Source organism: Syngnathoides biaculeatus, chromosome 13 (assembly GCF_019802595.1).
Source record: "Syngnathoides biaculeatus isolate LvHL_M chromosome 13, ASM1980259v1, whole genome shotgun sequence".
In the NCBI taxonomy this organism is placed as follows: domain Eukaryota; kingdom Metazoa; phylum Chordata; class Actinopteri; order Syngnathiformes; family Syngnathidae; genus Syngnathoides; species Syngnathoides biaculeatus.
The window spans coordinates 26,609,356-26,858,564 of NC_084652.1; the positions used below are offsets into that span (position 1 = coordinate 26,609,356).

Here is a 249,209-nt window from a genome sequence, read left to right on the forward strand (position 1 = left end):
GAATGTAGTTGTGTCTATAACAGTTTATGAGAAAAGGAGGAGGAAGGGTCAGGCATCAGATGAGCTGTAAGAAGTTCGTAAGGAGAGAAACCAGTAGAGCGAGACACAGTTTGTCTAACAGACAGAGTAATGTGGAGAGCCTGAACCCAATTCATGCCGGAAGACCTACATACTTTACCCAGTTTTCCTTCAATGTGCGATTCATACGTTCAACTGAACCTTAACTGGCGGGATGATAAACACAACCAAACTTGTGAGTATTCCCTAACGACTTCTCTGCAGTAGCTAGGTGTGTGGATGTAAAATGTGTACCGTTGTCTGAGCGGATGAGACCGGGGAAACCGTGCGTTGGAATCCAATGGTTCACCAAAGCTTTCATTACCGACATGGTGTCTTCGCGAGCTCAGGGGAAGGCTTCAGGCCATCCGGAAAAGGTACCAACAAAAACAAGAAAGTTGGGTTTACCTTGAACAGGAGTGATCGTGTCTGTGAAATCTATGACCAGTTCAGCGCCAGGCCAGGTGGGTGGGTCAAATGAACCTGGCAACAGTCTAAGTGTGGGGCGAACATTGTGTAGCAGGCAAATATTACAGTCACGACAGTGGGGGTGACACAAGTCAGACATTTTAGGATACCACCACATGCGGAGTTTGGTTAGGATGGCTCTGGGGCCAATATGAGCCATAGAGTGGGTTTCTGTCTAAATATATTTTGTTCGGGAGAGGCGTTGTGCTGTATTTTAACTAATTCACTATGAGACGGAGAATCGGGCAAGTCAGGAGAGGATTTGTCAGATAATTGGACAAGCATCCGTGGGACATAGCCCGCAGCCTGCTTGGCAGCCAAGACTAAGCATTATTGCCGAGGGCTGTGGTTGAAGTTGATTTGGAGTGACCAGGGTCCTTGACGATAGCCACCGCCAAAGGTTTGGCCAGGGCTTTGTCTCATCGTTGGATCAGTGTCAAATGTACAATCGGGGTAATTTTGGCTGTTTTAAAGTCATTCTGTTTCCATGGAGACAGATCCAACACACCAGCAGAGACACCATAAGCTGAGTCAGAATAGACAGTGACAGATTGTCCGACCGCCAGTTCTGGTGCAAGACAGAGTGCGAGCACTTCCGCTGCCTGGGGTGAGGGAGCAGATGTTAGTAGGGAAAAGGGAACAGTTAAAAATTCACCTGAGGGCTGCTGCTCCACTATGGCAGCCACCGCAGCCAAAGAGCCATTTGGCTTACGGTAACAGCAACCATCAGTGAACAGAACCCTGCCGTTAGTCAGAGGTTGGACAGATTTCACAGCAGTGTGGGTCTACATGCAATTCGTCAGTCATGTTAATGTCGGTGTGTACACATGTGATGTTTGGTTGGATATGACATTACCATGTGTGCAGTTTTCTGAAGAACTTTGGCAAGCCCAGCTGCAAACCTAGTGCATTCAGGGCTTTTGGCGTCAAGTGGATCAAGTGGAATGCTACAATACATCAGGACATGACGCTTTCCATCCCTCTTCTGATATAAAGTAGCATTCACAATGGTAGGTGTGACAGTAACGTCTAAGTGAAATGGGATGGTATAATTTGGAGCGACCAGAAATGCTGCTGATGCGAGATCACGTACAAGAGTGGTATAGAAAGAGTCTAACTCCGCCAACCACTACAATTTGGCAGCAAAGTTTCTGTAGCCTTTGTGCTGTAGACTAGAAGAATGATGCTCCGAGTACATAGTGGATCCTTCAGAGGACACCACTCTGCCCAAGAAGGTCACAAATTTGCGACAACACTAAAGCTTCTTTATGGAAGCTTTAAATCCCAGCTCCTGCAAACGAAGCAGAACAAGTTTAGAGACAAATACAACTCTGTTGTTAGGGTTGCCAACAGGAGATCATCTACATACATCAAGAGTTTACATCCATCTGGGAGATCTAGATCCTGCAGCAATGATTTCAAACATTGATTAAAAATCCAGGTGAATTTTGAGATTTGTGTCAGGTTAAAAAGCCTGACTCTATTAAAAGAAGGTGAACAGACAAGGCTTCAAGTTTTACTTGCTGCAAGGGGAGCGACAGGACTTCCCTGCTTCCAACCAACTCCAACTTGTGTCTCCTTGCAGCTTCTTTTTATTCAGTGAATCACATGATGAGTGTGGGTGTGAGTGTGTCTGACTGATTGTTTACATCTGTTAGATTGATTACATCAAGTTAGATTGATTACATCAAGACAGTGAATTCAAAGGTACAAGCTTGGTGGTGATGTGTAACCAACTACAGTTTGAACAAAATGAGAACATATGGATGATTACGGTACTGGCGCCGCCGCCTTCTCACGTCCCTATTCAGCAGGCGCTGGGGAGTTCTGTGGAGCCACCCAGGAGCTGGAGAGACTTCGGGGTGGCAGTCATGGCTCTGGTCCTGCTCTCCATCATCTTCTTCGCTCCTGAGTTCGCCCAGCCGCTTCAGGACCTGGCCTCGTTGGCGACCAATCGCTGGTCGTCTTGCAACGACGGCGTGGGAGGTTTTCGTCCGGAGCAGTGGCCTCCCTCGTTATGGTTCCTGCCTCGCCGTTTGGTTCCTCACAGAGGTCGTCCGCCCGAATCGCCCCGTGGGGACCCTGGTGCTTGGCGTCCGGGTTGTCCTCCTGACCTGTCCGCCCGGACGCCTCGTGTTTGGTGGCCTGGATGGCCACCAGTCTGAGGTTCTTGTTGTTTTGGACAGCAAGCGGAGACGAAAAGGGTTTTGAGCTCAGTGATCATTGCAGGACAAGTGGATTGTTGGCACGTCTGTCAGGATTAAGACTTCTCTTGGCAACTGAAATTTTTTTGGGATAGTTATCTAATTCACAACAATATCATAATATGCTCATTCTGATTTTATATTTTTAGTGTTGTTTTATTGATGTTCATGCTCTGATAAAAGCAATCAGAAGTTAACCTTGAGAAGTACTTGAGAAGTTTTTTCACTGAGTCCTAAATTTCTGAAGGACTACTTTTTACTTGAGGCACATTCTCGTCAATTACCAATACTCTTACGAAAGCACAATATTTAGCTAGTCTACCCCCAAACACTAACGTCACTATATTATAAATTGTCTTTACTTTGTGTCTTTATCCTTTTATATAATGTGATCAGGTACATATGGCCTTATTCTTATCCAGTATATTCCCCTGGTAATGTTCTCAACAGCTTTTCCTACCTTCAAATTCAAATTACATACTCAGTGTGTGGAGTGTTTTTTTTTTTAAATAGCAATTTAGGTTTACCTTGTAATAAAAATGTAACCAACATAATACTTTACACTCAAATATTGTTGATGTCACGGCAGTAGTGCTCCATAATTTTATCTACCTGTGTTAAGGCCCACTTTAATACACTGATAAAATGCGGTATGGTATTGCATGAATTCTCTGCAGTATCGTTAAAACCATTGTACCATTATCAAATAAATAATTGCAACACTATCAAATAAAAAACTTTATAACGGGAAGAATTTATGTTCCAGAGCAACAAATCAACGCATAATATACAGCGTTGAAAACATCTATTTACATGTGTATCAAGACATCAACATACAGAACTTGAATATACACTATATACATTTTTTTTCAACAACAACACATTTAAAAGTAGGATTTCAATTTGAATCGAAAATCAATATCATATGTTGGTTGAAGGATTCCTAAACCAGCACGTGACTGGTCAAGCGGTGGGACTTTGATTGCAGGGTCCAGAAGTTCCATTTCAAAGTAAGACAAAACCAGAGTCAAGAACTGCTTAATTTCATATATGGCAAAAAATCTGCCAGGGCATTTGGTGACCCCAGAGCCAAAGGGCATGTAGAAGTAACGTAATCTCCTGCCATTACGATAGAAACTGTTTTTCTCATGACCATTTTCATCAAGAAAGCGGTCAAATTTATATTCCTGCAAGAGGACAGAAATAAGCAATTACCAAGATTGCAGTACTTTATGCTGATCATGTTGCTATAACAACTTTTAATGCCTCTTACATAGGGATCTTCATAGATTTCTGGATCGTAGTGCAACATGGGGGGGTACAGAGCTAGGACATCATCTTTCCTTATACGATAAGCATCCTGATTGTCTAGGTGAAGTAAAAAGTCTTCTTTGGCAACACGCACATTCATAGAAGCACTGGATAGACGCATGGCTTCCTTTATAATACTGTCTGTGATTTGTGAAAAGATGAAATGAACTACCAACAGTTAGTTTACTTGAATGGAAGTATGAAGTGTGAAAGTATAATCTGATAACTAACATTTGTATTGCAATAAACTCACCTAAAACAGGCATATTGTCCAATTGGTCCCTCTTCAGGTTTAATGTGGGGTCACTTGGGTTTACAGTCTGACCTGAAGCCTCCAGCATTCTTTGCACCTCTTCACGAGCTGCTTTCATTGCATCTGGACTTCTATAAATAGAAAGAGGACCTATCACTAGGACATGTGTAGTATTGTTATTTCTTTTAAGAAAATTTCTCCTATGAGAATTGTTCGTATAATCAAAGCATATTTTACTTGTCTATTTTCTTGTCCTCTGACGAGTGTCACTACAGTAATGCCACTCTGTATTGCCGTTCACATATTGCAGATTTAGTGTATTTCAGATTGTTATTGATTTTTTTTTTAATGAGAGTGTACGCAGCATGGTGGATGAGCCCACATCTGCCTCACACTTCTGAGGACCGGTGTTTCGATCCGGCCCTCCACTGTGTGGAGTTTGCATGTTTTCCTATAAGTTTGTGTGGGTATTCTCTGTGCTCTGGTTTCCTCCTACGTCCCAAAACCTGCATTGTATATTAATTGAAGACTGCCTATCCTTCCATCCATTTTATGAGCTGCTTATCCTCACAAGGGTCATGGGTGTGCTGAAACCTATTCCAGCTCTCATCGGGCAGGAAGCAGGGTACACCCAGAACTGGTTGCCAGCCAATCGCAGGGCACATGGAGACTGACAACATTCACACTCACAATCACACCTTGGGTCAATTAAGAGTCAGTGTAGAGTAGTTACTCATATGCACATCTCAGATACAGTAAGCTTTGTTGGCTTTATGATTTTAATGTGGCAACAATCATTAAAATTAGAGCTCTGAGATTGACTAACTCAGGTTTAATAATGGAGTGCAGAGTTCAAAGCAAACATGGTGAATCACTATTATGCAGCAAAAAAAAAGAATAAATTGCCAACAGAGGTGATGACAAACCCAATTGTGTGTTTTAAAATCCAAATTAAAAACTTTTCATTTCTCATGCATTTTAGAGTACTTCCACTTTTCAGTGATATTTTTTGCACAAAAAGATTTTTAGATGTACATTTTCAAATGTTTTTATGTATTAAAGTGGTGTTAATATAATTTTAATTGAGTTACCTTGTGTATACAATGTGGCAGATAAATTTTCTTTGCTTTGGTTTTTTGCTTTAGGGCAAATTGGCTCTGATTCTGAGCAGAAAACCAATCGTTCTTGATTACTCATACTTTTGGTAAATAGCCAGATTGCTTAAGTATAGAACGAACATGACTGGAAAGCCACTGTTAAAATTATATCCAGTCGACAGTCAGAATTTTATGAAATAGATTAACAAATACCAACCTTAACCAACACTAAGCTAATGTACACATCTATCCATCCATCTTCTACCGCTTTTCCATGTCAGGTCGCGGGGTCAGTAGCTTTAGCAAGGATCCCCAGACAACCCTTTCCCCAACCACTTTCACTTTTTTAGCTCTTCCAGGGGGAGCTCAAGGCATTCCCAGGTAAGCTGAGAGATGTAGTCTCGTCAAGATATTCCTGGGTCATCCCAGGGTCTCTTTCTGGTGGGACATGCCCAGAACATCTCACCAGGGTGGCGTCCAGGAGGCATCCGAATCAGATACCCGAGCCACTTCATCTGGCCTCTGTCTGTGTAGAGAAGCAGCAGCTTGACACAAAGATCCTCCCAGATAACCGAGCTTCGCACCCTATCTCTAAGAGAGAGAGCAGACAACCAATGGAGGAAACTCATTTCGGTTGCTTGTATCCAGGATCTTGTTCTTTCGGTCATGACCTACAGATTGTAACCATAGGTGAGGGTAGGCACGGAGATGGATTGGTAAATTAAAGGCTTTGCCTTTTGATTAAGCTCCTCTTTTACCACAATGGATCGATACAAACTCAAAAGTCCGCATCGCTGCAGATGCTGCACCGATTCGCCTGTCGATTTCCGGCTCCATTTTCCCCTCACTTGTGAACAAGACCCCAACATACTGGATTTCCTTGACTTGGGACAGGATCTCATCCCCAACCTGGAGAGGGCCACGCCATCCTTTTCCGACTGAGGGCCATGGTCTCAGGTTTGGAGGTGCTGATTGCCATCCCAGCCGCAAACCTGCAAACAACTCCAGTGAGTGTTGGAGATCATGGCTTGATGTAGCCAGCAGAACCACATCATTTGCAGAAAGCAGAGATCCAATACTGAGGCCACCAAACTGGAGCCCCGCTACGCCTTGGCTGCGCCTAGAGATTCTGAACAGAACAGAATCGGTGAAAAAGGGAAGTCTTGGCACAGTCCATCTCTCACCGGAAATGAGTCAGACTTACTGCTGGCAGTACGGACCGGTCATACATGGACCAAACAGCACTGTTTGGTGCATCGGAAAAAACAACAGTCAGGACCCGTCCCTCCACTCAAAGGCAGAGGTAGCCTACCCTCTCATCCACCAGGTGAAATCCCAATGTACAGGCGCCGAACAAAGGGACAATAAGTAAACCCACACCTGCTCAGTGCTTCTCACCGAGGACAACTCCAGCGTGGAACAGAGTGCAACCCTTCTCGAGAGGACTGTTACCAGAGCCCAATTGATGAGTGGAGGCGAGTCCGACTATATCTAGTTGGAATTTCCTGCACTTCTCACACACCAGCTTAGTCGCATTTCCTACCAGAGATGTGACATTCCATGTTCCTATAGCCAGTTTCTGTACATGGAGATTGGATCGCCAAGGTCAAGGCCTTCGGTTACTGCCCAGCTCAAATTGCACCCAACCCCTATGGCCCTTCTCACAGGTGGTGAGGCCATGGAAAGGGGGACCCACATTGCATTTTTGAGCTGTGCCCGGCCAAACCCCATGGCTGCAGGTCCGGGCATCAGGCACTTGCCTTCGAGCCCCGCTTCCAGGCATGGCTCCAGGTGACCCATGTCCGGCCAAGTGAAACCTAAATCAACTGTTTTTAATCATCAAAGGGGTTTATGGAGCCATGATTTGTCTGGTCACTAACCAACTAGCTGTTAGCTATGGTGCACAGTGGCACAGTGTAGAGTGTTGCCCTCACAGTTCTGAGGATTGAACCTGGGTCCTCAGAACTGTGAGGCCAACGCTTTACAGCTGCCCCACTGTTCCATCTCTTGAAAATCAGTTCTATGAAATTGGTAAAAGTTCAATAATACAGGTATGATGTAACTACAGAAACTCGGTGAGTGGATTATAAAATCAAGTTTACTGTCGGATTTTCATGGTTACGTTTCTAACAATCACTCAATCTTTTCCTCTTAATTGAATTATTGTGTTTTCTAACATTTTTATATAAAATCATTGGACGTGATTCTGATCGTTGCTAATTACTAGATATACTGGCTAAATAATAATGTTAGGTTAGCCAAAATGACAAATGAAATGATCATACCTTATCATGTAAAAAAGACTCCAAAAGGTTGCAGGCAAGGTATTAGCCTGTGAAGCCCAAAGCAATGCAACATGTGTTCTGGCCTTGCTTACGTCATTGAAGGTGGATAAAGAATCATTCAGGATCATTCTCATGGAGATCAGATCCGAAACGTTCTCTCTCTGTGACAATTTTTCAGCATACATTGTTTTGGCTAGATTCTACACATTTTAAAGACACAGGTACAGACAGACCAAAAAAACTTAGAATGAAATTTCATAAATTAATTTCTTTTCAATATTGCAGCTGACCTCTCTGGCACTATAGGCACTCTTAAAGACATGGATAGGCAGGCCAGCAACTAAAGCTGGGAAGATCTTATCAAACTCCTTGAAATTCTCCAACGTATTCAGCACCAAAGCTTTCTGAGCTCCCTGCCGAGCCTGGCACTTCTCCTCACCAAGCTCTTTACCAAATAATGTCAGATAGCCCGACTCAAACATCACCTGGAAAACCAAATTCAAAGGAAACTGTAACAGAACTGTAACAGTGTAATCAAGTCTGGACAGTTTGTATTACTGAGGTTACACTGTCTGGTTACCTTATAGCAAAAAGCAAAAATGCCATCCACTTTCCAGTGATCCTTGCTTGGATTGAGTGTGTTGGACTTCAACATCACATTCTGAAGGTGCTCCATCATGCTCTTGATCAGTGAGGGCAATGCCTCACCTTGCAGTGTCTTAAGAAAAGTCTGATGCAGATTTTCTGTGGTGTGGCCATGACGAGGGTCGAAGCTGTCGTGGCCAAATGCCTAGTGAGTTAATGAAGACAAGGTCCAGAATAAAGAAAAAGCATGAAATATCTTTACAAAAAATAAACAGATCTCTAAAACAACACAAAGTTGATGCAATTAAATTCCATAAACTTACCTTGACTGATGTTGCAAAGTGGAATTTCCTCCAGTCCAAGTGTCTACCTTGTCTGATGACTGAGTGGTAAGAGAATGGGTCACACAGGAAGTGAATGTACTGGCCAGCAATCTTGCAGGTGAAAATGTGGCCATACTTCTTCTGACGGCTATGGAGAAACTGGAGAGGGTTGGTCCCAAATTGGAGAGCACAACCAAGATAGGGTATGCAGCCATTTTCAATTGCAGGCTCCTTAGGCTGCCTATTGACATTGAAAGTAAGTAGAAATGATCTACTTTATGAATGAAATTCACTTTGTTTATTTAAAGAGAGTTGTCTGTTGATATTCCCATTCAGCCTGGTCATTTCATTCTCTGGGGAAGTGATATGATCAATAATGGACAATTCTGTTTCTCTAGGAACACGTTTGGCCTCTCATCCGATCAGGCATCATCCGTTCATGCATAATGAACAAGGCTTATTAAGATACAGTAGCCAGTGCTTGTATTAAAAACTCAAATATTTATGCTCCAACTCTGAGGCATCCCCCACACCATATATGGAATGATTGTTTTGGATTGCAAAAAGCCAGTGACAAGGAGAGGCATAGTATGGCAAGAGTTTCTTCTGAAATCGATACATTTTCATTTTGGTACTATTCACCACACCGCTCAAAATGCAAAAAGCATATATGTGTGTGTTCCCCACATAAGGTACACAAGCACACACACACACACACACACACACACCACACACACACACACACACACACACACAACACACACACACGTACGCACACACACACACACACGTGGGAAAGTTCGTAAGTTTATTTGTTCATAAACCTTAACTATACTGGCACGCTTCAATATTTTGGAAGTAGTTGACTCCAGCAGACTAATTTTCAGTGTCATTAGATGGACAGGTAAACGTGTCATGGGCGTGGCCAGGCCCGCTGTGTGCGGCTGTCACCGCCAGCAGCTCCTTATCTGCGCCTCACTAATTATGTCATGTATTTAAGCCTTGTGTGGTTGCATTGCGGTGTATCAGCTGGAAATTGTTGGCCTCACAGTTCTGTTCGATCTCGTACCCGCCTGTGTGGAGTTTGGATGTTCTGTGTGTGCCTGCATGGGTTTTCTCCGGGCACTCTGGTTTCCTACCAAATCCCAAAAACATGCAACATTAATTGAACACTCTAAATTGCCCGTTTATGTGATTCTGAGTGAGGCTGTTTGTCTCAATGTGCCCTGCGATTGGCTGGCAACCAGTTCAGGGTGTACCCCGGCTCCTGCCCATTGACAGCTGGGATAGGCTTCAGCATTCCCCACGACCCTTGTGAGGATAAGCGGCTAAGAAAATGGATGGATGGATAGATGTGTTGTAATGCTAGTTGCCAGTTTGTTGTTTGAGACTGCATTAGTCTGTGTGATTATGTCAATTTCATTCGGCTTGTCCCGTTAGGATCTCAGATGAACACCCTTATTTGTTTGGTACAGTTTTTATACCCGGTTTCTTTCCTGACGCAACCCCTCTTTGGGGAGTGGCGGCCCCAGTGAGATACGGACTCACGACCCCTGGTTTACCAAACCAATACTGAGCTATGGGGCCTGTCAGTATACGATATACGTATTTTCTATTTGCTTTCCTGTTCCTGTGGCACCACAGAAGTCTAGCTAATGCTTGTTTTTTGCCTGGTAGTTATTGGAGCTCATTTCAAGTTTTTGGACCTTCCCTTTTGCCACGTGTTTTTGAGCTTTTGCCTTTTGCCACGTGTTTTTGTGCTTTTGCCTTTTTTGGACTACTTACCAGTATATGACCTCTGTTGAGAATAAAACCACCCTCGACATCTTTTCACTGCCTTGTAGTCCTGCATTTGGTTCTGATTAATTAATAGGAGTGTGGGAAGATTAATAAGAATTTTGGGAGGGTCATACAACAAACAACAACTATTTCCCCTCAATGGGTGTAGTTGTTTCACATATTATATCTGGAAGTTAATCCCTGTAATAAATGAGGGATTACTGTAAATTTTATATGATGGTACTGTGCCATGGGTATTTTTTTCAAAGTCGCAACTTCAAATAGAGATTGAAAGAAGTAGAAAGATAAGCACTGGATTTTGGCTCATAGAGAATTAATTACATTTGATAATTAAATTGGTGGAATAGTGGAGCAGCTGCACAACATTGGGCTCACAGTTCTGAGGACCCAGCCCTGTGTAGAATTTGCATGTTCTCCCCGTGCCTGCGTGGGTTCTCTCCAGGCATTCCAGTTTCCTCCCACTTCCCAAAAGCATGCATTAATTGGACATTCTAAGATGCCCCCAGGTGTGACTCTGAGTGTGATTGTTGTCAGTGTCCATGTGCCCTGCGAGTGGCTGGCAACCAGTTCAAAGTGTACCCTTCCTCCTACCTGATGACGGTAGAAAAGGCTCCAACACTCCCGTGACCCACGTGAGGATAAGCATCTCAGAAAATTGATGGCTATTAATTAAATTAATGCCATATCCTCACAGGGGTCATGAGAGTGCTGGAGCCTATCCCAGCTAACTTGGGGCGAAAGGCAGACTACATGGTGAACTGGTTGCCAGTCAGTCGCAGGGCACAATAATTATGTAACATTAAATTAAGACATAATATTTTAAAACATTGTTTGAGATCTGTTTTGTTTCAGGGTTTTTGGGCAAACAAATATTTCTGCTCTCAAAAACGGCTTACATATTTAATATAGTCTTACCTTCGTCGTGTTCCCACAGCCAGCCAAAGGATGCAGCAGAACCCTACCAGCACTGCCCATATTAGAGCGAAACTTATAATCATGATTGTAACAATGGTAACAAGGGGAAGGGCCCACAAAATAAAAAGGCGCAGATGTATGGCAGAAAACAAATTGTATAATTAACCAGTGTATGTGTGTGTGTGTGTGTGTGTCAATGGGCAGAATAGCTGAAGTGAGGGTAATGACACATTGCCATGCGGAAGGTTTTTATAACTGCATTGTGTCTTTGGGTGGGTCCAAAGGCAGACCAAAAAAAACGTATTATGTCATCACTGGTTTGAAAATGAGATGGGTGATGATTTGTCACAGCTTGTTTTGCACCAAATCAAGTGTTCTTTTTTAATTAAAATGTTACTGCGTGCAACTTTATCACTACATTGATTGTTATAAATCCATCCACATCTACCATAATGTCAAAATGACTTCAATGAGGAAATACTGTTCCATGCACGGAGTGAATGAGTGTGCTTGTGTGTGTGATGGCCTTGACCAGAGTCCATGGACAGTGTTAGTGGAAAGACATAAGGGTTTGTAAATAGATTCAAGGTCCCTGCTTTGCGTTTGTTTTGTTTTCAGTGTAACTATGTGTGATGAGGCAGATGAGGGAACAAAATGTCCATTGTCCAAGCCGCTTATCCTCACAAGGGTTGCCAGAGTGCCGGAGCCTATCCCAGCTTGCATCAGGTGAAAGGTGGACTATACCGTGAACTAGTCACTAGTCTGTCGCAGGGCACATATAGGCAGCAAAGTCAGGTCTGTGTACTACTACACCGTCAGTGACCTGGAACAGAATGTGATCAGAGAATTCTGTATATCCAAGTAACGTGTGTATGGACCCTCCATGAGCCATCACCTTATCATGGTGGAGTGGTTTGTGTGACCCAATGATCCTCGGAGCTACATTGTCTGGTGTTTCATGGCCCTGGTAAGGTCACCCACAGTAAAAAGGTCTGAGGTGAGGAACCAACCCTGCTAAACAATTCCTACAGAAATTCTATAGAAATCAAGAGAATTCAATAGAATTTGTACAGAACAACTTGTTCAATAGAGCTTTGGCTGTGATTTCCTATAGAATTTACACAGAACAATGGAATTTCAATAGAAATTCAATAGAACTTGGGTCCTAAAGTTTTACAGTTCTTTAGAAATTCTTGAGAAATGTTCTAGAGAAAATTTTTAGCAGGGAAACAACACTTGTCTCCATAATGTCCCTGTCGGGACTAGTGATGGCCGAGGAAGGCAGGGCAAGACATGGAGGACCCATATGCAGCGAAGCAGGGATGCAAGGAAGGAGTAAGCATAACAATATTATTTTTTCAGGAATAAACAACTTAATGTAATATCAATCCATCCATCCATTCTCTACCGCTTCTGCGGATCGGGTTGTGGGGGAAGTAGATTGATCAGGGATACCCAGACATCCCTTTTCCCAGCCACTTCTTCCAGCTCTTCCAGAGGGATCCCGAGGCGTTCCCAAGCCAGTAGAGAGACATAGTATCTCATGTATGTCCTGGGTCCTCCCCGGGGTCTCTTTCCGGTGGGACATGCAAGGAACATTTCACCATGGAGGCATCCGGGAGTAATCCGGATCAGATACCCCAGCCACCTCATCTGGCTCATCACAATGCTCGACACTGAGCCCCTCCCGGATGACCAAGCTTTGCACACTATCTCCATGGGAGAGCCCGGACACGCTGCGGAGCAAACTCATTTCGGCTGATTGTATCCGGGATCTTGTTCTTTCGTTCACGACCCACAGCTCGTGCCCATAGGTGAGGGTAGGAACATAGATCGACTGGTAAAACCTTTCTGCTTAGCTTCCTCTTTACCACTACGGACCGATACAAAGTCCGCATCACTACGCACGCTGCACCGATCCATCTGTTGATCTCTCACTACATTCTTCCCTTACTCGTGAACAAGACCCCGAGATACTCCTCCACTTGGGACTGGATCTCATCCCCGACCTGGAGAAGGCACGCCACCCTTTTCCGACTGAGGACCATGGTCTCAGATTTGGAGGTGCTGATTCTCATCCCAGCTGCTTCAAACCCAGCTATGAAACGCCCCAGTGAGAGTTGGAGATCACAGCTTGATGAAGCCAACAAAACCACATAATCTGCAAAGAGCAGTGATGCAATGCTGAGGCCACCAAACACTCTATGGACGGAGACTCTATGCTTTGAATGTGCCTAGAGATGCTGTCCATAAAAGTTATGAACAAAATCTGTGACAAAGGGAAGCCTTGGTGGAATCAAACAAACTTATTGCCGGCAATACAGACCAGACTCTGACACCGATTGTACATGGACCGAACAGCCCGTATCAGGGGGTTTGGTACCCCATACTCCCGAACACCCCCCACAAGACTCCCCAAGGGTCAAGGTCTTCCTAAAGTCCACAAAACACATATAGACTGGTTGGGTGAACTCCCATGCACCCTCGAGGATCCTGCTGAGGACCTTCCACAAAAATAAGGTGATGGCTCGAGGAGGGCTCTACAAAGTCCACAAATAAGAAAAAAAGGAATACTGTGAAGAAATCAGCCCATATTTTGCAGGCCATAAATGTTTTAAACTGAGCATCACACACAAATCCCCACCTAAACACAAAGCATCTCCACAGTTTCCATAGGTGTCATTAAATTGCTTCAGTTCAGTTTCTTCAATATGGGAAGTGTGCAGGCATGACAATTCACCAGAAGACCATTATTGATAGCCTCCATGGCATGGGTAAGGCACAAACGCTCATAGCAAATGAGACTGGTGGTTCACAGAGAGCTGTGGACAAGCACATTGGTGTAGAGACCAGTGGAAGAAGATACATCAGCAAAAGAAATGTTTGTGGCCTTTAGCGTATTATCAATCAGAGAAGAGTCAAGTATCTACAAAAGTTCCTGGAATAGTCAAATGAGGCGGGATTCACAGCTTAAAAAAACACCACATCCAGACGCATATGGGAGATGGGGTACAACTGTCGGATACCTCAGATCAAATCTTTTCTGAGCCTGAGGCAACATTGGAAGTGTCTCAACTGGGCCAGGAGAAGAAGGACTGCACTGTTGGCCAGTGATCCAACGGCCAGTGAGAATACATTGTGCCTTGGATTTGGGAATCAAAGTCCAAGGGTTTGGAGGAAGGACCGATGCAAAATAACCTGTGGATATCTGGTTCCATTCTTCTTTCACTCATCAACAAGACCCTGAGATTTTTCAACTCCTCCTCTCGGGGAAGGATTTCATCCCCAACCTGGAGTGCGCATTGGACCTCTCAGATTTAGAGGTGCTTTTTTTTCATCCCAGCCGATCTTCCAACCATTCCAGTCAGAGTTGAAAATCACGTTTTGATGAAGCCAACAGAACCACATCATCTGCAAAAAGCACAGATGCAATACTGATGCCAACAAACTGGACCCCATCTAGGCCTCGGTTGTGCCTAGAAATGATGTCCATAAAAGTTATGTCCAGAATCGGTGACAAAAGGCAGCCTTTAGCAGGGCAGCCAACCCAAAGCAGAAAAAAGTGCGATTTACCGCTGGCAATGGGCACCAAACTCTGACACTGGTCGTACAGGGAATGAACACCCAGGCCCGTAATCAATGGGTTCGGTACTCCAACCTCCTGAAGCACCCTTACATCTCCAGTCGGCTGCCTCTGCTAAGGCAGCGTGGAACATGGTCCTTTCAAACTCAGTGTCCCCTCCCTCCCCCAGAACGTAGCTGAAGTGTTCCCAGAGGTGGGAATTGAAATTCCTTCTGGCAGGGGATTCATCCAGCGGTTCCCAGGAAATGCTCACAATACATTTCCAGTGTCACAATACTTCTCTGGGTACTCTATCATTGGCTTTCTCTTGATCTACAAGGATACAATGAAGCTCTTTCTGACCTTCTACTGTTCTTTCTCTCTCGTTTTCCTCACCCATCAGCACAGAACTGGCACCAATCAACAGATTTTCAAATCCATCCTTAATTACCCTAACCTGCTGCAGATCTTTCCTGTCTGTAGCCATCTGTCTCGGCGATCTGTATCAATGTTTCCATCCTTCTTTTGGGTCCAACCTGGCATACGTGTCCTCATCTGCCTCGTTCACCTTTGCCACCTCTACCTTTGTCCTATTTTTGATCTCCATGTATTCCTTCCTCTACTCAGTCCTCAAAGTGTCCCACTTCTTCTTAGCGAGCCTCTTTCCTTGTATGATTTCCTGTACCTCGAAGTTGCACCACCAAGTCTCCTTCCCTTTCCTTCCAAAACATACACAAGTGCTCTCCTGCCTGTCTGTCTGATCACCTTGTCTGTAGTGGTCCAGAAATGTTCTGCAATCTCCTCCTGTTCACCAAAACCCTATTTCAGCTCTTCTCAAAAAGCCACCCGACACTCTCTTTCTTTACTCCCACCGGTGATCCAACGATTATGACTCCATTGTGCTTGTTGTGTGGCGAAAAATTATCCAACAATCCAAGCAAGTCTAAGTAATCTTCAAGGGTATTTTCAAACAAATCCCCTTTCACTTCAGAACAAAAATGCAAGTATTTTGTTCGCCTTCGTGCACATGTGGAGGAAGAGGAAACGTTGATGAGAAAAAACACAAAGTAAAATGAGAAAGTCCTAAAAGGTGGCTATCACGTTGCTGAACTTGTAGTCAAATTAAAAAAGTCCCACACCGTGGCAGATACATTAATCTTTCCAGCTCTTGTAAATGAGATGCATGCACAGACATAACCAAAGTACAGCTTTCATTTAATACAATTTCCAGACATACTAGTGACATGTCTACATTTAGTTTTGGAAAAAAAGCCACATCAGGAGTACGTTTGTATTGCAACTTGACAAGTCTATTGATATGAGTGGACATGCCCAACTCCTGGCTAATGTGCGGTTTGTGGATGGATATGAAATAAAAGTAAACTTTTTTTCAAGCCATTGCATCATAAAAAAAAAAAAAAAAAAACAGGAGAGGAAAAAATTCAGGTCCCGTCTGAATAGCTTGACAAAACTCGACTTAAATGGGAAACTGCTTGGGTATCTGCAATAATGGAGCAGCAGCCATGCTTGGACATGCCAAAAGCTTTGTAAGCAGAGTGAAAGAAAGAGACACAATTATGATTGTTACACAAACTGCTTTATACACTGTGAGGCCCTCGTTGCCAGAAACTTACCAGCAGACCTAGTTTCCTGTGTTAGATGACACTGTGCGGATGGTAAACTTTGTAAAATCATGACCTGTGAAAAGTCGCATATTTGCATCTTTATGTGAGGAAATGGGCGTGGAACATAAAGCCTTATTGTTTCATACGGAAGTCTCGCAGTTGTCCCATGGCATGGTTTTGGCACGTTTATAAACTGCTGGAGGAAATGAATATCCATCCATTTTCTCTGTTGCTTATCCTCACAATGGTCACGGGAGTGCTGGAGCCTATCCCAGCTGTCAATGGCCAGGAGGCAGTGTACACTCTGAACTGGTTGCTATCCAATTGCAGGGCGCATGGAGACAGACAACAAATCTTTGATGTCACTGGTGCAGGGTGGATCCAGGTGCTCCCTCTGAGCTGCTTTTACCTCCCCAAAATCTCCCTCAAATCCTGCAACCAGGGAGCAGTTTTGCCAATTCCTGAGGCCGGAAACACTTACCACCCATTGAGAGTGAAATTAAATAACCAATTACGAGATAAGGCTAGTGACGAGCTAACACTAGCGATGAGCTAACGCTAGTGACGAGCTAACGCTAGGGAGGCCTACATTGGATTACAAGGAGTAAGACAAGAACACTTACCAACCAGTGAGAGTGAAATTAAATAACCAACGACGAGCTAAGGGTAGCGATGAGCTAATGCTATTGATGAGCTAACGCTACCGATGATCTAACGCTAGCGAGGCCTACAGTGGACCACAAGTAGGAAGACTCAAGGATCGTGACGACTGAGAGGATGCTGGACAGACAAGTGGACACAACCCTCCACTCCTGCCGTGTGAAACACTGCAGGGAAATTGTGGTTTGAATATCTTTTATCTCTCTTTTTCTTCTATCTTCATGTGTTTGGACCCTAAGTTTAAAATAAGGTAGTATTTGAATTGTATACTTTGTGTGTCGATTTTGTTTATTTGATTGGCTGCAGCCCTATGGGTGGCACCTGCCAGTGCAATCTGTAGGCTGGTCCCAAGCCCGGATAAATGCAGAGGGTTGCGTCAGGAAGGGCATCCGGTGTAAAACTGTCCCAAACATATATGAGCGTTCAACAAACGAATCCCATACCGGATCGGTCGTGGCCTGGTTAACAATGCCTGCCCCCGCCACAGTTAACCTCCAGGCCGTCGGTGAAAATTCAGCTACTGTGCGTTGAAGACAAAGAAGAGGAGGAAAACAGCTTCGTCGGCAGAACAGGATGAGGAAGGCACAGAGCGTACAACTGAATGTAGGGACTTTGAATGTTTTGAATATGACAGGAAAAGCTCAGGAGTAGGTTGACATGATGATTAGGAGAAAGGTTGATATATTACGCATCCAAGAGAGCAGGTGGAAAGGTAGTAAGACTAGGAGTTTAGGAGCAGGGGTTAAATTATTTTACCATGGATTAGATGGGAAGAGAAATGGAGTAGGAGTCATTTTAAAGGATGAGCTGGTTAAGAACATCTTGGAGGTGAAAATATCAGATGTGACAGACAACAGTCAGAGTCACAATCGCACCCAGGGGTAGTTTAGAGTATCCAATTAATGCATGTTTTTGGGAATGTGGGAGGAAACCGGAATACATGGAGAAAACCCATGGAGGAACGGGGAGAACATGCAAACTCCACACAGGTTCTTTTTAACTATTTTTAGTTTCCCATCTTCTTCTTTTCCTTTCAGCTTGTCCAATGAAGGGTCACCACAGCGTGTCATCTTTTTCCATCTAAACCTCTCTCCTGCATCTTCCTCTCTTACACCAACTCCCCTCATGCCTTCCCTCACAACATCCATCAACCTTCTCTTTGGTTTCTGCTCGCTCTTTTGCCTGGAAGCTCCATCCTCAGTACCCTTCTACCAATATAGTCACTCTCTCGCCTCTGGACATGATCAAACCATCAAAGTATGCTTTCTCAAACCTAGTCTCCAAAACATCTTACTTTAGCTGCCCCACTATCATCATGGCTGGCCTCACCATTGTTTTATAAATTTTGCCTTCCATCCAAGCAGACTCTTCTTTCACATAACACACCAGACACCTTCCGCAGGTGTTCCAACCTGCATGGATCTGTTTCTTCACTTCCTCACCACACTCACCATTGCTCTGGATTGTTGACCCCAAGTATATGAACTCTTCCCCCTCGCCCCCTGTCATTCACGGACATATATTCTGTTTTACTTCAGGTAATCTACATTCCTCTCCTTTCCAGTGCATGCCTCCATCTTTCTAATTGGTTCTCCACCTGATCCCTGCTTTCACTGCAGATTATAATTTCATCTGCGAATATCATGGTCCAAGGGGATTCCAGTCTAACTTCATTGCTTCCATACCTCCACACGTATGTCATCGGGACCACCTGTCTTTCCATTTTTCATCCTCTTTAGTGCCTTTCTAACTTCCCCCTTACTAATCGTTGCCACTTCCTGGTCCTTCACACTTGCCCATTTTACTCTTCCTTATCTCTAATTTTCTTAATTTATCAACTTCTCAAAGTATTCCTTCCATCTATTTAGCACACTCCTGGCACCAGTCACACATATCTATCTCTATCCTTAGTCACTCTTACCTGCTGCACATCCTTGCCATCTCTTTCCCTCTGTCTGGCATACCTGTCGAGATCCTTTTCTCCTTCTTTCATGTCCAATCTGGTGTACATATCGTCAGATGCCTCTTCTTTAGCCTTCGCCACCTCTACTTTTATCCTACGTCGCATCTCAATGTATCCCTTTCGTCTCTCCTTAGTCCTTTCGGTCTCCAACTTCTTCTTTGCCAATCTCTTTCCTTGTATGACTTCCTGTATTTTGGGGTTCCACCACCAAGTCTCTTTCTCCCCTTTCCTCCCAGAAGACACACCAAGTACTCACCTGCCTGTGTCTCCCTGATCACCTTGGCTAAAGTAGTCCAGTCTCACGGGAGCTCCTCCTGTCCATCGAGAGCCTGTCTCTCCTCTTTCTGAAAGCTTCCAGCTTCCAGCACATGGGTCTCTGCTCAACTTTTGCCTTCTTAATCTTCCTACCCACCACCATAGTCATCCTACACACCACCATCCTATTTTGTCGAGCTACACTCTCCCCTACCACTACTTTACAGACAGTAACCTCCTTCAGATTACATCGTTGCACAAAATGTAATCCACTTATGTGCTTCTACCACCGTTCTTATAGGTCACTCTATGTTCCTGCCTCTTCTGGGGAAAAAGTGTTCACTACTTAAATCCAAATACTGCAAATCGCCTTACAAATGAGAGCATGCAGTCATGTGTCAAGATATAAGTTACATCTTACATGCCCGATGTTGGGAAACTGTTCAGTGATGTTCAAAAACAGAAGTCACATTCAATGGGCAAGAATACAATCCTGTCTTTAGCTCATATTTGCAAACAAAGTGTCTATGTTTATAAAGTAATTTTTGTTTTTGTCTATATTTAGAATGATACATAGGGATATTATTGTTTTGTTGCTCAGGTCTGAGGATGGCTGTGTTGTATTGTATGTGACAAAACAGAAAAGGATCCTGCTTTTTATCTTGCACTGACTTATTAAGCATTTGTCGAAAGCTAAAGAGGATAATGCAGAGAAATCAAACTATATTATTTTAATTTTATGTAATTTACCTTTACAAAAGGCTGCTGTTTTATTTTTATCATTGGGGATGTATTTTATTACGCTCTGTCTGTTACCCAGATAATGGGCGAAAGAGAAGACGACCCCATTTTATTTCCATGAGGATGTCTGAAATTACAGGATGCACGTTCCATTTTTTTAATCCTCAAAATAAATATGACTATTCCATTGTTACATTTCTATAAATTCATCAATGCAACGAAACATAACACATCAATAAGGGAAGTTAAAATGAAAACACCAACGTACAACAGTTGTCACATGGTGCGTCAACATCAAACGTGACATTTCTGCTTTCTGTTCACCAGACAAACACATGAGAATTGCACAATTTTCGTGAAACATAAACACTCAAATCCTCGAACTTCACATTGCAAACATCATCAACATTGTCATTGACATGTACATCCTGATCAACAGTACAATCAGTAACTGGGGAGAGTGTAGCAATACAAGTGACTTGTTTGCTGACACTTGGAGAAGATGGAACATGTTGACATGAAGTAGATAAACCCAATAAAATGCTTTGCTCTCTCTCTCTCTCTTACTCTCTTCAGTAAAATGGTCTAAAAGTGCAATGAAACAATAATCCATCCATCCATTTTCTTAGCCACGTATCCTCACAAGGTTCACGGGAGTGCTGGAGCCTATCCCAGCTGTCAACGGGCAAGAGGCAGGGTACACCATGAACTGGTTGCCAGCCAATCGCAGGACACATCAAGACAAACAGCCGCACTCACAATCACACCTCGGGCAATTTAGAGTGTCCAATTAATGTGCCTATTTTTGAGATGTGGTAGGTAACCGGAATGCCCGGAGGTAACCCACGCAGGCATAGGGAGAACATGCAAACTCCACACAAGGAGGGCTGGGATTGAACACAGGTCCTCAGCACTGTGATGGCAAGATGTACAGCTGTAGCATCCAACATTCTCACCAACTTTACACTCTGGAAAGTGCTTCAGCACAAACATTGTCTCTACCTTTAATGTGCTTGATCACAAGATTGAACCCTTGCAAAGACAAACTCCACCTTATTCGGCTCTGATTTTCATTCTTCATTTTGCAAAGAAAAGTCAAGGGATTGTGATCTGTAAAGATTCAATGCGAAAAGTGATAATATCTAAATACGCCTCAAAATGCTACAATCCTAACAAAAGACCCAGAGTTTCCTTTTCAGTGTTTGAATAGTTTTTTTTGGTGCTTATCAAACTTTTTGGAAAAGTAATACACTGGATGATCAAGACCTGAGTCATCTTATTGCATCAGGACACCACCTGCACTAACATCACTTGCATCAACAGCTCCCCCTGATGCTGTCCAACTGTCTTGTGGCAACTGTCGAGACCTTCAAGTTCTTGGGAATTGCAGTCTCAAAGGACCTGAGGTGGGAGATTAACATCAACTCCATCCTCAAAAAAGCCCAGCAAAGGATGTACTTCTTGTGGATGCTTCTGAGGAAGCACGGCCTGTCACAAGAACCACTGAGACAGTTTGATACAGCAGTCATCCAATCAGTACTGTCTACCTCCATCACAGTCTGATTTGGAGCCGCCACAAAAAAGATAAACTCAGACTGCAACGAACAGTCAAAACAGCTGAATGGATTATTGGCACCACACTACCCACTATTGAGGACTTCCAACTAATGCTAACTTGGTCCAGAGCAGGGAGTGTCATGCTCCTGGCATCCAGCCCGGGCTGGGCGTTGCCAGCTAATCAGAAGGCGCACACCTGCGCCTCATGAACACTGATGACACCCAGTACATATTGGACCCGTGGGACGACTAGTCCTTCACCAGATTGTTGCCTTTGATGCCTCGTTCCCGCACTCCCGTTTTCCTGATGTCTACCTTCTGTGTACCGACCCACGTCTGTCCCCTGACCAACCTCGTAAACCTGCCGCTACTGTTACTTCTGCTTGTTTAGACTGTCTGCCTGATCCCCGACCTTGGAACGAATAAAGGCTTCCTCTGTACTGCCTGCTTGCCTCTGGAGTCGTGCATTTGGGCCCTTGAGCCCCGTTCGTGACAGGGAGGATTCTTTTGGATCCTCCACATCTTAGCCACAAGCTCTTCCAGTTCCTTTCGTCGGGAAAGCACTAAAGATCAATGAAAGTCGAAACTAGCAGCCATTCAAACATTTTTTCCCCTCTGGTAATTCACTCCTTACATTCTTAATTAGCAAATTAACAATTTTCTGCCTTGTGCCATTGTTAGAACACTCACACTCTGCTGGTCCAATCAATAACAGTATGACTAATTTATATTGTAGATTATCACATGATTCGTCAATTTGAACTGCTCCCTCTGCCCAACTGTCAACCGCTGTTCTAAAAGAAGAAGATTTTACTTCTTGCAAGACTATAGTTCCTATAAATAGAAAAGTTCCTATAAATAGAAATGTCCGGGGCAGCACAGTCTGCCGGAGAAAAATTCCTTGGGTGTTTTTCACACTTGGCTAAATAAAGCTGATTCTGATTCTGATCAATTTGCAAATGAAAAGCTTTCTCAAAGTTTGGTGCCTGCAGCGCTGGAGAATTCATGAATATGGCTTTGACTTTTTCAAATGTATCTTGACAACTGCTATCCCACCGAAATTTAACCTTTTTCCCCAAAAGGCTAGTAGTAAGTAGAGATAGAACATCAGATAAATTTTGGCCAAATTTCCTATAATAGCCTGCCATACCCAGGAAACTCACAAGTTCTCTCTTACACTGTGGAACTGGGAAATGTACAATAGCCTCAATTTTAGCACTAACTGGTTGTACCAGACAGTGCCCGACAACATGACCTGAAAATAGAACTTGTGCCTTTCCAAATTCACACTTCGCAAGATTGACAATCAATTTCACTGCTCTCTCGATTTCCTGAATTCTCTTCAGGTGATCGTCCCATTCCACGGCGGAAACGATGACATTATCCATGTAGGCTTTGACACCTTCAAGACCTGATGTCAGGCTGTTGATGAGCCTTTGAAATGCTGCTGAGACCTTTCTTAAAGCCGAACGGCATAACATTGTATTGATATTGTCCATCGGGTGTAGCAAATGCCAAAATCTTCTTAGTATGATCTGTGATCTGTGAGCGGCACCTACCGGAAGCTCTTCAAAAGGTCAAACTTACTCATGTACTTAGCTTGAGCAATGTCATCAATGCAATCATCCACTCTCGGTAGTGGGTCGGAGTCATTTCGTGAGAGTGCATTTACAGTTTTCATGTGACTGCAGCAGCGCAAAGCACCACCACTCTTTGGCACAAGAACACAAGTGAACTCCTCAGACTGTCACTGGGACCAATAATGTCATTATCCAGCATGTACTTCACTTCTTTCTGCAGATTTTCACTTTTCACAGGATTCATTTGATATGGGTGTTGTTTCACAGGTGCAGCAACATCTCCATCAATTTCATGACTAACCATATCTGTGCTGCCAGGCACATCAGGAAATAGGTGAGAGACCTCGAAAATCAAATGTGATATTTCAGCTTTCTTTTCAGCAGACAAATGTTTCAATTTGTCATCATGTTGAGCTAACACAACAGAATTGCACAATTTTGGTGAAATGTTATCACTCAAATCCTCAAACTTCACATTGCAAATAACATGATCAAAATTATCATTGACATGTACATCTCTATCAACAGTACAATCAGTAACTGGGGAGAGTGTACAGTACCAATATAACTGACTTGTTTGGTTTCTACTCTGTGATGATATTTCTTAATCATGTTAACATGACATAACCTTTTGTGTTTATGATGGCTAGGAGTCAAGACAATATAGTCTGTCGGTAACCTTTTTGTGTTTCAGATATGGACTCTGATATCTACCTCTGAGTGGTTGGCCAGGAATGGGAACTAAAACTAACACTTTTTCAGCAGGAATAAAACTTTGTTCTTTTCACTTTTGCCATAATTTTGTTTGATTTTTGCTTCAGAGGTGTTTTAGTTTTCAATAGTTATGTCTGGCCAACTCACAAGCTTTCAAACGGGTGTTCCAAAAAGTAGAAACATAGTCCAAAATATTGATCTCAGGATCGCAACTGACCCATTGCACTTTCAAATGCTTTAGTGGCCCGTGTTCCTTGTGACCAAAAACAATCTCAAATGAACTCAACCCTAAACTTTCCTGAACAGATTCTCAACAGAACAACAAATGTACACCCTCATTTTAATCTTTTTCTGTCTCAAAACAATTAGTCTTGATAATATTTTTCAAAGTTTGATGAAACCTCTCTAACGCTCCCTGCGACTTTGGATGATGAGCACGAGACTAGACTTAACCTGTTCTGTGAACAACTGATACATTGCTCCTTGGACATAAAATATGAGCCCTGATCAGACTTGGACAACTTTTGGTAACCCAAGTTGAAAATCTTGATCAAAGCCTTGAAATCACAGGACCAACTATACTATGGATAGGAATAGCCTCAGGAAATCTGGTAGAAGCACACGTCATTGTGAGGAGACATTAATTACCAAATCTGGTTTTAGGGAGTGGACCAACACAGTCAATGATATCTCGACTGAAAGGTTCCTGGAAAGCCAGTATTGGTTTTAAAAGAGCAGGAGGAATTTTCTAATTTGGTTTACCAACAATTTGGCATGCATGACAGGTTTTACATAATTCAGCATCATCTTTCCTTCAGCTAGGCCAAAGTAAATGTGCTAAATTTTTCTCACAGGCTTTGTTTACCCCAAATGACCTGCAATGGGAATTTCACATGCCAATGAAAGGACATGATTTTGAAAAACCTTTGGAAACACAATTTGACGATGTAATTTCCATTCATCCTCTGCAGGAATGTCCAGCAACCTATGCTTCCTCATCAAAACACTCTCCTGAAAGTAAAAACAAATTGGAACTTTACCAACCTCCCCAAAAGGAACAGTGTTACTTGCCAACTTCTGCCACTCAGCATCATCACTCTGTGCACTAAAAAATTGCTTTCTAGACCAAAGGTGAACACCACCTAATAAATTTTTAGACTTATCAGGATGACATAAAGAGTTACTCCCCTTCAAAGATAAGTCATCAGCCTCAGCATCAAAAGAATGAACCATAAATGTATCTGACAAATCCTAAATTCCATCTTGCACATCTCTGATACTGATAAGGAATAGTTCCGATAAACAGAAATGTCTCTTCTTCTTTGTTCTTGCTACTTTGTTCTAAATGTTGTACCAGGGCAGCACCGACTGCCGGAGAAAAATTCCTTGTGTGGTTTTACACACTTGGCCAATAAAGCTGGTTCTGATTCTGATGAATGGAATCATTCAGCAAAGAAGTCTTGGAATAAATGTCTTTCACCATCGAACAAGTATCTGCACAAAACGAAAAAAAAAATTCCTGGAAAGTCACACTCCAACATCTCCGTGATGACTGAACACTCTGTCACAATAGGATCAGCTCCAACTTGAGGTCTAGTAATCTTAACCGACGAAAAGTCCTATTGGCGAGAAAATTTGGAATTGCCGGGAGACAGAAAAGAACTCTCATGAGTAAAAAAATAATCATTTGGCATCACCGGTGCATCATATAAGGCATTAACCTTCTGTTCATCCAAATAAGTCTTGAGATCAGAATGAACACACTCCTTGAAATCCTCCATCAAAACTAATTGTCTCACACCCTCAAAGTCTGAAAGCTCTTTAGAACCACACCACCTGGAAACAAAGTTTCCTTTTCCCTAGCAAATTCTACAAAACTCTATCCCTTTCATGAGCATTTTTAAATTTCTGAAGATAAGCTTCCGGCACTAACTCGTAAGTTTTCAGAATGTTCTTTCATATCAATCATAATCAGAACACTGCTCTTCTCAGAATGCTGGTTTTCAGAAAGGGCCAAATATTTATCGTGAGCCAACAATTTGGAATAGCATAGTCGATGACTCTCTATGCCGCTTGAGGTTTTCAGGAACTTTTTTGAAGTGGAGAAAGTACTTATTAACTTATTGCTCATTGAAAGGAGCAACCAAGCTGGCATGCCTTGTAAAATCAAAATGTGAAGAAATGACTAAGGAAGCAGACGACCTTTGAAGATTTTTAACTTCAATCTCTTTTCGATTTTCAATTTCCAATTTTCTTTTTTCAGCTTCAAGTTCCATTCTTCCAATTTCTATTTGTTTCACTTGTAATTCCAGTTTCTTTAATTCCAAAAAATCTGAAGGTTCCTCTTTTACCATGGCCAGAACATCAGGTTCAAAAACTTCCTCATCAATAAAATGATTTAGAAAAATTTTAAAATTTTGGAATTTCCACATCGCAGGTTTGGCATCAAGTTTGAAATTACTAGAAATATGCAAAAAATCAGATTTGCACAAGGCACAGACTCCTTCAGGGTTTGGGATTTCAGAAAATCCTAATTTTTGAAGACCACTTTGCTGGCTTCACAGTTGAGCTGAAAATATGCAGAAAATTAACAAAAGTTCAAAATGCTCAAATGTTGGATGAATTTGATCCCAGATGGGCCCTCAATTTTGTAATGTGTAAATTTAGAATAATGAAATCCCATTGGTCAAACAAGCAAAATATAACAAGTCAGTTTCAATTTTTTAAGACATTGTAATTACACATGAGACTTATGATAACACAGTATTTAAGATTACACAATATCAAACAAATATAAACTAGCGGTACAATGGCGAATATGGCAGATGAGGTTGCACACCATATGAGCGAACTGACGAAATGCCATTTTGTCAGTACAACTGAAATGAATGTCCCTGTAGGTGAATATTATTTCCAGCGATGGAGAAATGAATCCAGAAATGTCCAAAAGAAGAGTGTCAGAAGGCAGAGTGGCAGAAGGCATATAATCTGAGTCATTAGTTGCTAGATGCCCTGACTAAAAATCAGCCAATCCTCATATAGGCACTTCCTGAATATTCAACAAAGATCTGTCAGACAATGCACTAAAGTCCCCACTTTCAGAACATTCCACAATGATCCGCGTCAGATAATGAGTCATGTCAGACGACATAATATAAATAACTAAATTGACACTCATAACAGTGGTAAGGAAGTGAAGAAACAGTTCCAAGCAGGTTGGAACAGCTGGTGGAAGGTGTCTGGTGTGTTATGTGAGAGAAGAGTGCTAGGATGAAGGGCAACATTTATAAAACAGTTGAGGTTCTCTCTTGCAGTAAGCAGGTTGGATAGGATTAGAAACGAGCACATTAGAGGCATAGCCAAAGTTGGATGTCTTGGTTTGAGAGAGCAGACTTCGATGGTTTGGACTTGTCAAGAGGTGAGAGAGTGAGTATATTGGTAGAAGGGTGCTGAGGATGGAGCTGTCAGGCAAAAGAGCAAGAGGAGGACCAAAGAAAAGGTTCTTGGATGTTGTTAGGGGAGACATGAGGGCAGTTGGTGTTAGAGAGGAAGATGCAGGAGATAGACTTACATGGAGAAAATGACGCAGTGTCGCAACCCCTAACGGGACAAGCTGAAATGAAAAGAAGAAGAAGATTTGAAGATATATGGATTCTTGGAACAATTGATCACATCATAAAACTATTATTGTTAAATAGTTGTCATAAGGACTGCACGGTGACCGACCATATAGCACATCTGTCTCACAGTTCAGTTGAGCAAGTTTTTTTTTGTCCCGCTCGGCTGTGAAGTCAAACAGAATGGATGATCTGTATCCGATTTTTGCCAGATTAATTTTATTGTGTGCTATTGGAGTTTCAAGTATTCTACAGATTTTTTTTAAATATTGTAATTAATGTTTATTGAGAGTAAATCAGTGAAACAGAAACAAAAAAAGACAAAGCGGTAGTTACAAACTGAAAGTGAAAGAAAAAAATATCAAAACAATAAATTATTATATAGCTACAACAAAACAATATTAAATGTAAATATTGCGTGGGGGTGAAGTACGACACCCTGTGAGGGAAGGACAGAACCAGATTAGACAGGAAAAGAAGCATGCAGGACAAGGATCATGAATCCATCTGGACAACTGATATGTGTTAGGATTAAGTAAGTACATTATAGAAGTTTATAGAACAAAAGTAGCAGTGGGGCGGATACACAAACACTTTGCATCATGAGAAGTTATTTGTCGTAACAAATGAGTAGTACCACATTCACGGAAAGAGTCGCAGGGATGTGTGCCTCCAGACACATTGAAGTTTCCATAATTTTCCATCATTTCATTTTTTTATTCTTGGAGTAAAAATTCATTATGGGAGACTCTAACTTTTGGAACAACTTTAATGTGGCCTTAAGTGGAAACGGAAAATAAGTGGGTTATTTGGGGTCATGTTTTCATTTTTACCGTAGTATTGTTCCCACAAGTGATAGAGCAAAATTATTCCAGCGTTCTAATACATTTTTGATATTTTTCCACAGGTGGTGTTTAATTTAGACTGATTAGCTTTGTTGATTTTGGCAAAATATGAATGCCTGTATATGCTAACCTTGGGTCAAATTCTTCAAAATTTGTATTTTGACCACCATAGCTATGCAGATGATACACAGTTATATTTAGCAGTGTCCCCAGATGACTACAGTTCAATTGAGGTATTGTGCCACTGTCTAAATCAGATAAATAACTGGATGAGCCAAGATTTTCAACTGAATCACAACAAAACTGAGACAATTATTTTCGCAACAAAGAAAAGAGAATTGCTGTTAGCAAACACCTGGACTCTCTCTCTTTAAAAACCAAAGACCAAGTCTTAAACCTTGGTGTTCTGATTGATTCTGACCTGACTTTCAACGATCATATCAAATCACAAAAACATCTACCATCTGAAAAACATATCTAGAGTCAAGTCTTGTATGTGTCAAGGAGCTCATCCATGCTTTTATCCCAAGTAGACTTGACGACTGTAATGGTTTTCTGACTGGACTCCCCAAAAAGAGTATTAAACCGCTGCAGCTCATTCAGAATGCTGTAGCTCGCGTTCTGACCAAAACAAAGCGGTCAGAGCATATAACGCCAATCCTAAAGTCCTTGCACTGGATTCCAGTCAGCTTTAGAATAGATTTTAAAGTTCTGCTACTGATCTATAAATCAGTAAACCGTCACGGCACACAATTGACCCCTCCGTACAGGGCACTTAACCACGCCTCCTGAAGTGACGTCACGCCATGTGCGGTAACGTCAGACAAAGAATTAGCAAAAATGGTGGCGCAGCAAGAAAAGAATAGAGCGAAACTGTCCCATTTACCGGCTGAATTCTCACTCGCATTCTTAGCTAACAGTGAAATATCATTGAAAAGCAGACAGCAGGGCTTCAAGTATTTCAGCGAGGGGTATTTCAATGGTATTTACATGCATATCGACGGAGAAACCATTGATATTAGCGCGAGATCTTTCCGGAGTCAAAGGAAGACGGAGAAGCCACATAATATAATACATTATAACCCAAAGACAAATTCGTCATTGACGGTTTCCTATTTTCGTGTTACCTATCACACTTGTGTGCAGAATCTGTATGTGTTTCTGTATAGCCGTTTGTGAACCGCCGTATGAAGGAAAAGAAGGCGAGGCTTGATTTACGAGTTGCTTCTCTCGTTTTCTTTGTGTAATGTCACGCGCTCCCCTCAATAATTATTCTTGAATTAGTGCCCAACCTACGTAAGTCCCGACCGAGTACGACAATCACTACTTTAGTGTCCTCAAACATCCTTCCTTCAGTCTTGGTGTCTCGGTGCACGTCGAAGGCTTTTAGGACTGCTAGTCCGGTTTAGCTTAGCTCACCGCCAACAAAGAGACACGTTTGTGCAGTCAGATCATCGCAAAGTATCGCTCAACACAGATCAAGTGTATCAATCATTCACACGTAGCTATGTTATGCAAGCGAAGAACTGCTAATTCATTTATATGTGACATATATTGAAAATCAAATATAGGGCATACCTTCGTGCAAACAAACAAAGTCCAGTTTAGCTTCGCTCGGGAGCACCGAACAAAGACACGTTTGTGCAGTCAGATCATTGCAAAATATCGCTCAACACAGATCAAGTGTGTCAATCATTCACACTTAGCTATGTTATGCAAGCGAAGAACTGCTAATTCATTTATATGAGACATGTATTGAAAATCAAATATAGGGCTTACCTTCGTGCATACATATCTGTTCCGGTTGATGGATTCAGTTGATCATGCGGTCTTCCACAAAGTTTGATCCATCGAAGACATTTTTCATACTCAGTCTTCTGTTCCGGTTGATTTTAAATGGATTCAGTTGATGATGTGGTCTTCCACAAAGTTTGATCCATCAAAGACATTTTTCGTACTCGGTCTTCAGTTTTGGGAAGGGTACGAATTGAACTCCACCAACTAACCTTTCAGGATACCTGTCGTCACTATTATAAAGTCCGTGACTACACCTCTTAACCATATCTATTGTTAAAGAACCCAAATATGCGATAAAACGCTAACAAAAGCTATACTGGACCATGCAACGTTGTCTGAGGGAAGGGGCACGGTTTATGCAGATCTCTGGCCTCTGATGGGTCAGCGACGCGGATGACGCAATTTCTTCGGAGGAGTCAATTGTTGACGTCACATATGGAACAGGGTGTCTACAGTCTTTTGTTCTGGCTGTGCATCAGATGTTTGCTAGAAACTATATTGAAAACTGTTCAGAGCATTTTGTCAGACTTCAAAAAGTAACAATTGGAACGAAGAGTGTACGGACATCTCCCATCCATTTTAAGACATGTCTTGTATTGTTCACATTTTACCAACATTCAGCCTTACTGAAAATGGTTTTAGTAATGCATTAGTGTGACCCGTGGTCTTCTATGTTGTGGTCAGTTGAAGAAAGATGTGACACCAGGACCTTTTTGGAGACAATTGCCTTTTATTTTGATGGAGTAAACAGAAAAATCTCTGTATAAATTTAAACTGTCCACTCAAGCTCCTTTCCCAGTGGAAGACTGTACAAAAGGCCAGAAGCAGGGGTGGAGAAAATATTTATATTGGGGACCACAGAAGAAGAGACATATTACAGAGGAGGAGCACCAACTTAATACACAGTTTGCACTGGTTTGGGAGGAATTTTCTTGTCAACTACTAGCAGATTTTCTGTATTTATATAGACCCTTCATTCAACACAGATTGACATAGTTACATAAGCAAAATGTTTCCAGATACTGCGTCACTTAACCACAGCCCTGCTATTACAAAGGAACTAGGAAGCAGGAACAAACAAGACTGGACCAAAAAAAGAATTCTTTCATGCAGGATATATAGCCAGGAAGTGGAATTCACTGCTGGAAATGTCCTCTTGTGTACTGCAGAATCAAGAGGCTATTTTTGCTACTTAAGAGAAAGAAAAGCACAAGCTAGTCAACTTCATCAGAGTTGCTAAAACTCCAAAAGTTGGTGCTTGAGACCTGCAGGTAAATAAAACTATCTTGTGGAATTGATTGTTTCTTTAAAAAATATTATTTTAATAAATACATTAATTAATTAATTTTAATATTATTCATCATTTTCCTGAACTGTCTACTGCAGATTTCTTGCAGGTGAGACATACTGTAAGTCTACTTGTTCACCAGGTTTTACCTGCTTTTCCAATGCCTGTACCGCACCATGCAGGTCTCCGATGATGACTCAACCTACACTGTGTAATAATAACTAATACGAACTGTACCTTATATGCTGAACTATAATGACGTACCTGTAGTTGAAAAAGCAAACCAAATGTAAATACATGCCAAGTATGTTCAAATGAATGCGATACCGGGCCTCCTATCAGATATCCACGCTCACTTTGATTCTCACCAACACATTTTCTCTTTAACAACCTGCTTCTTCCATAACTATCAATCTATCTTTATCTTTATCTTTCCATTATATATCTTTTTTGCCTTAATGAATGTGATGTGAATGAAAGTACCAGATATTGAATGCACAATATCAAACGCCGAGACAATTTTTAGTCTCGTCTTGCGAGACAGGATTTGATGTACGAATGACTTCCGGTAGATGGCGCCGCGATTGTTAAGGTATCACAGGTTCCGCTCCGCTTTTTGTACTTCACTTGGTATTTCCACACGTGCACCTTGCCTTGGTAGCATCTCTATACAACTGTGCTCAGGTAGCATTTTGCCTTCAGTACATTAATTTCCAACTATTTTCGACCATATGGCTGAAGAAAGCAAGTGCTAAGCAAAGCGATGAGAAGAAGAGCATAATGTCGATGAAATTAAAACACAAAATAATGGAAAAACACAAAAGTGTGTACAAGTGAACAACTTGGCAAAGAGGTATGACCATTAGTGACCATTAGTCAAGAAATAGAGGTGATGTTGTGCTTGTGAAACAACACTCCTATCAAATGAATCCTGTGAAAAGTGAAATTCTGCAGAAAGAAGTGAAGTACAGTGAAGAAAATAAGTATTTGAACACCCTGCTATATTGCAAGTTCTCCCACTGAGAAATCATGGAGGGGGGGGGTGTCTGAAATTTTCATCATAGCTGCATGTCCACGGTGAGAGAAATAATCTAAAAAGAAAATCTATAAATCACAATGTGTGATACAGCTACAAATAAGTATTTGAAGACCTGTCTATCAGCTACAATTATGACCCTCAAAGACCTGTTAGTCTGCCTTTAAAAGTCCACCTCCACTCCATATATTATCCTGAATCAGATGCACCTGTGTGACGTTGTTATCTTGGTCAATAACCTGAAAAGAGCTGGGACTACCATTTCCAAGTTGACTGTTGGTAAAAGACTAAGACGTCATGGTTTGAAATCTTGCATGGCACGAAGGTTCCCTTGCTTCAACCAGCACATGTCCCATCTTAAGTTTGCCAAATACCATTTGGATGATACAGAGGAGTCATGGGAGAAGGTTTTGTGGTAAGATGAGACCAAAATGGAACTTTTTGGTCATAATCCCAGAAACCGTGTTTGGAGGAAAACGAATGATGAGCTCCATCCCAAGAACACCATGCCAACTGTGAAGCATGGGGGTGGTAGTATCATGCTTTGGGGGTGTTTTTCTGCACATGGGACAGGACGACTGCACTGAGGATTAAGGAGAGGATGACCGCGGGCATGTATTGTGAGATTTTGGGGACAACCTCTTTCTCTCAGTCAGAGCATGGGTCGTGGCTGGGTCTTTGACAATGAATGGAAGCACACAGCCAGGAAAACCAAGGAGTGGCTCCTTAAGAAGCATATCAAGGTTCTGGCGTGGCCTAGCCAGTCTCCAGACCTAAACCCAAAAGAAAAACTTTGGAGGGAGCTGAAACTCTGTTTCTCACCGAGAGCCCAGAAACCTGTCTGAGCTAGAAGATCTGTGTGGAGGAGTGGGCCAAAATCCCTCCTGCAGTGTTTGCAAACCCGGTGAACAACGACAGGAAATGTTTGATCTCTGTAATTGCAAACAAAAGCTACTATACCAAATACTAACATTGGGTTTCTCAGGTGTTCAAGTACTTATTTGCAGCTGTATCACACAAATTGTTAAAAAAATCATTCATTGTGATTTCTGGATTTTTCTTTTTAGATTATCTCTCTCACAGTAGACATCCACCTATGATGAAAATTTCAGACCCCTTCACGATTTCTAAGTGGGAGAATTTGTAATGTAGCAGGGTGTTAAAATACTTATTTTCTTCACTGTACATGCTGACATTATTGATCCCAGTGACAGTCTGTGGTGTTCAACGTGTTCTTGTGCTAAAGAGTGGTGGTGGTTTGTGCTGCTGCGCTGACAGGAAAACTGTAAATGCGCTCTCACAAACTGACTCCTACCGTCAACTGAGAGTGGATGATTGTATTGATGACGTTGCTCAGGCTAAGTACATGAGTAAGTTTGACCTTTTGAAGAGCTTCCAGCACCTGCCGCTCACAGATCACAGATCGTATTAAAAAGATTTAGGCATTCGCTACACTGGATGGACGATATCAATACAAAGTTATGCCATTCGGCTTGATGAAACACCAGCAGCATTCCAAAGGCTCGTCAATAACGTGAGATCAGGTCTTGAAGGTGTCAAAGCCTACATGGATGACGTCATTGTTTCCACCATGGAATGGGACGATCACATGAAGAGAATTCAGGAATTCCAGAGAGCAGTGAAATTGACTGTCAATCTTGCTAAGTGTGAATTTGGAAAGACACAAGTTGTATTTTTAGGACATGTTGTCGGGCACTGTCTGGTACAACCAGTTAGTGCTAAAATTGAGGCTATTGTACATTTCCTAGTTCCACAGTGTAAGAGAACTCATGAGATTCCTCGGTATGGCAGGCTATTACAGGAAATTTTGGCAAAATTTCTCTGATGTTGTATCGCCACTTACTAATCTTTTGGGGAAGAGGGTTAAATTTTGGTGGGATAGCAGTTGTCAAGATGCATTTGAAAAGTCAAAACCATACTCATGAATTCTCCAGCGCTGCAGGCACCAAACTTTGAGAAAGTTTTTCATTTGCAAATTGATCAGAATCAGAATCAGCTTTATTTGGCCAAGTGTGAAAAAAATACCCAAGGAATTTTTCTCCGGCAGACGGTGCTGCCCTGGTACGACATACAGAACAAAGAACAACAATGCAGCAAGAACAAAGAACAAGAGATATTTCTATTTATAGGAACTATTCCTGATAAAAGTCTTGCAAGATGTAAAATCTTCTTCGTTTAGAACAAGTACAAGATAAGTGTGTCACCGTCCAACATTGTGTAAAGCTTGTACAGTCCCTTTACCTGTTCGTGGTTCCCATAGACAAGTGAAATGACAGTGCAATGACCGTTGTGTAACGGAGTAAGTTAAAGTGAAGAATCGTGCAATAGTTTACAAAAATAAATCACAAATACAGTTATTGATTGGACCAGCAGAATGTGAGTGTCCCAAAAATGGCACAAGACAGAAATTGGTAAATTTGCTGATTAAGAATGTAATGACTTAATTGCCAGAGGGAAAATATTTTTCAAATGCCTGCTAGTTTTGACTTGCATTGACCTGTAGCGCTTCCCCGACGGAAGGAGCTGGAAGAGCTGGTGGCCAGGATGTGGAAGATCTGAAAGAATCCTGCCTGCTCTGGACCAAGTTCACGTTGCGTGTAAGTCCTCAATAGTGGGAAGAGTGGTGCCGATAATCCGTTCAGCTGTTTTGATTTTTCGTTGCAGTCAGAATTTGTCCTTTTTTGAAACCAGATGTGCTTCCTCAGAAGCCGCAAGTAGTACATCCTTTTTTTTTTTTTTTTTTGAGGATGGAGTTAATATACATCTCCTACCTCAGGTCCTTTGAGACTGTAATTCCCAAGAACTTGAAGGTCTCGGCAGTTGCCTCAAGGCAGTTGGACAGCGTCAGGGTCAGCTGTGGTGAAGGTTGCCTCCTCACGTCAACAATCATCTCAAGAGTCTTTAGTGTGTTCAATGCCAGGTTATGTTGACCACACCAAAGCTCCAGTCTCGCCACTTCCCATCGATATGCAGACTCGTTGCCGTCTTTGATCAGTCCGATGACTGTGGTGTCATCTGAAAACTTGCATGTTTGACAGCCTGATGCCACGAGGTGTAGTCGTTTGTGTAGAGCGAGAAGAGCAGAGGTGAGAGGACACAACATTAGGGTGCTCTGGTGCTGATGATGCGTGTGGTTTAGGTGGTGTCCCCCAGCCTCATCTGTTGTGTCCTGCCCGTCAGGAAGTTGTAGATCTACCGGGAGATGGCAGACGAGACGCTGAGCTGGAGAAACTTGGAGGAGAGGAATTCAGGAATGATGGTTTTGAATGTAGAGCTGAAGTCCATGAACAGGATCCTTGCATAGTTACCTTCACTGATGAGATGCTCAAGAATGAAGTGCAGAGCCATGTTGACTGCATCATCTGCAGACCTGTTAGCTCAATAGGCAAACTGCAGTGGGTCCAGCTGGGACCTGGTCGCTCTGACGCTCTTGAGTTCCACTTCATGACCACAGATGTCAAGGCAACAGGCCTGTAGTCATTAAGACCTGACACTGCTGCTTGTCTTCCCATAAAGACTGCTGCCTTTGTCGACAGAAGAGCCTCGGAGTTGAATGCTAAGAGTTTCTCCAAGATGCAACAATGAAGTGATATCGCAATATGTTATGTACATGCATCTTCTTCTTCTTTTCATTTCACCTTGTCCCGTTAGGGGTCACCACAGAGTGTCATCTTTTTCCATCTAAGCCAATCTCATGCGTTTTCCTCTCGAACACCAACCAAACTCACGTCTTCCCTCACAACATCCATCAATCTTCTCTTTGGTCTTCCTCACGCTCTTTGTCCTGGCAGCTCCATCCTCAGCACTCTTATACCAATATATGCACTCTCTCTTTTGGAAGTCTGCACTCTCAAACCCTGTCTCCAAAACATCCAACTTTGGCTGTCCCTCTAATGCGCTCATTTCTAAGCCCATCCAACCTGCTCACTCCAAGAGAGAACATCAAAATCCTCATTTCTGCCACTTCCAGTCCTGCTGTCCATTCATCCATACATCATGGCCGGCCTCACCACTGTTTTATAAACATTTCGCCTAGCAAACACTCCTCTGTCACATAACACACTAGACACCTTCCGACAGCTGTTCCAACCTGCTTAGATGCATTTCTTGACTTCCTTATCCCACTCACCATTGCTCTGGATTGTTGATTCCAAATATTTGAAGTCCTTCACCCTCGCTATCTGTTCTCCCTGGAGACTCACTCTTCCCTCTCTACCCGTCTCATTCACACACAAATATTTCTTTTCACTTTGGCCAATCTTCATTCCTCTCCTTTCCATGCTTGCCTCCATCTTTATAATTGTTCCTTCACTTGCGCTTTCCTTTCACTACATATCATATCATCTGTGAACGTCGTGGTCCAAGGGCATTTCAGTCTAAACTTATATCTCAGCCTATCCATTACCACAGCAAACAAGAAGGGGCTCAGAGCTGATCCCTGATGCAGTCCCACCTCCACCTTAAATTCTTCTGTCACACTTATGAAGAATGCAGTATATCAAGGTGGGGTAAGGTTCTGGCAATCCATTGTCCATACATCCATAAATCATGGCCGGCCTCACCACTGTTTTTTAAACTTTTCCCTTCATCTGAGCATAGACACTTCTGTCACATAAAACATCAGAGACCTTACGCTAGCTGTTCCAACCTGCTTGGACCTGTTTCTTCACTTCTTTATCACACTCACCATTGCTCTGGATTGTTGACCCTAAATATTTGAAGCCATCCACCCTTGATATCTCTTCTCCCTGTAGCCTCCCTCTTCCCCCTCCGCCCCTCTCATTCGTGCACATGTATTCTGTTTTACTTTGGCTAATCTTCATTCCTCTCCTTACCAGTGCATGCCTCCATCTTTTTAATTGTTCCTCCGCCTGCTCTCACTGCATTTCACAATATTATCTTCGAACATCATCGTCCAAGGAGATTCCATTCTAACCTTGTTTGTCAGCCTATCCATTACCACTGAAACCAGGAAGGGGCTTCGAGGTGATCCCAGATGCAGTCCCACCTCCACCTTCGTCTTTTGTCACACCTTTGGCACACCTCACAACTGTTCTGTTGCCCCCATACATGTCCTGTACTATTCTCGCATATTTCTCTGCCACACCAGACTTACGCATGCAGTACCACAGTTCCTCTCTTGGTACTCTGTCATAAGCTTTCTCCTGATCAACAACGACACAACGTAGCTCCTTCTGACCGTCGCTGTACGTTTCCACAAGCATCCTCAAGGTAAAAAATGCATCTATGTTACTCTATCCAGGCATGAAACCATACTGTTGTTCGCAGATACTTTCTTCTTTCTTGAGTCTAGCCTTCAGTACTATTTCCCATTACTTCATTGTGTGGCTGATCAACTTTATTCCTCAATAGTTTCCGCAACTCTGCAAATCTCCTTTGTTCTTAAAAATGGGGACGAGCATACTTTTCCTCCATTCTTCAGGCATCATCTCACCCACGAGTACTTTGTTGAATAAGTTGGTCAAAAACTCCACAGCCACCTCTCCAAATTGCTTTCATACTTCCACAGATATGTCATCAGGACCAACTGCCTTTTCATTTTTCATCCTCTTTTGTGCCTTTCTAACATCCCCCTTACTAATCATTGCCACTTCCTGGTCCTTCACACTTGCCTCTTCTCCTCTTCCTTTTCAAGATTACTCAACCTCTCAAAGTATTCCTTATTTTTAGCACAATACTGGCATCAGTCACCACATTTCCATCTTTAACCTGAATCGCACTTACCTGCTACACATCCTTCCCATCTCTACCCCTCGGTCTGGGAAACCTGTAGAGATTCTTTTCTCCACGTTTTGTGTCCAACCTGGTATACATCGTCATGTGGTTTTTGTTTAGTCTTCACCTTGTCTACTTTTGCCTGTCGCATCTCAATGTATTCCTTCCGCCTCCCCTCGGTCCTCTCAATGTCCCACTTCTTGTGTGCTCATCTCTTTCCTTGTATGACTTCCTGTAATTTTGGGTTCCACCACCAAGTCTCCTAACCCTAACCCTACCAGAGGACACCCCAAGTACTCTCCTCCCTGTCTGTCTGATCACCTTGGCTGTAGTAGTCCAGTCTTTCTTCCGGGAGCTCCTCCTGTCCATAGAGAGCCAGGCTCACCTCTTTCAGAAAGGCCACACAACATTCTTCCTTTCTCAGCTTCCACTACATGGTTCTCTAATCTACTTTTGTCTTCTGAATCTTCCTATCCACCACAAGAATCATTGTACACACCACCATCCTATGCTTCTGGGCTACACTCTCCCTTACCACTACGTTACAGTCAGTAACCTTCAGATTTCATCATCTGCACAAAATATTATCCATCCATGTGCTTCTAACTCTGCTCTTGTATGTCACTCTATGTTTCCACCTCTTCTGGAAAAAACTGTTCACGATTGCCATTTCCGTCCTTTTTGCAAAATCCACCACCATCTGTCCCTCAAAGTTTCTTTACTGGATCCCATACTTACCAATCACTTTTTCATCACCCCTGTTTCCTTCACCAACATGTCTTACAATTTGTACCAATCACATCTCTCTCTCTGTTCATGATGCTCAGAACTACTTTTTCTAGTTCCATCCAGAATTTCACTTTCAACTCTAGGTCACAGCCTACCGTGCGTGGGCATAGCCACTAATCACATTGTACATTTTTATTTATTTTTTTTATTTCAGCCTCCTCTCTTGATCTGATAGTCTTTTTACCTCCAAGACATGCTTAGGCAGCTCTTCCTTTAAATAACACTTCCTTCATTTTTCTTCCCATCTATTCAATGGTAAAATAATTTAAACCCTGCTCCTTGAGAAGTTTGTCTCAATGTCCCCTGCGATTGGCTGGCAATCAGGATACAAGGATACATACTTCTAGCCTTACTACCTTTCCACCTGCTCTCTTTGATGCACAATGTATCAACCTTTGTCCTAATCATCATGTGAACCTACTCCTGAGCTTTGCCTGTCATGGTCCCAACTTTCAAAGTCCCTTTACTCAGTTATAGGATATGTGCAATCCTCTTCTGTCGACTAATCCGCTTTCCTCCTCTTTGTCTTCAACCCACAATAGCTGTATTTCCATCGACGTTCTGCGGGTTAATGGTACCGGGGGCGGGTGTTGTTAACCCGGACCCTGATCGATCCGGTATGATATTCTTCAGATGAACGCTCATATTTGTTTGGCACAGTATTATGCTGGATTCCCTTCCTGACGCAACCCTCTGGAATTATCTGAGCTTCGGACCGGCCTACAGATTGCACTGGCTTGTGCCCCCATCGGGCTGCATGTTATGAACATGTATGTGTGTAAATGACAGAGGTGTTTAGATGAACAACTTTGCTCGAGACTTGGCTCCACTCAATCACACGCAGTGCTAGCATGGTGGAGCAAGATACCCTTTGAAAGTCAGATTAACAAAACTGGTAATCCTAATTAATTTACTTCATTTGGATGGACAGTAAATACCCTCAAATTCAAGATAAAATTCTGCAGCAACCATATCTTGTTGGGTTAATTTCAGACCGTGGTGCTGGAGGCAAAAAGATGATAATTGTGTTCACCCATCCACCCATTCATTTTCTTAGCCGCTTATCGTCACAAGGTTTGTGGGAGTCCTGGAGCGAATTTCAGGTGTCATCATGCAGGAGACCGGGTACACTCTGAACTGGTTCCCAGTCAATTGCAGAGGACGTGGAGACAGACAACAGTCACACTCACAATCACACCTAGGGGCAATTTAGAGTCTCCAATCAATGCATGTTTTTGGGATGTAGGAGGAAATTGGGGTGAGTGGAGAAAATTCTCGCAATTATGGGGAGAACATGCCAACTCCACACAGGCGGCGCCAGGACCACAGAACTGTGAGGCCAAGACTATGCAGCTCTGCCACTGTGCCGCCCAATTGTGTACATGACTTAATATTTATGACCTGAATGCAAGTATATATCATTGCTGGTGGTAACAAAAAGATGAAGGTTTTTGTGATTTTTATTCATCAGTTTACTCAAATTGTTCCCAAAATGAATCATTACACACCTAATAATAACCCTAACCCTGTAATACAAAATATACAAGATAATGTTAGATCATAATTAGCCAAAATATACCGAACCAAAAACTGTCACCACAAAAGATATTTGATACCAACTGTGGATTTTGTGAACTATACCACGGCTAATATGTTCATTTTTCAAGGGGTTTCAAAGCTGGAACATCCACAGTTACCTTCTTATTCTCGCTAGTAAACAGTTTTGATTTAAACCAATTTAGTCAATCCAAGTTCTTGTGACACAAGTGGTATTAAAACAAATGACAACAATGAATTATGGGAAGAAAATCTAATCTTATTCTAACAAGGAAAATATTTATCCATCCATCCATTTTCTTTTGCCGCTTATTCTCACAAGGGCCGCCGGGAGTGCTGGAGCCTATCCCAGCTGTCAACGGGCAGGAGGTGGGGGACACCCTAAACTGGCTGCCAACCAATCGCAAGGCATATCGAGACAAGCAGCCGCACTCACAATCACACCAAGGGGCAATTTAGGGTACCCAATTAATGGTGGATGTTTTTGGGATGTTGGAGAAAACCAGAGTGCCTGGAGAAAACCCATGCAGGCACGGGGAGAACATGCAAACTCCACACAGGATTACGAGGCCAAGACTGTGACTGCTCTGCCACCATGTCGCCCAATTGTGTTCATGACTTAATATTTATGACCTGAATGCAAGTACAGTGCCTTTTGAAAATATTCGCCCCCCCTTGAACTTTTCAACCTTTCGCCACATTTCAGTCTTCAAACATAAAGAGATAAGATTAAAAGTTTTCGTCAAGAATCAGCAACAAGTGGGAGACAATCGTGAAGTGGAACAAAATGTATTGGATATTTTATACTTTTTTTTACAAATAAAGCATTGAAAAGTGGGGCGTGCAATATTATTCAGCCCCTTTACTTTCAGTGCAGAAATCTCACTCCAGAAGTTCAGTGAGGATCTCTGAATTATCGAATGTTGACTGATGATGATAAATGGAATCTACCTGTGCATAATCAAGTCTCCGTATAAATCCACCTGCTCTGTGATAGTCTCTGGGTTTTGTTTAAAGTGCAGAGACCATCATAAAGACCACACACCAAGCAGGTGAGATACTGTTGTGGAGAAGTTTAAAGTCGGATTTGGATACAAAAAGCTTTAAACATCTCAAGGAGCACTGTGCAAGCAATCATATTGAAATGGAAGGAGTATCAGACTGCAATCTACCAAGACCCAGCGGTCCCTCTCAACTTTCACCTCGAACAAGGAGAAGACTGATCAGCGATGCAGCCAAGAGGCCCATGGTCACTCTGGATGAACTCCAGAGCTCTACAGCTGAGGTGGAAGAGTCTGTCCATAGGACAACAATCAGTCAAACACTGCACAAATATGGCCTTTATGGAAGAGTGACAAAAAGAAAGCCATTTCTCAGAGATATCCATAAAAAGTCTAGTTTAAAGTTTGCCACAAGCCACCTGGGAGACACACCAAACATGTGGAAGAAGGTGCTCTGCTCAAATGAAACCAAACCAACTTTTTCCCGACAATGCAAAACAATGTTTGGCGTAAAAGCGACACAGCTCATCACCCTGAACACACCATCCCCACTGTCAAACATGGTGGTGGCAGCCTCATGGTTTGGGCCTGCTTTTCTTCAGCAGGAACAAGGAAGATGGTTAAAATTTATGGGAAGATGAATGGAGCCAAATACAGGACCATTCTGGAAGAAAACCTGTTGGAGTCTGCAAAAGTCCTGCGACTGGGACGGACCTTATCTTCCAACAGGACAATGAACCAAAACATAAAGCCAAATTCACAATGTAATGGTTCGCAAATAAACATATCCAGGTGTTATAATGGCCAAGTCAAAGTCCAGTCCGGAATCCAATCGAGAATCTGTGGGCAGAGCTGAAGACTGCTGTTCACAAACGCTCTCCATCCAACCACACTGAGCTAGAGCTGTTTTGCAAGGAAGAATGGGCAAGAATTTCAGTCTCTCGATGTGCAAAACTGATAGAAAAATACCCCAAGCGACTTGCAGCTGTAATTGCAGCTACAAAGTAATAATGCAGTAATATTGCATGGCCCACTTTTCCGGTTTTTCTTTATGTATATAAATAAAAATAAAAATAAATTTCGTTTCAATTCACGATTGTGTCCCACTTGTTGTTGATTCTTGACAAAAATCTTTAATTTTATATTTTTGTTTGAACCCTGAGATGTGGCGAAAGGTTGAAAAGTTCAAGACGGCTGAATACTTTCACAGGGCACTGTATATATCATTGCTGGTGGTGACATATAGTTTTTAGAGTGATTTTTATGCATCATTTCACTTAAATTGAAAACATTCCTAAAATGAATCATTACATGACTAATAATTGTAATACAAAATATTCAAGATAATGTTAGATCATAATATAGCTAAAATATACCGATCCAAAGACTGTCACTGCAAAAGATATTTGATACCAAGTGTGGATTTTTCTGAAGTATTCCGCTGTTAATATGTTAATTTTTCAACGGGTTTCAAAGCTGGAACATACACAGATACCTTCTACCTTCGCTAGGAAACAGTTTTCTTCACCTTTTTGGTCAATCCCAAATTCTTGTGACACAAGTGGTATTAAAACAAATGAGAAAACTGCATGAAGGGAAGAAAATTTAATGTGATTCTAACATGGAGTTTATATATATATATATATATATATATATTATATATATATATATATATATATATATATATATATATATTCTAATTTCTAATTTGATGATACAGGGGACTTTTTTTAAAGAGTATATGAAAGCCAGTACAGTTTTAAATAAATACCAATTGTTTTGAGACAGAAATCATATTTAAAATGTAGCAGCACATAAATGTTATTCTAATGAAAGGTCACTTGAAATGTACAAACCTTCAATTTAGAACTAGAAAGAACTGATTACATATTGAATTGCTACACTGTAAATGCTGATAAAGACTGATATGCATTATCCCCATGAATTCTGCAAACTGAACAAGTCAAGGTCAAGGCTGCAGTGAATGTCCTTTGTACCCATGTAACCAAAGCCATTACAACACTGAGGACTTTATGGGTTTACTGTATATAGAGCATGTTTTTTCATAACAATAATAATAGTATTAATATTAATAATAATAATAACAGTTATTATTATTATTGTTATTAGTTAAAGTAAGAGTAGTTGTAGTCCATCCATTTTCTTTCACCACCCATCCTCACAAGGGTCACGGGAGTGCTGGAGCCAATTCCAGCTGTCATCGGAAAGGTGGAAGGGTACACCCTGGATTAGTTGCCAGCCAATCGCAGGGCACATGGAGAATGACAATTGTCGCATACAAAATCACAACTCGGGGCAATTTTTATTGTTTCCAATTAATGCATGGAGTGACCAGAGAAAACCCACGCATGCAGGGTGAGAACATGCTAACTCCACACAGGTGGGGCCGGGATTTGAACCCTGATCCCAAGAACTGTGAAGCCAACACTCTACAGCTGCACCACTGTGGCGCCTTATATATGCCAATAAAATATTGAAATTCATAAAGGCTGGTAACTTTCTGTTCAGATGAATAAATTACACATTAAAGGCAGTTAGACTGTCTTAAACGTTGGTGCTGATGAAAAACGACTTCCAAATCCTGTAATATATTTTATGGAGTAATTACACTCAATGAGATATGCTCTCAGAGAGATTATCCACACTGACGTCACTCCAGTCATCTGTTCTGGATAATATGTGTTCACACTCTAGTAACCTGGAGCACTCTTCCCCCTTTGAGGTCACTACAAGCTAAATCCAATCAGATTTTCACAGATCTCTGGATTGTTCAAATACGTTTGAAAGAACACATAGAACATCCTTAGAAGTAAGTTTAGTATAAGTATATAGATAGATAGATAGATAGATAGATAGATAGATAGATAGATAGATAGATAGATAGATAGATAGATAGATAGATAGATAGATAGATAGATAGATAGATAGATAGATAGATAGATAGATAGATAGATAGATAGATAGATAGATTAAATTCAATTGTATTGAAAAAACAGACATGATTGGAGAAAAACAAATATTGGGAAAGAGTATAGAGAACAATAAATCTTGAGATATATTTCACATGCAAATTCACCAGTCTTCTAAATTATTTTCTGTAGATTGCAATCTTAACTCTCAACCTGCCATCCATTACAAAGACGTTCATCCTGACAAGGGTAAGGGCATGTTGGAGCCTATCCCCTATCTTCGTGGAGGAGGTAGGGTACACCCAGGCAATCGCAGGCTACATATAAACAAACGAAAATTTGCATCCACAATTACAGGCAACTTAAAGTCTTCAAGCAACATGCCGCCTACCAGTGTGACTGCCTTCGTTACGTGCTCCTAGTATTGTTTATGTTTGTGTGTTTTTCGGTCATCTCAGGACTCAAGTACACGATAAATAATTTGATAACTGGAGAGTCTTCTGATGACTTTTTTCGACAACTCTCACCAGTCCGCTGAACCTTTTCCTGGAGTTACTCGGCGCTCTCTATGGAGCGTTGCGTCGAAGACCGCGCGGAGACTCGCAATCTGATACAAAACTTCAACCTTATAGGAAGGCACACAGACTGGTGCTTCCGTCAAATCATCTCGCTAATCTATGCTCCTTAGGCAACAAAATGGATTAAATTCAACTTCTGATGAGGACCTGCAAAGACGTTCAGCGTTCTGCAGCCTTGTGCTTCACGAAGACTTGGCTTTATGGACGCGTTCCTGATGGAGCTGTGACGCAATCTGGCTTTCATCTTTATCGGGCAGACTGCATCACAGAGCTAACGCGGAAATTGAAAGCCAGTGGAATATGGTTCTATAGCAATGAGAAATGTTGCACGGACATGACACAGCTCAGCAAATACTGCGGTCCACTTTTGGAGTAGTTATTCTTGAACTGTAAGTTGTTTTACTTGGTGCGTGAATTTGCTTCTTTCATTCTCCTAGTTGTTTACATTCCGCCCCAAGCTAGCATGAACGCAGGACTGCTAACACTCGCTGAGCAGGTAAACAAGATTGAGGAAAAAACATCCAGAATCACCTCTCATGATCTGAGGATTTTTTAACACAGCTAAACTTAACCACAAACTCCCTGAATATAAACAGCACATAAAATGTCTGACGAGGGCAAATAACACATTAGAACACTACTATGCCACAATTAAACACGCATATCATGCAATTCCCCGTGCTCCCCTTGGCGCCTCTGATCACTGCTGAATCTACTTACAATATATTGCAAGTTCACCCACTTAGAAATCATGGAGGGGTCTGAACTTTTCATCGTAGGTGCATGTCCACTGTGAGAGACATAATCTAAAATGAAAAACCCAGAACTCACAATGTTAGTTTTTTTAATGATTTATTTGTGTGATACAGCTGCAAATAAGTATTCAAACACCTGAGAAAACCAATGTTTATATTTGGTACAGTAGCCTTTGTTTGCAATTACAGAGATCAAGCGTTTCTTATAGTTGTTCACCAGGTTTGCACAGACTGCAGGAGGAATTTTGGCCCACTCCTCCACACAGATCTTCTCTAGATCAGATGGGTTTCTGGGCTGTCAATGAGAAACACAGAGTTTCAGCTCCCTCCAAAGATTTTTTATTGGGTTTCAGGTCTGGAGACTGGCTTGGCCATGTCAGAATCTTGATATGCTTCTTATGGAGCTACTCCTTGGTTTTCCTGGCTGTGTGCTTCCATTCATTGGTATGTTGAAAGACCCAGCCACGACCCATCTTCAATGCTCTGACTGAGGGAAAGCGGTTGTCCCCAAAATCTCACAATACATGGCCGGGATCATCCTCTCCTTAATACAGTGTAGTCGTCCTGTCCCATGTGCAGAAAAACACCCCCAAAGCATAATGCTACCACCCCCATGCTTCACAGTAGGGATGGTGTTCTTGGGATGGAGCTCATCATTTTTCTTCCTCCATACACAGTTTGTGGGATTATGACCAAAAAGTTCCATTTTGGTCTCATCTGACCACAAAACCTTCTCCCATGACTCCTCTGTATCATCCAAACGGTCACTGGCAAACTTAAGACGGGCCTTGACATGTGCTGGTTGAAGCAGGGGAACCTTCGTGCCATGGATGATTTCAAACCATGACGTCTTAGTGTTTTACAAACAGTCACCTTGGAAATGGTGGTCCCAGCTCTTTTCAGGTTATTGACCAAGCGAAAAATCTCATACAATGTGCATAATACATGGAGTGGAGGTGGACTTTTAAAGGCGGAGTAACAGGTGTTTAAGGGTCAGAATTCCATTTTAGACAGGTGTTCAAATACCTATTTGCAGCTGTATCACACAAATTGTTGAAAAAAAATTACACATTGTGATTTGTAGATTTTTCTTTTTCGATTATTTCTCTCACATGCACCTATGATGAAAATTTCAGACCCCCCTCATGATTTCTCAGTGGGAGAACGTGCAAAATAGCAGGGTGTTCAAATAGTTATTTTCTTCACTTCTTTTTGCAGAATTTTACTTTTCCCAGGAGTCGGAGGTCAAATGTTTCCTGTAGTTGTTCACGAGGTTTGCACACACTGCAGGAGGGATTTTGCCCCCTTCTCTAGATTAGACAGGTTTCTAGGGTGTCACTGAGAAACACGGAGTTTTAGCTCCGTCCAAAGATTTTCTATTGGGTTCAGGTCTGGAGACTGGCTAGGCCACGCCAGAACCTTGATATGCTTCTTACAGAACCACTCCTTGGTTTTCCTGGCTGTGTGTTTCGGGTCATTGTCATGTTGAAAGACCCACCCACGACCCATCTTCAATGCTCTGATTGAGGGAAAGAGGTTGTTCCCCAAAATCTCACAATACATGGCGGCAGTCATCCTCTCCTTAATAAAGTACACTCGTCCTGTCCCATGTGCAAAGAAACATCCCCAAACCATGATGCTACCACCCCCATGCTTCACAGTAGGGATGGTGTTCTTGGGATGGAACTCATCATTTGTCTTCCTCCAAACATGGTGAGTGGAATTATGACCAAAAAGTTCCATTTTAGTCTTATCTGACCACAAAACCTTCTCCCATGACTCCTCTGTATCATCCAAATGGTGATTGGCAAACTTAAGATGGGCTTTGACATGTGCTGGTTTAAGCATGGGAACCTTCCGTGCCATGCATGATTTAGAACCATGACATCTTTGTGTATTACCAAAAGTCACTTTGGAAACGGTGGCCCCAGCTCTTTTCAGGTCATTGACCAAGTCCTGTTGTGTAGTCCTGGGCTGATTCCTCACCTTTCTAAGGATCAGTGAGACCCCACGAGGTGATATCTTGCATGGGGCTCCACTCTGATTGTGATTGACCGTCAAGAAGGTTTATGCAGAAAAACTGGAAACTGGAAAAACTCCAAATCAGTCTGGCGTGGATTACAATTGCTCACTAATTCTAAGCGACGATCACCCCCAGCAGACAACAATCGTGGGCTAGCCGCAAGCCGACGACCTGAACAGCTTTTACTGCCGATTTAAAAAGGACATTTTCACTCCATACACCCAACAAGTCCGACTCCACCGTTTATCATCCATAAACGGCACTTAAGGCAGATGTTCAAACAACACAATACCAACAAAGTGCTGGGTGCACCTCGACAGCGAGGGAACCTATACAAGGATCCTGTTCGTGGATTGACGGGCAGGAGAAAGCAGGGGGACACCACCTCATCCACGCGCACTATCAGCACTGGGGCACCCCAAGGGTTTGTCCTTTTCCCTCTGCTCTTCTTGCTCTACACGTATGACTGCACCTCAAGGCACCCAGCTGTCATGATTGTGGACTTCAGGAGGCATGCTTCTCCACAGCTGTACCACAAGCTGTCCAACTATCTTGTGGCAAACGTCGAGAACTTCAAGTTCTTGGGAATTACAGTCTCACAGGACCTGAAGTGGCCGCTTATTCTCACAAGGGTCGCAGGGAGTTCTGGAGCCTATCCCAGCTGTCAGCGGCCAGGAGGCGGGGTACACCCTGAATTTGTTGCCAGCCAATCGCAGGGCACATCAAGACAAACAGTCGCACTCACAAGCACAGCTAAGGGCAATTTAGAGTGTCCAATTAATGTTGCATGTTTTTGGGATGTGGGAGGAAACTAGAGTGCCCGGATAAAACCCAAGCAGGCATGGGGAGAACATGCATACTCCACAAAGGCGGGGCGGAGATTGAACCCGGGTCCTCAGAACATTGTGTTCAGCTTGTACAGAGTGCCTTCACCCGTTCACAGTACCTGTTATAGAGTTGTGCAATGACTATTGTGCAAAGAGAGTAGTTTAAAGTGATGAATCATGCGATAGTCTACAAAATGGATTTCAAAACAGAATACTGATTGGACAAGCAGGATGTGGCGGTGCGTCCCAACAATGGCACAAAGGAGAAAATAGTATCAAGAAAAAATCTTTGAATGTCTGCTAGATTTCTATCTGGGTGTTTTTTTTTTTCTCAATTTCATTGACCTGCTTGGCTACTGTTAGCATTGCTGTGTTCATGATAGCTTGAGGCGGAATGTAAACACGGACAAGAATGAAAGAGCGAGTGGTGAATGATATGGTTTACAGTTCAAAAACAAATACTCTAGAAGTGCGCTCCACCCATTTGTCTTGATTTCTGATTCCAAAACTAGTTTATAAATTTCATGTATAAATATTTTGAGGTTATCTGCTTGTTCAGTGTGACGTCGTGAGTCTACTTCCGGATCCAAACATAAGCATGTGTATCTTAGCGCTGAACAATATAACCTTTTTCACTGTTACAAATTTCTTTTCGAATGTCCCGGAACACGTCAGGAAGGGTTTAAACTCCGACAACTCTAACCAGGTGAATACTGTGAAGATCCATGCCGGAGTTATTCATGAAAGGGTGCATGCTTTGATGAAAAACAAAATCTACAAAGTCTTGGTATCTTAAAGCCCAAGTTGTCATCCCTAGAAACATTCTAAAATAGATATTGTAATGAAAAATACAAATAACATTATTCACTTTAATGTCTATATGGAAAAAATAAATGTGAGCGGAGAGCGCGTCATCCATGCGCAAATGTTGCAGAAGTGTCATTCTATGACATCCAAGTGGTCGCCATATTGGCTGCATCCTCAGTACGTGACGTCACCCGGACATTCGCCAATGAAAACATGCGGTGCACCCTAACTATGGGAGACGAACACGCCCCTTCTGACACGGAAGCTCTTTTCGAAAAGAAGAACACCATACAACCAAGTGAAGTTACCGGGGCAATATTACACAATTGTTTCAAGCCCTTGGGGCAATATTTCACTATTGTTTCGAGCCATATTCAGATAATATGCGATCACGGCCAAACCACATCCCCGTCCAATCCACTTCCGTGGTGGAGATGAGCCATCGCGGCTCATTGCAGCCGGCCGGTGTCTTATGATGAAGCCAAGCCGTGCTGCTTTAGGGGGTTGTTCATAGACGCCGCAGTACGCGATGAACAATACTGTCGAGCCGGGGCGCTTTACTGCGCGCACACGGCTGAGTCAAGCATTCTCGGCTGGGTTCTTCAGAGCCGCCACTGTCCGGAAAGCTCGATGAGCTAGCCTTCGCCGTGACCGACGAATGCGGCGCGTCAGCCGGTGTGGCTAATTTTCGGCGCCGTGGTGGCATATAATGGAGCCAAGCCGTGCTGCTTTTGTGGGTGTTCACAGCCGCCGCAGTATGCAATGCACAACACCGTCGAACCGGTGGGCTTTACTGCGCGCACTCGGCTGAGTGAGGCATTCTTAGCTGGGTTCCTCAGAGCCGCCGCCATCCGCGAGCCTGAAGTGCAGCCTTTGCTGGCGAAGCGATGCAGCAGCCCGACCCCGTCCGACACGCACATCAACATATTTCGTATGCAGATCTTTTTTACGTTATGAGAGACCGATTACGTGGTCCACCCAAAAGTATTATTTTTTTAGTAGCTGGATAGACACCTACCTGTTTTCTGGAACGCACAATGCTCTTGTCCTCTGCACCCGTGCAATCCATTTTTCACGAGAAACCGGGTCTCTTGGAAACTTATGACAGGTAAATCCATTCTCCCGAGTGTTCAACCAATGTCCAGCAATGCAACGAGCCGGCATTTTGGCTAACACGAAGGAACAGCGAGCTACCTTCCCAGAGGTAAAACTAATGGAAACAAACGAGTCCACTAGGGGGCGCCTCTGTCCTGTACGTCACTTCCTGATTCTTCTCGAAAACAAATCCCTCGAGAGGATTTTCATGGCGGGTGTTACAAAAAGCTGAATACGTAAAAATCATGTTTTGTGGTGATCATATTGGCTGTGGGTTTTTCATTAATATACCAAAAATCATCCATTTCATGACACTTGACCTTTAATGTGTTCCCTAACCCATCATTGATAGCGTAGGACAGTGCCATGGTGTAATCTGATCTGTGTTGACATCAATTTTTTTCAACGATATTGATTCCATTCATGTGAGTGTGACAGTGCCTTGTCATTGAGTAATATACAATTCATGATCAAACTAATTTAAAGATGATACTCTAAATACAAGTAAATAACGTTGATGAACAATAACTATACTTAAATTGCCACTGACATCCCTATATACATTGTAAAATAGATAGTTTTGAAAATTACATATAATATTATTCCCTTCAATGTCTATACGAAAAAAATAAAAATGAGCAGAGACCGTGACATTCATGCGCAAAGTTGAGGAAGCATACCTGTCAACTCATACGGTTTAGCTGTAGTTCATACGGATTTTGTGGTGAATCTTACGTATACGGCGTATATCACAAATCATACGGATTCTGAAACAGCAGACCAAATTCCGTTCTCCCCAAAAAAGTTCTTGTTGTTTCGGAACAGTGTTTCATCGCGGTCGGTCGAGCTCACTGGCGGAGCGTTTGCGGTCGACTTGCTGGTGTTCTGGCTCGCACATCGGCAGGGTTCACATTCCTCCTCCTCCAAAGTGCTTCCTCAAAATAGCCAATGACAGATTTTTCCTCCCCGCAGTGTCACCGCGAGTCCCCCGTGAGTTTGGGTACGTTAGAGCGACACCTTGAGTTGTGTTACCGCTCTCATCGGCAAACCAATGTTCCATCATCTCAGCAAAGTGATGGAAGCAGTGCTTTGCTAACCTCACACCAATGCAAACTGTGAAAGGATCTTCAGTTTTGTGAGAAAAGTTCACAAACAGTTCAGAAAATCACTTGCTCCAGAAACACTGACAGCATTATTGCAATGCAAAGTCAATATGGATGGATGCTGTAATTTTGAGATGAGGGGTCAGCATTTACAGTTGGTGAAGAAAGTTACACATGAATACAATTCTGAACACCGTAATGCCACTAAATAGACTTTGATAGTTAGACATTAACTTCAAATATTATCATTATGGAGATCTACAATAAAAATAATTGAAAAACTTGTGTTTTTTCCCTCCATTATTTTGACATATAATTTGCTTCAGGATGCTAAGGATTTTTTTTGGTAGTTTATCCAGGTTGGTGCTCCTAAAAGTTGACAGGTGTGTGTACCCAATTTAATACTATAATATCGGTATACATGCTAGACTAGAGATCATGAGTGACCGTACATTTCTAATTATTCATATTTGTTTTTAACCTATTCAGGTCTGCCTACAGGAAGAATCGCATAACTGCTAGCAACTTTGGTCGTGTATTGGCTGCAGTTGGACACAACTCTTACCCTCCCTCCCTCTGTAAGACTTTGCAAGGACAATACAATATTAAAGCTCAACTGGCATCCATATATAGATTTTAAAATAGATATTGTTATGAAAATACATATGTTATTCACTTCAATGTCTATATGAAAAAAAATGAGTGGAGAGCATGTCATTAATTTGTAAAGTTGCGGAAGTCTCACTTGACATCCCAGCGGCAGGCATATTGCCTGCAACGTCATATGCAGATATCACACTGGGACAGTCACCATAGAGAAGGCATTGCGCCACCTGCTATTGCAGATGAATAAGAGAGCTTTTCGGATTTTGCTGACGCCCCTTCTGAGACTGAAGCTCTTTTTTGAAGAAGAGAACATCTCAGAAGCAAATGAAGTGAACGGGGCCATACCTTATTGTTTTGAGCCATATTCCCAAACAGATGGACTAGGAGGACAAGGAACCTGATCAAATATTAAAATGGCTTGTGTATGTAGCGTACTCAGGAGGACCCATGCTCGGCGAAGTAACTACTTCAGGGGTGCCCAGAAACCGGTGGCCGGTTGGGGGGGGGGGTCCTTTATCTTCCCCACCATGGTTGTGACAGCACAGGCCAGCCAGCCTCCCGGCCCGACCCACCTCCACAACGGGTGAAACGGTGACTATCTGTAGCCACCGGCGATATGATCTTTTGTTACGTTCTGAGAGAAGGATTACGTTGTTGAACACAGATGGATCTTTTTATTCATCCTGCTGCTATCGGGCAAGTACATGAATACTACTAATATGACGCGGATCTTTTTGTTACGTTCTGAGAGAAGGATTCTGTGAATGGACGTGGACGGAGGTTTTTATTGTTACTGCTTTCGGAGAAGTTGTTCTAGTTTGGTGACTATACGTCCAGTTAGCTTGTGTTACACACAATGAAAAAAAACAAGCAATTTTTCGCCGGTGCAATATAAACACTCAACCCCGCTACTGCAAAAAAAAGACCTTCCTGGTCTTTCTCCAACACAATACCTCGAGAAGATTTTCATGGCAGGAGATGCAAAAATCCACATTGGACAACATCATGACGTCTGGTGAAAAAACGGATGGGTCCATTCCAGCTGCCTTTTTATTTTTTAAACATACTAAAAATCATGGTTTACATGTCAGTAGCCCTTAAAAGGAGGAATTAAGGTTAAAGATTTCATCCATTTTTTAAATTTCGCTATTACAAGTATGATGAATCAAAATTAAATATAACTTTTTTTAAGGCTGTGGACTGGGGGATTCTTCATGAACCTGTTGCTCTTGCAGAGTACACATGCATCACTGGCCAGCCTGGATCCCCACCAGGACTTGGACTCTCTCCAAGTGGTGTTCTTGGAGCTTCACCAGATGGAATCACCGTTGCCGGATCTTTCGTTGTGGTCAAGTGACCCTGGTCAGCCAGACATAAAACACCCACCACAGCAAGTGGCTGAGAAGAAGGACTTTTATTTGACTAAAGATGAGGTTACTGGTTTATTGAAGCTAAAAAGGGACCATGCTTACTGCCACCATATACAGGGTTATATGTACTTGGTGGGGTGTGACAAGTGTGACTTTGTAGTGTGGACTCTTAAGGGCACAGAAATTGTTCCTGTCATAACCCATCCTGGGCTTCTAACCTGGATGTAATTCACACATTTTACAAAACTGTTTTCCTGCCAAATGTTTTAGACGATTTTTTAAAATGTCAGTCTGGATATATGTTTAAGAATCACATGCTGAATATATGTCTAAACCAGTTATTTGTTGTTATTTTTTAATTGTTCTTTATTTGTGCTATCACACCTGATACTGTCAACCCCCGAAAATTGGAAAATCGTTCAATTGTCAGTTTTACACAATATACAAAATTGCTCATATATTTTACAAAACCTTCACTACAGATGAATTTGTTGATTTGGGGTAAAAAGAAATATTTGAATCCAGTAAATTTTCACTCTTTGTTCCCCGTGAAATCAGGACTAATACAAGTATATGAAGTATTTCTGGGTTCACTGATGACAATCATCGACAAAAAATACAACTCACCATCGACACCTATCATTACATGCATGAATAAACCTCGGCACCGACATTAAATCCTCTCACATGTGCCCTACAGTGAATAAAATAAGTATTTGAACACCCTGCTATTTTGCAAGTACTCCCACTTAAAAATCGGTGAAAACTTTTCATCGAAGGTGCATGTCCACTGTGAGAGATAATATAAAAAGAAAAATCCAGAAATCACAATGTATGATTTTTTAATTCATTTTATTTATTTATTAATTTAATCAATTAATTTGTGTGATACAGCTGCAAATAAGTATTTGAACACCAGTCTATCAGCTACAATTATGACCCTGAAAGACCTGTTAGTCCACCTGTAAAAGTCCACCTCCACTCCATGTATTATCCATCAGTAAGAGTCAAACTTGTAACATGGCCAAGACCAAAGAGCTGTCCAAAGACACCAGAGACAAAATTGTACACGGCTGGAAAGGGCTACGGAGACTCACGAGACCAGGTACAGTTCGGGAAGCATCTTTATGGCAGGCAGTCCAAACAAGCAGCAGTGTCAGAATCAGTAGGCAAAGAAGCAGGGTCATCAACAGGCAAGGTTCGGTACACAGAGCATCAAAGGCAAGGATACAGAGTTGCGGGAACGTGACATGAAGTACAACGATCTGGCAAGGACCAGACCGGACACGTGGCAAGATATACACACACCGGGTCGAGGACAGACACACATATAACAGGAAGAGTACAGAACATGAGACATTCCAACTCACCATTCTCTGACCCGATGATGATGATTGGAAACTCTGGGTGGAAGCAAACACGACTGAATGAAAAAAGACTGAAAAATAGCCATGTTCTGGGGATTGCAAGCTTGATCAAAGGATGATCACCATTTTTATCGTGCAAGTTTTATAAATTGTATTATGAATGAAATATATCTAGCACGTCAATAACTAAATGCTAATCCGTTTTCAAAATGATCACACTACGATCGTTCATTATTTAGGTGCATACCTTTACCCCAAAAAATTATAAATTCAACTAAGTAAACGACTAGAAGAGAAATTAAATTGAATTCAGATTTGCATCATGGCATGCAAGCGTGCTTTCATAGTGTGTAAAGCGTATCCGTTCAAAAACATTTTAATTTCTTGTTTTTGTAAATGAATGAAATGCATGAATTTAACAACAATTATTGACATCATGTTTAATTATCAGTAAATGGAATTTTTTACAAGTAATTGCTTCTGAACTCTCACCTCGTGTCTGAGCAAACACACTAAGCCTGTAAGCGCTCCCTTTGACCACTGTGAACAACATAAGACATATACACTGTGGTCAGATCAGTGTCATCCATTGAAGCTACATGGATCATTCAGTGATTCCATTTGCAGCATTTACATTGCCATCAGAACCTTTTTCAGAACAATTTTGTGTTTTTGCAAACTTACAATGAAAATGTCAAAAAAATACATTGATAACCCAACCAAACCAACGATAAACTATATATTTGAAAGGTTACTTCCAACTTTGTTTTATTAATTTATTTACTGTATTTTTTTAACCCACAGTGATATCCCTGTCTGTTTTTCTTGGAGTAAAACTGAATTATTGGCTGCAGAATATCTTTAGCAATGCATGTTAAAAGCTGATTGATGCTCCCAAACAGTTTCACATTAAATGTTATGTTGCCTCCGATATTTAAAATACTGAATTAGCTTTTTGTGCACTGTAATGTCTGTGCTTTCATCCTCGATCAGGCTTTGCCAAGGTGGAATTTTAACATTATACAACATCTCATCTGTTCTACTTTGGCTTCAGACCCTACCTTTTTTACTAAAAAAAGAGAAATGCTCATCCAGTTTCACCACATTTTCTTCTATCATTCACACACCCCGACATTCATGAAAGCAACAGCACTTTTTTATTTTTACTTAGACCAGGTCGGATACGAAAGAAGGAGAAAAGGATCTCTACAGGTTGGCCAGACAGAGGGATAGAGATGGGAAGGATGTGCAGCAAGTCAAGGTGATTAAGGATAGCGATGGAAATATGTTGACTGGTGCCAGTAGTGTGCTAAGTAGATGGAAAGAGTACTTTGAGAAGTTAATGAATGAAGACAATGGGAGAGAATGCTTTTAAAAGTCCACCACCACTCCATGTTCTCTCCTGAATCAGATGCACCAGTGTGAGCTTGTTAGCTCCATAAAGACACCTGTACACCCCATATCATTAAGAATCAAACTTGCAACATGCCCAAGACCAAAGAGCTGTCCAAAGACACCAGAGACAAAAATCTACCACTCCACACAGCGAGAAAGGGTTACGGAGAAATTGCCAAGCAGCTTGGTGAAAAAACGTCCACTGTTGGAGCAATCATTACAAAAAGGAAGCTAAACATGACAGTCAATCTCAATCAGAGTGGAGCCGCATGCAAGATATCACCTCGTGGGGTCTAAATGATCCTTAGAAAGGTGAGGAATCAACCCAGGACTACATGACAGGACTTGGTCAATGACTTGCAAAGAGCTGGGACCACCATTTCCAATGTCTGTCTCAGTGCAGTGTCAATACATTATGATTTTGGTATTAGGTAACAACTACATACATACATATAACAACTCAGTAAGTTATTTTAAGGTAATGAGATTCCATTCCTAATCACACCCGCAACTTTATCTGCGGGCATGACTGGTGGCCCACACCTGTAACTTTATATCTGCGGGCATGACTGACCACACCCGTACATTTTTCAAATGTGAGTGACTGCTGTATATGTGTGTGAATGAGAGAAGTGGGGGGGGGGGTGAGGGTCCGGGAGAAGAAAAAGCGAGGGTGAACGACTTCAAATACTTAGGATCAACAATCCAGGGCAATGGTGAGTGTGGTAAGGAAGTGAAGAAACGAGTCCAAGCAGGTTGGAACAGCTTGCGGAAGGTGTCTGGTGTGTTATGTGACAGAAGAGTCTCTGCTAGGATGAAGGGCACAGTTTATAAAACAGTGGTGAGGCTAGCCATGATGTACAGATTAGAGACAGTGGCACTGAAGAGACAACAGGAAGCAGAACTGCAGGTGGCGGAAATGAAGATGTTGAGGTTTTCTCTGGGAGGGAGGGACCAGTCCAATTCATTCTGTCCAGCATGCCTACGACAGCCGGAAAATGTTCTCGGCTGTTGTGGTGTCTGTCATGGGCATCAAGTCAACAAACTCTTTTCTGCCATTCAAAGTTACATCAAGTCCAGAAATGAATACGGTCAGTTGAGCGACATCTGTAATATTAGTGCAACGATTGCAACAAAAAAATGCCACAAATGACCGGACTTCTTCAAACAACCAAAGATCAACAAAGTGCCGGGCAGGCCCAGAACCTTGTGTCCCCATCTTGCCTCAATGTCTACACAGACCAACTTGCTCCTGTCTTCACAAAGATCTTCCACAGTTCACTAGAACTGTATGCAACCCCAACCTGCTTCAAACGCTTCATCATCATACTGGTCCCCGAAAAAAAAAAAAAAAAAAAAAAGCAGCAATCTTGGGTCTTAATGACTGCAGGACTGTTGCCTTGACATCATTTTAACACTTTGTGCTGGACCACCTCAAGAGCATCACAGGTCCCCAGCTGGACCCACTCCAGTTTGCCTATTGAACTAACAGGTCTGTGGATGATGGCGTGAACATGGGTCTGCACTTCATCCTTGAACAACTTGACAGTGAAGGAACGTAGGATCCAGTTTATGAACTTCAGCTCTGTGTTTATGACCATCATCCCTGAACTACTCTCCTTTAAGCTTCACCAGTCTTCCCTGCTCTCTACCAGTGGATCTACAACTTCCTGATGGGCAGGAAAGAACAGGTAAGGCTGGGAGAGACCACAAAAATCAGCACAGGGGCACCACAAGGTTGTGTCCCCTCCCCTCGCCCCTCTCCTCTTCTTGCACAACACAAATGACTACACTTCAAGGCACCCGGCTCTCAAATTTCTGAAGTTGGCAGATGACACCACAAAACTTGGCCTCATCAAAGATGGCGATGAGTCTGTATATTGACAGGAAGTGGCGAGACTGGAGCTTTGGTGTGGCCAACACAATCTGGTATTGAACACTCTAAAGACTGTAGAAATGATTGTAGACTCCAGGAAGGATACTTCACCACAGCTGCCCCTCATGCTGTCCAACTGTCTTGTGTCAACTAGAGACCTTCAAGTTCTTGGGAATTACAGTATCACAGGGCCTGAAGTGGGAGATGAACTCCATCCTTAAAAAAGCCCAGCAAAGGATGTACTTCTGCGGCTTCTGAGGAATTACAGCACAGTACAGTGGTAACTCTACTTACAAAAGTCTCAACTAATGAGACATTCAGGTTACGAAAAGCCTCCCCAGAAATTTTTTGTCTCTAGTTACGAAAGAAATTCAGGACATGAAAGGAAAAAAAATGGCACTGTATTCCACCAAACTTAAACATCTGTATCTTGGTTTGAAGCCGGCACAATAGAGCTACTCTCCCATTGGCCACTGCCGGAGCATCTTCCTGACATCACACTGGCTCGGAGGGATGTCAATGTTTAGCCATGATGCACTTCCTGTCTCTTGGTTTGTGTGGCGCAACTGAGAAGCTCTCCCTATTGGCTATCGCTTAACATCTTCCTGGGATCATATCCCTCTATTGGCTAGGAGCAACATCAATCTTTTTTTGGGGAGGATGTCAGTCTTTACTCACGACGCACATCCTGTATTTTTATCACGAATCCTTTGTCATACGCTGGCGCACACTCTCACAGTACAACTTCCTTTTGGATTTATTCATCTTTTTTTCACATGGGCCCCAAGAAATTTATGGCCAGTGCCTGTTAGGAGAAGAAGAGAGTTGTTTTGTCCATTAAAACAAACGAGAAAGGGTCGAGGAATATGAAAAAGACATCCACATATGTGGCTTCATGCTGCTGCTGCTCGACTTGAGAGGTTCAAAGTGGATGTTGAATCTGAAGTTGAGGAAATTGTTTCACTGAGAAAGCCTGAGGAGGACATCAACGAGTTGAATCAGGAGCACCACGAAGATCCTTTAACGTTCAGGAGCAAGCTCAAAGATGGAGGAGATGCAACACACAACAATGCAGGAGCAGTTTGCGGCATAGAGGAAGAGGAAGCCACTATTCCGTCAGCTTGAATAAAAGAAGTTTTGACAAAATTCCATGACATTTCTGAATTTATTCAAAAGAATCATCTGGAAATGTGATAACTAGTCGGGCTCTGGCTCACTTGGATGACTTTTGCCTTGCACATTTCCGCATGATTTTTAAAAGCCGTCAAAGGCAAACATCCGTGGATTTATACTTCACGAAACATTGAAAGTTAATGTTAATGTTTTGAATTTTTAGTTTTTGGAATTTATTAATTTTAGTGGAGTTAAGTTGTTTGCATGCCTCTGCCTGTGATGATGCCACTGTAGCCGGGCAACTCCGCACACCCTGAATACACTGCGAAGTGTTCTGGTGCATAGAGGGAGACTGGACACAGAGGGACGCTGGACGCAGAGAACCCTGTCAAAGTGTAAGCTTCATGCAATCCAAAAGGCCACCTCTCGCAGTTTAGAGTCAAAGCAGACTCACATTATACTGTGTAACCTCACAATTTTATGAAAAATAAAACAATAAATGGATGAAGAAATTGTACATAGAATTAATAACAAATGATGAGCCAGTGCTTAATGCACGGTATTAAAATAATACAACCGGATATCCTTCCATTTTCTTTGCCGTTAATCCTCATGAGGGTCGCGGGAGTGCTGGAGCCTATCCGAGCTGTCAACGGGCAAGAGGCAGGGTACACCCTGAACTGGTTGCCAGCCAATCGCAGGGCACATGGAGACAGACAACAGTCGCACTCATAATCACACCTAGGGGCAATTTAGAGTGTCCAATTAATGTTGCATGTTTCTGGGATGTGGGAGGAAACCACAATGCCAGGAGAAAACCCATGCAGGCACGAGGAAAACACAGGCTGGTCCGGGATAGAGAATCCAGGAGCAACGCTTTACCAGCTGAGCCACCATGCCGCCTATATATATATATATATATATATATATATTATATATATATATATATATATATATATTTCCTGTTTCCGAGTGAATACTGATTGTTTAAGAGCAGGCTTGTTTAGTTAACAATGCTCATGAAATAAACGCGTAAAGTCAAGACTACACAAAATAAACGACATCTTTCAATTTTTATTTATTCTACTCGTAACAAATTTTACGCGTGAGATTTTTTGTGCTCGATTGTACAGATTTGCGAGCACGAAGGCACGGGAGCGCTGTCACACTCGTCAAATGTGAGTGACTGGAACGAGCTTACACTGGTAAGCAAATCGAACACAGAACAACAAAATAATATTCACAATATTTTCCTCGGCATTAAAAGGAATGCATCTGCTGTTCAGCAGAAGTTTTCAAAGTTGCCTTTGAATGTTTTAATTCATTCAGTCAAATAGGGCAGGGTGAGACAGGTATGTTAAAATTCCACCTTGGCACACCCTTGTCGTGGATGAAAGCACAGACGATCCCGTGCCCTTAAAACTAGTTCTGTATTTTAAATACAGGGAGCAAAATGATGTTCACCGTAAAGCTCCTGAGGAGCATCATTCAGCTGTCAGCATGCACTGCAAAAGATATTGTGCAAGCAATACTTGAGTTTTACACCAAGATAAACAGATGGGGATGTTATCGTGAATAATCCATCCATCCATGCATCCATTTTCTTAGCTGCTTAGCCTCACAAGAGTTGTGGGAGTGCTGGAGTCTATACCAGCTCTCAACGGGCATGAGGCAGGGTACACCCTGAACTGGTTGCCAGCCAATCGCAGGGCAAGACAACAGTTGTACTCACAATCACACCGAGGGGCAATTTAGAGTATTTAATCTCTGTTGCATGTCAAGTATATAATACTTTGACGAGAGGTGGCTAACCTGGTTCTTTCCTCAATCAAAACCAGGAACCAATACATTAACACAATGATAATTATTCTAAACTTCTCTTACAACTTTACTCTTTACTTGTGCACTTATTCCCTCTCAAAAGGTCTCTGAAATAATATTTCCCCTCATGGGTTAAGCTTATCCTAATTTAAACAATCAAGCTACCATATAAACTCTCCACTTTTTTAACAGTCTTGCAGATAGTCAAATGATAGACCTGGTTATGTAACAAGTGTGAACATTTAATAACAAAATAAAGAATGGAAAATCAAATATGTATACAAAAGAAACAGTCATAAACAAAGTCAACATAACAGGAATACAAAGCACACATAAGATAATTTTAGATAATTTAAGGGTTCACAGAAATATGAACATAGCCGGCAAAACAAAAGAAATTTAAACCCCAATGTCTTTGTTTCAAATGCCATGAATAAAGAAAGTCGAGGGTTGTGTCCAATTGTCCAGCCTTATTCAAGTCCTGACGGTTCGATCCGTTGCGAAGCTTTTCCTTTTGGTCGTCTTCTTCCTCATGGTCCAACACAGGCCTCGCTAGCTTGCGTTATCTTGTCGCTAGCATCCTAGCAAAGTTCTATGCATCCACTTATCCTCTGTATTAGCAGCTAACTCCACCATGTTACAGCGTGATTTAAATAGTCCACTCAAACAACACACTCACAATTGAACTGTCAACAGTCCTTGTCGAACACGTTGATCAATATGGTAAATGTCCCCCTTTAACTTTTCTTTTCTTCAAACAACCACTCATACTTCGCACTTCTCCCCTTTCTTTATTCTCCTGAACACGTCACTTCCTGTCCTTATTAACCCTATAACACTGGTTACAATAATAAAATGACAAACTAAAGTATTTCTTTTTTCAAATTAATAAACACATTTAAATACAAATCCCTCCAAAGGAAAATAAATTCAGCACACACTAGTATTCCATCACCTTGTATAAAGAAAACCTATAACCTAATTGCTACTTCATTTATCTTAACTTTTAACTATAGCAATTCTTTAACTGGGTTACACATGTTTTTAGGATGTGGGAGGAAACCAGAGTGCCCGGAGAAAACCCACGTAGGTAGGGGGAGAAAATGCAAATTCTACACAGGTGGAGGTGGGATTGAACCCTGGACTTCAGAACTGTGATTATTGTGAATTTAAAAAAAAAAACAAATGATGATGATTATTATTTTTTAATTCTTAATTAAATCATCCATCCATCAATTTTCTTTACCGCTTATCCTCACAAGGGTTGTGGGAGTGCTGGAGCCTATCCCAGCTATCAACGGGCAGGAGGAAGGGTACACCCTGAACAGGTTGCCGGCCAATCGAAGGGCACATGGAAACAGACAACAGTCACACTCACAATCACAATCACATCTATGGGCAATTTACAGTGTCCAATTAATGTTGCATGTTTTTGGGATGTGGGAGGAAACCGGAGTGCCTGGAGAAAACGGGGGAGAACATGTAAACTCCACACAGGAAGGGCCGGGACTGAACCCTGGAGCTCAGCTTTATAAATGTTCCACCATGCCACCACCGCCACTTAACTAAATCATTGTGAATTAAAACAAAAATAAATTAAATAAATATGGAAGTGGGCTTTTAAATTTATAGTTAATCGTTTATAGTTAGGCGGTACAGTGAATCAGCTGGTAAAGCATTAGCTTCACAGTTCTGAGGTCCTGGGTTCAATCTCGGACTCACCTGTATGGAGTTTGCATGTTCTCCCCGTACCTGCGTGGGTTTCCTCTGGGCACTTCGGTTTCCTCCCATATCCCAAAAACATGCAACATTAATTGGACACTCTAAATTGCTCCCTAGGTGTGATTGTGAGTGCGGCTGTTTCTCTCCATGTGCCCTGCGACTGGCTGGCAACCAGTTCAGGGTGTACCCCGCCTCCTGCCCATTGACAGCTGGGATAGGCTCCACCACTCCCCATGACGCTCATGAGGATAAGCGGCAAAGAAAATGGATGGATAGTTTTTGTCAGCTTGGTTTGGTTAGCAATGTTTTATTTTGTTGTGTAGTTAAAAAAACATGAGTTTCCATTGTAGGTTTGCAAACACTAACACTTGAATATAATTGTTCTGAATAAAAGTGTTCTGATGGAAATGTAATGGTGTAATTTGATTTTTTTAACAAGTCAAGTAACTTCAATGGATGACACACCTCTGATGTTGCTCACAGCGGTCAAAGAGACTATTCAGGGGCTTAGTGTGTTTGTTTCGAGACATAAAAAAATTTGAGGGAACTTTGCAAGGCAGGGTGACACGTTGGTGCAGCTGTAAAGTGTTGGCCTCACAGTTCTGAGGACGTTGATTTTACCGCAACCCTCATGTGGATAAGTGAATCAGAAAATGGATGGATTGCAAGGCAACCTCTTCTTCAGCATTATCCAGCCACGGATGTTGGACAGCAGGATTGCTACTTTAACTGTGGGTGATGTGAAGAATACGGATATCTGGAATATTCGATTTAACTGGACTGTGTTAGTTGCCTTTGCATGCTGCCACTTTCAACATCCAGGAAACCATGGCAAAACGTAGCATTTACCTACAATTGCAACCAAATCTGGAAGATAAATTCAATGAAGACATATAATACTGTTGTGGAGCATACTCTAAATACACTGCGGGAGTGTGGAACGATTAGACAATTCAGAAATAGTCTGGCTCAACAAAATTAAGTGCTCTGAGTGATGGACATACATAAAAATATTCAGAGAGAAGAGAGAATGTACAATAGTGCAGTGGTCCCAACCACCAGGCCGCAGACTGGTACCAGTCCATGGATCAATGGGTACCGGGACACTGAAGAAAGAATTAATTAGTTAAATTCTATTCATTGTCCAAGTCTGAACAATCTTGTCTTTTGAAAAAGCACACACCGCCTTTTTGAGGAGCTTTGTGAGGAGATGGCTGTGGGTAGGGAGGACACACGGCTTCTCTTATACTCGGAAATAAAATGATAATCCAGAGGGAAATTGGTAGCAAGAGGGTTTGAATTACGAAAGCTGCTGCAAAGATTTCTCTCAGAAAATAAGTCACCACTGGGAGCACATTTCAGTGACGAAGAATGGGTCGCATAACTGACTTTACATGTGCAACATATTCGGCCTGCTCAATGGAAAATAACAACGGCTTCAAGTTGTCAGATAAACTCGCTGGATCTAAAGCCAAACTGGATTTGTGGGGATGGTGTGTGAACAGAGGCATATTTCACATGTGTCAATTTTTGTGAGACTGAGCCTTCATTCTCCCAGCCAGTGCACAATCACCTGTTTTTGCAATTAAAAGAGTTTGAACGCTAATTTCCAACCAAAAAGGACACACAAACTAGCAAGCGATGGATCCGCGACCCATTTCTCAACAAACTAGGTGAATCCAGCATGTCTGAAGAAGAAAAGAAAGAAAGAAAGAAAGAAAACCAACCGCTGGAGCTCGACAGTGCCTTTAAAAGTATTTCAAGACAACAAGTCTGCCAATGTTCTGTCTTAAAATCATGGCAGAATATCCAGAGCTCACTACCAAAGCACTGAAAACCCTGTTGCCATTTTCAACATCCTATCTGTGTGAAGCGGGGTTTTCTGTGGGGACAGCAGACGTCTGGGTCCCAGGTCCTCACACCAAAGCACGTGTGTCCTTGTGACCATCAAGAGACAACACACTCATTTGGGTTGCCCAGTTATATAGAAACACATCATGAATATTCATTTTCCTAAATCAAAATGCATATTAATTGGCTGACTCCCTTCTCCTCCCATCTGGGTGTTGTGACTCATCTGTGGTGTCTATCGTCTGGTTCTTCGTACGAAGCCTGACCACACTTTGCAGAAGTTGTCTGTCAGTTGATGCACTCTGACTGCACTTTGCACTTTCACCCTCGTAGTTCTCCCCAGCTGTGTTACCTATGTTTTTTTTCCTTCCTGTCACACAACACTTTAACACAAACAAGTTGGCCGACAACCTTTGCTTCATATGCAATGCTTTTTCTTTCTTTTATAACATAGCAAAGCCCAGCGCACCATTCGCATAATATATTTCAAGCAAAAAGTATTTACTTAACCCTTTATTCCCTCTCACGACCTCAATTTTGAGGTCATTCACTAACACGCCATTACCACCGCATTTTCCTCCAATGGCTCTTCCCTGAGTTTTTGCTGAGCCACCAAAATTTACTGGCCACCTGGACCTTGAGGAAGAGACCCCACTGTCTTCTCAATCAACCAAACCTTCAGGGACCTGATGGGTGATGTTCACCTGCACCTGCCTTGGTTTTCTCAATATGTGTCGCCGCCACCTGTGCCGCTTTGCTGATCCATACAAATCATTTGGGGTCGTAAAATTCTTGTCCTGCTTTGTCCACCCTGCCAATTTGTCATGTAATGTTTTATTGCTTTGTGTCATGTTCAAAGTACTCACATGTCTTCCCCAATCTGGTTTGTGGCATTTAAGCTGCAGAATAAAGCGTTCTTCGGGTGTCAGGATACTTTGCGACCGCACCTCTGCCTCGTACACTACCCGCTCTCCACATCTGTGCTGTTCATATGTTGTTAGACTAGTCCCATTGCTTACATTCACACTCCCATTTTGTTCCTCATCCAACTGCAACATCATCCATACCATGCAACACATTAGCGTGGTTGCTGCTGCCGCTAACATTAAATGTGTTGTGTCCCATTTAGGACTAAGTCTGAAATTCTGGTAATACCCTCTCTTGGCCGGGTTAATAACACGGCCAAACAACCACAATGCAGGCATCATTCAGGAGTGTAGTCCGGGGCTGGTCGAAGCTGTGAATAATGATACCACCTTTGTCTTTTAAATTCTAGTTGTGCTGCATGTGATGTCCTAGCCAGCACACGAAACGGGCCTCTCCAACGGGGTTCTGACCACTTTCTGGAGATAACCCTCACATAGACGTGTGGTATCAACTCGTGGTCAGGACCTCCTGCAACGCCTGCTGTTTCCTTCGCCTTGGCGGCCACCTGAGAAGACACACTGGACACCAAAGCATGAAGATATGACCAATACGCCGCATGTGAGATGTGTGGAACAGGAACATCCTGGGGAGGGACCAACGTGGTCCCTAGTCCTGGCATTAGTCGACCTGTCAGGAGTTCAAACGGTGCAAAGCCCGCCCCCTTGTGTACCGTTTGTCGGACTGACAACAATGCTAACGGGAGGGCCTGCAACTAATTCATCTTCATTTGGGCCATGATTTTGGCCAATTTTTCCTTCAATGTCCGATTCATTCGTTCCACCTTGCCTTGACTCTGAGGATGGTAGACGCAACCAAATCTGTGTTTCAATCCTAAAATAGACTCTACCTTTGGCCAAGGATTTGTTGTTGAAATGAGACCCATTGTCAGATCGGATCAAGGCAGGGAAACCATGTGTAGGAATGTAGTGGGTAATCAAAGCCTTAATTACCGATCATCAGCATCTTCCTTTGAGCATGGGTATGCCTCGGGCCAGCCCGAAAAGGCATCAACCACGACCAACAAGAAGCGTTTCCCATTCACTCTCTCATTCATGTCCGTAAAATCAATCACAATCTCTGCACCAGGCCAAGGAGCAGGCTGGAACAACCCTGGCTTTCAATGTTGGTCGCGCATTGTTTGTTTGGCACACTTCACACTCTGCCACAAATTTCCACACCACGTCTGTGAGGCGTGGATGCCACCATGCTTTCAAATGAGCCAACATTGCCTATGGGCCCACATGGGCTGGAGAGTGAACCTCCTTCAGCACACTGTCCTTCCTTCCGGTAAGTCTGGCTGCCCTTTTGGCCCTACCCTCAGGTTGCCAGACTGCTTCATTGCCTGTGCGCTAATCCACATTGACTTCTGCTCGGGTGACGCCGCATTCTGTTGAGCACACACTTCCTCATGAGTCAGTGACACAGGCAAACATGAATCTGGGTGTTCACCATCAACAATGATTGCACCTCTTGCCAACATCATTCCCACTGCAACTCCATATCCTCCCTCCTGCTTCGCGAGCACATCTACTGCCTGGTTTCCTCTTGCCACCAAGGTGCCTGCCTTCGAGTGGCCAGGCACTTTGACGACAGCCACCTCACTTGGTACCTGTAGGGCATCGTACAATTGCAGCATGAGTTCTTTGTGAGCAATTTCGGTACCTTTAGCTGTGGTGTACCCATTCTTCAGCCATCCCACCAAGTCAATGAGCACTGCAGACACTGCATACGCCGAATCTCAATACACTGTCACGGCCTGGTCCTTGCATTCATTCAGGGCCAGAGTCAATGCTACTACCTCAGCCGCCTGTGCTGGGTCACCAACTTCTGTATTTTTAATGGTTGGAAGGCCCCATCCCTCCATTCGACCACTGCTGCTGCCGCGTGGAGAGACCCTCTTTTGTCTCTCCAACAACACCCATTTGTAAACAACACTCGAACATGATTTAACGATGTTGTTGTTGCTGTTGAGGACACTCTCTGGCCCAGTGGTCTGGTGCCGTGCAGATGAAACAGGCCCCACTCAATTGCTGTTGGTACTGTGGTCTCATCATGAGACCCGGCATGCGCCTTCCTCTTCCCCGAAGTCCACCCGAGAACACCGGTCGTCCACGCCCCTGCACCTGAGGACCCTGCACCATTTGCATCTCTTTTTTCTGTACTTTGCTGTTTTGCTTCTCCATGCATTTTAGCCAATTGCAATTTTATCAATTGTTTGGACAGGGCCTCAGCCTCGCTGTCTATTTTAACCAGGGTCTCACAAAACGCTCTTCAGTGGTGAAACAGATGACGTTTGAACCTCGCCTCTGCACATACCAGTATATCCGGATCTGATATCAGCTGCTTCTTCACCTCCTGCAGAAGTCCATCAACGATCGCCGTCCGAAACAGGACCTCCGCCTTGGGTGACAGGGCTGGATGTCGACCTGCTGCCTCAATCCAACTTTCGACACATGTTACATAATGTTGAGCTGGTGATATTTTAATGTCGCACGGAAACATAGTTGGTGCCAAATCAGTGGGTTGTGGAAATGTAATTTTTATTTGCTCAAACAATTGTCCCGCCACACGTGGGAGAGGTGTCTCTCTCCCCAAATCAGCCCTGTTTGCCGCCTCCTCAATTGCCAACAGCTGCACCAGAGAGCACGATCCTGCCAGTATTTGTTTCAAATCACCCAAAGTACAACTTTGCCCACTCATGAATGCCAAAAATTTGCTCAACCACACCTTTCCTCCCCTATGCAAGGGAGGCATTTTATCCATCATCGCTGTGACATCCCGCAACACCATTGGTTCATACTGCTGTCCCTCTCTAGTAATCACCATGGGGTACATTGACCCCCCTTTTCCTTTCTTCTCCTGCCTTTCTCTCAACGTATAGGGTGCCTATTCTTTTCATTCTTCTCTCACTTTTCTTCTCACATCCTGATTTACAAGCCTTACTATTCTTCTCTGCTGACCTACCTCACTTTCATCCTCTTCTTCACTACTCCCACTACTGTATCTAAACCTCCCCTGTCCTTTCTCCTTTCCCTGCTGTCTCACTTGTTCAGTCACCTTTGATAACATCGCTGCCTCTTTCGCGTGCCTCTCTTTCTCCCTCTCAACAATTTGCTTTCGTCGCTCATTCTCTTGTCTCACTCTTGCGCTCTTCCTCATCTATGTCTGTCTTCCGCGTCGGTGGGGTTGACGTCATCAACTCAGATGTGTCCCCCTCTCTTTTTGGCGTGTCCGTTCTGTCAGAGAGAAGATCAGAGACCAATTGGATAAAATCACCCGAAGTTTTATTCCTAACAATAAAAACTAATACAGACGTCTGGGTCCCAGGTCCCTCACACCAAAGCACATGTGTCCTTGTGACCATCAAGAGACAACACACTCATCCGGGTTGCCCATTTATATAGAAACACATCATGAATATTCATTTTCCTAAATCAAAATGCATATTAATTGGCTGACTCCGTTCTCCTCCCATCTGGGTGTTGTGACTCAAGCTGCGGTGTCTATCCTCTGGTTCTTTGTACGAAGCCTGACTGCACTTTGCAGAAGTTGTCTGTCAGTTGATGCACTCTGACTGCACTTTGCACTTTTCACCCTTGCAGTTCTCCCCAGCCACCCAACACTTTAACACAAACAAGTAGGCTGCCAACCTTTGCTTCATATGCAATGCTTTTTCTTTTTTATATAACATAGCAAAGCTCCGCGCAGCATTCACATAATATATTTCTAGCAAAAAGTATTTACATAACCCTTTAGTTATGGAGAGTTAAACTTTTCCCCTGATAAACAATCCTGATTGTTTAGGATCAGGGTTCTTTTGTTACCAACGTTTATGAAATAAACACGTAAATTAATGTCAAGACCAAAGTTCCCTCTAATTTTTCATGTCTAAGAAAACACACTAAGCCCGTGAGCGCCCCCTTTGACCACTCTGAGCAACATCAGACGTATGCCATGTGGTCAGATCAGTGTCATCCTTTGAAGTAACATGGTTCATTCAAAGATTTAGATTACAGCATTTTCATTCCCTTCAGAACATTTCAAAGAACAATTTTGTGTGTTTTGCAAACTTACAATGAAAATCTTACAAACAAACAAAAAAATAGACCTTTAAAGAGAAACCGTTTGCTTCCGTGTTGAAAAAAAAAAGTCGGGCTGTGGTTCACTGTGCTGGATTGGTTTTCATGTGCGCTGAGAATGTTTGTATTTCTACTCATAAAAAATTTTACGCATATTACTTTTTGTACTCGAACTGTGCAGATTTGCGAGTGTGATGGCGCGTGGGTGCGATTGCGCCCATCAAATCACAGTGATTGGTATAATGCACAGAAATCAAATAGTATTATTTTAATTTTATGTAATTTACGTTTTCAAAAGGCTGCTGTTTTATTATTTAAGCAGGTTGTGTTTCAATTCCAGACTGATTTATCATACATGTTAAATTGTCGGCTATTTATTTGTGTCTGTTGCCATCATTACCGATATGAGGACTGTGCATTATTTTTATTTTATTAATTTAAATGAAACTGGCTTATTTTCATACTACTTCCAGTACATTTTCAAAAGGGTGCTGTTTTATTTTCTTAATTCAAAGATGTATTTTATTACTCTCTGGCTGTTATGCAGATAATGGTGGAAAGAAAAGAGGACCCCATTTTATTTCCATGAAGATGTCTGAAATGACAGGATTTAATTTTTTTTAATCCCCCAAATAAATATGACTATTTTATTATTATATGTCTATAAATTCATCAATGCAATGAAACAAAACACATCAATAAGGGAAGTTAAACTGAAAACACCAACGTACAACAGAGCAGTCACATAGTGCATCATTCTCCCCAGGATGTGCTGCAGCAAAAATAAACATTGAATCATGAATGCTCATTCTGTCATTTGGATATTGTGCCACATTTTGTTTCCGACCCTTGAACAAGACACGAAATTTTTGAAGTGTTTTTTAAATCCACAGATACAGTATGTATACAGTGAAGAAAATAAAGATTTGAACACCCTGCTATATTGAAAGTTCTCCCACTTAGAAATAATGGAAGGGTCTGAAATTTTCATTATAGTGCGTGTCCACTGTGAGAGAGATAATCTAAAAAGAAAAATCCAGAAATCACAATGTATGAGTTTTTTAACGATTTATTTGTGTGATACAGCTGCGAATAAGTATTTGAACACCTGAGAAAATAATGTTAATATTTGGTACAGTAGCCTTTTTTTTTTTTGCAATTACAGAGGTCAAATGTTTCCTGTAGTTGTTCATCGGGTTTGCACACACTACAGGAAGGATTCTGGCCGACTACTCCATGCAGATCTTCTCTAGATCAGACAGGTTTCTGGGCTGTCGCTGAGAAACAGAGTTTCAGCTCTCTCTAAATATTTTCTATTGTGTTTAGGTCTGGAGTCTGGCTAGGCCACGCCAGAACCTTGATATACTTCGTACGGAGCCACTCCTTGGTTTTCCTGCCTGTGTCCTTCGGGTCATTGTCATGTTGAAAGGCCCAGCCACGACCCATCTTCAATAATCTGACTGAGGGAAAGAGGTTGTTCCCCAAAATCTCACAATCCATGGCCGCGGTCATCCTCTCCTTAATACAGTGCAGTCGTCCTGTCCCATGTGCAGAAAAACACCCCCAAAGCATCCCCATGCTTCACAGTAGGGATGGTGTTCTTGGGATGGAACTCATCATTCATCTTCCTCCAAACACGGTTTGTGGGATTAAGTGTGTGGGATCTGAGCACAAAACGTTCTCCCATGACTCCTCTGTATTGTCCAAATGGTCATTGACAAACTTAAAACAGGCCTTGACATGTGCTGGTTTAAGCAGGGGAACCTTCTGTGCCATTTCAAACCATGACGTCTTAGTGTATTTACCAACAGTCACCTTGGAAACGGTGGTCCCAGTTCTTTTCAGGTCATTGACCAACTCCTGTTGTGTAGACCTGGGCTGATTCCTCACATTTCTAAGGAGCATTGAGACCCCACAAGGTGATATCTTGCATAGTGCTCCACTCCGATTGAGATTGTTCATCATGTTTAGCTTCTTCCATTTTCTAATAATTGCTCCAATAGTGGACGTTTTTTCACCAAGCTGCTTGGCAATTTCTCCGTAACCCTTTCTCGCTGTGTGGAGTGGTAGATTTTTGTCTCTGGTGTCTTTGGACAGCTCTTTGGTCTTGGGCATGTTGCAAGTTTGATTCTTAATGATATGGGGTGTACAGGTGTCTCTATGGAGCTAACAAGCTCACACTGGTCCATCTGATTCAGGAGAGTACATGGAGTGGTGGTGGACTTTTAAAAGCATTCTCTCCCATTGTCTTCATTCATTAACTTCTCAAAGTACTCTTTCCATCTACTTAGCACACTACTGGCACCAGTCAACATATTTCCATCGCTATCCTTAATCACCTTGACTTGCTGCACATCCTTCCCATCTCTATCCCTCTGTCTGGCCAACCTGTAGAGATCCTTTTCTCCTTCTTTCGTATCCGACCTGGTCTAAGTAAAAATAAAAAAGTGCTGTTGCTTTCATGAATGTCGGGGTGTGTGAATGATAGAAGAAAATGTGGTGAAACTGGATGAGCGTTTCTCTTTTTTTAGTAAAAAAGGTAGGGTCTGAAGCCAAAGTAGAACAGATGAGATGTTGTATAATGTTAAAATTCCACCTTGGCAAAGCCTGATCGAGGATGAAAGCACAGACATTACAGTGCACAAAAAGCTAATTCTGTATTTTAAATATCGGAGGCAACATAACATTTAATGTGAAACTGTTTGGGAGCATCAATCAGCTTTTAACATGCATTGCTAAAGATATTCTGCAGCCAATAATTCAGTTTTACTCCAAGAAAAACAGACAGGGATATCACTGTGGGTTAAAAAAATACAGTAAATAAATTAATAAAACAAAGTTGGAAGTAACCTTTCAAATATATAGTTTATCGTTGGTTTGGTTGGGTTATCAATGTATTTTTTTGACATTTTCATTGTAAATTTGCAAAAACACAAAATTGTTCTGAAAAAGGTTCTGATGGCAATGTAAATGCTGCAAATGGAATCACTGAATGATCCATGTAGCTTCAATGGATGACACTGATCTGACCACAGTGTATATGTCTTATGTTGTTCACAGTGGTCAAAGGGAGCGCTTACAGGCTTAGTGTGTTTGCTCAGACACGAGGTGAGAGTTCAGAAGCAATTACTTGTAAAAAATTCTATTTACTGATAATTAAACATGATGTCAATAATTGTTGTTAAATTCATGCATTTCATTCATTTACAAAAACAAGAAATTAAAATGTTTTTGAACGGATACGCTTTACACACTATGAAAGCACGCTTGCATGCCATGATGCAAATCTGAATTCAATTTAATTTCTCTTCTAGTCGTTTACTTAGTTGAATTTATAATTTTTTGGGGTAAAGGTATGCACCTAAATAATGAACGATCGTAGTGTGACCATTTTGAAAACGGATTAGCATTTAGTTATTGACGTGCTAGATATATTTCATTCATAATACAATTTATAAAACTTGCACGATAAAAATGGTGATCATCCTTTGATCAAGCTTGCAGTCCCCAGAACATGGCTATTTTTCAGTCTTTTTTCATTCAGTCAAATCACATGCCTGGAAAAGTCGTGTTTGCTTCCACCCAGAGTTTCCAATCATCATCATCGGGTCAGAGAATGGTGAGTTGGAATGTCTCAAGTTCTGTACTCTTCCTGTTATATGTGTGTCTGTCCTCGACCCGGTGTGTGTATATCTTGCCACGTGTCCGGTCTGGTCCTTGCCAGATCGTTGTACTTCATGTCACGTTCCCGCAACTCTGTATCCTTGCCTTTGATGCTCTGTGTACCGAACCTTGCCCGTTGATGACCCTGCTTCTTCGCCTACTGATTCTGACACTGCTGCTTGTTTGGACTGCCTGCCATAAAGATGCTTCCCGAACTGTACCTGGTCTCGTGAGTCGTGCATTTTGGGTTCAGCCTCGTGGTCTGGTCATGACACTTCCAACAGCTATATTAATATTTACTTTGCATCATCTCTCACCAAAGGTACACTACGTATCTGGCACTCTTGCACAAACCACCTGGAGAGCACCCTGAACTATGGTATGGAGCAAGTGTGGTATTGTGCATCCTCAGGGGCTACTACAATAGTTCTAGGGTTTGATTAAGGCCGCATCATTGTAAAAGTAAGTAGAAGCAGTATTTTTAATCACTGAAGTCACACAGCTCCTGAAAACACCATTTATTTATTTTTAAAATTGTTTATTTATGTTTTGGGCTGTGGGTTTTTGATATTATTATTGTATTATATATTAATTATTTGACAATTAACTAGCAAAAAACATAATGTAACAATGCAAAGAGAACATGAAAAAATAAATAGCTTTTATAAAGTGTATTACTGTACATACTATAGTATTTTTTGTGTTGGAAGTGTGCCTTTTAAGGGGCATGGCATTGTGACATAGTTACTCTGCGTATGATCCTTAAGGCATGAGTTGGGGCCCAAAGAAGCTCTTTATGATGCTCTCATTTTGCATTTGTGTTTGGCTGGTTTTCATATTAAATAAACACCCGAAAGTGCATCATCACCTGGGGCTGTCCTTGCCCACTTTAGAGGGCATTGCATTAAAAAATAACTAAAATTCAAAACAATTGATGAAGCATGAATTTGTAACTGGAAAAACATGTAATTTGGGCCACTCATTAAAATAGCAATGCACCTTTTACTTTAGTGAAAGTAGTTCAACATTGTGCCTGTGATATAAACAGTCTTCACATTGGTTTCATGCATACAAATGAAGAAAGATTGGTGAGGTCATCTGTTGTGTTTGTTTTTCTCTTCAGCTGAGCTGCGAGGAGCCGGCCACGTCAATGAAGTTCAGTGGCAATATTATTTGCGCTGAGCACCAGGAAATTCAGCAGGCCAATTTGATGAAAATGAGTGATGATGATGTCAAGGATAGAGAGAGGCTCCCTCTGGCAGTGAAAGACTTGGAAAGTTTAGAGATCTACCCTCAGAATAGCATAACCCCAACAGGAGGTACGCTGACATTTTCATTGTCTTGCTGAGTGACCTGGTCTCATGTCAAGTTCTCATTTTTTAGGTTCAGGTTTGTTACAGAGTGGAGAGTATACCACCACAGCTCTGGGGATCCAAATGTTTGCCTGAGCACAGGAGTTTGCTTGGGCACATGACTCATCTGAGTATGTGTTCCCGTTTGCTTTAAGTCTGTCTGGGATGCAGTGTGATCAATTCAGTGCTTATGTATTTTGTAAAATGACACCAGCAGACAATACCAACTGACCTATCCCGTAATTTCTCATATATAATGTGCAGATTTTTTCTAAAATATTTTCAAAAGGTCAATAGAGTGCATTATATATAGGTATGGATGAAAAATAAAAAATACAATCACATTGTGTCATTTACAGGTACATAGTGTTGTAAAAAAATATACTGTATACATATACATTTTGAAATGATATGCAATGTTTTATGTCACATTTATATCACATTTATATATATTACAGTAATGTGCGCCACCAAGCTGAGATCTCTGACCTCCCGGCGGGAGCTTGGCATTGTATGATTGTTAATGTAGCATTTGTTGCTACTGCACCAAACATCAGAAACCACTCCCAGTGAGTTTGTTATAACTTAAACTAAGACAAAAAAAATGCCAACTACAATGGGCAGTCGTGCAGTTGTTTAAAAGAAATATGTCATCACTCCTGCTTATGAGGTGACCAACCTGGAAGCAGCAGGGCAGTTCAAAACAACAAGAGCTCAATGGATTCAACTCGTTGTCAAAACAACATGAGCTCAAACTACATAGTACAAGTGTAATGGGGACAATAGATCTCATTGTTTTGATAGTGACCTGATGCCATAGGAAAGCTGCTACAGATTGTAACCGAATGGAGGGCGAGAGCCTACACTGCAGAATTCAAACACTTGGGATTCAAAAAATGTTTCCTCACAAATCCCATGGCTGGCACAGAAGATGACATGCTATGGGAGCAAAATCGGATCACTGTTCATGATTCAATGTATGAGGCACCGGAACTGGATCAAGTCATTGATGAGTTCGACAGTGATGCACCAAAGGTAGCTACGATGGGTATTTTTCAGATTGGAGACGAGTCAGATGCTTTTTTTGAAGTCTTGGCCAAGGATGTGTAATGTAGTGGATAAATTGCACTATGCACAAACGTTTTATGCACAAATATTTCATGGAAAAAATTTAATGTTAAACAGTGTTAAATAGTTTATTTATTTAAGACTGTAATATGTGTTATCAACAGTATAAAACGTTATACCATTATTGAGCATTCATTTTAGTTGGTTGAGGAATTCTGTTCTGACAATTACAGGGACCAGGACAAGCATGTCCTGTGGCTTGTCCCGAGATATACAGTGAAGAAAATAAGTATTTGAACACCCTGCTATATTGCAAGTTCTCCCACTTAGAAATCATGGAGGGGTCTGAAATTTTTCATCGTGGGTGCATGTCCATTATAGCAGGGTGTTTAAATAATTTTATTCACTGTATGTTCGTGAAAGTGATCTTTTAGTTACTTATAGCCAAAGTGTCATCCCTATAAACATTGTAAAATAGATATTGTAATGAAAAATACATATAACATTATTCACTTCAGTGTCTATACGGAAAAAAGGACAATATTACACAATTGTTTCAAGCCCTTGGGGCAATATTTCACTATTGTTTCGAGCCATATTCAGATAATATGCGATCACGGCCAAACCACATCCCCATCCGATCCACTTCCGCGGCGGAGATGAGCCTCATGTGGCTTATGACGGAGCCGGGCTGTGCTGCTTTAGGGGGTTGTTTACAGACGCCGTAGTACGCAATGAGCAATACAGTCGAGCCGGTCGAGTGAGGCATTTTCGGCTGGGTTCTTCAGAGCCGCCCACGTCCGCCAAGCCCGACGCGCAAGCCTTCGCAGAAGCCGTGACCGCCGCACGCGGCGCCTCAGCCGGTGTGGCTGATTTCCGGCGCCGTGGTGGCATATAATGGAGCCGAGCCATGCTGCTTTTAGGGGGATGTTCATAGCCACCGCAGTACTCAATGAACACCGTCGAGCCGGGGCGCATTACTGTATACACGCGCCTCAGTGAGGCATTCTTGGCTGGGTTCTTTAGATTCCCCACCGTCCGCGCAGCAGCTTGACGCCATCCGCCGCACACCATCGACATATTTCGTACGCGGATCTTTTGTTATGTTATGAGAGACTGATTACGTGGTCCGCCTCAAGCGATTATTTTTTTTTTTGTAGCTGTATACACACCTACCTGTTATTTGGAACCCACAAAGCTCTCGTCCTCTGCACCCGTGCGATCCATTTTTCACAACGAACTGGGTCTCTTGCAAACTTATGAAGGGTAAATCCATTCTCCTGAGTGTTCAAGCAATGTCCAGCAATGCAATGAGCTGGCATTTTGGCTAACACGAAGGAACAACGAGCTACCTTCCCGGAGGTAAAACTAATGGAAACAAATGGGTTCACTTGGGGGCGCCAAATTTAGGAGAACTTTGAAAAGTTTCAAACCCTAAATCTTACTCAAGGAACTTGGGTATCAGGATATAAAATCATAATTATAAAGTCACCCCTCCCCCCAAATAAAGCAAACAAATCTGAGATCCAACGAGAGCAAAGAAACATGGGGGAACACTGCCCGGTTGACAGGACATGCAACACAGAGATAAAGTGCATCAAAACAGTGAACTAACAAAATAACAACATCTGGAGAAGACACGACTTACTAGAGAGAATGATTGGTTGATCCCAGGGGATCACAACTGACAACATCAGGTGGCGACAAAAACAGGGACCATTGCAAAATTTGGACAAGGAGCATAGAAAATGGATGGATCGTTTTAATGCATGGAGAGTTTGTGGAAGCGATGTACTGTATCTTCTGCTAGACAAGGCAACAGCATGCCTGTTACACAATGATATATTTTTTACAAGAATATGATTCAAAACAAGCAATACTGAAGAAAACAAAAGTGCTAAATGCAATTTTTAATTGTAACTTCTGAAAGTTTTAATTATTTATTCAGACAAAATGCAAATGCCAAGAATTGTTCTGCATATAATTTGAAGTGTACAAGAATTGCAAAATGTCCATTTATCCACCAACATTTACTGTTATAAAATGTTCAACATGGTAATAGCTATTGATTGTTTATATGTTTATGTATGCACAAAGGTAATTAAGGCAACAATGAAAACAATATCACGTCAGAATTATTGAAGTTCTCTCTCTGTCATTGTTGCACTGACTCCATCACTTCAGCCAAGCCATTCCCCAAACGATGCAAACACACTGAAAACTCTCATATAAATTCCTTTGTGTGATCGTCAACCTTTGACCATAGCCTTACAGTGAAGATGAATGCAACTAAAACAAATAACTATTGAGCATTTCTCATGTACAAAAATTTCCTAAATGTCATCAATCAAGGTATTGCTGGTTATAAAATTCCACATTTGTACATCTGAATTTGAAGTGTAAAATACAGTATGATGAGCTTATAGTGCCATTATATTTCCAAGAATTTAAATACAAACATTTTAAAAAGTAAAAGTTTGAATTGGAAATGTCATTTTCATTCTACAAACCACTAGTTAAATATATGATAAACATACATGTTTATGCACAACACAAAATCACAGTTTATCACGCAACTCAGATTCACAAGTCCAAAATTATTTGGCATAAAATATGTACTACATGGGATGGGATAAAATGAACACATTCATCAGCAACTGTAAGGTATTTGTAAAGAATTTTCAATGTTTTAAGAGCAGTGCATCATGTCAGTGGTATGACATGACACTATGGAGTCATGTTCAAAATAGGGTGCGTAATATTCCAGTGAATATTCTCTCTTATCCAAGTAATTTCATTCTCAGAGCATTAAATCAATTGTTTGTCGACTGTTCTTTATGTCTAAGGAGACATTCTGCCTCTCATCCAAGTAGGCTTCATCACTTCATGCAGAAAGGCTCAGTTAGGACACACTAGCTAGTGTTGTTTTTTTTGTTTTTTTTTTTCTTAGAAAACTTAATTATTTATGTTCAAACTTAGATGCAGACCTCAAACCATTTAATTCAATATCAACTTTTTGTTCATGTGCGTTCCAACCCAGGATGCATTGGAGACAATGACTACTGCATCCAAAACCGCCAAGGCAGTTCCACACTTGACAAAAACAGATATGCCCCTTGCTGTAACTTTGTCCTAATATCATCTGTCCATCCATTTTCCAAGCCGCTCATTCTCACAACGGTCGCGGGAGTGCTGGAGCCTATCCCAGCTAATTTCAGGCAAAGGCAGACGAGACTCTGAGCTGGTCACCAGTGAGTCACAGGGCACATATCGACACCATCACTGACAACACAAAGCTTCAATTTATTGGAACATTTTATAGACAAAAACACAGTTGTGAAATGGGCTCTGCAGTATCCCCCACCATACCAAACTTGTAAATGGAGGACATGGAAAGGAGAGCTCTAAAATCCTTCACTGGAATAATTCCAAGTCATTCATACTGATAATGTGAATGACACATGGGTTAAAATCAAAAGCAATGAAGAGAAAGCCTTCACCAAGCACATTAACTCAGTGGATAATAACATCAAGTCTTACACGGGAGGATGTCAAAGACAGTAAGCTTCATTTTCTTGGACTGCGATGTCCATATTGTTGATGACCAGGGTCTTTTTTTTTTTTTTTTTTTTACAGAAAACCTCCCCACACTGACCAAAACTTGCTTTTTAATTAAAACCACCCTCTGGAGCAGAAATTCCATATTCCATATATATCATATCAGTCTGAGAGATGCAAAAAATACAACACAACATTCCAGTAAATTTTTAAACCTGTTCACACCCTGAGGTAAAGGTTGATGGACACTAAAGACTGGACACCAAATATGCAGAAAATTAATCTGGGGTATGTGATCAAGGGCAGAGAGAAATGCACAGACACATACATTTTCCTTCTCTTTGTTTCGGCTTGTCCCATTAGTGGTTGCCACAGCGTGTCATCTTTTTCCATTTAAGCCTATCTCGCGCATCTTCCATTCTAACACCCAATGTCCTTATGTCCTCTCTCACAACATCCATCAACCTTTTCTTTGGTCTTCCTCTCGCTTTTTTGCCTGGCAGCTCCATCCTCAGCACCTTTCTACCAATATACTCACTCTCTTGCCTCTGAACATGTCCAAACCATCGAAGTCTGCTCTCTCGAACCTTGTCTCCAAAACATCCAACTTTGGCTGTCCCTCTAATGAGCTCATTTCTAATCCTATCCAGTCTGTTCACACCAAGCGTGAACCTCAGCATCTTTATTTTTCCTAATTCCAGTTCTGCTTCTTGTTGTTTCTTCAGAACCACTGTCTCTAATCTGTACATCATGGCTGGCCTCACCACTCTTTTATAAACTTTTCCCTTCATCCTAGCGGATACTCTTCTGTCACATAGAACACCAGACACCTTCTGCCAACTTTTCAATCCCGCTTGGACCCGTTTCTTCACTTCCTTACCACACTCACCATTGCTGTGTATTGTTAACCCCAAGTATTTGAAGCTGTCCACCTTCGCAATCTCTTCTCCCTGGAGCTTCACTCTTCCTCCTCCGCCCCTCTCATTCACACATATATATTCTGTTTTATGTATTTTTTATTTCTCCTTTCCAATGCGTACCTCCATCTTTCTAATTGTTCCTCTGCCTTCTCCCTCCTTTCACTGCAGATTACAATATCATCTGCGAACATCATGGTCCAAGGGGATTCCAGTCTAACCTCGTCTGTCAGCCTATCCATTACTACCGCAACCAGGAAGGGGCTCAGCGCGGAACCCTGATGCTGTCCCACCTCTAACTTGAATTCTTCTGTCACACCTACGGCACACATCACCGCTGTTCGGCTGCGCTCATATATGTCCTGTACTATTCAAACATATTTCTCCGCCACCCAAGATTTGCGCATGCAGTACCACAGGTCCTGTCTTGGTACCCTGTCACAGGCTTTCTCTAGGTCTACAAAGATACAATGTAGCTCCTTTTGACCTTCTCTCTACTTTTCCATGAGCATCTGCATCTCTATCTATGTGAAAATATGAAGGATATGGCGATTTAAAATGATATATGGATGGAAGGGATTGAAACCACAATGGCCCTCACTCTCGTTGTTGAAGGTTGATTCCACATTGGATGTTTGGTCCTCGTTGTATACTCGACGTAGGTAATGTTGGTAGCGGGCTAGGCTAACTTTGGCCGAGCAGCTTCAACGAGAACAATACGGCACCAATTTGGCCACTAAGATGTACTCAGATAAGACTTGATACATTTCCTATAAGTCCTCACGGCCTTCGTAGTACAAGTTATGAAGTTACTCACGTTCAATGTTTCTTCAACATCCTCGAATTGATCACGTCTCTTTTTTAGCAAGCTAAGCTAAGAAATACTTGGCCGAAAAGCACATTTCAGTTGGCATTTCCACTTGCCCAATGTCTTATGAGTACTCACAATCCTGGTAGTATACGTTACGTAGAGTTTTTAGGATGTGTAGATACTAGTGTTTGATGTTTTCCTTCTCAGTAAATATTGGACAACAGACCCGTTTTGTTGTTAGCGGTCTAAGCTAGGCTAATTTACGCCGAGCCACAGATACATACAGTACTTTGGGGAAACTAAGCCACCACTGAGCAGACACATGGCACAACACAAATGGGGAAACTCCTCAGGTCAAGACTTAGCTGTCTACCTGCACCTCCAAGAGAAGCGGCACTCTTCAGTGGACAAAAATAGTGTTGACAAGGAAGACTGATTGTTTAAAAAGGGAGTGAGAGAGGCCACTACACAAAGGTGGAAAAAACACTGTTAGCAGAGGAGGGGTCGTATGACATTAAGTATCTCCCATTTAAAATGCTGTTCTTTGATCCATTCCAAAGTAAGTCACTACTTCTGCCTCCAACAACTAACATGGCTTCTTTGACCATGACGCAGGTCCATTAGCACTTTACAACCAAAAGGAATGTAAATGAGGGCGTGGGGACACTGACGTCTGTGCTACGAATCTGAATGACTCTTCCCCTGGGTGATGCCTCTGGGCTGGAGCATAAATGGGAGATTCTATCCATCCATTTTCTTAGCCACTTATCCTCACAAGGGTCGTGCGAGTGCTGGAGCCTATCCCCGCTGTCTTTGGGCAGGAGGCGGGGCACACCCTGGACTGGTTGCCAGCCAATCACAGGAGAAACAGAGACACACAAGAGTCGCACTCACAATCACACCTAGGGGCAATTTAAAGTGTCAGGTTAATGTTAGATGTTTTTTGGATGTGAGAGGAAACTGGGGTGCCTGGAGAAAACCCACGCAGCCATGGGGAGAACATGCAAACTCCACACAGGCAGGGCCAGGATTGAACCCTGGACCTCAGAACTGTGGGGCCAACGCTTTACAGCTGCTCCACCGTGCCGCCAAAATAGGCGATTTTTCCATGCAAACACTGCATCCTAATTCAGCCTTGCTGCATTAATTTATGAAGCCCTCTTATCTAAGAAGTGAAATTTCTAAAACCAAAACAATAATCCATACCAATAGAATAATCCAGTTGCTATCTGTTCAGTGCCACTTAGAAAGATGCCAAATAAATTATTGTATTTAATTATATGATTATATATTTCAGACAGAGCCCTATGCAAGGCCAAAAAGCAACTTTATAAAGTATTAATACAACATTCTCAGTCAAACTAATGCAATTAACAGTATTTATAGATTTGTCGTCATTATTAAGAATTTTAGTATAAATCATTTTGAGAACAAATATCAGGAATATACATTTCACTGTATAGTGCATTAGTTTCCTTTAAAAATACTTGTAAATATACTGTCCGCTTTAAATAATCATCTCATCTAATCCAATATTGTTACACACAACACTTTGTTTTATTTACTTTATCTCCCCAACTCTCCTCTGAACTGTATTTATATAGTGTCCCTAAAGTACATAAAATACATTAGCAATTGAACCCTTTCTCTGTGACTTCGAGTTAGGATGCAGGTAGGGATATACTTGGCCCTATATTTAAACAAGGAATTTGAGATGGAGATCTCATGTTTTTTTTCCTCCTGCACAGTTTAGCCGTGAACACTCACCAATGGACGGTGACCAAAATAGCTCAAAACAGGCCATTTTTGTGAATTCTATAGATCCGAGGAGTTTTTCCTTGGGGGGCATCATTGCTATGGCCATCGCTGTCTTCATACGGGCTTGAGGAGTGGGTTGGAAAAGTCACAGGAGTTGACAAGACCTACACAAACACTTCCATTGCTCCTGCTGCTAAAAAGTTACTTACGGTACTTTTACTCTGTTACAATGATCTAAATGTTGTATCCTATTTTTATTTTTCAATTGTTGCTTATTTAATAACTATTTAGTGAAGAAGACTACAACTTTGAAATACGCATTGGGCACTGTTTGCACCAATGTTATTTAACACACATGACCTCAAGTATCTTCTACTGGGCTTCCTGGGCATAAGTATTAAAAGTAGATAAACCAACAACAGCATTCATATATTGTCATGTTTTTCTGCACAAATATGGTTACAGGATTCCCACACCACTTTGCGCTTCACGTTTTGTGGTTTCCATGCGTTGCAGGTTTTTATTCATTCCCCCAAAACCTAATCAAAAAATAAACAGGAAAACATACAGCCATATCAGCAGTCATATTGCAGAAAGACGTGTTGATACAAGCCGTCTGATTGGTTCCTAGTGTGACATTGACCAATGAGAGCATAAGTGGCTTTATCCCGTGAGCTAATTGGCTGCGCATCATCATAATCACGTTTTGCGAAGGGTTCTTGTCCTCATTAATCGCATAAAAATGAAAGATTACTGTATTTCATATAATTTATATCTTGGGAAAGTACAGTGAAATAAAATACAATTTATTTGAGATATGTACTAAGTACTTGAGTAATTATTTCATGGTGTACTTTTTAATCTTACTCAGGTATTTTTTGGGGGGACTACTCTTAACATTTACTTGACTCACATTATTGTCAAGTAACAGTACTCTTGAGTATAATATTTGGCTGCTTTGCCCACCTTTGGAGGGGACAAATGCTATTGTTACTCACGTTTAAGTGACCTCTGTTTTCAATGATGCATTTGGTATATTTGATCGCTTTCGACTTGAGGAACAGTAATCATTTCCAGATTTAAATGTTTTAAGAAACCGTTTTTTCAAAATAGCTTGCCATTGATTTTTCATCATCATGCATTCTGGATAATGTCGTTAAATGGTGATATGCTGACAAAGACTAATTTTCTCAGTAGCTACAGTAACAGCCCCAGGCAGCAAACGTTTTGCAGACATGTTTAGTTTGAGCCGTACTGTGAGCGGGAAAATGAGCAGAGAGAGGAAGAAACAAGAAATGAGGATGAAAATCACAAGTGAGAGGAAACTCAATTTGGTAATTATTAGTGGTGTATTTGTAGCTACTATTTACTGATGCCAGTTGAGAAAGAATAACTGTTGTAAAGAGCTCCTTTTCATGCTGGTGGTACTTGTTCACTTTGCCCGATGTTATAAATATATTCAGCAATAACTGAGCATATAGTTATATACATACATATTTTACTATTTTTCATGACTACCTCAGTATCCTGTAGCAACGGTTTATTTACAACAGCTGCTAAAAATATCTGGTGGAGAAAAATCACATCACAACATAATGTGGGCAAGCGGCACAGAAAAAGAATGGATTGTTTCAGTGGCTCTTCAAGTTATAGGCAGTCAGCGTCTCTTTTCTTTTGTGTTTTTTTTTTCCTTGGCTTCTAAATGTCACACCCACCTGTTTAGGCCTCTGGTGTCATGGGGGTGGTCATTCCCTCTGCCTCACACGCAACTGCTCCTAGGAGAAACCTCCCCACCTGTTCCTCATCTGTTAATTATGCCATGCATATAAATATCTCATGCCTGATGATGCGCTTTGCTAGTTCGTTGTATCTCATTGTCACATTCCGCATTCCTTATTCCATGTTTTTGGCTCACAGTAAAATGATCTTGCCTCACGTTCAACTCACAACTCACCCGTAGTTGCCCAAATAGATTGGAGTGCAAACGATTATTTTATTCATGAAAGAATAGCACATCACCTCCAAATCCCTCTACAACCACTTCTGTCTCCCAAAAAAGTTGCAGCTCTGGATGGCTGTCATATCCTCTGTCACCCAACAAACAAAGTCATTCACTCTGCTTATTTCCTGAAATCACAATGAAGATATTTCTCTTATTGTTATCCCTACTCCCCTTTCCTGGCTTAAAAAATATCACCTCACCATTGACTGGAAGCACTTGTCAATTAATGGATGGAGACCTCACTCCCTTTAACACTGCCTGCTCTCTGCGGCCCAACCCTCCTGTAAACTAACACCATGTACCACATCAGTTATATTCCTCTGAGTATTTGAAAATAGGTTATGATCTCTCTCGGGTGTTCAGTAAAGACCTGACCCTTTCTCTCTCACCTCCCATACAACAGTGCAAGTGATCCCGTGCTGGGACCACCTCTTCCTTCTAGCCATTTCTTCAATCTCTCCTGCCCAGAGAAAAAGGCAATTGAGGACTACATCTATAATTCTCTGGCTTTTGGACTAATTCGCACTTCCTCCTCTCCAGTAGGGATAGTTTTTTTCTTTGCTGAGAAAAAAGATACCACTCTCCAAACCAGCATAGACCTCTGTGGACTCAATAATATCCCCGTAAAAAATACATCACAACTACCCCTCAATGACTCGTCATTTGAAGCCCTGTGATGCCCAGGTATTCACCCCGTCATCCGTATTTGAGAGGTGGATGAATGGAAGACCACGTTTAACACCCCGCTCAGACACTTAGAATATTTAGTCATGTGGGTCAGATTAACCAATGCCCCCATGGTTTTACAAGCCTTCATAAATGATGTCCTCTGTGTTTTAAAAAACTGTGATAAGTTAGTTTGTATTTATTTGGAAGACATCCTCAATTTCTCCCGCTCCCCTGAAGAAAATAGCAGTCTGTGTAACACTTCAAAATTGGAATCAGTTTCAACTAAAGAAGTGAGAGATATGTTAGTAGCAATTTGGACGTAGGCGATTTTTTTTTTTCTCCTAATTACGACAATGGCAACAGAAAGGTACTAGCCATGGTTAGGGCATTGGAGGATTGGAGGCAATGGTTGGATGGGGATGAAATACTATTTATCATCTGGAATGATTACAAGAACCTTGCTTACCTCCATTCAGCCAAATGCCTTAACCCATGACAAGCTTCCTGGACCCTCTTCAATGGTTTAATTGCAGCCCCTCCTTCCAACCTGGGTCCCGGAATAGAAAACCGTATGCCCTCTTACACATAAACCCACCTTCCAGAAGACAAAACTATCCTCCCGTCTTCCTGCTTCTTTGAAGCAGCCACATGGAAAATCAACCGACTTGTAAAAAGCACCCAAAAGACCTACCCTGACCCCAAAACTGGAACTCAGAACTGACTACTACTCTGACTACTATTTATACCCGATTCTGCAAACTTTGATGCAAAAAGGATGGAATTGGAAGTGGTGAACACTTATTTCCAGAAGAGACAGGAACATAGAGTGACCTACAAGAGCGGAGGTAGGAGCAAGCAAGTGGATTATATTTTGGTCCGATAATGTAATCTGAAGGAGGTTAGTGTTTGTAAGGTAGTGGTGGGAGAGAGTGGAGCTCGACAGCATAGGATGGTGGTGTGTAGGATGAGTCTGGGAGCGAGTAGGATGATTAAGAAGACAAAAGTAGAGCAGAGAATCAGGTGGTAGAAGTTGAGAACTTCCACCATCTCTAAAGAATCATGCTACATTCCACTCAAGCCTGTCCACTCCACCATCATCCCTGTCAGCAAGAAACCTGCTATCTTAGGTCTAAATGACTACAGGCCTGTTGGCCTGACATCTGTGTTCACAAAGTCCTTTGCACGCCTCATGCTGTCATCTGCGAACATCTTTTCCAAGGGGATTTCAGTCTAACCTCTGTAAGGGTATCCATTACCACAGCAAACAGGAAGGGGCTCAGTGCTGATCCCTGATGTAGTCCCATCTCGAACTGAAATTCTTCCGTCACAGCTATAGCACACCTCAGCACTGCTCTACTGCCCTCATACATGTCCTGTATTATTCTAACATACTTCTCTGCCACACCAGACTTACGTGTGCAGTACCAAAGTTTCTCGAGATCCACAAAGACACAATGTAGCTCATCCCAACCTGCTCAGACCCATCTCTTCACTTCCTGACCATACACAGCATTGTTCTGGACTGTTGACCCCAAGTATTTCACCCCTGCTACTCTGGTCCCTGTTGCCTCACTCTTGCCGCTCCTCTCTCGCATTCATGCACATATACTCTGTCTTACTTTGGCTGATTATCATTCATATCCTTTCCAGTGCATGCCTCCATTTTTCTAACTGTTCCTCCACCTGCTCCCTGCTTTCACTGCAGACCACAATGTCATATGCAAGAATCATAGTCCACAGAGATATCAGTTTAACTTCAACCGTCAGCCTAGCCATCACCACTGCAAACAGTAAGGGGTTCAAGGCTGATCCATGATGCGGTCCTACTTACGTCCTAAATTCATCTATCACACCTGCACCACACCTCACCAATGTTCTACTGCCATTGTACATGTCTTGTTCCATTCTAACATAGTTCTCAGCTGCTTCAGACTTCCTTACGTGGAGACCACAGTTCCTCTCTGGGTACTACATCTAGGCTTTCTCTCAATCAAAAAAGAAACAATGTAGCACCCTCTGACCTTCTCTGTACGATTTTATCAATATCCTCAAGGCAAATAATGCATGTGTGGTATTCCTTCTAGCCAAGAAACCATCCTGTTGCTCACAAAAACTCACTTCGGTCCTGTGTCTAGCCTCCACTACACTTTCCCATAACTTCATTGTGTGGCTCATCAACTTTATTCATCTATAGTCCCACGGTTCTGCACATCACCATTATTATTAAAAATGGCAAATAGCACACTTTTTTCCATTCTGCAGACATCTCCTTACCTGCTTGTGTTCTGTTCAACAAGTTCGTCAAAAACACGACAGCCACCTCTCCAAATTGCTTCCATCCCTCCACCGGTATGTCACCAATACCAACTGTCTTTCCATTTTTCATCCTCTTTAGTGCCTTTCTAATTTCTTCCTGACTAATCATTTCCATTTACTGGTCCACTGCACTTGCCTCTTTTACTCTTCTCTCTCTTATTTTCTTCAGTCATCAGCTTCTCAAAGTATTCTTTCCATCTATTTCGTATGCTACTAGCACCAGTAAACACATTTTCATCTTTATCCTGAATTGCCCTAACCTGTTGCACATCCTTCTCATCGCTATTCCTCTGTCTGGTCAAACCTGTAGAGAGCATTTTCTCTTTCTTTAGTGTCCATTCTGATGTACATCATCATATATCTCGCCTTTGGTACCTCTACCTTTGCCCTACATCACATCTCACTGTATTCATTCCTTTTCCCTATCTTCAGTCCTCTCCGCGTCCCACTGCAATCATAATGTTTGAGGAAAAAAACAGGCTGGAGGACATTGCGAGACCACCAGGATTTCTGTGGAAAGTCAGACTGCCCAGTGGTGAGAGCGGTGGGGGAAAGGAGATGCTCCAGGAAGAAGAGATCGCAAGGGTGGACGGATTCAAATACTTGGGGTCAGCAATACAGAGCAATGGAGAGTGTGGTAAGGAAGTAAAGAAACGGCTCGAAGGGTGGTGGAACAGTTGGCGGAAGGTGTCTGGTGTTCAATGTGACAGAAGAGTCTCCGCTAGGATGCAGGGCAAAGTCTAAAACAGAGATGAGGTGGGCCATGATGTCTGGATGAGAGACGCTGGCACTGAAGAAACAATAAGAAGCAGAACTGGAGGTAGCAGAAATGAAGATGTTGAGGTTCTCGCTCGGAGGTGAACAGGTATGGGTGCGAGGCTAAGGAAGCAACATCATAGACCACCGGTACCAAGCATCTCTATCTGACCAACACTAGATCCATTACCCACAAAATGGATGAATTGGAGTTCCAACGTGCCACAGTTTTGTCGGGAACTGCAGTGTTTTATTCATCATGTAGACGTGGCTTCATCCGCGAATCCCTGATGCTGCAATGTTGCCAGCGCATCGTATGCTACACCAGCAGGACAGAACCAAAGTTTATGTGCAACTAACTAGTGTTGTAACGAAATGATCATTGACACCAACTGGTCACCTGATTTTGGAATTCTTGCAGTCTCGTGCAGATCTTTTTACAAAGGGAGGTAACGGTAGTCATTGTGATAGCTGTTTACATCCCGCTGGATGCTAACATTACCACAGAACTTCGCCATCTTTTCGCAACTGTAAACACCAGCTCGACCACCCCGATGGAGAATTTATTGTTGCTGGTGACTTCAATCAAGTTTATCTAAAAACTGCTTTCCCCAAATTTGCTCAGTCAATGAAATGTCCCACCAGAGGGAATAAAACCCAAAGACAATGTCTACTCCAACATTTTACATTCATACAGGGGCATCCCCCTTCCCCATCTTGGTGGATCTGATAATGTTTGCGTTTCCCTCACCCTGACAAACAACTCTCGACGAAGACAAACAAGGCCACAAACTAAAACAATTAAAACATTGCCTGAGGATTTGCTCTCTCAGCTGCAGAACTGTTTTTCACGAAGTGTCTTGGAGCTATATGAACAGAACCTCCACTGTTCTTTCTGAAGTGAGACGTGTGCTAAGGACTGGAAACACCAGAAAGGCTGCCAGCCCAGATGGAATCCCTAGGATGATACTGAAAACCTATGCTGATCATCTGACCTGTGTTTTCACAAAAACCTTTTTTTTTTTTGTGGAAAAAAAAAATGTTCCCTGCAACTATCAACCACCCCCTACTGCCTGAAATCTGCAACAATCATCCCCGACCCCAAAAAGGCAGCCATTGACAGTCTGAAGGATTGCAGGCCGGACTCATGCCTGTGATCATGAAGTGCTCTGAGAGGCTGGTTGCATGTCGCACAAGGCAATCTCTTTCAACCTTTTTCGAGCCAAGGCGTACTTTTTTCATTCAATATTCCCACGGGACATGACAAGCAGAAAATCTAAAAATTAATCTCTGTCGCCAATATGAACAACATGCAGTCGTTCCCACCAAAGCATCTTCTTTTCGTTTTGGCTTGTCCTGATAGGGGTCGCCACACAGTGTCATCTTTTTCCATCTAAGCTTATCTCAGGGATCTTCCTCTCTAACACCCACTGCCCTCATGTTTTCCCTCACAACATCCATCAACTTTCTCTTTGGTCTTCCTCTCACTCTTTTGCCTAGCAGTTCCATCCTCAGCAACCTTCTATCACTACACTCAAAGATACAATGTAGCTCTTTTTGACCTTCTTTGTACTTTTCGACGAGCATCCTCAAGGCAAATAATGCTTCTGTGGTACTCTTTCTAGCAGATACTTACTTCCGTGCTGAGTCTGTTCTCCACTACTCTTTCCCATAACTTCATTGTGTGGGTCATCAACTTTATTCCTCTATAGTTCCGACAGCTCTGCAAATCGCCTTTGTTCTTAAAAATGGGAACTAGCACGCCTTTCCTCCATTCTTCAGGCATCCTTATTCATATGGAATGGGAGGCGAATTTTTTTTTCAAATTTCATTTTCAAAGTGCATTTGCCTCATCTGCCAGTGTAATGAAATGTGGAGTGGCATCTTCGAACTGTTTATGGAAAATACGACATCCTGACATCCCGCCGAAAAGCAAGCTGAGAATTAAAAAATTGAACGAACTAAAATCCCAACTGGTCGCACAACAGTCACTTTTCACACAATATAGTTCAACAGAAAAAGCCGCCACTTAAAGATCGTTTCCGGGATCGTCACATCATGTTAATAACAAGAAGTCCTTCCAAAAAAAAGATTTCTGGTCCTATTCCTGGTGGGGTATTTCCAGGCCTATTCCCGGTTTCCAGTTTGACTTCCAGTACAATTTTCAGAGACGTCACTTCCAACGTTGTCATTACTTCCAGCATAGGGTCATAAATACATCCATCCATCATCCATCCATCCATCCATCCATCCATCCATCCATCCATCCATCCATCCATCTATCCATTTTCTGAGCCACTTACCCTCACAAAGTTCGGAGGACTGCTGGAGCCTATCCCAACTAACTTCAGGCAGTGGCGGGTAACACCCTGAACTTGTTGCCAGCCAATCGCAGGGTACATAGAAACGAATAACAGTTGCACTCACAATCACACCTCAGGGCAATTTAAAGTCTCCCATTAATGCATGTTTTTGGAATGTGGGAGGAAACCAGAGTGCCTCAAGAAAACTCAAGCAGACACGGGAAGAACATTCAAACCCCACACAGGCGGGGCTGGGATTTAAACCCCAGACCTCAGAACTGTGAAGCCAAATGCTCTAACTAGTTGCTTCATTGTGCCGCCGGTCCCATAAATCATCACTCGTCAAATTATTGCTATAATGTATACTGTACTATATATCTATTTTGTGTAGTCTTAATGACTGCTGAAATATTTGAACACTAACAGGTCACAAAATATGAAAACGGTTATCAGTTGAGAAGTTGTTCAAAATTAAGAAAAAGTAATCAAATTATCATCAAGTGTAAATAGCTGTATTACTTTGAGAAAACAAATGAAATAGTTACACTTCTATTACATTTTAAAAAGGGTCACCTGTCATTGTAACCGATTATATTTTCTAAGTAATCTATCAAACACTGTAGAAGGGATTGATTGAAGGACTTGGTGACCACAGCCATGGTGGAATTGAATAGGTGGTGCTGGTCTTGGGGAAGGAGAAAGAAGATGTGGTTGTCTAGTTGGGGGAGTAGGACCAAAAAGAAGAGAATGCAACTGGAACCATCAATAACTAGACTGGTAGTGATGCAGTGTTTCAGGCTGCCGTACTGGGTAGGCAAAACGATCATGTATAGCAGGAGTCATCAATCTTTTTGAAGCTGAGGGCTACTGTGTGAGGACTGATTGTATGAAGGGCTACATGACTTGTTTGCAGGAAACTTCAGTCATAGTTCATCATACATACATAAAATATTTTAGTTTTAAATTTTTGTATGATGTGACATTACAGGTATTTTCAAAATTTAAATAACATAAGCAAGTCATATTCAAAATTTAAAGCTGTGGTATTTTTAGAACATGCCTCGCGGGGGCCTTAAATTGTCCTCGTGGTCTATCATGAGCCCGCGGGCACTGCGTTGGTGACCCCTGATGTATAGTATAGCACTGGATTTATGAGCCTACAATCATGGTCACCACTCACTGGTTCGCATTCAGGACTTCGCTTTGCAAGGGGAGTAACAAAACATCTCGATTTAGTCAAGTGCACTGGGGGCCTGTCCATCTTAAATTCCTGGAGTGATTTTTGGACCCGTTCGTACCCAATAATGGCTCCATGACTCTTCTTGCATAGCTGTATTATTTGTACAAGAACTACATTGCCCTTATGCCAACATTGTTTTAATATTGCTGGCTTTAATCGGACTAGTGTGTAAATTCATAAACTAAAATCTGATTATTAGAGAGCATAATTAATTGAATAGTTATTCAGTAATACTTCATAATCCCAAAATGTATTAATGCTATAAAAATGAAAAAAGTCTGAGCATGGAAAAAAAAGGAGATACTAGTGTATATTGTCTCTGCACTGGTTTCAATGTATAGGTCAAAATAAATGTTTTACCCACTTAAAGCAATCTATGCTATAAAAATGAAAAGAAAATGTTGACCCATGTAAAGCAGGTAATACTATTTTGTGTCTATACTGGTTTCAAAAACATACAGGTCAAAATATTAAAAATGACTATTTTATCAGTATTTTAATTGCTTATTCTACATTAGTATGTAAAATTTCTACAATAATCAAACAAAAATTCTGATATACACAAATTTCAGAAGGTGGTGTACTAATATTGATCAGTATTCTAAATACTGAAGGATCAAATCTTATTCGTTTATCACCTGATTTAACAATGACCGAGGAATCAGAGGAGGCCGGCAGGTTCTTGAGCCTTCATCAATTTTTGAGCGATTCACGGAAGATATTTTGTGTATGGCAAAGCCATGAACAATCATCAGATATACTAGCAGTTTCAAAGGTCTAATATTTTTGTTCAACAATGAAAAAGCCCCTAGTCTGCTGTATTCCGATATTCAGTGGACTAAAAGATAAAGGAAGGAAAAATTAATCAAACTCAACCATGCATACTGCAGTTGTCCTCATTCAGTTCTTGATAGAATTTCATTAGGTTCTCGATGGCTTGTAACATAAATGACTTAATTAAAAAATTTCAATACACATCACAAGGTAATAAATATAAGGTGATGTCAACAAAGGAAATTGAAAGAAATAGATAAATAGCTAAAGGACATGCCCCAGTCAGTTGGCAAATGGTCAATATGTATGTGTATACTGCCAGAAAATTAAATCTGCGTTGGTGAGGCACAATAACATTTTAGCATGTTTTAATGGATGTACTTAACATTAAGCTTCCTTGAAGGCCAATCCAAGAGTTGGAGGGGGGGAGTGAGTCATGTGGGGGCGGGGTAAAATAGGTGGGGGCTGTCTGCCTGAACGATTCAACACTCCTTTTAATTGCCTATTACAGTGGTTGGGGTTGGTTTGAAAGCAGTCAAGGTTTTCTTGGAAGAGGTTGTTCTTCTCGAAGAGAATGTGATCAGTTGTAAGCCCTTGATCTTGGGTGAAGTGAATGTTTGTCCCACTTTTTTTCCTCAAGGTGGATTCTCGGCTGGAAGATGCACCTGACTGGCTATCAGAGCTGCCCTCACTACTGGCACAAGTCGATTCCAAAGGGGTTACTCGAATGGTAGTGATAGACTGAGGGTGGTGATGGAATGGAGGGGAAAAAATGGCACTGGGAGTCAAAGGTTTGTTTGAGTTGGGTTCCTGAAAATTGGGTGAGTGATGGAATGAATATACTGCATGTGGGTGAATGGTGTGTACACCACCTTCTACAACACCTTTGCTTTCCAAATTTGTCCCCATTACACTCTGTCGCTCATCCAATGTTCCGATATCCTTTGGGAAATCACAGCTGTCTGTATTTCTGTGTAAATCATTGATGTTAAAAACTGACTGTTGTATCGATGGCCGTTTTTCAGCTGGATTCCAACGCCAAGAGCCACTTCCATCAGTGCTTGGGGGTTTCACCACAGGCTTATTTGACTCTGGGTGGGCTTCAACACGAACTATACTGGTGGTTCGTTCCAATCCTTGGCCTTAAAAAAAAGAGAAATAAGAACAGTGATAATTACCCTTGAAATAGTATTAGTCAATTAAGTGAATTTAAAAAATCCTAAATCATCAGTTCCACTGGTTTATAGTGTTTTATTTGTTGTATTTTTTCACAGTTCCAATACGGTGGTACATCTACTTATGAAAGTCTCTGGTAACGAAAAATTCAGGTGATGAAATGCTTCCTTGTAAAAATATTGACTCTAGTTATGAAGGAAATTTAGGATATAAAAGGAAAAAAAGGCGCTGCATTCACCAATTCCTCTGAATGTAAACATCCTGTACCTTGGCTTGTGTTTGGCAAGAGAGCTGCTCTCTATTGACTATCGCGGAGCATCTTCCTGGCATCCCATTGGCTAAGAGGGACGTCAATTTTTACCCATGATGCACACCCTGTATCTTGGTTTGTGTGGCGCAATAGAGCTGCTCTCCCATTGGCTATTGTTAGCGTCTTCCTGGGTTTCCCATTGACTAGTAGGAATTTCAATTTTTACACATGATGCACTTTTTGTATCTTGTTTGTGTGGTGTGATAGAGCTGCTCTCCCTTTGGCTATCGCCGTAGCATCTTCCTGACATCCCCTTTGGCTAGGACAAACTTAAATCTTTACCCATTATGATTTTTGATTAGACACACGATTGTCACCGAATCACGCTACCGCTCTTACACGCTGTCACAAGCTAATGCATATTGGAAAAGTACAACGTTTTCATTTGTGCTTTTTGAAAGTTTATTCATCTTTCTTCAACATGGGCCCCAAGAAACATTGGTGGAATTAACTTGTGTGCGTGTGTACGTTCATACGTATGTGTTCTCTCAGCTGTCCAAGTTTCCCTCTTCTTGTGTCCCCCATGAAGCCTTTTGCTTGTCACTCACCAATCTCTTCGCACAGTTGCCCAAAGCCAAAGGTAAATGAACATATATCTTCTTCTTCTTTGTTTCCTTTCGGCTTGTCATGTTAGGGGTCATGACAGCGTGTCATCTTTTTCCACCTAAGCCTATCTCCAACATCTTCACCTAACACCAACTGTCCTCATGTTTTCCCTCACAACATCCATCAAACTTCTCTTTGGTCTCCCACATGCTCTTTTGCCTGACAGCTCCATCCCCAGCACCTTTCTACAAATATAAACACTATCTTGCCTCTGGACATGTCCAAACCATTGAAGTCTGCTCTCTCGACCATTGTCTCCAAAACATCCAACTTTGGCTGTCCCTCTAATACTTTCATTTATAATCCTATCCAACCTGCTCATTCCGAGAGAGAACCGCAACATCTTAATTTCTGTCACCTCCAGTTCTGTTTCCTGTTGTCTCTTCAGTGCTACTGTCTCTAATCCATACATCATGGCTGGCCTCATCACGGTTTTATAAACTTTGCCTTTCATCCTAGCAGAGATTCTTCTGTCACATAACACACCAGACAGCTTCCGCCAGCTGTTCTAACCTGCTTAGACCCGTTTCTTCACTTTCTTATCACACTCACTATTGCTCTGGATTATTGACCCCAAGTATTTGAAGACGTCCAAACTTGCTATCTCTTCTCACTGGAGCCTCGCTTTTACCCCTCCAGCCCTCTCTTCATGCACATATATTCTGATTTACCTCCACCTTAAATTTCTTCTGTCACACCTCAGGCACACCTCACCATTGTTCTGCTGCCATCATACATGTCCTGTACTATTCTAAAATTTTCTCCACCACACCAGACTTACACATGCAGTACCACAATTCCTCTCTTGGTACTTTGTCATGGGTTTCCTCTTGATCCACAAAGACAGAATGTAGCTGACCTTCTCTGTACTTTTCCACTAGCATCCTCAAGGCTAATAATGCGTCTGTGGTACTCTTTCAAGGCATGAAACCAGATTGTTGCTCACAGATACTAACTTCTGTCCTGAGTCTAGCCTCCACTACTCTTTCCCGTAACTTCATTGTGTGGTTCGTCAACTTTATTCTTCTATAGTTCCCAAAGCTCTGAACATCGCCTTTGTTCTAAAAAATGGGAACTTGCACACTTTTCCTCCATGCTTCAGGCATCTTTCCCCCCGCTAGTATTCTGTTGAATAAGTTGGTCAAAAACTCCGCAGCCATCTCTCCAAATTGGTTCCATACCTCTCCCGGTATGTCATCAGGACCAACCGCCTTTCCATTTTTCATCCTTTGTAGTGCCTTTCTTAACTTCCCCCTTACTAATCATTGCCACTTCCTGGTCCTTCACACTTGCCTCTTTAACTCTTCCTTCTCCCTCATTTTCTTCATTCATCAACTTCTCAAAGTATTCTTTCCATCTATTTAGAATACTGCTGGCACCAGTCAACACATTTCCATCTCTATCCTTAATCGTTACTAATCCTTACTTGGTGCACATCCTTCCCATCTGTATCCGTCTGTCTGGCAAACCTGTCGAGACCTTTTTCTCCTTCTTTTATATCCAACCTGGTGTACATGTCATCATGCCCCTTGTTTATCCTTCACCACCTCTACCTTTGTCCTACATTGCATGTCAATGTATTCCTTTTGCCTCTCACCAGTCCTCTCTGTTTTCCACTTCTTCGCTAATCTCTTTCCTTGTATGACTTCCTGTCACTGTCAAATTTTGGGGTTTCACCACCATGTTTCCTTCTCCCCTTTCTAGCAGAAGACACCCCAGGTTTTCTCCTGCATGCCTCTGTGAAAACCTTAGCAGTAGTATTTCAGTCTTCTGGGAGCTCTTCCTGTCTTTATAAGGTCTGTCTCACCTCTTTCCGAAAAGCCACGCAACATTCTTCCTTTCTCAACCTCCACCACCTGATTCTCTGCTCTACCTTTGCCTTCTTAATCTTCCTACCCGCTACCAGAGGCATCCTACACACCACCATCAGATGCTGATGTGCTACAGTCTCCACCACCACTACCTTACAGTCAGTAACCTCCTTCAGATTACATCATCAGCACAAAATATAATCCACCTGCATGCTTTTATCTCCGCACTTGTAGGTCACTCTATGTTCCTGTCTCTTCTGGAAATATGTGTTCACTACTGCCAATTCCAACCTTTTTGCGAAGTCCACCACCATCTGCCCCTCAAAGTTCCTTTGCTGAATGCTGTACTTACCCACACTTCTTCATCGCCCCGATGTCCTTCACCAACATGTCCATTGAACAACGGCACCAATTACAACTCTCTCTCTGTCTGGGATGTTCTGGATTGCTTCGTCTAGTTCTTTCCAGAATTTTTCTTTATACTCAAGGTCACATCCTACCTGTGGGGCACAGCCGCTAATCACATCATACATAATACCCTCAATTTCAAACTTCATCCTCATCACTCTATCTGATACTCTTTGCACCTCCAAGACATTCTTAGCCAGGTCTTGTTTTAAAATAACCCTACTCCATTTCTCTTCCCATCTACTCCATGATAAAATAATTTAAACCCTGCACCTAAACTTGTAGCCTTACTTCCTTTCCACTTGCTCTCTAGGATGCACAGTATACCAACCTTTCTCCTAATCATCATGATATCAACTATCTCCTGAGCTTTTCCTGTCATAGTCCCAACATTCGAAGTCCCTACACACAGCTGTAGGGTCTGTGCATTCCTCTTGTTCTTCTGACAACTAAGCCGCTTACATCCTCTTTTTTTATCTTCAACCTACATTATCTGAATTTCTACCTATGTCTTGCAGATTAACAGTGTCGGATGCGGGCGTAGGAAGCCCGGGCCACCACCTAACTGTTATGGAATTTGTATGATGAACGCTCATGTATGTTTATCATGTTTGTTTGGCGCACAGTTTTACGCTGGATGCCCTTCCTGACGCAACCCTCTGCATTTATCCAGGCTTGGGACCAGCCGACAGGTAGCAGAATACTGTGCTGCCCAACGGGCTGCAGATACTACAAAAAAGAACCAATCACATAAAAAGAGTCAGCGCATAAGGTATACAAATCACATCCTTCATCTCTGCAAATATAAAGGAGATGGAGATTTAAAGGATATGGGGATGGAAGAGATTCAAATCACAATGGCTCTCACTCTAGTTGTTGAAGGTTGAGTCCACGTTTGATGTTTCTTCAACATCAAAGATTTTATCACAAATGCGTTAGGTTGTTAGCAAACTAAGCTAAGGAATCTTGGCTGATAAGCTAGTCTATGTTGACGTTTCCACTTGTCCAACTTCTTATAAGTACTCACAATCCTCGTTGTAGAAGATACGGAGGTTTTGCAGGTCGTGAAGGTACTAACGTTTGATCTTTTCCTTCTCAGTAAGTATTGGAATACAGACCCGTTTTGTTGTTAGCAAGCTGGGCTAGGCTAACTTGGGCCGAGCAGCTTCAACGCAAAACGATACTTCTACCACTGAACCGTGGTCGGGTCGCAGAGGCAGTAGCTTTAACAGCAACACTCACATTCCCTTTCTCCAGCTACTTCATCCCCCATTTCTGGGGGATCCCGAGGCGTTCCCCGGCCAGCTGAGAGACATAGTTTCTCCACCATGTCCTGGGTCATCTCCGGGGTCTCCTTCCAGTGGAATGTGGGCAGAACACCTCACTAGGGAGCCGTCCAGTAGGCATCGAAATTAAATGCCCCAGCCACGTCATCTGGCTCTCTCTCAATGCGGAGGAGGACAAGCTAGAATTTTAGCTCTTCCCGGATAACCAAGCTTCTCAACCTATCTCAAAAGGAGACCTTGGACTCACTGGGAGGAAAATCACTTGATCTTCGTCATAACCTACAGCTTGTGACCATAGGTCAGGCTAGTAAACGTAGATTGACCATTAAATTGAGAGCTTCGCCTTTCAACTAAATCAGGGGTTGGCAACCTTTAACGCTCATAGAGCCATTTTGATCCGGTTTTCACAGAAAAGACAACACTGAGAGTAGCAAACACACAAATACTTTAATGTAATATCTGTAACTAGGAGAGTACCCCTGTAAGAGCCCAGGGGAGTGGAGTAAGGTAGACAAGTTGAAGAGTGAGTATAACCGAGCAGCTGGTTGTTGTTGGAGTGCTACTTCAAAAAAAGCAACTAACAAACCCAGCGGTGACTACTGTTCCTCATTGCCCATTGCCGATAGAATTACAATCCAATGGAAAAAATGCACACTATTTCACTGAACAATGAAAATAAATATTTGCAAATTAACTGCTTAGCTGCTCCTGAACCTCCGCGCACAGCGTCTGCAAATCAAAGAAATAGTAAGACACTTTCATCTTTACGCAGGACTGTTAGCTGCCGTCTGGGAGGCGTGTCGGCATTTTGGAAAGTGTGACCCATATTTTGAGCGATAACGTATTTCGAGATCACAATAATCTTACAATTTACAACTATAATTAAACAAATGAAGAAACGAAAATAAAATACTTTGTTCAAATATTGTTCAGTTTTGCTGTTGCTGGGCTTTGCGTGCATGCCAGCTGTCAAATGTGCCTGCTTCCACATCAAATGTGCTGTCAAACGTCTCTAAAGAAGGCAAATGGTGATAAGGCGTTAAAAAAAAATGTTGTGGTCCCGATTTCCTACATTTCAGAACTAGGGTCACTATGTAGTTTTTAAAAAATATATTTTTTACAGAATATTTTTACTCCCTCTCCAACACATGGTGATGTCATTTTCTTGTCAGTTCTCGATAATTCAGGCTCTTGTGTCCATAATAACATCAAAATTCATGAACGCTTGGCTCAAAAAACATAAAACAATGTCAAAAATCGAACATAGCAAAATATGAAGACGTAACTTGACTTGATAAGGCTCATTCATGCTATTACATGGGATAAGGCAGTTACACTAGCTGACACTCCTGAACACGTGAGCATATACGTACACACAACAATCTGGCAAGAAGTGGGATGAAAAACAAGGCTTAAATGCACAACATACTCAGGGTGCAGGTGCGTGCATGAGGACGGCGGTTGCTGTCAAACTATGGCGTCGAGCATTTTAATTGGATGCACCCTCTCGCCTTTTTATGTGCCCATGACGCTTGTTTCTACGTAGTTTGAGGTCTCGTTCTTTTGATAGTGACCTCACGCCATATCAAACACCCAACTGAACTCTGTGCTTTAGCATGGTCGTGGAGAACCATGCCCCTCACATATTTCTTACGTGTTTGGGTCAGTGGAAATTTTTAGGATTCGTCGGGAAATCAAACCAACAAGCTTAGGCCTCATCAAAATTGCACAAGGTTTGAAAAAAGAATTTAAAAACTTTGACTTAATAAGAAGACATGACACACATTTTTTAGACAAATAATACACTTCAACGTGACACTTGTTTATTTTTCCAAGTGCTGTTTGGTGCATCAGCACAAACAACAGTCAGGAAGCATCCTCCAACCCGAAGGTAGTGGGAGATGACCCTCTTCTCCACAACAGCCAAGTTGAGCAAAATGTGCGCATCTTGCTCTGAAAGGCTGTTTTTCCACTGTTAAAAAGTTACAAACATGAATATTTCTAAAAGTAAAGCTTTCCAGTCGGTTCCAAAGGTTTGTAATGTTGTCTGGTGGAGAGTTCTATAGAAAACATGCATAAAATGGGCAAGAAAAGCATCCTATTTAATATTATAGCCAAGTTGAAGAAAATGTGCACATCTTGCTCTGAAAGGCTGTTTTTGGCTGTGAAAAGGTTACAAACATGAATAATTCCAAAACTAAAGCATTCCGGTTGGTTCCAAAGGCTTGTAATGTTGTGTGTTGGAGAGTTCTATAGAAAACATGCATAAAATTGGCAAGAAAAGCATCCTATTTGATTTTATAGCCAAGTTGAGGAAAATGTCCGCATCATGCTCTGAAAGGCTTTTTTTCGCTGGCTATAAAATCAAATAGGATGCCCCAACATACAGGTGACATTCCAAGTCCCTCGAGCCAGTTTATGGAGCCGTGGATTGGATTGCCAAATTTCCTGGCTTCAGTCACTGCCCAACTCACACTGCAACTCCATAAAGTTTTTTTTTTATTCTTTTTATTTTAAAAGAGGTTGCTGCTAAAGAAGGTGTCATTTAGCTGCACAAGTAACATGGAACCACCACAACAGAAACTGAAAAGGAGCTGAAAAGAGTGACAGCATTAGATGGATTGGAGAAACTTTACCCTACATGGCAACCTAAAAGAGGACTGGAGCAAGGGTAGAGCAGCTGGTCTGTCATGTTGCTAAGTAGTAGCAAGTCAGCTGCAAAGGCAGTAGCTTTGTCCGGTACACAAGGATTTAACACTGATGAGTACAAAACAGACCTGGGAATCTATATGTGGTCAATACATAGCAAGGAATCCGAGTTAAAGTCAATGATTTTAAACTAAAAAGACAAAGCTCTCTGTATGGAGACATTCCAACGAAAACATAATATTCAAAATGTACCAGTTTACTCTCTTACTGGTTCAATGGTTGGGCGACAAATTATAGCACAAGGAGTAATAATTTTATTGTGATTCGTTGGTCGGTTATTACTGTCAATACAACTACTGTGAAACTTCACTTAATCACACCTGTACTGTTGTATTGCTGTGGTGTAGTATGACGGGGAACATCTCATTCAATACAGTTGCCCTGTATTTAAATATAATTTCGAGGGAAAGATGAACGCAGTCAATTTGGCTGACAATTTGTTGTACTTTAATCCTGCTAAGGTGGCATAGCAGCGCAGTTGTAGAGTGTTAGCCTCATGGTTCTGTGGTCCCGGGTTCAAATCCTGGCCCTGCCTGTGTGGAATTTGCATGTTCACTCAGTGCCTGCGTGGGTTTCCTCTGGGAATTTCAGGTTTTCTCCCACATCCCAAAAACATGCATTGATTGGAGGCCTTAAATTGCCCCGAGGTGTGATTGTGTGTGACTGTTGTCTATCTCTATGTGCCCTGTGATTGGCTGACAACTAGTTCAGGGTGTACTCTTTCTCCTGCCTGAAGATAGCTCAGATAGGCTCCAGCACTCCCGCAACCCTTATGAGGATAAGCAGCTCAGAAAAGGAATGAATGAATGGATGGATAGTCCTGCTTAACTTTTTATCTGAATGTGCAATAAGTCGCCTTTGAGTAGTCCATACCTTCGATTGCACCAGTAGTGGATGCCGGTGGTGATGACTCCTGCTCCATTAAGGCTCTGTACCGAATCGATCCAGTGCAACTGCCACCATCCTCTGATCGAGAGTTAAGCAAACCCTGCTGTTTTGAGAAAGCAATTACCTAGAAAGACAAAAAAAAAAAGTGACCTCATGCTAGTTGGTGTGGCATAGTCAATATCCCCTGAAAGAGCACCCATGCACACAGATTTCATATTTATTTTAGTTCCTTTTTTAAGGGTTTTTTGGTCATTTTAATTGTTTCTGGTTGTCATTGGTGCTCTGTCACAAGTTTACCAGAGCAGTTTACTGAAGCTGGTCTGTGGCTTCTCTCCTCCTCCCTGATCCAAAATCACTGTGTGACTGTGCCACAAGTACTGTGTGATGGAGTCGATCACGGTGTTGCCTGCATCCACTGATCTCAGGCTGCTGCCCTTATCAGTGTTCTTGGCTACTGGAACGTTTTCAATTTTGACATAGTTAGCCCTCATTGGCTGGGTCCTGCTCTCACCATTGCACAGGCAATCTACAGACAAAGAGCCATGACACCCACCTGCACACCAACGCTATCATCCGCTAGGTTATCGACATCCGGTCAGGTCATTGCCGTTCTCATCGTCTTTGGGCTTTTTTTCATTGTGTATTTTCACTAACTTTGGATTTTGGACTGTCGACCCTTTGATGTCTGACCATCTTGGTTATTCTTTCTCTGATTAATAGGTGGGATTTAGAATACAACACGTTGCTTGTCCGCTTTGGGCTTCCTTCTTCTTGACATGACATCACCTAGTATTGTAGCTTGCACTATAGATCACAATGAGACTTGGCGCTGGAGTGGGCCAGCTGGTCCAATAGGAAAACTGGACTTGAAAGTATTACAAACCTGAAGCAACTGTGGTGTCAGGTTTTTTATCCCTACTTACTGTAAAATGATTTATGACCAGAATCTCTCAGCTCTTTTGTGTTCACAATTTGTTCTTCACCCAAAATATTTGTGGGGTTTCTTTGTGTGTGTGTGGTGTGTGTGTGTGTGTGTCGTGTTCAGCTCTTAGAATGGAGAAATTACAGTACATCCCCTTTACACTGAACAGTTTTTCTGTGTCACAGAGGAGTTTCTCTGGGTTTCCTCTCTGATTTCTTTGCATTAGAATTTAAGTTTTATTGGGGATCAGTCAATCAGTCAAAAAGAACTGAATTTTAAGAGGGGTGAAAAAGGCACAAAAAGAAAAAGACGAAGTGCCAACTGCAAACAGAAAGAGAAAACTAAATAATTCCATATTTACAACAACAAAAAACGGGTGTTACCTGCGATTGTAGCGATACACTCTGTAAAGGAAGACCAGGACAAGTGTCTGCCTGTGGAAAAATGCAAGTCAATTCAAGCCACTGTGAAGGCAAAAGACTGACAGAAAGGTCCCATAATGCTGCGTATGCTTTGCGGGGGAGATGGACCTCATCAATCAATTGAGGGCAGAACCCGGAACCAGAAGCAACCCTGTTGACAGGACACGTCCCATGCCGCGGGACCCAGGACAGTCCACAGCCTTCCCCAAAGGCATCCCGAGAACTGGATACCAGGCAATCGCTGCAGGGACCTAATGCCACTCCCCATCCAGCGCCGCCCCACCTAATGGAGAATGGGAAGGCCCCCCAACCCGCAGGGCCAGAAATGTGACCAGTCCAAGCCCAGTCCGAGGATGGAAGAAAATTTCATTTGTGTTGGAACGGGGTACAGACTGAGGCACCTGACAAGGATACACGATGAGGGCGGGAACCCAGCCAGTTTGGCACGGATAACAATCGCTCATTAATTACAAGCGACGTTGTAATCGACGAGTTAGTTAAGGATTACCATGAAAATCTTTTGACGTTCAGGAGAGCTGGAGGTGATGTAACGAAATGACTTCTGGAATGGATTAATTTCGTAAGTAGAGGTACCATTGTAGTTTCTTATGTAGTGTATCTTAACATTGCATTAGATAAATAATGAGTGAGGAAAATTGAGGTCTGAACTTACAAAGTAAGACAGACAAATTCCCTAAGTATTTCAAAGGAACTCTAAGGTCTATTTCAAAGGAATTCTATGGTCATTTGGGTAACCATCCGAGGTTATCACCGGGGGTCCTGGTTACAAATCTGCATTTATTGGTTTATGGCACCCAATTATTCAATGCCCAGGAGGAGAAGGGAAGGGCCCCACAGTTTTAACTGTCTCCTCTTTCCATTAGTGTAATTAGTGTCGTATGGTGTAATCCATTAGTGTAATATGCTTTGTCAGATCATACGAGTGTATTGTTTTTGGCAACGTTCATGTGTATTCTTTGCTTTCCAGTTTGAGTCCCTGGTGTGTGTGGCTGTGAGGGGCTCCAATGGCTGTTTGTAGAATGACTTACACTTTTTTCATCATTTTTTCAAACAAAGCAGGTTTTTCTCAACTGGAAGCCGCAAAACCTTTGATAAACCAAGGGGCATACATTTAAGATCCTGAGCATGCGGCACTGCATCAAGAACCAATATCAATGTTTAAAGGATATCAACACGGGCTCAGGAACACTTCAGAAAAACCAATGTCAGTATATAGAGTTTGATGCTATATCAGTAAATGCAACTTTAAATCATCTTCAAAAAAAACAGTAAAGGCTTCTTGCAGCTTTTGAGCATCAAGGCCTTGCACCAGAGCTGCTGAGACAGTTCTACACAGTGGTCATCCAATCGGTATTGTGTACCTCCATCACAGTCTGGTGTGGGGCCGCCACAAAAAAGCGCAAACTACGACTGTAACGGACAATTAAAACCGCTGAATGGATTGTCGGCACCACGATACCAACTATTGAGGACTTGCACGCAACTTGAACTAGTTCCGAAGCAGGCAGTCAAACCTTGTCCCTCCTAGAGAGAAGCTCAACATTTTCATTTCTGCCACCTCCAGTTGTGCTTCCTGTTGTCTCCTCATTGCCACAATTTTTAATTCATACACCATGGCTGGCCTCACCACTGTTTTATAAACTTTGCCCTTCATCTGAGCAGAGACTTTTCTGTCACATAACACACCAGACATCTTGCGGCATCCTGCTTGGACCCATTTCTTTACTTCCTTACCACACTCATCATTGCTCTGAATGGTTGAGCCCAAGTATTTGAAGTCATCCCCCTTGCTATCTCCGCTCCCTGTAGCCTCACCATTCCCCCTCCACCCATCTCATTCACGCACTTATATTCTGGTTCACTTTGGCTAATTTTCATTCCTCTCCTTTCCAATGCATGCCTCCATCTATCTAATTGTTCCTCCACCTGCTCCCTGCTTTCACTACAGATCACAATGTAATCTGTGAACATCATGGTCCAAGGGGATTCCAGTCTAACCTCATCTGTCAGCCGATCCATTATCACAACAAACATAAAGGTTCTAACAGCTGATCCCTGATGCAGTGTCACCTCCACCTTAAATTCTACTATCACACCTACGGCACACCTCAGCACTGTTCTGCTGCCCTCATACATGTCCTGAACAATTCTAATATATTTTCTGCCACACCAGACTTACACATGCAGTACCACAATTTTTCTCTTGGTACTCTGTCATTGGCTTTCTCTCGATCCACAGACAAATTGTACAGTAATCACGGTTAATTGTGACCAGAACCACCCATGAAAACTGAAAAACAGCAATGTGGGTGATGTTTGTTTACGTGGGTACCATAACATCATCTTTAATTATAAATCCTTACCGATATATGTACAGTATTGTAAATGTATCATATAAATATAAATTCTAAAACCCTTACTCCATTATATTATTGCATAGTTACCGTTCATCACTGTTTGGTTCTATATTAAAAGGTTCATTTGTTCAACCTTGGCCCGCGTCTTTGTTCAATTTAATGGTGCCACAAAAGCATAACTTCTGCCCTCTTTGATTATATCCAAAAGGTTTAATTTTTCGCTGATCGTCATCAGCTCCTATGTCAGTCAGAGGGCTTTTTTTCTGCAATGTGCTGTCCACAAAGAGAACACAGCTCCCTTTTTGAACAATCCTCTTATTTTGCATATTCCTCTTCAGCTTGAGTGCTTCGGCAGCAGCTTTAAGATCAAGCATGATCGCTTTGGAGGCATTTGGAACTACAAAAGTTGTCACGCACACACGAAACAGTGTAGAAAATGATGAGAGAGTGGGAGGAGGGAGTGAGCGAGAGAGAGATTTGCTGGATGGAGATATAATAATGCGGCCAATCAGCTCCAAAAAGCTGATCTGGCTTGTTTTTTTGGGTTTTTTTTTTTTTTTTTTTTGGGCCTCTTCAAGTGACATAGTACTACTGTAAGTTGGTAGGAGAAAATAAGTTAAACTGAAGCCACAGTAGGTGATGTGCAAAGTAGAAAGGGATTAATGTAGCTCCTTCTGAACTTCTTTGTACCATTCCACGAACATCCTCAAGGCAAATAATGCATCTGTGGTACTCTTTCTAGGCTTGAAACCATACTGTTGCTTGGAGATACTTACTTCTGTCCTGAATCTGGCCTCCACTACTCTTTCCCAAAACTTTATTGTGTGGCTCATCAACTTTATTCCTCTATAGTTCCCACTGCTATGCAAATGGTCTCTGTTCTTAAAAATGGGAACTAGCACACTATTCCTCCATTCTTCAGGCATCTTCTCGCTTGCGAATATTCTGTTGAATAAGTTGGTCAAAATCTCCACAGCCACCTCTCCAAATTCCTTCCATACCACCACAGGTATGTCATCAGGCCCACCCGCTTTCCCATTTTCTTTGGTGCCTTTCTAACTCACCCCTTACTGATCATTACCACTTCCTGGTCCATCACACGTGCCTCTTCAACTCTTCCTTCTCTCTTATTTTCTTCCTTCATCTACTTCTCAAAGTATTTTTTCCATTTAGCACACAACTGGCACCATTCCACACATTTCCATCTCCATCCTTAATCGCCCTGACCTGCTGCACATCCTTCCCATATCTCTCTCTGTCTGGCCAACCTGTAGAGATCCAATTCTCCTTCATTTGTGTCCAACCTGGTGTCCTTGTAGTTAAATGTCTCTTGTTCAGCCTTTGCCAACTCTACTTTTGCTCTATGTCGCATCTCAATTTATTCCTTTCGCCTCTCCTCAATCCTCTCAGTGTGCCACTTCTTCGCTCATCTCTTTCCTTGTATCACTTCCTGTACTTTGAGGTTCCACCACCAAGTCTCCTCCACCTTTCCTCCCAGAAGACACACCAAGTACTCCCCTGCCTGTCTCTCTGATCACCTTGGCTTTAGTAGTCCAGTCTTTGCGAGCTCCACCTGTCCAATCGAGAGCCTGTCTCACCTCTTTCTGAAAGGCCGCACAACATTCTTCCTTTCTCAGCATCCACCACAAGGTTCTCTGCTCTACCCTTGTCTTCTTAATCTTCCTCCCCACCACCAGAGTCCTCCTATACACCACCAGCATATGTTGTTGAGCTACACTCTCCCCTCCCACTACCTTACAGTCAGTAACCTCCTTCAAATTACATCTGTACAGAAATATAATCTCTCTGCGTGTTTCTACCTCCACTCTAGTAGGTCACCCTATGTTCCTGCCTCTTCTGGAAAAAAAAAAAAGTGTTCACTTCTGCCATTTCCATCCTTTTTGCATTGTCCACCACCATGTGTCCTTCAAAATTCCTTTCCTGGATGCCATACTTACCCATCACTTCTTCATCGCCCCTGTTTCCTTCATCAACAACTTCACCAAATCTTTTGACAGTCATGTAGAATTAAAATAGATATTTGTTTCTATTTTTTTTTTTTTTTTTTTTGCTATCATAATCTTCCTTAACCCCTGCTGAAAAATTGAATCCCACATCAAACCGTGGGTCAGAAACCAAATTGTGACTCTGGTTTTTCATTACAGCCCCACTCTTACACAGGTTTGTGACCTCTGTGGCACTCTCCTGAACAGTATTTGGACAATTTGGCCATATGATAAGTATACCTAAAGGAAAAGAAAACAGAAGAACATTCCTATATTGATGTTGGTCTTTGTATTTGTGGAACAGAAAAAAATGTCTTTCTCAAACTGATCAATAAATTTGGAAGCATGCAGTATTGTAAAGGTAGTCGTAACATGTACAATTAACCTAACCAGCAATTCAGAGAGGAGTTAAAGTTTAAGTCCAGCTCCTGAAAACGCTATAATTTTGTCTGTATTTGGAAAAAATAAAGATCTGTTTTATCTATAAACACATGAAATTAAAGGTGTATAAATGGCAATACAAATACAATTCACCTGCATGAGTCGTGGCTGACCGCCTGCACTGAGAGGTCTGGAGGGGATGGTGGTCTTCTCCGCAGCTCTCATCCACTTTTGTTTAGCTGACCCAACCACATCCAAACTGCTCTCTTCTGATTCACTCTCCTGATCCTTGTTAGTAGAATTTTCCTCCTCTGGAATATGAACTAGCTGAGAAGATCCAGGACGTGACTGAACAATCATTCTTGGTCCACCAGCAAAGCCAATACCTTCATTCTGGGTCAAGGGGTGTTTATTGGCTATAGGAACACAGCTTGCAGCCATTTTCATGTATGAGGCTGGGATGTGGGATCCTTCCCGGCCATTGGGTGGAGGCAGGTGGGTTCCACTCTGGAGCTCCATATCTAATCCGATGGCAAATGATTCAGAGGGATAGTGTAGCTGGACATCTCTTTGAGGAGATAATGAAGCTGGTCTTATGCCATCCATAACCTGCAGAGATAGCTTCCTTTTGTCATTTTTATTCCTCCACTGGGTGAGGAGTTGCTTGGATCGCGTTGAATCCATTGAGGAATGGATAGAGGCATGACGGCGGGGAATGCGACCTCCCTCCAATGGCGAGCTACCGTGAGACCTGGAGGAAGATGCAAAAAAACTTTTTATCTCTTTCTGGGCAGGGGGTGTAAATTTTCAACAGGTTCAATATAATCGAAAATTTTAAGTCAAGAGTATCGTTTTCTGAAAGTATCAAATTTTTCTCTCTGCAAAATTTTATTTGGTCCAGAGAGTCTGTGTGTGTATATGTATGTGCCTTTATATATATCCATCCATTTTCTTAGACGCTTATCATCAAAAGGGTCATGGGAGTGCTGGAGGCTATCCCAGTTGTCATTGGGTAAGAGGCAGGGTACACCCTGAACTGGTTGACAGTCAATGGCATGGTACATGTAGACAGACAACAGTTGCACTCACAATCACACCTAGGGGCAATTTAGAGTGTCCAACTAATGTTGCATGTTTTTGGGATGTGTGAGGAAATTGGACTGCCCAGAAAAAACCCATGCTGCAGGCACAGGGAGAACATGCAAACTCCACTCCACACAGGCGGCATTGCACCCTGGACCTCAGAACTGTGAGGTCAAGGCTTTACACACACACACACACACACACACACACACACACAATACTTATTAGACGTCATCATCCCTGCCGCATCACAATCAGCTTTGAACCACTCCAGTGAGTGTTTGACGTCACAGTTTGATGAAGCCCTCACTACCAAATAATCTGCAAAGAACAGAGATGCAAAGGTAAGGCCACTAAAGCAGATAAAAGTTGTGAACAAAATCGGTGACAAGGAGCAGCCTTGACAGAGTCCAACTCTCACCGGAAACAAGTCCGACTTAATGCCGGCAATGCAGACCAAACTCTGACAGCACTCATAAAGGGACCAAACAGCCCGCATCAGGGAGTTCGGTAATCCATACTCATGAATAACCCCCCACAGGACTCAGCGAATTACACATCTGAATGCCTTTTCTAAGTCCACAAAACACATGTAGACTGGTTGGGTGAACTCCCATGCACCCTCCAGGATCCTGCTGAGGGTGTAGAGCTGGTCCACTGGTCCACAACCAGGACAAAAAACACTTTAGTCCTTCTGAATCAGAGATTCGACTTCCCGACCTTACCAGGGAGGCTGAGGAGTGTGATCCCCCAGTAGTTGGAACACACTCTCTGGTCCCCCTTCTTAAAAAGTGGGACCACCCCGCCAGTCTGCCGCTACAGAGTCACTGTCGCCGATGATATGGTGGTGCAGAGGCCCCACAAAATCCAGAGCCTTTAGAAACTCTAGGCGAATCTTATCCACCACCGGAACCTTGTCACCGAAGATTTTTTTCACCACCTCAGTGACCTCAACTACAGAGATCAGAGAAACCACCTCAGAGAACCCAGACTCCACTTCCTGATGGGAAGGCATGATAGGTGAAATTGAGCAGGTCTTCGAAGTATTGCCCCCACCGACACAACGTCCTGAGTTGAGGTCAGCAGTGCCCCTTCCTCACTATACAGTAATTCTACTCAACTTCGCACTTCACCTATTGTGGCTTCAGTGCATCGCTTTTCCCCCTTCCACCAAAAAAACCCAGATCGGCATACAGTACGTAATATATTATGGGAAACGTATTGATACATGTCGACATCTCCGGAAAGCAGATCGGTCAGAAGGAGCTACAGTATTAAAACACAGTACGTTGGTGTTCTTCTCACTGCAAAAGCTTTACACACCCTTGATGGCTCCATCACCAACTATTAACATTTGGAGTCACAATTTTTGGATGGTTTAGTTTCATACCTTTTAGTGGTGGTGGGGGATGAGCATTCTTGGCAAAGGTCTTGTAAAAGTGTCTCAAATATATTTGTAAATCGTATGTCAATGTTTTGCATTGACTCATGTTTTTTTTCTTGCTCTTCGCTTTAATGACTGTCTATGGCCACTCACAAAAGGTTGAGGCAGCCCGCAACACAGGCCAGCTGGAATCCTCTGTAATCTGCTGGTGGTGATGTTGAGTCACTCAAGATGCCTGAGAATGGTCCTCAGAAGCGCTAGACTCGGATGCAGGAGGCTCCGTAGTCCTCCGAAGAGAAGAAGTCGAGAAGATGAGAGAATGCCAGTAGCAAAGGATGCCAGGGTGATGGATATGGCGGTAGAGAGGGCATTGTGACCATCCTGTGCCACTGGGGCTCGTGGGGGAGAACCCAAGCAGAAACTGTAAATGAAGCCTTGAAGTCCCTTTGAATATCGGGTCTGGCTGCAGCAGGTCTTGTGGAACGCCCGTTGACAGGCGGTACATGTGATCGAAGCAAAGTCACAGGGAAAAGGCCCCTCCCACGGCATGAGTCAGAGTTAAGTGACCAGGCTTTGTAAGGCTCCCCAGGAGGATAGCCCCTTGCGGGACACCACGGGAAGGTACCTGGTCTTTGTCCCATTCTGCTGGTGTTGTTGTGTCCTCCCTTTTAGATGGCTTTGCTCCCAGTAGATTCCTGGCAGAACTGCTGGAGGATCCGTTATTGTTTACACAGTCTACATCTGTCCTTATTGTTGAGGTAAGTCGCTGTCTGTTGGTACACTTCTGCTCACTATTTTGAGACATAGGTAGAGTGGTTTCCTTACCTATCCATTTACATCCACATAGACTTCGAGCAGCAGATGTTCAATTCCAGAATTGACATCCTCTGCAGTAGCCCATGATCATCCTCAGTAGACATATGAAGCATCTTGACAGCTGGTCTTGTTGCAAACACCAGGCACACACAAATTAGCAGATCACACTGACGTAATGATGAGACAACTGATTATCCACAAAAAAGAAAAAAAAACAGTTCCACAGGTTGAAAAGTATCCAAGAGTCATTGCTTCATTTTTTTTTTTTTAGAACAACAAGCTTATCAGCAAGAAAAAATGTCAATAGAACCAAAGCAACGAGAGCAAGGGAAAAAATGTGACTGGACTGTATGAAAAGCGAGAAAGCTTTTTCTTATAAGACAAAGTTGCTCTTTCACGATTGCACTGTCAGACTACTGCAATAAAATCTTGGATTCCGAAGCGACCTCCTTCTTCTTCTTTTCCTTTCAGCTTGTTCCGTTAGGCCACAGCGTGTCATTTTAGATGAACACATGTTTTTTTTGGCACAGTTTTACACCGGATGCCCTTTCTAACGCAACCCCTCTGCATTTAGCTGGGGAGAGGAGCTTACAGCACCTGGTATTCCAAAGCGGTCTCCCATCCAAGTACTAACCAGGGCCACACCCACTTAGCTTCCGAGATCTGATGAGAACGGGCGTTCTCAGGGTAGCATGGCCGTAAGATTGGATTCCTCTGCCACCACATGCCATTTTTTACCATCTTTGGGCTTTATCTTGTCAACTGAAATGCGACCGGATACACTCGTTACTATGGTCACGATAACAAGAGTAGATGGCACCGACTTTAATATAAGATGGAAATGGGGGAAAACCTGTGTGGATTGTGACTGCTGCTCAGGACAGGAAGGATGTCCGTGTAAGGCTTGCTTGAGGTACATTATGTTCACATATTTTAATACGATGCGGCTCAAAAACAGGGAACAAACCCTTATGCAGCCCAGCAAGCTATTGCCAGTGTTCTGTCAAACTATCCTTTAAAGTTTATTTGGGAGTCAAGTAATTTAATTACAATAAAGTAATTACAGTACTTTAGCACGCATTATTTGTGTCATGGGACATATAATATATGCCCTGACGAGCAGTGATTTTCCAACCTAAATGAAACCAGGGCACATATTTTACAATTGAAAAATCTTAGAGCACACAAAATACAAAAATGTTACAAATATGTATATTAATTACTGTATGTTCTTCCTCCCATCAAATAGAAGACCATTAATTTGTTCTGATTCACAATGCCTCACTGGAACAAATGGATAAACAAATATACATTATTTTTTGTAAATATACTTCTTGGGCAACTAAGTACACAACTATATGGATTAAATGAAAGAGTCATTAAAATGGACACATTCCTCAATCTTGTGATTGGATTGGTGATCGATGATCTTTTTTTTTTTTTAACTTGATGATCGGTGATCCGATCCAAAAATTCTGATCATGTAAAGCCCAGTCACTCACATTTGAAAAATGTACGGGTGTGGTCCGCCAGTCATGCCCGCAGATATAAAGTTGCGGGTGTGTATTCTGTTTGTAATTCTGAGTGTACCCCTTTAAGAGCGGAAGAGGGCAGTGTCAGGTAAATTAGGAAGTAGGCTGAGCAGCAGCAATTGTTATAGAGTGATTCCCAAACAGTGTGTCGTGAGCGCTGTTCAGGTGTGCCATGGGAAGTTGTCCAATTTTATGTACTTGTTAAAATAAAAAACATTTATTCCAAGAAATAGTGTATCTTTATTCATCTATTTATGCCAGTGAGGTACAATGTCAGACAGAACAGAAAAAATCCTCTTTTATTAGATGGCAGGAAGTACATACAGTTATTAATTGATCCATTTTTGGTGACATTTACTTTTATTGGTGTGGCGTGGGATTTTTCAATTGTAAAATATGTGCCTTGGCTCTATATAGGTTGGAAATCACTGTTATAAACTGTGTTGAAAAAAAAAAGATGTTAGGCTGTGGTTCACTGCGCTGGATCAGTTTTCACGTGTACTTAGAGTGTGCGACAAGTGCGCAATTGCACAGTGGCGCAGTTTAGAGAGAACATTGATCAAGACAACACAAAAAAAGCGATTTCTTTCAATATCTATGTATTTCTACACATATCAAATTTTACGCGTGTGATTTTTCACGCTCGACTATGTAGATTTGTGAGTGTGATGGCGCGTGGGCGCATATGCGCCCGTCAAATTACAGTGACTGAAAGCCTGATATAAATATATACTTAAGATTCAGTAAATGATCATTGCAGCCCAAATAAAAAAATCAAATTTCAAAAGATGCAAATGCAGGCAAGGCAGATCGACTCTTGGATGACATCAAACCTGGTGACTTGGTGCTGATAAAGAACTTCCGGCAGAAAACGTGGAGGCATCAGGGCTGGCTGGGCCCTTTTCAAGAGCTCCTTGTTACAGATACTGTGGTGAAGGTTGGTGAAAGGGCTACATAGGTTCAGGTATCAGACTGTGTAAAGGTCCCAACGCAGCCAATGGTCATGGATCCTCCACTCTCCTAATCTTCTATTGACCATAAAGGTAATCAAGGTCATAAGGTCGGCCTATAAAATCCGAGTAACCTCGATGAAAGAGGGTTCATTTTCCTCTCCTGAATCTGCCACATACATGACGACAACCTGCTTATGATAGATTTTCTTAAAACAGCGGTATACATTTCTGGATGACTGTCAGATTGTTTTGTTGATGTATGATGATTTGCGCTCATATCGCGCAATTCCCCGTGCTTCCCTAGGCTCCTCTGATCATTGCTTAATCTACTTCATACCTACATACAGGCAAGTACTTAAGTGTGCAAAGCTTCTTCTTCTTTTCCTTTCATCTTGTCCCATTAGGGGTCGCCACAGCGAGTCATCTTTTTCCATCTAAGCCCATCTCATGCATCTTCCTCTCTAACACTCACTGTCTAGTGTGTTCCCTCACAACATCCATCAAACCTTTCTTTGGTCTTCTTCTCGCTCTTTGGCCTGGCAGCTCCATCCTCAGCACTCTTCTACCAATATACTCACTCTCTCGTCTCTAAGCAAAGACACAATGTAGCTCCTTGTGACCTTATCTGTACTTTTCAATCAGCATCCTCAAGGCAAATAATGCATCTGTGGTCCTCTTTCTAGACATAAAACCATACTGTTGCTCGCAAATACTGACTTCTGTCCTGAGTCGACCCTTCACTGTGCTTTCCCATTACTTCATTGTGTGGCTCATCAACTTTATTCCTCTATAGTTGCCACAGCTCTACATGTCACTTTTGATCTTAAAAATGGGAACTAGAACACTTTTCCTCCATTCTTTAGGCATCTTCTCGCACACTAGTATTCTGTTGAATAAGTTGGTCAGAAACTCCACACCCACCTCTCCAATTTGCTTCCATGCCTCCACTGGTATGTCATCAGGACCAACTGCCTTTCCCTTTTTCATCCTTTGGAGTGCCTTTTGAACTTCCACCTTGCTAATCATTGCTACTTCCTGGTCCTTCACACTTGCCTGTTCTCCTCTTCCTTCTCTCTCATTTTCTTCATTCATCAAATTCACAAAGTATTTTTTTCCATCTATTCAGCACACCACTGGCACCAGTCAACGCATTTCTATCCCTATCTTTAATCACCTTTAACTGCTGCACATCTCTCTCCCTCTGTCTGGCAACCTGTAGAGATCATTTTTTCATTCTTTTATGTCCAACCTGGTGTACATGCCATCATGTGCCTCTTGTTTAGTCTTCGCCACCTCTGCCTTTGCCCTACATTGCATCTCAATATATTCCTTTCGCCTCTCCTCACTCCTCTGTGTCCTACTTCTTCTTCGCTAACCTCTTTCCTTGTACGACTTCCTGTATTTTGGAGTTCGACCACCAGGTCTCCTCCTTCCCTTTCCTCCCAGAAGACAAACCAAGTACCTCTCTATCTCTATCCTTAATCACCCTTACCAGCTGCACATCCTTCCCATCTCTATCCCTCTGTCTGGCCAACCTGTAGACATCCTTTTCTCCTTCTTTCGTGTCCAACCTGGTGTGCATGTCTTCATATCCCTCTTGTTTAGCCTTTGCCACCTCTACCTTTGCCCTACGTCTCATCTCGATGTACTCCTTTCGCCTCTCGTCAGTCCTCTCCCTGTCCCACTTCTTCTTCGCTAATCTCTTTCCTTGTATGACTTCCTGTATTTTGGGGTTCCACTACCAGGTCTCCTTCTCCCCGTTCCTAGAAGAAGACACACCAAGTACTTTCCTGCCTGTTTCTCTGATCACCTTGGCTATAGTAGTCCAGTCCTCCGGAAGCTCCTCCTGTCCGTCAAGAGCCTGTGTCACCCCTTTCCGGAAGGCCGCACAACATTCTTACTTTCTCATCTTCCACCACGTGGTTCTCTGCTCTACCTATGTCTTCATAATTTTCCTAGCCACCACCAGAATCATCCTATCTCATGTTGTCGAGCTACACTCTCCCCTACCGCTACTTTACAGTCAGTAACCTTCAGATTACATCGTCTCCACAGAATCCACCTGCGTGTTTCTACCTCTGCTCTTGAAGGTTACTATATGTTACTGCCTATTCTGGAAAAAAGGTGTTCACCACTGCCATTTCCATCCTTTTTGCAAAGTCCACCACCATCTGTCCCTCAAAGTTCCTTTCCTGGATGCTGTACTTACCCATCACTTCTTCATCGCCCCTGTTTCCTTCACAAACATGTCGAGATAGGGCCATCAACAATTGCACGAGAGACCGTCTGATGAAAGAAATTACCATTGCACAGAGGGATTATGCAGCAAAACTGGAAAAACATCACGGATTATTTCTTTCGTTCATTCGTTCCTTCCTTCCTTCCTTCCTTCCTTCCAGCCATCCATCCATTTTCTGAGCCGCTTAGCCTCATGAGCATCGCGGGAGTTCTTGAGCCTATCCCAAATGTCATCGGGCAGGAGGCGGGCTACAGCCTGAACTGGTTGTCAGAATATTACAGGGCATATGGAAACAGACAACAGTTGCACTCACATTCAGACCGACGGGCAATTTAGAGTTTCTGATTAATCCATGTTTTTGGACTGTGGGAGAAAACCGGAGTGCCCGGAGAAAACAAATGCAGACATGGGGAGAACATGCAAACTGCCAGGATTTGAACCCCTGTCCTCAGAACTATGAGGCCGATGCTCTACAACTGTGCCACTATTCCACCCGTATGGATGACAATCAGTCACTAACTACAAGCAACGATCACCCCCAGTCGACAACTTTTACTGCAGATTTTAAGTGGACACTTTCACTCCACACACTCACCAAGTCGCACCACAGTCCATTTTAACATCTTCAGCTCCAATGTTTACCATCCTTGAATGGGACGTCAGGCAGATCTTCAGACAAAATAAGATCAAGAAAAGGCGAAGCCCAAATCTTGTTTCTCCACCCTGCCTCAAAGTCTGCGCAGACCAACTTACTCCTGTCATCATAAAGATCTTCAACGGGTATCTATAACTGTCTGAAGAACCAACCTGCTTCAAATGCTCCACCATCATACCTTGTCCCAAAAAAGCAGTAGTCTCAGGTCTGAATGACGAGAGGCCTGTTTCCTTCACATCTGTGGTCATGAAATCCTTTGAACGCCTTGTGCTGGACCTCCTCAAGAGCGTCACAGGTACCCAGCTGGACCCACTGCAGTTTCCAGATCGAGCTAACAGGTCTGCAGATGATGGCGTTAACATGGGTCTGAACTTCATCTTTGAACATTTCAACAGCGAGGGAACCTATGCAAAGATCCTCTTTGTGGAATTCAGTTCTGTGTTGAACACCAAGATCCCTGTACCACTCTCCTCCAATCTTCTCCAGCTCAGTGTCTCGCCTGCCATCTGCCAGTGGATCTACAACTTCCTGGTGTACAGACACAGCAGGTGAGGCCTTCCCGGTCATTCACGCTTGCCTCTTCTACTCTACCTTCTCTCCCATTTTCTTCATTCATTAACTTCTGTTACTACTCTTTCCATCTACTTAGCACACTAATGGCAACAGTCAACATATTTCCATCGCTATCCTTAATCACCTTTACTTGCTGCACATCCTTCCCATCTCTATCCCTCTTGCCAGGCCAACCTGGAGAGATCCCTTTCTCCTTCTTTCGTATCCAATCGTACATATCGTCATTTCCCACTTGTTGAGCCTTCGCCACCTCTACCTTTGCCCTACGACGCATCTCATTGTATTCCTTACACCTCTCCTCAGTCCTCTCCGTGTCCCACTTCTTCTTCGCTAATCTCTTTCCTTTGATGACTTCCTGTATTTTGGGGTTCCAACACCAAGTCTCCTTCTCCCCTTTCCCACCAGAAGACACCCCAAGTACGCACCTGCCTACTTCTATGCCTTGGCAGTAATATCACAGTCTTCTGGGAGCTCTTCCTGACCATCTACAGCAGGGGTCACCAACGCGGTTCCCACGGTTGAATGGTAGAGTCTGAAATTTGGCACAAACAGGTCACGTAGCCTTTCACATGATCGGTGCTCATGAAGTAGCCCTCATCCTCAAAAACTTGGTGAGCCCTTATCCAGAGCCTGTCTGACCTCTTTTCGAAAGGCCACACAGCATTCTTCCTTTCTCAACTTCCACCACCTGATTCTCTGCTCTACCTTTGTATTCTTAATCTTCCTACCCGCTACCAGAATCATCCTACACACCACCATCCTATGCTGTCGAGCCACACTCTCCCCCACCACTACTTTACAATCAGTAACCTCCTTCAGATTACATCATCTGCACAAAATATAATCCGCCTGCGTGCTTCTACCTCCGCTCTTGCAGGTCACTCTATGTTCCTGTCTCTTCTGGAAAAGGGTGTTCACCACTGCTACATCCATTCTTTTTGCTAAGTCCACCACCATCTGCCCCTCAAAGTTCCTTTGCTGAATGTCGTACTTACCCATCACTTCTTCATCGCCCCTGTTTCTTTCCCCAACATGTCCATTGCAATCAGCACCAATCACAATTCTCTCTCTGTTTGGGATGCATAGGACGACTTTGTCTTGTTCCTTCCAATATTTCTCTTTCAACTCGTGGTCATAACAGACCTGTGAGGCAAAGCCACTAACCAAGATATACAAAACACCCTAAATTTCAAGTTTCATCATCATCATCATCACTCCATCCGATACTCTTTTCACCTCCAGGATATTCTTAGCCAGCTCTTCCTTTAAAATAACCCGACTCCATTTATCTTCCCATCTACTACATGATAAAATAATTTTAACCCTGCACCTAAACTTCTAGCCTTACTCCATTTCCACTTCCTCCCTTGAATGCACAATATATCAACCTTTCCCCTAATCATCATGTCAGATAACTCCTGAGCTTTTCCTGTCACAGTCCCAACATTCAACGTCCGACAGGTCACACAATAGTGTGCTGTCCAATGGGCTGCAGATAATCAAAAAGAAGCAATCAAATAAACAAAGTCAGCACGGGATACACAATTCACATACTGCCTTATCTATGGTAAAGTTAAGGTCAAATGAAAGCAATCACAATAAACACAGTCAGTACATAAGGTATACAAATCACATACTACCTGTGTTAAGAAAATATACTGTATATATAAAGGATATGGCGATTTAAAAGATATGTGGATGGAAGGGATTCAAACCACAATGGCCCTCAATCTAGTAGTTGAAGGTTGATACCACGATTGATGTTTGGTCCTCGTTGTATACTCTACGTAGGTAATGTTGTTTGCGCGCTAAGTCAACTTGGGCCGAGCAGCTTCAACACGGACAATACGGTACCAATATGTACTTAGATAAAACTTGTTCAATTTCCTTTTAGTCCCCACAGCCCTTGTCGTACAAGTTATGAAGTTACTCACATTCTATGTTTTTTCAACATCCACGAATTTACTCACAAACGCGTCTCGTTGTTATCAACCTAAGCTAAGGAATACTAGGCCGAGAAGCAAGTTAAGTTGACTTTTACACTCGCCCATCTTCTTATGAGTACTCACTATCCTCATGGTATGTATGTAGGTTTTGCAGGATGTGTAGATACTAGTGTTTGATGTTTTCCTCCTCAGTAAATTTTAGAAAACAGACGCTTTTTTGTTAGCGGTCTGAGCGAGGTAAACTTGGGCCGAGCAGCTTCGACACAAATGCAACAATGGTGGTTTTAGTCCACTGAAGTCATCGCCAGGAGCGTCCCACGTCGAGTATTCACAGCATTCGGTCCAAAATCAGCAGGATTTATTGAATTTTCAGTCGGGCTGGTCAGAGACTTCTGTATAACCTGCTACCAGTTTGAAGACCGGAAGCAGTCAAGGGCCAGATCTCATCCCTGACCCACAAAGGGCACACCACCCTTTTCTGACTAAGGACCATGGTCTCAAATTTGGAGGTGCTGAGTCTCATTCCAGCCACTTCTCACTCAGCTGCGAACTACTCCAGTGAGCGTTGGAGATCACAGCTTGATGAAGCCAGCAGCTTCAACAGCTCTAGGGGCTCAGGAAATGGAAAATGGAATGAGTGTTCGCACATTATGGTGTTCGGGGTTATCACATAATCTTAAACGTGTTCACCAACATGCAAACAAGCAATAATTGAATAGAACTAAATTACATATAAAGTTCATTTGATTGAATTAAAATTGAGGCAGGGTTTTAGAAATTTAATCGCCCATTTAAAATAATTATGAAAGGTACCTTGGTGGAATAAATCAAATTGACTGTTAAATTCATTTGAAACTTTGACTAATTCAACAAAGTATTTATTTAACTTTGATAAATAACTTTAAACTTAGTTATCATTCATCAAACAAATTGATCTCACTGTTTATGATCACTATCGTCGTGAAACTCAGTTCAATATATGAAATCAATTTGGAACTTTAATTTGGCAATGATTAGTCAGGGAGAAGTAATGTAAAGCCACTGAACAGAATGAAAAATGGAAAGACAGTTGGACCCAATGGTATACCAGGGGAGATATGGAAGCAATTTGGTGAGGTGGCTGTGAAGTTTTTGACAAACTTATTCATTTGAGTATTAGCGGGAGAGAAGACGCCAGAAGAATGGAGGAAAAGTGTGCTCGTCCTAATTTTTAAGAAAAAAGGCGATGTTCAGAACTGTGGAAACGACAGTGGAGTAAAGATGATGAGTCACACAATGAAGTTATGGGAAAGAGTAGTTTAAGCTAGACTCAGGACAGAAGTAAGTATATGCGAGCAACAGTATGGTTTCATACCTAGAGAGGAATTGTGGTACTGCGTGCGTAGGTCTGGTGTGGCGGAGAAATATGTTACAATAGTACAGGACATGTATGAGGAAAGCAAAACAGTGGGGAGGTCTGCCATAGATATGACAGAAGAATTTAAGGTAGAGGTAGGACTGCATCAGGGATCAGCTCTGAGCCCTTCCTGTTTGCAGTGGTAATGGATAGGCTGACAAACGAGGTTAGACTGGAATCACCTTGGACCATGATGTTCGCAGATGATATTGTGATATGCAGTGAAAGCAGGGAGGAGGTGGAGGAACAATTAGAATGATGGAGGCTTGCACTGGAAAGGAGAGGATTGAAGATTAGCCAATGTAAAACAGAATATATGTGTGTGAATGAGAGGGGTGGAGGGGGAAGAGTGTGGCTACAGGGAGAAGAGATAGGAAGGGTGGATGACTTCAAATATTTGGGGTCAACAATCCAGAGCAATGAAACAAAAAACTGTTCTCAACCCTGCCAAATTTTGATGGTTAACAAAAATAACAAAATTGTATCCTATTTAGGTTAAATGAGAATTTTATTAATTTAGGAGAAAATAACAAGCCAGAAGTGATATGTTTACTTCCAGTTTAGCATAATTTTAAGTTTAAACATTAAGATCAAACTAATATGTCTCAAAAAGGAACACCATGTCACATTTTATGTGAAGAAAATTTAGGAAAGTGACATGAAACTTTTTTTTATCACTCGTAATCCCAAGGTTGCTACACTTTCTAATTTTTTTAGCTCTAGATCAGGGGCATTGATCGTGATCAACTGGGACAGTTCTGGTCGATCGCGACGCTGTGCTAAAAAAAACGTCAGTCGTATTTTGTGACCTTTAGCTCACCGAGCATGAGCAAACAAAGGCCCTTAGTACAGCAAAACACGCTAGACAACGAGTTCCCCTCTATTTTAAGTCCTTGCTTTTTTCTTCAAGTAAAGAAAATTTATCAAACATGAGTATTGATGCTGGAACAAAGAAGAAGAAAACATATCACTTTCATACAGAATGGGAGGTGGACTTTTCGAAGGAAGACGAATAATGAACCTCTTTCCCTCAGTCAGAGTAATGAAGATGAGTCGTGGCTGGGTCTTTCAACATGACAATGACCTGAAGCACACAGCCAGGAAAACCAAGGAGTGGATCTGTAAGAAGCATATAAAGGTTCTGGCGTGGCCTAGCCAGTCTCCAGACCTAAACCCAAAAGAAAATCTTTGGAGGGAGCTGCAACTCCGTGTTTCTCAGTAACAGATCATAAACCTGATCGAGAGAAGATCTGTGTAGAGGAGTGGGCCAAAATCCCTGGTGAACATCTACAGGAAACGTTTGACCTCTGTAATTGCAAACAAAGGCTAATGTACCAAATATTAACATTGGTTTTCTTAGGTGTTCAAATACTTATTTTCAGCTATATCACACAAATAAATCATTAAAAAGTCATACATTTTGATTTCTGAATTTTTCTTTTTAGATTTTATCTCTCTCTAACAGTGGACATGCACCTATGGTGAAAACTTCAGACCCCTCCATGATTTCTAAGAGGGAGAACTTGCAATATGGCAGTGTGTTCAAATGCTTATTTTCTTCACTGTAGACGAACATAACTTTTTATTATTCTTTACATTTTGTACATTTTTAATGCTTATTTATAAGTTAATGATTTTTTTTTTATTATTCTTTACATTATGTACACTTTGAATGCTTATGTTTGGTGACCAGGGGTGGGGGGATGGGGAATGGGGGCCTGGGACAGATTAGGCTATTTACATATAAAATGTGTTTCTACTTACCAAAAATTAAAGTTACAAAATGACTTCCGGAAAGGATTTATTCGGAAGTAGAGGTACCACTGTATTTGGAAAAAAATCACATGATTTTTCAGGGTCGTGAATTGAATGCATTGATACAAAACACGTTGCACATTTATTCACATACTAATGACAGCAGCAGGAGCAACTAGTCAGTAAAGCTGAAAAAGGGTCAAACCAGGATTTTGAATTTACCTTGGTAATGTGGTGCTGCTGAAGTTTTTATCACAATTCCTCACAGAACTGGTCAGACTGATCGTTTCCAAATCAGCATTGACGATCTTCAGATTGGATTGAGAAGGCTCACGGTAGGAGGAGCTTCGTTTCAGAAATCGTTCTTTCTGCTCCGAGCACAAGCTGTGGGAAATGTGCCTGGTGTTGATTGGCTCTGGTTGGTTGGCTGTCAACATGTGGTGGCCCACTAGATCACAAGGCAAAGAGATAAAACTGCTGGAGCTAAGTTTAGAAACAGAGGGTGAAAAAAGAGTGCCTACAATACTTTTTTTTTTACCTCAGATAAAAGTGGCTTAATGCATTTAATGACAAAAGAAACATGAACAGATGGAAATAAAATCATATGTAAAATACATTTTACTGCTTAAACAACATGTACGCACACCCCTCACTCTAAGCCTTGTAAATCAGGTATATGCCTTACCTTGAGACAAGTCGAGGTGGTGTATGTTTACATGCGATGGGGTCCTTCCACTCACCAGTGCATTTTCGGTCAGCACATTCAAATGCCAGCTAAACCAACTTTGCCCTTTTATTTTCAAGAGTATTGCACACCTGCGGTCTGAAAACACTTTCTCAGAGTGTAATGAAGACAAAATACTGACTTGGGGAAATACAGTGGAACCAATATACAAAAAAATTTTCTATGATTTCTAAGTGGGAGAACTTGAAATATGGCAGTGTGTTCAAATGCTCATTTTCTTCACTGTAGGAGAACATAACTTTTTATTATTCTTTACATTTTGTACATTTTTAATGCTTATTTTTAAGGTAAATGATTTTTTTATTCTTTACATTATGTACACTTTGAATGCTTATGTTTGGTGACCGGGGGGGATGGGAGCCTGGGACAGATGAGGCTATTTACATATAAAATGTGTTTCGACTTACCAATAGCAAGGTGTTCAAATACTTATTTTCTTCACTGTATATTGTCTATCCAAGAGAGCAGGTAGAAATCTAGTAACGCTAGAAATTTAGGAGCATGGATTAAATTATTTTACCATGGAGCAGATGGGAAGAGAAGTCCGGGCTATTGAAAGGAAGATTATATTTTGTGCAGACGATGTAATATGAAAAAGGTTACTGACTGTAAGTTAGTGGTAGGGGAGAGTGAAGCTCAACAGCATAGGATGGTGGTGTGTAGGATGACTCTTGTGGTGGGTAGGAAGATTAGGAAGACAAAGATAAAGCAGAGAATAATGTGGAGGAAGTTGATAAAGGAAGCATGTTGTGCGGCCTTTCAGAAAGAGATGAAACAGGGTCTTGATGGACAGGAGGATCTCCCAAAAAACTGGACTACTACAGCAAAGGTGATCAGGGAGACCGGCAGGAGAGTACTTGGTGTGTCTTCTGGTAGTAAACAGGAGAAGGAGACTTGGTGGTTGAATCCCCAAATTACTGACGGGACTGCGAAGGGATGAAAGGAATACATTCTGATGCGATGTAGGGCAAAGGTAGAGGTGGTGAAGGCTTAACAAAAAGCATATGATCACATGTACACCAGGTTGGAAACAAAAGAGGGAGAAAAGGATCTTTGCAGGTTGACCAGACAGAGGGATAGAGATGGAAATGTGTCTGGTGCCGGTAGATTGCTAAATAGATGGAAAGAACACTTTGAGGAGTTGATGAATGAAGAAAATGAGAGACAAGTAAGAGTCGAAGAGGCAAGTGTGAAGGACTTGGAATGATGGCAATGATTAGTAAAGGGGGAAGTTAGAAAGGCCCGACAGACAATAAAAATGGAAAGGCAGTTGGTCCTGCTGACATATCTGTGGAGGTATGGAAGCAGTTTGGGGAGGGAGCTGTGGAGTTTTTGACCAACTCATCTTCTCGCCTGCTAAAATTCAACAGAATACTAGCGGGTGAGAAGATGCCTGAAGAATGGAGGAAAAGTATGCTACATCCCATTTTTTAAGAAAAAAGGCGATGTGCAGAGCTCTGGGAACTTCGAGGAATGAAGTTGATGAGTCACATGATGAAGTTATTGGAAAGAGTCGTGTAGGCTAGGCTGAGGACAGACGTATTTGCGAGCAATAATACAGTTTTATGCCTGGAAAGAGGACCACAGATGAATCATTTGCCTTGAAGATGCTTGTGGAAAAGTACAGAGAAGGTCAGAAGGAGCTACATTGTGTCTTTGTAGATCTAGAGAAAGCCTATGACAGACAGGAAGAGAGGAACTGTGGTACTGCATGCGTAGGTCTGGTGTGGCGGAGAAATATGTTACAATAGTACAGGACATGTATGACGAAAGCAGAACAGAGGGGAGGTCTGCCATAGATGTGATGGAAGAATTTAAGGTAGAGGTAGGGCTGCATCAGGGATCAGCTCTGAGCCCTTTCCTGTTTGCTGTGGTAATGGATACACTGACAGATGAGGTTAGACTGGAATCACCTTGGACCATGATGTTCGCAGATGATATTGTGATATGCAGTGAAACCAGGGAGCAGGTGGAGGAACAATTAGAAAGATGGACCCATACAATGGAAAGGAGAGGAATCAAAATTAGCTGAAGTGAAACAGAATATGTGTGTGAAGGAGTGGGGTGGAGGGGGAATAGTGAGGCTCCAGGGAGAAGAGATAGCGAGGGTGAGTGTGGGAAAGAAGTGAAGAAACGGGTCCAAGCATGTTGAAATAGCTGGCGCAAGTTGTCTGGTTTGTTATGTGGCAGAAGAGTCTCTGCAAGAATGAAGAAAAATATTTAGAAAAACAGTGGTGAGGCAGAACTGGAGGTGACAGAAATGAAGATGTTGAGGTTCTCTCTAGGAGTGAGCAGGTTTGATAGGATTACAAATGAGCTCATTAGAGGGACAGCCAAAGTTGAATGTTTTGGAGACAAGATTTGGAGAGGGCAGACTACGATGGTTTGGACATGTTCAGAGGCGAGAGAGTAATATATTGGTAGAATGATGCTTGTAGACCTAGAGAAAGCCTATGACAGAGTACCAAGAGAGGAACCATGGTACTGCATGCAGATGTCCAGTGTGGTGGAGAAATATGTTAGCCAACTCTCCAAATTTCTTCCTCCAGTGGTATGTCATCAGGACCAACTGTCTTTCCATTTTTCATCCTGTTCTGAAGAAACAACAGGAAGCAGAACTGGAGGTAGCAAAAATGAAGTTGCTGAGGTTCTTACTTGGTGTGAACAAGTTGGATAGGATTAGAAATGACCTCATTAGAGCGACAGCTAAAGTTGGATGTTTTGAAGATAAGGTTAGAGAGAGCAGACTTTGATGGTTTGGACATGTTCAGACAATCTGTGCAGAGTCATTGAGGTAGAATGCCAGCGTTGGTGTGCTGGCACCATGGTTGATGTTTGACTTGGAAATCATAGTCCTGCAACATCTCCATCCATCAAGCCAACTGTCCTTCAGACTCCCGAAATTTAGAAGCCAGGTGAACGAGGCATGGATGGTGCGCAGGAGAAATTTTTGCCCATACACAAAGGGGCCGGAACTAGCGAAGTGCAACAACAGCCAGCAATTCCCATCATGTGACAGAGCAGTTGTGTTCAGGGCTGCTGATTGCACGGCTGTAGTAGGCCACAACTTGTTGACGAAAATGTGGAGACATCAGCGCTGTCTGGGCCCTTTCCAAGTTCTCTTCATGACAAACACTGCAATGAAGCTAATTAAACGGGCTTCATGGGTTCATGCTTCTCACTTCATGAAGGTCCCACCACCACCGATGGTCCTGAATCCTCCACTCTCTTCACCTTCTACGACGATTGACCATAAATGTTGGCCTATGAAGGGTGAGTAACCTCCAACAAAAGGTTTCACTTTTCACATACACTTGTAGATACAATCAGTGCTAGCTACTGATTGCGTGTTCATAGTTCATAGAGCACAGAGGAGGTTGTTCAAAGGTCATACAGGAGCAGAAAATACATTCAAAAAGCCAAGCAACGACCAATTGTCTGCATGAACTGACACAAATGCACACACACTTGGATAACTCAGCTGAAGAAAAGAAGATGACAACATCTTCAAAGAGTTTCCTTGCTGGTCTGACATTTATTTTCATGGTTGTTGTGATTAAATTGAGTGATGATGCTCGAACTTTGACAGTTGACAACAATCCTGGACCGCAAAACGTGACACCAATGATGAGTTTTCATGGTTACATACAAATTCCTCTACTTCTGATACTTTGACCTCCAACAACATAAATCTTTGTTTTGTATAAACATTTCATGTTATACGTTTGCAGACTTAGCAATGCTTGCTCTTATGGTTTGTTTCGTGCTGTTTGTCCTCTCTCTCATGTCATGCTGTATTGTCCTTTGGGTGAAATCTGTGGTTTCTTGCATGACTGACACAGCCTTTCTTCGTGATGCACGCTTTCATTATTCCATCTCTGATAAACATTTTCCTGACCTCTTTCCTCAATCTGATTGGGTGGATGATGTCGACCATTGTTCATGTTCCTCGTCCTGAATCTGCTGCATACTTGACAATTTCCCGCTTATGATAGATTTTCTTAAACCGGTGGTGTGAATTTCTGGACGACTGTGGGGGTGTTGTTTGTTGATGCATGATGATGTTCTATTTAATTTTTCATATTTTTGCTTTGCTTTGCTTTACTTTTATTATCTTTTGAATCAATAATGTTTAGACTTCATCTAAAGAATCCCATACCGGATCGGTCGTGGCCCGGGTTAACAACGCCCGCCCCCGGCACTGCTAACCTTCAGGGCGTCGGTGGAAATTCAGCTACTGTGGGTCGAAGACAAAGAAGAGGAGGAAACCGGATCCAGCGTCAGAAGAAAAAGAGGAATGCACAGAGCCTACAACTGAGTGTAGGGACTTTGGATGTTGGGACTATGACAGGAAAAGCTCAGGAGTTGGTTGACATGATGATTAGGAGAAAGGTTGATATTCTGTGCATCCAAGAGAGCAGGTGGAAAGGTAGTAAGGCTAGAAGTTTGGGAGCAGGGTTTAAATTATTCTACCACGGAGTAGATGGGAAGAGAAATGGAGTAGGGGTTATTTTAAAGGAAGAGCTGGCTAAGAATGTCTTGGAGGTGAAAAGAGTATCAGATCGAGTGATGAGACTAAAATTTGAAATTGAGGGTGTTATGTATAATGTGGTTAGCGGCTATGCACCACAGGTAGGATGTGACCTAGAGTTGAAAGAGAAATTCTGGAAGGAACTAGATGAAGTAGTTCTGAGCATCCCAGACAGCGAGAGAGTTGTGATTGGTGCAGATTGTAATGGACATATTGGTAAAGGAAACAGGGGCGATGAAGAAGTGATGGGTAAGTACGGCATCCAGGAAAGGAACTTTGAAGGGCAGATGGTGGTGGACTTTGCAAAAAGGATGGAGATGGCTGTAGTGAACACTTATTTCCAAAAGAGGGAGGAACATATAGTGACCTACAAGAGCGGCGGTAGAACCACGCAGGTAGATTATATTTTGTGCAGACGATGTAATCTGAAGGAGGTTACGGACTGTAAAGTAGTGGTAGGGGAGAGTGTAGCTCGACAGCATAGGATGGTAGTATGTAGGATGATTCTGGTGGTGGGTAGGAAGATTAAGAAGACAAAGGTAGAGCAGAGAACCATGTGGTGGAAGCTGAGAAAGGAAGAATGTTGTGCGGCCTTCCGGAAAGAGGTGAGACAGGCTCTCGATGGACAACCGAAGCTCCCGGAAGACTGGACGACGACAGCCAAGGTGATCAGAGAGACAGGCAGGAGAGTACTTGGTGTGTCATCTAGTAGGAAAGGGGAGAAGGAGACTTGGTGGTGGAACCCCATAATACAGGGAGTCATACAAGGAAAGAGATTAGCGAAGAAGAAGTGGGATACTGAGAGGACTGAGGAGAGGCGAAAGGAGTACATCGAGATACGACGTAGGTTAAAGGTAGAGGTGGCAAAGGCTAAACAAGAGGCATATGAAGACATGTACACCAGGTTGGACACGAAAGAAGGAGAAAAGGATCTCTACAGGTTGGCCAGACAGAGGGATAGAGATGGGAAGGATGTGCAGCAGGTAAGGGTGATTAAGGATAGAGATGGAAATGTGTTGACTGGTGCCGGTAGTGTGCTAAATAGATGGAAAGAATACTTTGAGAAGTTGATGAATGAAGAAAATGAGAGAGAAGGAAGAGTTGAAGTGGCAAGAGTGAAGGACCAGGAAGTGGAAATGATTACTAAGGGGGAAGTCAGAAAGGCATTACAAAGGATGAAAAATGGGAAGGCAGTTGGTCCTGATGACATACCGGTAGAGGTATGGAAGCAATTTGGAGAGATGGCTGTGGAGTTTTTGACCAACTTCTTCAACAGAATACTAGCGGGCGAAAACATGCCTGAAGAAAGGAGGAAAAGTGTTCTAGTTCCCATTTTTAAGAACAAAGGGGACGTTCAGAGCTGTGGGAACTATAGAGGAATAAAGTTGATGAGCCACACAATGAAGTTATGGGAAAGAGTAGTGGAGGCTAGACTCAGGACAGAAGTAAGTATCTGCGAGCAACAGTATGGTTTCATGCCTAGAAAGAGTACCACAGATGCATTATTTGCCTTGAGGATGTTCGTGGAAAAGTACAGAGAAGGTCAGAAGGAGCTACATTGTGTCTTTGTGGATCTAGAGAAAGCCTATGACAGAGTACCAAAAGAGGAACTGTGGTACTGCATGCGTAAGTCTGGTGTGGCAGAGAAGTATGTTAAAATAGTACAGGACATGTATGATGGCAGCAGAACAATGGTGAGGTGTGCGTTAGGTGTGACAGAGGAATTTAAGGTGGAGGTGGGACTGCATCAGGGATCAGCTCTGAGCCCCTTCCTGTTTGCAGTGGTAATGGATAGGCTGACAGATGAGGTTAGACTGGAATCCCCTTGGACCATGATGTTCACAGATAATATTGTCATATGCAGTGAAAGCAGGGAGCATGCAGAGGAACAATTGGAAAGATGGAGACATGCACTGGAAAGGAGAGGAATGAAGATTAGCCGAAGTAAAACAGAATATATGTGCGTGAATGAGAAAAGTAGAGGGGGAAGAGTGAGGCTAAAGGGAGAAGAGATAGCGAGGGTGGACGACTTCAAATACTTGGGGTCAACAATACAGAGCAATGGAGAGTGTGGTCAGGAAGTGAAGAAACGGGTCCAAGCAGGTTGGAACAGCTGGCGAAAGGTGTCTGGTGTGTTATGTGACAGAAGAGTGTCTGCTAGGATGAAGGGCAAAGTTTACAAAACAGTGGTGAGGCCGGCCATGATGTACGGATTAGAGACGGTGGCACTGAAGAAACAACAGGAAGCTGAACTGGAGGTGGCAGAAATGAAGATGTTGAGGTTCTCGCTCGGAGTGAGCAGGTTGGATAGGATTAGAAATGAGCTCATTAGAGGGACAGCCAAAGCTGGATGTTTTGGAGACAAGATTCGAGAGAGCAGACTTCGATGGTTTGGACATGTTCAGAGGCGAGAGAGTGAGTATATTGGTAGAAGGATGCTGAGGATGGAGCTCCCAGGCAAAAGAGCGAGAGGAAGACCAAAGAGAAGGTTTATGGATGTGGTGAGGGAAGACATGAGGGCAGTTGGGGTTAGAGAGGAAGATGCAGGAGATAGGCTAAGATGGCAAAAGATGACACGCTGTGGCGACCCCTAACGGGACAAGCCGAAAGGAAAAGAAGAAGAACCATCAATAATGTTTAGTCCTTGGTTACTTTGCTTTATTTTGCTTTCTTCTAGATCATTGATATGTGATAGTACCTTGTTTTTTTTTTTTTAGTTTTGAGTGTTTTCATGACTTTCATTGCTTTTATATGTTTTCGTTTTGATCAATTGTTTAGCGGTGTGTGTAGTGGTAGTATATTGATTCGGTTGGATAATCAAAAGAGGGGAAACTGTACGCAGATTTATGTTTTACACAAATAGCAAATATTAGTCCTATTAGTTATACCTTCCCCTTATCGAGGCGTCACCTTGTCGTGGTGAAGGGGTTTGTGTGTCCCGTTGATCCTAGGAGCTAAGTTGTCTGGGGCTTCGCGTCCCTGGTAAAGTCACCCATGGCAAATAGGTTCTAGGTGAGGGACCAGGCAAAGTACGGCTCCATAAACCACAATGAAGGATAAAAATAATGGATTCAGGTTTCCATTCCCCAGACACAGGTCGCCAGTGCCCCCCTCTGGAGCCAGGCCTGGAGGTGGGGTTCAAAGGCGAGTGCCTGATGGGTGGGCCTGCACCCATGAGGCTTAGCTCGGCACAGTCCAAAAGGGTCCGCTTTCCCACCTGTGAGAGGGGCTGTAGGGGCCGGGTCCAATGTGAGCTGGGCAGTAGCCGAAGGCAATCTGATCCCCGGCTACAGAAACTAGCTTAGAGACATGGAATGTCACCTCTCTGGAAGGGAAGTAGTCTGAGGTGGTGCGTGAGGTTGAGAAGTTCAGACCAGATATAGTCGGACTCGGCTCTATACACCATTTGGGGTCTAGTAAAAATCCTCCGCGCCTAGCAGATATGAGTATACTTATTTCCCCTGGCTCGTCACCTGTACGTTTGGGTTCACCACGATGGATGAGTGTCATATCCAGAACGATAGGGCGGACCCAAATGCACGACTCGGTAGACAGGGAGGCAGTTGAAGGAAGCTCTTTATTCGTTCCAAGGTCGTATGCCAGAGAGTCAGTCAGAGAGAGGAGTATCAAGAGCATCAAGCTTATGGGGTTGGTCGAGGACAGGGAGAGGTCGGTACACAAGGGTTCAGGATCAGGAAGGCGGAAGTGCCACTTTTATCTGAGGTAAATGAGAGGGTAACCTCCCTCCACCTTCAGGTAGAGGGTTGTGTCCTGACTGTGGTTTGTGCCGATGCACCACACAACAATTCAGAGTACCAACTCTTTTTGGAGTCCTTAGGAGTGGTTGAGAGCGCGCCCTCTGGGGCCTTCATTCTGCTGGGAGACTTCAATGCCCACATGGGCAATGACAGTGAGACCTGGAAGGGTGTGATTGGAAGAGCAGCCCCCCGTTCAGATCCACAGTGGAGTCCTGTTACTGGACTTCTGCGCTCATCACGAATTGTTCATAATGAACACCATTATCAGATCTTAGTGTTTTCACACGTTCACTTGGTGTTAGGACACTCTAGGTCACAGTTCGATGATCAACTTTGTCGTCGTGTCATCGGACTTGTGGCCCCATTTCTTGGACACTCGGATTAAGAGTGGCACATAGCTGTCAACTGATCACCATCTGGTGGTGAGTTGGCTCTGATGGTGAGGAAGATGATGTCCGACATGGCAGGCAGAATTGTATTGTGAGGGTCTGCTGGGAATTCCCCTGTCAGAAGGAATTTCAACTACCACTGCTGGAAGAACTTTGGTCATGTTCCGCCAGATGCAGGGGACATTCAGTTTGAATTGACGATGTTCGGCGCATCCGTTGCTGGAGCGGCCAACCGAAGCAATGGTCGCAAGTTGGGCGGTGCCTTTCGTGGTGTCAACCCTCTAACATGTTGGTGGACACCGGTGAGGGAGTCCTGTCAGAAATTTCTTGCCAGTGGATATCCTGAGACAACTGATAGGTACCGGGTGGCCAAGCGGAATGCAGCGTCGGTGGTCGTTGAGGCAAAAACCCAGGCATGGGAGGAGTTCGGTGAGTCGATGGAGAATGACTTCAAAATGGCTTTGAGGAAATTCTCATCCACCATCCGGCATCTCCAGATGAGGAAGCAGTGCACCGTCAACAGTTTTTTTGGTGAGGATGGGTCACTGCTGACCTCAACTCAGGACATTGCGAGTCAGTGGGGAGAATACTTCAAAGACCTCCTTGATTCCACTGATACACCTTCCCATGAGGAACAACAGTCTGGGTTCTCTGAGGTAGGCTCTTCTATCTCTGGGGTTAAGGTATCCAAGGTGGTTAAAAAGCTCCTCAGATGTAGCGCCCCGGGGGTGGATGAGATTCTCTTCAGTCGGAAAAGGGTGGTGCGCCCTCTTCGGGTCTGGGATAAGATCCCGACCCGAGTGGAGGGGGTCCAAGTATCTTGGGGTCTTGTTCATAAGTGAGGGAAGAATGGAGTGGGAGCTCAACAATCGGATTAGTGCAGGGTCTGCAGTGATGCGGACTTTGTATCGATCCATTAGGGTAAAGAGGAGCTAGATCAAAAGTCAAAGCTCTCAATTTACAAGTCGATCTTCGTTCCTACCCTCACCTATGGTCACGGGCTGTGGGTTGTGACCAAAAGAACAAGAGTCCAGATACAAGCGGACGAAATGAGTTTCCTCCACATGGTGTCTGGGCACTCCCTTAGAGATAGGGTGAGAAACCTGGTCATATGGGTGGTCAGTGTTGAGCCACTGCTCCTCCACATTGAAAGGAGCCAGATGAGGTGCCTCGGGGATCTGATCCGGATGCCTCCCGGACACCTCCCAGGAGAGGTGTTCTGGGCATGTCCCACCAGAAAGAGACCATGGGGATGACCCAGGACATGCTGGTAAGACTATATCTCTCGCCCCGGTATCCCCCCAGAAGAGCTGGATGAAGTGGCTGGGGAAAGGGAAGTCTGAGTATCCCTGCTAAAACAACTGCCCACATGATCTGACCTCGAAAAGTGGTAGAGGGTGGATCGATGGATAGTTATGCCTTCAACTTTTGTTCTGTTGTGGCTTCTAGCTCTCCCCTGCCATGCTATCCGTAACATTTGCCATGAGATAACCTTCATATGATGTTCTTCTTATGGGCTCCATGTGTGTATTACTTGGTGCAGTAGGACAGAGATAAATGTCTTGTTATTTTCTTTCTCCCTCATTTTAATTTACTGGAAGGACTTTTAGTTTGGACTTCAGTAAGAGGTGACAACTCGCAAGACTTGTACCTTTTCCTGTCTTTGCAAAGACATTTCTTTCTTTTGTACTAAAATTCCACAAAGACCAGATTGCCTTCTTCCTTATGGTGTCAGAAATAGATTTTGCCAAAATATTACAAATGAGCACAGTCTTCCCAAAGATTAGATGAATATATGCAGGGATTCAGAATCACTAATATACACAGAATAAAGTGATGATACAGGAAGGGAATCCACTTTCTTTTCTTCAGTTCACCACTCCTTATGTAATAACTAATTTGCTCAAAACAGGACTTAAAAAATGCATTCAATAATAATTAATTATGCGCCAGTTTCGCTCTGCCTTAAACTTGAATCAAACACTATACCTTCTCCAACCAGGCTCTTTCATACCTCTTGACTGAAAATCCAAATTTTGATCGATTTGTAAGGAAGGAATGGGTAGATTTCCCACATTTTCCACATTCACTGTATCGCCCCCATCCTTACTTGGTTGAAAAAGGGAAAGCTGTATTTAAAGGCAAAACCATTTCATTTTCTTGCGACAAGAAAAATAAACAACAAAACAAAACAACAAAAATTAGAAAAGCAATTGAAGATAAAATTCAAAAACCTCAGAAGAATACGGAATGAATACAACTCTTACTTACTTAAACATACAACAACAAAAACAGTTAAAAAAACATGCAACATTAATTGGACACTCTAAATTGCCTGGAGGTGTGATTGTGAGTGGGACTGTTGTCTGTCTCCATGTGCCCTGCAATTGGCTGGCAACCAGTTAAGGGTATATCCTGCCTCCTGCCCGATGACAGCTGGGATAGGCTCCAGCACTCCCGCGACTCTTGTGAGGATAAGCGTTTAAGAAAATGGATGGATGGATAATATAAATCAGGAAAATTTCCCACAAACTTAACTTCAACATAACAAAAAAAAAAAACACTAAGTACATCTGTTCAAGATTCAAATGGCAAATGTACTCAATCACCACAGGATATTAATGATATATTTTACAACAACTACAGTAGTTTATATTCATCCCAAAACAAGCCTTACTAAAACAAAATCTAAACTTTTTCACCGTTCTCAACCTGCCTCAATAAACTTCACAAAACTAATGTTTTTAGATGCCCCATAAACCCTCATAGAGTTACATAAGACCTTAAACCAGGGATCTCAAACTGGCGACCCACGCACCATTTGCAGCCCCAAGGAAAATATTTTGTGTCCTCCTCCTTACTATGAATATTCAATGTTAGTGCGGCCCTCAAGTTTCATTTTAATGGTACTTTTACCATGTTGTGTGGGGAGCTGATGAACCTACCAATCACAGTACGGTATGTGCCTCTTGGCGGCATGACATCGATCAAGCTGAATGCAAGCTGAGAAACATTTTTCAACGAGTGAAAGTTACAGGAATGCTGCCATGGAGAGCTGTATTAAATGTTTTGCACAGAACATGTTTACACCAGGGTGGCGCAGCTGTAGAGCGTTGGCCTCACAGTTTTGAGGATTCCAGCCCCGCCTGTGTGGAGTTTGCACGTTCTCCCCGTACCTGCGTGGGTTTCCTCCCACATCTCAAAAACATGGAACGTTAATTGGAAACTCTAAATTGCCCCTAGTGTGATTGTGAGTGTGGCTGGTTGTCTCCATGTGCCCTGTCATTGGCTGGCAACCAGTTCAGGCTGTACCCCGCCTCCTGCCCGTTGACAGCTGGGATAGGCTCCAGCGCTACCCGTGACCCTCGTGAGGATAAGCGGCAAAGAAAATAGATGGCTGGATGTAATGTAATGTCACCAGATCATATGACTGACTTGGGGCTCATGGTTGGTGTCAAGACACCCGCCTTCTAGCCCTTTTTTTGTTGATGAGCTACGGTTGGTTTGGCGGAGAGGGGTGATTAGAATTTGCTGTGGGGCAAGGTGGCTTCCAATCTTTTCTCTGTTGTCTGACAGTTAGTCGGGCTGGGCCGGACTCGCAGTAGTTCCTTCAAACACTGCACCTTTTTAGGATTCACACTGTACATATTCCACACATTGGGCAAAGTCATATTTCATTCAGGGTCCCCCACAGGGTGGAGACTGGGTGCTGGTTTCCGGTCTGATAACCCCCCCAATACACACACACACACACTTCACTGCTCGACTGGTCCTCCAGCTTTCATGCATTAACAGTAAACCCGTCTGTGAGGGAATCAGAGTTTGGCTAAGGAGGACACTCGGCCAGGTGTCACAGCATTCCATTCTGCTCTCTCTTCCCTGTCAAATTCTTGAAGTTTGCAGAGGACACCACTGTTGCTTAGAAACAATCAACTACTCACACCCACAATCACACCTATGGGCAGTTTTGAGTCTCCAATCATTGCATGTTTTGGGGATGTGGGAGGAAACTGCAGTGGCTGCAAAAAAACTTAAACAGACACAGGGAGATTATGCAAACTCCACACAAGCAGGGCTGGGATTTGAACCCCAGTCCTTACAACTGCGAGGCAGACATTTCAACTTCCACCATTTCCCACATCAGAAAAGTAAAATAAAAATAAGCAGACTGAGTATTTCAAGCTCCCCTCTTGCACAGCAAAACTGTTCCAGCACAAAGTCATACAGACCTACCATTTACAAAAGGCCATGCAGCTGAACAGGACAGGTTTCACAACAATTAAATTGAGGGAGTGTTGGAGCCTTTCCCAGCTGTCATGGGGCAGGACGCTGGGTACACCCTGAATTGGTTGCCGGCCAAAACACAAAGAGGCACAAGACTTTCGCACTCACAATCACACGTAGGGGCAATTTAGAGTCTCCAATGAATGGATTTTTTGGGGATGTGGGAGAAAACCTGAGCGCCTGGAGAAAAAACACGCAGGCATGGGGAAAACATGCAAACTTCACACAGGCGGGGCTGGGATTTGAACCCCGGTCCTCAGAACTATGAAGCCAACCCTCTGCATCTACTCCACCATGGCGCCTAAATAAATGAATAAAATATTTTAAAAGAATGAAAGTTCCAAGCATTGGAAAGTGTAAGCTTGGAGAACAAATGCTAAAGAAACTAAACAACTGTCCATAAAAACGGTTAATGTTAATATTAATATATATTTTTTAAAATGACTATTTAGTATTTCAAAAGACATTTGGATCAAATGTTAACATTTGTGGCCTATTCTGGTATGAACAACAGTCATCAACCATTCATGAGGAAGCGATGAATGATGATGTCTTGTATGGAGCTGTTGTGTGGGCGGTTGTGACTATGGTGTGAATGTGAAGCTGTTGAGAGTGATAAATAAATGCCCAAAAGAATTTGAACATGTATTGTTATAAGAAACTATCAGTTCCTACACATTTGTGATTTCAAAATTAGTTAATAAACTAATAGTTTTCAAGACCCTAATTTCCAAACTTTTAGGTAGAAAAATCAAACAATTTGTTTCATTAATCCTTGAATTGTACACCTTGAAGTGAAAATCCTTTTTTTTTTTAATTGAACAAGGGTATTGAAAAAACACACATTTCCAAAGACCAATAGAGATAGAAAAAGTTGGGGCATCAGATGTTCTAAATTATTTTGTCAAATGCACATTTCTTTTCTTTTTTTTTAAACCTATCATGTCAGCTGTGTGGTCAGAATGATGATACCTGTTTGCTTTTTGTGCTGCAACTGTTTTGCTGTGCAACAATAGTTTTAAATTATAATTTCTTTACCTTGGTGGCTGGTGTTAACTTCTGATTGACAGACACTGTGGAAAGAAGATGGGAGATGCTTCCCTAATGTGGGGGGCAGCAGACGTCTTTTTGACTTATCTTCACCGGGCTGGAAATTTCCCACTGTGAAAATTCCCTAAATACAAATATACACTGTCAGTCTGATAAAACATGCTGGAATGGAAATACAGTAGGGTGAATGAATTTCATTGGGCTCTGCAGTTCTAAATATTTTGTATTCTGGAATTTGAATCTCTACCTCATGTTAAACGTTAATACGACAGTGTTTGTGAGTCTAGTACAAAGTGGTTTGGGATTTTTTTGTTTTGCAAACATATTCTGTGTCAACTGTTTAGTTGTGTAGCTCAAGAGTCGTGCTCTTAGAGACATGATGTTTCTAGTTGCATTGCATGCATGATTACATTGTGAAATGTTCCGAGTATCTAATATGTGATAACTCCAGTTAAGAACTTGTCATATTAAATTATTCATAAATACAGTTCATTTGCTGAAGTTTGATGACTACTTCATTTTAACATGAATGTAGAGTGACATGGCATTCAAATACCGACAGTAAACAAATAGTACTAACAATAGTTGACCTGATCAATTTGGGAGAGGAATGACAATTAGGAAATACCAATATTCCCAAAATTTTGTTACATCTAATTGTTTTACTGCAGATTATACAGACAGCCAATTCACAGGTTGCATCACGAAGGGCATCCAGAGTAAAATTGTGCCAAACAAATATGAGCGTTCATCTAAAAGCTCCCATACCAGATCGGTCGTGGCCCGGGTAAACAACCCCCGTCCCCGGCACCGCTAAACTGCAAGGCATTGGCTGAAATTCAGTGACTGTTAGTCAAAGACAAAGAAAGGGAGGAAACCTGATTCGTCAGCAGAAGAAGTAGATGAATGCACAGAGCCAACAACTGAGTGTAGGACTTTGAATGTTGGGACTATGACAGGAAAAGCTCAGGAGTTGGTTGACATGATGATTAGGAGAAAGGTTGGTACATTGTGCATCCAAGAGAGCAGGTGGAAATGTAGTAAGACTAGAAGTTTAGAAGCAGGGTTAAAATTATTTTTACCATGGAGTAGATGGGAAGAGAAATGGAGTAGGTATGTTAAAGGAAGAGCTGGCTAAGAATGTCTTGGAGGTGAAAAGAATATCAAATTGAATGATGAGGCTGAAATTTAAAATTGAGGGTGTTATGTAAAATGTTATGATTAGAAGCTATGCCCCACAGGTAGGATGTGACCTAGAGTTGAAAGAGAAACTTTGGAAGGAACAAGATGAAGTAGCTCTGAGCAACCCAGACAGAGAGAGAGTTGTGATTGGTGCTGATTGTAATGGACATGTTGCTGAGGGAAACAGGAGCAATGAAGAAGTGATGGGTAAGTACGGCATCCAGGAAAAGAACTTTGAAGGACAGATGGTGGCGGACTTCTCAAAAAGGATAGAAATGGGAGTAATGAACACTTTTTTCCAAAAGAGGCAGGAACATAGAGTGACCTACAAGACCGCAGGTAGAAGAATGCAGGTGGATTATCTTTTGTGCAGACAATATAATCTGAAGGAGGTTACTGACTGTAATGTAGTGGTAGGGGAGAATGTAACTTGACGGCATAGAATGGTGGTGTGGAAGATGACTCTGGTGGTGGGTAGGAAGATTAAGTAGACAAAGGTAGAGAAGAGAACCATGTGGTGGAAGCTGAGAAAAGAAGAATGTTCTACGGCTTTTCGGAAAAAGGTGAGACAGGCTCTCGGTGGACAGGAGGGGCTCCCGGAAGACAGGACTACTACAGCCAAGGTTATCAGAGAGAGAGGCAGGAGAGTACTTGGTGTGTCTTCTGGTAGGAAAGGGCAGAAGGAGACTTGGTGGTGGAATGCCAAAATACAGGAAGTCATGCAAGGAAAGAGATTAGCGAAGAAGAAGTGGGACATTGAGGGGACTGAGGAGAAGCTGAAGGAATACATTGACATGCGACGTAGGACAAAGGTAGAGGTGGCGAAGGCTAAACAAGAGGCATATGATGACATATACACCAGGTTGGACACAACAGAAGGAGAAAATGATCTACAGGTTGGCTAGACGGAGGGATATAGATGGGAAGGATATGCAGAAGGTAAGGGTGATAAAGGATAGAGATGGAAATGTGTTGACCGGTGCCAGTAGTGTGCTGAATAGATGGAAATAATACTTTCAGAGATGATGAATGAAGAAAATGAGAAAGAAGGAAGAGTAAAGAAGCAAATGTGAAGGACTAGGAAGTGGCAATGATTAATAAGGGAGAACTTAGAAAGGCACACTAAAGAGGATGAAAATCGGAAAGGCAATTGGTCCTTATGACATACCCGTGGAGGTACGGAAGCAGTTTGGAGAGGTGGCTGTGGAGCTTTTGACCAACTTATTCAACAGAATAGTAGCAGGTGAGAAGATGTCTGAAGAATTAAGGAAAATTGCTAGTTCCCATTTTTAAGAACAAAGGCGATGTGTGACGATGTTATGGAGAAATAAAGTTGATGAGCCACACATTGAGGTTATGGGAAAGAGTTGTGGAGGTTAGACTGAGGACAGAAGCCTATAAAGAGGACCACAGATGAATTATTTGCCTTGAGAATGCCAGTGAAAAAGAACGGAGAACGTCAGAAGGATCTACATTGAGCCCTTGTTGGTTTGGAGAAGGCCTATGACGGAAAGTACCAAGAGAGGAACTGTGGTACTGCATGCATAAGTCTGATGTGGTGGAGAAATACGTTAGAATATACAGGACATGTTTGATGGCAGCAGAACAGTGGTGAGGTGTGCCGTAGGTGTGACAGAAGAATTTAAGTTGGAGGTGAGACTACATCAGGGATCAGCTCTGAGCCCCTTCTACATCAGGGATCAGCTCTGAGCCCCTTCATGTTTGCTATGAAAATGGATAGGCTGGCAGATGAGTTTAGACTGGAATCCCCTTGGACCATGATGTTCGCAGATTACATTGTGATATTCAGTGGAAGCAGGGAGCAGGTGGAGGAACTATTAGAAAGATGGAGTCATGCACTGGAAAGGTGAGAAATGAAGATTTCACAAAGAAAAACAGAATATATGTGTGTGAATGAGAGGGGGGGTTGAGTGAGGGTCCAGGGAGAAGAAATAGAGAGTGTGGACGACTTCAAATGCTCAACAATCTAGAGCAATGGTGAGTGTGGTAAGGAAGTGAAGACACACGTCAAAGCAGGTTGGAACAGCTGGGGGAAGGTGTCTGGTGTGTTATGTGACAGAAGAGTTTCTGCTCCGATAACATTTATAAAACAGTGGTGAGGCCAGTCATGATGTATGGATTAGAGACGGTGGCACTTTAGAGACAACAGGAAGCAGAGCTGGAGGTGGCAGAAATGAAAATGTTGAGCTTCTCGCTAAGAGTGCGCAGGTTGGATACGATTAGAAATTAGCTCAAAGTTGGATGTTTTATAGACAAGGTTTGAGAGAGCAGACTTCCATGTTTTGGACAAGTCCAGAGGCAAAAGACTGAGAATATTGGGAGAAGGATGCTAAGGCAAAAAAAAGCAAGAGGAAGACCAAAAAGAAGGTTGATGGATGTTGTGAGGGAAGATATGAGGGCAGTTGGTGTTAGAGAGGAAGATGCAGGAGATACGTAGGCTTAGATGAAAATAGATGACACGCTGTACCGACCCCTAACAGGGCAAGCCCAAAAGAAAAGAAGAAGAATAAGTATTTTGGGATTGCCATGACGACAGACATTGTCCAACTTACGGCCACAGCTCCAGTCGGCCGCCTCAGCAATGCCGGCGGGAGCCTCCCCTTTTGTTCGCCGGGGTGAACCCCAACGAACAGGTGCTGAGCCAGGTGGCAATAAGTATACCCACACCTGCTCAGCGGCTCTCACTGTGGGCAACTCCAGAGTGGAACAGAGTCCAATACCTTTCAATTGGACTGGTAGAGGAGCCCAAGTGGTGTGTGGAGGCTAGTCAGAACTTCATGACTTCACACACCAGCTCGGGCTCCATCCCTGCCAGAGAGGTGATTTTCCACAACCCTAGAATCATCTTCTGTAGCTGATTGGATCACCAAGGTCCCTGGCTTCGGCCACTACCCAACTTGTATTGTGCCTGACCCATATGGCTCCTCTCACAGTGGTGAAACCATGCGATGCTGAACCCACATTCGACTTTCGGGCTGTGCCCAGCCAGGCCCCAAAGGTGCAGGCTCTGCCAACAGGCACTTGCCTTCAAGCCCGTCAGCCAGGCCTGGCTCCAGAGAGTCCCAGTGACCGGCCCTCAGGCAGGGGACACCTCAATCCATTTAAGTCTTTAATCTTGGGAGTTTCACAGCCTTGCTTTGTCTGGTCCTTCACCTCGGACCTGTTTCTCATGGGTAACCAGAGCAGGGGATAAAACCCTCGACGACTTACCTCGTAGCATAATTGGGACAAACAAACCCAAACACTTTGTTAAATTGAGATCTTCCAGGAGGGGTCAGTGTTCATGATGCTACAAAAAGGAAGTATTACTTTTGCAACAAACAAAATGAAAATATTTTGTGATCTTTGTGAGTATATTCTATGGACTGGCAAAAACTCAACTTTTCATAGGAGTTTCACAGCCGTGCTTTGTCTGGTCCTTCATCTAGGACCTGTTTGTCATGGGTAACCAGAGCAGGGGGTGAAGCCCTCGACAACTTACCTCGTAGCATAATTTGGACAAACAAACCCATTCACTTTGTTAAGTTGAGACCTTCCAGGAGGGGTCAGTGTTCATGATGCCACAAAAAGGAAGTATTACTTTTGCAACAAACAAAATAAAAATATTTTGTGATCTTTGTGAGTATATTCTATGGACTGGCAAAAACTCAACTTTTTGGAAGGTGTCTGCTTCGTTACATCTGGTGTGAAAATTTTCAGAAAAAGAGCATCATAACAGTTAACAAAAACCCCTATGATGAGTAAAATTAATTTATTCAGGTTTCCGTTGCCCGGACGCATGTCACCAGGGCAACCCTCTGGAGCCAGGCCTGGAGGTGGGGGTCTAAGGTGAGTACATGGTGGCTGGGCCTGCAACCACGGGTCTTGGACGGGCACAACTCGAAAGGGTAACTTGGGTTCCTCTTTTCGTGCGCTCACCATCTGTGAGGGGGCCATAGGAGTCAGGTGCAATGTGAGCTGGGTGGAAGCTGAGGGTGGGGACCTTGGCAATCTGATCCTTGGCTATAGAAACCCGCTCAAGGGACATGGAATGTCACCTCTCTGGCAGGGAAATAGCCCAAGCTGGTGTGTATGGTCGAGAAGTTCTGACTAGATATGGTCGGACTCACCTCTACAAACCACTTGGGCTTTGGTACCAGTCCTCTCAAAAGGAGTTGGACTCTGTTCCACTCTCCAATTGACCACGGCGAGAGGCGCCAAGCACTTGTGGGTATACTTATTGTCCCCTGGCATGGTACCTGTATGTTGTGGTTAACGGCGGTGGATGAGAGGGTAGGCTCCTTCAGCCTTCGGGTGGGGCGAGGGGTCCCGATTGTTGTTTGTGCCTATGCACCAAACCACAGTTCAGAGTACCCACTATTTTTGGAGTCCTTAGTCCTAGGGAACTCCATCATTCAGGGGGTGGGGTACGGATTTTAATGCCCACACGGGCACTGGAATGGCGCGATTGGGAACAACGCCCCTGACCAATCAAAACCCGAGTGGTATTCAGCTTCCGGACTTCTGTGCTCATCATAGATTGTCCATAACGAACACCATGTTCAGGACACCCGAGGTCGCAGTTCGATGATCGACTTTGTGGTTGTGTCATTAGACTTGGAGTCGCATGTCTTGTACACTCAGGTGAAGAGAGGGGCAGATCTGTCATTTGATTTGGTCCGACATGGCAGGCCGAAACATATTACAGTGAAGAAAATAAGTGTTTGAAAACCTGCTACATTGCATGTTCTCCCACTTGGAAATCATGAAGGGATCTGAAATTTTCATCATAGGTGCATGTCCATTCTGAGAGAAATAATCTAAAAAGAAAAATCCAGAAATCACAATATATGATTTTTTTTTTTTTAACAATTTGTGTGATACAGCTGCAAATAAGTATTTGTACACCTGACAAACCCAATGTTAATATTTGGTGCAGTAGCCTTTGTTTGCAATTACAGAGGTCAAACATTTCCTGCAGTTGTTCACCAGGTTTGCACACACTGCAGGAGGGATTGTGGCCCACTCCTCCATACAGATCTTCTCTAAATCAGACAGGTTTCTGGGCTGTCGCTGAGAAACAGTATTGCGTATAGGTCTGGTGACTGGCTAGGCCACGCCAGAACCTTGATATCCTTCTTATGGAGCCACTCCTTGGTTTTCCTGGCTGTGTGCTTCGGACCATTGTCATGTTAAAACACCCAGCCACAACCCATCTTCAATGTTCTGATTGGGGGAAAGGTTGTTCCCCAAAATCTCACAGTACATGGCTGCGGTCATTCTCTCCTTAATATAGTGCAGTCGTCCTGTCCATAGTGCAGAAAACCACCCTCAAAGCATGATTCTACCACCGCCATGCTTCACCGTAGGGATGGTGTTCTTGGGATGGAACTCATCATTCGTCCTCCTCCCAATATGGTTAGGAGGATTATGACCAAAATGTTCATCTGACCACAAAACCCTCTCCAATGACTCCTCTGTATCATCCAAATGGTATTTGGCAAACTTAAGACTGGCCTTGACATGTGCTGGTATAAGCAGGGGAACCTTCCGTGCCATGCATGATTTCATACCATGACGTCTTAGTGTATTACCAGCAGTCACCTTGGAAACGGTGGTCCCAGCTCTTTTCAGGTCATTGACGAAGTCCTGTCGTGTCGTCCTGGGATGATTCCCCACCTTTCTAAGAATCATTGAGACCCCACAAGGTAATATCTTGCATTTGGGCTCCATTCCAATTGAAATTGACTGTCATGTTTAGCTTCTTCCATTTTCCAATGATTGCTCAAACAGTGGACCTTTGTCACCAAGCTGCTTGGCAATTTCTCCGTAGCCTATTCCAGCCGTGTGGAGGTGTACAATTTTGTCTCTGGTGTCTTTGGACAGGTCTTTGGTCTTGGCCATGTTACAACTTAGAGTCTTACTGACTGCATGGGGTTGACAGGTTTCTTTATGCAGCGAATGACCTCACACAGGGGCATCTGCTTAAGAATAATACATGGCGTGGAGGTGGACTTTTAAAGGTGGACTAAGAGGTCAGAATTCTAGCTGATAGACAGGTGTTCAAATACTTATTTGTAGCTGTATCACAAAAATACATTGTTAAAAAAATCATACATTGTGATTTCTGGAATTTTCTTTTTAGATTATCTCCCTCATAATGGATATGCACCTACGATGAAAATTTCAGACCCCTCCATAATTTCTAAATGGAAGAACTTCCAATATAGCAGGGTGTTCAAATACTTGTTTTCTTCACTGTATGAGTGTTTGCTGGGAATCACTGTTAGATCCTCCTTTCAGAAGGAATTTCAACTCCCACCTCCAAATGAACTTTGCTCATGTTCCGGGTAATATTGGGTCCGATTGGACAATGTTCCACACCTCCATTGCTGAGGCAGCCGACTAGAGCTGTGGCCGTAACATGGTCGTTCCCTGTCGCCCAAAGTTCCTAAAGGGTCTGGATCATGTGAAGTTCCCCTGGTTGACATGCCTTTGCAATATCACGTGAACATTTGTCAGTTGTCTTGAGTGGCAGACTGGGTTGTGGTCCCCCTATTTAAGAAGGGGGACCTGAGTGTGTTCCAACTATTGGGGGATCATATTCCTCAGCCTCACTGGCTAGGTATATTCAGGTGTGCTTGAGAGGAGGGCACGCTGGGAAGTTCAATCTCACATTCAGGAGGAGCAATGTGATTTTTGTCCTGGCCGTCGAACAGCAGACCAGCTCGACACCCTTGGCAGGATCCTCCAGGTTGCATGGAAATTCATCCAACCACTCTATGTGTTGTGTGGACTTGGACCAGGCATTCGACCGTGTCCCTCAGGAGTCCTGTGGGGGGTTCTTCAGAAGTATGGGGCACCGAACCCCCTGATAAGGGGCTATTGGGTCCCTGTACTGTCTATATCCCAATGAATGCTAATGTTAGTACAGTACTTAGCCATCTGCTTGCGACTGTGAACAAACAACAGCTCACCCACATGATCTTGCGCGATCTCACAAGTGGTGAGCCCATGGGAAGGGGGACCCATGTTACCCTTTCAGGCTGCCCCATGTGTGCAGGCCCAGCCACCAGGTGCTAACCTTCAAGATACACCTCCAGGTTTGGCTACAGAGGGAGGTCCCGGTGACCCGGATAAGGGAAACATGAATCCATTAATTTTTCTCATCATAGGGGTTTATAGAGCCATACTTTCTCTGGTCCCTCACCTACAATCTGTTTATCATGAGTGATCCTACCAGGGCATGAAGCCCTAGACAACTTAGCATCGAGGGTCATTGGGACACACGAACCAAGATAAGATGACGGCTCAAGGAAGGGTGTTTTTTTTCAAACTGAAAATATTCTATAAGTTCTAGGGATTGATCCGTATTAATGGAATTTTTGTTTTTTTCCAGTTCAATAGAATTGTTTTCTGAGCAATAGTTAATGCGATGAGTAATGATTGTGTATATTAATTTGGAAGGTTGATTAGGCTTAAGTCTTCAAGTATACACACTCTCGGGGAAAGTGGAATTCTAAAGTTTAAATATAAGATTTTTGTGTCACCGAAGTCCAGAAGCCTTGAAATGGTATGCATTCCTATACAGCATGAAAATAGGTATCTGTGATATTTTGAGCGCAATGCGCACATATATTTTATTTTTTATGAATAGTGCACTGAGTAAAATGTACTTAATGGAGTACTTTGTCTTGTATGAGCTATAAATTTGTATTTTTCATCATTCTAAATGTATTGTTCATACATGCTGTATCATTGTAGTTACAATCGACAGACATGGAGAGATCCTCCCATTTGGGGATTGGTAAATGTATATATTTTGTTCATAAAATTAATTTATAAACTCTTGAAAGGTTTCTTTTATTTTGCGGGAGAAGCTTTACTTTTTGTTTGACAAACTACCATTTTGAGATTACTCTGAAGTGTTGGTTTTTTTTTTTTTTCTTGCTGTTTTTAGTTTGTTGTATTGAAAGATATTTAAGACATTTGTGTCAGTCTTTTTGCATTCACAGTGGTGTAAATTCACTTGCATGTGTCTGTAGGCACATACTGCTGTTATTCATTCACTTAGTGTGGGACTACTCACTTATTGCAATAAATAATTCATGTATACATGAAGGTTGTCTGTTACACCCCATTTATATTCTTGTTCTATAGACCTCTATAATCAACTGTCAGTTCCAGCACATTTAAACTGTTTAACCGGGTTCACGATCCTTTGTCTTGCGCTATCTTGTCCTGTTCTTTTATTACAAATTGTAGCACTACAGTCGCAGATGACATCCATCTTTGTTTCTTTGTTGTAGATATGGAATGTTTTTTTTCTCTCATTCTGTTACAGTTTGGTGCTTTGCCTTTGTCTTTTTTTAAATCTCTCTCATCCTATAGAAATTCTGCTCTGTTCAACTGATTGACTCTGATGCTCAATAAATCTTCAATTAACATGTTAAGAAATCACAGTGGAAGCTCAAAAACTCCACTGAGACACAGTAAAACTGTTTTATAATAAAGGGGATGGAGATTCTCCATTCTGATTGATCTAACAGCCAAACAGGACCCCCAAAAAGACGGAAACGGGTTCTGAATACAGAGAAGAAGTGAAATAAGCAAAGGAAAACCTGAAAGGGGTATCACCACCCAGGTTACATGCTGTGGTGTTTACATAATTCACCCGCAGGACCTCGAGTTGGGGTACGGTTAGTTCCCACGTCGCAACATGGCACCCCAGCTGCCCGGCTGCCCCGTCACCTGCGCTTTCGGGATTTTGTGTTTGTTCGTCATGACGCCCACCGTGGACCTCTCCGCCCCCCATACGACGGGCCGTTCAGGTTCCTGGAGCACGGGGATAAGAGCCTGCTCGTGGACATTGGCGGCAGACCCGAGACTGTTTCCGTGGACAGGGTCGAACCCGCACACCTGGACATTACCCAGCCTTTGGGGTTGGCCCTCCCCCCCGTGACGGGGTCATCCCCCTTTGCCCTGTGCCCTTGCGCCTGCCGAGGTGCCCTTGACCCCGCCTGAGCCCTTGTCCCGTGACTCAATGGACAGTGCGGCCCCGCCCCCCTCGGCCCCTACAGTGCACACCCGCCGGGGTCGGGTCATCATCCCTCCACGGCACAAGGATTTTGACTATGGGTGAATTCTGGGGGGGCTTGTGTGGTGTTTACATAATTATATAAATAAATAAATGCCTCGAGGTTCCGCACGGACTATTTTTGTTGTTGCTCTTCCGGAGTAAAGGTTAACAGAGTTCCCGCCATTATGTGAGTAGTGTTTTGATGTCGAACAATAAAGCAAGTTCTGTTCCTGTGTCCGACACTCCGCCTCCGACTCCTTTTCTCCGGCGCTACAATGCGATGGTAACAAGTGGAGGTAATTCAAATTTTTACATGGTAGTACATCTTCCCATCAAGAAATATAACAAAGAGATTGAAAGATATGAATACCAAAATTTAATGGCATGAAGCCTTGGTTATGGATTAGACATGGCAATTGAAAAAGCAGCACAAAGAATACTAATTGATGTGAATGGGCTTCGGTCCCACAATTTGCCTTGGAAGAAGATCGAGCAGCGGTATTGGCAATAAGGGTTCAGGTAGTGATACCCGGCAACCAATTAGTTGGAAAAGATTTGGTAGTTGTAAGGCAAAAGCACAACATGAACAGTGAATAATGGAAGCCCAACCTGAAGTTCTTTCGCCATTGCTAATACAAAGGAAAATAATTCAGAAAAAGGAATAAGTGCACCATCACGATCACACACACACAACCTAACGTGCCCCTAGCTGTAACTATTGCTGGGATCAATGGGTTTGAAGACAGCAATACAAAAATATCCAGCCTGAGTGCTTGGGGTGTAGACCCCTCCTATATTCATGCTGAGCAAGAAGGAAATTGACAAAAAGCCATTCTTGCCAATAACTCTAGTGAGTGAAAAGAAAAGTGAAACAGTAGTTGCAATTACAGGAAGTGATGAGGCAGTGGAACACTCAACTGAGGAGGTAGATGAGCAAGAAAACTCAGAAAAAGAGGATGAAAACTAAACGGCCAGTCTGAACTCTGTCTGTTTGGGTGCTGTCAACCGACACATCAAAAAATTAAGAATAATAACTGATAGTTATTATTACTTTCAAGTTCTGAGGGAAGACTTAGGTATTTGGGAAGACAATGGCTATTAAGGCTCAAAAGAGAAAGAAATTGCTCACTGTGAATTATGGAAAAAAATTCCTGAAATAAGGCTAAATTTAAACATCGATGTCATACACCCAACGGCTCACACAAAGGTGGGGTCCCACTAGGAAGGGAACAATGAAGTTGCTCAATAAGGCCAAGAAAGAAGGGTAGAAGGTGTAGGTTACGTAAAATGGGACAGGATCCCAAAAGGAAAGGTAGTACCAGAGGAGAACATGAAAGAAGTGGTGCTGCCAGTACATAAAGTGATTGGCCATGTTGGCCCTCTCCCGATGTGGAAGGAGTTGGAGAGTTTGGAGCTTTGGGTCTCTGAAAAAGCCATTTGTCTCACGTTGCGGGACTTTGATTTGTGTAACAGGTACAATGCAGGACACCTGAGACATAGAGTGAAAGGATTTTGTATGGACGTGGCTGGACCCATGGGAATAAAAGGCATTTGAATGGTGAGAGGGCCTCCCCTTCAGAGTAGCTGTATCAACAACCCTTCGTGCCACTGGAGGCGGGGTGAGGACCGATCAAAGCAGCAATTTGGCAAAAGGTACATCATTTCGAGTGGGGCAACAGGTGTGGGTTTGAGGACAAGACCAACCTGGCAAATCAATGGTGAAAGCTAAGTAGGATGACTGAAGTTGTAATTGAAATTTTTCATACAAATACAGTGCTCTTACAGAAACAGGGAATACAACGAGTAGAGCAATTGAAATCAATCCCAGGCTCTCCAACTCATGCCAAGAAATCATCAGAAAACAGAGTACATGGCAGAAAGAGGAACTACCATACCACCCTTTGTGAAGACGGAACAGTGAAAGGAGCGGTTGTTCCCCAGAATAACATAAATGTAATCAGAGTTGGAGTAGCACTAGAGCAACTGGAAAATTCAAGGAAGGGATTCCTATCCCCGAACAAAGAAGTAATGAGATGGTTTAATGCTGACACAAAAAGTGTTATCTGCCTATCTGAAAAAAACTTGTATATTTTATGGGTGGGATTATTTATGCAACCTACATTGAAGAAAATAAGTATTTGAACACGTTGCTATAGTGCAAGTTTTCCCATTTAGAAATCATGGAAATTTTCATCGTATGTCCATGTCCACTTTGAGAGAGATAATCTAAAAAGAAAAATACAGAAATCACAATGTATAATTTTTGTAATGATTTATTTGTGTGATACAGCTGCAAATAAGTATTTGAACGCCTGTCCATCAACTAGAATGCTGACCCACAAAGACCTGTTAGTCTCCGTTAAAAGCCCAAATCCACTCCATGTATTATCCTGAATGTGTGAAGTCGTTAGCTGCATAAAGACACCTGTCCATATCCATTATGAGGGAGATAATCTAAAAAGAAAAATCCAGAAATCACAATGTATGATTTTTTTAACAATGTATTTTTGTGATACAGCTACAAATAAGTATTTGAACACCTGTCTATCAGCTAGAATTCTGACCTCTTAGTCCACCTTTAAAAGTCCACCTCCACTCCATGTATTATTCTTAAGCAGATGCCCCTGTGTGAGGTCATTCGCTGCATAAAGAAACCTGTCAACCCCATACAAACAGCAAGACTCAAACTTGTAACATGGCCAAGACCAAAGAGCTGTCCAAAGACTCCAGAGACAGAATTGCACAACTCCACATGGCTGGAAAGGGCTACGAACAAAGCAGCTTGGTGAAGAAAGGTCCACTGTTTGAGCAATGATTAGAAAATGGAAGAAGCTAAACATGACTGTTCATCTCAATCGGAGTGCAGCCCCAATGCAAGATCCTTAGAAAGATGAGGAATCAGCCCAGGACTACACAACAAGACTTGGTCAATGACCTGAAAAGAGCTGGGACCACCGTTTCCAAGGTGACTTTTGGTAATACACTAAGATGTCATGGTTTGAAATCATGCATGGCACAGAAGTTTCCCCTGCTTAAACCAGCACATGTTAAGGCCCGTCTTCAGTTTGCCTATGACCGTTTGAATGATAGAGAGGAGTCATGAGAGAAGGTTTTGTAGTCAGATAAGACCCAAATGGAACATTTTGGTCATAATCCCACTAACCATATTGGGAGGAGGGCGAATGATGAGTTCCATCCCAAGAACACCATCCCTACGGTGAAGCATGGCGGTGGTAGCATCATGCTTTGGGGGTGTTTTTCTGCACAATGGACAGGACGACCGCACTGTATTAAGGAGAGGATGACCGCAGCCATGTATTGTGAGATTTTGGGGAACAACCTCTTTCCCTCAATCAGAACATTGAAGATAGGTCATGGCTGGGTCTTTCAACATGACAATGACCTGAAGCACACAGCCAGGAAAACCAAGGAGTGGCTCCGTAAGAAGCATATCAAGGTTCTGGCATGCCCAAGCCAGTCACCAGACCTATACTCAATCCTGTTTCTCAGCGACAGCCCAGAAACCTGTCTGATCTAGAGAAGATCTGTGTGGAGGAGTGGGCCAAAATCCCTCCTGCAGTGTGTGCAAACCTGGTGAACAACTACAGGAAATGTTTGACCTCTGTAATTGCAAACAAAGGCGACTGCACCAAATATTAACATTGGGTTTCTCAGGTGTACAAATACTTATTTGCAGCTGTATCACACAAATTATGAAAAAAAAAATCATATATTGTGATTTCTGGATTTTTTTTGTAGATTATTTCTCTCAGAATGGACATGCACCTATGATGAAAATTTCAGATCTCTCCATGATTTCTAGTGGGGAGAACTTGCAATGTAGCAGGTTTTCAAATACTTATTTTCTTCACTGCATAAATAGGCGGCATGGTGGCGTAGCTGTAAAACCACTGCTGGCACTCCGGTTTCTTCCCACATCCCAAAAACATGCATTAATTGGACACTCTAAATCAGTGATTCCCAACCAGTGTGCCGTGGCACATTCATGTGCCTGAGAGCTCTTATAGTGTCCTGCTGGAAATTATCAAATTTCACTGGATTGGTCATCATATTAATTATTAAGAACAACTATATCTTCGTTCATCATTCACTGGCAGTGGCATATTAAGACAGACAGAACATATAAAGGCTCTTTTATCAGAGAGCAGAAAGTGTAGAATTGACTTGTGTATCCAGTTTTTGTGATATTTTTATTTTTTGGTGTCCCTTGAGATTTTTCAAATGTACGATATGTGCCTTGGCTCAATCAAGGTTGAGAGTCACTGCTCTAAATTGTCAGTAAGTGTAATTTTGAGTGCGGCTCTTGTCTGTCTCCATGTGCCCTGCGATTGGCTGGCAACCAGTTCAGATTTGAACTGAACAGTTGACTGGAATTAGATAAGTGACTCAGAAAATGGATCCATGTATATCTTTGTGTGTGTGTGTGTGTGTATATATATATATATATATATATATATATATATTATATATATATACACACAAATACAGAGCGAGAGAGAGAGAAAGACTCGTTATTACAAGTCTTTCTGTTTCTCATGTGAACAGACATACACAAGTTTGAAGTCCAATTTTTGTCACGCTCAAAACAGAAGGATAAAAGATTTGTTGACTCTATTACCAGGTATGTAGCTACAGCTATCCCCAGAATCCATCCACAGTAGACATCAACAGGATGGTTTCGGAACTGTATGATCCTGGTTAATCCGGCGAGGATAGCGAACATGATGAATGAAAACACCATAAGAGGCTTCAGCAGCTTTGTGGAGTCTGTCAGCACTGTGTTTAAATACATCTGAAACACAATTCAAAACCTTTTGCATAATCCAATCATGAATAATTCTATGAAATCCATTTCAATCATGAAAAATAAGTCATTGTTTTTTAATATGACTAACTGAGATAATAAAATATACATGTGTACGTGTGTGTATGCATGTGTGTATGTGTGTGTTTGCTTCCTGAGTATGTGCATGTACTTACTGAGACATAAACAGCTGCAAAGCCTGCCATTGAAGCATGCTGGGAGGGAAAAGATTTCCTGTACAATCAGAAAAATATATTTTTGGCTTCATGCAGCAAAAGAAATCCCATTACTACATATTTATCTGAGAGTTTAACAGAGTTGAAAATATATCGAAGGCTGGGGTCCAATGAAGACAATACAATTCCATCTTTGCTAGTTGGAAATATACTGAATGTATGATGACAGCAACTAATTAAAGTACATGAAAAAATATGGCTGTTTAATTTTGAAAAAAAATGTTAAGGCAATCTTGTTTTGCACTTGTCCAGCTTTATCCAATGGGGGCAGTAAAGACACTGTAGTTAAATTTTGGGGGAAATTACTGTAGAATTACTGAAATATTCTCATTTTACACTCGTAGCACTGGTGCATACAGGTGTTTTAGTTTGTCGCCCAAGCATATGATTTGGTCATGCTCTTTTTTTGAGGTGGGACAGCTTGACCATGGCATACTACAATTCTGTATGAAGTAAAGACAAAAACGGAGACAAGGGATGACATTTTCAAAATATATTACTGTGAACAAAAAGTTTGCTGTTGTGAAGCAGGATCAGGCAAAAGGGTTTAATTAAATAAACAAATGAATAAAAGGTTTTCTTTTATTCAAGGATTAGTTTGACTCAGAGGGGCCTGTTCTTATAGTGAGGGATCCTAATGTTATTCTCCTCAGAAAACCACATCATTTTGAGCATAACCATAACTGTATGATTGACAAATATTTTAAAATGATTGCATAGGTGTATCACCACCATATCAAAGTATTGTTTTTGATTATTGATAAATCATAACTGTTGCAATAATTGCATTTTATTTCAACAAACTTAATACAAATAACCTAGTTTTATGTCTTTTAGAACTTGATCAGCTAACCCCTCCCATGATCCTCGGAGCTATGTTGTTTGGGCCTTCATGCCCCTGTTTGGGTCATCCATGGCAACCAGGTCCTCGGTGAGGGACCAGAAAAAGCATGGTTAAAAGACCCCAATGATGAAAAACACAAATGGATTGAGATTTTCCTTGTCAGACCTGGGTCACCACTCTGGAGCCAGGACTGAAGCTTGGGCTCAAAGGCGAGCACTTGGTGGCCGGGCCTCCACCTATGGGGCCCAGAGGGGGAAAGCCCAAAGAGGTAACATGGGTCCCCCTTCCTATGGGGTCAAAACCTGTTGGAAAGTCCATATAGGTCAGGTGCAGTGTGAGCTGGGGGTGGCCAAAGCCAGGGACCTTGGCAATCCAATCCGCGGCTATAGAACCTGGCTGGAGGGATGGGGAATGTCATCCATCTGCTGGGGAAAGAGCCCCACCTGCTGTGTCAGGTCGAGAAGTTCGGACTAGATATAGTCTGGATAATCTCTACACACAACTTGGTCTCTGGTACCAGTCCTCTTGAGAGGCATTGGACTCTTTTCCAATCTGGAATTGCTCACAGTGCGAGGCACCAAGAGAGCACCCCTGCTGGAGATTACATTGTTCATCGTACTACTTCATTCTACATTGAACCTATTCCAGGTGTCAATGGGCAGGAGGCACGGTACACCCTGAACTGGTTGCCAGCCACTCACAGGGCACATGGAAACAGACAACAGTCGCACTCACAATCACACCTCAGGGGCCATTTAGAATATCCAATTAATGTTGCATGTTGCAAAAAGAATACATACAGACCCTATTTCTGAAATGTAGGAAATCAGAACCACAACATTTATTATTTTGCAAATATTTATTTTCATAGTTCAGTGAAATGGTGCTCTTTTTTTCTATTGTATTGTAATATCCTCGCCAATGGGTAATGAGAAACAGGAGTGAACTCTGGATTTGTTAGTTGCTTTTTTTAATCAACACGCCTACAACAAGAAGCTGCTCGGTTATGCTTTGCACTACCTTGCACTCTTAAAGGGTAACTCTCATAATTACAGATCTTACAGTACGTATTTTTAAACTGACTTCCAGGTAACGCTACAAAAGCCCAAAGGATGATGGCTTAATGCTAGATCGATGTCTGAAACCGGCCGTTGAGGTGTAGGGGGAGATACTGTCACGGTCCTGCCGGTCCCAGCTCTGGCTGTGCAGGTCCCCTACACACCTCCGTTGATTAGGAGGCGCTCACCTGCGCCTCATTGGTGATAATGAACCCCAGTACTTATAGGACCCAGCGGACGGTCTGGCTTTGCCAGATCGTTGCCATCCATGCCTCGTTCCCCCACTTCCTTGTTCTTGATCCTGAATCCCGGTGTATCGACCTCTGCCTGTCCTCTGACCAACCCAGTAAGCTTAACGTCCTTGATACTGCTGCTTTCTCTGACTGACCTCCCAGCTTACAACCTTGGAACAAATAAAGACCTTCCTTTAACTTCCTCCCTGCTTACCGAGTCCTGCATTTGTGTCCACACTAGAGTTCTGGTTATGACAGAACGATCTGGCCACAACATGGACCCAGCTGACTCAGAAGCCATCCACCGCTCTCTACAGATCCAGGCCTGGCCGACCACGAGACTGCTCTTCAGGTTACCAACCAAAGACTTCTCGAGATCTGTGCCCGATTAGAGTCATGGCTAGCATCTCAGGCGAGCGCTCCTAACGTCACTTCGACAGCGCCCGCCACAGTTTCTACCCAAGTCCAGATCTCTCCTGCCACCCCACCAAACGTGGAGTTTCAGCGGTTCGGGTACACACCTCTCTCCCGGCCCAAACGCTTTTCCGGAGACGCTGGGAACGTCAAGCCCTTCCTCGCTCAGTGTGACCTTCACGTCGAACTGCAGGTTTCCACCTTCCCGACGGACCGCGCATGAATTGCCTTCGTCATATCCCACCTGACGGGGAGAGCGGAGGCGTGAGCTACAGCAGAGTGGAGTCGTAACTCCGGAACGTGCCACTCCTGGACCTCCATGATGCAAGTCTTCCAGTATGCCTCGCCAGAACGCGAGGCACCGGCTCCGTTGATCACACGTCGACAGGGGCAGTGTCGTGTGGCAGATTATGCAATTGAGTTTCGCATCAGAGCAGCTGAGAGTCGATGGAATGAAGAGGCGCTTCTCGACACCATTTTCCGAGGACTTTCACTGCAGATCCGCAGTGACCTCATTGCAGTGGAATTGCCTACCTCCCTGGATTTGCTCATCGCCCTATCTCTCAGGATTGACCAGAGACTAGCGATCTAGGGACAGGTGGACTCGCTACTCGAGGAAGAGCAGGGCGCGTCTGCTCCACCGGTTCCTCTTCTGCCGACGCCCATAAACGTGACGGAGCCTATGCAGGTTGAGGGGCCCGGCAGAGGAACAATTACGACGCCAGCGAGTGGGCCGATGCTTTTACTGTGGATGGCTGGGCCACTTAATAGCCCACTGTCCGGTCAGGCCCAAGCATTCGGCTCTCACGATTACGAGTCCGGTGAGTGTGAATTACACTGCGGCAGTATCGAATCGAGCACTGCTTCAAGTCACCTTGAGCACAGGGGGTCGTACTTGTTCAGCTACAGCCTTTATTGACTCGGGATCGGACACCAATCTGATTAATCCATGGGTAGTCAAGGCTTTGAGCGCAATGCCCTTTCAGACGCAATAGTTCCGTAACACATACATGGCCAATGGTAAATTCTTATGCCGAGTAACACACCGTAACGTAATCTCTGAGGATGATATTTCCGGACGCACACACCGAGAAGACAAGCTTCCACGTATTTAACTCCCGGAGCAGTGATGTCATCCTGGGCAGCCCCTGGTTTAAGAGACACAACACGCACATTGACTGGACCACCAGTCAAATCAGGGCATGGGGCGATGAATGCAGTAAGACGTGTCTCGGGGCCCTAAAAGAGAAGAATTTACAGATCACCTCAGTAGACTTACAGGAGTTGAAGTTCGTGCCAGAACTATCAGCAGTTCCATCTTGCTATTGGGATCTTAAGGAAGTATTTTAGGAGGCAAAGGCCAAGTCCCTTCTGCCACATCGCCCATACGATTGTGCTATCGAGTTGTTGCCCGGTACCTCACCCCCTTGAGGGAGACTCTTTTCGTTGACAGGACCAGAGCACCAACCCATGAAAGAGTACGTGGAGGAGTCGCTGGTGGCGGGTCTCATCCGACCATCATCGTCGCCTGCTGGAGCAGCATTTTTCTTCGTCAAGAAGAAGGACACCTTGTTACGGCCCTGTATTGATATCGGGGACTTAACGACATCACCATCAAAAACAGGTACCCTCTTCCCCTAATCGCCACCGCATTCGAGTTGCTACAAAGGGCCTGGATCTTCACCAAGTTGGATCTATGAAATGCATACCATCTGGTACGTATCAGAGAAGAGGATGAGTGGAAGACTGGCTTTAATACACCAGCAGGCCACTACGAGTACCTGGTGATGCCGTTTGGTCTGACTATTGCGTCAATGGTTTTTCAGAATTTTATAAATGGTGTGCTACGGGAGGGACTGAGCAAGAATGGGTTCGTCTACCGCAACAGCATTTTGATCTTTTCTTCGGACGAAGCGTCCCACATCGAGCACGTCAAGGAGGTGGTACAGCAGCTACTACAACATAACCTATATGTCAAGATGGAAAAGTGTGAGTTTCACCGGGCTTCCATCACATTCCTGGGATTCATCTTGCCGGAGGGACAGATTTGCATGGATCCCAGTAAGGTCAACTCTGTTCTCCAATGGCCCACCCCGACCAACCGCCGGTAAGTGCAGAGATTCATTGGATTCACTAATTTCTACTGCAAGTCCATCTGGAACCTCAGTTCCATAGCTGCTCCCTTGCACGTCCTCACTTCACTCAGCAATTCATTTGAGTGGGATGTGGGATGTGCCAGGAGGCCTTTGACAGACTTAGGTCAAGTTTCACCACAACTCCAGTCCTCATCATGCCAGATCCAGAGAGGCAGTTTCTGGTGGAAGTGGATGTATAGGACTCAGGAATGGGAGCAGTACCCTCCCAGAGTTGTGTGAGGGATGGGAGACTTCACCCGTGTGCCTTCGTATCTAAGAGACAGACTCCGGCAGAATAGAATTATGACGTGGGTGATCGAGAATTATTGGCGTTCAAAACGGCGCCGGAAGAGTGGAGGCACTGGCTGGAGTGATTGCAAGAAGAAGGGACGTGAAGGAGTATGTCAACGCTTATCCGATTTGCATGGCTAATAAGACCTCTTGCCTGCGACCAATGGGTGGGCTGCGGCCGCTATCAATTCCCTCTCGCCGTTGGTCACACATCTCTCTAGACTTAGTTACAGGTCTACCCTGCTCCCAGGGGAACACGGTGGTACTCTCAGTTATCGATCAGTTTTCCAAGATGTTCACTTCGTACCAGTTCCTAAGATTCCGTCCACCAAGCAGACTGGTCAGCTACTGCTAGATAAAGTTGTCCGCTATCGTGGTCTGCCAGTGGTTGTAGTGTCGGACAGAGGACCACAATTCGTGTCTCGGTTGTGGAAGGAGTTCTGCACCCTCATCGAGGCAAAAGTAAGCCTTACATCAGACCATCACCCGGAATCCAATGGTCAAACGGAAAGAATAAACAAGGACCTGGAGACCGGTCTATGCTGTCTGCCATCACATGATCACAGCACTTGGAGCCAGGACCTCGGATGGGTGGAATATGCCCACAATTCACTGCCTTCCACTTTCACAGGTATTCCTTCGTTCCAAATTGTTCATGGATACCCCCCCCCTCTCTGTTTCCATCTGTGGCTGGCGACTCCACAGTGCCATCCGCATTGAAAGTGATGAGACACTGCAAGCGGATGTGGGAGCTAGCCAGGAAGACGCTACTATGCATGGGCACCTCCTACAAGTCCGCGGCAGATCTCAAGAGAAGAAGGGCACCAACATTCAAACACTTTCATAAATGCTGAAATGTTGCGCTAGTGTATTTTAGGCCTCTTCTGATGTCAACGTCTATGGTTGTCCACAAAGGATCTTCCGCTGCGGACGGAGTCACACAAGCTAGCTCCCAGGTTCGTGGGTCCTTTTCCTATCACCAAGATCATTAACCCTGTCACTGTTTCCTTGAAGATTCCCAGATTAATGAAGGTTCATCCCATGTTCCATGAGGGCTGGCTCTGGCCAACTCGTCCATCGCCATTAGTCCCACCAGCCAAGCCCCCTCCGCCCCCACCCCGCATAATCGATGGAGATCTGTTGGCTTCTATCATCCCGTCATAGAAGGAGGGGGGTTCATTACCTGTTGGACTGGGAGGGATATGGCCTCAGGGATCAGCTCTGAGCCCCTTCCTGTTTGCAGTGTAATGGTTAGGCTAACAGATGAGGTTAGACTGGAATCCCCTTGGACCATGATTTTTGCAGATGATATTGTGATATGCTGTGAAAGCAGGGAGCAGGCGGAGGAACAATTTGAAAGATGGAGACATGCACTGGAAAGGAGAGGAATAAAGATAAGCTTAAGTAAAACAGAATATATGTGCATGAATGAGAATGGTGGAGGGGGAAGAGTGAGGCTACAGGGGGAAGAGATAGCACAAGTGGACAACTTCAAATATTTAGAGTCAACAATCCAGGGCAATGATGAGTGTGGCAAGGAAGTGAAGAAGAAGGTCCAAGCAAGTTGTAACAGCTGGCGGAACGTGGCTGGTGTGTTATGTGACACAAGATTCTCTGCTAGGATGAAGGGCAAAGTTTTTAGTCTCTCCACCATATCCTGGGTCGTTCCCGGAGTCTCCATCAAGTGTTACATGCCCGGAACACCTCATCTGGGAGGCACCCTGGAGGCATCCTAAACAGATGTGTGGGCCACCTCATAGGGCTCTTATCAACCCAAAGGAGCAGCGGCTCTACTCTGAGCCCCTTCCAGGTGACTGAGCTTCCCACCCGATCTCAAAGAGCCCAGACACCCTGTGGAGGAAACTCATTTCGGAAGCTTGTATCTGGGATATTTTTCTTTCGACCTACCGCTTGTGATGATAGGTAAGTCAGAACGAGATCGGCCAATAAATATAGAGCTTTGCCTTTTGAAGCTACAGTGATTTGCCTATTGATCTCCTGTTCTATTCTTATCTCACTTGTGAAAAATACTCTGAGATATTTGAAACGCCTCCACTTGGGGTAGGCTCTTATCCCTGACCTGGAGAGGCCACTCCCCCCTTTTCTGAGTAAAGACCATCTGCTTTACACTCAGCTGCATATCACTCTAGCTAGAGTTGGAGATCATGGCCTGATGAAGTCAACGAACCATATCATCTGCAAAAAGCAGAAATGCAATATGGGACCACCAAACAGGACGTCCTCTCTGCCTCGGCTGTGCCTAGAAATCCATAAAAGTTATGAACAGGATCTGAAAAAAAGCAACTTTGTTGGAGTTCAAACCTCTCTTAAAATCTGACTAAAGGCCGGCAATGCAGACCAAACTGTGACACCAGTCATACAGGGACTGAATATATCCCGGTGGTCAGTATCCCACACTCCTGAAGCGCCTAAGCCCTGTGGCCCCTCCCACAGCCGGTAAGCCCATGGGAAGGAGGATCCATGTTTCCCTTGCTGGTTGTGCCCAGCCGGGTCCCGTGAGTGCCGGAAAGGCCAGCGCTAGGTGCCCAATTCCAGACCTGGATCCAGAGGGGTGGCATGTGGGAAAAAGAAACCTGCATTCATTTTTATTATTCCTCATATTGGTCTTTTAGCCATGCTTTGTCTGGTCCCTTAACTAGGACCTGTTTGCCATGGGTGACCCAACCAGGGGCAAGAAGCCCCAGACAACTTTGCTCCTTGGTTTGAATGATAACCAACCCATCTACCACGATAAAGGTGACAGCTCAAGGAGGGGCCTAAATATGTCTGGTTTTGAAAACAACAGTTTCATAAATGCTGAAATGTTGCGCTAGTGTATTTTAGGCCTCTTCTGATGTCAAACCCAAATGTTTTCAGTCTACAGCAAGAAAAAAAGTCATTTGTGTTATTACTTTGCAGTTTAATCTCAGTTTACAAATTTCTTCCTTTCAGAGACTGTGAAGACAGAAGAAAATTAAGGCAAATTTTCCCACTAAAGGGAAATTTAATTTTTTCTACACTAGAACCAAGTTATGTTTCCCTTATTTGTTTTGGTTTCGTTCAAAATAAATACAGTCCGAAGCTTCAACCATGAACAACTTAGCCCCAACATGGAGCCATTCAGCATATACTCAGCGAGGAAAGACACACAGAGGAGATATAGAGAGGGACCAGAATCAGTGCTAAAATAAAGTGAAGCAAGAGATTAAGAGGATTAAATGGGGCATTATTATTATTGTTATTATTTGTTTCACGCTTTGTGTTTGAGCTAATACACAGTACTGCATTACAACTGCATGTTTTTTTTTTTCTAGTGTTCTAGAAATTAAGTTGGCTAAAGTTGATTTGAGAGCTCCATTTTAGTATTAAACAGTAGTGGATGATTGCAAGCACAGATGGTTGATTGTTAAGGAGGGTAGGAATACGTGGAGGACTGCGGGTTGTGGTTTTAAGGTGCATAGCATGAGCAGAAACAAACAAGCATTCATATATTTAGCTACAGTTTGATTTTCTTAATTGTTTTCAACAGTAATGTAACTAGACCACTTGCAGTTATTAATATCTTTGGAAACAAAGAGATTGGTAATTTACAGCAAAATTATGTAAAGCGTGAAGCAAGAGATGTTTATGTTTTTTGAGAACACAACAGCATTTTCTGCGAATGCTTTGACTGTTGAAGCATAGTTTGTGTAGTGAAGCAGTATTTGTATGAAAATCTTGCCTTTAAAACCACTTTGTTCATGAACAAGTTTATCCCACTGTATATTCTGGCCTAGCATTGGAAGAGTGGTTCCAATCCTCTCTGAAAGGTGTCAATGCTGTTATTGCGTCCACAAATTCATTTAAAACAGATAAGTGATGCATTAATAGACACATGACGTCATATACACATGATATATAAAAGACTTCAAACATACTGTATAAAATGCATTCAGGACAGAATACAATATTTACCTTGCAGCAATGATTAGGATGACGTCTTGTCCAGAACATATGTCATCCAGAATAAAAGCGTCATCACAAGTCGAAATATTAATGTTAGTGAAATTGGGTTTGCACACATCCAGCCAGTAAGGTGTGTGCTGTCCAGTTGATAGCTGAAAAATATCAGTTATCAGTGCTGTCACACACAGCCCGAAGATATGGACACCTGTGAAAAAGCATGAAAAGATTTTTGTTTAATTGTAAATTATATCTGATTGTATTGTAGTACAGGAGTTTGTATCATGACGTGACTGCACAAATCTTGAATCTATAAACAAAACAAAATTACATCAAGTTTTGATGCAAAAATATCATGCACCAAAACTTGTGATATCTGCAAGACAAAAGTTAAAAATAAATAAATAATAAATAGAGTTATGTAGACAAGACACCAACTGTCTTCCTCCTTCTTTTTGGACTGGATTAAATAAATAAATCTATCACATCTCTAATTCTTCACCCTGGAGTTAAACCAACCCCCAATGAACGGAGATTTTATGATAGTCCAAATTACACCACCATTTTATCCCTCCATCCATCCATCCACTAACTAAGATGTTTATCCTCCCAAGGGTCACGGAAGTGCTGGATCCAATCCCAGCTAACTTCGGGTAGGAGGTGGGGTACACTCTGAACTGGATGTCAGCCAGTCAGAGGGCACATATAGACAAAACTCTCACTGTTTAGCCTAGGCAGGGACCACTGTGTGTGGTAGGTTTTTGTCCAGTCTTGGACAGTGGAGATTTGATCCACGTTCACAGTGAATGAAGAACAGAATAATCTTTGAACACTAGCCATTAGACTGGACCATCACCTTAGATCAGAGATAAAGTATGAGAAATCAACATCAATTGTAGTATACATTGGTGCTTGAAAAACATAATTAATGAATTGATGGGTTGTAGGATAACGTTTGTATTCTCCTTTGTTCCCCGGAGTCCGTTTCAATCAAAAGGAGAGGATGTGGTAATCTAAGGATATTTAGGTAACATTTAGGTAAAATGGGGCCAAACATTGTTGATTAGCTAATAGCAGGGCAAAACAATAAAAAAAAAACCTTGTGGATCACCTTTTTCTGAAACGGTTGCTACAGTTATGTAAAATTAGTCCTTGATTAGAGAGTTCAATATTCTTGACAATGCTTGATATTTAGAACATTTATTTTGAAATTAGGCACCACAGTGGCACAGCTGGAAAGTGTTGCCCTCACAATTCAATCCCAACCCTACCTGTGTGGAGTTTGCATGTTCTCCCTGTGCTTTCAGGGTTTTTTTCCAGGCACTCTGATTTCCTCACACATCGTTGATATGGTCACCGACATACCATCCGGTGATAGCCAGGCTCGCACAACCCTGGGCATTTAAAGTACAACTTCTCAAGGAAGACAAGAGGAACTTCTTGCTCATGAGGAGAACATTGAATGTTTCTCTTTCACAATCTCCAACCCATTCTGCCCACATCTCCACGAATCCTCCTTTTTATTCCTTAGCGTGGTCCACATCACACCAAATTAAACATGACAAACAAAGTAACTGTGACAAAAATAGCCAATGTGAGTTTTTTGGATGTCTTCATCATCTTCTCGAGATCATCAGTCTTTGCTGTTTGCTGCTTCCCTGTCTGGTGTTTCCACCGCACCCAATGTAACTTGATTGCATCACATTGTTTAAGCACATCATAGCTAAAGTATCCATGGCACCCAATGGGCCTCTTGATTGCATCTCATTAAGCAAAGAAGCATTAAAAACAACCAAGAGTGCAAATATGAGATAACTTTATGTCCAGTTAATCCACCATTTCCCTCCCTTTATCTAATATTTGCTTAAAATCTCACATCACCCAAAATAAACAGTTGACTAGATTTCCGATTACTTTATGATACACTTAGAGGAAAAATGGTTGTTTATGCATGGTCATAACAGCGAGGATCTGGAAACAGATCAGGCAAGTCAACTGGAATACTCCCTAATGATTTGTCCCCAGCAAAGGATACATCTGCGTTATTTTGTTCTCCATGGGTGAGATTTCTGTGGTAATAATTTTATTTAGGCAAGAGCGCAGACAGAGAATACAGCAACAACCACACAAAGTCAAAATAGCTGTGAAGACCGCAGTAGAAATTAAAATGGAAGAGACGAGTGCTTTGTATTTGCCAAACACACTCATCCATTTGTCCCACATGAAGGTGTCAACACCAGAGTGCTCATTCATCTTACCATTGAGGACCCTAAGGCCTTCTATAGCCCTGGTCAGACTACCGTCAGTAGCCACACGGTTCAGGATGTAGATGCAACATTGCTCCCCAAAGGAAGCGCAGACCACCTTTTTCAGCAAGGAGCAAGTCCATGGCTATTCGGTTTTTGAAATGGTATGAAATAAATGCCTGCGAGTTGTTTATGCACAGCCTTGAAAACACTTTTGAGTCCAATTTCCCAATTTTGGACGTTGTAGTGGATATAGTTGAGTCTCTCCATGTTTTTGTTGGGTGCACACAACCAAGACAGGAAGGATTCAAATCTTGCTGCCAATTTACACTCACGGGGAACACCAATGCGCAGATGTATGTTGGATTGTTTTATCCTTGCCATTCAGCTGCTCTTTTCCACGCCATTGTTCAAGTAAAATTGCCTGTACAATAGAAGTTGGTTCATAAACAGACATGGGATGAATAAAGCACAATAATCTGTTACATTCTTGGGCAATTTGTCAAAAAGCCTGTTATTTCTGCACCACCACCAGAAGTCACTATGTGACAATGGTTAAAATGAATTTTCAATGACAAAAGTGGTTTTCACATCATTGCTGATAAATTTCCAAATTTGTTTCCGGTTCCTGTCAAATGGACGCAAGACAAATTACCATCATTAGAAAACAATGGTTTTCGATTTTCAAAAGAAAAGATAGATACTATAAATCTCTACCCAGCTTGTTGCCAGGCTTTAGCTCACCTCCCCAATCGGGTCCTAGGCTGAAATGACCTTTTTGGAATGTGCCAAATTAATCCAAGTCAACCTATTTTTACATCTGTGAGTGTTGTCAACAAAACCTGAAATGGACATTCCCACTTGGCCAAATACCAGTGCTTCTATGTGCTTCTCACCAGGATCCAGTCTCCTGGTTCCACCAATGTGGTGTCCTCCTGATGTCGATACATTGGGGTGCTCTGTTGGAAAGAGTTTTATCCATTTTGAGAATGCATCTATTATGACCAAGCAATACTTTTTTTTTCCTCACTTGGTGTCAGGTAAATCCAATTTGACATTTGTTAAATACCAAGTAATAAGGAGAAGAAGACACCGTTGTTGCTTGAGATCAAGGAGAATGAAGAACTGCAAGGTACAATTCTTGAATATGTTCTATAAAGCAAGCTTCCTCAAAACCTCTCTTTTTATTAGATTTAGGAGGTTTCTCCCAACGGTGACAAATCTAAAGAGTGGGGGCGTGCAAAAACGTGTTTGTGTGACTATGTGTCTGCCTCTTGTTGGAAAGTTACGATATGTAAATTAACAAATATGTACAATAACTATATAGGTGCTGCGCAAAGAGTTCTTTGTGAGCAGAAGGATTTTCTTCATTGCAGCAACTGTGTGATAAACATACATTTTTATCAATAAATCTCACACTTGGCAGCATGGTGGCTCAGCTGGTAAAGCATTGGCCTCACAGTTCTGAGGTCCCGAGTTCAATCCTGGACCCACGTGTGTGAAGTTTGCATGTTCTCCCCGTTTCCTCCGGGCACTCCGGATTTCTCCCACATCCCAAAAATATGCAACATTATTTGGACACTAAATTGCCCCTCAGTGTGATTGTGAGTGTGGTTGTTTGTCTGGATGTGCCCTGCGATTGGCTGGCAACCAGTTCAGGGTGTACCCCACCTCTTGCCTGTTGACAGCTGGGATAGACTCCAGCACTCCCTGCGACCCTTGTCAGGATGCGTTCGTGTCTAGGCGCCGGCAAAGGCTCGGTCGCCGCCTCGCATTCCTGTCCAGGCAGCGAAGGCACGTTGGCCTCCTTGCGTTCCTGTCCAGGCGGCAGCGAAGGCTCGTCGGCTGTCCCGCGTTCCTGTCCAGGCAGCGGTGAAGGCTTGTCGGCCGCCCCGCGTCCCTGTCCAGCCGGCGGCGAAGGCTCGGTCGCCGCCTCGCCTTCCTGTCCAGTAAGCGAAGGCTCGTTGGCCACCTAGCGTTCCTGCCCAGGCAGCGGCAAAGGCTCATCGGCCGTCCCACGTTCTTGTCCAGGTGGCGGCGAAGGCTTGTCGGCCGCCCCGCGTTCCTGTCCAGGCGGCGGCGAAGGCTGGTCGGCCGCCCCGCGTTCCTGTCTAGGCGGCGAAGGCTCATCACCCGCCCCGTCTTCCTATCCAGGCGGCGGCAAAAGCTCGTCGGCCACCTCAGATTCCTGTCCAGGTGGCGACCAGTTCACGGCCGCCTCGCGTTCCAGTTTCCGCGGCGATGGGTCTACGGCCACCTCGCGCATCCGTCCCAGCGGCGACGACTCCTCGGTCGTCTCATATCCCTGTTTCGGCAGCGCCCCATCCACGGCAACCTCCGTTCCTGTCTCAGCGGCGACAGGTATACTACAGTCTCACGTTCCTGTCTCGATGGCGGCAGGTATACAACCACCTCCAGTTCCTGTCTCAACGGGGATGGGCCCGCGGCCGCCTCACGGTCCTGTCTCGACAGAGACTGAGCCGCTGCTGAGCCACGTCCACGCCTTGACGGCGACTGATCCTCGGCCGCCCAATGCTCACTCTCCTGTCTCGACGACGACCGACACGCAACCTCCTCATGCCCCTGTCTCGATGGCGGCTACCTCCCTTTCCTGCTTCGTGGCGATCGATCCCCGGCCACCTCCCGACCTAGTCTCGGCGGCGACTGATCCACAGCCACTTCACAACAAAGCCTCGGCGGGAACCGATTCCCGGCCATCTAACGGCCATGCCACAGCGGCGACCAATCCACGGCTGCCTCACGACCACGTCTGCACATGCACCATTGGTTCGTGACAATTATTCTATCAGTAAAAGCATTTCCCAATGAAATCCCATTTTGTTATGTGCGTGTGACACATTTAGATAAAGCAACAGTTTTTTGCAGCTGTGTTGCATTTATTAATTGATCTAACAGTTGTGTATACAATGCCAGTGAATAAAATCTTCTGCATTTTTTCCACTAATGCGCAAAAATGTGAACCATTGCAAATGGATATTGGCTTTCTGTATAAATGATTAAATTTTCCTTTCCTTAGTCTACATACCTCCGTTAGTGTAACTAGTTCTGCTGTTTTTGCAGAATAAAGTGTTGGCAATTTCTGCACTTTTAAAATTGTCTCTTTTGAGGGTACAGCATATTGTGATTCTGTTTTCCCAAATACCAACATAACCTTCCCTATTGGTAATGGCTGGTCACATTTGCATTTTTTTTTTCTTTCTTTGTCAATTCTTGACAATCATGTTTTGTTCCATCTTCCGGAAATGGCAAAATTTGCTGGATTAAGAGTTGTAGATCTTTGTATACTGGGATAGAAATGTCATGTTTAGCAGAATGTGTAACAAAACAGTTAGTGCACTTATTTCTATGAAGTCACAAAGTGACCTTTGAAATTGATCATTTGATTAAAAAAAAAAATCTGATCACAATTTGGCAAAAACAAGATAGTGCTTGTCACAAATGCTTGCTTTATGTTGCAAAGTGTTATTTCCCCTTTGGCCCTCCATTTCAACAATTATGTCTTTTTTAAGTCTTCCTCATTGCATCATTTTGTGTCATGGAGATTTTAATTTGGCTAATTTCGTACACAAATTCGGCGCTGATTTGTCGGTCCCAAAAATGACATAATTTGTTAAATTGTGTGTGGGTTTAGAGCCTGTAAAATGTTTAACCTGTTCTTGGCAAATTTGGAGTTTCTTTTTGCTTGGTCCCCGTCCTCAGCCAGATGCTTTAAAAGATCTACTGTCTTTCCCATTTCTTTATCAGGGGAAACTATTGGTACATCATTTAAATCAGTGATTTCCAACCTTTATAGAGCCAAGGCACATATTTTACAATTGAAAAATCCCACAGCACACCAACAAAAGTAAATGTCAGCAAAAATTGATATATTAATTACTGTATGTACTTCCTGCCATCTAATAGAAGAGGATTTTTTTTTTGTTCTGTCTGTCATTGTGCCTCACTGGCATAAATAGATGAATCAAGATACATTATTTCTTGGAAATAAATGTTTTTTTTAGCAATTACATAAAATTGGATAACTTCCCACGGCACACCTGAAGAGCGCTCAGGGCACACTGATGTACCCCGGCACACTGTTTGGGAATCACTGATTTAAATAACCTATGGAGTTTAAATTTGGACTCCAAATGTAAATGCAAACCAAATTTGTCATTCTTTACCCACTTGAGGTTGAGAAAAATGCATTACTTGTACCTATTACGCTGAATAATATTGCATCAGGTCTGAGGGAATTAAAGTGTCATGGTCAGAAACGCAGGGTAGTCTTATTTTGTATGTCCTGAGGTGCACTCGGCACACTCCCCTTAAAGTTTTGTCCAATTCCAGTCCATGTGAGTTGGTCATTATTTTGTGATGTCATGTCATATTGTGAAAGAGGCAGTTGGGGGTAGAGAGGAGAGTGCACTCACCCCTCTCTGTTCTTAATTTTCAACTTTACTTTGTTGTCATGATGTCAGTCTTGTCTCATCTTATTTTTTATGAAACACCGTTTCATTTTCTTTCAACTTTCTCTCTTCTCCAATGCTATTTTCATCCAATTTTCAGTTTCATCATAGCCATCCTTTTTCTTGTCTTTGAATTTTTTGTCTTTTTTTATCACAGACTCTTGCAAGGTCACTATTTTCTGGCTATTTAACTGACCAGTGAAATTGCGTTGGATATCCAATTATATAAATATAAGTTTTGTGTCGGATTTAATTTTTCTAACATATTTCCAATCTTTACACTGCAGTGTGTCCCTACCTTAAAAATTTTCCCTTCATTTTGGTCATTTTGGACCAGTCAACAACTCCTCATGAGTTCTATGTGGCTTTATTCTGTAGGAATACACTTTAACCTCCTACTGTGGTATTCTCCCTTCAACTATTTCAAGTGGAGAATTGTTGCCTTTATTTTCTACAGTGGTGTGTTAAGTTTACAAGTGAGACTATACCTAGTGGTATTCTTCACACAATTTTCTCTTGCACACGTGAGTTAGGGGTGTGTATGGGATTCATTGCGAAGCTATTTATACACGGAATTTAAGTGCACTACAGGGCTCCATCACACTATTTCTTGCGGAATTTATCGGACTCTGCCGTCTCTCAAATTACTTGCCATTGACTAGTATCCACAATGTTTAATCGTGTCACCTTACACGTTTTAATGACTCCTGTAATTTACTCTTTGAACCGGTTTCACTCTTTCTGAACCAAATTAGACTCAACCTGTTGTCTTCCGTCCGTCTCTGGATCCCGTCAACCGTCGGATACCAGCCAGTGGGCCGCACACCAGTCCTGAAAAGGGTCTTTAGACTCAGAAGGAGTCTACCGTGGCCACGGTCTTTCTGGTATTCAACACACCCGCTGGAATCCTCAGGCATCCTGGAATCTGAGTCGAAGGACAAAATTAATGTCACGTTTATGCAGCCTTTTGCTTAGTCAGTGATGCAACCCAGAACATTTAAAGTACAGTTTCTCAAGGAAGGAAGACAAGTGGAACTTCTTGCTCACGAGGAGAACATGGGATGTGTCTCTTTCACAATCTCCAAGCCGTTCTGCTCACATCTCCACGAATCCTCCCTTTTATTTCTTTGTGTGGTCCACATACCAACAAAGCAAACATGACAAACAAAGCAACTGTGACAAAAAGACGCAATGTGAGTTGTCTGTTGCATCTCTGTCTGGTTTTCCCACGGCACCCAATGTAAACTTGATTGCATCACATTGTTTAAGCACACCATAGCAAAACTTTCTATGGCACCCAAAGAGCCTCTTGATCGCATCACATGAAGCAAAGACGCATTTAAAAACAACCAAGAGAGCAGATATGAGATAGCTTAATCTCCAATTAATCCAACAGTTATGTGGTCAGATGAGACCAAAATAGTGTTTTTGGTCTTAAATTGACTCACTGTTTTTGGAGGAGGAAGAATGAGGAACATCATTGCAAAAACACCATCACTACTGTGGAGCATGGGGCTGGAAGAACCATGCTTTGGTGGTATTTTTCTGCTCATGGGCCAGGATGACTGCACTGTATCTTCTAGCTCTACACAAACAACTGCACCTCAAGGCAATCAGCTGTCAAACTCCTGAAGTTCGCAGATGACACCACAGTCAACAGCCTCACCAAATACAGTGATGAGTCTGCACATCAATAGAATGTGGTGAGACTTGAGCTTTGCTGTTACCAACACAACCTAGCTTTGAACACTAAAGACTGTAGAAATGAGTATGGACTTCACGAGGCATCCTTCACCACCGCTGCCCCTCACGCTGTCCAACTGTCTGGTGTCAATCGTTGAGACGTTCACATTCTTGAGAATTCCAGTTTCAAAGGACCTGAAGTGGGAGATGAACATCAACTCCATCATCCAAAAACCTCAGCAAAGAATGTACTTCTTGCGGCTCCTGAGGATCCTCAGCCTGTCACAAGAGCTGCTGAGACAGTTCTACACACCGTTCATCCAATCAGTACTGTGTACCTCCATCACAGTCTGGTTTGTGGTTGCCACAAAAAAGGACAAACGCCGAATGTAATGAACGATCCAAACCACTGAATGGATTACCAGCACCACTCCACCCACCACTCGGACCAGAGCAGGCAGGACCCTTTGAACCCTCCACATCTTGGCCACCAGCTCTTCCAGTTCTTTCCGTCGGGTAAGGATTATCGATCAGTGCAAATCAAAACTAGCAGGCATTCAAACAGTATTTTCCCACTTGCAATAGTCATTAAATTATTGATCAGGGCACCTACTTTTTCTGTCATGCACCGTTGTTGCACCCTCACACTCTGCTGGTTCAATCAGTGTTAGTATAAGTAAAACATATTGTAGACTGTCACACGATTCATCACTTTAAACTGCTCCCTTTGCACAATTGTCATTGCACTGGTCTAGAACAGTGAACTGTGAACGGGTAAGTGTATAAGCTTAGCATAATGTGGGGCATTGACGCACTCTAAACTGATGTAAAAATTAGAAAGCTGCATCTTGGACAACTGTTACTCTTATAAGGAATAGTTCTTTTAAACTGAATGTCTCTTGTTCTATGTTCTTGTTAGTTTGTTTGTTCTTTGTTCTGAATGTCGTACCAGGGCGGCACCAACTGCCAGAGACAAATTCCTTGTGTTTTTACAAACATGGCCCTAAAAGCTGATTCTGATTCTGAAAATCCCTTCCGCAGTGTGTGCAAACCTGGTGCAAAGTTGCAGGAAATGTTTGACCTCTGTAATCGCAAACAAAAGTGACTATACCAAATATTAACATTGATTTGCACAGGATTTCAAATAATTATTTGGAGCAGTAACATACAAATAATTATTAAAAAACATGTATGCAAAACAGTGGTGAGGCCGGCCATGATGTACAGATTAGAGACGGTGGCACTGAAGAAACAACAGGAAGCAGAACTGGAGGTGGGAGAAATGAAGATGTTGAGGTTCTCACTCGGAGTGAGCAGGTTGGATAGGATTAGAAATGAGCTCAAAGAGGGACAGCCAAAGTTGGATGTTTTGCTGACAAGGTTCGAGAGAGCAGACTTCGATGGTTTGGACATGTTCAGAGGCGAGAGAGTGAGTATATTGGTGGTAGGGTGCTGAGGATGGAGCTGCCAGGCAAAAGGGCGAGAGGAAGACCAAAGAGAAGGTTTATGGATGTGGTGAGGGAAGACATGAGGGCAGTTGGGGTTAGAGAGGAAGATGCAGGAGATAGGCTAAGATGGCAAAAGATGACACGCTGTGGCGACCCCTAACGGGACAAGCCAAAAGGAAAAGAAGAAGAAGATGTATGCATTGTGATTTCCAGATTTCTTTTTTAGATTGTCTGTCACAGTAGAAATGCTGCTAAGGTGAGAATTTCACATCCCTACATGGTTTCAAAGTGGGAGAACTTTCAAAATTGTAATCAATACTTATTTTCCTCACTGTATTTACAACCACAAAATGCAGCCCTATGGGGGCACAAGCCAGTGCAATCTGTAGGCTGGTCCTCAGCCCGGGTAAATGCAGAGGGTTGTGTTACGTGTGAATTTAGACTAACGTCCCCTTTGTTTGAACTAGCAAAAGGTGTACCCTTACAATAGCTGAACCTGAGGTAATTTAAAATTGTTTTATTTAAGGAACAGCATTTCTTAAAAAAATACTTGAAATAGGTGTGCTACAAAAAAAGATTACAACTCTTTTATAATGAAAAACATCAGGCATGTTCCCTGTAAAATTCTCATGGATGTATTTACCGGTAATCTGATCTGCCACTTTAGTATCAGCAATATTTCTATTTTGAGTCACTGATGGTGTACTGGTACACTCTAACCTAACTTTGGTGAAGGCAGGGTGGGTTCAATTCTCATTCAGTGAAGGTGTTGGTATGTTCCCTGCAACTGACTGGCGACTGGCTCAGGGTGTAGTCTGCCTTTCACTCGAAGTTGGGTGGGATATGCTCCAGCACTGCCGCGACCCTTGTGAGGATAAGTGGCTCGGAAAATAGATGGATGTACATTCATATTTTGGGCAATTGCAAAAATGCTAAACTAAAGGGTGCTTGGATAAGGCAATAGAATTGTTGGAAGAGAAGCTGTCCAATTTGAATAGTTATCCCCCTGTTGAAGAATTAATTTCCAGTGGTACCTCTACTTGCGAGCGTCTCTTGCAGCAAAAAATTCAGGTTACAAAACCCCTCTTTGGAATAATATTGTCTCTTACTGCGAAGGAAAATTCAGGATATAAAAGGCAAAAATGGGCGCTGCTGTTCACAGTCCCCAAATTCCACCAAACGTAAAAATTCTGTATCTAGGTTTGAAAGTGGTACAGTAGAGTTGCTCTCCCATTGGAGCGGGAGGTGGCCAAGGACCAATCACTGTCGAGGCATGGTTGTCAGGTACCCGGGGATCGGTCGCCACTGACTCATGGTCGTCAGTTGGCCAGGGATCAGTTGGTACTGAAGCATGAGCAGGAGGCGCCCGTGGATTGGTCGCCACCAAGGTGTGGCCATCAGGCATGGCCATCAGGCGGCTGAGAATCGGCCGACAGGTGGCCGAGGATCGGTCGCCACCGAGCAGTGGTCATCAGGAGGCCAGGCGTCGATCGCCACCGAGGCATGGGCGTCAGGCGGCCGGGGGTCGGTCGCTGCTGTGGAGTGGTCATTAGGCAGCAGGGGCTCAGTCATTGCCAAAACAGGAGCAGGAGGCAGCCAAGGATTGGTCACCACCGAGATGTGGACAGAAGGCACCCGTGGAGGGTTCCCCACCAAGACAGGCGGCCGTGGAGGGGTTGCCGCTGAGTCAGGCAGCCGTGGAGGAGTCGCCGCTGAGTCAGGCTGCCGTGGAGGAGTCGCCGCCGAGTCAGGCAGCTGTGGAGGGGTCGCCACTGATTTAGGCGGCTGTGGAGGGGTCGCCGCCAAGTCAGGCAGCCTAGGAGAGGTCGCCGTTGTGACAGGCGACCGAAGAGAGGCCGTCACCACGGCATGAGCGAGAATTGGTTGTGAAAGATGATCAACAATCATGTGACAGATGCAACAGTGAGAGTTGAGTCGTCACTCATGTAATTATGACTCATTCTTGTAAGGCAGAATTGATTTACTGGACTAGGAAATATATGATTTGATAAACTGTCCTTTTTGAGAAAAGAAAGAATAAATAAATTGTGCCCACTAAAACAAAGGAATCTTACATGGGGCCCCTTCAATGAAACAAAACACTGAATCTGCTGTGGAAATGTATGATATGGATATGGATATGTGTGTGTGCGTGGGTGAGAGGGTAAGCCTCCTTCCACCTTCAGGTGGGGGGACAGGTCCTGTCTGTTGTTTGTGCCTATGCACCAAACAACAGTTCATAGTACCCACACTTTTTGAAGTCCTTAGAGGGAGAGCAACATTGAGAGATGTCATCCTATCAGGCATTTCTGGCCTGTGGGACTCTCAAGGCAGATGATATTTACTGGATGGCCAAGCGGAATGCAGCTTCAGTGATCACTGAGGCAAAAACCTGGCCCTGGGATGAGTTCATAGAGGCCACAGAGAATGACTTAAAGACAGCTTCGAGGAAATTGTGGTCCACTGTCCGGCGTCTCAGGAGGGGCGAAGCAGTGCACCATCAACACGGTGTATAGTGAGGATGGGGCACTGGACATACCGCTAGAGATGTGAATCAGTGGGGAGAATACTTCGAAGACCTCCTCAATTTCACTGACATGCTTTCCCATGACGAAGCACAGTCTGGGTTCTCTGAAGTGGGCTCTACTATTTCTGGAGTTGAGGTCACCGAGGTGATTATAACCCTCATTGGTGCGTGGGCCCAAGGGGTGGATGAGATTCGCCTGGATTTCCTAAAGGTTCTGCAAGTTCTGGGATGTTGTCTGTCCTGGTTGACACACCTCTGCAACATTGCATGGACATCTGGGACAGTGCCTCTGGATTGGCAAACTCTGGTGGTCATCCCCCTTTTTAAGAAGGGGGACCGGAGGGTTTGTTCAAACTATAGGGAGATCAGCCTCCGTGGTAAGGTCTATTCAGGGATGCTGGAGAGGGGGGTCCTTAAGGAAGCTGAATCTCAGATTCAAGAAGAGCAATATGGTTTTCGTCCTGGCAGTGGAACAGTGGACCAGCTCTAACCCTCCGCAGGATGCTCGACGGTGTTCGCACGGGAGTTCGCCCAACCAGTCTACATGTGTTTTGTGGACTTGGAGAAGGCGTTCAACTCTGTCCCCTGGGGAGACTTGTTAGGGGTTCTTCGGTAGTATGGATTATCAAACCCCCTGATATGGGTTTTGAGGTCCCTGTATGACAACTGTCAGAGTTTGGTCTGCAGTGCCGGCAATAAGTCGTGTTTCCTAGTGAGAGTTGGACTCTGCCAAGGTTGCCCTTTGTCGACCATTTTTGTTCATAACTTTTATGCCAGAATTTATAGGAGCAGCCGAGGCATAGAGGGTGTCTGGTTTGGTGGCCTTTGCATTGCATCTTTGCTCTTAGCAGATGATGTGGTTGTGATGGCTTCCAATGCTCACTGGAGCAGTTCGTAGCTGAGTGTGATGCGGCTGGGATGAGAATCAACACCTCCAAATCTGAGACCATGGTCCTCAGTCAGAAAAGTGTGGCGTGCCCTTTCTATCAGTCCGTTGTGGTAAAGTGGGAGCTAAGTCAGTGGTGAAGCTCTCAACTTACAAGTCGATCTATATTCCTACCCTCACCTGTGGTCACGAGCCGTGGGTCATGAAAGAAAGAACAAGATCCCGGATATAAGTGGCCGAAATAAGTTTCCTCCGCACAGTGTCCTAGCTCTCCCTTAGAGATTGGGTGAGAAGCTCGGTCAACCATGAGGGGCTCAGTGTCGAGTCGCTGCTCCTCCGCATTGAGAGGAGTCAGATGAGGTGCCTGGCGAATCTGATCCAGATGCCTCCCGGATGCCTCCCTGGTTAGGTTTTCTGGGAACGTTCCACCGGAAAGAGACCCTGGGGATGACCCAGGACACACTGCAGAGTTTATGTCTCTCAGCTGGCTTGGGAACGCCTTGGGATCCCTCTGGAAGAGCTGGATGAAGTGGTTGGGGAAAGGGAAGTCTGGATATCCTTTCCTAACGCTATTGCCCCCACGACCTGAACCGGAATAGCAGTAGAAGATGGATGGATTGATGGATGTAACACAGAATCAGGTGCAGGTTCAGAAGGGTACTATTTTGATTATCTCACAACCCCAATTCCAATGAAGTTGGGACTTTGTGTAAAACAAAAACAGAATACAATGATTTGAAAATCCCGTTGGGCCTATATTTAATTGAATACAGTACAAAGACAAGATATTTAATGTTTAAATTTTTAAACTTTATTGTTTTTCAGCAAATAATCATTACTGCAACACGTTCCAATAAAGCTAGAACACAGTCATTTTTACCTAGCTTAGATGCTGGCTTTTGAACTTTGCATCCATAACACTACAGGTGGTTCTTTGCCTGTTTGGCCCACCTCGGACACAATGCCCACAATTTACAAATTCAATTTGAAATGTGGACTTTTCAGCCACAGAACACTTTTCCACTTTGCAACAGTCCATCTGAGAAGAGCTGGGGCCCAGAGAAGCCGGTGGCATTTCAGGTATTGTTGATAAAATACCTTTTGCTTTAAATAGTAGAGTCCTATGTTGCACTTACGGATGTAGCCCTGAACTGTATTTATTGGCATTGGTTTTCTGAAGTGTACCTGAGACCATGTATGGATATTCTTGACACATTGACGTTGGTTTTTGACGCAGCAGGAGATCAGAGGTTATGGGCTTCAATGTTGGTGTTCAGCCTTGCCATTTACTTGGAGAAATTTCTCCAGATTCTCTGAACTTTTGATGAAATTATGGACCGGTGATCATGAAATCCAGAGCAGCATAGTGGGGCAGCTGTTGAACGTTGGCCTCACACTTCTGAGGACTGGGGTTCAAATCCCGGCGCCGCCTGTGTGGAGTTTTCATGTTCTCCCCTTGCCTGCGTGGGTTTAATCCGGGAACTCTGGTTTCCTCCCACATCCAAAAAGCATGCATTAATTGGAGACTCTAAAATTGCCCCTTAGTGTGATTGTGTGTGCGACTTATGTCTGTCTCCATGTGCCCTGCGATTGGCTGGCAACCAGTTCAGGGTGTACTCTGCCTCCTTATCAATTACAGCTGGGATGGGATGGATGGGTGGATGATTAAATCCTTAAATTCTTTGCAATTGTACGCTGAGGAAAATCGTACTTAAACTCTTTGACTATTTTGTAATGCAACTGTTCACAAATAGGTCCGCTTGTGAATGAGTGAGCAATACACCTGTTGGCAATTAGCCTGTTCACTTGTGGGATGTTTCATGACCATTCCTCAAACATTAAAGTGTATCATTGTGATCATTAAAGGTCAAGTGTCATCCTTATAAACATTCTAAAAGAGATATTGTAATGAAAAATACATATAACATTATTGACTTCAATAGCTATACGAAAAAATTAATATGAGTGGAGAGCACGTCATCCGTGCGCAAAGTCTGCGGAAGTGTCATTCGCGACATCCAAGTGGTCGCCATATTGGCTGCATCCCCTGTCCGTGACGTCATCCCGGACATGCGCCATTGAAAACATGCGGTGGACCATACCATGGGAAATGAACATGCTCCTTCTGACACAGAAGCTCTTTTCGAAAAAGAGAACATCACACAACCGAGTGAAGTTACCGGGGCAATATTACCCTATTGTTTCTAGCCATATTTAGATAATATGCAATCACGTCAAGCCATGACCGGCAGATGCGGCGCTTCGGTGTGGCTCATTTTCAGCACCGAGTTGGCTTATCACGGGAGCCGAGCCAGGCTGCTTTAGGGCGTTGTCGTCACACGAGCCAGAGTGCGGCATTGTTGGCAGCGTTCTTCCTTCGCTGGCGAGGCGACGCCGTCCGACGCGCATATCGACACATTTAGCACGCCTGTCATATGTCCGCGGATCTTGTCACGTTGTGAGAGACCGATTACGTGGTCCGACCCAAACTATTATTTTTTTTAGTAGCTGTATACACACACCTATCTGTCATTTGGAACGCACAAAGCGCTTGTTCATTGCACCCGTGCAATCCATTTTTCACGATGAATCGAGTCTCTTGCAAAATTTTGAAGGGTAAATCCATCTTCCCGAGTGTTCGAGCAATATCCAGCAATGAAACGAGCCGGCATTTTGGCTAACACCAAGGAACAACGAGCTACCTTCCTGGAGGTAAAACTAATAGAAACAAAAAAGTCCACTTGACGGCGGTCCTGCCATGTACGTCAAGTCCTGCTTCTTCTCGAAAACAAATCCCTCGAGAGGATATTCATTGCGGGACTTACGAAAGGCTGTATAGGTCAAAATCATGTCTTGTCTTGAAAAAACACATGGGACCATGTCGGCTGCCTTTTTTTTTTTATGAATAACATTCTAAAAATCATGCATTTCATGACAGTGGCCGTTTAAATATCAGTTTGAACATGAATATCTTTTCTTTGTAATTCATTCAAATAAATATTGGTTTAACATGATTTGCAAGTCAATGGTTGTTCATCTCTGTGTGTCCTATGACTGGCTGGCAACCAGTTTAGGGTGTACCCCACCTCCTGCCCAAAGATAGCTGGGATAGGCTCCAGCAACCCTTGTGAGAATAAGTGGTTCAGAAGATGGATGGATGATTTTCAAGTCACTACATTCTCCTTTTATTTGTTTATCACAACATACTAACTTCATTGGAATAGGGGTTGTAAATGGGATAAACAATATGAAGTTTGACTTTTTTGGTGATGTTACAGAATTGAAGTTGAAAATATCAGTTGGAGTTTTGACATGAGAGCTTTTCAACATAAACCAGTAATTAAGGGCACTGTTCCAACTAATACTACCAATACTACTCACTAATAATTCATTATTAATTGAATTGAAGGTCTGGAAAAGTGGAAGTAAGTCATATCTTTAAAGGTACAAAAACCTCTAATATTTCCGTAAATTACGCTCTCAATCAAAGCTTAAAAGGGTGACCCGCTAGCAAGTCCAATGGCAGGAAAGTTACAAGCGCAACATCCCATATCCGCACAACCAATTTTCATTTCTGGATTCCCATTTTTCTTCCTTTTAGTCATCTTTTTCCTGACCATTCAACTGTCAGGTTACCACCTGAGATGATTGAGACAAATCGCATCCGAGTAAATTGCCACATGATCCACTAATCATGAATAAACATTTTAGCAACAACCAGAATAAGTACAAACTGGTGCATAGTAGCTTGGAGTTGATTTAACAATCTTACGGGACCTAACTTTATTCTTTCCCAAACCTCATCAATTCAGTCAAACGCATCTCACTCTTTATTCTGCTCTGTTCTGTTCTTATTGTCTTTATAGTTAATTCCCTTTGCATTTGTCCACATATTCCCTGTGGTTTTGATAATAAGTGTTATACGTATTAAGCATTGTATTGTGTACTATGTATGTTCAAATCAAGGATATTGACATCTGCAATTGAGGACCAATTTTACAGACCTGCAAACGGATTGATTCGCAAGGGGTTTTTTTTTGTCATTTCGCCCTGCTCTAGGCTGCCATGGTTCCCCATTTTGATACTACTCACACTGTTCTGTTTCAAATGAAATGGACCCATTAACACATTAATTAGGCTGTATTTTTTTTAAACACCAATATATGCTTTTGCTGTATTTTGGCTCCCAACAAGTGGGTGGCAGCTGCCAAGCTTTTTCATCTCAGGCACTTGGTAATTTTAAATAATTTCAAGATGGACCAGATTAATCTGGCCTCCTCGCAACTCACTAACTACACTCACAGGTCCCCACTTGCGCATGCCTTGTTCAGTAATGCAAGGTACTAGTAGAGCTTTGGTAGACTTGTACTTATTTTATTATTTATTTGTAGTCTATGGTTCAATGTAGTCATTGAAAAGCATGCAGCATACTGCTGTTGGTGTTTCCTCACCAATGAAGCGAACAATTCTGCGAATGTTAGAGTTGAAATTACAGCCTGCGGCACTGATATTTGCCTCAGTCTGCATCATCGAGGACCTCCTGGATTGATAGCAGAATAGAATAGCCTCTCCAATGAGAATCTAAACATAAGGAAGAACAAGTAAAAAAAAATAAGTTTAAGGATTCATTGGACATTGTAATTAATACAGTACTTTGCAACCGTTTACCAATTAGACATTCATCAAACTGGACCAAAAGGAACCCAGGACACCAGTTCAAGTCTTGAGAAGTCTCACTTTTTCGGTTAAAATACTTCAACTCCCTCCATAGTTTACGGACATTTTTGTATGGCATTCAGGTTTAAGATAGAATTAAATTGGCAAATGTGAGAAGAAAATGGGGTCTTCCTTTAGCATAAACCCAAAAATGGAATCCCCAGCAATTAGACTCGGCCAAGGAATTAAAATAGTAACTGATTCATTGGGAGGCACACATGGAGTCCTCCTCTCATGCCTCTGTGCCTGCCGCATAGTTGTTTATCAATGTAATTTAAAATGAGGTTGCGCCTCTTTATCTTATGTGTGGTAGGCATAGTTGACTGACTATAATTATCTGTTCTGTTGTTATGTGTTTTTTCAGCTTTACAGGTGCCCAAAGGTACCATATGAACAAAAAATGAATTACGGCTGTCAACGTTGCAGCCCAACATGCTATCATATTATTTAGCTATTTTGAAGTAATGTCGACCAAGTCACCCCTTAATGAGTCAGGTGTCTTTTAAATTTTCACCAGCCTTCGGGTATTTTCAGATACTAGAAACCTGCACCCACTTTATGCTGGACTTTGCTCACCTTTCCCTTTGGGTGACTGAGCTGAGATGACCTTTTACAGTGTATAAGGTGTATCCACGTGTTTCTTTCTGCTATTTTGTTCATGTCATTCAGCTCTTCCTCAGTCTATGCTCGTGGTTGAGTAAAACTGCATGTACAGTAGATGTGAATTCATAAACAGACATAGGATGAAAAAACTAATAATTAATAATAAAGTTATTAAAGCACAGTAACATGTTACATTTTTTTCTGATGGTGTAGTGCAGGGGTGTCAAACTCATTTCACTTGCGGGCCACGTTGTAGTTCGGGTTTCCCTCAGAGGGCCGTTTTGAGACCAGGGAGCGTGGGATCGATCCCCGCTCAGTGATAGTGTCGATATCTGCACTGGGACTGGCTGCCGACCAGTTCGGCGTGTAGTCTGCCTCCGCCCAAACTGACCTGGCATAGGCTCCAGCTCTCTCTCCGAATAAATGCAGAAGGGTTGCATCGGAAGTGCATCCGGCGTAAAAAAAAAAAAAAATCAAAAAGACTGTAACCGCCGTACCACCATGACAATGGCACCAAAATGGTTTTACACATCAGTGCTGATAAATTTCCCAATTTGTTTCCAGTTCCTATCAATTTGATGCAGGTGAATTTTCCTAGTGACACGCCATTAGAAAACAATGTTTTTTGTTTTTCAAAACAAAAAAAATGGATACACAGAATCCCCCAACTTTTTTTGTTTGTTGTTGCATTCATTATCAATTAATAGCACTGGTATTATCTGTGGATCTGTGCAAACAACACAATCTTTTGAACAATTTTTTTGCTGCCTGTTTTACTATATGGAGCCAATTAATATTTTGTTCGGAAATGGCTGTTGTGATTTGAAACTATTTTTCTACATCTAATTTAGTGTTTAAATAAGCAGTCATTCACTTGAACATCGAAACAGTTTCAAAGGCAGGTCATTGTAGTTTGTAACCTCCACAAATCGACACAGGGAATTGAGGATTTATGGAAGACATACAAGCCCTAGTTTGCAGCTACACATATTGTAACACTTGGAACTCTCATGGCCTGATTATTGACACAAGAATGTGGTTTTATATTTGCGAGTCAACCATGTCATGTTAATGAACACAAATTCATTTTTTTGTATGTAGTCATCCAATTTGGGTTTTTTTTTTTTGAGGGGGGGAGAACTTGGGTGGTTCCCACAGGTACCACTCAAAGGGAAAAATTAAAATAACGGGTAGCGTTTTCATCCAACACCCAACAGCAAAATTTAACTGTTTAGTCGCCATTATGACAGCAGTCTTACTCCCCAGCGTAACCAGACTACAACGACCTTGGCAGTGGGAATGAGAACAGCTTTCTTACAAGTGGCCAATAAAAACAAATTAGTTTTTAGTGTTAACAATGGTTTAAAAATTAATAACCTTCTTACAATCAACAAATGAAATCAAGTATCCCATTTTGCTATTTTTAAAGCTATTTGGGATTGTTAATAACTCCTGACAGGGACCCACATGTGTGAGGTGTTTTTTCTTCATCATTCGTCTATATATCATTGGGTGGAAAATATCGGTAATTTGTATGGTCTCCTAAACAGTGTTTTGAATGGAAAGAGACCTGTTGTGCTTGTAATGTATGTATAGTTTCACTAAATCTATCCATTATGTCCATGGCCTATTTTTCCTCTATCCATTTCTTCAGTCTGTTCTTTATTTTACTATTCATTCCCTCAGTTTGTGGATGGTAAGAACAGTGGTGTTTCATGTTAATGTGGAACATTTCCTGAAATGGATGTGTACCCTTGGCGGCACGGTGGATAAGCTGGTAAAGCGTTGGCCTCACAGTTGTGATGACCTGGGTTTGATCCCGGCACTGCCTGTGTGAAGTTTGCATGTACTCCCCGTGCCTGCGTGGGATTTCTCCGGGCACTCTGGTTTCCTCCTACATCCCAAAAAATGCAACTTAATTGGACACTCTAAATTGCCCCTAGGTGTGGTTGTCAGTGTGGCTGTTTATCTCCATGTGCCCTGCGATTGGCTGGCAACCAGTTCAAGGTCTAACCTGCCTCCTGCCCGTTGACACCTGGGATAGGCTCCAGCACTCCCTGTGACCCTTGTGAGAATAAGCAGCTAAGAAAATGGATGGAGAGATGGATGGATGTGTAGACTGTGGAAATTGACCACGTTTTGGATGCATATTCCCTTGTGGATTATGTCGAGCACAGGTCAAACAAGCCTGACATTTACTTGGTCCTTCGAGCCGGATCTCAAGATACCTGAGGTTTCCAGGCGCTGAGTCGACGTCCAGGCAAAGACCGTGGCCACGACACTTGAGACCCTTTCCGGGACTGGGCCTCGACTTTGCGTCTGGAGGCTGAGGGTTGACGAGAGGCCGAAGGAAGTAAATGCATCTCTGGTGAGTAGGAAACTCCCACACTCATAAGGAATGAGTGAATTCGCATCTGGGTGACTGCGGCAGAACCAAACCTTGAAGAATACTAGTCCCTATCAAGTAGATGAATTAGTCTATAAAACTGAGAAAAGGGCAACGCGAATCCTTTATGTACTTGAGCACTGTGAAACGTATGCATGTGTAAAAGTGTGAGTGGCGGTTCGCTACCTCATTTGAACAGGAAATTGAGTGACAACTGTGTGAGGATGCACAGGTAAGAATTCTCTGCCACTTGGGTAGAAGCATGAGAATTACCTCAAACAGAACGTAATTGTCACCCTGTTCAAGGGGAAGTCAGTATACTCACCCTAGGTGAACCACTGACTCCAACAGGGGAAAAACAAATAGCAAAATATTTGATACAAAACATCTAAATAATAATAATAATAATGTGTAAGGACCAGACGTTTGTAGAAAGCCAATGTCCTACTAAAATAAAACATAAATTTGGTGATAATACAATATGGCTTTGCTGGCCAGCTCAACATACACACAAAAAATATATATAGTTAACTGAAGGATAAAATAAGAAAGAAACACACACACACTCACACACACAAAAAAAACTGGACTCAAGATGATGTGAAAACGGCCACAAAAGGCATCACATTTCATAAAGTTGATGTAACGAGACTTGAGAAAATCTTACCACTTAAATAGTGTGGAAGTACAACAATCTTGGATGACAGCAAAGTACTTTCTCACAGCAGCAAGGAGTTCAAGGGTTAATATAGCGCACTTCTGCTAGATTTAGACAAAATGCACTTTTTTCTGCCACTGGAAGAGCAAAATAAAACAACAATGAACCATTTGAAGAATATAGAATTGGAATGACTGCATGTTTTAAAGCAAACAGTGGCATTCCTGAAGATCAAACTCCAGGGAGTGTGTGTCAAGAGCAATTTCAAAGTGCTCTATATGCGAATTCAAATAATCCTACAAAACAATGGATTGAAAAACATTGGGTTGGCAAACCGATTGGTAGCCTGTAACAATACGTTAACCAAACACTACATGCAAAAAGAGTGCTCCAAAATAATAAGAAGAAAGACACCTTTCTGACAGAGGAAGTAGAAATTTATGGAGCTTTATGCGAAACATTTAATAATTTTGGCCGCAGATGAGGAAGAGTCAGGGGAAGAGTAAAGGAGGGGGGGGGGCAATTTGATCAAAAAGAAATTATTTGCTGGTGTTGTGGAGAAAAAGGTCACATTTCACGTGACTGCCCTAAAAACAAAACACCCACCACCACATAACTAGAGCAGGCATCTCCCCATCAAAAATTGTCACAACTAATGCTCTCAAAATGCAACTTTTAAATTTGCCCCATGCGTTTATTGGGAAGAGGTGAATTGCTGAAACTCGGACTGGGCGTAATTCCCTCTCTGACGGGAAATATAGAAGTAAAAAGAAAAAAAGGAATTACTGGGAGGACAGTTAAATATCTTACAAAATGGGAACCCAGAACTCTATTATTACACCTTAGATACTCCAAACAAACCTCCCACAAGAACAGGAGATATCTTGCTGCAAATAGTCAACAGACATGATTGAACAACCACAAAATGACGTAGTAAGTGACTCATTGCATGTGACTAAGATACTGTAAACTTATAACTGTTATAAAAGCCCACACCAGAGAAAATCATGATTGATTATCTGTACTCAGATGGTATATCAGTCGTGGTGGCAGGAACAAGACTGACTGACAAACTAAATACATTCCACAAGGAATGGACACCACCACACACGTCATTGCACAAACAAACTTAACAGGAGTGGAAGAGTTTGGGACAATTTGTATTGGGAGCACGAAATGTTCCTGATTGGACAGGAAAAGATCCCGATTTGGATTAGGACGACTGAACTGTACAGACAATACCTTATTGGACAGTGTTAAACAATCTGAGACCAGATGCTGCTGTATTCACAGTAGTATCAAACGCTACACAGAGAATACTGGAAAAAGAGAGGAATAGTGACAACTACAGGGAAAACAGTGACACATGCATAGCTACTACAAAATTTGCTCATAGCAGTTCAATTACCAAAAGAAATAGCCATATGTAAATGTGCAGTACACACATCAAATACAAAGTATCTTGAGGAAATGGATTTAAAGATAAAACAGCAAAAGAAGTAGCAGCCAAAACCTTTGTGGGAAAGCTGAGCATGCAACAAATGAAGACATACTTTCAGAATGTGTTAAATAAAATGCAACAACAAAGCTTACCAGCAGAACTAAAAATGTGAAAAAATAAAGGTGCTACATTACAAAATGGGAATTATGTCAGCACAGATACAAAAAAAAATTCTACCAAAAATGTTTTTAAGTGGGCGGCAATTTTGACCCATGGGAAGACTCAGGTCTCAACAGGGGAAATGGCAGCCCTGATACAAAGGCATTACATTTTGCTAATTGTTTGTCTGACGTTAGCGCACATGGCGTGACGTAACTTCAGGAGGCATGGTTAAGTGCCCTATACGGAGGGGTCAATTGGCCGCCTCCATCTTTGGAGCTCCGCTTGGTTTTTCCCGAAGGCGTAGGTCCTCTTGGAAAATGGAGTTCAGACATATATTGATGCAATCGGCATCCCACGAGGCGTACCAGATGAGTATAAGTTGGCTAACCAGATTGCTGCAGGATGGGAATCCATCTTGTTATGGATAACACCGAACAAAAATCTTGACAGAATCAACTACATACATTACAATGTACTGAAACTAGGTAACTATACGGAAGCAGGCTTTATTGCGATAAGAGAGCAACTAGCTACAACCTCACTCATTGTGTTCCATAACCGCATAGTGGTCGACATGGTCCTGGCCGAGAAAGGTGGCGTCTGCGCAACGTTCCAGTGTTGTACGCTTATTCCAAATAACACAGCACCTGATGGGTCACACACAAGGGCCATTCAAGGCCTCTGCACCCTGAACCACAAGATGAAGGAGCACTCTGGTGTAAACACATCAGCCAGGTCTGAGTGGTGGGAAAAAAAAGTTTGGCAAATCTAAAAAAAATTGGTGTTCTCTGTCCTAGTTTCTATAGTGGTGTTTGCAGCTATTCTTGCATAGTGTGGATGTTCTTGTGTTCTCTGCATAAAGGGATCACTTAACTAACTTATAACTACTGCTATTCCTTCCTTCTTCTTTCGGCTTGTCCCTTTCGGGGTCGCCACAGGGTGTCATCTCAGATGAACGCACATATGTTTGGCACAATTTTTACGCCGAATGCCCTTCCTGACGCAACCCTTCTCAGGGAGTGGGGGCCCCAGTGGGATACGAACCCACAACCCCTGGTTTTCCAAACCAGTGCTCTAACCACTGAGCTGCGGGGCTTATAACTACTGCTATTGCCCCGACAAATTAAAAATTGGCAGAAATATATCCGCTACTGTCACAACAGGGTAATGACAGTGATATTGTTGACCACGATGAAGATGTTATGACTTCTCTTGCAGACCTGTTCTCTGATCCAGAAGATGACAAATAATTGGTGCTATATTTTCCTCCGAGTGGAACTATGTTTGTTTTCATAAGTATAATTCTGTAGAATAAAGCCAAAAGGGTGATCTATTCGATGAAATAAACAGGAGGATAATGTAGAAATAATTGTAAATATAATTAAGTAACTGCTTCTACCTGCAATGAAGAAATGCTTTGCCCTGCTCCAATTCAGTTACTGTTTCTGCCTGCAATGAAGAAATGCTTTGCTCTGCTGCAATTCAGTTACTGTTCCTGCCTGCAATGAGGAATGCTTTGCTCTGCCTGCACTGAAGAATGCTTTGCTCTGCTCTAGAAAATGTGGTATCAAATGTAGGATAAACAGGGGAGAAATGTAGGAATAATTGTGATCGTGGTTTCTCCTGAAGGGGATGGTCCTCTTGGAAAGATGGAGATCCGACATACATTGATGCAATTGGCATCCCACGAGGCATACCCGATGAGTATAAGTTGACTAACCAGATTGCTGCAGGACGGGAATCCATCTTGTTATGGATAACCCAAAATACAGAATGAACTACATGCAATACAATGTACAGAAACTAGGTAACTATACGGAACCAGGCTTTATTGCCTTAAGAGAACAACCAGCTGCAACCTCACTCATGGTGTTCCAGAACTGCATAGCGGTCGACATGCTCCTGGCCGAGAAAGGTGGCCTCTGCTCAATCTTTGGTGACCAGTGTTGTTTATTCCAAATAACACAGCACCTGATGGGTCACGCACAAGGGCCATCCAAGGCCTCCGCACCCTGAACCACAAGATGAAGGAGCACTCTGGTGTAAACACATCAGCCAGGTCTGAGTGGTGGGAAAAAAAAGTTTGGCAAATCTAAAAAAATTGGTGTTCTCTGTCCTAGTTTCTATAGTGGTGTTTGCAGCTTATTCTTGCATTGTGTGGATGTTGTTGTATTCCCTGCATAAAGGCATCACTTAACCAACTTATAACCACTGGTATTGCCCCGAAAAATTCTAAATTGTCAGAAACATATCCACTATTGGCACAACAGGATAATGACAGTGATATTGTTGACCACGATGAAGATGTTATGACTTCTCTTGCAGACCTGTTCTCTGATCCTGAAGATTACAAGTGATTAGTGCTGTATTTTCCTCCAAGTGTAACTCTATTTGTTTTCATAAATATGATTCTGTAGAATAAAGCCGAAAGAGTGCTCTATTAGATGATGTGAGGATTTGTAGGATAAACGGGGGGATAATGTCAAAATAATTGTAAATATAATTCAGGAAGTGCTCCTGCCTGCAATGAAGAAATGCTTCGCTCTGGTCCAATTTAGTTACTGTTCCTGTCTATAATTAAGAATGCTTTGGTTCTGCCTGCGATGACAAAATGATTTGCTCTGCTCCAATTCAATAACTGTTCCTGCCTGCAATGAAGAATGCTTTGCTCTGCTATAGAAAATGTGGTAGCAAATGTAGGATAAACAGGGGGGAAATGTAGGAATAATTGTGTATATAATTATTAGACATCTGCTTCCAATAAAGAAATGCTTTGCTCTGCTCTAGATAACGTGAGAGCCGCCTAGCAGGAGATAGCAAGAAAAAAAAACTGTTAGAACTGCTGCCTGTTAAAGAAATAACAACCACACATGTACTCAGCAATCTTTCACACACATGCACACACACCTGAACAAACAAGTACACTTTGTTTCCAACTGTTTTGCTTGAAGTCTCCTTTTTGTCACATCCATGTAAATAAGGGGCGTCTTAAAACTAAATAAATTGAGGTGCTGAGGAGATGATAATCAGAGAGTGCAGTGGTGAATTGTACGAGGCAGTTCCTCTCCTCTCTCCTCCAGACTTGAACTGGTGTCTTTCCTTCCTTTTTGTCCAGTTTCATGAATGTCTAATTGATAAACCTGACATGTCCCAACAAACGTATGGGGCAAATCAAAAAGTTGCATTTTGGGAGCATTAGTTCTGACAATTTTGATGGGGAGATAGCTGCTCTAGTTATGCAGTGGTGGGTGTTTTGTTTTAGGAAAGTCACGTGAAATGTGACCTTTTTCTCCACAACACCAGTAAATCATTTCTTTTTGAGCAAATTTGCATCCCCTCCCCATTACTCTTTCCCTGCCTATTCCTCATCTGCGGCCACAATTTATAAAATGTATAAAGCTCCATAAATTTGTCCTTCCCCTATCAGAAAGTCTCAACTTTCTTTTTTATATTTTGTAGCTTTCTTTATGTGTGTTGTGCTTAGTTAATATATTGGTACAGGCTGCAGGTCGGTTTGTCAACCCAATGTTTTTCAATCCATTGTTTTGTAAAATTATTTTATTTCGCATGAAGAGCATTTTTTAATTGCTCTTGATACACACTCCCTAGAGTGTGATCTTAAGGACTGCCACTGTTTGCTTTAATGCGTGCCGTCATTCCAATTCTATATTCTTCAAATGGTTCCTTGTTGTTTTATTTTGCTCTTCCAATGGCAAAAAAATTGCTTTTTGTCTAAATATAGCAGAAGTGCGCTATATTAACCTTTGAACTCCATGCTGCTTTGAGAAAGTACTTTGGTGTCATACAAATTTGTTGTACTTCCGCACCATTTAAGTGGTAACATTTTCTCAGGTCTACCGTTCCCTGGACAAATTATGTTATATCAACTTTATGAGATGTGATACCTTTTATGGCTATTTTCACATTATATTGAGTCCAGATTTGTGTGTGTGTGTGGTTCTCTCTTATTTTATTTTATTTTATCCTGCAGGTTTTTGTGTGTGTGTGTTGAGCTTGCCAGCCACAAATGTAGATGTTTTATTTTCGTAGGACATTGGCTTTCGACAAACCTCTAGTCCTTACACATTAATTTTTTTTTCAGATGTTCTGTATCAATTATTTTGATATTTTTTCAACTATTTTGCTATTTGTTTTTCCCCTGTTGGAGTCAGTGGTTCACCTCGGGTGATTATACTGACTTCCCCCTGAACAGGGTGACAATTACTTTCTCTTTGAGGTAATTCTCAAGCTTCTACCATAAGTGGCGGAGAATTCTTACCTCTGCATCATCACACAGTTGTCACTCAATTTCCTGTTCAAATGAGAAAGCAAACCTCCACTCACACTTTTACACATGCACACATTTCACGGAACTCAAGTACGTAACAGGACACACGTTTCCCTTTTCTCCGTTTTGTAGACTAATTTGTCTACTCAATTGGGACTACTATTCTCGAGGTTTGGTTCTCCGGCAGTCACCCAGAAGCGCATTCACTCATTTCTCATGAGTGTCTGAGTTTCCTACTCACCAGAGATGTCTTCACTTCCTTCGGCTTCTCGTCAACCCTCAGCCTCCAGATGCAAAGTCGAGGCCCAGTCCCAGAAAGGTAATCAAGTGTCGTGGCCCACGGTCTTTGCCTGGATGTCAACTCAGCCCCTGGTAACCTTAAGTATCTTGAGATCAGGCTTTAAGGACCAAGCAAATGTCAGGTTTACCAATTTGACATTCATTAAACTGGACAAAAAGGAAGCAAAGACACCAGTTCAAGTCTCACGAGGAGAGAGGAGAGAAACTGTCTCATACAATATACCACTGCACTCTCTGATTATCCTCTCCTTAGCACCTCTATTTATTTAGTTTCAAGACGTCCCTTATTTACATGGACAACGAGCAAATGATAGCTGGAAACAAAGTGTACTTGTTTGTTCATATGTGTGTGCATGTGTGTGGAAGATTGCTGAGTACATGTGTTGTCATAATTTCTTTAACAGGCAGCAGGTGCTCCTGGTTCTAACAGTTCAGATGATTAAATGTTTTTGTTCTTTCTATCTCCTGCTAGGCTGCTACCACGGTATCTAGAACAGAGCAAATCATTTCTTTATTGGAAGCAGATGTATGATAAATATATTCACAATTATTCCTACACTACTTGCGATTGCGAATGTCTTAGAAAGTAGTATTTTTTGTGCTGTGTATGTTAGTCATTTGTTGTGAAAAAGATGGGAGCCCAACTGGAAATTTACAAGAGTGTACAACGGGCCCCTTCGCACTGCATGGTATGTAGTGTGCTTTCCATAGCTATACATGGCTCTGCTTTCTTTCTTTGTTGTGGATGTGGTCGGTTTTCCAGGACTAAAGAGGACTGCTTTAGGAGTTCTAAGAAACTGCTCTGACACCGTGAGTGCCAACATCCATTCAACACTTGAATTAATTGAAAAAAAAAGTTAGCTTTTTTCATACCTTTCTACTTATTTATTGGTACGTGTGTTTAAACAGACAACTTTCAAAATGGAAGGCTGTTTCATAATACACTGAATAAATGAGAATTATCCTCATTGTATTTCTACAATCAATTAATATAAGTAATATAAGACAGGGCGGCATGGTGGCTCAGCTGGAAAGCGTTGGCCTCACAGTTCTGAGGTCCCGGTTCAATCCCAGACCCGCCTGTGTGGAGTTTGCATGTTCTCTCCATGAGTGCGCAGGTTTTCTCCGGGCACACCGGTTTCCTCCCACATCCTAAAAACATACATTAATTGGACACTCTAAATTGCCCCTAAGTGTGATTGTGAGTGCAACTGTTGTCTGTATCGATGTGCCCTGTGATTGTCTAGAAACCAGTTCAGGGTGTACCCCGCCTCCTGCCCGTTGGGAAGGATGGATGGGTGGATGACTAAATCCCCGGAAACCTTGTGAGGATAAGTGTCTAAGAAAATGGATGGATGGAATATAAAACGGGTGGCATGGTGCTGCAGCTGAAGAGCAGTGGCCTCACAGTTCTGAGGACTGGGGTTCAAATCCTGGCCCAGCCCCTTGGTGTGATTGTGAGTGTGAGTGTTGTCTGTCTCCATGTGCCCTGTCTCCTTCCCGATGACAGCTGGGGTAGGCTCCAGCACTCCCGAGACCCTCCTGAGAATAAACCCTTCAGAAAATGGATGGAAGGATGGATATTTTTAGGATGATAAAGGCTGCTTTCTTTTGGCGCGGAGAACACGTATCTGTGGGTCTCATATGCTACTGCATTTTAACAATGGTCATCATGGTGGGACTAACTAGAACTAACTATCTTTTGGGTGGTACTTGATGTAAGAGCATTTGAGAAGCACGGCAGAGATCATCAGTCATTCATAGAGCTGACAGACACCAATTCATACTACCAGAAAGAAATTTTTGAATTGATCTAACATAACCCTTGGCTGTAAAAACAAAACATGCAAACCCCACACAAGAGGTAAAAGTCACAAAAATCCAAAACCATCCTGCTAAGAACCAGCAGTGTATAATACCCAAAAATACAATTTACAAAATACATCATTGCAAACATTCATTTTTAGTACCTTAAATGTCAACAAATGTCCCAATGTTGAGACTAAAAATCAATTTTAAACAAGTGTTATGTAGTCAGTGTAAGTGAGTGTGACTGAAGTATCCTACTTACAGTGGCAGTGGGAATGGCAAATACCAAGCTGAAGAGCAGAGGCAGAGGACAAACTTCTCTTTGGGGTATAATGTAGGGAAGAGAAAGACTTTTGTCATTGCAACTGTATCCAGAATGCACTGGTTGGAAAATATCTGTGACCTCCAGGAAGTAAAGAGTGATGAAAGATAGGGCAAGAATAGGTAGCTGCAATCAAGACAAACACAAACAAAAACATAAATAAGAAATTGATTAACTTATAAATAATGTAAAATATGCTGCCCACCATAGATTCAGAATATTGGGCTTTCAGGTGAAATTTCAGGATGAACTTGAAATGCACTATAACCTTTAGAACAGGGGTCTTAAACTGGCAGCTCACGGGCCATTTACGGCTCCAATGATATTTTATGGCCCCCACTGTACTATTAAAGTTTGATGTTAGTGAAGCCCTCACGTTTTATATGAATGGCACATTTACAGTGTTGTTTGCAGAACTGACAAACCAACCAGTCACAGCGAGGAGTATGAATCTCTGGCGCACGACATCGACCAAGCTTGATGCAAGCAGAGAATCATTTTTTATTGAGTGAAAGTTACAACTGTTACCACGGAGAGTTTTATTAGTAGTTTTGCACACAACCTGTTTACACTAGCTTCCTTGTTTATCTTATTTTGTGATAAAGAATAAAAAAGCTGTTTAAGAAGATTGTTTTTTAAAAAATTTAAATTGCGCGCATGTGCATGTGTGGCGAGGTTGGGAGCCAACCTAGCTCAGACACTGCCTCCAGCAGCACCAAGGTAAGTTGAGTTCGAGACCCCTGCTTTGCAACTTAACTAAACTTAGCTTGGTCCTCACTAAACCTTGGAATGCGCATCCAACTGTTCAAGGTGATAGCACAACTTCTTGAGCTCTAACAAGAACCTGAACAGCAGATTTTGCAGTTAGGTGTTTGATCGATCAATCGGCCAATCTTCTTCTTTTCCTTTGGGCTTGTCCCGTTACTGGTCGCCACAGCGTGTCATCTTTTGCCATCTTAGCCTATCTCCTGCATCTTCATCTCTAACCCCAACTGCCCTCATGTCTTCCCTCACCATATCCATAAACGTTCTCTTTGGTCTTCCTCTCGCCCTTTTGCCTGGGAGCTCCATCCTCAGCACCCTACCACCAATATACTCACTCTCTCGCCTCTGAACATGTCCAAACCATCGAAGTCTGCTCTCTTGAACCTTGTCAGCAAAACATCCAACTTTGGCTGTCCCACTGATGAGCTCATTTCTAATCATATCCAACCTGCTCACTCCGAGCGAGAACCTCAACATCTTCATTTCTGCCACCTCCAGTTCTGCTTCCTGTTGTTTCTTCAGTGCCACCGTCTCTAATCCGTACATCATGGCCGGCCTCACCACTGTTTTGTAAACTTTGCCCTTCATCCTAGCAGAGACTCTTCTGCCACATAACACACCAGACACCTTTCGCCAGCTGTTCCAACCTGCTTGGACCCGTTTCTTCACTTCTTTACCACACTCACCATTGCTCTGGATTGTTGACCCGAAATATTTGAAGTCGTCTAACCTCGCTATCTCTTCTCCCTGTAGCTTCACTCCTCCTCCTCCTCCCCTCACATTCATACACATATATTCTGTTTTACTTCAGCTAATCTTCATTCCTCTCCTTTCCAGTGCATGTCTCCATCTTTCTAATTGTTCCTCTGCATGCTCCCTGCTTTCACTGCATATCACAATATCATCTGCGAACATCATGGTCCAAGGGGATTCCAGTCTAACCTTATCTGTCAGCCTATCCATTACCACTGCAAATAGGAAGGGGCTCAGAGCTGATCCCTGATGCAGTCCCACCTCCACCTTAAATTCCTCTGTCACACCTAAGGCACACCTCACCATTGTTCTGCTGCCATCATACATTTCCTGTACTATTTTAACATACTTCTCTGCCACACCGGACTTACGCATGTAGGACCACAGTTCCTCTCTTGGTACTCTGTCATAGGCTTTCTCTAGATCCACAAAGACACAATGTAGCTCCTTCTGACCTTCTTTGTACTTTTCCACTAGCATCCTCAAGGCAAATAATGGATCTGTGGTACTCTTTCTAGGCATGAAACCATACTGTTGCTCGCAGATACTTACTTCTGTCCTGAGTCTAGTGTCCACTACTCTTTCCCATAACTTCATTGTGTGGCTCATCAACTTTATTCCTCTATATTTCCCACAACTCTGTACATACCCTTCATTCTTAAAAATGAGAATAGAACACTTTTCCTCCATTCTTCAGGCATCTTTTCGCCTGCTAGTATTCTGTTGAATTAGTTGGTCAAAAACTCCACAGCCATCTCTCCAAATTGCTTCCATATCTCTACCGGTATGTCAACATGACCAACTACCTTTCCATTTTTCATCCTTTGTAGTGCCTTTCTGACTTCCCCCTTAGTAATCATTGCCACTTCCTGGTCCTTCACACTTGCCTCTTCAACTCTTCCTTCTCTCTCATTTTCTTCATTCATCAACTTCTCAAAGTATTCTTTCCATCTATTTAGCACACTACTCGCACCAGTCAACGCATTTCCATCTCTATCCTTAATCACCCTTACCTGCTGCACATCCTTCCCATCTCTATCCCTCTGTCTGGCCAACCTGTTTCTCCTTCTTTCGTGTCCAACCTGGTGTACATGTCTTCATATGCCTCTTGTTTAGCCTTTGCCACTTCTACCTTTGCCCTACGTCGCATCTCGATGTACTCCTTTCGCCTCTCCTCAGTCCTCTCAGTATCCCACTTCTTCTTCGCTAATGTCTTTCCTTGTATGACTCCTTGTATTTTGGGGTTCCACCACCAAGTCTCCTTCTCCCGTTTCCTACCAAAAGACACACTAAGTACTCTCCTGCCTGTCTCTCTGATTACCTTAGCTGGCGTTGTCCAGTCTTCCGGGAGCTTCTGCTGTCCATCGAGAGCCTGTCTTACCTCTTTCCGAAAGGCCGCACAACATTCTTCCTTTCTCAGCTTCCACCACATGGTTCTCTGCTCTACCTTTGTCTTCTTAATCTTCCTACCCACCACCAGAGTCATCCTACACACTACCATCCTATGATGTTGAGCTACACTCTCCTCTACCGCTGCTTAACAGTCAGTAACCTCCTTCAGATTACATCGTCTGCACAAAATATAATCCACCTGCGTGCTTCTACCTCCGCTCTTGTAGGTCACTATATGTTCCTCCCTCTCCTGGAAATAAGTGTTTACTACAGCCATCTCCATCCTTTTTGCAAAGTCCACCACCATCTGTCCCTCAAAGTTCCTTTCCTGGATGCCGTACTTACCCATCACTTCTTCATCGCCCATGTTTCCTTTACCAATATGTCCATTACAATCTGCACCAATCACAACTCTCTCGCTGTCTGGGATGCTCAGAACTACTTCATCTAGTTCCTTCCAGAATTTCTCTTTCAACTCTAGGTCACATCCTACCTGTGGGGCATAGCCGCTAACCACATTATACATAACACCCTCAATTTCAAATTTTAGTCTCATCACTCGATCCAATACTCTTTTCACCTCCAAGACATTCTTAGCTAGCTCTTCCTTTAAAATAACCCCTACTCCATTTCTCTTCCCATCTACTCCTTGGTAGAATAATTTAAACCCTGCTCCTAAACTTCTAGCCTTACTACCTTTCCACCTGCTCTCTTGGATGCACAGAATATCGACCTTTCTCCTAATCATCATGTCAACCAACTCCTGAGCTTTTCCTGTCATAGTCCCAACATTCAAAGTCCCTACACTCAGTTGTAGGCTCTGTGCATTCCTCTATTTATTGTAACGATGGATCCGTTTTCCTCCTCTTCTTTGTCTTTGACCCACAGTAGCTGAATTTCCACCGACGCCCTGCAGGTTAGCAGTGCCGGGGGCGGGCGTTGTTAACCCGGGCCATGACCGATCCGGTATGGGATTCTTTAGATGAACGCTCATATTTGTTTGGCACAGTTTTTACGCTGGATGGCCTTCCTGATGCAACCCTCTGCATTTATCCGGGCTTGGGACCGGCCTACAGATTGCACTGGTTTGTGCCCCCATAGGGCTGCATTCAAATAAAAATTTGAACATCTGTCTAGAATTCTGACCCTCAAAGACCCGTTAGTCCGCATTTAAAAGTGCACCTCCTCTCCATGTATTATCCTGAATCAGAAGCACCTCTGTGAGGGCGTTAGTTGCATAAACACATCTGTCCACCCCATACAATCAGTAAGACTCAAACTTGTAACATGGCCACGACCAATGAGCTGTCCAAAGACACAGAGACAAAATTGTACAACGCCACATGGCTTGGAAAGGGCTATAGAGAAATTGCCAAGCAGCTTGGTGAAAAAAAGGTCCATTGTAGGAGCAATCATTAGAAAAATGGAAGAGGCTAAACGTGATGGTCAATCTCAATCAGAGTGGAGCCCCATGCATGATATCACCTCATGGGGTCTCAATGATCCTTAGAAAAGTGAGAAATCAGCCCAGGACTACACAACAGGATTTGGTCAATGACCTGAAAAGAGGTGGCACCACCGTTTCCAAGGTAACTGTTGGTAATACACTAAGACGTCATGGTTTGAAATCATACATGGTACGGAAGGTTCCCCTGCTTAAACCAGCACATATCAAGGCCAGTCTTAAGTTTGCCAGTGACCATTTGGATGATACAGAGGAGTTTTGGGAGAAGGTTTTGTGGTCAGATAAGACTAAAATGGAACGTTTTGGTCATAATTCCACTAACCCTGTTTGGGGGTAGACAAATGGTAAGTTCCATCCCAAAAACACCATCCTTACTGTGAAGCATTGGGGTGGTAGCATCAATAATTTGGGGGTGTTTTTCTGCACATGGGACAGGACAACTGCACTGTATTAAGTAGAGGATGACTGCGGCCATCTATTGTGAGATTGAGAGACAAACTCTTTCCCTCAGTCAGAGCATTGAAGATGGGTCGTGGCTGGGTCTTTCAACGTGACAATGACCCGAAGCACACAGCCAGGAAAACCAAGGAGTGGCTTCATAAGAAGCATATCAAGGTTCTGGTGTGGCCTAGCCAGTCTCCAGACCTAAACCCAATAGAAAATCTTTGGAGGGACCTGAATCTCCGTGTTTCTCAGTTACAGCACAGAAACCTGTCTGATGTAGAGAAGATCTGTGTGGACAAGTGGGCCACAATCCCACCTGCCGTGTGTGCAAACCCGAAGAACAACTACAAGAAATGTTTGACCTCTGCAATTGCAAACAAAGGCTAATAGTACCAAATATTAACATTGGTTTTCTCAGGTGTTCAAATACTTATTTGCAGCCGTATCACACAAATAAATTGTTAAAAAAATCATATAATGTGTTTTCTGGATTTTTCTTTTTAGATTATCTCTTTCACAGTGGACATGCACCTACGATGAAAATTTCAGACCCCTCCATGATTTCTAAGTAGGAGAACTTGCGATACAGCAGGATGTTCAAATGCTTATTTTCTTCACTGTAGGTACAGGTTTGCGGACTATAATTTATAATTACTTATGTTTAAACAAGATATTTATTTTATGATGTAGTTGAACACATTTTTGTCTAGATAAGATAACTTGCGCTCGAAAATTGACCTTACATACACTTTAAGGAAAGACAATCATCCCAATAGTCAAGCATGGTGAAGGATCCATAATGCTGTGGGTCTGCTTTGTAACATCTGGAGGCTGTAACTGTATCACTGGTGTAGTGACACATTCACAGGTGTCCAAGGAAACAACTGATCAAGATCTAGATCGGGAACCAAATTCCTCCCTGCGGGTTTGCTGTGGAAGATAGTCACCAAAGACCGGCTGGCACATTTAATTCGGTTCTTAAACTAACGGCTCCCCGATTAATCTTGATTCCAGTAATCTTTTCCTTCTTATGATGTAAGAGAGCGACTAAAAGGTTGGATCCTTTCAACCATTGGGAACATTGCTGGAATACAGACCACACTTGCTGGCATTTGAAAGTCAGTGCAAAGTGTGGACTCGCATTTGAACTTTAACTAAAGACAAATGTATGTTTTGATATTGTATGAACTCTGAAGAAATATTCCAAATGCATGCACCAATGTCTAACTATGTCACTGTCTACTTTGCAGGTCCATCTGCAAGACTTCTAGAACTATTCATCTTAATTTGGAGCCAAACAGTAGGAAATGTTGGATTGAACCACAAGCAGTGGATTTACCAAGGCTAACGTTTAAACACCATTCTATATGCTTGATCTATGCGTAACAGTACAAAGTTGTAAATGTTTTATTCAAATATATGATTTTTACACCATTTTTATGGCTGAATTGTAGACCAAGATTCAAGATGTTGGTGCAGTCTTCTCCAGTTTCCCCGATCTCTTAGACTTACCTTCTGGGTATTTAACCTTTGACTCTTGCCTCTTCTCACTCTCTGGTTAACATTTATACAGCTTGGGGGTCGTTTTGGCCATCCCAACACCATCGGACACCTTTGTGGCTGATAAGAATAATTTATAGACACATGCTCGGGGGAGTACCCCAGATGCCCAATACCAAAAACAAACATTCAAATTGCATAAAACCAAGGCTTCTTTGCAAATCTAGATAAATACTGAGAAACCACCTGAAAAAATCCACCGCTGTTTAAAAAGTTTTCACTGAGTTGGGGCTTCTATTTGTTGGCATAGGCACAAGGAAACCCCTGATTTTTGCTGACTCTATGCAAAGGAAAGATGTCACCAAATGCCACAGTTATAGTTGGTAGTATACTGTCACCAGTCTCAAAATTGATGGGAATAAAAGTAATGCAAAAGGTGGAGGTGGATGATTGGTTTCAAGTTACTAGCATTTCAGGACAGAATAATTTGCTTCTTATGGTTCTTATGCCTTCCAGACACCTCCCTGTTGAGGGTTAGGGTTCTGGGCATGTTCCACCGGAAAGAGACCCCGCGGAACAACCCTGGGCACGCTGGAGAGACTATGTCTCTTGGCTGGCTTGGGAACCCTCCAGAAGACCTGGAAGCAGTGGCTGGGGAAATGCAAGTCTGGGTATCCCTGCAGAAGCTATTTCCCCAGTGACCTGATCCAGAAAAGCGGTAGAAAGTGGATGGATGGATGGATGGATGGATGGATGGATGGATGGATGGATGGATGGATGGATGGATGGATGGATGAACAAGTAGCTAAAGCCACATTAAGGAATTATGTAGTACGCAGTGTGCAGTGCGTAGTCTAAGGCCATTGTCGCAAGTCATTCTCGGATGGATACTGTGCTCGAAAACCTTGGTACTACCGTTATGCATTCACCAAATGTCTGCTTATGAACTAACTTCTGCTGTGGATGCCATCTTACCCAAGCAGTGATAAACTGAACAAGAAAAAAAAGAGCAGCTGACTGGCAAGGGCAGAACAATGCGACATACATCAACACCATTGGTGTCCCTCGTGGTGTTTCAAGTGAGTATAAATAGCCTGACCAAGTGGTAGCTAGATTCAAGTCTTTACTTTGTTGGTGGTGTACAACGAACAAGAACGTGGACACAATTAATTACATTCACTACAATGTCCAAAAATAGGGGAATTAGACTCAAAGTGGTTTCGAGGCTGTGCATGAACAACTCACAACCACTTCAGTAATGGCATTTCAAAACCGAATATCCGTGGACATGATCCTGGTTGAAAAAGGTGGTGTCTGTGCTCTCTTTGGGAAGCAATGTTGCACCTTTATCCTGAACAATAATCCTGCTGATGGCAGCCTGACGAGGGCTTTAGAAGGCCTTAGGGTCCTCAGCAGTAAGATGAAGGAGCACTCTGGTCTTGACACCTCGATGTGGGACAAGTGGATGAGTGTGTTTGGCAAATACAAACCTCTCGTATCATCTATTTTAATTTTGATTGGGGCTTTCGCAGCCATTTTGATCTGTTGTGGATGTTGCTGCATTCCCTGTCTGCACTCTCTCCTATACAGAATAAGTACCACAGCAATCTCACCCATGGAGGATAAAATGGCGCAGATGTATCGTTTGTTGGAAACAAATCTTTATGACCATGATCTTCAGGAGTTTGACAGTCGGATGCCTCACGGTGCAGTCATTTGGAGAAAGCGAGAATAGCAGAGGGGAGAGGACACAACCTTGGGGTGCCCCGGTGCTGATCGTGCGCATGGATGAGGTGGGTCCCCAGCCTCACCTTCCTGTGTCCTGCCCCTCAGGAAGTTGTACATCCATCGGGAGATGGCAAGCGAGACCCTGAGCTGGAGATGTTTGGAGGAGAGGAGTTCAGGGATGATGGTGTTAAATGCAGAGCTTTAGTCCATGAAAAGGACCCTCGCATAGGTAACCTCACTGTCGAGAATAAGTTTTGTATATTGTGTGTCCAGGAGAGGATGTGGAAAGGCAGTTACGCTAGAAGTTTAGGAGCAGGGTTGAAATCTTTTTAACCATGGTTTAGATAGCAAGAGAAATGAGGTAGGGTTTATTTTAAAGGAAGGAGTAGGCACAGTGCATCATCTTTTTACATTTAAGCCTATCTCCTGCATCTTCCTCTTCTCTCACATCATCATTCATCAACCTTCTTTTTAGTCTTCCTCATGCTCTTTTCCCTGAAAGTTCTATTCTCATCACTTCACTCACTCTGATATATAACCTCACATCTGGACAGGGTACAAACCAAGGAACACTGCTGTCTCTAACTCTGCCTCCAAAACATTTAACATTGGCTATCCTGCTAATACGAATCAGGATCAGAATCAAAATCAAAATCAAAATCAGCTTTATTGTAACAACACACGAGGAATTTGTCTATGGTAGTTAGTGCTGGCCTAGTCATAGAGCCCTATGGGGGCACAAGTGAGTGCTATCTGTAGACCAGTCCCAAGCCTGGAAAATGCAGAGGCTTGTGTCAGGAAGGGCATCCGGTGTAAAACGGTGCCAAACAAATATGAACATTCATCTAAAGAATACCATAACGGATCAGTCATGCCCCGGGTTAACAATGAACGCCCAATGTAAATTCACCTACTGTGGGTCGAAGACAAAGAAGAGAAATAAACCGGATTTACCGGCAGAAGAAGAAGAGGAATGCGCAGAGCCTACAACTGTGTGTAGGGACTTTGAATGTTGGGACTATGACAGGAAAAGAGAGCAGGTGGAAAGGCTAGAAGTTTAGGAGCAGGGTTTAAATTATTTTACCATGGAGTAGATAGGAAGAGAAATAGAGGAGGGATTATTTTAAAGGCAGTGCTGGCAAAGAATGTCTTGGAGGTGAAAAGACTATTAGATCAAGTGATGAGGCTGAAATTTGAAATTGAGGGAATTGTGTAGAATGTAAAGGCTATAGCCCACAGGTAGGATGCGACCTAGAGTTGAAAGAGAAATTCTGGAAGGAACTAGATGAAGTAGTTCTGAGCATCCCAGACTGAGAGAGAGTTGTGATTGGTGCAGATTGTAATGGACATGTTGGTGAAGGAAACAAGGGTGATAAAGGTGATGATAGGTAAGTACGGCATCCAGGAAAGAAACTTTCAGGAATAGATGGTCGTGGACTTTGCAAAAAGGATGCAAATGGCAGTAGTGCACAATTATTTCCAGAAAAGGCAGGAACATGGAGCAGAGGTGGAAGTTGGTGCAGACGATGTAATCTGAAGGAGGTTACTGACTGTAAGGTAGTGGTAGGGGAGAGTGTAGCTTGACAGCATAGGATGGTGGTGTGGAGGATGACTCTGGTGGTGGGTAGGATGATTAAGAAGGCAAAGGTAGAGCAGAGAACCATGTGGTGAAAACTGAGAAAGGAAGCAAGTTCTGTGGCCTTTCGGAAAGAGATGAGACAGGCTCTTGATGGACAGGAAGAGCTTCCGGAAGACTGGACTACTAAAGCCAGGTGATCAGAGAGACAGGCAGGAGAGTACTTGGTTTGTCTTCTGGTTGGAAAGGGAAGGAGGAGACCTGGTGGTCGAACCCCAAAATACAGGAAGTCATACAAGGAAAGAGATTAGCGAAGAAGAAGTGGGACAGTGAGAGGACTGAGAAGAGGCGAAAGGAATACATTGATATGTGATGGAGGGCAAAGGTTGAGGTGGTGAAGGCTAAACAAGAGGCATTTGACGACATGTACACCACGTTGAACACAAAAGAAGGAGAAAAGGATCTCTTCAGAGATTGGAAGGATGTGCAGCCAGTAAGGGTGATTAAGGATAGAGATGGAAATGTGTTGACTGGTGCCAGTAGTGTGCTAAATAGATGGAAAGAATACTTTGAGAAGTTGATGAATGAAGAAAATGAGAGAGAAGGAAGAGTAGAAGAGGCAAGTATGAAAGACTAGGAAGTGGCAATGATTAGCAAGGGGGGAGTTCAGAAGGCACCACAAAGGATAAAAAATGGAAAGGCAGTTGGTCCTGATGACATACCGGTGGAGTTATGGAAGCAATTTGGAGAGGTGGCTGAGTTTTTGACCAACTTATTCAACAAAATACTAGCGGGCGAGAAGATGCCTGAATAATGGAGGAAAAGTGTACTAGTTCCCATTTTTAAGAACAAATGGGACTTGCAGAGCTGCAGCAACATTTGAGGAATAAAGTGGATGAGCTACACAATGAAGTTATGGGAAAGAGTAGTGGAGGGTAGATTCAGGTCAGATATCAGAATCTGGGACCAACAGTAGAGAAAGAGTACCACAGATGCATTATTTGCCTTGAGGATGCTCATTGAAAAGTTCAGAGAATGTCAGAAGGACCTACATTGTGTCTTTTTGGATCTAGAGAACCTATGACAGAGTACCAAGGGAGGAACTGTGGTACTGCATGGTGTAAGCCTGGTGTGGCAGAGAAATATGTTAGAATAGTACAGGACATGTATGAGGGCAGCAGAACAGTGGTGAGGTGTATCGTAGGTGGGACAGGAATTTAAGGTGGAGCTGGGTCTGCATCAGGGATCAGCTCTGAACCCATTCCTCTTTGTCATGGTAATTGATAGGGTAACAGATGAGGTTAGACTGGAATCGCCTTGGACCATGATGTTTGCAGATGATATTGTGATATGCAGTGAAAGCAGGGAGCAGGTGGGGGAACAATTAGATGGAGGCTTGCATTGGAAAGGAGAGAAATGAAGTAAAACAGAACATATGTGCGTGAATGAAAGGGGTGGAAGGGGGAGAGTGAGGCTACAGGGAGAAGAGATAGAAAGAGTGGACGAATTTAAATACTTGGGGTCAACAATCTAGAGCAGTGGTGAGTGTGGTAAAGAAGTGAAGAAACGGGTCCAAGCAGGTTGGAACAACTGGCGGAAGGTCTCTGGTGTGTTATGTGACAGAAGAATCTCTGCTAGGATGAAGGGCAAAGTTTATAAAACAGTGGTGAGGCCTGCCATGATGTACAGATGAGAGACCGTGGCACTGAATAAACAACAGAAAGCAGAACTGGAGGTGGCAGAAATGAAGATGTTTAAGTTCTCTCTCGGGGTGAGCAGGTTGGATAGGATGAGAAATAAGGTCATTAGAGGGACAGCCAAAGTTGGATGTTTTGAAGACAAGGTTCGAGCAAGCAGACTTCGATGGTTTGGAAATCTCCAGAGCCGAGAGAGTGAGTGTTTTGGTAGAAGGGTGCTGAGGATGGAGCTGCTTAGCAAAAGAGCCAGAGGAAGATCAAAGAAAAGGTTGATGGATGTTGAGGGAAGACATGAGGACAGTGGGTGTTAGAGATTTAGATGCACAAGATAGGCTGAGATCAGGGGTGCTCAATGCATTGATCGCGATCGACCAAGACTGCCTCCAGTCGATCGCGGGATGGCATGCCCAAAAAAAAAAAAAAAAAGACGTCAGCCAATGTTCCCTCTAAAGTGCGCACATACGCAATTATGCACCGCTGATGCAGTCTCTTCACAGATATTCTGTGTTGCGTGCAAAAAATAAATAATCCAATGCAAATTGAAAGTATAACATACAGCTATTCAGTTTGTGATTCAAAGAGTGAGGGATGACTGGTTGTTACATCCAATGGCACAATTCACATACACATTGTAAAAAAGAAGATGCCACTGGTTTCTTTTAGGCAGCACACGGGACTTTCTCTAACAACAACCGCTGCTCCGCCACACTCTCTTTTTTCTAGTTTACTTTACATCCCCCGATCTTAAAGACCTACACTCATAATTACAAATGTTACAGTAGTTACGCACCCCATCACTGTGTTTTATAATGATAGCATCCACCACCGCTGCTTTAGTTAGTACCACAGTCTGGGCAACGTGGAGCAGAGATGAGCTAGACATGCTGGTTTATTTATCCTTTTGATGTTAATGGAGAAAGTTAAAAAAAAAAAAAAGAAATGCTGTTGTTTTAAGATGCAATGACTGTCGGAGTATGTGAATAATCAAAGAAAAGTGGTTAAACTGGACGAGATTTTCTCTTTTCCGAGTGGGAAAAGTCTGGTCTGAAGCCAAAGTAGAAAATGCAGGATGATATGGTGTGTAATTTTAAAATTCCACCCTGGCACAGCCTGATCCAGGATGAAAGTAAAGACAACACTGTACACAAAAAGCTAATTCTGTATTTGAACTATGAGAGGCAACATAACATTAACCTTAAAACGGTTTGCGAGCATCATCATCACCATCCCCCCACCCCCTGTCATCAGTAGCTCGTGAGAGGCTGGCTGCTTGAAAAGTAGATCTTGAGGTAAAAAAAAAAAAAAGATGACACGCTGTGGCAACCCCTAACAGGACAAGCCAAAAGGAAAAGAAGAAGATGAAGAAGAAGAAGATGAAGAAGAAGAGGAAGAAGAAGAAGTGGTTAAGCTTAGATGTGTTAAAATCTCCTCGGATAATGAGCGATTAATCTGTGTTTTCTCATTTACCTGCTTGGCGAGTGTTAGCAGTGCTGCGTTCATGCTTGCTCGAGGCTTAATGTAAACACCAACGAGAATGAAAGATGCGCACACACTTAGTGTATAAAACGGCTTACAGCGAAAAAACAATGACTTTAAAAGCGGGCTGCAGTGTGTGCTGAACTGTGTAATGTCCATGCACAATTTCTCACTGATATAAAAGCATATTCCACCGCCTTTCAATTTCCATGTTAGCTCTGCGACACGGTCCACACAATGAAGGTGAAAGCCGGGGAGTCTAACGGCGGCGGCGTCAACACGTCCACAAAGCCAAGTCTCCATAAAGCACAGGGCAGCAGAACCTCCAAAGTCTTTGCAGGTCTTGATCAGAAGCTGAAGTTCATCCACTTTGTTGGCTCGGGAGCATAGGCTCCCGAAGTGAATCGACGGAAACGCAGGTCAATGTCCCCTCTTTTGCAGTATAAGTTGTGTACCGGCTCGCATCCCCCTCCGTCGCCAAGGTGAACCCTTGAAGAATACGCCAACAAGTAACTCCAGAAAAAGATTCGGTGAATTGTCGAGAGTTGTCGAAGAAGACTCACTGATGGCTTGCAAGTCCTCTCTTGTGTACTTGAGTCCTGAGACATCCAAATAACACAGAAATGTAAACAGTACCAGGGAGAACGTGCCGAAGGCTGCCACACTGCGAGGCGCCATCTTGGTGGTGGCATCATGTGTTGATTAGCAGGCAAAAAACACATCACTGTCTCATCCTGCAGCCACTTCAGCTCACAGCCAACCAAACCCTTTAACTTAAATAACTTTTAACAGTTATTTAACTGTCACCAAGAAGTTCACCCAACCACAGTTGCGACGACCCATTGCCCAAGTGAGCGGAAGCATGCATCGTTGAACTGAATGTGGTGAACAGAATGTTCACGAGTGTAGTCATTGTTTTGCGTGTGGGGAAGCGGGATGTTTAAAAAGGGGCAAGATGCTGGGAAATGGAGCTCGGCCTCCATGGGGGAACACACAGAGACCGGCAGACACCTCCATTTCCAAATATTGGGTCTTATCTCGAATCAGCGAGCAAACCAACCCAACTTGAAAAGACAACCAAAGACACCCACACGGACTCACCCAAATAAAGGTTTGTGCAAAGCACCTTTAGTTTGAAAAAAAAAAGTCTTAAATGTTTGATCGGTGGTTGGCCAGCAACTGTGTTGTTTGATTCAGGGTCACAGGTGAATATCATCGAGCAGGAATGGGCTGACACTGACCTCCCCAACCACAGAGTGCGGGCCCTTTCCAAGCTTGTGGAAGGAGAACTTGGCATCTTCGCAGTCACTGGCCATGCAATCCCATACAGTGGATCGGTTGAGTTTACCGTCAATCTGTCGAGAAATGATGATCCTAATCTCACCATACAGGCACATTTCCTCGTCAGTCAAGCACAACTGCCTCAGAACCTGGTAGGTGCAAAAGTGCTGGGTGAAATCATCAGAAGGAAGAAGCCCACAGCCTATGGAGTTGCAACCGTGATCAAGCTACTGTGCGCACTGCACTCGAGGTAGAGGAAGAAGAGGCAGAAGCTATTGTGAGTTTTATTCAAGTTCCACCCAAGGCGTGCTGTGGGAAAAAACAATACCATCATCCCACCTAGCAGGACAGTTCATGTGTGGTGCCATGCACCTCCAAACTTTACAACCACAGACGTCATCATCATCAAGATTCTTGACACCAGTGTCCCAGAGTTGCAACACACTGAGGGCACAGAGAGAAAGAACTCAGTTGAGGTGAATCACTTCAGTTCCACCAGCCCTACCACAGCTGAGCCCTGGCTTCTTCCACTCAATATCAGCCACCTGAGCCCAGAACACCAAGAAGTGGTAAAGGGGGTCTTATATGAGCAATGTGGAGCATTTTCTCACAACAGTGACGACATAGGTTGGATCCCTTGCTCACAAATGGAAATCAGGACCACGGATGACATTCCGGTACAAAAGGCTTACGCTTTTATTCCAAAACCACTGTAGAGAGAACTGAAAGACTACATTCAGGAACTGTTGGTTAAAGGGTGGATCATGAATTCTCTGTCCCCTTAAGTCAGCTGCTGTGATCTGTGTGTGGAAGAAAGATGTTTCCCTGGGCTTGTTTGTTGATTACTGGTTCCTCAACAAGAAAACCATGCCAGACCACCACACTCGTCTAAGAATTCAAGTTCTCACAGACTCCTTCAAAGGATATGCTTGGTTCTCTATCTTGGATCGGGAAAAGCTTACCACCAAGGTTTCATTGTGGAGGAAGCAAGATACCTGACTGGTTTTATAACCCCATGGGGTCTTTATGAGTGGGTCTGAATACCTTTTGGGTTATCCAACATCCCTGGTGCATTTCGAAGGAGCATGGAGGGGAAACTTAACACGCTGAGAGATGAGTGCTGTATCCCTTAACTGGATGATGTGCTGTGTTTCTCCAGTTCTTTTGAGGAGCATGTAGAAGTGGAATGCAGGGTCCTCCAAGCATTGCAGCAGCATAGGGCCAAGCTGAAGCCAGAGAAGTGTTAACTTTTTCTGCACTGAGATTCATTATGTTGGAATGCAGCCCTATGGGGGCACAAGTAGACCGATCCCAAGCCCAGATAAATGCAGAGTGTTGCATCATGAAGGGCACCCGGCGTAAAATTGTAACAAACGAATATGAGCGTTCATCGAAAGAATCCCATTCCAGATTGGTTGTGGCTCAGGTTAACAATGCCCCATCGCCGCTAACCTGCAGGGTGTCGATGGAAATTCAGCCATTGTGGGTCGAAGACAAAGAAGAGGTGGAAATCGGATTTGTCGGTGGAAGAGCCTACAACTGAGTGTAGGGACTTTGAATGTTGGGACTATGACAGGAAAAGCTCAGCAGTTGGTTGACATGATGAGGAGGAGAAAGGTTGATATATTGTTCATCCAAGAGAGCAGGTTGAAATGTCGTAAGGCTAGAAGTTTAGAAACATGGTTTAAATTATTTTCTCGTTAAGTATTTGAGAAGAGAAATGGAGTAGGGGTTATTTCAAAGGCAGAGCTGGCTAAGAATGTCTTGGAGGTGAAACTAGTATCAGATCGAGTGATGAGGCGGAAATTTGAAATTGAGGAAATTACGTATAATGTAAAGGCTATGCCCCACAGGTAGGATGTGACCTAGAGTTGAAAGACAAATTCTGGAAGGAACTAAATTAAGTATTTCTGAGCATCCCAGACAGAGAGAGGGTTGTGATTGGTGCAGATTGTAATGGTGAAGGAAACAGGGGCGGTGAATAAGTGATGATTAAGTATGGCATCCAAGAAAGGAACTGAAAGGCCAGATGGTGGAAAAAAGGATACAAATGGCAGTAGTGAGCACTGTTTTCCAGGACAGGCAGGAACATAGGGTGACCTGTAAGAGCAGAGGTAGAACCAACTTTGGGTATCCCTGATGAAGCTACTTCCCCTGCGACCCGACCCGCAAAAGCAATAGAAAATGGATGGATGGATGGATGGATGGATGGATGGATGGATGGATGGATGGATGGATGGATGGATGGATGGATGGATGGATGGATGGATGGATGGATGGGCAACATTGCTTTTGTCAGTGACATGAGTCACTCTTTGAAGTCCTTGATTGTATAACGAGAGTGGATATGTATGTATGAATGTATGATTGACTGTAAAGCACAATTGTCAGAGATGGGAAGTTGATTGTAAGAAGATAATGACTGTAACATGATGTTGTCACAACTGCCGCATTGTGCCACCCCAGTACAACTCTTTTTTTTTTTAAATGTTTTCGATAGAAGTGAAAATAACAGCTCATCTAGTTACTTACATGTAAATAACTATGATTGTGTCCAGAATTACACAATCTAATTGTAGGAATAAATGTGAATATAATTATCATACATCAGCTTCCAATAAAGAAATGCTTTGCTCTGCTCCAGATAATGTGGCAGCCGCTTATCAGGAGATAAGAACAAGAACAAGAACATCTAATCATCAGAGCTGTTAGAACCACGAGCACCTATTGTCTGGTAAAGAAATGATTACCAAACATGTTCTCAGCAATCTTCCACACACATGCACACATACACATGAACAAACAAGTACACATTGTTTCCAACTATGTTTTGCTCCACCGTCACCTTTTTGTAACATCCATGTAAATAAGGAGTGTTTGAAACCAAATAAATAGAGGTGCTGAAGAGAGGATAATTAGAGAGTGCAGTGCTGAACTGCTGATAGTTCCTCTCTCCTTGCGAGCTGTCAAACTTGAACTGGTGTCTTTGCTTGCTTTTTTGTCCTGTTTAATGAATGTCTAACTGGTAAACTTGACATTTACTTGGTCCTTCGAGCCAGATCCCAAGATACCTGAGGTTTCCAGGGGCTGAGTCGACGTCCAGGCAAAGACCATGGCCACGGCACCTGAGACCCTTTCTGGGACTGGGTTAGCAACTTTGCGTCTGGAGACAAAGGGTTGACGTGGTTCTGAAGGAAGTGGAGACATCTCTGGTGAGTAGGAAACTCACACACTCATGAGAAATGAGTGAATTGCGCGTCTAGCAGAAGCAAAACCTTGAGAATACTAGTCCCTATCAAGTCGACAAAGTATTCTATAAAACAGAGAAAAGGATGATGAGTGTCCTGGATGTACTTAAACTATAAAACAGAGAACAGGACGATGAGTGTCCTTATGTACTTAAACTCCATGAAACATGTGCATGTCTAAAAGTGTGAGTGGAGGTTTGCTACCTCATTTGAACAGGAAATTAAAAGTGCCAAATGTTTGGGGATGCAGAGGGAAGAGTTCTCTGCCACTTGTGGTAGAAGCTTGAGAATGTCCTCGAACAGAAAGCAATTGTCACCCTGTTCAGGGGGAAGTCATTATAGTCACCCTAGGTGGACCACTGACTCCAATATGGGAAAAACTGATCACACCAGCCAAAATCAGGATTGATTATCTGTACTCAGATGGAATATCAGTAGTGGTGGCAAGAACAAGACTGACTGACAAACTAAATGCATTACACAAGAAATGGACACCACCACACACATCATTGTACAAAGAAACTGAACAGGAGTGTAAGAGTTTGGTACAATTTGTACAGGCAGCACAAAATGTTTCTCAATGGACAGAAAAAGAACCAGATTTGGATTGGGATGACTAAACTGAATAGAAAAACACCTTATTGGACAGTGTTAAACAATCTGAGACCAAATGCTGCTGAATTCACAGTGGTATCACAATCTATACAGACAATACTAGAAAAATAGAGGAATGATGACAACTACAGGAAAATCAGTGACACATGCAGAGCGACGACAAAATTTGTTCATAGCAGTTCAATTACCAAAAGACAGCCGTATGTAAATGTGCAGCGCACACATCAAATACAGACACGGTATCGTTATGAAATGCATTTGGAGATAAAACAGCAAAAGAAGTAGCAGCCAAAACCTTGATGGGAATAGCTGACCATGTAACAAAATGAAGACATACTTTCGGATGATGTGTTCATCAAAAAGCAACAACAAAGCTTACAAGCAGAACTAAAAATGAGATAAGATAAAGGTGCTACATTACAAAATGGGATTTCTCTCAGCACATATACAAAACCCATTCTACCAAAAAATCTTTTTAAGTGGGCGGCAATATTGAGTCATAGGAAGTCCCATGTCTCAACAAGGGTAATGGTAGCCCTGGTACAAAAGCATTACACGACCAATGGATTTAACTAATATGCAAAATAAAATTTTGTAGGGCTTGTTTGACCTGTGCTCAACCTAACCCACAAGGGAATGTGCATCCAAAATGTGGTGAGTTTCCTCGGGCTACATATCCATTTCAGAAAATACACATGGATTTCATTGAACTAAACAAAAGTGAGGGAAAACAATACTGTTTAGTCATCATCAATACTCTTTCAAAATGGGCAGAAATATTTGCAACTAAACAAGTCGATGCACTAACAGTAGCTAAAGCATTACGCAAAGACATCACAGTAATAGAACACACCTTGTCAACAAAGTGGTTGACAAAATATGACTCATGTTCCACATTAACTTGAAACACCACTGTTCTTACCATCCACAAAGTGAAAGAATGAATAGTACAATTAAGAACAGACTGATGAAATGCATGGAAGAAACACGGACCATGGACACAATGTATAGATTTATTAAAATTATACATACATTACAAGCGCGATAGGTCTCATTCCGTTCCAAACATTGTTTGGGAGACCATACAAATTACCGATATGTTCCACAAAATGACCAATAGACGAATGATGAAAAAAACCTCACTCAAGTGGGAAGGAATTATTGACAACCCCAACAGCTTTAAAAATAGCAAAAAGGAATACTTGAGTTCATGTGTCTTTTGTGAGAAGATTATTAGTTTTGAAACCATTGTTAATACTAAAAACTAATTTGTTTTTATTGGCCACTTGTAAGATAGCTGTTCTCATTCCTACTGCCTAGGTCGCTATAGTACACAGGGTGTAGTGGTATTTAGAACCCGACCGTCTCAACCCAGTGAAGAAAACAACCCAACCAAGGTATTTAGGGGAGTGAGACTGCTGTCATAATGGTGACTAAACAGTTAAATTTTGCTGTTGGGTGTTGGATGAAAAACGCTGTCCATTGTTTTAATTTTTCTGTTGGAGTGGTATATGTGAGAACAGAAAAACAAATTGGATAACCACATACAAAAAAACTGAATTGTAGTTCATTAAAATGACACAGCAGATTCGTATATGTAAAACCACATTCTTGTGACAATAATCAGGCCATGACAGTTGCAAGTGTTACAATTTGTGTACCTACGAATGGAACTAGGGCTTATGTCTTCCAAAAATTCTCAATTCCCTGTGTAAATTTGTACAGGTCACAAACTACAAAAACCTGCCTTTGAAACAGTTTTGAGGTTAAAGGGAATGACTGCTTATTTAAACACTAAATTAGATGTCTAAAAATAGTTTCAAATTGCAACAGGCATTTCCGGACTAAATATTAAAATTTAAAGAAAATCAAGCAGCAAAAACTTGTTCAAAATATTGTGCTGGTTGCATGGGTCCACAGATTATACCAGTGCTATTATCTGATAACGAATGCGACAAAAAAAGGGAGAATTCTGTGTATCCATTAACTTCTTTTGAAAAACAAAAAAACATTGTTTTCTAAATACGTGTCACCATGAAATTTCACATGCATCAAATTGATGTGAACTGGAAGCAAATGAGGAAATTTATCTGCATTGATGTGTGAAACTATTTTTGTGATTGATAATTCATTCAAGCCATCATCACCAAGACATGTGATGGTGGTGTGGCGGTAACAGTCTTTTTTTTTTTCTAAATAAAAGGAAAATGTAACTGTGCTTTAATAACTTTATTATTGCCATTTGTCTATTCATCCTATGTTTGTTTATGAATTGACATCTACTGTACATGGAGTTTTACCCGAACTCTGGTATAGACTGAGGAGGAGCTGAGCGGAAAATAGGAGAAAGAAACACATGAAACGTGTTCCACATTGTAAAAAGGTCACCTTAGCTGAGTCACCCAGGAAGCTGAGGGAAGCCCAGCATAAGGTTGGTGCAAATGTATAGTATCTAAAAATACCCTGGTGGCTGGTGAAGTGATTAAAAGCCACCTAACTCATTCCGTGGTGACTTGGTCGACATGACTCCAAAATAGCTAAAAAAAATATGATTGCATGTTGGTATTAATGCCAAGGTACTCAGAGAGGCAGGCAGGAGTGTACTTGGGGTGCCTTCTGGAAGGAAAGGGGAGAAGGAGAGAAAAACACAGGTAATCATCCAAGGAAAGAGATTAGTGATGAAGAAGTGGGACATGGAGAGGACTGAGGAGAGACGGAAGGAATACATTGAGATCTGATGTAGGGAAAAGGTAGAGGTGGCTGAGGCTAAACAAGAGGCATATGACGACATGTACACCAGGTTGGATACAAAAGAGGGAGAAAAGGATCTCTACAGGTTGGCCAGACAGAGGGACAGAGATGGGAAGGATGTGCAGCAAGTAAAGGTGATTAAGAATAGCAATGGAAATATGGTGACTGGTGCCAGTTGTGTGCTAAGTAGATAGAAAGAGTACTTTGAGAAGTTAATGAATGAAGAGAATGGGAGAGAAGGTAGAGTTGAAGAGGCAAGCGTGAATGACCAGGAATTAGCAGTGATTAGTAAGGGGGAAGTTAGAAAGGCACTGAACAGAATGAAAAATGGAAAGACAATTGGTCCTGATGACATACCACCAGCGGTATGGAAGCAATTTGGAGAGGTGGCTGTGGAGTTTTTGGCCAACCTATTCAACAGAATACCAGCATTAGAGAAGATGCCAAAAGAATGGTGGAAAAGTGTGCTCGTCCCCATTTTTAATAACAAAGGAGAGCTTTGGAAAGTATAGATGAATAAAAATGATGAGCCACATAATGAAGTTATGGGAAAGAGTAGTGGAGGCTAGACTCAAGACAGAAGTGAGTATTTGCGAGCAACAGTATGGTTTCATGCCTAGAAAGAGTATCACAGATGCATTATTTGCCTTGAGGATGTTCATGGAAAAGTAGAATGAAGGTTAGAAGGAGCTACATTGTGTGTTTGTAGACCTAGAGAAAGCCCATGATAGAATACCAAGAGAGGAACTGTGGTACTGTATGTGCAAGTCTGGTGTGGCAGAGAAATATGTTGGAATAGTACAGGTGTATGAGGGCAGCAGAACAGTGGTAAGGTGTGCCGTAGGTGTGTCAGAAGAATTTAAGGTGGAGGTGGGACTGCATCAGGGATCCGGGCTGAGCCCCTTCCTGTTTGCAGTAGTAATGGATAGACTGACAGGTGAGGTTAAACTGGAATCGATGTTTTGAAGACTTAGAGAGAGCAGACTTAGATGGTTTGGACATATCAGTGGCGAGAGAGTGAGTATATTGGTAGAAGGTTTCTGAGGATGGAGCGGCCAGGCAAAAGAGTGAGAGGAAGACCAAAGAAAAGGTTGATGGATGTTGTGAGGGAGGACATGAGGATAGTGGGTGTTGGAGAAGAAGAGGCACAAGATAAGCCTAGATGGAAAAAGATGAAATGCTGTGGTGACAACGGGGCAAGCCGAAAGGAAAAGAAGAAGAAGATGATTGCATGTTGGAATGCAACGTTGACAGTCGTAAGGATATTTTTGTTCATATGGTACCTTTGGGCACCTGTACAGCTGGCAAATACACATGGAACCAATAATGATACTCAGTCAACTATGCCTACTACACATAAGATAAAGAGGTGCAACCTTATTTCAAATAACACTGATAACTATGCAGCAGTAACCAAAGCATGAGCTCAGGACTCCATGTGTGCCTCCCAATGAATCATTTAAGCACTATTTTAATTCCTTGGCCGAGTCTAATTGAACACTTAAACAAAGGGACTCCACAAGGAATAAGGTATAGATGAAATAAATGGTATCTGACAAATAATGTACGAGACTCCAGGTGGAACACCCTGGTATCCAACGAAGGTTACAGATGGACCCCCACCTGGGGAATATCATCATACTCTCGGCATCACAAATACCTAATGACCTTGCTTAAGATTGTTGTCAGGCCTTTACAATATAGGTAAATTTAACCAAAGGTTCAGTTATTCCCCCAGCTTTTAAGCCTTTTACCACACCTTGCTGTGGATTCCATTGATGGGCTTATGCCAAAGAAAACCCCCATTTCCTTCTCACCATTTGGCAACTACCCTAAACCCAAATGGCATACAAAAGAGTCCATATACTATGGAGGGAGTTGAAGTATTTCAACCGAAAAAGCTTGTTGAAATTTTTGGGCATAGGAACAACTGGTTGTTATTAATGGAGAATGCAGCTAGCATGGTAAACTATAGTTGCATCACCTGCATGGGCCCTACTACAGCAGAAATCCCACCAGTGTACACTGGTGGTAATGACTAAAACAGCACCTAACATCACTTGTCAAAAATGAAAGAATGTTTATCCAACAACTATGGCAGTAAATGATAAGCCGATATTTTCTACTAATGTTGCATTGGCTAACTTCTCCTGTGTTAGCTTTACAGGGACAGTAGTTAAGGTGGGAAGTCTGAACAAATCATGGTGTCATTTTATCCTTCGGCAAACTGCCCCTCTGCTCCCACGCAGTGATGGGTGGTGGTGGTGGTGTGGTGGTCAAAAGTTGTATGACACACTGATAAATGCATCAGGAACATGTGCACTGGTATCACTGCTCTTACCTGTCACTGTGTTTCTATCCACAGCAGAGGATATACAACTGGCCAGATCCATCTTTGGACCTCCCCCAGTTTCTCCCGAAGGCCATGGTTCTCTTGAAAAGATGGAGTTCTGACATACATTCATGCAATTGGCATCCGCGAGGCGTATCAGATGTGTATAAGTTGGCTAACCAGATTGCTGGAGGATAGGAATCCATCTTGTTATGGATAGTCCCAAATAAAAACATTGACAGAATCATCTACAAACATTACAATGTCCAGAAACTAGGTAACTATATGGAAGCATGCTTTATTCCGATAAGAGAACAACTAGTTGCAGCCTCACTCATGGCTTTCCAGAACCACATAGCGGTCGATGTGCTCCTGGCCGAAAAGGGTGGCGTCTGTTCAGTGTTTGGTGACCAGTGTTGTACGCTTATTCCAAATAACACAGCACCTGATGGGTCACACACAAGGGCCATTCAAGGCCACCACAACCTCAACCACAAGATGAAGGAACACTCTGGTGTGAACACATCAGCCTGGTCTGAGCAATGGGAAAAAATGTTTGCCAAATGTAAAATCTTGGTGTTCTCTGTCCTAGTTTCTATTGCTGTGTTTTCAGCTATTCTTGCATTGTGTGGATGTTGTTGTATTCCGTGTATGAGGGCATCAAACTTATAACCATTGCTGTTGCCCCGACAAATTCCAAACTGGCAAAAATATATCCACTATTGCCACAGCACTGTTATGACAGTGATTGAGTATTGACTACAACTGTTTATCTCAATTTTAAAAACAGCGCAGACAGCTTTTTCACAGAGTCGACACATTGACATTTTAATGGTGACAGTTAAATAAACAGGTTCAGTAGTTTGAAAAGTATACAATACATCAGAATCTGTATCAGATTTAATGGCCAAGTATCTCACAACACATAAGGAATTTGTCGGCGGCAGTCAGTCCGCCCTGGTACAACAATCATGTCGTGTACTGAGAAGAAGAAGAAACAAACTAATGAGCGAAGAACAATAGATATTCAACTAATAGGAAACTATTAGTTTCTATGAGAGAGTCAAAGTCCAAGAGTCACAGTCTTCTACCAATTAGAGCAGTTAGAGTGCATCAACGCCCCACATTATGTTAAGATAATACAGAGTGCCCTTACCCATGAGTAGTTCACCATGATAGACCAATGCAATGACATTCATAATTGTAATTATTATTTCTTAAATTATATTAGAAATCATTACCTTCTTCTTTTTCTTTAGGCTTGTCCTGTTACGGGTCACCACAGGAGCGTCATCTTTGTCCATGTAAGCCTATCTCCTACATCTTCCTCTCCAATACCAACAGCCCTCATGTCTTCCATCACAACATCTATCCATCTTGTCTTGGGTCTTTCTCTTGCTCATTTGTCTGGCAGCTCCATTCTCATCACTCTCCTGCCTGTGCCTTTCATCACCTTGGCTGTTGTAGTCCAATCTTCTGGGAGCTCCTCGTGTCCAGTGAGAGCCTGTCTCACCTCTTTCAGAAAGTCCACAGAGCACTCTTACTTTCTCAGCTTCCACCACATGGTTCTCTGCTCTACCTTTGTCTTCTTAATCTTCCTCCCTACCAACAGAGTTATCCTACACCACCATCCTATGTTGTCTAGCTACACTCTCTCCTACCACTACCTCACAGTCATAACCACCTTCAGATTCCATTGTCTGGAAAAAAGATTTAATCCACATGGAAAAAAGTGCTCACTACTACCATTTCCATCCTTTTTCCACAATCTGGTCCTCAAAGCTCCTTTCTTGGATGCCATACTTATCCATAACTTCTTCATCACCATCACTCCTTCATCAACATGTCCATTACAATCTGCACTGATCACAACTCTCTGTCTGGGATGCTCAGAACTACTTCATCTAGTTCTTTCCAGAATTTCTCTTTCACCTCTAGGTCACATCCTACCAAATCACATTATCCTTAACACCTTCAATTTCATGTTTCACCCTCATCAACTCCCAACTCCATTTCTTTTCCCATGTACACCATGATAAAATAATTCAAACCCTGCACTTGAACTTTTAACCTGACTGACTTTCCACCTGCTTTCTTGGACGCACAATATATCAACCTTTTTCTAATCAATCATGTCAACCAACTCCCGAGCTTTTCCTGTCATTGTACCAAGATTCAAAGATCTTACACTTGGTTGCAGCCTCTCTGCTTTCCTCTTCTCTTTCTGCCAAACAATCCGCTTTTCTCCTTTTTGTCTTCCGCCCAGAGTAACTGAATTTCCCCCGACGCCCTGCATTTTAACACTACCAGGGGGAGACGTTAACCTTGGCCACGACTGATCCGGGATGTGATTTTTCCATTAAGGGTACCCAACCAGTGAGAGATCAAGAGCCACATTTTTTTAATTTGTTGCTTCAAAGGATCACATCATCCACATGAAAGAGTCAAAGAACCACAACATATTATTCCCTCCTCACACACACTTTTGCTCAGGCAGATTTATTTTAAATGCCAAACACCAACATGATCAGAATCAGAATCAGCTTTAATGGCCAAGTGTGTAAAAACACAAGGAATTTTTCCCCGGCAGTCAGTGCTGCCCTGGTAGGAGATACAGAACAGACAAGAAGAGACATTTGTTTATAGGAACTACTCCCGATAAGACGTGCAATGTGTAAAATCTATATCAATAAGTGTGTTAACAATGTCAATTGTGCAAAGGGAGCAGTTTAAAGTGAGAAATTGTGCGGTCAACAAAATGTAATATACATATTTTATATATATACATATTTTATATATATATATATATATATATATATATATATATATATAGAGAGAGAGAGAGAGAGAGAGAGAGAGAGAGAGAAAATATATAGAAATATATATAGATATAAATAGATATAGATATATAGAAAAATAGTAGGTTCGGTGATCAAGAATTTAATGACTTAATTGCCAGAGGGAATTAACTGTTTGAATGCTTGCTACTTTTGATTTTCATTGATCTGTAGTGCTTTCCCGATGGAAGGAGCAGGAAGAGCTGGTGGACAAGATGTAGATGGTCTGAAAGGATCCTGCCTGCTCTGGACCTCATTCACGTTGCATGCAAGTCCTTGATAGTGGGTAGCGTGGTTCCGACAATAGGTTCAGGGGTTTGGATTGTCCATTGCAATCGGAGTTTGTCCTTTTTTGTGGTGGCCCCAAACCAGACTGTGATGGAGGTACACAGTACTGATTGGATAAGTGGTGTGTAGAACTGACTCAGCAGCTGTTGTGACAGGCCGTGTTTCCACAGAAGCAGCAAGCAGTACATCCTTTGCTGGGCTTTTTTGAGGATGAAGTTGATTTTCGTCCCCAACTTCAGGTCCTCTGAGACTGTAATTCCCAAGAAAGAAGGTCTCGACGGTTGACACAAGACTGTTGGACAGCATCTGGAGCAGCTGTGGTGAAGGATGCCTCCTGAAGTCCACCATCATCTCCACAGTCTTTAGAGTGTCCAAAGCCAGGTTGTGTTGACCACACCAAAGCTGCAGTCTCGACAACAGAAGAAATTGACTCTTAGAGAGTCGTAAGACCACAGACCAGTAATTTTAAAAAACTACCAGTTCAACCAAGTGATGGTCTGATGTCACAACTGTCAATAAAATGCAACACTAAAATACTAATATGATTGGAACATGATTGGAGGTCTGAGTACAACTGTGAATCTATAGCCATGCTAATGTCTGATATTCTATGTTCAGTCTGGGAGGACAGTTGAAGGTCTGATACCATTTGTTTAAGATTTTTGCTTTCAGGACACAAGATTTCAGCGTCACTTTTTAAAAATGTTTTGTATTTTTATTGTATTTTTTTAAACCCCCCTTCACTCTATGGCTTTTTGTCCCTTGCAATTGTCCAAGCTAGTTGATGTGCAAGCATTCATATCCGGGTGACTAATGGTTTTTATTTAAAAAAAAAAAAAAATTTTCAAAGTGCCTAACTTGTGAGTCCCTTTTGGAAATTCCAGGTGGATGTTAGCGTGGACTGATCAGCAGTGAAGATTTGAAGCTTTGAAATTCATGAGATCATCGGACACAAAAGGCAGAGTGGCTAGCTGTTGCACTCCAAAAAAAAAAAAAAACTAAGTCTCCCACTCGAGTAAAAACATCCAGATATTTTCATTTAACTGTGCATTTTTGATAGCAAAATTGATATTTTCTCCAAAGACCACCATCTGACTGAGAATTCTTTAGCTATTTTCATTCAACAGGGATGCCAGTTTTGCAAAAATACTATGTTAACTTATCATGTTACAGTCACGTGACGATGGTCGGGAGACACAGGGGAGACGTCTTCTCCTGGGCTTAGGTTGTCCTCCTCGTGGTTAACGCCCTTCTCTCGTTGCACACCTGAGCTGTTTAGCAGGAACAATAAAGTTGTGATGCACCGGTTTGCTTCTCGAATGGCTTTATTGGCTTTTCTGCATGTTCATCATCATCGTGTGCTCCCCTAATTGCTACTCTGCTACTCTTCCCCAATGACAATCACTAAACTTTTCACTCTGCTGTCCAAAGACACCAGACACAAAATTGTACAACTCCACATGGCTGGAAAGAGCTACAGAGAAATTGCCAAGCTGCTTGGTGAAAAAAGGTCCACTGTTGGAGCAATCATTAGAAAATGGAAGAAGCGAAACATGATGGTCAATCTCAATCGGAGTTCATCCCGATGCAAGATATCACCTTGTGGGGTCTCAATGATCTTTAGAAAGGTGAGTAATCAGCCCAAGACTACACAACAGGACTTAGTCAATGACCTGAAAAGAGCTGGGAAGACCGTTTCCAAGGTGACTGTTGGTGATACACTAAGACGTCATGGTTTGAAATCATGCATGCCACGGAAGCTTCCCCTGCTTAAACCAGCACATGTCAAAGCCCATCTTAAGTTTGCCAATGACCATTTGGATGATACAGAGGATTAATGGGAGAAGGTTTTGTGGTCAGATGAGACTAAAATGGAACTTTCTGGTCATAATTCCACTCACCGTGTTTGGAGGAAGATGAATAATGAGTTCCATCCCAAGAACACCATCCCTACTGTGAAGCATGGGGGTGGTAGCATCATGCTTTGGGGGTGTTTTTCTGCACATGGGACATGATGACTGCACTGTATTAAAGGGAGGATGACCGTGGCCATGCATTTTGAGATTTTGGGGAACAACCTCTTTCCCTCAGTCAGGGCATTGAAGATGGGTCGTGGCTGAGTCTTTCAACATGACAATGACCCGGAGCACACAGCCAGGAAAACCAAGGAGTGACTCCGTAAGAAGCATATCAAGGTTCTGGTGTGGCCTAGCCAGTCTCCAGCCCTCAACCCGATAGAAAATCTTTGGAGGGAGCTGAAACTCCGTGTTTCTCAGCGAAAGCCCAGTCTGATCTAGAGAAGATCTGTGTTGGAGTGAGGCAAAATTCCTCCTTCAGTGTGTGCAAACCTGGTGAATGACTACAGGAAACGTTTGACCTCTGTAGTTGCAAACAAAGGCTACTGTACCAAATATTAACATTGATTTCAGGTGTTCAAATACTTATTTGCAGCTGTATCCCACAAATAAGTCGTTTTAAAAAATCATACATTGTGATTTTTTTTAATATTTATATCTCACAGTGGACATGCACCTACTATGAAAATTTCAGACCACTCCATGATTTCTAAGTGGGAGAACTTGCAATATAGCAGGGTGTTCAAATACTTGTTTTCTTCAATGTATTTCTCAGCCACACCAGACTTAAGCATGGAGCACCACATTTCCTTTCAAGGCACTCTGTCATACGCTTTTTCTAGATCCATAAAGAGACAATGTAGCTCCTTCTGACCTTCTTTGTAAATTTCCATTGGCATCCTCAAGGCGAATAATGCATCTGCGGTACTCTTTCGAGGAATGAAATCATACTGTTGCTTGCAGATACTTACTTCTGTCCCAAGTCTAGCCTCCACTTCTCTTTCACATAACTTCATTGTGTGGCTCATCAACTTTATTTTTCTATAGTTTCCACAGCTCTGAACATCGCCTTTGTTCTTAAAAATGGGAACCAGCACACTTTTCCTCCATTCTTCAGGCATCTTCTCGCCCGTTATTATTTTATCCAATAAGTTGGTCAAGAATTCCACAGCCACCTCTCCAAATTGCTTCCATACCTCTACCGGTAAGTCATCAGGACCAACTGCCTTTCCATTTTTCATCCTTTGAAGTGCCTTTCTAACTTCCCCCCTAACTAATCATTGCCACTTCCTGGCCGTTTACACTTGCCTCTTCGACTCTTCCTTCTCTCTTATTTTCTTCATTCATCAACTTCTCAAAGCATTCCTTCCATCTATTTAGCAAACTACTGGCACCAGTTAACAATTTTCCCTCTCTGTCCTTAATCACCCATATCTGCTGCACATCCCCCCCATATCTGGCCAACATGTAGAAATCCTGGTGTACATGTCATCAGAAACCTCTTTTTAAGTCTTCATCACCTCTGCCTTTCTCCTATGTTGCATTTCAAAGTACTCCTTTCGCCTCTCCTCTGTGCTCTCAGTGTCCGACTTCTTCTTCGCAAATGTCATTGTATGATTTTCTATATTTTGGGGCTGCGCTACCAAGTCTCCTCCTTCACTTTCCTCCCAGAAGACAAACCAAGTACCTCTCTATCTCTATCCTTAATCACCCTTACCAGCTGCACATCCTTCCCATCTCTATACCTCTGACTGGCCAACCTGTAGAGATCCTTTTCTCCTTCTTTTGTGTTCAACCTGGTGTCTATGTCGTCATATGCTTCTTGTTTAGCTTTCGCCACCTCAACCTTTGCCCTACATCACATATCAATGTATTCCTTTCGCCTCTCCTCAGTCCTCTCACTGTCCCACTTCTTCTTCGCTAATCTCTTTCCTTGTATGACTTCCTGTATTTTGGGGTTCGACCACCAGGTCTCCTCCTTCCCTTTCCTCCCAGAAGACAAACCAAGTACCTCTCTATCTCTATCCTTAATCACCCTTACCAGCTGCACATCCTTCCCATCTCTATACCTCTGACTGGCCAACCTATAGAGATCCTTTTCTCCTTCTTTTGTGTTCAACCTGGTGTCTATGTCGTCATATACCTCTTGTTTAGCTTTCGCCACCTCAACCTTTGCCCTACATCACATATCAATGTATTCTTTTCGCCTCTTCTCAGTCCTCTCACTGTCCCACTTCTTCTTCACTAATCTCTTTCCTTGTATGACTTCCTGTATTTTGGGGTTCGACCACCAGGTCTCCTCCTTCCCTTTCCTACCAGACGACAAACAAAGTACTCTCCTGCCTGTCTCTCTGATCACCTGGCTGTAGTAGTCCAGTCTTCCTGGAGCTCTTCCTGTCCATCAAGAGCCTGTCTCATCTCTTTCCGAAAGGCCACAGAACTTGCTTCCTTTCTCAGCTTTCACCACATGGTTCTCTGCTCTACCTTTGCCTTCTTAATCATCCTACCTACCACCATAGTCATCCTCCACACCACCATCCTATGCTGTCAAGCTACACTCTCCCCTACCACTACCTTACAGTCAGTAACCTCCTTCAGATTACATCGTCTGCACCAACTTCCACCTCTGCTCGTGTAGGTCACTCCATGTTCCTGCCTTTTCTGGAAATAATTGTTCACTACTGCCATTTGCATCCTTTTTGTAATGTCCACGACCATCTATTCCTGAAAGTTTCTTTCCTGGATGCCGTACTTACCTATCATCACCTTTATCACCCTTGTTTCCTTCACCAACATGTCCATTACAATCTGCACCAATCATAACTCTCTCTCAGTCTGGGATACTCAGAACTACTTCATCTAGTTCCTTCGAGAATTTCTCTTTCAACTCTAGGTCGCATCCTACCTGTGGGCTATAGCCTTTACATTCTACATAATTCCCTCATTTTCAATTTTCAGCCTCATCACTCAATCTAATACTCTTTTCACCTCCAAGACATTCTTAGCCAGCTCTGCCTTTAAAATAATTCCTCCTCTATTTCTCTTCCTATCTACTCCATGGTAAAATAATTTAAACCCTGCTCCTAAACTTCTAGCCTTTCCACCTGCTCTCTTTTCCTGTCATAGTCCCAACATTCAAAGTCCCTACACACAGTTGTAGGCTCTGCACATTCCTCTTCTTCTTCTGCCGGTAAATCCGGTTTATTTCTCTTCTTTGTCTTCGACCCACAGTAGATGAATTTACATTGGGCGGGCATTGTTAACCCGGGGCATGACTGATCCTTTATGGTATTCTTTAGATGAATGCTCATATTTGTTTGGCACCGTTTTACACCAGATGCTCTTCCTGACACAAGGCTCTGCATTTTCTGGTTGGGACTGGTCTACAGATAGCACTAAATTGTTCCCCCATAGGGCTGTATGACTAGGCCAGCACTAACTACCATAGACAAATTCCTTGTGTGTTGTCACAATAAAGCTGATTTTGATTTTGATTCTGATCCTGATTCGTATTAGCAGGATAGCCAATGTTAAATGTTTTGGAGGCAGAGTTAGAGACAGCAGTGTTCCTTGGTTTGTACCCTGTCCAGATGTGAGGATATATATCAGAGTGAGTGAAGTGTTGAGAATAGAACTTTCAGGGAAAAGAGCATGAGGAAGACTAAAAAGAAGGTTGATGAATGATGATGTGAGAGAAGAGGAAGATGCAGGACAGGAGATGGGCTTAAATGTAAAAAGATGATGCACTGTGGCTACTCCTTCCTTTAAAATAAACCCTACCTCATTTCTCTTGCTATCTAAACCATGGTTAAAAAGATTTCAACCCTGCTCCTAAACTTCTAGCGTAACTGCCTTTCCACATCCTCTCCTGGACACACAATATACAAAACTTCCTTCTCATTATCATGTCAACCACTTCCCGAACTTTTCCTGTCATAGTCCCAACATTTAACATCCCCACATTCAGTTCTAGGCAATGTGCTTTACTCTTCTCTTTTTCCCTAAGAACCCACTTTCCATCTTTCCTTATCTTTGACCCCACAGTATCTGAATTTTCCTCGGCACTTTGCAGGTTCACGGTGCAGGTGGCGTATGTTGTTAACCTGGGCCACTCTGGATCCATTATGGAATTCTTTGAGTGAATGCTCTTTATTTTTGGGGCAAAGTTGAAAGCTGTATCCCCTTTGTAACATAACCCTCTGCATTTATTTGTGCTTGAGACTAGTCTGTAGTTTGCATTGGCATGGCAAGACCACTAAGGGTATCCATTATGATGTTGGCACTGCTAAAAAAAGAAATCAAACAAAAATTAAAAAAAAACAGCATTGACCAGCAAGATGATAACCATCATAATCAGCATATATTTGTTAGTTGTGTTTTCATGATGGCCTTTCCAGCATTAGCAACAGCAGCATGCTGCTTACAAGACCAGCAACGGGAAAAAAAAATGTTTTATTTTGCAAGGGCTGCCGCACAAGCCGGTGCTAGTTCGACTGGCAAAAAATTTAGAACAGTCATAGCCAGGATTTACAATGCTGAACCTTGAGTTTCTGAATGACAAACCCTACCAATAGATCCACACATATCCAGCATGCTGGTTTGATGTTAACTTCCAGGTTGTTGGTGACTCATTTAATTGGTGCTGGTAGGAAGTTGGCACTGGTGTGAAAACTGGTGAAACACTGGTGTCACCAACAAGGCAACAGGATGCGAGACTGTGACTTAATTGGTTGAAAAGGTCAACAAGTGATTGAAGAGTCAGAGACTCAAAACCTGGCTCAGACTGTCTGGTTTTGAAAATTTGCTGTGCAAGCCATCGGGCCTCACTCATTCACCATCTGAACATTTTATGTAAAATTTTCATTTTACACATAATTTAGTGATAAGTGAAGCAACAACAGAATTGAGTAGCCATTTGGGATTGGAAAGAGCTGTCTCTTTTTGGAAATCCAAAAAGTGTAAAGTAGTGTAGTATAAATAAATATATACACAGTACACAATAACTCTTTTTTTAAACTAAGAAACCAATCTTCCCTTTGTGGGGTTTATTTAAAAAAAAGGTTGTTCAGCCAATACATACACTGAGAGAGAAGGAGCGTAAGAGAGACAGAGGAATAGGGAGAGAAAGAGAGAGAGGGAGGGTCTGAGCAGAGGGAGTGAAGAGGAAGGGATGGGGGTTGACAGAGGAGCAGAACAGGCTGAATTTCACTCCTACTCACTTGCTTTCCAACCACACTCAGAGACAGAGTGGCACAAACACATTAAGAAGACCTCCAATTTGTCAGATCCGTTAACATTCCATAAGTACTCACAAGCTAGTACAGCAGTGTAGCTGTCTTTTTGACACAATAATTTCCTGCTATTCAGGCGCAGACACACAGGATGGCTCACTTTGCAAAGTTACACTGGAAGTGCAACCTTTAAAGAATTTCTGTTTTCGGGTACATTAACATTTACAGTATATCGCTCTGATATATTCCTGTTGCAATGATTCTATTCTGGAGTGCATGGATACAAAAATAAACCTAAATCATTCTCTTTGTTGCCTAGCAGCCACTCAGTGGTTAGGATGGTATGACAGAGTGAGATATAAACTCTGGACACATACCAACTGAAAGACAAAAGAAAGAGGGAACAGAAAATCACCCATGCCAGGACAAATAAATAAGAGCAACTGTTGTATCTTATCAGACTATTATATACTTTAGGGAAAAACCAAAATGCACTTCTTGATACCATCACATTTCTACTGTACAAACAGTTGAAGCCACTTCAGGCTGATCCCCTTGACCTTAATTTACGATACACTTTCACTCCATCATAATACTGTGAAGTAGTGTGTTTTTATAACTCAATATTTGGCGATATACAGTGGTGATGACCTACGATTGACTGCCAACCAGTTCAGGGTGTACCGAGCCTCCTGGCCGAAGATAGTTGGGATAGGCTTTCACTCCTGTGACCTTTGTGAGGATAAGCAGCTCAGAAAATGGGTGGATGGATACAATGCTGAAGAGTATTTGGAGTTTGATTCAATTGAGATCAGAAAAAAGCAAATTTTTGGGAACTTTTTCACTTTATAATATATATAATACATACAGTGGCACTCCAGTTTCCTCCCACATCCCAATTAATTGTACCTAAATTGTATCTAAATTGCCCTTAAGTGTTATTGTGATTGCGACTGTTGTCTGTCTCCATGTGTCCTGCGATTGGCTGGCATCCAGTTCAGGGTATACCCCGCCCCCTGCGTGATGACATCTGAGATAGGCTCCAGCACTCCCACAACCCTCTTGAGGATAAGCAGCACAGAAAATGGATGGATGGATGGTAACTTGTAGTTTTTTTGCAATTGTAATCCACCCCAGACAGACTTAGCTGTTTGCTTGTCTGCATTATTTCTCTTTGTGATTTTATTTATTTAGTTAGCTGGTTTCTTGCAAAATTATCGGCCTCTAATGCCATTTTGATAGGTGTCCTCTATAATTTGGCAAAGCCTCCCTGTGAAGCATGACTTGTTATTGTATGTGTAAAATATCTTTGTTGATACAGACACATTTTCACTGAAAGATGATCTGTATATTTCTCTAGGCTGGGAGGTGAAGTTTCAAAGGCACTCCAACCTGTACAATTGTGGCTTGAAGGTTAACATTGCTTCATGGCTTGACTGTTATGGTCGTCCTTGGGGTGCTAAATTGTGTGTGATGGAACTTTTAAAATGTTTGGGAATCACTGGAATACAGGAATAATATTAGGGGAAAAAAGTAATAGCTCAGTCCAAATGGGCTTGGGTCAGGCACCAGACGGTTGGAGATTTTAAAAAGTTATAGCAATCAGCACTGTCTGTCAGAAAGGTGTATTATACATAAGACAGATACAAATCCTCCTCAGCAATGAAACACTATACACTTGAGTACTGTAAAGGTTTGGTCAGACACTCGGCCCAACAAATGCTCAGTTCATCCTAACAGAGCTGATTCCATTGGTTTGACATTGATCTTTTTTGATGCATAGATGTTGTTTGATCCTTTGCATTGTCATTGTTAAATGACCACCATCTATGTCACGATTATTTTTTATCCATCCATCTATTTTCTTAGCCGGTTATCCTCACAAGGGTCATGGGAATGCTTGAGCCAACTCAGCTGTCAACGGGCAGGAGGCAGGGTACACCCTGAACTGGTTGCTATCCAATCGCAGGCCACATAGAGACAAACAACCGCACTCACAATCACACCTAGGGGCAATTTAGAGTGTCCAATTGATGTTGGATGTTTTTGGCATGTGGGAGGATGGGATGCCCACACCCTGGAGTACAGAAAAATACAACACAGACAAATTTGCTCTAATTTATTATTATTCACAACCATCGTTGTTTGTTGCATATGTTTTGAAGCTTTAATCGTTTTTTGGGGTTTTTTTGTCCACTATTCAGCATTGTTGTTTAGTTCCTTGGCTTGTGATGATGGCAAAATAGGAAGGTAAGATTCATCCATCCATTTTCTTTTGCCAATTATCCTCACAAGCGTCGCGGGAGGGCTGGACCCTATCCCAGCTGTCAACTGGCAGGAGGCCCGGTACACCCAGAACTGGTTGCCAGCCAATCGCAGGGCACAGAGACAAACAGCCACAATCACATCAAGGGGCAACAAAACTCATGTTACCAAGTGCATCGTCATTTTACATTTCGTAACGAGTGGAATTCATACTTAAGCAGCTACACTGGATTTTGACATGGATCAAAATTTGTATAGTGGAAATATGCCTTTATTGTCCATCATCTGCTCCAACTTTTGTATTTATTGTCAGGAGGATAGCCAAGCCACTGCCCTGGGTGGTATCGCCTCTGACAGCTGTTCCACAGCTGCTCCACATTTGATGCTAATTAGACTAGGCATTTAAGCCTTGAATGTGTCATCGGAATTTGCTAGTTTGTTGTGTTTGCGTTACTGCATTTTGGGATACTCCGCTATTGTGCATAAATTCACAAGTTTTGTGTAGAGCATTCCTTTGTCACAGCGAGCCTGTGGCACTTTACTTTTATTACGTCTTGTCCATGTTTCAAGTTTGTCTCATAGTCATCGGACCTTGTGCACATTTTTAGATCTTGCCTATAGCCTTGCGTTTTTGTGCTTCAAACGATTTTGGACTGCTTATTTGTGTTTGACCTTAGTCTGCAATAAAATCACCCTTAATATATGTCCTCGCCTCGGACTCCTGCAATTGAGTCCAGTCCCGTGGCTCGTGATCATGACAGAACAAACCAGCCAGAACAGGACCCAGGAGGGAAAACGCAGCGTCGCCAGTCACTCCGCTGGGCACGCCAGCAGTCTGCTTCTCGGCGCCCCCATTCTGTGGACCAAGCATCACCTATCCGAGTGGGCATCGTTTGTTGTCCTCACCTACCTTACCATCTGCTCCACCCATGTGTCAGGATTATTCCCCATACACGACCCTCTCACCGCCGCACATTTTGCTGGACTCGGATTTTTCAGATTTTGAGGAAGACCTTCATATGTACGACCGGTTGGCCAATTCTGACTCAGCGACTGATTTCGGGTTTTCCCTCCCAGTATTCAGTCCAGTAAGTTTGTTTTTCCGCCGCCTGTTGGAGCCCCCGAGTGCCTTGATTCTGTGTGCTCAAATGCTCCTCATCTGATCCTTTCTGGGGCACCATTTGGCCATCTATCCAAGGCCTCCGGGTGGATCCCCTAGTAAAGTGCCACTTTGCGTTTGACCTTAATCTGGAATATAACCAACCTTAATATCATGCCCTGTAATTGGGTCCAGTCCCGTGCCTCGTGATCATGACGGAACGAACTGGCTAGAACAGGACCCAGCAGGAATAACACAGCGTCGCAGGTCATTCCGCCAGGTACACCGCTGGTCTGCTTCTCAGCACCCCCAGCACGGTGGAACAAGCATCCCCTATCTGAGTGGGCTCTGTCTTGTCGTCCCCAACCTTGCAATCTGCCCCACGCATGTGTCACGATTACTCCCTATGCACGACCCGCTCACCTTCACACATTTTGCTGGACTCTGATTTTTCAGATTTTGAGGAAGGAATATTTTGAGCTGTAATCCACAAATAGGATCCCATCATTGGTCTGCAGTTGTTCCAAGTAGCTTAACACAGCATGCAGAGCTATAGCGTTAGCGTCCTCTGTCAAGCTCTTCGCCTGCTATGCAAACTGGTGGGAGTAGAAGTTGGGGGGGAGAGTGTCTTTGTGCTTGAGAACCAGCCTCTTAAAGCACTTCATGATGACAGATGTGAGGCCAACAGGGAGGAGGTCATTAAAGCTAGTTAAGGGGGGTTCCTAGGGATGGGAATGATTGTTGAAGATTTCAAGCAAGTAGGGATGACATACAACATTTCGGTTTGTGTCACTTTGGAATGTGATTTAATGAGTACGGGTGACTGGCTGCTACATCCAATGGCACATTCCACATACGTACTGATTGACAATGACATTATCCTTTTAGGGTGTCAACCACCGGTGATTTATTTAGCAAAGCAATCTGGGGAACGTGGATGAAGACAATCTATTCACACTATGTTTAACATTGATAATAATGGCGAAAGTAAAAAAGTAAAAAAAAAAAAAAAAGATTAATTGGCTGTCAAGACTACATTCCAATAGAAGAAAAAGTTGTGAAACTGGACGAGATTTTCTCTTTTTCATGCAAGAAAGGTCTGGTCTGAAAAAAAAAGTGTTGCAAAGCCAAAGTAGAATGTGAGTTTTCGGAAGGAAACGTGTGGACAGAATGGAAGCTGGACTACCTGAAGCGTCACATTCAGCACAAGTCCGTCATGGATGTTGTCATCCTCCTGCCTAATACACAGCTGGTCCTGAGATCAGCCTCCCCACCTATACCCTGTCTGCCCTAATTACACCATGCATTTAAATCTCATGTCTCCTTTTATCTGGTTGCTGGTTCATTGTACCTTCTTGTCATATTTCAGCGTTCCTTGTTTCCACATCACTGATTCATAGTTAGCCTATACCCTGTTTTGATCATCAAACTTGCCTTTTGCCTCAGGGTTTTAGATACTATTGCCTTTTTGGACTGCCTGCCCATGTACTGGCCTCTGACTGTAATTAAAAATTATCTTCTTGAACTTTCCCTGGAATTGGAGTTGTGCATTTTCGGTCCTATCCCTTGTTCTACACATGAAAAAGAAAGTTGAAAGCAGTTCGAATTGTACGCAGATTTAAGATGGGAATCGGGATCGGTACTTCGTTGGTGGAGACTGCTAAAGACAAAGAGAAAATGAACTGACACTGGTAAACAAATCAAACCAAGAGCAAGTTAAAATCCTCATCCACAATATTCTCCTAGCTATCAGCAGAATGCACCTCTGCTGTCGACTAAACAAATTCAATCACGTGGGAAACTACCTGAGTATACCAGAAATCTGACGTGGCAAAAGTTAGGTTGATTGAATTTTTTAATTCAATCAAACGAATAGTGCAGGACGAGATGGTGTCTAATGCTAAAGTTCCACCTTGGCACACCCTCATCAAGGAGGGAAGCAATACAATACAGTGTACAAAGAGCTAGTTCTGGATTTTAAATACAGGGAGCAAAATACCGTTCACCACAAAACTGTTTGGTAGGATCCTTTAGCTGTCAGAATGCACTCCAAAAGATATTCCTCGAGCAATAATTCAGTTTTACCCCAATAAAAACAGATGGGGATCCATTCATCTTCTACCACTTATCTGGGTCGGGTCGCAGTGGCAGTAGCTTCGCCAGGGATACCCAGACTTCCATTTCCCCAGCCACTTCATCCAGCTTTTCCACAGGGATCCCACGGCGTTCCCGGGCTAGTCTCTCCAGCGTGTTCTGGGTTGTCTCCACGGTCTCTTTCCGGTAGGACGTGCCTGAAACACCACGTCATGAAACCTCAACCCACCCCCAAACCCAGAGGGCATGCCCCTTGGCTTGAAAATCATTGTTTTTAGATCAGTTGTCGACGACAATTGTCGAGTCCAAACAGAGCACATCATAGTGGAAGTATAGCCCAAAGAACTGTACGAAGTAGGCTACATTTTGGATTCATCAAGAAATCATTCATGCATTTCTGGAAGTGTAAAATTTGGTTAGCTGAAATGAAATGTGTAATGCTGAAATGTAATTACCACTTTTGTCCATTAATTTTATCAATTAGATCACATGTAAAGCAAAGGTGGCAAAGGAAAAAACAGCTCATATATGATAACATGTATCCCTGGTTAAACAGTAAACAAGGGGAGAGAAAAAATATATAGAAATGGAAAAGATGTGCAGCAGGTTAGTTAAGGATAGATATGGAAGACTCTGTTGACTGGTACTAGAAATGCACTGGGTAGATGGAAATAATAATTCAAGGAACTGATGAATGAGGAAAATAAGAGGGATTGAAGATTACAAGAGACAGTTGTTGTAGGCCTGGGAGTAGCCTTTATTGGGAAGAGGAGCAATTAGAAAGGCAATTGGTCCTGATGACATACCTGTGGTATTATGGAAGCATCGAGGTTGGCTGTTAAGTTTTGACCAGGTTGTTGAAAAGAATTATAGAGGGTGAGAAGATATTTGAGGAACATTGGTAACCCTGAGCCCCTTCCTGTTCACAGTGGTAATGTATCGGCTGACAGATGAGGTTGGATTGGAATTCCTGTGCAGCATGATGCTCACTGATAACATTGTAAAGTACAGTAAAACAATACTTTACTCCATAAAATCCAAATATCGGGCTGCTCCTTCTGATTTGTTCATAGGTTAAAGTTGTAATGTAGTTTGGCATTATATTAGATACAACCTGAGTGAGAAGAATTAAGGTCTGAGCTTAGAAAGTAAGATAGACAAACTTCCTGAGCAATTGTACCCAAAGGAATTCTATGGCCATTTGGGGGTTTTCCTCATAGATGACCATCTGGGGTTATCCCCAGGGGTTCTGGTTCCAAATATTTATTCAGGGGTTTATTGCACCCAAGTATTCAATGCCCACAGACTTCCCAGGGCCAGGAAGTGGGGGGACGTGACATAGCTGAGATGGAGAAGTGAGGGTCCCCGGCAGGAAAGATGAGAGTGGAACCTTCTGTCCGGTAGGGGGAATTTTTTTGAGGACAAAGAACTGGGGTTGAGATTTTTTTTGGCAGGCTTGAGAAGGCAACATACAATCGGATAGGTAACTTGCAGCTGTAACAACTCTTAATAAAATAATTAGCCCAAAATTCTGTCTCTGAGCGTGGTTCCTCGTTTTCCTGCCCAAACTCAATGGAAAAATACACTTCAAAGTCAACACAGGTAGAGATGTCTATATAAATTTTGGTGAGAATTTATTGCAGTTTTTGTACATTAAACAACAATGAGCTTTTTCTATATGAGAAAAAGGTGACGAACATAAAATCCAAAATATTGTGTCGCCCCTTCTGTTATTTTCAGAGGTTGAAGTGGGGAAAGATTGGACGTCTATATAAATATTGGTCAGGATTACTTGCAGTTTTTTGACATTAAGCGATGTCGTGAAGGTGAAGTAATGGATCCAAGCAAGTGTGAATGGATCCAAGCAAGTGGTAATAGGTGGAGGAAAGTATGATATGTGATATATAATAAAAGAGCCTCTGCTACAAAGAAGTGGAAAGTTTATAATTCCAGGCCAACAATCATGTACAGCTTAGAGGCAGTGGCACTGACAAGACAACAGGAAGTAGGTGGGTTAAATTTGGGAAAGCTTAGTTCAATTTTACAAGGCACACCAAGACTTGATTACCACCATACTTGCTGAATCAAGAAGTCATTTAAATAGAATCTGTCAGAGAAGGTGAAGTAGGTTACAACATCAAGAACCAATACATCATGCCACATTTGAAAGAAATTCAAGAAATAATGAGGAAAAAAGTGACTGAAATCCATCAGTCTGGGAAAAACTTACAAAGCCATTTCCAAGGCTTTGGGGCTCCAGCAAGCTACTGTCAGAGCCATGATCCACAAATGGAAAAAATTGGGGACAGTGGCAACCCTTCACACGAGTGGATGACCAACTAAAATTACTCCAAGTGTGCAATGACGTCTCATCCTCACGTTCACACAGGAAACCTCAAACAACATCTAAAGACCCGCAGCCCTCGGTGACACTGGCCAAAAATGGCATCCATGTGAGAGTTCCCAGGCAAATATCCCTGCTCTCAGCAAAGAATACAAGGGCTCGTATCACATTTGCCCAAAAACATCTTGATGATCCTCAAGACTTTAGAGAAACATTCTGTGGACTGACCAGTCAAAAATTTAACATTTTGGAAGGAGTGCTGCCGTTACAGTTGGTGTAAATATGGCACAGTAATTGATAAAAAGCACATTATGCCAACAGTGAAGCATGGATGTGGCAGTGTGATGGTTTGGGGCTAATTTGCTGCCTCAGGACCCAGACAACTTGGTGTCATTCATGGAACAATGAATTCTGTTATGTAATCAGAAAATCCTGAAGTAGAACATCCGGCTATCACTTGGTGCCCTCAAACTCAAGCACCCTTGGATCATGCAGCAGGACAACAATCCGAAACACACTAGCAGCTCCACTTCTGAATGACTCGAAAAAGAAAAAAAAAAGGGGGGGGTTTGGAATGGAGAAGTCAAAGTCTGGATCTAAATACATTTGAGATGCTCTGATAAGACCTTAACACAGGGAGTTCATGTTTGAAAACCCCAATATGAACGAATCCTGTAAATCACAGTCAGATAAAAATTTCTCTAGAGCTATGTGAAAGACTCAAATACTTGATTTCAGTTATTGCTGCCAAGGGTGGCACAACACATTATTAGGTTCAATTACTTTTTCACATGGGGTCTGATAGCTTTGGAATTTTTTTTGTGCTTTAATACATTTAATTGTCATTTGAAAACTGCATTTAGTATTTCCTTTGGTTGTCTCTTAAAATTGGTTGAATGATTCAAAACCTTTGCGTGTGATAAACATGCAAAAAAATTAGGAGAGAGTAAATACTTTTTGACGATATATAGATACACTATTCCCCGGTTATTCGCAGCTGTTACATTCCTTACAGCCTGCAAATAACAAAAATCTGCGAATAATGGATGTAGTATTAATATACCTGTGTATGATAGTAAGTAAGTAAGTTTCTTTCGGCTTGTCCCTTTCGGGGTCGCCACAGCGTGTCATCTCAGATGAACGCATATATATGTTTGGCACAATTTTTACGCCGGATGCCCTTCCTGACGCAACCCTTCTCAGGGAGTGGAGGCCCCAGTGGGATACGAACCCACAACCCCTGGTTTACCAAACCAGTGCTCTAACCACTGAGCTACAGGGCCTCATACCTGTGTATGATATATATATATATAGATATATATATATCTATATATATATATGTGTTTTTGCAACCATAAAATGAACTTAAAGTCTGATTTTTTTTAAAAAATGGACAGCATACACTATGTGTATGATTGTTGTGTGACATGGCCAATGAAGTACACTTGAACACACTGGTTACATTGTTGGCATACATGCTGGGACGTTTTGGTGTGCATGTAAGCTACCGTACGATTGCGCTCACAATGAAGAGAGGAAAAATTGCTTTTTATATCTGTAAGCAAAAGAAGCTAAAATGTGCAGGCACTTCAGTAGTGATGTTGTACACACTCATGGTGTCACATTGAAACTATAATTTTCACACCGCATCAAACAGAACAGCATAATTAGCAAATAATAAAACAAATTAAACAAATGAGTCAATAATGAATAATTGACACTAAGCATGCACATAAACGCTATTGATATCCTCCCAGCATCCATTGTGGCACAAAGGACCTCCTTAGTGAAACTAAAGTTATCACACCAAAGCAAACAAAATAGTGTAGTGCCCAGCATGCTTTGTGGCACTAAGGACCTTCTTCGTAAGTGAGTTTCTTCCGGCTTGTTCCGTTAGTGGTCGCCACAGCATGACATCTCAGATGAACACTCATATTTGTTGGACACAGTTTTTACGTCGTAGGCCCTTCCTGACGCAACCCCTCTCAGGGAGTGGAGGCCCCAGTGGGATATGAACCCCTGGTTTATCAAACCAATGCTCTAAACCTTTAGCTATGGGGCCTCACTAAGGACCTCCTTAGTATGTATGATTTTTAGTAACGGTCATAATACACAAGTAAAATATTTCTAAACACAAACATCCATTTTGGCCAGTAAACACCTGAAAATGTTACCCATTGTCCCTTTAACCTTTATTTATCTCAGAAAAAGCGATTGTGATTTAAAAACCTCTATTACATAAGTATCCTTGTCTCATTTCTTAAATATTGCATGGATGAGACATTTGTTTCGTCTCTGACTTAGACTTTCATATTGGGGATCTTTTCGCATCATTCCAAGGCAATGTTTGAATCCAGTTCAAACGGCATAAGGCGTCATATCGAAATGAAATTAGCTGGATGGGACTTGCGTTCGTTAATATTTCGGACAGTGAAGAACAACAGCTTTATCATGCATTCTAGTTGGCACTGTCTGCCCAAATGTTGCTGTTCCAGCCCACTTATCACTTTGAGGAAATACATAGGCTTAAGCTTGAGTTTTGTTTGATGTTGTTTTGGCGATGCATGTGGTGACAGCCTTATTTTCTGATAATGAGTAACTGTAAAAACACCCATTTTGGTGAGTGTGCTAATCTTACTCTCACACATGCATACACACACAGACTCATACAAAAAGCAATGAGAATTCACACTTTATTATTTGTTGTTGTTTTGTTTACGCTCTGAATGAAATATTAAACCAGAAGTTACCACTTACTCTCTACTGGAGTAGGTTTTTCCATGAGTAATTTCTTATTCTCATCCATCCATCCATTTCCTTCATCCAGTTTCTGGATCGGTTATCCTCACTAGGGTCGTGGGCGAACAATATACCTGATACAAGCAATGTCCAGCGATGCAATGAGCCAGCATTTTGGCTAACACGAAGGAACAACGAGTTACCTTCGCGGAGGTAAAACTAATGGAAACAAACGAGTCCACGAGGGGGCGCCACTGTCCTTTACGTCACTTCCTGCTTCTTCTCGACAACAAATTCCTGAGAGGATTTTCATGGCGGGAGTTACAAAAAGCTGTATATGTCAAAATCATGTTTTGTGGTGAAAAAAACACATGAGACCATATTGGCTGTGGGGTTTTCATTAATAATATACCAAAAATCATCCATTTGACGACACTTGATCTTTAATGACACTGAACAGAGTCCGAATATGTTGTTGCACTACCCTAGAACAGGGGTCACCAACGTGGTGCCCACGGGCGCATGGTAGCCCGTGGGGACAATTTAAGGCTTGTTAGCTGCATGGTAGAGTGGTAAATGGCCATTGTTTTGGAATCTTCGCACACCTAACTCTCAACTGAGCAGAATAGCCAAATGAAACAATGTCACTTTGTCCTTATATAGTGACGGAGGGAACTTGTGCTAGAAAGTACATTCACCCCACCATCCACCCAATCCTGCAGTTTTAACCCCACCCATAAAATCTGGGAAATTGCAACTGTGAAAAAAGATGCTTAAGCTATATCTCAACAATTCATCCCTAAATTATTATGTCATTGTACGTGTTTTCAGGATTTACAGTGTCTTACACCACACGTCTCGACATGAGATGTGACTGTGGAAGTGCCTGTCTCACTTTGGAAGTTGATTCTGGACTTAAGGGCAAGTCAATCACCAGTCCTTAACCCAATAAAATACTAGCAGAAGAGAAGATGCCAGAAGAATGGAAGAAAAGTGTGGTAGTTCCCATTTTTAAGAACAAAGGCGATGTTCAGAGCTGTGGAAACTATAGAGGAATAAAGGTGATGAGCCACACCATGAAGTTATGGGAAAGAGTAGTGGAGGCTAGACTCAGGACAGAAATAAGTATCTGCGAGCAGCAGTATGGTTTCATGCCTAGAAAGAGCACCACAGATGCATTGTTTCCCTTGAGGATGCTTGTGGAAAAGTACAGAGAAGGTCAGAAGGAGCTACATTGTGTCTTTGTAGACCATGAGAGGAACTGTGGTACTGCATCCGCAAGTTTTGTGTGGCGGAGAAATATGTTAGAATAGTACAGGACATGTATGAGGGCAGCAGAACAGCGGTGAGATGTGCCGTAAGTGTGTCAGAAGAATTTAAGGTGGAGAACGGACTGCATCAGGGATCCGCGCTGAGCCCCTTCCTGTTTGCGGTAGTCATGGATAGGCTGACAGATGAGTTTAGAATAGAATCCTCTTGGACTATGAGGTTCGCAGATAATATTGTGATCTGAAGTGAAAGCAGGGAGCAGGTGGAGGAACAATTAGAAAGATGGAGGCAGGCACTGGAAAGGAGAGGAATGAAGATTAGCCGAAGTAAAACAATATATATGCATGAATGTGAGGGGGGGAGGAGGAAGAGTGAAGCTCCAGGGAGAAGAGATAGCAAGGGTGGATGACTTCAAATACTTGAGGTCAACAATACAGAGCAATGGAGAGTGTGGTATGAAACTGAAGAAACGGGTCCAAGCAGGGTGGAACAGTTGGTGGAAGGTTTCTGGTGTTCTGTGTGACAGAAGAGTCGCCGCTAGAATGAAGGGGTAAGTTTATAAAATAGTAGAGGAATAGAGGCCGACCATGATGTACAGATTAGAGACGGTGGCACTGAAGAAAAAAAAGGAAGCAGAACTGGAGTTAGCTGAAATGAAGATGCTGAGGTTCTCGCTTGGAGTGAACAGGTTGGATAGGATTACAAACGAGCTCATCAGAGGGACAGCCTAAGTTGGATGTTTTCGTCTTGAAGGGTATTCCCCTCTTTAAAGCGTTCCTGTGCCACTACAGTCAAAGTCTTGTTTTTGTTCATGTTTTAAGTTTAGCCTCGTACTTATCAGACCTAATTTCTGGATTTTTGGACCTTGCCTTTTGACACGTATTTTTTGTACTTCTGCCCATTAGGACTGCTTCCTGATTGTGACCTCTGCCTGAATTAAACCACACTCGCAAATCATGTCCTTGCCTCGGAGTCCTCCATTTGGGTCCTATCCCTTGCCACGTGCTCGTGACACTCTGTTCCAATAATTTTGCTCATTTGAGAAGTGGTTGTCTTCAACCAAAAACATTTTAACACATCTAGAGGCAAATACCATGAAATAATGGTGTCATGAATTTTTCTATTATTTTCCACCTGACCCAAAGTTATTCCGTATAAAACAAAAACAGAAATATATAAATCAGTCACGCAGTCAGGATACGCAAGTAAGGCAGAGCTGCACTGCCCCCTCGTGGTTTTTTATTTCCACTGCATCGGAATAGAACCTCATGATTACAGTAAAATTTTTCCATTTTAGTACGATAGTCAGTGATTCACATGAATTTTTTGATTTCAAAATTAATATTGCTGAATTTTCATGTTTCCTGTTGAAATGCATAGGATGCGTAACTCCAGTCACCTTGAGTCATCCTATCAAACTCCTTCAACAAACCACGCACACGTCCATTCAGGGAGGCTGTGATTTGTCCGTGGCTTCACACAAGAGACATTAGTGTTTCCTCATTATACGACCAAAAAAATAAGTTTGATCATACATATACTGCATTACTGACATTTAACAGACTGTCTGATGCATTGAATGAAAGTGTTTGACATTTCATCTATTTGACAAGAAACGTGGAGTCTGACGTTTATGGTGCCACAACCAGCAGAGGGCAATGTTGAGTTTCAGAGAGTTCCAGATGTGACGTACTGTAACTGTTCCATATCCATTTGATCAAAAGAGATCACAGGAAAAAAATAATTTGACTTTTTTTTCTTACTATAATATTGTTGAACAGTGTGGGGTTGATTGAAGCATCTAAATTATTTTTTATCACAAATTGTTTCAATTAAGGTTGATTGACACCCAGGTTTATTTTCTATTTTGGGTTCATGTATTTTATATTTGATTCCTCTGTCGTCATTGCCTCATCAATTATTAAGATCACCTCATATATCCATCCATTCATTCATCCATTTTCTTAGCCTCTTATCCTCACAAGGGTCACAGAAGTGCTGGAGCCAATCCCAGCTGTTATTGGGCAGGAGGCGAAGTACACCCTGGACTGGTTGCCAGCCAATCGCAGGGCACATGGAGACTGACAAGAGTCGCACTCGCAATCACACCTAGGGGCAATTTAGAGTGTCCAATTAATGAATGTTTTTTGGATGTGAGAGGAAATCAGGTTGCTCAGAGAAAACCCTCACAGGCACAGAGAGAAAATGCAAACTCCACAAAGACAGGGCCGAGATTGAACCTTGGTCGTCCGAATTGTGGGGCCAACGCTTTACAGTTGCACCACCATGCCAGTCGCGGGGAGTGCTGCAGCCTATCCCAGCTGTCAACGAGCAGGAAGCGGGGTACACCCTGAACTGAATCACGGAACAAACAACCGCACTCACAATCACACCTATGGGCAATTTACAGTGTCCAGTTTATTTTGCATGTTTTTGGGATGTGGGAGGAAACCAGAGTGCCTGGAGGAGGAGGATTAGCAGCTAAGAAAATGGATATAGACAGAGATAGATAGATAGATAGATAGATAGATAGATAGATAGATAGAGATAGATAGATAGATAGATAGATAGATAGATATAGATAGATAGATATAGATAGATAGATAGATAGATAGATAGATAGATAGATAGATAGATACTAACCTCTACAAAATAAAAACATGGCAGCAGCGTAACGCTGTCCTTTGCCTCCTTTCCGAATTTCAAACGTTCCAAGGTGGTCATTCCGAGCTGCTGCTGAGCTCTCTTTTTTCCAAGAGACAAGGTGTTGAATTTGATACCCGGATTTATACTGGAAAAATTCTCTCGTTTTCCTGCAAAATAATACCTCGCGCCTGGCGAGATGATGACTGGATCCCGATGATGGTCCTGCGTTTCCGCTTCGATTGTCTTAAATGCGTGTATCTGGCGCTCTATAGTGGTTCAGCTTGGTCGGTATGACATCCGCCAAATCAAAACGATTGACATGAAGGAGAGGGGTTCCTCAAATCCACTGCTCAAATCTGTAAAGTCAGTTGCGTTCCTCCCACGGTTCCGTTCTGTTCCCATAGATTGGGTTGGTCAAATTGTAGCTCAACAACAGCTAGGCACGCGCACGCACGCACGCACGCATACGTCAACTAAATTACAGCGACAAATACCTAATCTCGCAAACAAAAATACAATTTCATACCGGTATGAGAGGGGAAATTATGCGAACATACAGATAAACTACAGTTTGTAAAATGATCTCTAATATTTACGTCCAACTATCTATTTTCTATTTATTTTTTTATGATCTTTAATGTGCTGGAGCCTGTTGCGGTCAGGATCGCCACCTTTCAGAAATTACAATACAGGTCGCCCATCATGACATGACAGCACACTCCCAACAACACCTTGAGTGTCTGTAGAAGACCCACAACTCGGTCAATGCACCTGATGATCAGTGCCCAAATGAAGGGAATACACACAAAACATCCCAAAATTCTATTCATAGTGTAGTGCCAACAATTCTGATTGACTGAAAACTATGGATTACAGTATTTCTTTCTATTTGCCAAACTATCTTTACATTAGATGGTGGTTCGTTAAGATTTTTGGATAAGACTCTCAGACCTTTGATTGTTTTATTGAGGCTGTCATCTGAGACCATATTTGAATGGTCAGCAGCTTTCGCCAACCATGGAACTCACAACCTATTTCTGCCAATAAGGTGTGGAGTGCCAGCCTGTTCTGATGGGCAATTAAAGTGGTGCCAGCCAGTTATGCATGCACTACCTAAAAGCCATCACGTGTAAAATTCATCAACCTTTATATGTTTTAATATGTATGGTCTGATAGTGTAGTGGCCTGACTTTGGTGCGGGCAGTGCGGGATCAATTCCCGCTCAGTGATAGTGTCAATATCTGCCCTGCAACTGACTGCCGACCAGTTCAGGGTGTAGTCTGCCTTTTGCTCGAAGCTAGCAGGGTTAGGCTACGGCTCTCCCGTGACCCATGTGAGGATAAGTGAGTTGGATAATGGATGGATGTGTATGGTTTACACAATCTTTTATTTTGTTTGAGGTTATTCTTTTGTCTTGATTTGTGGCCTGTGGATTGAGCGATGCACCTTTCGTGGGTCACAGTCTCGCCCTCGACATCCTTACGCACTCTTGACCACTCTCCTCAGAAGATGGTGGCCAAATGGAATGGATTTGAGTTTATCCATCCATCTTTTTGGATGGTCAGGAGACTGCTGGAGCCTATCCCAGCTGTCATCAGGCAGTAGGCAGGGTAAACCCTGATCTGGTTGCCAGCCAATTGCAGGGCACATGGAGACAGACAACAGTCACACTCAAAATCACACCTCAGGACAATTTAGAGTCTCCAATTTATGCATGTTTTGGGGATGTGAGAAGAAACTACAGTGCCAGGAGAAAACCCAAGCAGACATGGGAACTCTGGTCTTCAGAACTGTGAGGCCAACGCTCTACAGATGCGCCTCCCCCCCACCCCCAGATTTGAATTTGAACTCTTAAAAGTTTTCAGGCAGTAAAATTAGAGTAAGACTTGGACATCAAATGAATACCAAAAGACAAAAGCTGCAGGTGAAAACAGTGGACAGGAAAGCTATGAAATGAGTGATCAACGGCACTCAGAAGATCACTGGTTGCTCTCTGCCCTCCCTAGAGGACATTACTAACTCCCTATTATCACTATGAGCATTACTAATATTGTAAAGGACTCTTCCCATCCTGGTCACCACCTCTTTAACTTGCTGCCCTCCGGCAGGCGGTACAGTAAAACACAGGACAGTTAGACTCAAGGGCAGATTTTTTTGGACAGGGGGAATAATATTGAAAAATACACTTTCTTTCTATTTCTATTTAAAAAATTCTCAACACAACAGCTAAGAAATAAATTAGCGCCAAAGTGCACTTTTTTTTTTATATATGAATGTCACCGCTGTTTCAAACCGAGCCTCTGTAGAAGCTGCTGCCATGTGACGTCACATCCAGACCACCCAAGTAAAGAAAATGGCTTCCTATACAGACCATCATACACGCTGCGAGTGGAATCTAGAGGAAATAGACAGTAGTGATGAAGAAGTTTTTATGGAATGCTCTCAAGAAGGGATAGGTACTCAAGAGGAGGAATTTTCTAATTCTTCCCATGTTTGAGAAACATCCCATGCAGGTGTAATTAAACCATATATGTTTGAACCTGAGTTGACAAATGCAACACAAGGACAGGATTTGGCGAGACCTGATGAGGTTGACGTGGTACTTCACACCCAAAACACAGAGTGGTAGATGCCTCATGAAATCTATGTATACCTTGTTGACAAAATAATGAAATTCAAACACATTTAAATGTCTGATGCTCCTTCCACACAAAAGTGAGTCGTTTGTCGTTGTCGTTGTACAAGAGACTGAGTAGGCGTAAAACAAAATTCAAAACCTTCGGTATTGTTCTGCGTTTAAAGATCACATGTTTATAGCCCATTCTTTGCGTTATTTACATGCCTTTAGCCCGTATTTTAAATACTGCAACTATCACTTGAGAGCACACACTGCCGTAGTCGAATTTCAGGAAGACCTCAGCGTCAACAGTACACTAACTTAATACAATGTCCACATTTCATCAGCTCCTAAACATCACATGGATACGGATATTAGCTGATATATATATCTATATCTATATCAATATTGTACTTATATTTAAAACAAGGTAGATACTTGTCAATACAAAACAATTGAACATGTACGTACTTGCTACCGAACCTAATTGAACGGTGTACCAGGTTTTCAAAAGCAGTCCTCTGTGAAATGCTTGGAACATATTACTGATTTGTAAGCCCAATGCGCCTGCTTTGTCTTCGTGGTTCATAACCTTCCTATCTATTCATCTTTCGGCCATTCATGTAAGCTGACTCCGCAAGCATTTGACGCAGAACAGCCATATACAACACACTTCCTCACCATCTTTACTAGCTTTTTCACTCTCTGGCTAAATTTTGTCTGGATGTGACATTACATTCCGGGGTGTTATGGAACTTGCCGAATCTAAGTGACATTTTTAACAACATTTTGAGACTGACTTTGATAATAATTTATTTCATTTCTGTTCTGTTGAGGTTTTTTAAATATTTTTTTATGAACTTTTAGCTACATTTGTATGATAGACAAATAAAATACAGCTCCTCTGGATTAGATCTTTAAAGGGTTTTGATTTGATGTGATCTGAGTTGACTTGATTGATTTGATCACTGAGTGTTTATTCAAGACCTTGAACAAACTGAGCAATTTACCAAGATGACAAAGAACTGAATGAGGACAATGAAAATAACAACTTCTTGAAATGACTTCTACTTATGAAAGTCTCTACTAACAAAAGATTCAGGTTACGATAAGCCTCCCCGGAAATATTTTTCTCTAGTTATGAAAGAAATTCAGGATATGAAAGGAAAAAAGTGCACAGTATCTTGGATTGAAAGCCATGCGATAGAGCTGCTCTCCCATTGGCTACCGCGGGAACATTTTCCCGGCATCAGATTCATCCATTGGCGAGGAATGGGGTCAATCTTTTTTTTCCTGTGATGCACTTCTTGGATCTTTGTCACCGAATCCATTGTCATACGCTCGTGTACACTCGTACTGTACAACTTCTTTATGGATTTATTCATCTTTTTTTTCAGCATGGGCCCCAAGAAATTGATGGCCAGTGCCAGTGAGGGGATTTGTCCATCAAAACAAAACAAGAAATTGTCGAGAAATATGAAAAAGACATGCATGCACGTGGCTTCATGCTGTTGCTGATCGACTTGAGAGGTGCGGAGTGGAGGTTGAACCTGAAGTTGAGGAAAATGATTCGTTGGGAAAGGCTGCGGACGACATGGACGAGTTGGTTCAGGAGCACTATTACTTTTTTTTTTTTTACAAGTGAAGGCAAAGAATAATACATCAAGATTACCCCGTTCAGGAAACTACAGGAGTGTCCTAAAAAGCTCAGTTGTTCAGAAGCAAGAATAGAATAAGGTTCACCATTTTGTGAACATGTGCATAGAAAATGGTCAAACAGTTTTAGGGGAATGTTTCTCAACTTACACTTGTAAGGAATTTTGGGATTTCATACTCTACGGTCCATGATATCATTATAACGTTCAAAGAATTTGGAGATATCACTGCATGTAAGCATCAAGGCTGAAAACCAACAATGGATGCCATTGACCTCCGATTCCTCAGGCAGCAGTCCATCAAAATCCGACTTCAATGTGTAAAGCAACCACATGGGCTCAGAAATACTTAAGAAAACCAATGTCAGTAAATACGTTCAAGGCTACACCTTAGGTGCAACCTATAACTGTTTTAAGCAACGCAAAAGCCATTTATCAAGAACACTGAGAAACACTGCCAGATTCTCTGGGCCTGAGCTCGTCTAAGATGGACTGATGCAAAGTGGAATAGTGTTCTGTGGTCCAATGAGTCCCCATTTAAACATTTTTTTAGAAATTGTGGACATTGTGTCTTTCGGGCCATTGAGGAATATTAGCAAAAACCAACCAACGGTTATGAACGCAAAGTGATGGTAATGGGCTGTGTTAGAGCCAGTGGCATGAGTACCTTACACATCTGTGAAAGCACCACTAATACTTATAAGTATATAGAGATTTTGGAGAAACATATGGTACCATCCAAGCAAGTAACTCTTCATGGACACTCCTTCTTATTTCAGGAAGACAACGCCTTATCACATTCTGCACATGTTACAACAGCGTGTTCTTTGTAGTAAATGAGTGCAGGTATTAGACTGGCCTGCTTGTACTTCAGATCTGTCTCCCGTTGAAAATCTGTGGTCCGTTATGAAGTGTAAAATATGATGACATCGACTGCTTACAGGTGAAGATGTACATCAAGCAACAATGGAAAAGAATTCCACCAACAAAGCTGCAACAATTAGTGTCCTTAGTTCCAAAATGTTGATTGAATGTTGTCAAAACAAAAAGGTTGATATGACATAGTCTCAGTGATGAAATTATTGTAAATACACTTATCATGGATTTGCTACGAGGTGTTTCAATTGTCAGAAGAAGAGCCAATTCCTGCTCGCCCGAACAATAGACAAAAACAGTTCACAAAGTCTCTCTCTCACACACACACACACCACACACACACACACACACACACACATAGTTATCTTTTGCAAGGAATGTTGTTTGCAAGAAAATTCTCACATTGAAAATTACTTGACCCTGTGTGCTCGCAAAAGACAGAAAAAAGTGATTACGGAGAGGCTGATTCAGAACGGGGTTGGAGATTGTAACTGTTCAGTCTCTCACATTCTCCTTATGGCGCCTCTCTAGTATAAAATACTTTGACGAGGTAGCCACCTGAGTCCTTTCCTTACTCCAAAGTACGAAACTAATAAATTAACTCAATGTTAATTACTCCAAATGTCAATTACAAATTTACTCCTTATTTGTACATTTAATTCTCTATCAAAAAGTCTCTGAAATAATATTTCCCCTTATGAGTTAATATTATCCTAATTCAAATAATCAAGCTACCAAATAAACTCACCACTTTTTTTAACTGTCTTGCAGATAGTCAAATAATACACCTGGTTATGTAACAAAAAGTATGAACATTTAATAACTGTTGGATATCATTTTTAGATCAATACAAAAGTCCGTTAATCATCTGACTCCAAATTGTGACCTTACCCGACCACCACTCATCCAACAATTTGCGCGCTCGTTCTGCAAAGAAAGGACCAGGAAGCCGGCGTTTTCACACGCGAGTGGATTTATTCCTTCAACAAACACCTGGGTCTCGGGTCCCTCTCAATACAACCCTGTACGTCTCTATTCCCTCCAGCCGACGTACTCCACAGTTGCCCAGGACAATTTAAAAGTACAATCTACTAATTCACTATTGGTTATGTGTCTCCTGCAGTTATCCTTAGCGCTCTCTCATTGGTCTTTATTGGTCCGCAGGATGGTGGGCCAACTCCTCCCGCCTGCGGTTGTTGATGTTTTGTTGCTCCCGTCTCCCTCTAGGTCAAGCGTCGTCGCCTGGGTCAAGCGTCGCGTCGCGTCACACCTGCTGATTGTGGTCATCACCACCCAACCGTTGAGAACATTCCGTTCTAGCACGCTATCTGCTGTAATCACTTTCTTGCCACATTCTCACACTGCAACTTTTCATCCACAGACTTTCACACATTAAGCAGTATTGCAAATACATCGCCTTGTTGATTAACTTTTATACATTTCATTTTCTTTATAACAAAATAAAGGATGGAAAATTAAACATGTATACACAACAGTCAAATAAACAAAGTGAATATAACAGGTACACAATGCACACATTCTAAGCTAAGGGCCCAAACAAATATGCATATAGCCGGCAAGCAAACAAAATTCAAACCAGGCCAGGAGAGAGGGCAATGGAACCTCCTGTCCATGCCCACAGGGGCAAGGGGCTATTTTAAGAAGTGGACAAAGGAACAAGGAGAGAACTTTTATGAGTTCCTTCGGGGTAGCACGGCGGCACAGCTGTAAAGCGTTGATCTCACGGTTCGAAGGACCAGGGTTCAATCCCAGCCATTCCTGTGCTACGGCTAAGAAAATGGGTGGATGGATCATGAAATGATGAAGGATGTTAGAAACGGGACGGCAAAGCAAAAGAGCCAGAGACAAACATGTATGGAGACTCAGTGGTTGTTCCTCTACAGGATGGCGAAGGGGCATGGAGGCTTTGCAGAGAATGCATAAGAAAATAGTAGTGTTGACTGGCTGAGCTCGACATAGCGGTTGAATTTGTATGACATCGGGGATGTTTGGGTGTGATAAGAGTGAGTTGTGACTAAGCTTTTCTGCTGGAAGATGGTTGCGCATGTTAATGGTGAGCAGCTCGGCAGATTTGCGCATGGAGGGAAGAACATTTGTTTGGCTGTGAATACCTCACAAGTTGTGAGTACAGTGTGTGTGTGCGTGACTGCTACCATGTGAGTGGCGACGGGGCTGGGGGGTGGAGCATGGTCTAAGGTGTTGGGGGTTACTGAGTGGTGGTAGTCTTCATGTAACGGTAGACTGGGGTCAAGGGGGGAGGAAGAGAGCCTTTGTGGGCAAGACTGCCCACCTTGCTCTGCATCTTCTACGGGGGACAACAGTGGCCAGCCTACTGGGTGCGTGACGTCACAACAGCTGGGTACAGGGAGCTACTGCACCTTAACTGAGCATAAACAGCAGGCTGGGCGCGCACAGAGCACTTCGTTATGGAAATTGCACTTACCTTTTGAAGACTATTTTACTTTTATTCCACTTTCATTATTTGCTTAAATATGACCTGATACATCTAATCAACAGATGAGAGTGTTGCCCATTTGCTAATCAGACAAGGATGTGTTGTGGAGCCGGTGGTTGTCCTTGATCTTTGTACGCAGAAAACCGGCTGGTGCCATCCTCCTCTCCCAGGCGTTGCCATGGAGGCGAACGACACCAGATAAGGAGCGGAAAGTTACCATCCCGGCCGAGGAGCTGACCGGGGGGGGGGGGGGGTTGGGTTGGGGGGGCAGCCACTTTTATCATGGACACATACATATAAAAACCTTGTGTTACCGGGCAGCTTTTGTCTTCTTCTTTGGCTATCCTGCCAGAAGACTCACATCTAGTGTGCGACAGATACCTAGATAAGACCCGGACGTCTGTATTGCACATTCCTTTGTAATAAATCCATTTGCTGTTAACTTTTTCTCATCATTGGTCATATATTCCTCGATTCGTGAACACGCGTAGGGTCCAAACTCGCAAATCCCTACAATTTGGTGACCCCGACCGTAAGTCGAAGGAGGTAGACGAGCATTGGCTGTCGACAGATGAGATAAAGAGAGACATATGAGAAACACATGAGTGTTATACGGACAAGTCGAGGGTGGTCTTCTGACTTCTCCAAGTCGCAACCAAAACCAAAGATAAGCAGAAGCCTGCTTATGCTCGAATTCTGCATATTGAAATGCCTAAATTTGAGAAGTCATTGGTATCAGATTGTTCATGCCTCATATGAGTTATTGAGAATAAGAGATGAAGAGGATAAGACATAAAGAGAAGTTGTATATCCCGTCGTAGCTGACGTATATTGTAGACGTACAATTGCACCGTGAGGTTTACCTGTTACACCTTAGGGGGATGGGATCCCTTAAAAACAGAGGGTTTGCCTTAGGTTTGAGCCTGGGATGTCACAAGGTGGCATACGAAAAAAACGAATAGTATAGGCTAATTTGTTGCGCGATAGGAATTTGGTTGGGTTTAGTCGAAGAAGAGTGACCACTAAATTAAATAAATATTCATGGATGGTGAATTTGATCATGAATGTGCTGAATATAATCCAACTAAAGATGAAATGTACATTGAAATTGAGCCGCAAATGAGGCCTAATGTTGAAGAAACGAGATAAAGGTAGCGCGCATTAAAATAAGGGCAAAAGCACAATTTGGGTAAAATTCGCGATTGGGCCAAACTGACGATGAAGTTACAGGAAATTGACAGAGACTATGGAAATATAAATATAAATGTGAAGACTATGAAAGATGTAAGAGATATTAAATAAGGGTTCATGGAATTTAAATAGGTGAACAGAGAAAGGCGGAGTGCGCATTTAATGACGGTGACAGTGACGGCAACGTTAAAGAAAAAAGAGTAACGGTAAGTCGCACGAAGGTAAAGTAAGGGAAAAAAGGGTAATGGTCAGTCGAACGAAGGTAAAGTAGGTAAAGAAGATGGTACAGTTACTCCCGGACCGGTGCAGAGCGTGCCCCTGTATCCAGCACTCTCTTCGCCCAATGCGGGGGAGATGGACGTTGGAACGCGACCAGGAAACTACTCGAGACTGGTAAGGTGGCATGTGACGTTGAGGGCATCAAGGAGCCCATGAGGAAAAGAACCTCACAGTTCCCGGGTTCAATCCCGGACCTGCCTGTATGTTTGCATGTTCTCTCCGTGCGTGGGTTTCCTCCCACATCCCAAAAACACACAACATTAGTTGGACACTCAAGGTTGCCCCTCGGTGTGATTGTGTGTGCGAGAAATCGAGACAACTACAGGTATGCTTAACGTACCCAATGGAACCATATTGAGAGCACACTTCGAGCGTCTGGCCGCAGCTATCAGAGAGAGGTTCCCCACTCCTGTTACAGCCGCACCCACTTCTTTCCCCTATGTTAAACGACCCAATTGAGCACTTGATGAAGCTTACTAAACTTTGGACTGAATCAACTGGACATCACCCTGGACAGTCTGGTAAGGAAGAGGCTATGTTCAGGACTGCGATCTTGGCAGGTCTCCCTGAACCAGTACAGACCACTCTTAAATTTGACCCTGACCTCCTTCCGGACATGAGCCTAGATTTAGATGACACTTAGTGGATCACCTCAAAATTTATTCAACCCAACAACAGGGTAATAATGAAATTACTAAACTCCAAAAACAACTTCTTAAATTACAAGTAGCACAGGACGTAAAGGGCCAAAACCACACCAGACATAATTTTTTGG

The 249,209-nt window shown here is 42.7% G+C and overlaps 2 protein-coding genes, 1 long non-coding RNA gene, 1 other non-coding gene and 1 pseudogene across 12 annotated transcripts; 1 reads left to right on the top strand and 4 right to left on the bottom strand.

Moving 5' to 3' along the window:
• Nucleotides 1-3,480: 3,480 nt before the first annotated feature.
• On the bottom strand, nucleotides 3,481-45,413 carry LOC133510638 (cytochrome P450 7A1). Of its 6 annotated transcripts, XM_061838783.1 has the most exons (10): nucleotides 45,298-45,411; nucleotides 27,527-27,568; nucleotides 8,720-8,824; nucleotides 8,584-8,642; nucleotides 8,256-8,465; nucleotides 7,966-8,160; nucleotides 7,676-7,875; nucleotides 4,294-4,424; nucleotides 4,003-4,181; nucleotides 3,481-3,916 (listed from the first exon to the last, which is right to left on the bottom strand). In XM_061838783.1, exons 1-10 carry the CDS (start codon nucleotides 45,392-45,394, stop codon nucleotides 3,614-3,616), a joined length of 1,521 nt encoding a protein of 506 aa, XP_061694767.1. In that variant the 5' UTR covers nucleotides 45,395-45,411; the 3' UTR covers nucleotides 3,481-3,613. The 6 variants fall into 6 exon arrangements, with proteins under 6 accessions (XP_061694767.1, XP_061694768.1, XP_061694769.1 ...); XM_061838784.1 differs by lacking the exon at nucleotides 27,527-27,568 and having other exon boundaries at nucleotides 45,298-45,413; XM_061838785.1 differs by lacking the exons at nucleotides 27,527-27,568; nucleotides 45,298-45,411 and adding an exon at nucleotides 45,100-45,283.
• Nucleotides 45,401-54,045, top strand: LOC133510639 (uncharacterized). Of its 2 annotated transcripts, XR_009797664.1 has the most exons (4): nucleotides 45,408-45,539; nucleotides 49,431-49,461; nucleotides 52,250-52,338; nucleotides 53,602-54,045. It is a non-coding gene; the product is annotated as an uncharacterized LOC133510639 (long non-coding RNA). The 2 variants fall into 2 exon arrangements; XR_009797665.1 differs by lacking the exon at nucleotides 49,431-49,461 and having other exon boundaries at nucleotides 45,401-45,539.
• Nucleotides 54,046-54,743: 698 nt separating this feature from the next.
• Nucleotides 54,744-239,754, bottom strand: LOC133510637 (phospholipid phosphatase-related protein type 4-like). Of its 3 annotated transcripts, XM_061838779.1 has the most exons (14): nucleotides 239,338-239,754; nucleotides 191,590-191,775; nucleotides 179,416-179,545; nucleotides 164,848-164,910; nucleotides 161,718-161,913; nucleotides 152,729-152,786; nucleotides 152,367-152,540; nucleotides 137,455-137,590; nucleotides 122,932-123,157; nucleotides 108,531-109,128; nucleotides 103,574-103,624; nucleotides 102,254-102,392; nucleotides 55,596-55,643; nucleotides 54,744-55,139 (listed from the first exon to the last, which is right to left on the bottom strand). In XM_061838779.1, exons 1-14 carry the CDS (start codon nucleotides 239,416-239,418, stop codon nucleotides 54,952-54,954), a joined length of 2,274 nt encoding a protein of 757 aa, XP_061694763.1. In that variant the 5' UTR covers nucleotides 239,419-239,754; the 3' UTR covers nucleotides 54,744-54,951. The 3 variants fall into 3 exon arrangements, with proteins under 3 accessions (XP_061694763.1, XP_061694762.1, XP_061694764.1); XM_061838778.1 differs by lacking the exons at nucleotides 54,744-55,139; nucleotides 55,596-55,643 and adding an exon at nucleotides 90,981-94,216; XM_061838780.1 differs by lacking the exons at nucleotides 54,744-55,139; nucleotides 55,596-55,643; nucleotides 103,574-103,624; nucleotides 164,848-164,910 and adding an exon at nucleotides 90,984-94,216.
• Nucleotides 112,246-112,364, bottom strand: LOC133511581 (5S ribosomal RNA; annotated as a pseudogene).
• On the bottom strand, nucleotides 185,954-186,026 carry trnas-gga (transfer RNA serine (anticodon GGA)). Its single transcript has one exon. It is a non-coding gene; the product is annotated as a tRNA-Ser (tRNA).
• Nucleotides 239,755-249,209: the final 9,455 nt, after the last annotated feature.

Bases quoted from the DNA above. Each gene is read 5' to 3' on its own strand.
- LOC133510638 (XM_061838781.1), bottom strand. From the start codon at position 11,381: ATGATTATAAGTTTCGCTCTAATATGGGCAGTGCTGGTAGGGTTCTGC. The intron at 8,466-8,583 runs GTAAGTTTATGG...TTAACTCACTAG, and splicing joins ACTTTGCAACATCAGTCAAG to GCATTTGGCCACGACAGCTT. The intron at 4,182-4,293 runs GTGAGTTTATTG...CACAAATCACAG, and splicing joins GGACAATATGCCTGTTTTAG to ACAGTATTATAAAGGAAGCC.
- LOC133510637 (XM_061838778.1), bottom strand. From the start codon at position 239,418: ATGACCACCTTGGAACGTTTGAAATTCGGAAAGGAGGCAAAGGACAGC. The intron at 164,911-179,415 runs GTGAGGAAACAC...TCTTTCCAACAG, and splicing joins CAGAATTGTTCGCTTCATTG to AGCACCCCAATGTATCGACA. The intron at 152,787-161,717 runs GTAAATATTGTA...CTGATTGTACAG, and splicing joins ATCCTAATCATTGCTGCAAG to GAAATCTTTTCCCTCCCAGC.